The 216,132-nt window shown below is 49.0% G+C and overlaps 2 protein-coding genes across 5 annotated transcripts; one reads left to right on the top strand and one right to left on the bottom strand.

Moving 5' to 3' along the window:
* The first annotated feature begins 42,677 nt into the window (after positions 1–42,677).
* On the top strand, positions 42,678–166,776 carry FBN3 (fibrillin 3). Of its 2 annotated transcripts, none has more exons than XM_064469811.1 (65): positions 42,678–42,825; positions 45,592–45,894; positions 62,141–62,223; positions 64,421–64,519; positions 69,543–69,638; positions 71,676–71,771; positions 97,354–97,551; positions 98,964–99,089; positions 110,196–110,321; positions 120,092–120,244; positions 120,898–121,095; positions 121,784–121,927; positions 124,768–124,887; positions 126,620–126,745; positions 127,259–127,381; positions 128,095–128,370; positions 128,747–128,800; positions 130,548–130,673; positions 131,054–131,179; positions 131,917–132,036; positions 132,697–132,834; positions 132,915–132,965; positions 134,235–134,360; positions 134,737–134,964; positions 135,111–135,236; positions 135,599–135,727; positions 139,537–139,662; positions 139,993–140,118; positions 140,492–140,614; positions 140,915–141,040; positions 141,183–141,308; positions 141,755–141,877; positions 142,601–142,723; positions 143,100–143,225; positions 143,676–143,798; positions 144,221–144,343; positions 145,038–145,199; positions 146,338–146,406; positions 146,711–146,836; positions 147,152–147,277; positions 147,781–147,930; positions 148,513–148,584; positions 149,680–149,805; positions 150,268–150,393; positions 150,964–151,089; positions 151,328–151,444; positions 151,674–151,802; positions 152,441–152,560; positions 152,922–153,047; positions 153,134–153,286; positions 153,740–153,805; positions 154,067–154,192; positions 154,435–154,554; positions 155,019–155,141; positions 155,431–155,562; positions 156,739–156,864; positions 157,090–157,296; positions 157,561–157,686; positions 158,861–158,983; positions 159,678–159,794; positions 160,050–160,178; positions 160,785–160,904; positions 161,412–161,643; positions 163,179–163,347; positions 164,139–166,776. In XM_064469811.1, the coding sequence occupies exons 2-65, from the start codon at positions 45,725–45,727 to the stop codon at positions 164,511–164,513; spliced, it is 8,622 nt and encodes a 2,873-aa protein (XP_064325881.1). In that variant the 5' UTR covers positions 42,678–42,825; positions 45,592–45,724; the 3' UTR covers positions 164,514–166,776. The 2 variants fall into 2 exon arrangements, with proteins under 2 accessions (XP_064325881.1, XP_064325882.1); XM_064469812.1 differs by lacking the exon at positions 42,678–42,825 and adding an exon at positions 43,777–43,942.
* An 8,162-nt stretch (positions 166,777–174,938) lies between these two features.
* CTXN1 (cortexin 1) lies at positions 174,939–211,129 on the bottom strand. 3 transcript variants are annotated; one of them, XM_064469658.1, is made up of 3 exons: positions 211,038–211,129; positions 177,064–177,177; positions 174,939–176,526 (listed from the first exon to the last, which is right to left on the bottom strand). In XM_064469658.1, the coding sequence occupies exon 3, from the start codon at positions 176,363–176,365 to the stop codon at positions 176,111–176,113; it is 255 nt and encodes an 84-aa protein (XP_064325728.1). In that variant the 5' UTR covers positions 176,366–176,526; positions 177,064–177,177; positions 211,038–211,129; the 3' UTR covers positions 174,939–176,110. The 3 variants fall into 3 exon arrangements, with proteins under 3 accessions (XP_064325728.1, XP_064325730.1, XP_064325727.1); XM_064469660.1 differs by lacking the exon at positions 211,038–211,129 and adding an exon at positions 183,027–183,165; XM_064469657.1 differs by lacking the exon at positions 211,038–211,129 and adding an exon at positions 180,956–181,221.
* Positions 211,130–216,132: the final 5,003 nt, after the last annotated feature.

Here is a 216,132-nt window from a genome sequence, read left to right as displayed (position 1 = left end):
TTACCATGATTACTACACACAACAAGATCCCCCCAATTATTACTATCCAGTTCCAGTTTATATCTCTCTTTTGCCGCCCTTTCCCAGTGTCGCTCTCGTTGCAATATTGCTTGCGATCTTGTCAAGGAGCTCATTTCTTTTCCCAATGGTACGGCTAGCATGAGGATCCATGTCAGCAGACCCTGCAAAGAGACAACTCAGAGAGGGATTATTCATTGTACATCCTTGCACAGTTCTGCTTTCACACACTTTGCAGGCACCCATTCTATGCGCCCTTCATTCTCAACCACGGTGTAGCCCCTCCCCAGGCATCTCAGTTTCCATCCTCTCTCCCATTGCTCACTGCCTGGGAACCTTACTCGTACCTGCGGATAGCGCTCGCCTGCTTGAGCTTTGCCAAAGTGCTTCTCCACTGCTGTAACTTGCTCCTGCCCGCGTATAAAATGATTAAGCGAATATAGTGCACACATTAAAATAGTTTGCTGAGCTGCTACGGGTATAGCTCCCTTATACCCCTCCCCCTCCCCAAGCTGTATTATCTTTGCTTTCAAGGTGCGATGAGCGCGTTCTACTATTGCCTGCCCTGTGCTATTGTAAGCAATGCCGTGTTTTAATACAATATTCCAAGCTTTGCACCATTCCTCGGTACTTCGAGCCCGAAAGCATGGTCCATTGTCTGTTTTTATTTCGGTGGGCTTTCCAAGTCACGCCATCACCGTGGTCCAATGCGCAGCCAACTGCGTTGCGGTCTGCTTCCGATGTTGAGTAGCCATGATGACTCCACTATATGTATCAATTGTAATTGCCAGGTGCCGTCCGGGGGCCAACTGTGGACATTCAGTAAAGTCAGTCTGCCAGATAGCATTTGCTTCCAGTCCTCGAGGGTTGACTCCTGCCTCCCACAATGGCGAGTGCTGACAGTAAGGACAGGTGGCTACTACTTCTCTTGCTGCTCTTATTGAGATGCCACACTCCTTTGCCAAGGCTTTAGCACCCAGGTGCAGTTGTTCATGCAGTTTCTTTGCCTCCGCCAAGGTCCAGACTCCCGCGGCTGCCTCATCAGCCATGCGATTCCCCTCAATCAGTGGTCCAGGCCCCGTCTGATGACTGCGAATGTGAATTACTGTCACCGTTGCTCCTCGCTGCGATAAAGCAACCTCTAGCATCAAGGCAATTTCCGTGTGTGGTACACCCTCCCGTTTCATGGACGTGACTAACTTATACACATATAAGGAGTCCGTGCACACATTTATATGCTGATCTCCATCCTTTCGCAGGGCCATCTCTAGCGCTTTTGCTTCTAGCCACTGCACACTTTTACCCCGCTCCTCATACGTCTGGCGCATCCAACTATTCTCTTCTTCCCACACTACCGCCGCTCTGTTCGTCTTCGAGGAAGCGTCTGTGAAATATGTTGGTCCTGGGTGAGGGGTATCCAAAACTCTACTATCCACACTTAAACCTACCACTTTGGCTGTCTCGGCCCACCTCTGTACCGTGCCTGTGACGATTTTCCCTGGGTACGAGAATACCGCCAATTGTATATCCTCTTCACTCTCCACCACCTTCTGCCATTTCTCCCCATTCCACGGCACTGTGAGCTTATCTGGCTCCTTCCCAAAGATTCCCTTGCTTTCCCGTCGCAGACGCCAAATCATTCCCCCGGCTACCTTGACTTTTGTGGAGAATGCATCCTTGGGAACCTTCTGATATACCCATCGCAGTGGTTTTTCTTCCCCTGCCCGTATTTGATATAGCAATCCTAATCCTCCACCGGCGGTCAGAATCCAACCTGCGATTAATTCCTCCTGAGGGTCCCACAGCCATACTCCTTCCTTTTGCATTCGACGTTCTATCATCTGCAACTGCTGGACTGCTTCGGCGTCTAAACTCCTGGGCTCCCATGGGTTGGTCCCTTTCAGCAACGCATAGAAAGGTTGCATCTGCTCACCGGTGACGCGCACAAATGTCCGCAACCACTGCAGTGCTCCTACCAGCTTCTGTACATCATGTAAATTTCTAAACTTAGGTGTAAGTTTAATAGGCTGAGCTTGTATGCAATCGCCTTCTATTCTAGCACCCAGAAATCCACACACTGGTCCTCGCTGTACCTTTGCCTCAGCTACCTTGAGGCCCTGTCCCGCAAGGCCCCTTTGGGTGTCTGAAAAGACTTGTTCACATAACGCCTGGGTGGGCGCAGCTATGAGGATGTCATCCATGTAGTGGATCATGTAGATTCTCTCCTGATACTGTTGCCTTACTCGCTGCAATGCAGAAGCCACATACCTCTGGCAGATCGCTGGAGAATTTTTCATCCCCTGCGGAAGTACTGTCCACTGCCATCTACTACCTGGGTCTGCGCGGTTCACTGCGGGCAGAGTAAAGGCAAATCTCTTTCTATCATCTGGATGTAGCGGAATACTGGAGAAGCAGTCTTTGATATCTAAAACAATGACTCGCCATCCTTTCGGGACAGCACTCAGATCTGGTAGGCCGGGTTGGAGAGGCCCCATGTCCTCCATTTGCTGATTTACTGCTCTAAGGTCATGCAGCATCCTCCATTGGTTTTTATCTTTCTTTTTTATAGCAAATATAGGGGTGTTCCAGGGGCTCATCGAGGGCTCTAGGTGCCCCGCTTCGTGCTCTCGTTTTACTATAGCTCTTACAGCCTCTGTTTTCTCTGTTGTCAGGGGCCACTGCTCCACCCAGACGGGCTGTTCGGTTTTCCACACTAACTTGTGCTGACGAAGCCCCTCTGAGGCAGTGGCCCTTATGCTAAATTTTTCAACCCGATCCCCATCTGGGCAAGGGCGTCCCACCCCAGCAAGGGGCTTGCTACCCCATCTGCTACTAGTATGGTCACTACGGCTGTGAGGAGCTTCCCTGCCTCCTCGTCCATGACTTTGAGTTTTACAGGGCAAGTACTAGTCCTCGTTTGTTGTTCTCCTCCCACCCCTATTATATGTTTTCCCATGGCGAGGGGCCAAGTTGGCAGCCACTGGTCGAGTGGCATCACTGTGACATCTGCCCCGGTATCCACTAACATTCCCAGGTATATCCGTGCCGGACAACTCAGCTCTTGTGGGGTAATCATCACTGCTGCCATGGGTCTCTCGTTACAGCCTATGACCAAGGCCACGCGGGGGCTGTAACCTGCAAATCTTGCTGGTTCTGCTCCCCTGCCTGAAGGTTCACTCCCCCTTGGCCCGCTACGGTGGGCCAAGCTCCTGGCACTGGCACCATGATGGGGGTCATTTGACTCACAGGAGGCACGAATCCCCCTCGCTTTGCCCTCCTTTGGCCGTTTCCCGGCTTTGTGGCTGGACAATCTCTTGCCAGGTGTCCTGGCTTCCCACACGCCCAGCACCTCCCTACTGGGCGCGCTCCTCCTCCATTACGTCCTCCCCTGTCACCTAGCGGGCACCCGGCTTTAAAGTGCCCTAGCTGTCCACACAAGTGACATCTCGGCCCCACCCCGGCCGCTTGCACCATCACCCTTTCTTCGCTTCCGCAGTCAGGGTTCTGGCAGATGTGCGCTCCCACACCGCCATGCTGATTCAACGCCTCCTGGCGCAAGACATGCCTGATGGTTTGACCCAATGATGCCCCCACCGCCAGGGTGCGGAGGACATCTTGCGTCTGCGGATTTGCTTGACTTCGGAGGCAATCCATAAGGACTGCCTCCTTGGCTGCTGGTGGCAATTCTGATTCTATAATAGCCTTCTGCAACCTGTCACAAAACGTTGTAAATGGCTCTGCTAGTCCTTGCTGTATCTTTTGCCAGGGTTCCGCTCTTTTTTCGTACCTGCCCACTTCGCTATACGCTCTGCGGGAACTCTCCGTTACCGCTTGCAGCTCCCTGCCCCTCAATGCTGCCGCTTGTAACTGTGGGGTTTCCAGCCCTTGACCTTTTCCCGTAAGCCAGTCAAGAGTGGTCCCTCTCAGCGGGTGGCCAGGAGTTGCCGCCGCTTGCTGTACGAGGGCATGGCAGGCACTGTTCATCGCCTCCTTCCAAAGTATGTACATTGTGGGAGCCAATATCGCTTTCACCAACTGCATAGCATCAGAGGGGGTCAACGGCACTGCGTGCGCAGCGTCTAGCAGCAATCATACCCCTTCATCCTTTAGCCCCTTTTCCCAAATTTGTCGCCATAAACTTCGCACTAGCTTGGCATCTATTGGTGTCCACTCCACCCCTCCTCCAGGAGCTATCCAGACAGGGAATATCCCAGGCATCTCTATCCTTACTCCATCGAGGCTACAATCTCTGGCTATCAGCCGCCAGTTAGGTAACTCAACTGACTGTCGCTGGGGCGCACCCTTCGTTGAGAGTCCTGTCTGCCGCCGAGTTACTTCCCCTAGTGCGCGCATAGCCTGCTGCAGCTGCCGCAGCACGTCCTCCGCGGACCCCTCCGGAGCTGCAGCGCTCCGGACCTCCCCTTTTGACGGTCCCTCTCCTTCCTCCTTCTGACTGGTCCTCCGAGTCCCTGCTGCCTTATGCCTCTTTTTTGCGCGCTGCAGGCAAGCTGCCCCATCTTCCCACATGCGGACATTGGTTTCTCCCCCAACTTCTGATTCGCTGCTACTCGAGGTTGATCTATACCCACCCTGTCCTCCCCTCCAGGCACCCCAATCCCCCTCCTCGTCCGACTCCCATCTCAAGGGTTGCCCCGGGAGCTGATCTCGAGGGTCGGGCAGAGGACGGCGCCGCTGCCGGCGCTGATCATCCTCCTCCTTCCGCTCCGTCGCTCCTGCTGCGCCCGCCGCCACATCCCCCTCCCCGCGCGCAGGTACCCGCGCCTGTGCCAAATCATCCCAGGGGTATGCGGGGGGCATTCCAAAGGTCCTGCTGGCTCAACAGGGAACACCGCCGCTTCCCGATCCACCTCTTTGGGAGCCTCAGACTGAGTCGCTGGCCAGGCTACTCCGTCCGAACTCTCCCCTTCTTTCCCATCCCCCGCGATGCTTGCCCCTGTCTGCGTCCCCACTGCCCCTCCTGGGTCTCTTTCCGGGCTACTGTCGCCTGTAGCACCGTGCAGGCACCGCCGCGCCTGCCGCCACGTCTCCTGATCATCCCGAGCTTTCAATAGTAATCGGTGTATCTTTCCCCAGAGCTGTATGTACTGGGGCTTTCCCATCATAGCCCTTACGGCTAACTCCTCTTTAATTCTCGCCCAATTATCTTTATTAAATATGTCTGCGGGACTCCATATGAGCCCCTGCGTAATCATCCATTGGATGGCCTTTGAGGTAGGTGCCTTCGAAATCGAAGTTCCATATTCCTTCCCCAATCCCTTCAGTACCTTTACGACTGATTCCATGGCGTGCCCGCCGTCCTGCGGCTCCCCGTCCCACCCCTGCGTGCCTCAAGCTATCATTTCTCCCCGGCGAACTTGCCAAGCCGCCCCACCGATCACGTCAGGGTCACCACTTGTAGCTGTACGCTTCTGTGGGAGAACTTATCTTGGGCCGCATATCTCCGGGACACAGGGCTCTACCCACCCTGGGGACAGTGATGCACAGACATCAATATGATGGATGCAAAATGTCCGTTTATTTAGCTGCGTCACACGCTTATATAGCTCTTGCGCTTCCTGTTCCTGCCACTCCTATGGGGAGGAGTCTATCTTTCCGTCACATCCCGTGATCTTCCAGTCGCCGATCCCTGTCTATTTCTCTACATCCCTCCTTTGAGCCAAAGGACGCTTATTCCTAACAGCTGAGACACTACTCTGTCGAGGTGGGGAGTAGGACAGATCTTCTTTGAGTTGCTGGACGTCTCGGGACAATTTCTCAACAGCAGAGATGAGCGAGGAAGAGATATTTGTGTCGTAATCCCGGAGTCTATCTATCACCTCTGCCACCGTTGGTGTCTCGTCATCTTTCCAGGACATCACTGCCAATGAGTTTGCATGCGAAGATGGTGCGCTCCGTACAAACTTCCACCACATGGGTCGTGTGCACTCGGCTTCATCTGGATCTTTGGATGACCGTTGATCGTCCAGGTCACCATAAATCACCTCAAACACAGCTAATTCCCTTAGATACTGGATGCCTTTCTCCATAGTTGTCCATTTTCCTGGGCGATATGTAACATCTTCTTTAAAGGGACACCTTTCCTTCACTCCAGACAGGAGTCGCCTCCAGAGGCTGAGGGCTTGTGTTTTTTTCCCCAATTGCTTTGTCAACGCCCCCTTCCCCAGAAAGGGATCCCAGTTGTTTGGCTTCTTTTCCCTCTAGTTCCAGGCTACTGGCCCCATTATCCCAGCATCGGAGCAGCCAGGTGACAATGTGCTCACCTGAAGGAGGGCTATAATCTTTTCGCATATCTCGCAACTCGCTTAAGGACAGGGATCAGGTGGTCTCTATGTCATTTATGACGACTTCCTCCTCTCCCCGTGACGGCCCTGCTTTTTCATCATCCCGTTCTAAACGAGTTGACGTCCGCTTCCAATATTTCATCTTGTGTATGGGGGCAACTGATACTGCTACGGGTTTATTTTCTGAGCCAGCTCCAGTACTTGTCACGGGGGTTTGAGTGGCTGCAGTGCCTGTCCTCAGGGCTGGAGTGACTACAGTGCCAGTCACTTTGCATTTCAATCCAGAGACCTTCTCTTCCCCCTGGGGGCACTGAATACTGTTGAGCAGGGCTCGGTATGCATGGGCCAGGCCCCAGCATGTTGCAGTGATCTGTGTCTCTCTGGAGTTCCCAGCGTAACAACACACTTTCTCCAAATATTCTACTAGTTTTTTAGGATTCTGCACTTGTTCGGGGGTGAAACTCCAAAACACTGGGGGTGCCCACTGCCCTAGGTATTTGCCCATGCTATCCCACATGCCCTGCCACTCGTAACTATCAAGCCTCGGGGCAGATTTCTGGGTGATATTCTTAAGTTGCTTAGTCAAAACCAAAACAACATGCCCAAAAACTAACAATAAGTGCACCTTAACCACCCAAGGATGTTCAAGATACAAAAAGGTTGTTGTAATAGAGGCAGAGACATCATAGAACAAAGTTGCAAAGGTACCATTCTGTATTTCCTCCATATAAAATCTCTCCGAGGAGGAGGTATAATTGCTAATTGCCTCAACAAGGTGGTATCCAAAGTACAGTAACGGTTTCAGCAAAAACCCCAAATACCAGAGAAAGCTGAAAACGAGTGTTTGCATAACAAATCTTGTAGGCAAAACATTACTAATCACAGCAGAACACAGCAGACTCAACAAACCAACACCAATCTTTGACGCCAACTGCAAAAAGGACAACATGGTGCTGTGACCAGCAGCTGTTGTTATCTCCAACCCTTGAGCCCCACGTTGGGCACCAAAAAGACTGTCGTGGTTTAGCGGCAGCTCAGCCCCACACAGCCGCTCGCTCACTGCCCCACCGGTAGATGGGGGGGAGAATCAGAAGGGTAACGCTCGTGGGTTGGGATAAGAACAGTTTAATCATTAAAATTAAAAGAAACAACAGTAGAAATGCAATGTAAAGGAGAACAACGAGAGGCGCAAAGCGGAGGGGGAAAGCGGAGGGGGAAAGCGGAGGGGGAAAGGGAACGAACCGCCGAAACAACCCGCACACGACGCAGCCACCCACCGACCCAACGCAAACTGCCCCCCCTCAATATATTGGTCATGGTGTCACATGGTATGGCACGAACCTGCCATTGGCCAGTCGGGGCCATCCGCCCCCACCATGGCCCTGCCCCTCCCAGCCCCCCCCGCCACGCGGCAGAGCGGGGGAAGCTGGAAAGGCAGCCGCCCCCCCGCGGCGAGGAGAATTAACCCCTTCTCAGCCAAAACCAGCACATGTGGTCATACCACTGCTATAATGCAAGTGTGTATGGGCAGACAGCAAAGATCACCAGTGCACGTTGACATGCGCCTATAGTCACTGTCCATAGCCACTTGTGCTTTGAGCCATTTCAAGTACTGGGTGCGCACAGTGTCCTCCCTCAACACCACATAAATTTCAAAGCTGCCCCTTCCACTCTACGGTAAGGCAAAGGAATCTGCAGCCTGTTGTTTGCACGCGTGACAAGTCTGTCAGAACACCACAAAAGCATGACATCCATACCCACGAATGCTGTTGTGATGTGAGTGACATGAAGCTAGAGGGGATCTTGGGTGTCAAGAGACAATCAGGAGACATGAAAGCAGACAGCTTCACCCTGTTCAGTATGGTCTTCTTTTAACTATGTTTTTACTTCAGATTTGGGCTGCCAATAACTCATTCAAACAATGATCTAATGCCTATGTGAATGTTTGTAAAACCTCACTGCTCTGGCAGGTTGAGCGCCTGCCAAAAAGCAATCACATGTAATTAGGGAGAAGGAATTTGAATATACTGGCCTTTCAGTGCAGCATATTTTCTAGTTGTGTTTGTACCATTTTAACTGTCTCATTAACTGGGGTTGTGCTCTATGTTGGGTATGTGTGACTTGCTCCTGTCTTCAAAGGAATCTTCTCTGTAGACAGCGCTGCCAATAACCTGTCTAAAAACTGCCTGGGATGTGGATATGAGATATCTGTGCTGGACTGTTCCTGCCATTGTGCCCAATGGCATTGCTGGCTTGACTTTTGAGGGAAGTCAGTATATAAGGAACTCCTTAAATATTTCCCTGGGGCTGCCACAGTTCTCAGAGGGGATAGTCAGAGACTACGCTGTGATCAATTAATGGCCATACCCTTTCTGGGAAGAACTTTGTTCATGCCTGAAAGCAAGATGGAGAACAACCTTTTCAGTCAAGCAGGATAATCATCATGCCCATATGACAGTCGGTAAATGGCTCAACCAGTGCATTCAGCACTGGCACCTGGTTACTGCTCCTTTTCGCTGGTCAATGACAGAACGAAGAGGAGAGAGCCTGCCACACGCAGTGCCCCAGATGGTCCTTTGGGTTCCCAATTCTTTCCGCCTTCCAGTGTTTCCTCCTGTGCAGAAGGTTCCTGAGGAGGCTTTTCAGGCATGTCGAGCCCTTAAATGAGCACTGGGAGCATCTAAAAGCTCATAGCTCTTTGAGGGAACACCCAACACCACCTGTGGCATCATTGTGCTGTCCCTAGCATCCATTCCCTCATCCTACTGTGTGGGAGTTCTTTTCCCAGGAGAAGGGCCAGCCATGCAGCTTGGCAAGGCACCTGTAGGACTGGTGAATAGAGCTGTTAAATGGTCACTGCTCACATAATGAGACGTTCCCAGCTCAGGGGCAAATTAGAGCCCATCTGGGACAATAGATCCCTGAGAAAAAGGAATGAGGTATCCTTTGCCCACATGGGGTTAAAACTGCAGTCTTCATGCTCTCACCTTGCACCTGAGGCCCCAGAGGACATTTCCAAGCAAGTTGGGAATTTTGACATAGAAAGTTTGATGAGAAAACTGTCATTGAAATACCTCCAGCATCCTGGAAATTCCCATCACTCCCTTGTCTAGTTCTGGAGAACTAGACCTGTTCTGCAGTTCCCAGGGCAGCACACAGAGCTTCTGAAGATGCCACCTTGGACACTACCTCCCTTGTAACTCACAAGCACAGCAGGAATGCCTCAGATAAGCTGCCTCAAAAGCAAGGGGAAGCTGAGCAGTCAGCATAAGCACAACCTGCCAGGCAGATCCTGCAGCGCTGAAACAGCCTGTGGGACCGACCTGGGGAGGGACTGCTACAGGTGTGGGCTGTGGCTACTGCCATCCTGCTCTGTACGGGGGTAGTGGGAGGCTGGTGCCTGAAGCAGAGAGGACAGACAGGGTGGGAGTGTTCTCTGGTTTGTGCTTGGTACCAGGAAGATCTGTCCATGCAGCAAGTCAGGACAGTGCAGCCAAAGGAGACTAGGTAGGACTAGCACTGCAGGACCTGCCACTACTGCCGGGTATAATAATGCCAGGGGACCCAGACAGTGATGCTGCAGCTCATTTCAACACCTGAACTGGGACTTACCCTGCTCCTTACCTTCTCCTGCTGGCAGCATCCGTGGCTGCTCGTCCTGCACGGGACACTGCAGCACCACCTCCTCCATGCACTGCACATGGGTGAGGAGCGTGGCCTTGCAAGAGGGAGGTCTCCTGGGTGCCAGCATCCTTCAGGGTCAGTGTGGTGCTGAGTCCTTTGGTGGATCTACATGGAGAGTCAAAGACATCTTTTAGAGCCTTGGGGTTTCCAGGCCTGGGTGACCCAATTGCAGAGGTAAACATAAATGATAGCCAACCATGAGGTTTCCCAGTCTGTGTTATCCATGGAGACAATGCTGATTTCATGGGTTGCTCTTCATGGATTCTTTCATGGGTGGATGGTTGGACTCTGTGATCTTAAAGGTCTTTTCCAACCTAAATGGTTCTATGATTCTCCTATGGCCCTGGGTACTGAATGTCATGTGAAGATGTGAATATGCACAGAGCACTGCACATGTAGTATTCTTTTGTGCAATCAACTGATTTGCCTTTAGAATGGAGCATCCGTGTCCTGTGTCGCAGTGCAGAGCCTTTGTAGTCACATCTGCATGGCACACACACTCATCCCCAAAGGGATTTGTGGTCATCTCAGACATACAAATGTCTGAAATGCCGGAGTTCAGGACTCCCTTGCAGATAAATGACATGTAACAAAGGCTGCCCAGTGAAGGGGTACAGCAAAAACTCTCTCCAGGATTTTCCTGTGCTCAGAGAGTGAACACTGACCTTTTTGCAGCTTCTGCAGTGCGATGGGTTGACCTTGGATGTCCCCAGGTGCCTACCAAGCTGTTTTATCACTCCCCTCCTCAGCTGGACAGAGGGGAAGAGCAGAAGATTAAAAACTCATGGGTCAAGATAAAGGCAGTTTAACAAAGAAAACCAAAGACCACCCACAGAAGCAAAAGAATAAAAAAGCTTGTATTCTCTATTTCCCGTCAGTCCAGGCACTGCCAGGGGAGTAGGGCCTCAGTATGCGTAGCTGTTGCTTCGGAAGCAAATGCCTTAATAACAAATGCCCTCTCCTTCTCCTCCTTTCACTTAGCTTTTATTGCTGAGCACGACATCATACGGTATGGAATAGCTCTTTGGTCACTTGGGGTCGGCTGTCCTGGCTGCGTCCCCTCCCAACCTCCTGCCCACCCCCAGCGTCCTGGCCCTTGAGGTGGGGTTGGAGAGACAGCCTTGGTCCTGTGAGCACTGCTCAGCATTAGCCACAACATCATCGGTGTGTTATCAACACCCTTCTAGCTACAAGTACAAAACACAGCACTGTGGGGGCTGCTATGGGGAAAGTTAACTCCATCCCAGCCGGACCCAATGCATGTAGTCATTCAGAAAATCAGGCAGAAACCTACTGTCCTGACTGCCCAGGCTATGCATAATCGCTCCAGGTATTTAGCCACTGATGAGGAAGGGTGTGCTCTTTGTTCATCTGTTGGGTCCTGCTGCCTGTCATCTGTTCTCACCAGTAATTCTGCAGGTAAACTCCAAAACCCCCGAAGGGTTTGTACAAAATCACGGTCGGTGACTCAGCTCAGGAGGTCAGGGACACACACAGGCCAAGTCCTGTGAGAGCAGAACCTGTTATTTATGGGAGGAAATTTTTTTCCTGAAGGTGAGAGAGGGGAGGTGGATTCTGCTCTCCAGCCAGCACTGGGATTTGAAAGCCTCATTTCCAGCCAACAGTCATCACACAAACTTGTGCCGAAGAACCTGACCTCGTTTGAATAATGAGAGGTAATTGTCAGCTCTTTCCAAATGACAAAACCCTTAATCACCAGCAGATGTTTAGCCAGCCTCACAAAACAGGCTGGAAACCCCTAATGGGATGGGGTGTATTGTTGTCCCAGAGACACCAAGTTTCAGGAATGGGCAGGAATCTTCCTCAGGAGTTTTCCAACACATGGTCAGATGCTGGGACTGGGGCACGGGTTCAAAGCTCATGGACTGGGCCTCTCTCCAGAAAATCTGTAAATATGCCATGAGCACACGGATGACGGACACTGAAGTATCAGAGAACAATTCAAGATGCAGCAGCAGCTTTGAAATGGGGAGCTGAGCGTTCATGTTGCTCCATGGGTTCCTGTTCCAGATCCTTGAATACAGACTCTCAGATCCCTAAGCTAGCCTGGGGTTTCCTAAAGCTTTTGGAGCCCCAGGCATGGAGGCTCTGACAGATGCCTGTGTGCTCTGTGGCAACAGATCCTGGGAGCTGTCTGCCAAGTGCGCTTCTGGGAAGCTCAGAAGGCCCTGCATTTCGGTGGAAACCCCAGAAGATGCCTGGAGAGCTGTGTTCTGCAAGCTGAGTGTGAGAACCTTTGACTTGGAAGACTGGTATTTCCTACTCCGTTTTGTGGGAAGGGGCTGGACTCCTGGGTCCTGGTGGTGGTGAGGCAGAGCCGAGGGGCAGCTGGGAAGGGAAAATGCAAGACTGCAGGAAGGTGGGAACGACTTCCAGTCCTGTCTGTGCATCTCACTTCTCTGTGAACCAACCACCTTACGAACCATGCTACCCTCTTCCCTGCACACTGTTGTTATCTCAGCATGGGAGGAGAGACTGCTGAAAGAAGAGGGTTCTCGAGCTGACTTTGAAAAAGGACACTGTCTGCAACACCTTCCCTGCTCTGGCTTGAGCTGCAAAGAGCCAACCCTGTACTCTCCTGCCTCATCCACTCTCCAGAAGAAAATACTTCTGAGCCCCATGATCCTGCCTTGGTGTATCCCTAGGCCATCTCTCTCCCCCAGGAATGTCTCCCTGACTCCTGCTGCTTCTCCCCTGCAACATGCAACAGGCCACAAGCTGCGTGTTTCCATCCTTGTCACCCGGGGATCTGAGCAATGTTGCGCTCTATGGCTTTCTTAACCTCTTCAAGCCCTATCTTATTCTTCCAGGGCTTAGTTTCTGTGGCACTTAGAGTTATTAGTGGCACTACTCCCATCTTTCAGAGCATGAGCTTATTGAGTTTAATGTGAGCACGTGGCGTTGGCTACACTCACATAAAGCTACACCGAGTTGCCTCAGGTTACAGCATAACCCACTGGAATGGGAGTTATTTACGAATAGGCAAAGCCCTGAAGAAAGGGGACAGTAGCTGATGGGTGTAAGAATACTGATGGGAAGAGCAGAACACATGGCACTACTGGAGATACCCCAGTCTTAGCTTGGCACCCGGGTGTGAATCGATGCTCTGTGTAAGTAGAAATGGGTGCCTCTGGGACGGCCTGTACCCACCAGAGAATTAATCGGGATTGCTAATTCCTTTATGTTGCAAGTGGTGGCTAGGTGAGATCTGACTTATAGATATGTGAAATTTAGGAAAAGGAACACTCCAAGATGATGCGAAGGGGACTAGCTGAGAGGAAATGAAGGGTTTGCGCATATGATGCTCCCAGGCAGTGCTGAAATAGAATAGATGGACAGGGAGCAAGCCAGAGCATTTACAATACTCCAGGAACCAGGGCTCCCAGGGGGGGTTTTCCTTCTGTACAATTAGATGGGGAAAAGTACAGCAAAGATGGGAGACCCCTGGAAGTGGTCAGAGCAAGGAGTTGTCCTTCTACCCAAGCAGAGAATGGTGACAGATGACATAGAGAGTGCTGTAATGAAGTGACTCTCAGCACATTTGGTGCATTTTATAGCACAGTAGTATTCATCTATTCCTGTATAACCTCCTGCAGCAAGACTAATAATCAACGATTCTGACTCTAAACGAACAACTCCTCTGGGAACGTGTCTGGGACAAGACTTATTCTGGGGTCTTTGAAGTGGGTGGTAATGTGGAAACAGTGACACCAGTGCGGTTCCCATGATGTAGGGGGTCTCCCATGTGGGCACGGGTGTGGAGCTCTTCAGCCAAAAAAGGGTGAAAAATGAGTCGTAACACCTTTGGGGAGAGGTCAGTCTTCCCATGATGTGTTTGTTTAGGGCTCGGCTCTTACTGCAGTACTGCTGCCACTGCAGGAAGAAAAAGCCTAGAGCAGTGGCACAGTATGTGTGATCAGAGCTCATAAAAGGGGAGGTGGAGGGGATGAAGAAGTCACACGAAGAAGGACAGCAGAGATGCACTTTCTACAGTTCTGCAAGGACATTTGTAGGCAGCATCTTGCAGATTGGGGAGATCGCATCTCTCCTAAACCCTTTTGTACACATTGCCTTCCCCAGGTCTTGCTGATGGTGTGGCAAAATCCTGTTCTGTCCCACGGGGTCTGGAGACAACAGCAAGAGCCAGAAGCTGCGTAGCCATGAATCTTTCCTCGTGCAGTGCCTACAGCCCCCTTGTCACTGCTGATGCCTTCCCATGTCTAGTGAGTCTCAGCCGAGTGCTTTGCTCCATCCCAGCCATGCTTGTTCCTAGATGCCAGTTTTCCCATGTCCTAGTTCTTGCACTGCCTCCCCTGCACCTCCAATTTGTTTGGGAGAGGGTTGGCTGCTCCCTAAGGTACAGAGAGCTGGTAGGTGGGAAGGACAACCCAGCTGTCTGGGCAGGGCCCAGACAGAGATGGTCGCCAAAGTCCAGACCACCAGTGTCAGAGCTGGAGACAGGCTCACCTTGGACGTAACTCAGGCAGGACTGAGCTGAAATGGAGCTCCTGGCCTGGGGGCCCCAGGCAAGGCTTGCTGGGAGCCATTAAGTCCTATTAGTGCACTCAAGACCCTGACAGAAATGCATCAGTCACACAAACTGGATGTGGCCTTAAGCAAAGGCCATTTCCCTGCTGCTGGCTCCTGCCAGATCTTCCCAGCCCTGACTCAGGGCCTCATATACCCTTTAAGATCTGCTTTTCATGTGTCTCTCCCCAAAGAAGGGCTGGGACGATGCCAGACTCCAGCAAACTGTTCTGAGCAGTCATCCAGTGCTGGCAGGTTACTTCTGCTGGAACAACCTCCATCTATTGCCTCTCTACAGTGCTTCTAGTCCAGACATCCTCCTCTGCTCTTACTGCCAGCATTGTAATGAAAAATGGCTCTTCTATTATGTCTGCTTCCATTTGAATCCCTCTAGGAAAGATTTCGTGTTCTCCAGCTCTTTGCTGCTGAAATTAGCACTAGCATCCTGCAGGATTTCAGGGCTTGACTCTTGCATCTAGCATTGGGAAGAGTTACTGAGACTGAAGAGACAAGATGTATTTGAGAGCCAAGTGTCTGAAAGTACACGTTTAGTACTAACAGAGTGAAAAGGAGGTGCTCCAGGAAGGCAGTGAAATGATCCTGCTAAGGATGAAAAAAAAATACATGTGTTCTTGGGGGCTTGCACAATCCAGAAAGGGTTAAGCTGTGGCACAGCGTTTGGGACAGCTGCAGAATGCTGGAGTGGGCACTGGGATTGGAACCAGAATGACAGTTTTAGGTCACTCACAAAACTTTCTAATTATGCTTTTTTGGAAAAAAGAAATGGTGTGTTTTATTCTGTAAGTGTTGAACATTCCACAATTGCTGTGTTTAATAAATACAGCGGGGGCTCCTAGGAGACTGAATGGGGCTGAATGAATGAAGTATGTGAGACATCTGAAACCTATTAGTTGGAGCAAACTGTTAGAGAGGCAGGAATTCTTCTCTTTTTAAAAATATTTATACATTTTGCTTTAATGTCAGGCCAACATCTTATTTGGGGTTATGTTCCAGTGGAAGGAAAGGTGTGTTGGGGGGAAATGCAGGGGGAGGGGAGGTACATTTTTGGTGCGGTCCCAAAAGGAGCAGAAGGGCTGTGTGGCTTTAGTAGCACACTTTCCTCTCTGAATTGAACCCAACACATGGAAACATAAGGCAACATTGCCCCAGCCTCGATGGGGGATGAATGTCTTGGGACTCGGTTCATTCTGGTGTGCATTTTGGGCAGGAGGCTGGGCTCATCAGACCTGGAGCCCCTTGCCTGGGGCGCTGGGAGAACTCTGCAGCCCCCACAAGATTAGGTTTATGGATGCCATGAGGCTTAGCTTGTTTAATCTGGTTTTGATATTTAGAGAGGAATTAGAGCGCACAGCCAGAGTCTTCTCCAACACATGGACAGCTCCATGAAGTCAGACTGGTGTCTAGCACCAGCAGGAATGACGCCACATCCCTTCCTGCTCTGTTCAGTGCTCTCTGACGCAAGGTTTCCACCCAGGCTTTTCCTTCTAGTACAGAAATTATCTCATCTATTTACTAAAAGGCAGAAAAATAGGGAAGAGGGATGGGAGGAACACAGAATGTTCCACCAGAGAATAAGCAGAGCAAACAGCTCTTTAGGACCCGCTTCACCTGCACAGATGTCTCTGGAAAGGGGTTCAGCAGAGAAATAGTTGACAACACCCAGCTTCAGCCTGGACATACTTTGAGCTGAACTTTCCCTTCTCTAGTGGCAGCCTCAATTGCTTAGAGGCCAAAGAGACCCTTGAGAAGCAGTGGAAGGGGGCAAGGACCCACTCAGCTCCCACACACTGTTCGTTAGAAGAAGGGAGCCCAACAAGCTGACAGGCTTCCTTGACTTTTTGGGGTCATGGCTGCAGGACTGAGTCTGCTCCTTTAATGTGGCTACATATGTCAGCTCAGTCCAGCCAGGTCTAAATAACGGTGGCCTGGCCTGAGACCTGGGCTTTGTCTACCCTAATATTCCTGTTCATGGTCAGCTCCCTCTTCACCACCTGCAACTTCATGGATCTCTCCTCCATTCCCAGCTTCCTTCTCTTCTAAGATGAGAATCGTAGAATCATAGAATCATTTAGGTTGGAAAAGACCCTTAAGATGATTGTGAAATGCACAAAGAGTCCAAGGAACCCTAGGGAAGGTAAGGGTCTTCTCTCTGCATATCATCAACCATCTTCCAAAGAGAGCTGGAAGCCCAGCAAGACCACACAGTATGACTGTCCCCACATGCAGAAGCGCTGATCCTTCAGCATGTCAGAAGCAACAGGAATGATTGCCCTTACAGCCAAGTGTTGGCTGTCCACAGCACTGCAGGGCTGTGTGAGTTTCTAGCTTCCAGTGATCCAGTGAGCTGTGTCCTCCTCCAACTTGTGGTTTGGGCTGGGGTCTAGGGAGACCCTGCCTTGTAGTTAGTGAGACATCTGGTCCTCACAGAGCCCCTGCTAGAGTGCTCAAGGGGCCAGGCTTTTCAGATTTCACTTCTGTGATCAGATCTGGGAGGATAAAAGATGTGGGGATGTGAGTGCTCAAGAGTTAGCTAAGGAGAGATGGGAGTAGATGTTGCCAGGACATCTCCAAATGTAGGCTGAATATTTCCTGCTGGAGGCTGTGGTTGGGGACTGATACCTGGATTGAACTTGCACAAATCGTTGGCAAGTCTCCCAACATTTGGTGCTTCACTTTATGTTTCATGAACCGTTACAATTTTCAAGACATGGAGTGACATTTGAGCTTACCTCTCCTTGTGCAGAAACCTTGGATCAAAGCTAATGATGGCGTCAGAAAGGTCCAGATTATGCAGTATTTTCCAACTGATAAGGGATATGTAAATTATTCCTGCTTTTCTGTGATTCCTGGTGATCTTTATTCAGCCCAATTTTATTGCATGCAGCACACATTCGTACTTAAATTCAATACCTTCCTTTCAGGCTTCCTGAAGCTAAAATGTAAAGTTTTAGGAAACTCAGAAATTGCAAATGTCTTCTATTATCTTTCTAAACTTCCAAAACCTATTAGGTCATAGGATATCTCCCCCCTTCATAGGAAACATGTTCTTCTTGCAGTGGGGACATGCAGGAGGCATCACTGCATTTGTTTAGTTTAGGGTGTCTTGGAAATGTGATTGTTCTTTGTGGTTACAAGTTGCTGCAACCTTCTCTGTGTGAGCTAGGATCTGGTTGAGTTTAGAGAGGTGCCAGTAATGAATTTCTGTTGAGATTCTTTTTCGCCATTAGTATTCATCCTGTAGCCAAGACTTTGGAAAATAATTTCTGAGCAATTTTTGATTGAATCTGTTAGTCAACATAGGGGTGACTGTTCTGAAAACATGACTGGGGCATGGGGTGAGGTTGTTTCTCATTTTAGTAAGGAAATAGTGTAACCTACAGATTCAGAGGGTCCATGAATGGATTAAACTCTTTCTAGAGCTGTACTGGGTGAGGCACTGAGGAGACATCATATTTCATCCCTCTCATTGCACTTTCTCTGTGACATCTGTTCACCATCAGTAGGAAGATCTCGGTGGATTTCAGTGTGGCCATTTTGTGTACCTGTAACTCTTGCCTTTTCAGATCTCTTTTTTTTTCCTTCTTTTTTACCAGGTTCAAACAAAATAGTGCTTACGCTAAAGACACCAAGGGAAATGCTAGTACTGTTTCCAAAATGTCTTTATTTTCCTCCAGTTTGGAGGTTCAGAGTGTGTGTTTGGCTGTGTATGTGTGTGGGTGGTGATTGCATTTCAGAATTTCCAAGACTGTTATAGCTTTTACTTTTTTCCCAAACAAGTTAGTCAAATATGAGTTCTCCCTCCTGAGAGATCTGGACTCCACTGGGAATAGAGATCTCCATATATAAGAGAAGCTGAATAAAAGCTTCTCTCACTGGAGGAGATTATTTAAGGGCTCGACCAAAGCAGAACAACATAACAACAAACACAGAGAGGGGATGCAGTGTTGTTTTATATGTTGGATGGATTTTCCACCCTGAGTATGTGTTGATGGGAGTGCCAGTGACAAACGCTTTGGAAAAAGTGTCTTAAATATGATCCAAGAATTTCCTTCATCAGCCTTTTGCTAAGGTGTACAATATGCCATGATCTTAGCCTTGCTCATACATATTTCTGGTGTGTCTCATCTGAGCCATGGTAGCACCATTTCCTAATCTTGTAGGTCTGTCTGAACATGTTAGCCTGTGGCCTCCCACCCTGCAGTTGGCCTTTGAGGAGGGTGGGTGCTCTCTAGCTGGAAACAGGTTGTTAGGGGGTGAAGTGACCCATGAAACATGATGAAGATGAGCTGGAGCCTAGACATTGAATGGAGCAGACCTGTCAGGTGCTGAGCAATTGCTGAATTAAGCACAACTCTGTTTAATTAGAAGCAACTGAGAGCAGTGCTCTAGGTCAAGAAGGACAATGGATAGATGCATTGCTGGAATGGCACTTGAGGGACTGTGAAGGACAATAGCAGGAAATTTAAGCGATGGCTTGAACCTTAGACACAGGGAACTGCTGGAGGACATTTAATAGAGTCATTAGAATTGATGCAAAAGAAGATCTTCGATGGACATGAAGGGCTCAAAAGAGTGGGGCAGCACTCTGGTTTACATGATGGGTAACTCCAGAATAGCAGGAAAAAGGGGTATGACACCAAAACCATTAGCGACTCAAAGTCAGCAGTGGATGGATTGCACTGTGGCTGACAGTGCCAGGCAAAGTACAACATTTGCAAATATGCAGGAACTCCAATGGCTTGTATAACTGGGATATGCAGGTGTGCACAGCATGGATCACAGGCAGGAGAAGTTTGGAAGGGTGACTTTTCATAAGAGAAGTGTAACATCAGAAACTGCAGGACCAGGAGCTTGGGAGCAAACCCAACACTTGTTAACTTTACACTGGGAGCCAGCTGGTGCCAGAACCGGTGATACCAGAAGTAAAAGAAAGGCCACAGTCATAGACCAACCAAGTAAAACCCAGCCTTACAGAGATGATCTTATCCCCATTCCCCAAACCATGCTACTTCAAAAATTTGTCCTGTTAAGAGATTAGAAGTGCAACTGGACAGACTTGGTGTTTTAGAAATTCCAGGGTAAGTGAAGAACCAAGCAGTGCTCATGGCTGGCTATCACATACAAAAAAAATCCGTCCTTGATGCTGGGTAAGCACTGTTCAGCAATAACTAAAACACTGGTGTGTTATCGACACTGTTTTAGTCACAAATCCAAAACATAAGTGAGCTACTATGAAGAAAATCATCCCAGCCAAACCCAGTCTAAGTAGTCAATCAAAAGATGACCTCAAACTGAGGAGGAAGCAAGGCAGCACTTCAGGAAGAAGAGATGTGTTGCTCATGTTATCACTTCTTCCAGATCTGGCAGCTGCTTTGCCCAGTGGCAAGACGTGGCCAGTTGGTAGTTTCTGGCAGTCCTGGCCACATGGCTAGTAGCTACATTCAGGTTTATTTTCACAGGGATATTCCTGGTCAGTGGGCATGACTTACCCAGTTTTCCTGGACTCCAACTTCTCCCATTTCTCTGGCATGCCTCGGCTGTACTGAATGCAGTGGGTTTTGTGTTTTTCTTGTGTTAATACCGCCTCCATGGGTCAGCCCAAGTTTGATTCCAGCCCTTCCTTCTAGGGAATAACTGAGTCTGTCAGCACAGTAGCTGGAGTAGATTGCATCAGAATAAATAGTCCAAAAGCTGGCATAAGCTTTGACCAGAAATGCAGCATACTTGGTCTGTGAAAAACTTCTGCTCACTCGCTATGCAAACAGCAAATTCAGGCTCCCTTGCTGCTTAGTTTTGTCTGAATGCAGAGGCTAAATACCATGAGAATGGTTTGTTTTATTTCCAACTTGCCAGAAACCAGAGATTCCTGGGAGATATCCAAGACAGTCGCTAAACCCAACTGGATTTTGGTTGCTCTATCGCATGTGAACCTGAAACTCTTGAGATCCTCTGATCCCTCCAGCAGTGTGGCTGTCCCGGTTCCCTCTCCTGGCATCACACTGACCCATTCGCAATTGCTCTGTGTTCACTCATTTAATTTATTACGTATCCATCTTACAGTAGCTAGAGATTTCTCTGGTTTCTCTCCGAGGGTATGAACAAAATCAAACACTCTAATAAAGTGGAGAGATGACTCCCAGTGCATTTTGTCTATTCTAAGCTTTTACTCTGTGAATGAAGGCAATTAAGCTGCTTTGTCAGGGTGGTTTTCATGGGCCCCTTTTCCCTTACATGCTTCTAAAGCATCCTTTGCTTTGTTAAGGGTAGCTACAGTTATCAGATTTTCTAGTATGCTCTGCTCCTGCCCAGGGCTGCGGTTATCGCTGGCTGGTAAATGTTCTTGCAGCCTTATAGGCAGGGTTGGCAGAGGTGCCTGGAATTTACAGTGGAAATGTCCCATCAGGTGACTTAAGGAAAAAAAAGGAGGCAGTGCAGTGGCTGGGTGTAAACTGCCTGCCAGAGCCTGCTCAAACGGAAGCTGAAATCTGATGCAGTAATGCAAGTGATGTGGAAGCGGCAAAGGGTGTGAGAGGTTGAGCCTATATTTTTTCACCAACTTGTAACACCTTGGATAGGTGCAACAAGTCCTTCTGCACCCCAAACTGGCACAGAATGAATTTCCTATCTGCCCATTTTCTACCACTGGAGCAGTGTCTGCAAGTATGTTGACAGAGCAACTGAAATGCAGAATGCATCTTGATGTGTCAGGCTGTAATTTGTATTTGTCATATTTCTAAAATTCCCAATATATGCAACAGGATGCATTCTCCTTGTGTGAATTATTAAAGACAGGGTTATTTTAAATTGAAGTCACGATGGATCAGGAACAGCGATCTCGACTGTGTGCATGTGCCACTGCAGAGTTTGTGTAGCACCATTGCAAGGTGGCAATACCTGCGGCTGCTGCTCCTTGAGCCGCAACAGGCTGTTCTCTACCTGAGCTGCAAAGGGACTTGCTGTGCATCCCTTGCAAGCTGGTTTGCTGTGTCACAGTGGCCTGTTGGGAAAAAAAAAGCAGGACTTCTGTGTTTTCTCCCTAGCACTGAGGGAGAAATGCTGAGACCAACCCCAGCAGATCCCAGCGAGCGGAGTGAGGAAGTGGCCAAGAGCTTGGAAGCAGTGCTGGGCTCCAGCCCTCAGCCCACGCAGAGCACAGCCCTGAGCTCAGCGCCGTGGCAGCTGTCCACATGGAATGTGACGGCTTTGGAGAACTGCACCTCTGCAATCCTCAGTTCCAGGAATGTTCTAGGAAGTGGGCAGAATCCTACTGATTTTGGTGAAAGCTGGAAAAGTCTGATTTCCCCTTGAGACTGCCTGCAGCCTCTCAGAGCGCCAGTGCGGCACAGCAGCCCACGATGTCTGGATGATGTTTAGGGCTGGAAGACCCACTGCCCCGCATCTAACCTGTTTGCTTTCCTCTTTATCCCCTTCTCTCTCATTCAACCAAGCCTCTTTCCCTGCAGCCAGCAGAAAACAGGCTTTTCTAGTAAATACCAAAATAAACATAGTACTGTCCAGCGTGAGAGGGAAGGGAGAAGGGGGAGAGCATGGGGCTCATTTGTAAAAGGAGCACAGTAGGAGAGGGCTGCGTATCCCAGCCTAGAGAGTGCTGGAGGTGATGCAGCACAGGAAAACACCGAAGGAGTCAGCAGAGCTGGGATGGGACCTGAGTCCTTTTCTAGCTCTTACAGCCTTAGGAGTGTTTGTTGAGGGATTTCTCTCCCTTTTCTCTCAGACAGGCACACTATATGATCAGTGCTGAGCATTTGGGTTTTGTTCCAGGGCACTTCTTTTTAGCGATGGGGAAAACATAAACAATTAGAGCAGATTCATTTCCTTATTTGTGAACAAAAAAATGTAACAGGAATAAAACAGGAAACAGAAAAAGAGGCTGGTTGGGGGTGAAAGGCCTTACAGAAGATGCATGCAGTGGAATGGCAGTGTGCAGAAATCTCCAAGAATATTCTGGGCATCTGGATATTCTCTCTGTGTAACTCCAGGTTTCATTCACCCACTGGGAAAGATTAAAATAGTGCTGTTATATTTGCTTTTTGCCTAATTTGATTCATTTCCCCAAGCCATATATATATACACACACGCACAAAATAAATGGTTTGAAAAGTGGATTCAGCCTTTACTATGAAGACGTAACCCATGGTCCTCTAAAAACCCCTGGCAGAGCTGATTAAGTCAGTCCTGAAGCAGCGGGATTAGATCTAGTCTGAATTTTACTTCTTTCTTTCTGTTGATCGCCCACACTCATTCACTTCACCAAGCAGCTGGAATCCCAGGCGCACGGCAGGGGCCTGGCTGCTGAATAAGAAATGGCAAGGAGGGGTATTCAGGGATCTGTACTCAGGTGTATGCAAAGCTCTCTGTACCCTGTGTGTGCCCTCTTCTGCTGTGCTGGTGATGTGTCTGATCGCCTTTTTACCTTTGTGAAGCTACTGGCTCTCTGTCCCATGGTCCTACTTCACTGAGTATAACCGCTTTCTCCATTTGGTCTTTATCTGCAAAGTCTTGTCTAACCTCAACCCAGAAATACAATATTTCATGCCCCAGTGTTAAAAGCAACAACAATTAACGCAGCATTTCAGAGAATGTGACTTTGCTGGGGTTCTGCCCCTCCAGCCAGGGATGCTTTAGCCCTCAGACCGGATTCCTTATCCCTGGAATGTCTTCACAAATTGGCCTCCTGGCCCGCCCTGGAAGGGGTCTGCCTGTTTACACTCTGCTGTAGACCAGGGCCCATGCAGGCTGGATTGTATTTGGTGGGGCTTTTGAAGTGGAAACAATGCTGCTGTGATGGAGGAGGTTGGCAAACGCAGAATAGCCAGACACACGGGAGGAGGAGGAGGAAGAGGCCAGTCCCATGACTTTGTACCCAAATAGCCATCCTGAACTTCAGCGTGCTGAGTACCCTTCACCCCAAAAAACCAGACCATACATTTATATCATCTAGAGTTCACACCCTGATAAAGCAAATGACCTGAAAATAGACAGCCTGGGCTCCCTGACAGAGGCAGCTACAAGGTGCGTCTCCTCTTCTTTGGAGAAGAAAAGGCTTGATCATCCTGAGCCTTGTGACCAAGGTTAACTGGGACAAGCCAAGCGGGACTGTGCCCAGCTGCCTTGCTGGGGGCTGTGGCACATTGCTCGTCCGGCTCACTGAACTGGCCTCTGCCCATGTTTCTGCCATCTTCCCTTTCCCAGCACTGTCTCCAGGTATCCAGGAGGGAACTCAGAAGAACCTGGTCCTAGCCCATGCCTGCAATAAACTCTGGGACACCCACAGAGGAGGAAGGTGTTGGGTGTGGTGTCGGAGGGATGTGCTGGACAGGAGAGCAGAACCGCCCTCACACCTGGAGGCACCAAGTCCCCCTTGCTGAGCCTCAGGCAGGTTGAGTCCAGCCCACACATCTGGTCCTTCCAAACCTCATCCCTGTAGCTACAGAGGCTGGTAATGACATTATATACATTTATATAAGGAGAAAAGTTTATATTTTCCGTTACTTCCCCCCATCACCCTCACATTTGATCAAATGCTATTTCAGTGAGGCAGGTGCTCACAGAGATTTATGAGCTATATGGGCCTTTGACCTACACATGTCCACCTTCTTCTGCCTGAGCTGGGCGGACGAGCCTCTTCCCTGTACCCCAAAGGCTGTCAGGAAATTGCTTGTGAGCACAAAGAAAGCATGAAGGACTGAAGAATCCAACTGGAGGGGCTGAAACTGTTTAAGAAGGAAGATTAGATAAAATATTTCAGAACATATGGGGCTTCTTGACCACTCCATCATTGCCCATCCCCAGCTGTCAGACCCTGAGCAATCCCAGGAGTTAATAGAGACCTGGGCAGGAGCCAATAGCTCTTGCCGGAAGCTTATCTTCCCCACTGAAATATCTGATGTCTGTGGCTATGGACATGGTATTGTCCTCATAAAACACAACAATAACAGCAAAACAAGCACTTCTATTCACAGCTCAGTAACAAGCCATAAAAAAAAAAAAGGCAAAAAAACCACTGGAAATGTAAGAGTATTTATTAAAATGGAACCATGTGTTTCACATAGTCCTGTCTTCATAAGCTTGTGCACATCACACTGATGTTTATGTTCTCCTCTGGTGTGTGAGGGTTTTTTTCCATGCCTGTTAGTGATTAGCTGGAGGGAGCCTGAATGAACTCATGTCTCCAGTGAGTAGGACCAGGAAACCCTACACACACACTGGGTGATATACAGCTGCGGGAAAGACACAAACTTCCTGCAGAATGGCCTCGCTTGTGTCCCTGCAGAAACAGCCAAGGAAACACAAGAGACTGGACTGAAAGGAAATGGGAAAAGAGAAGAATCCAGGGTGAAAAAAGAGGAGAAAATTGTCCTCTGGCTCATTGCAGAAAGTGTAAATTCAAGCTCTGGGTTGAGACTCTTCCCCAGGGATGTCCCCTGAGGCTCATGTGAAACTGGAGCAATCCTGTCCAGCATGGGTTCATCCAGGGAGGCACAGAGATGGCTTGGGCCACTTGCTGAGCATGTTTGTTGGTTAAGCACATCACCCTCATCTTCTGTGGGGACCCACAGGAGAGTCAGCAGGTCTCTGGGGTCTCCACCACCCATTAGGTGTCCAGAGGAGGGCAACCAGCTGGTGAAGGGCTGAAGGCATGTCCTCTGGGGAGCAGCTGAGGACTCTTGGGTTTGTCTCCTTTGGAGAAAAGGAGGCTGAGGGGTGACCTCAGGGCTCTCTGCAGCTTCCTGAGAAGGGGATGTGGAGAGGGAGGTGCTGAGCTCTTCCCCCTGGGATCCAAGGACAGGACACCTGGGAATGGCTCAAAGATGTGTCAGGGAAGTTCAGACTTCAGCTTTTGGCTGAGGCCAGGTGTGATGGACCATGTAGGTGGCAGCTTTGGAAGTATCTCAGACCTCTGTGCTGAAATGCACACACATAGAATATTGTTTCTTAAATGAGGGGGCTGATCCTTGAAAAAACAGTGAAGCTCATTGTAAAGTCTTCAGTAGCACAAGCAAAGAAGAATTTCTGGCCTTAACAGAGGTCTTCAATCTGTCTGGAGCCATTGGGGCATTAGGACAAGATGTGGCCAACAGCACTTGTCTGTAGCTTGCTGATAGTCTGCCAGTTCAGCTCCCTGCTCTGTGCTGCTCTAGGGGGATGCTCATGAGCACTGACAGGCTCCACTGCATGCTGCAGAACACTTACTGAGCAGAGCTGTGTTACTGTAGATGCAACAGCAGCTTTGGTGAGTCTGGTCTTAGATTTTTATTAAAAATACAGACATACTGATAAAGTTTGGAGTTTAGACAGATTTGGAGAGGAATGCCCAGGGAAATAGGTTCAGAGGAAATGGGTATTCAGGTATTTTTAGTTTAAGCTGTCAATGCCATGGTTGTCATTTTTATGTGGATGAACAGTCTGGGGAAGGACTGGGAAGTCATCACACATACAGGTGTGATATTTGCATGGTGATAGAGCTTCACAGAGCCAGAGGCCAGAAGGGACATTAGATTTCTAAAGTGACCTCATATGTATTAGAGATTACTGAATTTCATGCATTTATCCTGGTACTGAGCTTAATCACTCAATTTGACTGGTGCATTTCCTCCTGCAAGGCATCCAGACTTGCTCCAGAGGCATCAGTGACTGGGGAATCCACAACTTCCTTGGCAGCTTGTTGCAATGGCAAATCACTGTTACTATTAAAAATGCTTTCCTTATTTCTAATTGGTAATCATCCAGCTGATTACGTTTTTTTCCCCAATGGTAAAGAACTCTTTTCTATCCCACCATTCTCCCCTTCCCCTAGTGATATTCATGAATGGCAACCAATTTATCCCTCAGACTTCCTTTTGTTTTGATAAACCAAGTAGATCAGCTTTCCCAGCCATGTGACCAGGGACTTTCTTCAGGCCTTTGATCAGTTTTGTAGCTCTGTTTTACAGCCGCTGTGGCTCATCTCACTCCCTTTGATGGCCCTGTCCTTGCATTGTTGAAAACTTGTCCAATTTGGGGTCTGCAAATGTTCCTAGCAGTACTTTTATATTTATTTCTGTACCTCTGATGAAAGCATGAAAGGTCACAGGGCCATAAATATTGCATGCTCATGGTCCGTAACGATAGCTGTCTTAACTCAACCGGTTGAGTACAAACCCTACCGATGCCATTTATGCAGTATCTGCTCTAGCAGCGTCTTCCCTGTTACATCCACACTGTCCTTTAATCGAACTTGTTTATGAAACCTTACTAGTCCAGCAAGCTTTGGCTCTAATGATTGATATTAGCTGAACCACTAGCCTTTCCCTTGTCATTAAATTACTCCCACAGATTATTATAGACAGTACGGGGAGCAACACAGTTAAGCCTGTGTTAGTCAGGAAGTCAAATTTGATTGTCATTCTGTTCCTTCAGGCTTTTAATTCCTTGTCTTGGGGAAAGTCTTGAACACGTACCAAAACTAAAGACTCATGGGAGTGGTGTCAGCGCACACCAGCACCTTTCCTGGCAGAGTTCCTGGTCCCTCCACCAGCTGCACCAGCCCTCCAAGGCCAATGTCCACTGCCTGCACCATGTCAGACGTCAGCCATGAACTGCCTTTTTCAAGGGAATAAGTCATGTAGGTGTTGGCACTGGGGAAAATTTGCTTCTACTGTTAGTTCACAGCTGGCACCAGGCAGAGAGCTGCGAAGAAAGAGAGTGTTTGGCACCTCCCAGGGAAGGCAAAGAAGTAAGAGCTAAACTATTAGCTTGAATCTATATATGTTAAAAGGAAACAGATTTGCTGCTGGCTCTTGGTTTATTCTCTCATTACACTGAACTGGAAAAGAGACCCTGCAGGCGACGGACTAAAGACATTCAGGTTACTATGGCCAAACAATAACATCAGCTGATAGACTAACTCATAACAGAGGGTGATGGTGACTCGCACATGACCCTGACAAGCAGAGTTTGTTAACAAGCCAAAAGAATAAAAAGGAAAATCTATTTCCCCAGACCTTGAAATATTAATAATATTTGCAAGAGGACAAAATAATGATGCAACTCCCAAGAGACACAGAATGATCTTCTGCCAGACAACCCAAGACACAAAGACGTCTGCTGCGTGTGTTTCTTGTGAGGATGCTAACGGCTGCACTGACCTCGTGATTTAAGACAGGAATCCTGCGTCCTTGTGCTGCTAGCCATTTATAAATAGCCATTGTAACCAAATGATTGGTGGACACAAATTTATTCTCATCACTTTTGGCCTTTCTGTGTTTTTTGGTAATTAATTTCAAATGTATCCTGAAGATTCTTAGACAACAGGGTTAGACGAGTAACCAGAGACCCTTGCGTGGGGCTGACCATTGGTCTGTGATAGTCCAAGCTGATAAACCCTTAGTACCCAGGTTTGGAGCAAGGCAGTGAAGTCTTTCGGCCAATTACCATGCACTGCTCAGGGGCTAAGTGAGGTCATGGTCTGGGTTCGATGTCACTGCCTTGTTCTGGGGCAGGAAGAGAGTTTAAGGACCTGGACATGATCCACAATGTGATAGTTGTTTTCAGGACTGGAGAACAGGACTGTTATACTAATTTGAATGGAGCTGCTTCCCCCTTCTTTTGGTATAACATGACTTGTGGGTGGTAGAATCAGGCTTTGCTCAAGCATTTAAAACGTTGCAGTTTACTGCAGGGAGAATACAGGGCTGAAGTTTCTGCTTGGGATGGTTTGTTGTCTGTGGCACTGGATGCAGCTATGCGATGGTAAGACTGTTCCAGCACACACTGTTGTGTTCCAGCTCCAGTGTTGCCTGTGTGGTCTGGCAGTGTCTGCAACACAGATGCAGTTTTGTGCAGCACCTTCTGTGGAGGCAAATTTTGGGACAAGAAGTGAAGTAAAGAATGCCTGGGCAGTATGAAACCTGGGAGAAGTTTGCATTTACCAACTGATTCTGCACAGGCAGACAAATCAAAATCTGTGGACCTCCTTTGAACAAAACAAACCAACGGCCACATTACAGATGACATGTCACTGGAGAAGAATTAAAGAGGATTCATCCAGGGCAATGCAGCTGCATGAAGCAATGCATGCCGCCTCAGTCAGCGATGAACAAACTGGCTGGGATATCATAGAGTCATGGAATCACAGAACGATTTGGGTTGGAAGGGACCTTTAGACATCACCTAGGCCAACCCCCCTGCAGTAAGCAGGGACATCCTCCACTAGACCAGATTGCTCAGAACCCTGTCCAACCTGACCTGGAATGGTTCCAGGGATGGGGCATCTCTCACCTCTCTGGGCAGCCTGTGCCAGTGATTCACCACCCTCACTGGAAGGAACATCTTCCTTGTATCTAGTCTGAATCTCTCCTCTTCTAGTATAAAACCATTTCTCCTTGTCCTATCGCTACAGGCCCTACTATATATGGGAAGCACAGTGGGCCCTTCAGTGCCGGGCTCCACCTGAAGGAACATACCGTGCTTCTCAGCAGGGCTAACTTGTCCAGCAACCTTTCCAACAGGTCCTTGGGATGCAGCCGCACAGTTTTTGGACACAGAGTGCTCGACGCAAGCCATGCCACACCATTTAGCCTTGGGACCAAGGATAATGGTCCCAGCAACTAAATAGACTAGGCACAAGGATAGTGCCTAGTCTATTTAGTTGCTAATATGGACATAGCCTCTGAGAACTTACATACGGTTTCCAGTTACAAGAAATAACTGACAAATTTCACAAGGCAACTTCTGAACATAAAATGCACTGCAGCTGAATTCACTCACTGAAATGCCATACAAAACTTGGCCACTGCCCTTCTGCTCTCCTACATTTCCTCACTAGACATTTAAACCTGCTCCCTTAAAACCTGTGGAGGTTAACCCAGCTGTACTTCCACTTTGATGTGTCTCTTGATTTTCTAATTATTCAGGAAGGCTATGGAAGGGCCTGTCTCTTGTATTCTGTAGCTGTAAGCTGCTGAGATGCTACGATAGTTCAGCTGGTGAAAACAAAAGGTCACCTAGCAAAACCAGAGATGATCCCATTCTGTCGGTACATTGTTAGATGAAGTTTTTGGACTAAATATTTGGTAGTTCAGGATTAGTCTTTCCTTGTGCCTTTTCAAAGAATGGGGTCACACATTTAGTGCTTGTCTGCAGTGCTTTTCACTGCCCCACGCAGTATGCAAAAATACTTTAATCTGATGTTAAACTACAGCCATCTCCGTAGCGGAAGACTGTAATTATTTGCCAGCATAGATCATTGCCTTCAGTCTTAGAAGTAGATGCAGAAAGAAGTGCTTGGGAAGAAAGCAGGTGCTCAGAGTGAAGCTGGATTGCGGTTAGGCCACTCTTAGGATGCTTGGTCAACGTTACGCTGCTGAAAACTGACTGCCTGTTGGGTATGGGAGAATGACCTGTAACGTGTTTTGACAGTCTTGGTGGTATGTGGGAGCCTGATGGCCATATGTGCAATAGGAGTTTACAAGCATGATTTTATTTAGCTTGCCATGGTCAGGGAGCTGAAGTCTCTGTTATAAATAATTTGCTCGGAGATGGGAAGACTTGAATGAAAACACACAGGATTTCCCATCTTCTGTGTTAGAACTGGGCAGGACTGAAGACAAAGCAAAACAGAACATAGGCACATAGGGACTCCTCCACGTGTGAACGTGTAGGAAACACTGTGTAACAGCTTCACAGGACATCCCCATCTCTACCCAGGGATTCCTCTAGTGCGCATCCCTGTGCAGACATAGAGCTCCAGAAATGGTTTCTTTAAAACTGTCTACTTGAGTAGAGCTTGTACAGTGTTCAAGAAGGCATCATGTGAAAGAAAATTATTAAAAGGCAGCTTGCCTTTGCTTGAGAGTGAGTAGAGTTCCCAAGAAAGAGTTGGTGTTGCAGGGTGGGATCTATTCAAGGAAGAACAATGCTGCTTTAATGCAGTGTTCTGCATACAGCAAAATTAAATAAACACAGTTATCCTGTGCTTCATACTTGCTTTTACAGCCCTTTACAGACCTTGGCTTGCTAGTCAGCTGAAAGCTCTGGTGCTTGGCCAGAGTGCTAGGACGCCTTCTCAGTGACATTTCTAGAATTTATTGGGTTGAGATGTGTTGAAAATGTCTGCATTTGAAACACCCATTGCCAGTCCAAAGAAGGATAGTGGGAGCATCCCTCATGGCTCGTCATTCGCATTGCACGGTTCATACTCTGCTCCTGCTTTTGAAAGTCCTGAAGAATCACTTGTTTGAATGGCACAGTACCAAACATAGGTTTTGAAGAACAAAACTTCAGAGCTTGATGGTCTCAACCAACCTGAATTGTTTTGTCTGCTGAGAAGGGAAAACAAAATGCAGTATAGCATCATGCATTGGCAGAGACCACAGCAGATGATCTCACAGGTCTTTTCCATCTGAAAAAAAAATCATACACAGGACAGCTTTTATTCTCCAAATAAATAGATAATTAGCCCAGCTGCTTTCACATTTACGTAATGGGATGCTTGTTACTTGCCTCTCTGCAATCCACAAGGAGGTGAGTTCAGCCTGGAAATGGGATTGGACAATGTGTGGGGAGGGACCTCATTTGGAAAACACTCATTAGTCACACAGATGATGGTGCCTTGAAAGCCAGTGGGGAGAGGAGCACCTGGCCCAGGACATGCACAGGGCATCTTCTGAACCTGTGGTTATCTCTGCTCTACTCTTGCTCAATACTGATATGGCTGTGAGACACCCTCCAGCAGGTGCCTTCAGGGCACTGGTAAGAACTCCCCCATACCATGAAGGTCCTGAAATAATCCTGCCTCTCCAACATGGGTGATATTCATGACAGGGATGTCAGAATAGTCTCCACTCTACAGCACAGGTCACCATAACACAGTGGTGGACTGGACCTGGGCCCAGCTCACAGAGCAGTTTTATTCGGACCACAAGAACCCTGACGGGACACATAGTTTGGTCAAGACTTCTCATTTAATCCTTCTCCCAAAACTGCCAGCGTCTCTTCAGCCTTTGGACACCAGCTGATCTCCCAGGCTACCCATCCTGCTTACAAACCCAGCAGCCTTTTCACATGGAATGTCCAGTATGTCTTGCCTTTCCATAATATTTCCATGTTCACCTTCCTGCTTGAATTAATGAAATATAAAACCAGCTCATCTGCTTTTGAAAGCCAGGACTCTTGCACACAAGAAACAGGGTTTTCTCCAACATTTTTGTTTACTTTTCTCATTTTTACTTCAGCACTGAGCCCTTCCTTCTCAGCTGAGGGCTATGGGAAGATGCCAGGTATCCTCTCTCATGTCCTCATGAGGATATAATTCATGGCCATTATCTAGTACTTCATCACTCACTCTTACCCAGCTTTTGCTGGGTGACCTTTCACACCCTTCAGAACTTCAGAGCCCACCCAAACCAGGGAATTTTTCTGCAAAATAGAACAAATGCATTCATTTTGATTCATAGCACATACATTTTTGATTACTTTTTTATTGACCCTAAATTTTACTTTAGGTCAACCTGAAATTTGCCCTTTGACCTAAAATGTAATAATGCATTTGGTTTCACATTATATTTTATCAACCCTAAGTAAGGCAGGCAAAATTTAAGATGGAGCTGTCATTTTAATCTTAAAACCATAGGTTCATGTACATTGGAAGGGACCTCCAGAGATGTCTAGTCAATGACCTGCCCAAAGCAAGTCCAGCTTGAGCACCATGTCGGGTGAGAGTTATCTCCAAGAATGGAGATTCCATCATCCATCCATGCCTCTTCACAGTGTTAGACCAGTCTTTATTAAAAAAGGTTTTCCTTATATCTAAGCAGAATTTCTTTTGCTCCAACTTATGTCTGTGGCACCTTGGCCTTTCACTGTGCACCTCTGAGAAAACCTGTCTCTGCCATCTCTGTACCCTCTGTTAAGTAGCTGTAGACAGTAACAAGATCATCCTCCCTCTGCCTTCTCTTCTCCTTACTGAACAAACTCATGTTCCACAGCCTCTCCTCATACATCATGTACTCCAGCCCCCTGACCATCTTGGTGGCCTCTGCTGACATACTCCAGTACACCAGTGTCTTCCTCAAACTGGGGAGCCAGCAACTGGAGACAGTGTCCAGATGTGGTCTCACAACTGCCGAATAGAGGGGAATGATCGCTGCCCATGAGCTGCTGGCTGCACTCTTGCTGATACAGCCCAGGCCGTGGTTGGTCTTTCAAAGATGATGGAGAGCAGCCTCACGATGACTTCGGCCAGTGCCATCAGCACCTTCAGATGCATCCCATCTGGTCCCTGCATATTTTTGTTTTGAAAATAAAGAAGTCTAAGAAATATCAAAACTTGAAGTTATCACTTTCCAAAAAATATGTCCTTCTTTGTTTTGACTGAAACAATTTGCAGATGACTCCAGAACTTCAAACAATATTTCTTTTAGAAAATTTGCTTTCCAAAGGAAAATTCTACTCATCACTATTTCAGATTTGTTTGTAAACTTTATGAAGTTGTGCTTATTGTAATTTTAACTAATCTGTCCTTTGCTGCATGCTGTAAAAACACCAAGTAACTACCTTACAACTGAGAAGAAGGAGCTCTTGCCCTCTGCTCCCCTCCTGAACCTCTCTAGGCCCTGTGGGTTCATTCCTTTGCTCTGGCTCATTGCACCAACTGACTGCTCTGGGTTTGAATTGTGCATGAGCATGAACATGTTTTTTACTCATTTGTTTGCACTCAGAGAAAAAAGAGGGACATTCTGTCCCCTGGGGAATGACCCCAACCTGTGCCTTGCTCACGGCTGGGCTCAGAGGTGTGTGGATGTGCTTGAAAGGCAGGCGCAGAGCTCTTGCTGATCTTCAACTTCAAGATAAGCTAGCTGTGGATCTCACCACACTGCAACTTCTATGAAGTGAGTTGTAGGAAGGGATATTACAGCTTTCCCTAAAATAATCCTCTTGTTTTCACTTGAAAATAGTTCACATAGAATTTTCAGACTTTGGACCTTCCACTGGGGAAGTATGCTCATGCGGTGACTTGTGGATTGTTGATGTCCTAAAGAAAATTCCAGCTTCTCTATCTGAAAATTGTTTTTAGGCTTTGCCTTGGCAGATCTAAGCAGTAAGTGGCTGGAAAACCTGCATACGGCATTGAGCAGAAGTTCCTGGGATCTGGGGAGCTGGTCCAGTGTTCTCCATCTGTTCCAGCACTGTTGCCAAGTTAAACTTCTGTGCTACAGGTTGCACAAAGGGGAGAAAAGAGCTACAAATGAAAAACAGGTTTGAAAACAGGGGACTTGGAATTTAACCAAGGGAAAAGAGAGTAACGTGGGCCTCTCTGGGGCTAGAGCAGATATCTGTGGTGGGGAGGCTTCACATCTGCCTGGACATGACCACTCCATGGCTGTGAGGCTCCCCACCCCCACGAGCAAGGGCTGGATGCAGGCTCCAGCCCATCTGAGGGCAACAAGAAAGGTGTTTGTATCCCTGATTTGAATTTCACAGGAAATGGAGGGATCACCTTACTCCTGGCAGGAGAAGGAGGCAATTTTCATTCTAAATAAGGCAGCTCCCATGTCAAAAGTTCCACAGTGAAATCCCACTGCACTCACTGCATGGCTTTTTATGAATAAAATCTTAATAAATGTCCAGTGCTTGATTTTTCACAGCAGACTTGCCTGGCTTTGATCTACACTTGCCTGGGCTCAGCATGGCTGCTGCTGCCTGCCAAGCTAAAGAGGAAAAAAGTTACTTTCCTTAGGTTTAAATAAAAGTGTGTTTTTTAAAACATCTTGGCTGTTGAGTTGTGTGTTATACATCATCCCTCGGCCCCATCCCTTCTCTCCCAATCCAGAGCGCACACTGAAACAATTTCCCTGTGGTTTCCCTCCTTGGTGGAGCTGAATTCCTAGAAGACAAAAGGAATGTTGCAACTGTGGCCACAAGCTCTAAGACTGCAAATCTTACACACAGACAGGAGCCTTGTCTTGAGCAGGACACTGACAGCAGCTTATCATGAGTGGGTACCTTGGGTTTGATCCTTGCCGTTGGCTCCAGCAAAGCAGACGGGTCTGTCCGTCCCAATCCCAGCATGCATCCCAGTTCCCACAGGAACATAATGCCTCACGTGTGTGCAAAATTAGGGACTATTTCTACACTCCTGGGAAAGGCAGAAAGCAGTGAGGATCTGGTTGCCTCTGTTGGCCCCTTGCCCCTATCCCTGAGGTCAACTCAGATATTCCCGTGACTTTCAGTGGCAAACCCATCAGGACCTAGATCTGACCCAGTCCTGCCTAAATGCCCCTGACTGGAACCCAAAGTCTCAGGATGGCATACAGGCTCTCATCCAAATTAATCCACACTGAACTCAGGCAAAGCTGATAGAGCCAAGAATGCATCTCGCTGGTGCTTGGGCAGTGGCCACAGCCCAGCTGGACCCAGCTTTCCTCCATCTGCCCCGGAGGCTGATTCAGGCAGGCTGGCCTCGCACGGGGCACTGTGGGAGAGGTGGACTGGTAATGAGAACCTCATTCCCACCGAAGAAGTAATGCTACTCTTTGGGCTTGTGCAAATAGGCCTCCAAAGCAGTGTGACAGCAGTGTCAGCATGTCCACTGCCCTACGGCTCTGTTCCTCCACGCGTCACAGGTTTCTGCTGCAGCAAACTGTGAAAGCCCTGGGAAAGAAGCAGTTGGCAAGTGTCATCTGCCCAGGCATCCAGAGCATAGGGCTGTCTCCTGCTAGCCAGGACACCCTCCCCATGTGGGATCCCGTCCTGTTGCAGAGGGAGCCTTGGGCTCTTCTCATCACTCTCCAGCAGGACCTGAGCGAGGCCAGCCCTACTGCAAGGGCAAGGCCACCCCAGGCTCCGCTGGTGTCTGTGGGCCATCTAAAGTAGTGGTGGTTCCTCTGCCAGCTTGGAACTGAGCACTGACAGTGTGAGCAGAGACTGGAGGATTGCTCCTGCTCTGGATGTCTAGAAGACAGCTGCCCTTTTCTGCCTGACCTGAGTCTTTTCTGTCCATCATCAATGAGCATAGAATCTGGACAATGTGACCCAAAAGACAAAGAAAATAAGTAAGTGCCATCCCCTGTTCTGTGTTTGGCATTTCAGCAACCCTGGTTTTATATGGCCTTTCTGCTTTTGGAAATCTATGAAACAAAAGACCACTTTAATTATTAAAATGCTCTTGTTTTTTGCAGGAGCAGCAGCAGGACTCTTCACATCCTGCTCTGGGAACTGTTAGCAACAGCAAGGCTGATGGCTGTGAGCTGTAGTTAACACGTCTCTGTCCTGCATCTCTCCCTTTCTCCTCAGGTTTGGCTCCTCTCCCCCCATCTCCCACAGCTTCTAGCACCTGCAGTAACACCCCCCCGCCCCCCAAGTGACCGGGCTGCTCAGTGCAGCAGGAGGGGGCTGCTAGTCCCTTCCCCTGTCCCTCTGCTGCCTGTCACTCGTTGTGCTGGAAGTCAAATGCCTGTCCTCACGCCTGGGGCTTCCCTTGCAACACACCAAGCAAACCTTGGCTTTCTAGAATTACAATGATTAATGGTAAAGTGTGGTCAGTGGGGACATTTGCAATAACAGCCTCCCCTCCTCCCATAAATCCTGCTATAGACCCTCTCACCTTACTTGGAGAAGATCTTAATAAAAAGCATTTTTCTTTTTTTCTGAAAAAAAAAGCCCCGGATTTGCATTGGTGAGGGCAGCTGCTCCAGGGCTCACCCCAGGCAGTGATGGCTGGATCTGGAGACCTTACAGTGCTGTTCCACGCCAGGGTGCAATGCACCTGGGTTAATTTAGGTATCAGACATAGGGTAATCCCTTGGGATGGTTTGGGGTTGTGGTTTGGCCTTTTTTTTGGTGAATTTTAAAGGGTGCCTGGACAATGTGCAGGAGTGGAAATATGCAGTGTTCCAGGAGGTGAAAGCCACTGCTATTTCCCACTGTCAGTAGATGGGCTAATGTGCATTCTTTGGGGGCATCCGCTCTCACTGACCTAGGCAGATGGCTGCCTCCTATTAACTGTCCACCAGATCAGAGGGTGATTCATGAGGGAGAAAATTTCTGGGGGTGGCCATAGATTCTTTGCTGTGGAGATCAGAGAGAGTCACATTTTCATGACAAAGGTAAGGTACTGGAACATCACTTAACTCTTCCCCTCACAGGCTGCACTGCTCTAGCATTAACTGTGGGCAACAGTGCACAGCGCAGCTCGTTCAGCTGTTTTAAACCTTAGACAGGAACCACCAATTCCCTGGGCTCATCCATCCCTTTCCACTGGCTGCATGAGTAGAGAGGTCATGTCATGAATCCTAGTGCCTTGATGTCCACACAGGACCTTTTTTACTGTATGTTTTAGGCAAACAAACATTACTGGACTCAGTAAAAGGTGAGGCAGCAAAATGATCTGGGCTGCATTATTTATAATATCAGATAAGATGGTAAAAAGTCTGGTTTGATGTTAAAAACCTGTTGATCTGTGCACTAAACTGGAAAGCAAATGAAACAGTTAATGTTGTAGAACAATTTCCCTGGGGAAACCTTTGTCTGAATTTGTTCCTGACTGTCTTTAAATGCTTTATGTGCTGCTGCTGGCTTCCACTTTTGATCTTAAATAACTTATGAAATTTGATGAGAAGTTTCTGGAAATTCCCTGCATCTGTTTTTGACTCTTATTCACTGCAGAAGCATGTTTCGAAGGAAGATGGCATCATGCCCCAGCTGGGGGTGCAGAAGCTGAAGCACAATGTCATGATTGTCCCTCAGCAGACCTGAAGATGGAACTTGTCTCTTGGGCTCTGTCCTGTTCTCACAAAAATCACTTATATTGTAGAACAACCAGAAAGAGCATCAAAAGCATATTGGCTGGGTAATTTTAAGATTATGTGGCACTCATGCTCTTGGGGTATGCTGAGAAGCCCTTTGCTTCAGGAAAAGCACATGTCCCTTGCCTTGTGTCTGCCTTGCAGACTGCCCATAGCCCATCTGCCCAGGCCACCAGACACTGTGCTACCTTGCCATGTTTCCTTGGACATGGGTCCCTGCATGCTTGGCTGCACGGCTCCTGCCACGCCAGAGCCTGAATTGCAGGGTTACTGGTTTGTACTGCCCACAAACCCAGACTGGAAGACAGCCCTGGAGCTCTGTTAGCTTGCAGTGAGGCAGATTCAGGGGATGTGGCTTCCCATTCCATTACCCAGCTAATCTGAGCCTGGCCTATCTCTGGACAAGTCCTGTTCTTAGACAGACAGGACTCTGGACTCACTCTGCCACTCTGGAGCTGCTGCAGAAGGAAGGGATGCTCCGCAGGTTGTTCTGGGCCCAAGGAACATCTACCTGTCTTTCAGGAGGAGTCCAGGGGTCACAGCTCCATCCAGGACAGGGCATCTTTGGCTCCCTACCAAGGAGGAATGGGGCCCACAGTCATGTGTGCACAGGCACGGCTATCTGGCTTCTTAGCATCCTTCTCCTGGCCTCTCCATCACCATAGTCTGAGTAGCTGGTCCTAGTGATGGCAGCGCTGCCCGCCGGCAGCATCCCACACCCTGGCACCACAGAGCTCTCAGGCAGGGCAGGTTTATCAGCCGTGCCCACTTCACTGTATCCTCCTCAGACCATTTTACACCATTCCCTTTAAATAAAATATCTTAATTTCTTAGTTTCAAAGCTAGAGCGAGCAGCTGTGGGCTTGCCAGGACACAGCCTCGCAGGGAGATTGGAGCAGCAGCATAAATCCCACATTCCCTGACCTCAGTTCTCAGCAAGAATCTGAACACAATATTTATTTTTGTTTATAAATGACATCACAATTAAGAACTGTTGCTGTCCTGACAGCAACTGTGTCATCTTGCAAGAAGCAACATGTACTAATTTTAGCGAATGCATTTTTTAGATTATGCTCAATGAAGTCAGACATGGAAAAGTTAAAGCTACTTTAACTCAGCTTTGTCCTACACTTTTGACAGTCACTGGTATGACTGAAGACATCACCTACACTTCTGTGCAGAAATACAGGGAAGAGGTGTAACATCAGAACTGACACTGGGGAGAGAGACAGAAAAAGCCAAATTCCCATCTCTCATTATACTTGTATTCATAAGATCCTGATATGATGTATTGTCCAGCGAAAGAACCATGAGATAGCCAAGTCCAGCATTAAAAAGAAAACGTTGACGTTAACAGCTGTCTAGGTGACTTTAAACATTCTCACCGTGCATTTTCATGATTGCAATGACATTAATTAATGAGGTTCTCGTGCTGTTTTTCCATAGGAATGTCCCCTGCAGTGCATGTGATACCTGGAGCTCACAAGGTGATCTTTTTCTCTGCCCTGTCAGGTGGTCATATGCATTATTTATTGCCCACAGTTCAGTCCAGGCGCACAAGTGACATGGCAAAAGTTGCTGGACCAATGCTACGAAAAGCTGGTAAATCTCTACCGAGTTTGTCGAATAGTTTTGACAGATAATGAATTATTTGCAAGTCTTTCATTTCACTAATTGTAAAATTATATGCTGTACTTTTTTCCTTTCAAAATGACATTTTAGGAGCATGAATAAATATAATAATTTAAAATTAATTAAAAACCCCTCCAAAACCAAAAGTAAGTGCATTGTTTAAAGTCAAATTATATGTTCATGTCAAGCTAAAATGTTCATCAAATCACCCCTAAATGACTCTTCCTTTCTCTTCATTTTTTCAGTTTGTCCAGTGCAGCAAAAAAATCAATTACTTGTACAGCTCTATTCTAAGCACATAATTAATAATGATAATTAATTACAAGAATTTTTCCACTGTGCTTCACATATTAAAACTGAAATACTTCATAAGCAGTTTATCTTCATGACAGCCCTGTGAAGTAAGGCGAGGCGTTATCCTGTTTTACAGGCAGAGACCTTAAACACAGTGCAGTTGGCATGAAAAACTTTGCTAATTTTGAGAGGCTGGCAAGTGATTTTTTCCTATGATATTAATTTTACAGCAGTTCATGTACTTTTAAAGAAGTTTGGACCCTCAGAGTTTTCTTTGGGTACAATTTGGAAGCTACAAAGGCCAAGTTAAGAAAATGTCTTTAACTTAATTATGTTTGTCCGTTAGGCAGCCTTAGTTAAAACAGAGGTTACTGTTCCTGCCCTATAGCAAACTTTGCTCCAGGCAGATCTGTCATGTCTTTATTTCTACAAACAGGGATTCTCCATTTGACTCATAAAACCTACAGAAGGGCAGCTGCTTTTTATTTAGGGTAATTTTACATGGGCTGATCAGGAGTGCATTTAGCCATCCTCATTTAGCTCCTCACCCTTCAGAGCTTTCCCCTGCAGAATTTTCTGGACCATGAAACAACTTTGCAGGAAGTATGGTGGTGTTGGGTTGATGGTTGGACTTGATGATCCTAGAGGTCTTTTCCAACCTTAATGATTCTATGATTCTAACCCAGCTGAGAAACATCAACTGCACCACCACTTTTTGTTTCTCAGGGGGCTGATGTGCACCCCAGTATTGCCTGAAAGAAAGAAGACGTTCCTCCAAGTCCCTCTCCCATCCCCAACTCGAGGTCTGCTATGAAGTTATACTGGATGCAAACAGCAGAGGTAGGTTACATGCTTTAGGTATTCAGTTGCCTTCTCCACAAGACAACCGAAGGCCAACCCAGGAATGATGGGGGTGAATATATTACCATGGGCAAAAGCAATGCTGAAACACCCAGCTACCCGGGGGAAAACAGATGGGGAGCTAGACAAATGTATACAAGTGTTTGTCACTCCCTGTGGCCAGCAACAAGCATCTGATGGCAGGGAAATAAAGATCTGGTTGGAGGCTTGAATGAGACTTTGGAGGAGATCTTGCTGGGATGCCTGAGTCCTGGGGCTTGCTGTGCCCTAATCACATGCAGCTGTGCTGAAAAGCCCTGCTCTAGAAAATCAGGGAGGGAGCTAAAAGCATAGAGGTTTGCATATGTTGGAGGGATTAAAATGCTTCTTAACTTTCCAAAGTGGAATGCAGGGGGAAAAAAAGAGTATATTTCCCTCTTGTGTCAGTCATTTGTAGGGCTGCGTCCCACTGCAGCCCTCGGAGGCTGCAGAGAGAGGAAAGCAAGTGTACCCAGGATATGTTAATCAAATGTGCTCTCTGAGATCAGTCACATCAGAGTCGCGTCAACAGAGGAAGTGGATTGAGCAGGATCATGCCAGAGGTGAGACACAGGCTGGCATCTCTTCTAAGCACAAAGAACAGTCTTCACTAGCCCAGATACCCTAGACTGTAGACCCAAATAAAATCTAACCAGTGTTGCCAATGCTTTCCAAAAGTAAAGATCTGTGGTTGATTTAGCACCTGGAAAAGAAACAAGAAACTTCTCCATTTATGTAGTATCACCTGCTTTGGACACTTGAAAGTCTGTTTTTAAAAATATTTGGTGGCCAAAAATCGCAGCTGGGCTTCTGGGAGCTTCTGCAAATATAACAAAGACCCTGTGTGCATTTTTAGGTGTCAGAATACCTTTAACTATCCACATAAACAACGTGATGATTGCAATATAGGAGTTAGCAAGGATTAAACTAGATTGGACTGGAAAGGGAATCTTTTGCCTCAGCAGTTGCCACCAACTTGCTCTGCCCTTGAGAGGGAGGAAAATGTAGTTTCTTGTGCCTTTATTGCTCTTTTGCTCTGTATGATGTCCCAGTTCTGCTATTCTCAGCCAGGTAAAATCCATGTTTATTTTAAGCTGAAATAGGTATTGCAGGATCAGGCCCAGGAAATAGTTTTTGTATCTCATTGAGCTCTACAGAGCACTGCAGGCGTGTTGACAGAGCTGCATTCCTTGCAACGCTCCATTATTGGCTGCCTGCAAAAATGAGCTCTGCCTTTTCCCTGTTAGTCTCCACAAGTTTGCTGTTAATTAGGCTGAGCATCATTCTGACTTCTATAAAGCTGGTAGGGGGTTGATTAGGAAGAGCAAAAAGAACAAAGACTGCAGCAAGGGCATTTCAAAGAGAGGCAGGAGAAGAGATGACAGTCTCCCTGTCAGCTTGGGGCTTGCCCTGGAATTTCTGCACCTCTGTGAACTGATCCGATAGCTGCATTTGAACCCTCATCCACTGGGTGTAAAGAGGTAACTGAGCTCCGAGCCAGATGGTGGGATAAAAAGGAGGCGGCCACCTCACTGGGTGCGTTGTGCACAGCCGTTTGGGTTCTGTTTGGTGCAGAAACTTCTCTGAACCTCTTTGACCTGAAAAACAGCTTGATTTGGGCTTTCTGGGGAGATTTCTGGCATGCCGTCATCCACGCTAGGGGACTCCCACCTCCTGGAAAAGTTGTGGGTGTGCAGTGGCGCAGAGCAGAGGGAGCTTGGAGAGGAGGAGGGCTATGTGCATTTTATGATACATTATTTAAAGAAAAGCCATCAGTAATGATTCCTAAAGTAAGAGGCAGAGGAAAGATTTTTTTAGCATGGAGCAAAAGGGCGGAATTAGGCTCAGTGCTGTCATTCACACAAAATTCTTTCTTAGAAGAAAGACTTAATATCACTAACACTTTTTTAAAAAAAATATATTTATTTTGAGAAAATGCTTGTAACTTCAAAGATTATCTTTCTCCTCTGGAGCCGAGGTAACTTTTGAGTGTAAAGGTCCTGAGCTGGATCACCTATCCTTCAAGCCATCTGTCTTTCCTTAATTGGTTCACATTAGTTGTACTAAGTACAAGAAAATGACGAGCAAGAAAAGTGCCTTTTACTTGAATTTTTTTTGTTACTGTTAACACACAATTATTTAAAAAAAAAAAAAAAGAGAAGAATAAGTCCCAAATTGAAAATGAATTCTTTTTCACCAACTCTTTTGATGTGAAGTCACTGTTACTAATGCCCTCTTGCCCCCTGCAGCTCCAACCTAAATTTGGGACAAGCAGTCACTGCATCCAGCTGAACTGAAAGCGGTCCCTAATTAACTGAACCAAACGAGCCCTCGGCTCAGAGGAATGGCTAGGTGATAATCATGTCTGCATTCAGACGGCTCTTGCTAAACCCAATCTCTCCCCCAACCCCTCCTTGAAGTTAAAAACTTTTGGCTGAAGAATGCGGTAGGGTTGTCCTCTTGCTACTTCCACTCCTCCTGCACCCCTTTCTCTGCCGCAAAGCCCTCCCCCTGTCCAATTTGGATGAGGCTGTACCTTTTCTTCTCTCCTTCAAGAGTGAGGGTTTTATTCCCTTCTTTTCTGCCCAGATCTCCACTAAACAAAGGAGCTCTGGGCACATCACCAGTTCCAGGACGTAAAGGTATTTAAACAGTTTCAGACTAAATCCAGAGCTGCATTGCTAAGAGCTGATTTCTTTGTCTGCCTAATTGTTTGTCTGCCTAATTGTATTTTATTGTGTTTTGCACGTTGTTTTTAGTTGATTGATTTAATTTGCACGCTCAAAGGCATGGTTTTGAAATGTCTTTCCTGATTCCCTCCAAACTTGCAAATCAGTTTGAAATCCGATTTAGTGATTGATTCCCTCTTTGCTTTGTCAGTGTATTTCTTACAAGTGGTGTTTGATAGAATTTCTCAGAGCTGAAAATAATTTTTGAGCCTCTTTTTTTTAAAAAAACTTTCTTTTGATGGTGTAAATGACTTTTCCATACTTTCTTAGTAAGACTTTGTGAACTCTCTCAGAGTATGTGCCTGTGTATCGATCATTTGTCATGCTTCTAATTTCTCCGCAAGGAAATGGATGCATCTGGAATTTCTTCAGTTTAAATTTCTGCACGAAGGCTGGAAATCTCCTGAAGTGCAAAACTTTATGCTTTTTACAACTTCTTTTTCCATCTGTGCTCTATCTGAGGAGCTCTGGGAGCAAAGGAAACGCTCTCCCTTTTGTCTTGCTGAAGATAATCATATCCCAGCCTTCAGCAGACAGGCGTGTGTAGCAAAGTAGCAGAGCTCTTTTAGGGCTGCAGGAAGGGCAGTTTCTTTGTCTCTGCCTGTGCTCCCAGCCCTGCCTTTTCCCTTCCCACTCTTTCTCATTCACTGCATTTGAAATATTAGAGCCTGAAAAATGCATGCCCTCAAGAGCTGAGAGATTCCCAGCTGGGACACTGGGAGCAGTGGGTGGGTGGTTTTGGTTTTTTTTAGGGTTGAGATTTCCCCCCCCCCCCCTTGGTTCAGACACATTTTCTGCCTTGTCTGGGCTGAGTTTTTGCCTGCTTTGGGGCTGGGCTGGAACGGGAAAGTGCTGCTGTGGGAAAGCAAGGGGGACAGTTAGGGGAGGCTCGGGGGCCCTGTCTCTCCCTGCAGGAGCGGACTCGGAGCCCGTGCCTCTTGCAGAAGCAGCAGATTATTTCCACTCTGGGGTGGAGAGGGGAGACCCATGAGAATTCTTCCCTGAAGGAACAAACTTTTGGGGTCTCGAAGTGAGAGATGCTTTCTGACCCTCTGCTGGCCAGGAGGAGGAAGGAAGGGCTCCCCAGCCCCATTTTCACAGGCAGGGCTGGGAGATTTGGGGAATGGGAGGGGGGTGATGGGGTTGGGGAGAGGAAGAAGAGGGAGCAGGAGAAGCGGGTATGGTCTGTGGAGCACTTTGCTCTGCGATCTGTTTTACAGCGCCTTTTCATTGGGCTTTCTTGTCACCTCCCTGGTCTCCCACCCTGAGCCCAGCCTCACAGCCCTGCCTGTTCCTGCACCCCATATTAGCACCTTAATTCCGAGGCCTTCAGTCTCGTCACAGGCGGCCACTCCAGGGAGTCCCCAGATGGCTCTGTTGTGCCAGGGTCCGTACCCCTTGCCCAGCGCTGTTTTCCTTTGCCCCTCCCCCAGTGCCTGGAGCCTCTCAGACCCAGGATGGCTGTAAGGACTAAAATAAAGCTGCTCCAGAGACTGCTGCGGGCTCCTTTTCCCCTCAGCGCCCCATGGCATGGGCTGACCCCCAGCTTCCCTCTGGGCTCTGCCCCTCGGCTCTGCTCGTGCTGGCCCCAGGCAGGGCCCATGGGACCCCTCCACCATGTCACCTACCCCTGGGGCTAGGCAGATCTCGTGCCTTATTTTCCCCAGGAAGGGGCCTCGTTCATCAGGATGGGCTTGCTCAGGGTGGAAAGCCTCTGGGGGCTGAGGACCTGCCCTGGCGTGATTCAGGGCCAAGCCCTGGATCTGGCCCCTGCCTGGCTCTGGCCATCTCACAGGCTCAGTTGCCAGCCCCAGCCACGCTGTGCTTGCCCCAAGGTGCATCCGCAGCCAGAGGTGTGAGGGGTTTCCTTGCTGCCTCTGTTGGCCCACTCCCCCCCTCCACAGAGGCTTTGGGCCCCATATCATCCCCTTCCCCATGGCCTCTCATGCTTGGCTGCCTGTCCCAGCTCAGGGGCTCTCCTTCTACATCCCTCCAGCATGACCAGCCCTCTACCTTCTCCTCTGACCCTTTGCCCTCGTGGAAACCAGGTTTAGCTTAACGCACCGTGTCTTCATGGTCTAGCCCCACCTCCCAGTCTTCCATCTCACACCAGCCCGTGACGACCCTTTTGCCTACCTCGGCACTGGCGTACCTGTCCCACTGAAGGTTTGCCAGCAGACTGCTCCCCTCAGCCAGCTAGAATTACCATGTATCTGGGAGGTTGTTTTCCAGCAGCTGACCTCCGTGCCATGGCCTGTCTGGAGTACAATGCACTAAAACAGAGCTGTGGGACCTGGGAAGATGGTCCATAACGAAGACCTGCTCTTTCTTGAAGTTCTGGTCTCCTCTTGCTTCATAGCCCAGGACAGATGTGCTTTTGTCACTCTTTGTTTCTCCATCAGGAGGGCAGGAAAACAGATGCAAGGGCAGAACCATGACTCTTGGAGATCTTCTCTTGGTTTCCAGCTCTTCAGAAAGAAAGGTTTGGCAATGCTGTGGTAGGGAATGACAGGGTGAACATGTTGGCTGCACGTACAAGGAGCCAAACTCAGTGTGACTCTATGGCCCCACTGTATTAACTCTGGGGAGGGGCTGCCTGGGATGATCAATCATTTTAAAAATGTGAAAGCCCTTAAGAACATTTGTGTCTCTTTCTCTTTCCTCTGTCTTTGCTTCTAGAAAGGGAACAGCAGGACGGCACCTTGGCACTTAGGGGCTGCTGCCAAAAAACATCCTCCACCAAGGCATCAGGGACCCTCCAGCTGGAAGAAGCTTTCGGGGCAGCCGGGGGAATTGAGGAATCTGTGCCGTCATGGGGGTATTATGGCTGGCCAGGTTCATGCTGGGATGTACAGCAGTTATGTGTGTGGAACGAGCCCAGGGTCAATATGAAGGGGACTTGCAGACAGACAAATTTGCAGGCTACGAGGAAAGACAGCCAGCAAACAGAGTGAGAAGAAGAGGCCAAGACACTTTACGAGGGTACGTTTAATGTTCTTTCCTATTTTACAAAGCAGAATTTGGTTTATTATTGTAGCACATAGAGACATGCTTACAGAATTGCCTTTTCTGTCCTTTCCTTGAGCTCAGGAAGGAGTCTGCTCTGCAGACCTATGGTGGGAAGAAAGCTCATGCCACAGGGGACAACCAAGCAGATTCCCATGCAAGCAGAGAGCTGTGTGCTGAGCTCCGCTGCTTTGTTCAGCAGGTCGCAACACCTTAGGGCTCACCTGCCAGGACTGTGAAGAGCCATCCGCACCCTGTCTGTTTGTGGGAGGGATGGCTGTGGCTGGGCTTTCCACCATCGCTAGTGGGGATGCTGTCAACTCAGGTTTTGACCCTAGAGTCGTCTTTGGCTCTCTGCTACCTGCCAGTGCTCTGGGCTGTGTTGTGAGGTTATTGCCTCTGATGGCTGCTTATACATGCTGATTGTTGCTGACAGGAAGGCGTCACACTAAGTCCCTTGTGCAGCATAATTGTGGCTTGTGGTCTCATCTACAGACAAATCAGTGCGAGAGCTGGACCCGTGAGCCTTTTCCGCCTGAGGAGGGAGACAGGGCTCAGCTAGAAAATACTGAAGCTTGTGCTGGAGCTTGGCTGTATTTGCATGCTCTCAAGATGGTTCCTGGCCCCAGCATTGATTCTGGGTTATTTTAAGTCTGCCTGGCTCTAGTTCTTGGAAAGTGTTCCTGTGTCAGCGGGCAGAATCAGAGCAGAATGTGATACACGCGTGAAGCCTGGGCTGTGCCAGAGTCCTCCAGCACTTGCTGGGGAATGCTTCTTGAATGGGATGAAGTGCTGTGCTTTCAGCCCAGACAGTCAAAAGTGCCATGTTTGGGCTGGAGCTGGAACACAGATCCTGGCTGTGGAACTGCCAGGGGCAGGGCTGTGGGGCTGGTGGCATCTGCTTTTGGAATTCAAACATGCCTGGCCACTCCCTCCTGCTACAGCAAATTTGGAAAAGGTGGACAGCAACTGTCCTGGGGGGTCTGGTCTTCTCAAACCTAGCAGCCATTAGCTCACTCACAGGGTAGGGAACCCTGTGTCTCCCCCAGTATGACCCATAAATACTTTTACCATGCTCCTCTCTAAGTCTCCCAGTTAAAACATCCCAAATCTTTATGACTAACAGGGATGGAGGCCATTTCTTGAAAAGAATGGGATGACAGTCTACCAGATCCAGAGACTCTTGTTCAGCCTGGCTGCCCAGGGCTATATGTAATTGATTACTGTGCTCATAATGGGGATAGAGAGGACTGAAAGGGGTCGATGTGTGCATGGATAATCCTGTCTCACACAGCCCTGCAAAGAGAAGGGAGGGGCAGAGCAAGGAAATGATGAGTATTTCTATCCCCCGGCACTGAGAAAAGGTCACTGGTGTCCAGTGGTCCTAGAGCACTCAGTGATTTTTGGTGACCAAATCCTGTTTTCAAAAACGATTTACAGCTTAAATCCTTTTGACTTTTGGTCAGTCTGAAGGGTCCAAATCCCAAGTGCATTTTAAAAATGAAGCCCAGATTCCCAAGTTAGAAATTACTTCTGAAAGCCCTTCTCTACTTTAAAGCCTCAGAACTGGACCAACATTTAAGTAAAGTAATACCAAATTATTGGTTGTTGTCGTGGTTTAGCTGGCAACTCAGACCCACACAGCCGCTCACTCACTCCCCCACTGGTAGATGGGGGAGAGAATCAGAAGGGTAACGCTCGTGGGTTGGGATAAGAACAGTTTAATAATTAAAAAAAAAAAACACAACAAAAATGCAACAGAAAGGAAAACGATGGGTGGGGGGGAGGAGGGGAATTAACCACCGAAACAAACTGCACATGACACACCCACCTGCTGTCCCTCCCCTGAGCCACAAAACTGCCCCGCCTTAATATACTGGTCATGGTGTCACATGGTATGGCATGAACCTGCCATTGGCCAGTCAGGGTCAGCCGCCCCCACCATGGCCCTGCCCCTCCCAGCCCCCCCTGCCCTGAGGCAGAGCGTGGGAAGCTGGAAAGGCAGCCGCCCCGCCACGGTGAGGAGAATTAACCCCTTCTCAGCCAAAACCAGCACATTCCCCACCCCTTATTCCATACCATTTACACCATGCCCAGGTCCCATATGATGCAATACAACCGTACCAACCACCACCCCTGCCCTTCCCATCCTTTAACATAACACACAGACATCATTCCCTTAGTTCATGGACCTTCCCTGTAAAACGTCCATTAAAATGTCCATTGAGTTCACCCAGTCCATGGCTCTGGGCTCCATCTGCCGTATCAGGCTTTCAGGGTGGGAGAGATGGTGTGTGTGGCGTTGGGTCGCTGCATACCGAGTCAGTCATCGTTCCATCACTGCTGCACGGCTTGTTTCACAGTCTGTCTTCCATGGGTTGGGAGGCTCGTACTCTGATATCATTGATACAACACAGAGGTGACACACAATGTTATATAGCAGTTCACATTGTGCCATTCAGTTCATTGGCTGTTTTCGCCCAAAATCAAATCCCCTTGAGGCACACATCGGATTTCTCCATCCTCCCGCATCACCCACCAAGTGCACCCAGGTCCTCGAGAAAAAGCCATCCCACGAATGGGTTTGCCTTTGCCGGAGGCAGGAAGAACCCAGACTGTTTTGCCCAGCATACTTTTTTACATGCACTACAGGGACTCTATCCCTTTCCACAGGATGTAGGATTTCTGACTGGGCAGGGCCAGCTCGCCTGGCAGATCCCCTCGTGTTGACTAATCACGTGGCTTTTGCTAAATGTGTATCCCAGTGCTTGAATGTCCCACCCCCCATTGCTCTCAGTGTAGTTTTTAACAATCCATTGTACCGTTCAATCTTCCCAGAGGCTGGTGCGTGATGTGGGTGTATCACATCCCCTTCAATACCGTGCTCTTTGGCCCAGGTGTCTATGATGCTATTTTGGAAATGAGTCCCATTTTCTGACTCAGTCCTCTCTGGGGTGCCATGTCGCCACAGGACTTGTTTCTCAAGGCCCAGGATAGCGTTCCGGGCAGTGGCGTGGGGGACAGGATATGTTTCCAGCCAGCCAGTCATTGCTTCCACCATTGTAAGCACATGGCGCTTGCCTTGGCGGGTCTGTGGGAGTGTGATAGAGTCAATTTGCCAGGCCTCCCCATATTTATATTTCAGCCATCGTCCCCCATACCACAGAGGCTTTACCCGCTTCGCTTGCTTGATTGCAGCGCATGTGTCACATTCGTGGATAGCCTGTGCAATAACATCCATGGTCAAGTCCACCCCTCGATCACGAGCCCACCTGTATGTTGCATCTCTCCCTTGATGGCCTGAGGTGTCATGGGCCCACCGAGCTAGAAATAGTTCACCCTTATGCTGCCAGTCCAGATCCACCTCAGCCACTTCAGTCTTGGCAGCCTGATCTACCTGCTGGTTGTTCCGATGTTCTTCAGTGGCCCGACTCTTGGGGACGTGAGCATCCACATGCCGTACCTTTACAACTGGGTTCTTTACCCAGGCAGCAATATCTTGCCACAATGTGGCAGCCCAGATGGGTTTGCCTCTGCGCTGCCAGTTGCTTTGCTTCCACTGCTGTAGCCAGCCCCACAGGGCATTTGCCACCATCCACTTATCCCCACTGGGATAAGTGCAAGGGCTGTTCAAGGAAGTCTGTTCAACTATAATTTAAGACAACTGAAGAGTCATTGTTTCTTGGCCCTTGGGAGAACAGTCTCATTTCAAGGGAGGGAACCATGGTGGGCAACATTGGGGAAGCTGGCAAAACTCAGTGGCTGGAGCTTTTGCCCCAGGCACTTTCCATGCTCTGTGGAAAGTGACCCTGACAGTCTCCTAGGTTTTGTGTCCAATTCCCTCCTTCAGGACTTCCAGACCTTCAGCAGTCTGTCTTTAAAATCTCTATTTTATAAGTAGATAAAACCCACTTGAGATGAGAAGTCTATTGAAGAGAGATGTTTTAAATAATTCTCTACTGGGCTTAGCAAGCAGCTACAGATGTCACCAGCTGCAACGCTGTAGATGGGTCTGGCAGACAGCGAAAGCCATCTCCTGCAGAGCCACAGACCCATTAATTTTTGTCGTAGATTCCCCAAACAGCACTAGTCCTTCATCCTCTATGTTCTGCTTTGAAACAATTCTGGAGAGTTGCAGTTGTGGATTAACATCTTCTCTGACCTGGGTTTTGCTGCCTTAAGGTATCAGGATTCTTTGCTGCTGTGAAATTTAACCAAGTTTGATACGCTTCTTTGGGAAAATCAGATAAGTCATAATTTAAGGTTTGGTTTACTCACAGACTAGCACTGCAGTAGCAAAAGAAATGAACGAACAGTGAGTTTTCTTGGTGCAACTTTAAATGTAAAGGAAGGTAGCTTTGTCCTTTTAAATTTGGTGGTGTTTTACAATGTGGCCATGCAGGTGGCACTGACAAATCCATTTATGAGGCAGGATTTGAATAGGATTATTAGTTTAATGAACTATTGAACAGTTTCCAAGAGCAAGAATGTGTTTAACAAAGGGGAAAGAAAAGATGATTAGTCTGCAGCCAGCTGAGCTGTTTGCTGGCAGTATGGTTTCCTGTAAGTTCATGGCTGCCTGTTTTTTCAAGTAAGAATAAAGGCTCAGCTATAGCCTGACTTCAAATACAACTAATTATGTCAAGCCCATTAATTATGAAATGGCCACTGCAATTGAGAAGGTGGATGAAGAGGGGATGTTTGGGTAGGCAGTTATACCTCTTCCATTGCTCTGACTTATACAAAAAGACAGAGAGGTGTCTAAGTTAATTGTGGGGAATGGGGAATATGAGGATTTCCAAGCTGCTCCAAGTGCAGTTTTTTGACACCTTCTTAGTTTCCAAGTTGACACTGGGGAATGGCAAGGCAAGGCACATTGTAACTGCAAAACACCAGTGGAGGAGTTGCTGGGATGTCGATGGACTCTCCATCCACCGCCCTAAGCTTGGAAGCTCAGATGCAGTGAAGTGGGAAAGCCATGGGCTGTGATTCTGGGCCATGTGGCACCAATTTAAACTGGAGCTGACACTGTGATGTTTAATGTCAACGGGAGATTGGACATAGCAGAAATGAGCTTCGCTACTTTTGCAGCTCACTCCAAGATGTGAACAGAAAGCAGATGATTTCCATCAGCATTTTAATCCAACTCCATCCCTGACGTTGCCGGTCCATGAGTGTCTTAGTACAGGAATTACAAAAGGTTTTTCTGGACCAGCAGCAATTGTAATTTTCTTCACTCTCACTTTAGGTTTATCAAAAACATGTGCCTTTAAAAAGAGCTGATGCTGAGAACACAACCAACGCTGTCAGATGTTTCATGATTCAGGCCCTGATTCTGCCTCTTCCAAGTTCAAGCATAATGTTTTGTTTGACTTCATTGAAAGGACTAAGCCCCAAGTAGGAGTCAGCAAATCTTTTTTGCAGTGTTACCATCCCTGCTGCTACTGTAAATCCAGAGTGGAGTCCTTTAAATGTAGAAGCTCAGCTTTTATTCCTTACAAGAAATTGGTTTCTTGACCTCAAAGTTGTAGAAAACTCCCTTGAAAATTAAATGCTGTTTAGAGTAAGAACCAAGGTGCTACTAAGAGGTAGTGGAAGCTAAAATGTCCCATTTCTCAACTTAATCCTGTAGTTTAGGCAACCAGACTCTGTCCTACTGATCATGTGGGTTATTTGTGAAAAAGACCCTGTAACTATGGTGATTTAAATACTTTAAAAAGCAAATTTGTGGGGTATGTCCTTAACTATACCAACTGAAACTACATGCACGTGTAGCCAAAGCGTAACAACAGGACTCCAGTTCTTATTAAAATAGCTTTCTGAATTGGACTGTGCTGCTTGTGGTTGCCCACATGTCATTGCAGTTGGACTAGATGATTGTTGTAGGTCTCTTCCAACTGAAATATTCCCCTTCCCCCCCCTTCCCCAAACAAAGCAGTGCTTTGTTGTAAGCACAGAGATTTATTTTGGTGTGAGCTACTCACCTTGGTGGCAGCTAGGCAACCTTCTCAGCATGGCTTGCTTTCTATGTACGCGTGTCTGGAGTCCACGTGTGCCAGGGGTCCTGGGAGACCTCTGCCTGAGCACAGGGAGGATTTCTGAGCCAGGGCTGCAGTTTTGTACTGGGGATCTGGAGGTCCCTGATGGGACTTGCCTTCATTGTAGTCTCTTGCTCCATCACCTTACTGATGACCTTTCTGGTAGCTGCATCTCAGCAGGAGAAGGAAAGGGGGAGAGGTACAGAGATCTGTAATCTTTCAAGACTGCATCTCTCTATTTGAGATGGCCTGTCCCCAAGGCACCCAAAGCTGCCCTCTGCTCTGAATTATGGTAGGAAACTCAGCCCTGGGCACAGACGGAAGCAGTACCATTAAGCATTGAAAAGGCCCATTTAATGCTGTTTGAATTTCAATCCAAAGACAATTTAATAAGTATTAGAAGTAGAAATGTAATAACCATCTGGAAAATTAAGCTAACTTCTCCCCATTTCCTAATATAAAAATGGAAACAGTAAACACTTGAGTAACTTTTTCTGAAACTACATAATTGCTCAGTTAAAAGGCATATATTTTGATATCATACATTTTCCTGGTTAATTAAAAGAAAGTGCTAAATTAGGCATCAAGGCTATCTTTAGTTTCAGATCATCCATTCTCTAGGAAAAAATAACTAAAACATAAACCCGGAGATTAAAATAAATACTTAAATTAAGGCTTCCTTTCTGTTAATTCAAATAACCAAGAAAAAGTAGTTGTTCACTTCAATCAGTCTTTCTTGTCTAAAGCCCCTCCTTGGTGCCGGGAGGAGGAGCAGCCAGTGATGCATTCTTCCACCTCTTCCCAGACCTCCCCGTTTTCTTAAGGAGAGCTGCAGTGGAAGATCAACAGCTGAATTCAGGTGCTTGAAAGGCTCAGCTTTCTTTGAGCATCTTATGTCAAGGTCTTCTGAGTCCCAGCTACTCAGTCTGGGCTCGAGCAGAGACCAGGCCAGCTTAGATGGGAGAGATGCTCAGTAATGCTGCCAGGGTTTGCTCAGGAGGGAGCTGCGCACCAGTTCACCCCCACCTTAATCCCTGGGGATGGAGGTAGGGGTGCTCCAGGGGCCAGGGAAAGTCAAGGGTCTCCAGCAGGAATGTGAGACACACCGTAAGTCTGGGGCTTTGGTGAGATCAGAGGAAATATGTTTTTGTTGCAATAGCTGTATTACTGAGTTGAGTATTACAGGTACTGCTGAGAGTCTTAGGAAAGCAATCCATAGCTCAGCTCAGCAAACAACTTCAGGACGTGCTGAATTCTGAATACTTTTGTGCTTGCAATATTACCCAGCAAAATAGCTGTTAGCAGGTTTAAGGTGTGTGACTTCTACTGGTGGTGACATAAAGTTAACATCTCTGCACCTTTAAAACCAAATTCTTAGAAACAACAATAATTTAAATCACTGGGACTTGAACTCCTTCCTAAAAGCTAAACAGATGCTGGGCTGCTTTGCAGAACAAGAGGATGATGTTTCAGGTGGGAGGAATTAAGCACCTCCTTTGCAGGACTGAGTCAACATCTGTACATTAAATGGGGGTTGCCTGGGCAGGAACAGCTGGCTTCTCCGGTGTCGTTGCTCTGCTCTCTCATTTGCAAATTACTTATCAAATGGTAACCATTGCATGAACACATATAGGCCTGGGGAAGTATGCAGTGAACATAGGCTTGTAAAACTGATAAATCACTGAAATAAATACTTGCAATACATTTGAGGGATCTGGTAAGTCAAGAACTAGGAGGACACAAATATGCTCCCCTTTAGGCCAAGGATCCAAAAGTCAGCACTGTTTCAATGTGTTCTTATGCCATGCCACAGTCCCAACTCCCCGTGGGTGGGGAGATGCAAGAACAAAAACCACTATCACATTTGGCAGTAATTATTGTCCTCCTGGTGATCTCCACTGAGGCCAAGGGTGAGTGATGCCTGCAGTGGTTTTCCCATTATTGTGAGAGACAATCCCTGGGGCCCAGCAAAGAATCAGGCTGAGATCAAACCCAAAAGGAATCTTGAATTATAGGAAATATTTCCAGCTCTGAGGGAGAGGTAGGATCATGGTCCCTGGAAAAGCCACATGCCTAAGTCAGATAAGACAAGAGAATGTAGCTGTGCTATTGATACAAATTCATCTTTTTTGATGAACTGCAGAGGCATGAATTTCGTTATAAGAGAATAGGCTGCAGGGGGGCAAATAATCTAAAAGCAAACTTCCATGTCTCTTCCCTAAAATAGCTCTTCTGTGGATAGCAGGCAGCCCTCCTTGTTGCAGTATCAAATCAGAAAGCCTCGCTATCCTGGAATTAGCTAGATTGATACCGAGTTGGTGAGTTTACAACAAAGGGTAACTCTGAATGGTTTGGGGAAATCTAGAGCAGTATTTGGGCTGGTGGCCATTCCTAAAGCTGAACAAGCAGAAGTGCATTGAGAATTGGCCAAATCTGTTGCTGGATGATTTGATTTCCCCATAAATATTTCTAAGCTGAAACTTGAAGACAGGAAAAATCTGAAAATAAGGGACAGGGAAGTTAGCGACTATAAGCCTGCCAAGGGGTTTCCATTCATCCCATGTAAGTTGTTAGAATTGCTGCATCCCAAACTGGATGTGTGTGCAGAGCAGAAGAGAGGTGTTCATGTCTCTCAAGATATCCAGAAAATACAAAGAGAGAACAGAAGGAAAATTGAGATTGGGCAATCTTAATAGAATCCTAAAATTAGGCAATTGTGCTCAAGTAGAAGAGGGTGAAATAGGTCCCCTGGACCTGCTGGCCATGCTCCTCCTAATCTAGCCCAAGATGTGGTTTGCTGCTGTTGTGGATTTCCTCTGTGATGAATCTGACCCACCTCTTTTGAGGACCAGTAGCACGGATGGAATCTCTCATCCCTCTGTCATTAGGTTTGTGGCTGGGTAGTTAAGCTGTGATGCTTCACATCCTGAAATCACCAGATGTGGATCCCATGTGCTGGTGGGAAAGTCGCTGCTCACCCTTTTGTGAAACTGGGCTCCAGCCCTGCTACTAGCCTGCACGGTTGTACTTTGGCAGGGCAGGAGGGTGGTTTTTACTGAGTGTTTTGTCTGAAACACTTAGAGAAAAAGGATTTTGTGCTTGGTCACTTGCCTGACTCACATCTGTAAAAGTACAAGCCATACTTTTATTAACAAAGTCTTAGTTTACAAAGACTGGAGCAGTATGAATTTCTGAGAGCACCTACTCTGTAACTTTGCCTTGTTCTCATCATCCTAAAGACAGAAGAGGTGACCTGCAGGAGATATAAAGTGTTGGCATCTCTGCCCTTACAAGAGACTCAAACTGGTCTAGAGAACTATTGCTCAGTGCAGCAGATCCTGGCTGGACCCTCTTAGTTCAGACTCCTTTTCCCATTGAACAGGGAATGTCTTGGAAAGTGGTGTTCAGGAGACAGTCACAGCACTGAGGACTTGTTTTCACCCAGCAGGAAGAAGCTTTAGGATGTATCAAGGAGGGAAGTAAAGAATGACTGATAAATATGGAGAAAGGCCCCCATGCTCAGGCAGCAGATACCCAGCCCAAACTTTTCCTGGCAGACACAGAGAAAGTGATGAGCTGGGAGGAGCGTTTGCCAGACCACTGAGCATGCACCAAAGCAGGCTAGTTGCAGGGTCACAGTTCAGGGGGATTTCAGTCACCAGACAAAGGTCTCCACTTGGTGAGAAGAGCAGGAAATTGGCCCAGGGTAATGAACTGTAGTGAATTCTTCCCGAATTAATATGTTGAATCCCCCTGGATGAGGCCAGTGAAAAGGAGAACATGTGAGCAGCCAGCGAGCAAACCCTGTGCAGACCAGAGCATCTCTGAGAATTACCCCAGCCCTGGCAAGCCACCAGTGTTCATTCACTTCTGTCTCCCTCTAATTTAAGGAATGGAAATACCACTTCTGAAGGCCAGTGACAACTGAGGTACAATGATTACTCATGACAGGGGAGACAAATCCTGGGCTGCAGTTCCTGCTGTCTAGAAAGCACACACTACGTGTAGCCAAGGGTTCATTAGCTGTGGGGCTTGCTGGATGGCTCCTTGCAGGACACTGCAGTTATTACACAAGCCAGCCCTTCCATGGCCGTGCAGAGCTCTCTGAAGAAGGTTTGGAGAGTTCATTCTAGCTGAGTATTCTTTCTCCCACGGCTAGGGGAGTGGACAGAGACCTGCATGCATGTGTGTGTATTGAGGACATAGCTGTGGGTGAGCAGGAAGCTCAGGGTGACTTGACTTAGTTTTTGGCTAGCTTCTGAGTCTGCAAAGCATTCACAGCCTGAACTTCACATGCTGTGCTGTCTGCCCTCTCCTACCCTTAACAATGAGTCCGGTTCTGCTGGGGTCACACTAGGCATCTGACAATAATTGGCAGGACTGAGTCCCTTTCGGCTGCTTGCTCAGCTAATAGGCAACAATTCACTGCTCTAGGCTGTCTTTCCCAGGCTGCTGCAGCAACAGCCAGATGCTGCTTGTGCTCTGTCCCCAGAGGTGGGCTGGCACCCTGAGCCTGTGGGCGGTCTTGTGGTATGGATTGTCTCCCAGTCCTTGCTCATGCCTCTGACTCCATTGTGGATTTGGGAGAAAGGCTTCTCTTGCTAGCAGCCATGCATTTTCACATCGTATGGCCACAGCTCTGCTCTGCTCCAGTGGTTTTTTTCTTGGCATCTCCTGATTCTCAGATGGAGCCACTGCCAGCAGGCAGCATTTGGTGCCATCAATTGAAACTCATGCTTGTCCCTGCTTATCTCTATAAGCCTATTGTGTATTTAAAGTGGACAAAGAAGATGCTATGGCCAGCATTGCTTTCCCTCTGTCCTTTCTTAGCATCACTTTTGGCTGTATTCACTTTCATTAAAATAGTTCTCTTTAGCAGCTGAGCTCTTTCAGCCTTTCCTTGGCTGCACAGAAGGTGATAAGGGAAGAGCTGCCTCATATTGGCAGGTCTATTTTTGCATCAGCTGAACCATGGGGGTGGACCAGCGGTGCAGTCCTTTGCATTGCTAGAAAGGACTGGCACAAACGTGTCAGCTCTTATCTCCATGGTTCTAACACCCAAAGGAAAAGTCACATGGGCATTAGCACCATCTCAGCAGCACAGCTATGTCTCTCCAGGATTGTGTCATGTCTGGATAAGGCCCCCTTGCTACTGCTGGCTAGCACGGAGGCAAAGCTGACGGGGATTAGGGTAAAAAAAAAATCATCTTGATTTTTAATTTAGGACTGATTGTTATGAAGTTTCTTGATAGTTCTGAAATGTCTGTGGATTTTGATTATCGGTAATAATCAGAATGTTGTGGGCAAGTTTATTGAATTTCAATGATTTTTTCCTCTCTCCTTGACCTTCCTGTTCTTAGGAGCTCTTCACCACAAACGATGGTTGCAGTTTTCTGTAACAACTAAATGACATGCCTTTTATCCCCACCTTCTCACTGATGAGAACATGGGATTCCAGCTTGTATTTCCCAGGATTGAGATAACTGCTATTAATTTTAAAAAGCAATTTTGTCACAACTTTGCTAAAGATGTTATTTTTTTTCTTACAAAACAGCATTCTCCTTATTGAGTTATTGCTTTGGAATCTAATTTCATTCTCCCTCTAGGTCATTTCTGTGACACCATTAATTTCAAGCCATTCAAAATGTATTCTTCCCATGTTTTGTTTTGAAACTCTGCTAATTTTTACCATATGCTTATAAAGGTTCAGTTCTGGAGGAACAGTTGTGATCTTGTAGTTTAGCCTACTGTATATCAGAGTGCCCAGGACCTCTCCCAGGATCCCTGCACAGAGCTTGATGAAATCCTTGGCTGACTGTCTTTTACAAAGAGGTGGTACTTGCCACCATAGTTAAAAATACTCACTTCATTATCAAGTTCATTCAACTTCCACTTTCTTCTGTCTTAGGCTATGGGATTGATGCCAGATACCTCTTCCTTCACTGATTTTGGCAAAAAAACCTACCCTCTTAGTCTTTTGCCTGATAAAATGGCTATATAATAGTCTTTAATCTTCAACAAGGCTTGAAGTAGCCTGAGGCCAGGGTGTGAAGATCATTAGATACTAAGGATAACGGCTACCTTCATTGCATAGATGTTCACATCCATGTACTGAAAAGGGGGGACCAGCAAACGGATCCAGGTAGCAGTCAAACTGCAACATTTGGTTCCTGGCTATGAACTGCCTGGGCTGCCTATGCATTGTATGGCGGTTCCTATATCAAAAAAAGACTATCCATCCATCCATCCTGCATGCTGGGAACCTGGGGGCTGAAACTTAGGCTTCACAGGACCTCCATCTGCTCAGAGTGAACTTATCTTCCCAGTTAATGCCAACCACAGACATGTGCCTACTTCTAACCGGAGATTTGCACTTGAATATCAGTGGCAGTACTGACTAGTTTTATGTTTTATCCAACCTAATGCAACCAGGAACTGCAACTCAAGATGTTCCCCCATCTGCAGGGAACCTTAATCCATACCAGCAGAAACAGCATTCAAGGTCTCCTTTTAACTTCTAAGTACAGGAGAAGCAACAGATGCCTAGGCTTTTGGAAAATGTAGGAGCTTTTGAAATCAAAATACAGATTTTTTTTCGCTCTCCACCTCCAACCATAGCACCAAATTATTTTAGCAGAGCCCTTGACTCTATGTTTGCAGGGCTGGTGAAGGAGGCTCCACATAGCACTGAGCAAATGCAGCACATTTAGAAAAAAAAGTTGCCATAGCTTCTATGCAGGTCACTCTGTGCTCTGGGAAGATTAGAACTGGGAAGCAAAGCAGAACCCTTCATTGCACAGAAAGTCATTGAACATGGTCTGTGCTGCTCAGGGATCTTCTAGTCACCATGAAGTGCTTTTACTTGGCAACATCATTGCTCAGTACTCAGAACTCAGTTCCTTTAGAGTTTGCTCTCGGTCCAGCTCGGTGTTTTTGTCATTAATGCAAATGCTGCCCAGTTCCTTTTTTTTCATGCAAAAGCATTCTACTTATAGAATCACAGAATGGTTTGGGTTGGAAGGGACCTTTAGAGGCCATCTAGTCCAACCCCCTGCAGTGAGCAGGACATCTTCCACTAGACCAGGTTGCTCAGAGCCCCGTCCAACCTGACCTTGAATGTTTCCAGGGATGGGGCATCTCCCACCTCTCTGGGCAACCTGGGCCAGAGTTTCACCACCCTCATAGTAAAAAATTTATTCCTTATATCCAGTCTAAATCTCTCCTCCTTTAGTTTAAACCCCTTGTCCTGTCACAACAGGCCTTGCTAAAGGGGTTGCCCTCATCCTTCCTATAGTCCCCCTTTAAGTACTGGAAGGCTGCAATAAGGTCTCCCCACAGCCTTCTCTTCCCCAGGCTGAACAACCCCAACTTCTTCCGCTTTGGAAAGGTACACCTGCAGAGTGTCTGCTGCACATCTGCTGTGTATGTCTGCATATGTACTGCACTTCTGCTGCATCCATTTTGTGTCTGTGGTGTGTTTGCTGGGTGTGCTCTGTATGTCTTCAGTGTGACTGCTGTACGTACACCGTGCTTCTGTTACATCCGCTGTGTGTCTGCTTCATGTTTGCTGTGTGTTTTCTGCACGTGTGTTGTATGTATGCTTCATCTTTGCTGCATGTGTTCCGTGTAATCTCCTGTGCATCTACTGTGATCATGCTGAAGGTGGAGGACTCACGTATGCCTGTGTAGCTGATTCAGGGTGTTCTGGGATCCACTAGCCTCTCCCAGGCAGAAAAGGAATCTGCTGCCCTAAAGCACTACAAGTTCTTGCCAAAATCCAGACTGGAATCTGGTAGATGAGCCTTACAGAGTGCCGCTGAGTCTGGCTGTTGTGCCCAGGGTGCACAGCCAGCCCAACACCCTCCACCTTCCCACTCCTGGCTCGCCACGGGAACTTGAGAACAGCAACCCAAGGAAGAAAATCTTCAGTTTCAACTCGGGTAAAATTTCCAGGCAGAAACAAAGGTGAGTTCAGGAAAACAAGGCTAATGGCACACCTACTGTAACAGAGACCTCAGGTTTTGAGCAAGGACAGGCAGGACAAGCAGTAAACACTTCATGACATGGGAGGAAGTAGAAACATCCGTGGTTAAAGCAGTTTCTACACAGCCACAGGCAATGGTTGGGATGCCGTTGTAAGGAATGAAGGGAAGCTGAGACAGTGACTGCCTTATCCATTGCTGGTGGCAGAATAGCAGGGAAATAAAAAGAAACTGCTCCCTGGAAAATGAAATTAATTTGCTGATCTAGCTGAATATCAGGGATGAATCAACACATTTTTTCAGAATTAAAAAAAACCAAACCAAACCCAAACAAATCAACCAATGCTTTTGAAGTTTTTAAAAATCAGATATTGTTATTGCTCCAGCTTGCCAAATCCATACATTTGTTCCTATGCACCATATAGCTTGTGCTATTTCTACAGGTAGCTGTGATATGCTGATAGTCATGGAGGTGTATTTCACAATGAAATGAGTTACAGTGAACATAGAATTACAGAATCACAGCATGGTTGTGGTTGGAAGGGACCTCTGGAGGCCATCTGCTCCAACCCTGCTGGCTCGAGCAGGGCCACCCAGAGCTGGCTGCCCAGGACTGTGTCTGGATGGAATTGAATATCCCCAAGGATAGAGACCACAGGCTCTCTGGGCAGCCTCTTGTTCCAGTGCTGTCACCCTCACAGTGAAAAAGTGTTTCCTGCTGTTCAGGTGGAACGTCCTGTATTTCCGAAACATCCCAAACTGCATAGCAGAAAATGCCAAATCTGATTCATTTGCATAATCCCATCCTGTCTGTGCAATGATGATGATAGTTACTATCACCAGCCCCAGGCAATCTGCTGAAGTGGTTGATGTAAAACTTAATTAGTAAAAATTAGAATGGATTTAGAAATATTGGGCAATAGAGCCTGACAAATTAATCCGATATTTTCCTTCTCTTATGAAAGAGAAAATTAAAGGGTGATGTTACAACCTCATAGGTCTACTGGGTGAAGAGACTCTGTTAACAGATGGTTCTTCAATCCAGCAAGCAAAGAGATAACAAGATCCAATGGCTTGAAGAAGAAGCTAGATGGGACTCAGACCCCAAAAGAAAGCATGGAGTTTTAACAGTGGGGATTATTACTCACTAGAAAACCTCCAAAGTGTATGCTCTTTTCACTGGTGATTTCAGTTCAAATTCTCATGCTTTTCTAAGAGATGTGATCCCTCAGCAAACCTCCAAAAAGAGGTTGGAGGGTTGCTGGCCAGGGTCCAGGCAACGTCTGAACTCTCTGTCTACACTTACATCTCTGCTGCCTTCCCCATCTGTCTGACCCTGTGTTAGGGCCCCAGCATCTCTGCGAGGGGCTGCGCGCTCATGACTCCACACATGACAAGGTCACAAGAGTATGAACGTTACACAGGTTTGTGGTTTTTCATGTTTTTTTGAGGGGAATTTTTATTGGGAAGGCTGTTAGTTCATGTATGGATGTGTAGCATGACACAACATGGTGTAAATGCCATGCTGAGGTATATGCTCGGGCTGGGTTTCCTGCCATCTTTACTATGTGATATTGATTAAACCATCCAACAAACAAATGAAGACAAAGAAAACGATGGGTAGCCTGTCTGATGGACAAGTTGGAGCATGCAGGAATGCAGAGTCAGAAAGGAAGAGCAGGACTTTGTCCACCTTATGCATAAACAGCACTGCTAAGCTATATTCACAAAGGACAGATGTCCTCCTCCTGTTCGGGATATCAAGACATTCACTTGCCTGTGGTCTCTAGGATTGTCCGGTATCTTGGTCTCTCTCTCTCCTCGCATGGAAATGAAGGTCTCCAACTGGCTGTGTCTAACCTTGTGGGTATGGCCCGATGCTCTGGCTTCGTGTCAGGGTAGACCTGGCTGTGCCTCAGCTCCTCACTCCTCCGTGTGGTCTTACGAGGGTCTCTGTAAAATCAGAGCCCCAAAGTGTTCTGCACCGGGAGGTCAGAAGTTAGTTATTAAAATAATGTATGGTGGCTCCTTTTGGTGGGATTTAAACATGGCTTGTTCAAACTCACAGTGAGGGAATGGAGTTTGGCAGAGAACTGTCACACAAGAGGTTATTCAAGTGCTCTCCTACAGCACTGATACATGCTGAATTTATCCAATGGCACTGCACAGAAACAGAGGGAAAAAATTATTTTTAATTTTCAGACCCAATGTCTGTGGCTCGAGGTTCCACTCCTACTGCTGCCCCGGCTGGAAAACGCTGCCCGGAGGGAACCAGTGCATTGTCCGTGAGTATCCATTTTCCTGTTAAGGGCACCAAGGGAACTAACTGCCACGTGGGAGGGAATGCATATCTCACACTTCAGCAGATGCCAGACCATTTCATAATCCACTGGGACAGGAGCAGCAATTGCTGGGAGTTCTCATCTCTGCTAGTCTTGGTTAGAGCAGGGTGGTTGCAGTTGGTCCCATTTAGTGCATGGCCTTTTATCTTCTGCCAAATTGCCACTGTGGTCCTTGTTGCTTGACAGTTTGTGTGCCTGCTTTAGAAGATTAGCTTCAAAGGAAAGCTATTAGTGACTCCTGAGAAAGTTATGTTGGAGCTGCTTGTTTAGATGAAATAATTTAGTTAGTTGCTAGCGCAACAGCTAGATGCTGATGTTGCAAACGTGATGTCATGAGACACTGTCTCTGAGCAGGAATTTGCATATCTCTTTGAGTGGCCACCCAAAGCAGGATGCTGATTTAGATAAATCACACCTCTGTGTTTGCAGGTAGCTGTCCTATTTGGAGCAGAGCATTACTATGCTCTCAAGTGCTGATATACACCTATAAAATCCATTAAGGTGCTGATGTTTTGCATTTCTGTAGGTTAAAGGCATGAGCTATAGGGAGATGAAGGAGCCTGCCCTTTGGAGGCCGCTCCCATGGGAAGTGAAAGCCAGCTCAGGAGTAATGAATGAGATTCTCATTGGAGACAATAGGAGTAATCACACCTGCATTTGGTCATGCTTCATACTGAAACATGGTCAATACATGGTGTCCTGGAGATATTAACCATACCCTGGATGTGCAAAATAGCAGGCAGCACTATGGGATGCTTCTATCTCCCAGTATTTTAGCTTTCTGAATAAATCAGCTGCATTAGAGACCACTTGGAATTGTATGTGAATGCCCTTTTCTAAAACTTCCTGAAAATAATTGACAGTGGGAGGTTTAAAGTTGAGGAAAACAATAGGCCTCTCTAGCGGGATCTCTCACATATTTCAGAAGTAATTCCACCTTCAGAGTGTAAAACTCAGCCACCTTTGTGAGAAACACCTCATGCTTCCTAATATAGAGCTGTCTGAGACCTTGAATGTACAAATCTGAGCCCAGAGCTGCAAATATTCTCCTCTCAAAGGAAACGTGCCTATTGTATTATGAGTGATGGGGCGAGTTGGTGTGTCCTTGCACACAATGAGTAAGCAGTGCCAGAGCATTTTACGCACCTAGAAAGGCAATAAAGAGGTGTGATGACTCAAGAGTTAAATGCATCTGATTTCACCCCAGGTTGATGGTAAGACATGGAGTTCTGTGCCCTCTCCTTTCCCCATGAGGAGAGACAGGCAAACTCACAAAATCCTCCTCACCATCCCGTGGACAGCAGCTGCCCCACCAAGGATACAAGGCTTGAGTTTAATGCTGGCTGCAGCGAAGGGTTAAGGAACTCACAGCCAAGTAGCTGCTCAGCGGCATGCGGGGTTAGCGACATTCAGGGTTGTCTGCTGACTTTTCTCATAACTGTAAAACATGCCATCTGGGCTGGAGGTCCTCAGGGGACTGTGTGTTGTAATTGTATTTATAAAACACACAAAGATGAGATACTTTCATGGGGCTCCAATAAAATCTGTGCTTACACAGGTGGAACAATACTGCCAGCTATGCTGTTAGCTCCCATGGCACAGGAAGGGGAAGAGATTAGCAGGGGTCCCAGGCAAGAAAGGATGGGGACTGATATGAAGGCATCCTGCTGATGCATCTCTGGCTGACTCAGGCTCAGCCCCTCATTCAACAGGAGATCCATCTTGGTAACAGCCGGTTTCCTCAATGCCAGACCGTGGGCTGCAAAATGCTTCATGGAAACACAAAAATTTTAAGGAAAAGAATAGGCTGGCTCGTCATGGATGTCACTTGTCTCTGCTGAGAACAGTTTTCAGCAGGCAAAAGTAGTGAAATGTATGTTCCCCATCCTCTGCTGCTGAAAAAGCAATGTGGTAGCAGGACCAGCCACAGCCTGTGATAAAAGGAAGGTGTCTCCAGGAACTCCCTGTGAACAAGTGGGTTCTTTCCACTTTTGCAGGGTCCTCAGTAGGTGCCCCAGCTTCCTCCCCAGGTTATTATTCTTAAAAGAGATGAGTTCACACCCTTTCAGCAGCCAAAAACACATCTGCAAGCAGGTTCACAGCATGTTGTGCTAATCACTGTGTCCTTCTCTTCCTCCAGCAATTTGCAGGAATTCTTGTGGTGATGGATTTTGTTCACGGCCAAACATGTGTACGTGCTCCAATGGACAACTTTCTCCCAACTGTGGCTCAGCTGGAGGTAAGAGAACATTTCTGGTGATCCTCCTCCCTCTGCAGTAGTTATGCACTCTCTTAAAAATTTCCCAGTTGCAGTGAAAGGAAATCTCTGAAATATTTTGTTTTGGCAGCCAGGTTCTGATCTGAATTGGGCAGTAGTAATGAAATCTTTCATTTCTTGTGGCACTTTTAGGAAGGGTCCTCACTGCCCCTGATACCTGGAGAAAACTGGCAACCTGCTTGCAATTTCTGCTACTTTGGTATGAGAAATCCTACAGGATGCAGCTCAGAAACCACATCTCACAGCAGCAAATAGCAGCACGGCTTCCAAAGAGTCCATCCACCCCTGGTTGTGCTTTGAAGTGGAATTAAATCTGTCACTGCTTTTGTTAACCAAATAAATATTTTTTTCCAGTGGAAAAATTTATTAAGTTTTTCTTAGGCTGTGATTTGGCTGTCATGGAGAATTGCCCAGCATTTTTAGCAAACTGCAGTGACACGATGAAGTTGCGTGCTGGCAGAGCTGGGAGTGCAGAACCTACATTGCCACTTTTTCTGCTTTGTTCTCCCATCTCAGACATTCAGGACAAAAATTGGAACAGCTCTGGGAGGAGGACTGGGTGGCTGAGGTTTCTGAAAAACAGGCTGTGGAGGACTCAGCAGTGTGACAGTCACATATCCAGAAAGCAATTCCTCTATCCCTCTGTAATCCCTGCAGGATGTATTCAAGACCAGATCCTGCTTGCAACCACTCTGTTACCCTGCAGCACATGGCTCTGCACAGAAAACACTCCTCTTGCTTGAGTCTAAACCCTGATAGCTAATCACAGAATCACAGAATCCCAGGTTGGAAGGGACCTCAGGGATCATCTAGTCCAACCTTTCTGGGAAGAGCACAGTCTAGACAAGATGGCCCAGCATCCTGTCCAGACGACTCTTGAAAGTGTCCAACGTGGCCGAGTCAACCACTTCCCTGGGGAGATTATTCCGATGGTGACTGTCCTCACTGTGAAAAATTTCCCTCTGGTGTCCAATCGGAATCTCCCCAAGAGCAACTTGTATCCATTCCCCCTTGTCCTCTCCATGTGACTCCTTGTAAAAAAGGAGTCTCCATCTTCTTTGTAGCTACCCCTTAAGTACTGGTACATGGTGATGAGATCCCCTCTGAGCCTCCTTTTCTCACGGCTGAACAAGCCTAGTTCTCCCAGCCTGTCCTCATATGGCAGGCTTGTGTACTGCCTTGTGTACTTTCTGGAAGGGAATTATTGCTCCTCTGTGCCCCCTTTTCCCCTGGGTTGTATTGCTGGAAAGGACCTGGGAGTTATGGTAGACATGAGGCTGGATATGAGTCATGTAACAGAGCTCGATGGCCACAAGTTGCTACTTGGGATGTTGAAGCTTGAGATCTTCAGGCATGAAGAAAATTTTCTTACACTGGAAGGTGGTGCGGTGCTGGGACAGGTAACAAGAGCTGGGGGGGATCGCCCTCCGTGGGGGGTTTGAAGACTTAGCTAGACAAATTCTTAGTCTGCTTAATCTGTGGGGAGGCTGGATGGAGACGTCCAGCAAGCCCTTCCAACCACGGTCCTGTAAACCAGCACGAGACCCACCTGGGTCAGCGTAGACTACGCGTGAGCCAACAGGTCTGCCCGAGAGGGCTTCAGTTGTTTCTAAAGCAAGAACAGGGTGTGAACGGGGGCTGGCCTGCACTCTAGATCTCCAAATGTGGGCAATGATACTGGGTGACCATTTGTACCTGACTATATAAGCAGTCCACCCATACATGACGACACTGCTCAAACACACCAGCCGAAAAACAATCCTGCAAGCAAAGAAACAGAGCTGTGGCATGGCATTGTTTTAAGGAGGCTGATTTTGCTAGTGCCCTATGTAAAATGCAGAAATTAATGCGATTTTATAATCTTTTAAGGTCTCAGATGGCCATTGCTAGAGACAACCAGAAATTTATTTTCTATTATTGCCCATCCATGGGCAAACTATTGTTAATAAAGTGACTTGCAGGCATCTGATTGAAGGCCAGAGAACTAGCCCCCCCGAACCCCAAAACCACATTCAGGGTGTGACTCAAAGAAGATAATTCCCAGCATCTGATTCCAAAGTGCCACATTGTGCTACAGCCCTGCAGATGTCCCCAGCAAGTGCTCAGCACCAGCGCCTACGTGTGCACGGCTCTGCAGACCTTCCCTGGGCTTTGCTGAGAGGAAGGTGCTGGAGAGACAAAGGTTTCTGGAGTGAGGGTCCATATGTTAGCAATCACGGAGGAATGCAAGGAATGTTGTAAGCAGTATATACATTTGGGCACAGATCTGGCATTCCCCTGAGCCTGGGGTGGATTTCAGCGTGCACTTGAGGAAGGTAGGTTCCTCTGCAGGGGCTTCATCAAATCTGGCATTCATTGTGGGGATGTTTGGATCTGCATTTATCACGAATGCTTCAGGGAGGTAAAGCAGACAAATTGTGCATTCCAGAGGCAATAAAAGCCACTCTGCCTCTCTCTGTCATAACAAAAAACTTGGTTTCCTACTTGGGGGAGTAAAGATTTTTTAGGAGTAATTTGCAAGTGACTGTTTAGATAGTAGCAGGCAGTAAGCAGACAGAAAACCTGCCTGCAAACTCCACTACTGATGGCTGACAGAACAGCTGCAGCCACTGATCCTTTAAAATAAGCTGTAGAACTAATCCAATCCAAGCCAATCATGGGAAAACTTAACTAGGGCGAGCTGTCATTCTCTTTTTCCTGGAACTTTGGTCGCTGCTACCCTGGAAAATCCTGACAAAGTGTAACAGGCCTTTAAATTCTTGGTTGAAAGATGTTCTTCTGCACTTCAAGTCTGCAGGGGGTTCTAACAGTGCCAGCCTTGGAGATAAGTCAGATGGGGATGGGACCTCAGGGCTTTTGGGATCATGGGCGAAGAAATGGGGCCTGCTCTGTGCAGCTCCAGGAATAGTCTTTGCCAATTAGCTGGAAAGTTTCTGGATGAGTGTCAGGGCTTTTCTTACGTCCAGACCCTGAACTCCCAAAATTTCTCAGCTTCACTAACCCTTGCCCCTTGCTGAATGCATCGAATGCGAGGGCTCAGGATGCCGTGTAGGGAAGAGCTCTGACAGATGGCCAGCTCTGACAGACAGACACTTCCTAGCTACCTCTGTCTCTGGGCAGCCCTCCCAGATTTGCTGTATGTAATTGCTTTCCCAGGGCTGATTAATTATAGCGAGGGGTGTAGGGTAAGCATGTGTTGGAAGCAGTGCCTTTTCCCAGAGACACCAGTCTCATGTCTGACAATCTGAGCAATGCTTTGAAGCCTCAAGCTTAGTTTCCTTAATGATTAAACTTTCATCTAAATTTGGCCTGATCTCTGGCCATAGAGCAATAGGAAGAATAGTAGACATCATGACTAACTCAAACCACACTAGCAATGCATGGATTAAATGTACAGCACATGTGCCAAGCATTTTGAATGCAAAGCTCTGAGACTTCCTGTTCCACTCCTCCTTCCTTTCAGGCTTCCTATGAACAAGGCGTCAACCATATAATTATCCCTATTGGACACTTGTGAGTCCTACTACCTTTTGGACAGACATTTCACTTGCACTGGCCCCAACTCTTCCTTGCTTGGAACTGATGTTGCATGCACAGAAGAGACACAAGCCACAGCTGAGCATCCACTCACGTATGCACTCTCCAGCCCCACCTTCTTCAGGCTGCCAAGTCATGGCCCCGCCTATCCCTGGCAGACATGTACTGTGGTGTACATGCTGAAAAACAGTTTTCACATAACTCGCTATATAACCTCAGGCACTTGCAATGTGAGTTGTCACATTTTACAAAGGGAGAATGCATTGTTCCAGGCGTTTCAGTAAAGAATAAAAGCTGTTTGACCTGTATTTGTAACTCAGTGTTTAGCAGTAAACCTCCCCTTTTGGGCTCTTCTACTTTAATACCACATTCCTTAAACATTGAATAGTGATGAAAGAGTTAAAGCCAATACTGGCTTTGTGTCTACATTAGTATAAAACTCCCCAACTCTTATTTATTGCTATTTCCCTACAGTGCACTAGTCACATTCAGTGTGTCATAATCTAGTGTGAAAGCTGAACATGGAAAGAAGAATAGATGATACGTGCTTTTCTTTTCAGATTTCTTAAAAAACCCCCCTCTTGTATTAAATGAATATCGTCAATAAGGCCACATAGTAATTGTAAAAGGAAAAGCAATATCTCAAAAGTTGATGGGTTTCCTCCATCAAAGAAATTCTATCCCCCAAACATCTCATAGGTCTTTTAATATGAAGGCTTTTTAAAGATTAGACAGCCCAGAATGTGAAAAGTGTGGTTTTAAAATGGAGCAATAACCTAAAAGAATAATAAAAAGGTTATGAAAATATTTGAAAAGTGTAGTATCCCAAAAGAAAGGGTTGTTTAGAATGACAGAGTTATCAAAGGGAGGTATCGGGCAATCTGCCTTTGCTCACAGTCGCATGAGCTACTGCAGGACGTCCTGTCGAAAGGACAAAGCTGCAGATGTTTAATCGGGGTAGATTCCTTAATGAAGTAAAATGATGAGTGTCTTTGGTTTCTGTGGAATAAGGGCTATTGATATTACTCTAAAAACTGTTTGCCACAAGAGAACAATTATACCTTGCCCTGTGTGAGATGGACTTGAAAAATTACATCCCCTAAATTGCCCCTGGTCTCGCAGCGCCCGTCGTGTTTATGGCTTTCCCCTGGCTGAACAGTTCAATACTACCAGGAACAATAAAAATGTCTTACATCTAGGGAATAAAGAACAGACTATGGTATTTACTTTTGTAGGCAACTCCGGGGTAATTATACCTCAGCAGAAGTGCAAGCATTTAACTGCTCCATGTGTTCCTCTCCTACCATGGGAAGTCAGCAGTGTCTCCATTTAACTTGACATCACCCTTAGATTCTGCACTGACAAGAAAGTTTTGAACATCCGTTACCTGTGAGATGTTCACAATTCGTTGCATCAGCGTGTAATATTTCCCTGCTCTTCTCCACAGTCCAAACCTGCAGTGTGAGATGCATGAATGGGGGGAGCTGCAACGAGGAGTCCTGCCTCTGCCAGAAGGGCTATACTGGAACATACTGCGGGCAGCGTAAGTACCTGCAACGCCTGCCGTACACATGGGGAGCTGCAGGGCAAGGCCAGGTTCATGCAGCCTCACAACAAGAGAGGCCCCCTTGCACATGCTGATGTGCTCTTTGATGTCAGGCTTTATTCTCCTCTCCATTGGAATCTCAGCCTGCTCTCCTTAGGGGGTACAGATCTATATCTGTATCTATATGTATATCTATAGCTATAATTTGACTGTAAATATATATATAAATATATATGTATATTAGATATAATTTCTCTGTAAATAGTTTTAGATAAACAGCATATTCCCGGTGAATGGGCTTTTTGTGGGAAACCTTCATTTTTCTCAAATGAAGTCGTCTTTCAATTAGAAGAAGAAAAACAAAAAAACCCCAAACAAACCAACATTGATTATAAATTATGCCTGGCGAGTTCAGTTTTTAGTTCTGTTTATTTGACAACACTGACTTTCTATAGGGAAACCTCAATATAGTAATTGAAAAAAAAATTTTACAATGTTCTATGACTCGGTTTTCTATTCTGTCAAAGCACCTATACCTTTCATAGGGAGAAAGTTAATTTCCACCCCCCCCAATTTCCCATGAATTATATTTGGCAATTTGAAATCATTGCTCATGCCCATTGTAGAATTAACAACCAAACAACTTAGGTGCCATCTTTAATAAGTAAGCAAGTATGCACAATGGTTTTGAAAGAATCTCTGATCAAATGGAACTTTCCAGGCAAATTTCAAATCCCTGTATCAATGTGAGAATCACTAAAGTTCTCAGTGAAATCTATGAGAAGTTTTTTTTTAAAGATGGGCAAAACACCATGTTTCCCCTAAACTTATCCTCAGCTATGACTGATTCATTTTTGCTGAAACTTTCCAAAAAGTTCAACTAAAGGCAGACATGCCATATGGAAAATTTCATTCTGAACAGCTAAAACTTGGGAAAAGTATAAGTAACAGCAAACCAGGGCTTATAATGGACTGTGCTAGGCAACCTTAATTATGTGCTGCTACCAGGTCCACCTATAATATCCTCAGTAGAGTTTTCATAATGGTTCAGATATTGGCAAGACATCACTGACAGGGTGGGGAACAATAGAGAGTCCCACTGGCAGCATCCCAGCAGAGCAGATTTCAGCTTCCTCGGCCCTAAGGTGGGTGTAGCCTTTGAAAGCTGTGGAACGCAGCAGTACCTGCCCTCTGCAGCTCAGAGCTTGGTGCTAGACCAGTGAGGGCCACGCTGAGGTATCATACGAGATTGCCGTGCACCTCACCTTTCAGGAGATTATATTCTCATCTTCAGTGCGCTGGTGTTGCTGGGCGATTGGGTAGCTCAGAGAGTGAAGCTCTGTATAGGAACTGTAGGAAGTGTCATAACTACTCCTCTCATTAGTCAGCTGCTGAGATTCTAATAGGTCAACAGCATCTTTCACAACCAGCAGTTGCTCATGTCATGTGCAGAAGTGTTCCTATGTCCTGCTCAATTAGCTTAGCCTCGGCCCAGGGAGTAACCAACAACCTACTCCTTTGAATTCAGCCCTAGAATATTGACTGCAGGTTTTCAACTATGGGTAGCAGGAATAATTTTAAGTCAATGAATACTTGTGTGCTGATCAGACTGCTTCTTCTTTGCTTTAGGTATGTGGGATTAAATGGCAAACAAATCTCTCCTCACATTTCACCATTGTCATATGTTAAACATTTGCCTTTATGCAGTTTCTCATTTGTATCAGTTCGTCTTGACCTTGACATTTAAATCCCAATGCTGACTTGAATGAACTGAGATTCCAGAGTGCAGGAAGTCCTCTCAAGTGAAATAAGAGGTTATGGCCTTTTTATAAAAGGCTTCATTCATAAACAGGAAGTAATTTTTCCAGGAAAAAATATCAGACTTTTCTCTATATGTTCACTGCGCGGAGGAGACTCCTGATGGGTGAACAACATGAAGTAGGTGATATTCCAAGTCCTGCCAGCAACACATGTCTCTCGCTGTGGTTTCACTAAGGGCAGAAATCACTGGTTTCTCTTTCTATTTCAAAACAGCTGTCTGTGAAAACAGCTGTCAGAATGGAGGTCGATGCATTGGACCAAACCGTTGTGCTTGTGTCTATGGATTCACCGGTCCCCAGTGTGAGAGAGGTAAGGAACGCATTTTCATGATATTATCACTGACAGAGCACCGGATGAGGAGTTGTATGTTTAAACACATGATACACAATTTTATGTGAATTTCTGCTCGATTCTGCTGCCTGATAATACAGCCTTATGACAACCCCATGCCCAAAGCACTCTCTGACATCCCTGGGCATTACATGTACAGGATATGAAGTGCCTACTCACCGCACAGCTGTTCGATGTCTCTGGATCCTCCTCCCTCCACATGTGGCCCCTTGTAGCTGTTTGTTAAACATCAATAAGCCCCTGTGCTGAGTACGAAAAGGGTATTTTTCTCTTGGGCATTTCCCTGTTTCTTGTCTTGATAACCTGGAAGTGGCTTAGAAATTCCAGGAAGCCCCTTAGCACAGCACCCTCATGAAGGGAAGGTGACACCATCAGTCCCTTCCTAAACTCTAAGAGAGAAGGGAAAAACGTAAACCAAAATTTTCAAATGTGCTAGTGTGGTGGGTTGACCTGAGCCAGCAGCCAAACACCCATCCTGTGTCTGCCTCACTCCCCTCTCCTTTGGGATGGGTAGAAGGTAGAAGGAAGGCAAAAAGACTCATGGGTTGAGATAATGTCAGTTTAATAAGGAAAGCAAAAGCTGTGTGTGGTAGCAAAGCAAAATAAGGAATGGATTCACCCCTTCCCATCGGCGGGCAGATGTCCAGGCAGTTCCTGGGAAAAAGGACCTCAGCACCTGTAATGGTGGCTTGGGAAGACAAACACCATAACCATCTTATATCCCCTCTTCCTGCTTCTTTCCCTGAGGTTTTATTGCTGAGCATGGCATCATATGGTGTGGAATAACCCTTTGGTCAGTTGGGGTCACTTGCCCTGGCTCTGTCCCCTCCCAGCCTCTTGCCCATCCCCAGACTACTGGACTGGAACTGGAGAGCAAGACTTGGTGCTGTGCAAGCACTATTCAGCAACAGCCAAAACCCTGGGGTGTTATCCACACTGCTTTAGCTCCAAAAGCAAAACACGGCACCACGATGAGGGAAGTTAACTCCATCCCAGTTAGACCCAATACAGCCAGGTAGTTTTGGTGCCCATCTTGAGTTACCCTGAGCTGGACTTGCAGAACTCTCAGCGTTCACTGATCCTGCTCAGCACCACAAGTGCGGCTCACTGCAGCTCTCGCAGAGGAGCGATGTCTAAGGAGTGAGGGACCACACGCAGTTAGGGATCACATGCAAAACACTGGTTTAAGGACTTGACCAGCTCACACAGGAACTCTGTCAGACATGGGTAGACAGCAATTCACCGGGCGAGCACGCAGCTCCTCTATCAGTTAGACCATTTCTGTAACCTCCTGTCTCTCTCACTATATAGAATCAAATGCCTGCAGCAACTCTATTGCCTGAATTTGACCTGTCCTGTGTGCTTTGGGAGACAGTTACTTTTGGGTGAAGGAGGTCAGTACCATGTACCATCAAAAATTAAAACTAATGATGTCACCAACGCTAACAGCCAATAATTTTCAAATGAACATGGACCTGAAACCCCAGAAGTCAATATTCCAACATTTGCAAAACTATTTTGATGGTTTAGTACTATATTTACTTGAAAAATATGACCAGAACTTAAGGTTTTCCATGAAAGAACCTTATTTTAGTAAGAATGTTTTGAAGGGAAACATAAGCCAACTCTGGTTTACTGTAAACCTCACACGGTTCGATGCCAGCTGCTCATCCAGTATGAATTGAAACAGGGCCACTAAGAACCACAGTTTTCACCAGCTAAGAATATGGCTTTTGGTGACATGTGGCTTTGCTGTATTTCATCCAGCCAGCATGTGCTGAGCGGCCAGATCAGATTTACATCTGGGCAGTGTGGGTATGGCTGAGATTTTGGCTGAGACACAAAATTTCTCCCTTTCCTGTTGGCTTAGATGGACATCTCACGACACTGCTCTGATATGATTTTTGGCAAGAGTCAGAGTGGCACAGAGCAGAAATGAAACTGAAGCATGATTCTAATGTGCAAACTCCCAGGATTAAGATCAAAGCACCCTGGAAATATTCTGCTTTTCTAGCCTCTCATTTTCCTGAGATTGGGTTAATTCTGTTTAACTCCATGTCCAAGGGTTGGACTATTCTTGCCTTTAATGTTTTCTTTTCCAAGTTGGGGATTCTTGGCAACGTGATTTAGAGGGTGAGATAGGAATAACAGTTGGTTTCCGGTAGCCCAGGCATCAGTCAGCTCTGACTGAACAGCGGCCAGCAGAAATAGGCAGAGCTCAACATAGCTGTGCAATGTTCCCTGGGTTACGAAAGTATCTACTGAACCTAATGGTGCAGGTGCCCCATAAAAGGCCTCTGCTGTGGTTTGAGCCTCACATTTATTGGATGCAGAGACTGGAAAGCTCTTTAAAAGCCTCCACACACATTTACTGAAGTAACCGTTCATTGTTCCAGTCTCCTTCTTTGTACTCTCCTGCAAACACAGATATCAGTTGAGCACTGCAGTTATCTAGTCTCTAAGCCCTCTCCCTGCCTTTTTCTAACACACACATATGCACGTGCAGCTATGCATTGCTTTAGGTATGGAAAGGTATTATGATAACAGCCTTTCTCTTTTGAAGGCTCTGCCTTGCAGGATTCCTTCCCCTAAAGCCCTAAACCCGAGCTCCAGAACTATGCTTGTAGAGCTGCTTTCTTTTTTTCTGGCTCACGGGGATCTGAAGTATTGAGATTCATAAACCGATATGGACATTGGCTGCGTTTGAAAAGAAAGCTGGAAATTTCTTAAAGAAACTTCTGGATACAGCAATGCCAGGAGGGACTGAAAAATCCAACTGTCCTGACTCTGCGTGATAGTGGAGGGGGTAGGAGAGAGAGAAGAGGCAGGGAAAGAAGGTGTCTGAGCAGGGGCAGGCTTTGGAGACATCTTGTAATGTATACAATTATTTAAATAAAGAAAGCATTTTTACAAAGCCTTTAGAGATTTGGTTTAGTCCAGACTTGTACTAAGAGACAAAACAAGCTCTCAAGCTGGTTATACACAGGTCTTCCCTGCCAAGACAAACAGAGTGCTTGCTTTGCTAAGAGATGTTAAAAGTTACACTTTAAAAAGAGGCTCCTGGCTGGGAAGTCTGTGAGTTTGCAGCCAGGTGAGGTGGTTGTGACTGACCTACCGAGAATAATTAGCGTGACAGCAAAGAACTTAACCCTTCCAAGGAGAGAATGAATTCCTGCTCCATCACCGGGCCTGTTAAGATGAAGTCCTGTGCTGGTTTTGGCTGAGAAGGGGTTAATTATCTTCACTGTAGTGGTCGAGTACCTTTCCAGCTTCCTGTGCTCTGCCATGTCGGTGGGAGGCTGGGAGGGGCAGGGCCACAGCTGGGGCGGCTGACCCCGACTGGCCAATGGGATGCTCATTCCATACCATGTGACACCATGACCAGTATATTAAGGGAGGCAGTTTGCGGCTGGGGGAGTTGTGGTGTTGGGTCGGCGGGTGGTGAGTGGCTGCGTCGTGTGTGGTTTGTTTCATTGGTTCATCCCCCCCCGGGGCTTTGCGCCTCTCGTTGTTCTCCTTTACATTGCATTTTTTTTTTTTTAAATTTTAATTATTAAACTGTTCTTATCCCAACCCACGAGCGTTACCCTTCTGATTCTCTCCCCCATCTACCGGTGGGGAGTGAGAGAGCGACTGTGTGGGGCTGAGCTGCCGCTAAACCATGACAGTCATTTTGGCGCCCAACGTGGGGCTCAAGGGTTGGAGATAATAACAGCTGCTGGTCACAGCACCATGTTGTCCTTTTTGCAGTTGGTGTTAAAGATTGGTGTTGGTTTGTTGAGTCTGCTGCGTTCTGCTGTGATTAGTAACGTTTTGCCTATGAGATTGGTTATACAAACACTCGTTTTCAGCTTTATCTGGTATTTGGGGTTTTTGCTGAAACCGTTACTGTACTTTGGATACCACCTTGTTGAGGCAATTAACAATTATACCTCCTCCTCTGAGAGATTTTATATGGAGGAAATACAGAATGGTACCTTTGCAACTTTGTTCTATGATGTCTCTGCCTCTATTACAACAACCTTTTTGTATCTTGAACATCCTTGGGTGGTTAAGGTGCACTTATTGTTAGTTTTTGGACATGTTGTTTTGGTTTTGACTAAGCAACTTAAGAATATTACACAGAAATCTGCCCTGAGGCTTGATAGTTATGAGTGGCAGGGCATGTGGGATAGCATGGGCAAATACCTAGGGCAGTGGGCACCCCCAGTGTTTGGAGTTTCACCCCCAAACAAGTGCAGAATCCTAAAAAACTAGTAGAATATTTGGAGAAAGTATGTTGTTACGCTGGGAACTCCAGAGAGACACAGATAATTGCAACGTGCTGGGGTCTGGCCCATGCATACCGAGCCCTGCTCAACAGTATTCAGTGCCCCCAAGGGGAAGAGAAGGTCTCTGGATTGAAATGCAGTGACTGGCACTGTAGTCACTCCAGCCCTGAGGACAGGCACTGCTGCCACTCAAACCCCCAGGACAAACACTGTGGCTACTCAAACCACCACGACAAGTGCTGGAGCTTACTCAGAGAGTCAATCCGTGCCAGTATCAGTCGCCCCCATACACAAGATGAAATACTGGAAACGGACATCAACTCGTTTAGAACGGGATGATGAAAAAGCAGGGCCATCACAAGGAGAGGAGGAAGAAGTCATAAATGAAATAGAGACCACCCGATCCCTGTCCTTGAGTGTGTTGCGAGATATGCGAAAAGATTTCAGCCCTCCTTCAGGTGAGCACATTGTCACCTGGCTGCTCCGATGCTGGGATAATGGGGCCAGTAGCCTGGAATTAGAGGGAAAAGAAGCCAAACAACTGGGATCCCTTTCTGGGGAAGGGGGCGTTGACAAAGCAATTGGAAAAAGAACACAAGCCCTCAGCCTCTGGAGGCGACTCCTGCCTGGAGTGAAGGAAAGGTATCCCTTTAAAGAAGATGTTACATATCGCCCAGGAAAATCGACAACTATGGAGAAAGGCATCCAGTATCTAAGGGTATTAGCTGTGCTTGAGGTGATTTATGGTGACCTGGACGATCCAAAGATCCAGATGAAGCCGAGTGCACACGACCCATGTGGTGGAAGTTTGTATGGAGCGCACCATCTTCGCATGCAAACTCAGTGGCAGTGATGTCCTGGAAAGATGATGAGACACCAACGGTGGCAGAAGTGATAGATAGACTCCAGGATTACGAAGCAAATCTCTCTTCCTCGCTCATCTCTGCTGTGGAGAAACTATCCCAAGAGGTCCAGCAACTCAAAGATCTGTCCTACTCCCCACCTCGACAGGGCAGTGTCTCAGCTGTTAGGAATAAGCGTCCTTTGGCTCAAAGGAGGGGATACACACCACGGGCCACCCTATGGTTCTATCTGCGTGACCACGGAGAGGACATGAGGAGGTGGGATGGCAAGCCTACTTCGACCCTACAGGCACGAGTGCGAGAACTGCAAGGAAGAACAGTCACTCAGGGAGGCTCTTCCAGGAAAGCTGCTGCTCCAGTTTCCAGCGAGCAAGTCCCCAGACAGAGGAGTAGAAGCGCTGATTTTATTTCTGAGCTTAATAGAGGGACTCCTGATTCACATTTACAGGAAGTGAGTTGTGACTGCCATGATCAGGACTAGAGGGGCCCTGCCTCCAGCCAGGTGGAGGAAAGGGATAACCGGGCTTACAGGACTGCGTGAATCCAATGGCCTGGCATGTCCGACCCACAGGAGTATAAAGCTTTAGTGGACACCGGTGCACAGTGCACCTTAATGCCATCAAACTATATAGGGGCAGCACCCATCAGCATTGCTGGAGTGACAGGGGGATCCCAAGAGCTAACTGTATTGGAGGCCGAAGTGAGCCTCACTGGCAATGAGTGGCAGAAGCACCCCATTGTGACTGGCCCAGAGGCTCCGTGCATCCCTGGCATCGACTACCTCAGGAGAGGGTATTTCAAGGACCCAAAAGGTTACAAGTGGGCTTTTGGTGTAGCTGCCTTGGAGACGTCGGAAATTAAACAGCTGTCTACCTTGCCCGGTCTCTCAAAGGACCCTTCTGTTGTGGGGTTGCTGAGGGTCAAAGAACAACAGGTGCCAATCGCCACCACAACAGTGCACCGGAGGCAGTATCGCACCAGCAGAGACCCTCTGATCCCCATCTATGAACTCATTCACCAACTGAGGAGCCAAGGAGTCATCAGTAAGACCCACTCACCCTTTAACAGTCCCATATGGCCAGTGCGGAAGTCTAATGGAGAGTGGAGACTAACAGTAGACTATCGTGGCCTGAATGAAGTCACTCCACCGTTGAGTGCTGCTGTGCCAGACATGCTAGAACTTCAATACGATCTGGAGTCCAAGGCAGCCAAGCGGTATGCCACAACTGATATTGCTAATGCATTCTTCTCAGTCCCTCTGGCAGCAGAGTGCAGGCCACAGTTTGCTTTCACATGGAGGGGCGTCCAGTACACCTGGAATCGACTGCCCCAGGGGTGGAAACACAGTCCTACCATTTGCCATGGACTGATTCAGACTGTACTGGAACAGGGAGAAGCTCCAGAACACCTTCAATACATTGATGACATCATTGTGTGGGGCAACACAGCGTAAGAATTTTTTGAGAAAGGAGAGAAAATTGTCCCAATCCTTCTGAAGGCTGGTTTTGCCATAAAACCAAGTAAGGTGAAGGGACCCGCGCAAGAGATCCAGTTCTTAGGAATCAAATGGCAAGATGGACGTCGACAGATCCCAATGGATGTGATCAACAAAATAGCAGCCATGTCTCCACCAACTAGCAAAAAGGAAACACAAGCTTTCTTGGGCGTTGTGGGTTTTTGGAGAATGTATATTCCCAATTACAGTCTGATCGTAAGCCCTCTCTATCAAGTGACCCGGAAGAAGAATGATTTCAAATGGGGCCCTGAGCAACGACAAGCCTTTGAACAGATTAAACGAGAAATAGTTCACGCAGTAGCTCTTGGGCCAGTCCGGGCAGGACAAGATGTAAAAAATGTGCTCTACACTGCAGCCGGGGAGAATGGCCCTACCTGGAGCCTCTGGCAGAAAGCACATGGGGAGACCCGGGGTCGACCCCTAGGGTTTTGGAGTCGGGGATACAGAGGGTCCGAAGCCCGCTCTACTCCAACTGAAAAAGAGATATTGGCAGCATATGAAGGGGTCCGAGCTGCTTCAGAAGTGGTTGGTACTGAGGCACAGTTGCTCCTGGCACCCCGACTGCCAGTGCTGGGCTGGATGTTCAAAGGAAACGTCCCCTCTACACACCATGCAACTGATGCTACGTGGAGTAAATGGGTTGCACTGATCACCCAGCGGGCTCGAGTAGGAAACCCCAGTCGCCCAGGAATCTTGGAAGTGATTATGGAGTGGCCAGAAGGCAAAGACTTTGGATTATCACAAGAGGAGGAGGTGACACGTGCTGAAGAAGCCCCACTCTATAACAAACTGTCAGAAGATGAGAAGCAGTATGCCCTGTTCACCGATGGGTCCTGTCGCCTTGTGGGAAAGCACCGGAGATGGAAGGCGGCTGTATGGAGTCCTACACGACAAGTAGCAGAAACTGCTGAAGGAGAAGGTGAATCAAGCCAGTTTGCAGAGGTAAAGGCCATCCAGCTGGCCTTAGACATCGCTGAACGGGAAAAGTGGCCAGTGCTCTGTCTCTGTACTGACTCCTGGATGGTGGCAAATGCCCTGTGGGGCTGGCTGCAGCAGTGGAAGCAAAGCAACTGGCAGCGCAGAGGCAAACCCATCTGGGCTGCCACACTGTGGCAAGATATTGCTGCCTGGGTAGAGAAACTGGCTGTAAAGGTACGGCATGTGGATGCTCACGTCCCCAAGAGTCGGGCCGCTGAAGAACATCGAAACAACCAGCAGGTAGATCAGGCTGCCAAGATTGAAGTGGCTGAGGTGGATCTGGACTGGCAGCATAAGGGTGAACTATTTCTAGCTCGGTGGGCCCATGACACCTCAGGCCATCAAGGGAGAGATGCAACATACAGGTGGGCTCGTGATCGAGGGGTGGACTTGACCATGGATGTTATTGCACAGGTTATCCACGTATGTGACACATGCGCTGCAATCAAGCAAGCGAAGCGGGTAAAGCCTCTGTGGTATGGGGGACGATGGCTGAAATATAAATATGGGGAGGCCTGGCAAATTGACTCTATCACACTCCCACAGACCCGCCAAGGCAAGTGCCATGTGCTTACAATGGTGGAAGCAATGACTGGCTGGCTGGAAACATATCCTGTCCCCCACGCCACTGCCCGGAACGCTATCCTGGGTCTCAAAAAACAAGTCCTGTGGCGACATGGCACCCCAGAGAGGATTGAGTCAGACAGTGGGACTCATTTCCGAAATAGCCTCATAGACACCTGGGCCAAAGAGCATGGTATTGAAGGGGATGTGATACACCCACATCATGCACCAGCCTCTGGGAAAATTGAACGGTACAATGGATTGTTAAAAACTACACTGAGAGCAATGGGGGGGTGGGACATTCAAGCACTGGGATACACATTTAGCAAAAGCCACATGGTTAGTCAACACGAGGGGATCTGCCAACCGAGCTGGCCCTGCCCAGTCAGAAATCCTACATACTGTGGAAGGGGATAGAGTCCCTGTAGTGCACGCAAAAAGTATGCTGGGCAAAACAGTCTGGGTTCTTCCTGCCTCCGGCAAAGGCAAACCCATTCGTGGGATTGCTTTTGCTCGAGGACCTGGGTGCACTTGGTGGGTGATGCGGGAAGATGGAGAAATCCGATGTGTGCCTCAAGGGGATTTGATTTTGGGCGAAAACAGCCAGTGAACTCAATGGTACAATGTGAACTGCTCTATAATATTGTGTGTCACCTCTGTGTTGTATCAATGATATCAGAGTACGAGCCTCCCAACCCATGGAAGATAAACTGTGAAACAAGCAAAGCGCAGCAGTGATAGAACGATGACTGACTCGGTATGCAGCAACCCAACGCCACACACCATCTCTCCCACCCTGAAAGACTGATATGGCAGATGGAGCCCAGAGTCATGGACTGGGTGAACTCAATGGATATTTTAATGGACATTTTACAGGGAAGGTCCATGAACTAAGGGAATGATGTCTGTGTATTATGTTAAAGGATGGGAAGGGGAGGGGTGGTGGTTGGTAAGGTTGTATTGGATGGTATGGGACCTGGGCATGGTGTAAATGGTATGGAATAAGGGGTGGAGACTGTGCTGGTTTTGGCTGAGAAGGGGTTAATTCTCTTCACTGAAGTGGTCGGGTACCTTTCCAACTTCCTGCGCTCTGCTGTGTGGCGGGGGGTCTGGGAGGGGCAGGGCCATGGTGGGGGCAGCTGACCCCGACTGGCCAATGGCATGTTCATTCCGTACCATGTGACACCATGAGCAGTATATTAAGGGGGGCAGTTTGCAGCTCGGGGACACGCGGCATCTTGTCGGCGGGCGGTGAGCGGCTGCGTCGTGTGCGGTTTGTTTCGTTGGTTCATCCCCCTCCTTACCCCCCCCCCCAGGTTTCGCGCCTCTCATTGTTTTCTTTTCCATTGCATTTTTGTTGGGTTTTTTTTTTTTAATTTTAATTATTAAACTGTTCTTATCTCAAGCCATGAGTGTTAACCTTCTGATTCTCTCCCCCATCCCACTGGTGGGGGAGTGAGCGAGCGACTGTGTGGGGCTGACTTCCGGCTAAACCACGACAAGTCCCTAAGCACCAGACATGCTGGAGATGTGACTGCTGTTGGATTTCTATTCAGTTTCTCCATTGAAAGCAGCCATGGTATTTGACATGTTTACAAGCATCCTTGGGATTTTCCAGTAAGAGGAGGCTCAAGTAGCAGGCTTGGAAACAACAAGGGTCATCTATAGCTCTCAGTTTAGCTCTGAGTCTCATTCCTAAAGATTTTTCTGAATAAAGATTAATTCGAAGCAGAGCCTGAAACCCACTGACTTCATATGTAAGAAGTACTGGTTTCAGCCCAAGGCTCTGTGGTGATGCTCTTACAGCACAGCTGGGTATGTGGTTGAGTACTCTGGAAATTCCTCAGATTCCTTCCTGCATCTCTGCAGGCAGAGAGCTTCCACTAATGCCAGTTACTGTCTAGCGAGGCATCATTCACCTTCCTCCTTCCTGCACAGAGTAGCTACTGTGATGTTTCTCATGGGGGAACCATTGCTAACTACTAAATGTGGCATGCTGGCATTAGGCAGTAAGAATGTGCTCTTGCGCTCTAGCATCCTTGCGTCTGCGACTTCGAGAGCACAAACGAGGCTCCTGGCTACAGAGTACAAAGAAAATGACAGGTAGTTTAAGCTGGCTTTCACTGCCTTTTAGGAAAGAAAGCAGAGATAATGTGATACATAGAGTCATTGCCCTCAGTTCTGTGCTGAGAGATGTCTACTGATCAGAACCAGCTGGGCTGGCAGATCAGACCACGCTCAGCCTGCAGAAGAGAGGACGTGTTGTAGGATACTTCTCCCCATCTCTCCCAGCCCCATTGCTGAAATGGGGCAGTTGGTTTGAATTGTAGCTGGGTAATGTGGAGATGTTACATTCTGAGCACAGGACAAAGCAGTATGAGCTCTGCTGCTGTGTCCTGAGTCTGGCCCACTGCTTGCGCTTGTTTGAGCAGCTCATTACATTACCCTGTTACGTTTCTCTGTAAAATAATAGCTGTTTTGCTGCAGCATGAGGACTGTGAGGAGTCACCAAAGGGTTGCAGAAAGGCTGGTAAATCGACTGCTAACAGTGAGAAGAGCACAATTGAGGCAGGACTGTGTGTTGAGATACAGTCAGGTGTGGGTTTGCTCCTGATGATGTTCCCAAATAAGTCATCTCCAGGCTGGAGCCACAGCGTTAAATAAACCATAAGATGCCTCAGACTGAAAAGTTGTGTTAAGAGACCAGTCTGTTAGGAAGGATGGACTCGCTCCAGCTCATACTGCTGTGGCTGGCTGGTTCTGGACCAAGAGCTGGTTCGCCTCCAGCCAGCGTAGACACCCTGGATATTTGATGATGTGCTTTTACAGGTGGAGATGTTACTTCAACCTAAGAAAAGACACAGACTATTTTCAGCCTGGCATAAATTCCAGGAAATGTGGCTTTTAAAGAGCCCTTCATTATCAAAACTCACCAGTATCTGTGTTTCAAGTGTAGCAGGAGCAGGGCAGATGATACCAGCACACAGATGACACTGAACTGCTGACTCTTTGGGCTTGCAACTTGCTATTATATTTGGGGACCTCATCTGTCTGCTCCTCTGCCACTCACCTGCTCCCTTACCAAAGATCTCTGTAGGAGAAGCCCCTTGAGCTCAGCACAGGCATTACCAATAGTCCCAAGGGATTTCTTTCACCCAGGAGAAATGACTAAGTGGTTTTTTTCAAGCTGAAGTGCCAGTCTTCCTCAGGGACATTTCTTCCCAAGGACACCTGGATAAAATGGTGCCATTACTTCAGGAGGAGTCTTTGTACTTTATATCCCGAGGGCTGTACCCTCATCAGCAGTGCATGCACTGGCAGAAGTGGCTAGTTGACAGCGTCACAGCGGGGTGGGATGTCCCTTAGCAGAGAAGTCTTCCTTGTAGTGTGTGACAACCTGTGGAAGCAGGGGCTGACCCAGGTCCTTCTGCTGAAGCAAGGCAAAGGGACTGAAAGCTGAAGGAAAACAAGTTCAAACTGGAAAAAACAGATTGTGTTTTTAACAAGGGGGTCGGTTTCGACTGGCTGTCTTCCACAGGAATGTGCTGGACCCTGCTGCACTACACAGCTTCACTTTACACTGTGGGGTAGATGTGGCCAGCTGAGCACAGCATGCCATGGAACCTTGTAGATGATGGAGTGATAATGGCACTGAGGGGCAGGATTCACCGACCAAATGCAGACATTGCCTTTAGGATGAGCGTATACAGAGGGGTGATCAGTTCTGCCACACACATATGGACTACGGACTTCTCTGCATTCAAGAAGTGAGTCCCACCTCTGGAGTCTTCAGCTCAAGAGGGAAGGGATTTCTGAGGATGTGTTGTGGCTAATCCATATGTAGTAGGGTTTAGGCAAGAGTCTCGGGTTGTCATGTGCTGGCTTGGTTGATGTTGGACTTCAGACCAATTCATCCTTACAGATTTATAATCTGTAAACACCTGAACGGTATAAAGATAGTTGTCTGTAGGCTTGTCTCTGCTGCAAGGCACAGTGTGGTGCCACGATCTCAGACTGTTATATGCACAGAAGGTAATACCGTGCAAAGATATGAACTTGTTTCAAAGAACACATTAGTTCAGCTAATACCTTTGCTGAGCAGTCAGGGTCGTCAGAAAGGCTCATTAGCTTTGTACAATTGCTGTTGTTTCTAGTGCAGCCATTAGCTGTTCCCTTGCTCTCTGGAATTGTGCTTTCCTAGATGGTTTGGGCTATCAATTTAGATAGGCAAGCACTGAAAAATGTGCCCATCTGTGCTGATGAAAAGAAGGCATTCAACCCCCACAAATCTATAAGATTACAAATTTATTTCGAGTTTTAATTTTACTTTATTTTGAATTAATTTTCTAAAATCATAAAAAGATATAATTTTATTTTTTAAACTGTAATAAACTGAGTTCCTTCTCCTGCTGTACACTCAACAAGCTGCATGTTCAACACCTTAGGGCTCCAGTAAGAGGCTGCTTTGTAATGGAAGCGATCTAACTACCTTCACACTTCATTCAGGAAATACTCCATTTCATAGGTAAATACCTTAATAGCTATGTACTCAGATAATCTTAGCATCATTTCCTCCCTTTACTTGACATCTCCAGGGATGAAGAACTAGTGAATATATTGTATAACCCCAGCCGCCTTTGGTAACATGAACTCGCATTACATCAGTGTTGGAGGAAAAGCTGCAGTACAGAAAAAATGAATCTGTGGGAAGAGAGGCCAATTTTTTTTCATAGTTTTACAGAAAAATGAAACATTTTGATATCACGTCTTTGATTTCACCCTCCTTCGAGTAGGAAAAAATTGTTGTAAAAAGTGACAACATTTGACTGAGGTGAAGGTGTGGAAGCTCCTCCTGTGTTCCAAGGATGAGGTTTAATTTGGGTTTTTTTTCCATCTGAATGCTGAAGTCTTCACTGTGGATGCCAGTTGCTACCTCTCACGAAAGAACGTATTCTTTGACTTTGGAAAAAAAGATTTTTAGAGTAGCATTCTTGATCTTTGTGGAGACTGTGGTTCCTATGATTCGCCCAGTTCAGAAGGCCCTTGCTAAGTCTGCTGGGTCTGCATGTCCTCCCCTTTTAATGGTGCAAGATTTCCAGAAGCTTAACCAACAGACTTGTAGGGGTTTGTTCTTCAGTGCAAACACTCTGGGCTGAGCTGAAAGCCAGCTGTGCTCTTGAAGCCTTCAATGGTTGTTCCCAAGTCCTGTATCCCATGAAGAGCCTTGGAAGGGATTGTGTCCATGTAAAGATAATAACAAACTTAAAACTGGCCTCCAGTGTCTGAGTTATGGCTCTTCATTAGGCAGTGCAAGAAAACAAGGCCCTATTGTTGCACACAGTGTTTTGAACATGGAAAAAAAAAAAGCAAAGATTAGAGCCAAAGCATGTCCTAGATGTGCAATGTCTATGGAAAAGGCAGTGACTATCTCCTGTTCTTCCATAGTCCTCACTGCAGGACTGCTCTCTTTCCAAAACCATAACTAGGACTGGGTTGGACTGAAGTGAAAATGTTCCCAAACAGCAGCTTCTCACCAACAGAATCCATGGCTTTCAACATTTCATTGCTGTTTTCAAGAGATTTTATTTCTCCTATTTCTTTCCAAATACCTCAAGAAGGACTGGCAACCATTGCATGAGGAGGACATGGGCTTTCAAAAATTGCCATTCTTAGAGGGGTTAAAAACATAAAGAGGAAGCCTGAGAGTCTGTGTCTGGGGCTTGATCCCATCCCATGGCAGGACCTTGGTTGGTCTCTTTGTGGCAGGTCTCCAGATGAAGCCACAGAGCACTCAGTGAAGAACATGTCATGTTCTGCATGTCCAGTGCTTCTCCAAAAGCACCATAGAGTATCAGGACCTTGGGATGTAACCAGAGTGGGCAAAAGCAGGTCAAAGCTATTGCTAATCTGCTCCTGTTTTCTTCCTGAATCTCCATTATTCTGCTTATATATTTTAGCACATACATAACATGAGAATCTCCTTTAATGTGCACTCAGGGAGAATTTCTGCATCTCCATAACGTGGCTGTGTCTGTAGATTTTCCAAAATTTCAAAAGATTCTTGATGTCTTTTGGGAGGGGGGTGCTAGTGAACTCAGGGGTTCCTTGTACTGACACAATTCCAGCCCCAGAAGAAATCTCCATTAACAATAAGTCAGGCTAATGCAAGTCCTCAGATTAGCATATTTCTATATGCTATATCAATTTCTCAAAGATCCTTACTATATAGGATAGCAGTTCCTCTCATCTTCATAATTTCATTTGAGTTCTGTTAGTCTAACTCACCCATTGTCCTGAAATATTTAAGCACTAGAAGAAATGCCTGTGGAGGCTGTGGATTTTCATATCTGTAAGTGTTTAAGAGCAGCTTATACAAACATTGGTTAGGTCTAATTCTGATAGTCGTCTAAGGGAAAGAGAAATCCAAAATCATCCCTAGCATTCCCTCCAGCTGTAGCTTTTCTAGTGACAGACAGCCCAGACCATATATAAACAGAATACATGATCCAAAACACCATCCTGTAACATACAGATGGATGCTAGTGCGTGTCTCAGCACAAACTGCACTTTAATCCACTCAAATTTCCAGATGGTGGGAATATTGCAGAATACCCCATTATTCTTGCTTGTAAGGCTTCTCCAACCCCCCTCCTGAGAGGAGTTAAGAGTGGCTTTGCCTTTGTTTCCTCTTCATAATGATTTTTATTTCTAAATTTTCAGCCTTATTTGGAGGCTTAGGAGAAATGAAGCAGCCACACAGGATGCGTCTGATCCCCGTGCATGCATGCAAGGGCCGCAGCAGGAAGCAGCTAACAGTAAACATGGTCCCTTTGCCCACTCCTGTCTAATTCAGGTCACAGTCCTGAACTTCCCAGATGCTGTTTCTAGTGAAATATTCATTAGGGATGTATGTATTTCATATCTTTAGCTGGAAAATCCGCCAGAGCCCAGGCACGGAAGAACGTACATCATACGTATCAAGAAAGGGACTGCAAATAGTTCTTGGAAATTCAGTGATATCTGAGGTAACTCGGAAAGGTCTTTAATCTCAGCTTTTGCATTTCAGAGGAAGATACATCAAATTAATTAATTTGAGCTGCTCGGTAGAATTTTTGTTCTGGGAATAAATGTCAAGTTGGCAAAAATATCTCCTCCGTACAACCTCTGGCTGTGCCTGAGGTCCCTGCACATTGTGAACTGAGCCCCAGTCCAGCTGCTCTCCTGAAAGAAAAGCAACACACAGCAACAATCCCAGAGGAATGGAGGCATCCCAGAAACATGGACCGGGATGTGGCTCCTGAGACCAAACCGAATTTCACTTCACCTGGGCCTCCACATGCATCCCCTGAGCTGCAAGGCTGCTCCAGGGTGTCATGCGCTCTTACTCATTTCTTGGGTTTCGGTTCTCTGGGGTAGGAACAAGACAAGGGAAAGCACTGGCCGTGGTGGCTCCTTTCTGTCACGTCCACTCAAAGCTGTCTGAGCAGTGTGAGTATAGTATGCAGCTGAGGCATGAGTTTGCCTGACACTCGGCAAGCCCTTCTTCCTATCAGTTCCAGATTAAGCTTGACATTACTTCAATGAAAAATCTTATGGAGGAATGCTATTGGCAGTGGTTAAGATTTTTTCTTCCCCCAGATGAGCTTTATAATAAAACTGTGTTTACAAAGAGATTTCTCATCCTCCTTAGAAACCAGGCGTTCAGCTGATTTTTCCTAGTGCTCTGCTAATCCAGATGTTAAGACAGAAAGCAGAACTCATAGCTGAGATATGTGATGGAGTTCCTCCTCCTCAGCCTGCCTTCAAAGGTAAGGCATAAGCTCCCATTTCTGTACATTTTGGTAGAAAAAGCGTTTTGCTAACCAACTGCAGTCCAAAGAGCAGAGGTTGCTCTGACATCTACTGCTATAACTTGCATTTCTGCAGAAAGGTCTGGCAGAAACTTCACCATGAGTGGAGTTCAACTCTGTACTCAATTGTAGGTTGCTGTTTTCCTCCTGCATACAGGTTTACTTGATAAAATAATTATAGTTCTGTGAAACCACATTTGCCTCTGATCTCTGCAGAAAGCCAGTCACAGTGTGCTGGGAGTACTGGTGGGATGTAGACGCATCTTGCACATATAATTTTCCTGCATGCCCATGGGCTTTATGGTACAATCTTTAATGAGACAATCACATACTACGTTTCCCCCTGCCAGAGGGTGGGCAGCACTCCCAAAGTGCAGCTACTTAATACCTTTGTTTGGTGCTTGGTGTTCAGCATGTGGCTCAGAGGCCAGTTCACTGTGCACAACGGGAACCAGCTTCTGGAATCAGAATTAATTTCCTCCAGAGATCTTAATGGAAACAGCATTCTCAAGATTTGTCTTAAAATCTGACAGGAATGTTTTGACTGGAATTTTCCAAAACTGCTTAGCCTGGGTACAAAACTGTTTCAGCCTCAATAAGTAAAATTTGGCAGAGGTACAAGTAATAGTGAAGAAGGTCTTTGCAAAGAGATGCAGGAGTTGACCTCGCCCATAGGCAAGCCATTTGCATTGCCACTAAGAAACACAGGGGCATTTGAGTCGGCTGTAGCTGAGTGAGCCGAGAAAGCTGGGCCAGCATGGGTTGGGACCTTCTTGTCTCTGCAGCTAGCACCTCATTACCTGCTCTGGGTTGGGCAGGAAGGTGACTGTCTTGTCTTCTGGCACTTCATCGCTCTTGGATGCAGTGACATGTGGCTTTCTCTCTCTCATTCTCACTGTGGAGAGGGGTGTCCATGATGATGAGTCTCCTGATGTTCTTAAACCTGCTGATCCTTGTGGGAGAAAAGTGGCAGGAAGGTAAATTCCTGGTTTCACATTTCACCCAAATCTGGAGACTCTCTGCAAGGGCTGTAAGCAGCCCTCTGCCCGTGAGGAGCACAATGCAGCATCACGTCACAGTCACAGGCTTGGTGCAGCACGTTTGGAGGTAGATGCATGAATGTCTGCAGTTCTGGTGCACTGATATCAAGCCAAGGCTGTGCATCAACTCTGTTCTTTGCAAACCCATGAAGATGGATGAGGAGGAATGCAGGAGAGGCATTATTTGGTCCACATCTACTCAAGGCCCTGGGGCAGTTCTGCGAATGGGCACTCAGCACACAGTGGGATAGCAGCTCCAGGCCTGGTCCAACCAAGCAGGGTCCACACACCCTATTTGTGGCAGGGAACTGGAACGCCTCCCATCAAATGCAAAGACAAAGCCTGCTAGAGTGTACTGGGATAAGAAGATGCTAAAGAGAGTGCAATGTTTCCGCTTCCATTAATTCAGTCTGAGAAGAATCTAATAACATGCTCTTTGTGTCTGCTTGGTCATTTCTGAGACTTCTTCCTTCTATTTCAAGATACTTTAGCTGTGGATAAGCCTCTTCCAAAGAATACCTTGACCTTGCCCTCCCTAGCACAAGCATTGCATTGCCACTTTTGAAATACAAAATCTATGTTGAATGCCAGCTCTCCTCATGCACGGTAGCATTAATACAATCAGGCAAGACCTGAAAAACCATCCACATTGTTTGGAAGTCCTTTCTCAGTAGTGTCCTTGCCCTCACTTCCTCCCAGCTCATTATCCCAGAAGGAAGTTAGGCAAAATTCACAAACCCTCTGCCCAAAAATGCTTCCCACCTGGCAGACACAAATTTCTCCTTCTCTTACTCAGTCCTATCAGGAACACACAGCCAGCTGAGGAGGAATCCCCCCAAATTCAGCCACAGCTCAGCCCAGCCCAGCCACCATCCCCATATACTCTTTCCCTTGATATCCAGGAGCCTGCCCATGGCCATGATCTCCGCCAACGGAATCTGAGAGGTGCAAGGCTTCCACGTGGGGCAAGTGTGTGTGTGTGGAAGAGACTGGAGCTATCAAACCTCCATGCTACCACCAGCACCTCCATCTCTGCACTAACTGACCAGGCAGCGATTCAACAGCCCACGGCGTTCTGAGCCCGTGGTGTCTTCCAAGACGGAGGACGCAGCATGGCAATGCCAGCCCCCTGCTCCAACCCTCCCAGATATTTCCACAACTGCTGGAACTACCGGCCCCACGTTGCCGTGTATGTGCTTTGTGCCTCGGATGCTGCTCCAGTGGAGAGGGAGGAGGGTTGTGCATGGAGCGCTATCTCAGGTTTCATCAGGCTAAGACTTTGACAGGAAACTGCAAAAATAGGACAGGAAAACTTAAAAAAGTTCTCCCTTTACTATTTCCTTTGAATATGTTTTTTCAGCACTTGGAATGTCTGGCCTTATAAACTGCCTCAGCCAGCTTTTTCTTTTCTGCAAAAGTCCAAACAGTTAAACATCAGGAATGTGGCTGTGTTTGTATGAGGTAAGGAAATGACTAGGTGGAGAAAGTATTCCATGAGAAAGGAGCCCTTTACGGAGACCCTCGCACTGTTCTCCCTGCATCCACCATCCCTCCTCCCACCAAAGCTGTCACGTATCGACACAGCCTGAGAGGCTTAGCAGATAGAGAGCTGCATTGTGTGCCGAGACCTATGATCAATGTCGTAAAATCTCTGCGTTCACTTTTAGTGCAACAAAAATAATCGCAGGATTTTTGCTTGGCTCCTTTCAGTTGGTTGGTTGGCTGGTGGCTTTTGGATGCTCTTCCTCTGTGTACTTTCCCATACATTCATGGTGCCTCTATGAGCAGGGCATGAATTGCTCCATTAAGCATTTAATTTGTAAGTTATCTGCTCTCCTGGCAGGTCCCAAAGGGAACAGCCAGCCATCTCCATGGGCTCTCTAGGGAACACCCCATCACAAGCAGCCAGAGCTTGTGTGGGAATCTTTCTGGGTAGAAGTTTGCCGAGGGATCTGCCAGATCAGTGCCTTGCCTTGGTTACATTGGCTCTTGCTCACTCCCAGAGCTGTCTATCTTGCTCCAAAAGCCCAGAAAGTTACAGACAGAAAGAATTGCAAGGCTGTACTCCCATGGCCTGGGGGACCAAGCCTCCTGCTGATGGAAATCATTCATTGAAAAGAGAAAAATAGATATGGGGCTTGATATCCACTCCCCTTGCTCTCCTGTACTTGGTTGCTGGAGCTTTTAGAAAGCAACGTGGAAGCCTGCCAAAGCTTGGGGCATGTGTTGTAGTGACCTCATCCCAGCAAGGTCTGTAGCTCCCCAGGGGTTACTTACATGCAACGTTTGTCCTTACTGTTTTAAGAAAAAGCCTTCAGTGAAAGCATTGTTTCTTATGAGAAGGAATTTGATTTTTAGCAAAGAAAAATCCCTTCTTCCTTGCTGCTCTATTTATTTATTTTGTAAAGAAGGAATTCACCCAGCCCATGGCTTGCCTCACAAGGGGATTCCAGCCAAATGGTGCCAGAGAAAGGACAGGCTGAAAGATGGGGTGAGAGTGCTCTCCACCTTCCCTTTAGTCTGGACTCTGCAGATCTGCTTACACGGCTGGGGTCAGGAGTATTTGTGTTTCTGGGACTGTTTTAAATAGCAATGAGAGTACTGCAATTGTTCCTGCTTTTGCATCTTTACCCAGGAATCTAAATTCCTATTGCAAGCATTAATTTACTCGGTGACACCCTGCTGGGTAGAGGGATGTTATAGAAGTGGGGAAAGCTATCCTTTTTCTTGTGAATATTTTAAAACAAAATGCTTCTCTTCAAAAGTGCTTTGTCAAAAACTGCCAATTTCCCCAAAGGGATAGTAAGAACCAGTTAAAATGGAGTAGAATGTTCATTTTAAATGCCTCCCCCCCCACAAAGCAGTACTTCAGATTGGATATGAAATGAAGTAAATATTTCAGGCTTGGATACTGTTTCAATTCAGGTGTTACAAAACATTTAAGACATGCCTGTGTTTATGGAAGTGTTCAGTCTGAGATCTCCTTCAAGGAAATCAGTCTGAGTTGCTGAAATTAACATTTCCTTGCAAAATAATGGCGTTGAGTTATGCTGTATATCCCAGGGACACATTCCCTACGGAAGATTTCCATTGTCTTCATTTAGCATTGGGGAAACTGAGCAATAGAGAAGGTGCCTTCCAACTGCTGTGCATAAATGTTTGATAGCCTCAGAGTGGTAATTTTAAATAGTCTGAAACTGATTATTCTTTTTTAACAAGACCAAGCTGCATTTCTGGCATAAATTATAGCCACAGTTGGCAAAGAGTAGTGTGTTGTTCTTTATTACCTCTTGTAGGAGGTGAGACAGGTTCTGGCAAGGTGAACTTGGCTTCAGTAGGGTAGGCAAAGCCAGGGCAGCATCCCTGGTCAGCACCACACCCCAAGTGCTGGAAACAGGGAAACTGTGAGGTTTTGTGTGCTGGGTCGGCTGAACCAGAAGTACTTGAACCCACTTCCTGCTCTTCAATGTCCCACCCCTTCCAGCAGGACTCCATGCAGCACATGGGTGAAGGCAGATGTCCACAGCAACCGTGAATTGGTCCTCCACTTACATCCTAGGTGCACTGATTAGGAAAGTTAAAAATGTCTACAGGGATATTTTCAGGAAGCTCTCTGCAAGCAGAATAGTGTGGCTCAGTGTAAGAGCATGTGTAATGGCAGAGATCCCACCCATTAACTCCCCAAGGCTTTGCAGCTTGGAATTGTCAGGAATGACCATTCATTAGCTATAGGGGTTCCTAACGATCTCCATGACAACCAGCCAAACATGGAAACTGGGAATGAGGTCTATTCCTGTTACGCTTCCTCTTCTGAGCACCTCTTGGGCCTGTGCTGGCTGCAGGATTGGGTAGGTAAGACTCAGTGTAGCCCCAACCTGATCTGCAAAAGTCCCTAGTCCAGGCTACGTGGTGCTTCAAAGCCATAGTGCCTCGGTGGGGTGGGGGTGGCGAGGGTTTGAAAACAAAGATCATAGCAAGGAGTCAGATTTCTTGTGGTTAATGCAAACACATTGACGCTTCAACTCTGATTCCAAGGTGCCTTTTGCAATTTGAGCGCTCTCCCTCCTTGCTGGCTGCTCAAGACAAGTAGGCATGAATAGTAACCTAATTGAACTCGACGGTGATAAGAAATCCACAGACTGAATGTGCTGAGCATGGTCTACTTTAGAATTAATAGGGCAAGAAAGTTAAATGAGATCAGTGCATGGATGAGGCTGATGATAGATGCTGGGAGAGAAGCTGATGTCAGTCCTATGCTGTGTGTTTACTGTTTGCAAAACTGGATTTGGAGAGGTAAAGTCAGGCAGTGAGCTGGCACATTGAGTTTTGCAGCTACACGTGATTGGTAAAGGCCCAGGTATGCATGGCCCTGCTGTGTTAGAAGTCTCTTCTGTAGAGGTGAAGAGATTCTGACTGATTCCCAAAATAAACCCTGATCCAGTATTTCTTGCAGTCTCTTTAATGAGAACTTTACCTGCAGATGGCAGGGTGGAACTCATCCATATCCTACCACTGGGCGCTGTTATTGTAAGGCTGAGTGAGCTTGAAAGAGGGAACAGGAAGATATCTCTGCTTTCAGTGAGGAAGGCACCTCATCTCTGTTTTTCTAAGAAACATTCCAGTAAAGACCAAACTTCTGAAGGACAACTACCTGCGACAGGGTTCCTGGAAGATGGGATCTGTAAAAGGGCTTTAGACATCTCCTAAGCATGCATATTTCCTTAATAAAATTTGATTGGTGCCTCATTAAAAATTTAATAATCTGACCATTAAAATTAGCAACAGATGGGAGCTGGAATGCAGCCAGCCTTTCTGGACTCCAGACTGAAATTTCCTTGGCTTCATTCCCTCCAAAGAAGTAATCTACATATGAAAATCTCTTTTTGTCAATTATTTGTTTAAAAGGGGGTGTTCTCCTTACAATCACGCTTTCATTATCAGTCTCAAGGAATCCTTGCTGCAGTGCATCCAGCCATGCCTCAGCGAGATGACGTGGGAGGTGCAAGTTTACCTCTTTCCTCTCCATACAGCGTCAATTTTGGGTTATACATTTATGTGATCTAACTTTCTAAGTCAGGGCCCTTTGTAGGTACCCACCACAATGATATCAGCCACACGTTCTTCTCCATGCTCCTTTTGACTAGGAAAGGGGGAAAGCAAGCCATCTTTACCAGGTGTTTTAGCATCGTCCTAGCATTAACAAGGCTTCAGAATAGCTCCTAAAATATCTGATACTTCACTGTGAGCCCATAGGCACTGCCACATTCAGAACTGCAGCCCACCTGTCTGCAGTTATCTAACAGAGGCTCCACCTGCACTGATGCTGCAGCACAATGCTGAGCCAAAACCAACTCTAAAAATGTAACTGCCCAGATGGCTTACATGGTATGAGAGGGGATTGAGGGTTCTCAGCTGAAACGAGTTTGTGCCTTAAAGCTCTGGCAGTGTGCATAAGCTAATGTCTGGGGAACAGCAGAGGAACAGAGCAACCCTACATGATCCTCCTCTGTAAGACACTCCTGGGCTCTAGTACACCTGTAGCTCACAATTGTTGACAATTTACAACATCCTGTATTAGAAGAATTCCCCTTAACTTATATATTGCCTGAAGAACCACTTTCCTCAATTTATCTTGAGCCAGACTCCCTTCTTATCTTTCTATGATACCTCCTGATTCTGGCTCTACAAGCCTATTCCTCCTTAGGCCACTCATGACTTTATACCCTACTATCAGTTCTTCCTCCAGGTGTTTCTTTTTCAGACTGAGGACTGCTAACCAGTGCAGCTGTGCCTCATACATAAGCCCTTCCACACTTTTGCTTAGTCTTGTTGCTCTTTTCTGATTCTTCCCCAATTCTGCTAGCTGGGGGCTGGAACCTCAAGCATCCCTCAGGATGGAAGCAAACTGTGAGTTTAGCGATGATGCTCTCTTTTGTTCTTTGGTTCTCTCCTAATACTTTAATACAGTCTGTTAGCCTTTTTGTCTGTTACTGAGCTGATTTCTCCAGTGAAATAGGATCACAAAGCAACTCCTTTCATAGTTCTTTGGGTATGATCATTGAGAAGATTTAAGTTGTTCCCTGGTGTGGTTATAAAGAGCTCTCCTTGGTCTTTCCCTCAAGGTTGAAAACTTGAGCAAGAGCCTCTCAGTTAAAAAAAAAAAAAAAAAAGACAACGGTGAGAAAACAACTTGAATTTTGTTGATTACTTTTCTAGGAATAAACTAGAACAAACTGAAGCATTGAACTTGGCATGGCAGGAGTCAGTCATGAGGACCATGTGATTTGGTGTCTTGTTAAAATTTGGGTCAAAAATGAAAAGATGATTATTTGGTAGCTCACCATTGCAAACATAGTGTGTATTTCTGTTCTGATTTCCAAACAAAGGCATTTTTATGAGGTCATGTCACCTTTATGCCAACATAGTTCCAAAATCATTACATTTTTTTTCTTTTTCCCTCAAATCCCTCTTGCTGTTTACTTCCCAGTGACATCCATGGACCAAGCTTCTTTTGACACTTTCACTTTTCAAGTATGACTGTACTCCCAGCTGCTCAAGAATTACAAATCAGAGGGAGCAATAAGCTGGAAATAAACAATTATTGTGCTAATTGATTCTTTCCCAGAGATATAGGAGGACTTTTTGTGTGGTTTCCATGTAGCTGATATTTAACCTGATGCCAGGTGGGATAATTATAACACAGATGAACCTCTCACAGTTTTTACTCAGCACAAGCCACAGGGGTGAGGAAAGCACATCAGTGCAGGCACTGATCAGTGCAGGTTTAGAGCCTGCAGTAATTACCAGCATTTCCGGATGATCTTTTACAGCCCAGGATAAAGGCACTTTGTCATGGTTTCATGCAATTGTAGGTTCTGCCAGTGTGGCTGTCATGCAAACATACCCTATGGGAGAAAGCTTTCTGTCTCAAATGATTTTTTTCTTGGTTTTTATTCTTTGCACATGTGTGTCAGGATTTAAAAAGAAGGGAGCTGATTGCAAAGATCATGTGTGGAAAGACTTGTATCTGAGAACTTGCAGGCCAAGAAATGGAGTATGGACAATGAGCTTTGCTTTGAGTGTCTATGTTATCCTAAGACATTTCTGGAAGCAGAACTAGTAGTCTTTAGATGTGGCTGCCAGCACTGCCCGTGGCTCGTGATTTAGGTATAACCACTTTCCAGACAAGTTTTTTGTTGTTTCACATGTCAAATCCAAATGTTTCACTGCAAAGACAGCTGTGGGCTAATCGGGGTATGGATGCAGGGACTTGAATTCACAGTCAATTACTAATTACTGGGCACTCCAATGTCAGAATTCCATGAGCAACTTGGCAAATCTCAGCCAGGCTATCTGAAATAATGGCTATTTGACCAACACCTAACTTCCTGGACAGTTAATGTGGAATTTTCTGGTCTGACAATAACATGGTTAAAGATCAAACACTTGCATGCAATCATCTATTCCCAGTAGCAGGAAAAAAAACCCTCTTGTTTAAGAATTTTGTTTCCTGATGAATGCCTGCTGTGCTAATATCCCTAATCAAGGGTCATGAGAGCTCAGACAGTAGTAAAACCATGTTCCTTAGTGCAAACAAGCCCTTCCAAATCTTTTTGGTTTTAAGGGATAGGAGGATCCTTGTTGGGAATGAGCAACAACCTGGTTGTTTCTGCAGCATCTGGGTTTTAAAGATTTAGTTAAAATTGCCAGGGGACATTTAGGAGTTAAGCGGAAGAAATTAATCACAATAACGTGTATTACTGCTGGAGGTTGCCTTTACAGAGAGTGTAGAAATCCCTTTGTGGGATTTACAGTAGACATCACAAGGAAAGGTTTGGAAATCCTCTCCCAGAACGCTTTGTGGGTGAGATCTAGGACTCCTCTGCAAGCCAAGCAGAAGTGATCTGGCAGGAAGATAACTCTGTCATACTATGTTTATGTTACGTGGACTCTCAGGCCCTAAGGTTGTCCATGAGATGCTTCTACCACGTCATCTCCATATGCACCTTTGCCCCTAACTAAAATGAAGTTTGATTGCTCTGCTGATGCCAGCAGTTCCACAGAACAGGTGAACATGCAGCCCTGAAATTGCCTCTTTGTCTGACTTCGTATTTTGAGTTTGTTCTAGGGCCAGTACTTAAAGGGAGTGACTCAAGGCATATAGAGTAAACATAATTCATGGGATGAGCCTGAGGGAGACCAGAAAGAGCTGGCTTAGAGGAATTCTAGATGATCATGTGAAACATGCAGCAGAAAGAGGGTCACCACGTCCAGTACTGGTCTCCAGCTTGGCCTTAAATTTTTGTTCTTTTCATGACTGCAGATTTTTTTTTCTAGAACTTGTTGACTTTGCACCTGAGTGGCTGTGTTGGTAGGAAGGGGAAGAGACACTCTGTGTGTTAGATAACCTTGTGTTGGTGTCTTGATCCAACCTGTGGATGTTCTTGTTCTCCCTCAGACTATCGAACTGGTCCCTGCTTTAGCCAAGTAAATAACCAGATGTGCCAGGGCCAACTCAGCGGGATTGTCTGCACCAAGACCATGTGTTGTGCCACCATTGGACGGGCCTGGGGTCACCCATGTGAGATGTGCCCTGCCCAACCTCACCCGTGCCGCCGAGGTTTCATTCCCAACATCCGTACTGGAGCCTGCCAAGGTAAATGCCATGAATAACTAAAGGATGTTCCCTTATCCATTCTGATGTGAACTGAAAGGATGAGTGATGAATGATCGCCAGGAGCCTGATACAGAGAACAGGTCTCTCTGTAAACTTTGCTAAATTGTATGTCCCAGAGCATCGCCATGGACCTTGGGTCTTTCATGGGATCACCTAAGGTCATCTGAGCTCACTTAAAGATTCTGGCCACACTCTGGTTCTCGGGTGATGTTCCTCCATCCCACGAGATGTAGTGAATCAGGCTAGTGTTTCTCCAGGTTTAAAACTAAGTTACAGCCTTCCATATACCCTCACTCTGCAGTGCTGCTATTGTTGGAGCTTCTGCCCCAGCACTGGAACATGATCAGCACTTGTATCACGTGACTAGTGCCCTGTAAATGGTATTATTGGTTCAAAACAGAAGCCATAACTCCTTTGAGATCACATGAGGAATTAAAATGTACATAAATCACATGCTTAGAGGTTGCATTCAATGTCTAGGATGTCCAGGCAAAAATAGCAGAATGGTCCACTGAGTTCCCATCAGCAGATCCTGTTGGCAGCCTCTCTGGGGCTGCTGTTGCTTCTCCCCACTGATGGCTTGCAGGGGTCTCAACATAGAGTTGCCTGAATTCTTTTACGTATCTGCAACTAATTTCAGCCTTTACCTACCACAATCAAAAGCCAAAATTACAGTCCAAATCCCTCATTAGCCAGTGTCTGTAGGATAAAATTGGGAAGCCTGAAGAGGAAAAGTCTCTTGCTGTCTACTGTAATCTGCATTTTATGGCCTCTCTCTCTTCAGGGGAGCTTGGCCTATTTAATGGATTTGTCACGAACTTTTACCACAAGCAGAACAGGAGCATAAATAATATCTGCAGCATATGAGCATGCTGGTTTTAACAGCAAGTACTGAGGCCTTCCTGAGGTGCTTTGGAAAGCACAACGTCCCCTCAGATGAAGAGACCATGGCTCCAGGATGAGTCTTCCTGGGTCGGGGCTGAGGAGCAAAAGCTTACAGTCCGTAGGTTCCCCTCTCTGCCTTGCAGCAGATGTCCCTCTCTGAAGGCTGCAGGAGGGGCTACCCACCAAACCAACTCTCATCCTCAACTCAGCTACCCACCTGGAATGGACCAGGAGGGGGTAGACACATTGATGTTTGCTTTGGAAAACATTACTCTACTTTTGTCTCCCTCTAGATTGTATAGATAAGCCAGCAACATCTTTATGTCTATTTTCTGTCCTTCACCTCATCTCTAATGTAATTTGACAGGTATTTGCATTAGGAAGTGTAAATCCACCTACTTGGAGCAAAGCTGATGCTTTCTCATAGTACTCCCACCATGCTGGGATAGAACATTTGTCTGTAGCAATGGTTGGACTTTCTAACATCTTTGTCCTTATTCCTGTAGATGTGGATGAATGTCAAGCCATTCCTGGCCTCTGTCAAGGTGGTAACTGCATCAACACAGTGGGTTCTTATGAGTGCAAATGCCCTGTGGGACACAGGCAAAGTGAGACCAGCCACAGATGTGAAGGTAAGATTGCAGGGCTTCACCAGACTGCTCAGCACTGGGTTCCCAGATACACTCTGAGGGCATTTAAAAAACTTGAGAATCTCTCTGCTCATAAGGCATTTCCAGGGCTGGCAAAGCCGAGATGTGAAAGAGCTCCTATGCCAGCCTTGATCCTAGCTTCCAGGTAGGAGGGAGCACTGCAAGCATTGAGGCATGTTAGAAAATGTACTGCAACATTAATTTCTGATCTGTTTATCTGTTTCCCACAGTAAAAGACAAGGAAATAAGGAATAGAGCTTGTCTGATCTTCTCTTAAACTAGGAAAAAGTTTTTTTTATTTCATGCAGGCTTTTTCTGAAAGATATTTTAATGGCAGCACAGACTCATTGAACAGCTTAGTAAGGGCTGGCTTCAAAGCTAGATCAGGTTGCTTCTGTTGCTCAGTTTGATCGAGTTTTGAAAACTCAAAGCCTTTTCTTTTGGGGCTGTTGTCCCAGGGTTGCACCACTGTCATGGTGAGGAATATGTTCCTTACAACCACTTGGTATTTATCTTTTTGCAACTTGTTGCCTCTAGTTCAGCAGAGTAACTGGAAGGAAGGCAAAGAAGGTAGAGTCTGATTAGCTGGGATGGTGATGGAATAGGACAACCAGAAATAATATCATGGCTCTCAGTGATCAGAAGACCTGATTCCATGAGATGAAGGTACGGAGCAAGTAAATGCAGTGTTACTTCACTGTCTTGATTCTATTATTCCACACTGACTTGTTGGCCAGAGCCTGAACTTTGTCCTTGAGTACAAAGCAGGCACAAATGAAAATTTGGTATTAGAGATGAGAAATGCCAGTCAGCATCGCGCTCAAAGGAGCTGTGTTCCCAGGCCAGTGGCCTGATACTGTCGCAGCCCCACAGGGGAAGCATACCTCCCTGCCAACCCAGGGCTGTCTGCAGGCAGGCTGCCTGCTGTGCCTGGTTTTCCTGTCTTTCTGGTTACTTTGTGGGATGCACCTTGCTCATCTTCATTTGAGTTGTAAATGGGAGCGACCTTTTCAGCCTCAGTATCTCTCTTGCAAATGCTACAGTGCTTCAGAGGCATGGTTTGTGCTTACAGTTAGGGATGCTCTACAGCATTACAGAGCTGCTGTAGCTTGAAGCCAAGCAGTGGGGAATGCAGTCTGCCTCTTCTCAGCATCAGCTTTAGCCTGGTGCTGTGGGAAGCCTGGGGGAGTACAGCCAACTTTCAAACTCTCTGGAGAAGTTCCTGACCTGATGGAAGGGAACTTTGCAGAAACTTCTCTTTGCTTCTTCTTCAGCACAGAAGTTGGAGGAGCTTAAGTATTAATTACCTTCTAAAAACACTTCAGTGGAGGACCCAGATGCTTTGCCCAGATGTGTATGTGCAAATCTGCTCTGAACATGTGGACAAGCTGATCTGCAGCATTGGCAGTCAGATCTCCATGTCTGGAGGTCAGGCTGTGGGAAACAGAAAGGACCAGTCTCAACAGCTCAGCAGGGTTTGGTAAGATGGTGCAGAGAACTCTACCATTTTCAAGGGAAATACCTTCCAGGCAGTTAGTGGAGTTGCTTAGAAATGGCCAAATACCTGATCCTCAGACCAGAGGACTAATTTAATTTGGGGTGTGAACATTTAACAATGTTAAGATCAGTTGTGGTAGTTAAGGCAGAACTCTGCCTGGTTCTAGAAGCCCCTGGCACTGCTCTTTTCTCTTGGACTTGGGATAAGTTAGTCCACTGTATTCCTTAGTTAAATTCAGGTCTCACCTAGGCAGTGAGAGGCAATGTCTTGGTCCCTGCCGTAAGGCATGTACTTCTGTAGTAAAGTGTGGAGCACAGGCAAGGATTAGGCGCGATCAGTATATTAATGTTCACAGTGCCACCAATATGAGCCTGGCTCAGGAGCTCCTCTGTCACTGCTCGGCGTGTCTCTGAGAGGCGTGCAGACCTCTATAGGGAGAATACGCTTTCCCCAAGCATCTTGCAGCAGTTCTCGTGGGCCAGACGCATACCTTGCCAGGCAAGCTGCACCTCAGAAGTAGGGAAAGAAATATTTGTATTTGCCAAACATCTGGCAAACGAAAACAGCATTAAACTTTTCCTGCCTTGGTTGTTAAAGCTCTTTCCCACATACCCTAATGAAACCCTGCTGGCCTGTGTTTGCTATTTTAGGGATGAAATGTGTTGGTTGTGCTGGTGTGACTGCATCTTACCTAGCTGGGCTTCAGGAACTCTACCTCCCTTTCATTCCTCTCCAAGGCTCTGTTGTAACCAAGACAAGGGATGATGAATTCACCAGAGTCCAGACATTTAACCTGGATTTTGTTTCCAGGTGGCAAAGTTATTTACAGTGACAGAACCATAGGCAGCTAACTATTACACAGGGAGAGCACTTAAAGCAGCCACTGTACAAGCATGGTAACTTAAGCAGTCACCATATAAGCATTAAAGCACCTCCATGGCACTGTGGGTTTGACAGCATATGTTGTCCCATGGGGTTTCTCCCAACAGTCAGCTCTCGGGGAAAAGAGCATTGCTGCTTCCAGGTGACTCTTCCCATACCCCCGCCCTCCTGCAATCCAGACAGTTTCCATGCAGTATAACTCTAGTAGTCTCTGTGTCAGTGCATGCAGTGTGACCTGGGTTCAGCCCTTCTGAAAAACTTTTCTGAAGTGAGACACCAGCTACAGAGGTTAATCCTTTGGTGGGGGTTGGATGTTCTTTTATGTTGAGAAGACATCTGTGTCTGTGGATCTTCCTTGGCAGGATGCCATGAGGCTTTCTAAACTTTTAACAGCAGGGTTTCTTGCAGTGCTCTGGCATCCAGGGACTTGGAACCGGTAGAATCCAAAACAGCCCTTTTATGTGCATCTCAGGTGGAGAACCAGTTCCCCAAATCCAGTGATGTCCCATGCAGTTTGGCTGGCCTATGGGTGAAGGTTGAACTGGACTAGAACCATGGGCCCAACCTTGGGACACACAAAAAATTTTTCTTGCCTCGGTCTGCCTCACCTGTGCTGGCTGGGGACCAGGCAAAGCACATATGAAATCAGTTTAGCTGGAATCTCCTATATACCAAGATTAAAAACAATCCATTGTCTGAATCTGTCATCCAGATGCGAGGGGCCTCTGCGTGGGTCCCCACTTCCCATAACGCCTGCAAAAGCAGCATGATGTGGTCATAAACAGCTTCCTTTCACTCTCCTTCCTGGATGGCCGTAAAAAGAGACATCTCCAGCATCTACAGAGTCTGTTCCATCACTTATCTTACCTCAATTGCTAAGGAGACCACCAAAAGAGGATGCTTTCCTTTGGTATGATTTACTGACCTAGGAGGAGTTCTGTGAGAATGACATAAACATGAGGGATGCTCTAAATGGACAGGGTTGAGATTGTTTTTGAGGGTTTGTTTCCCAGCCATGAGTCACCAGTGTGTCCCTGCCAGGCAGTCAGAAGGTGAAGAGGATACCTTTGTTTGGGTTATCACTGCTCCCATCTAGGACATGTACCCTATATGAGTTACTAAAACTATGTGAACAGGGGAGTAGAGAGCCAGCATCTTGTAAGGGGTTCATCTGATGCTAGCACTTTAAATATAGAAAGACCTGGGCCCTGTCTCAGAGCTTGCTGCATGCTTTGATACGTCAGGAGTGAACAGTTAGTTACAGCTGATAGAGCACCTAATTCCTGATTTGCTGAAATGTCTGTACTGCCAAAGTAGTTGTGTCAGTCCAAGCAACCTGCACACCGGGCCAAGTGTTTTAATCAAAATAATGACCACAACCATAAGTGGATATTTGCTTTATCCAGGTGTGCTCCAAGCCTAAAATCTCAAAGCTGCAGGAGCTCACTTGCTGAGTCTGTTTGCAGTTACTTTAGATGGTGAAAGGAGTGATTTCTCAGCTTGCACTGAGACCATCTTGCTTTAGGAAGAGGAGATTAGTTTCCTCTTGTTTTCAGATTCCTTATCCAAGCCTAGCATCCAGGAAATATTAAAACTAGATTAAAAGTCTATGTTAAATTCTTCCCTAGTTCCCAGGAGCTTGTATTTTCTGCTTAGAAGATTCCTCCTGGGGAGTGAAGTCAGCAGATGGGATTGTGTTTGAGCCAAAGGTCAGAGCCTGTGTCACTGTGCCTGCTGATTAATGTCTCCCTCATTAACGCAGCAGCATGTACCAATAATCATCTTTGGGCTGTTTATTGGTGGGAATAGGCAGGAGTAGAGATGATGTTGTTAGTTTCCCATGGTGATACTTATCTCTTAACACAAATGGCACCTGGAATCTAGGATCCATTTTCAGTCCCTGAATCCCTGAAGAATAAAGATGCTTTTCTTATGCAAGATCTTCAATGCTGATAACAGAGGCCAACTTGGGCCCTGATCTCCCAAGCATGCAGCTGGATACACTGGATGAATTTTGGTCAACCTCTGAAAGAAAATGATGTCCTTTTTCAATCTGCAAAACGTGAGAATGTGCATACAACATCAAGTTTGGATTTGAACTGAAATATCCTCCAAGTTCAGGGTTGCTCAGCTCCAGAGTTATTTCTGCAGCTCATATCTAATGAATGTGACACTTTCAAATAGTGGCTTATTTTATGCCTTTGTTCATTGTATTCTGAGGGAGCTCAAGGGATCAAGAGTTCCTGAGCTTGGGGCTATGCAATGTATAATGAGAAATTTCTGGCAGAGGGAGTTGCCTGCTCACTTTCTGAAAGATAGAAGCAGTCTATGAAACACAGCAGTGGAGGGGGAGTGGACCGAGGGTGGGGAAGGGGAAGGCTGCTCTTTAACCAACACTGGGGACAAGGCCAGCTTTGCAAGTGCCAAATGATTGCATTTATATTTTTATTTGTATGAAAAGATGAGCAAGGAGGGCAGATTTAGCTTGTGGCTAAATTGACAGATACTATGCTTACCTTATGGGGAAGCTGGGGAAAAAAGCAGGATCTGTTGAGGTTTGCAAGGGGAACGAGAAGTGTGAGCGCTGAGAGAATGGCATGCTTGTATCCAGCTGAATTCTTAACCCTGCTGGAAGAAAAGAATTGTTGAGGAGGACACAACAAAGTACTCCTGGCAGTAATGGTGCAAAATGAAGAAAGGAAACATCAAAGCTTGAAACCAGACACATCTTCCTGCTACAAAGACCTTTATCAATAAATCGTAGGGAAGTAGGGGGTTGTTACGCAGAGTGACATTTTTAAATTATCCTGGAAGCAGCCATAAAAGTTACACTTAAGGGAATAATTCCATGGCGTGTTCTTATGGGTGACTGAATAATTTTTAGTGGTTTTCTGCCAATAATTTAACTTCTTTTCTTAACAGCCCTTTATCTACTGCATAACAAAATGCTAAGCCAGCTCCATTTTCAGTGAAGTATGCAATGCCGGTACCTCACCCAGGACGCTTTCCAATGCCCCAAAAGAAATGTGTGTCTCTCATGCAAAATTGTTCCAGAATGATAGCGTACAAGATACAAGAAAGTACATAGAGTAACAGCAGGCAAGGGAGTGAAAGGCACTGTGTGCTTTGTGCAACAAGCTCTGTTCGAATCTGTCCAGGGTAGGTCATTCTTGACTGTCTTCAGCATCTCCAGGAAACAGATTCTGCCAAGAGAGAACAAATCCTTTAATTACAAATCTCACCTCTCTTTACTCACTCCTTTCTGTTTAGCATTTGTAGGGTGACATGTTAGATGCTACTTATGTCCCTATGGGCTAGTCTTTTGTCACCACCATGCAACATTCCAACATTCCAAATTTTTCTAAAGAAGACAAGGCTCTCTTCTTTACCCAGTTGAATCTCATTCATGTTTCTGAATTGGAGGGAGCTTTCCTGCATTTTCCATGAGCAGAGCGGGTAGGCTGGCCCATTTTCCTCACGAATGGAACACGATAGCCATTTTATTAGAGTGTTTTCAATTTTCTTACAAAATGTCTATAGGAGAGCTCATTGTTTGGATCCATTAAAAGCTAATTTCCATGGATTTGGTGTGGTTTTGAGGGTTCCATTACTCCTCTCTGTGGTTTCTTTGTGCTTTCTGGAAGGGAAGGTCTAAGAGTTCTATGCGCTGCATGAGAGACAGAGCTGATGAGGCATGACCTCTGCTATGTGACACAGATGTTTTCTTCATCAAGTCCTGTTTTTTTTTAGCAGGTGGAAAGGTTGGCATTTCAACATGTCTGTGGGCACCTGTGCTGGATGGGCTTTGCAGACTGCAACTCTCTTTCTGATGTTCTGTAGCCTTTGGCTTCTAGCATTTTCAGCCTTAATGATCAGATCAACTCCAACCCAGTGAGTTGGAGACCAGAACCAAAATCAACGTCCACATTGAATTCTGCCATTGTCTGAAGAGCAGAGCACACAGAATATTGCTTTAATTTTTAACAGAGAGTTGGAAAAGTCATGAAGTATCCAGGTTGGATTTGGAAGAACTCCCTACCCAGAGCTGGCAGCTGGGTGTTAATGAGAGGTGTACATATCCGTCCCACTGTGTCAAGCTCTCCATGGACTTTCAGCTCTGAGTGAATCAAAACTATGAGACACTTTACAAAGAGAAAATAAAGAAGGCAAATGTGGTGGGGAAGAACTGAAACAACAACAAAAAACAGAGCTCAGTTTCTCAAAGTACAGGATGTGCAAGTAGGCTTGAGGCTCCGGCTTTTTTTCTGCTTCTTGGGTTGCTAACGCTGCTCTCATCTGAGCTATGATTTTCAAGGGGAAAAAAAATGTTGCAGTTTGATCTAACCTTTTAATTTACCTCTGTTTTTCCTTAAGAATGGAATGCAGTTGCTGCCCCACAAACATATATACTTTTTCTTGGATGACTGACACTATGTCATAAGTATTGAGCTAATAAGATGCTTGCCTGTCAGCTGGCCTCCAGACCTCTGATACAGCAAACTTCAGGAGAGATATGCAGGAGTTTTAAGCAGTTATTTCTAATAGTACAACCAGCTTTTGCTTCATAAAGCTCTTTCCCTTCCAGCGTTCTGCAAATTGTAACCAAACACAGGCCTGTAATTAAATGACAGGGCAGGCTGTAGTGATAAAATCTCTTTCGCTGCAGAGGCCCAGGTGGGGGAAGTGTTTTCTGTCGATTTGCATTGCTGCCTTCGAGGTTTCAAGTCATGTCTCTTGAAGGGGCTCTGAGCATCAAAGAGCTAAAGGAGTACTGCAAGGACAGAGACGATATCTCTGCTGCTTGCAAAAGGTGGCTGAAATATTTGGCTAGCTGAAAGCATAATTATAGGGTTCCTAAGAAGCCAAACAGGAATGCACCTTCACCTCTTGGTGTATGGATGTATAACCTGCTCTGTGCGCTTGGGCTTAATTTTGTGCATGTTGAAATCAAGGTTTCACTTGATTCCTCAGGACTCACAGTTGCAGCCAAAGTAAAACAGGAGCTAATTGTGTTCGTAACAGGTTGTGTGAGCAAGGAGCAGAAATTGAAGATTATTTCTTTGACCACATGAAGCATCCATGGGGGGTCTCTCTCCATACCATATGCCTCACTTCAAAAGGCAGCTTGGGTCATCTTAAACACATATGTTGCCAGTGCCTGTCACGGAGCCGAGTGGGATGAATTTTCACTATGTCTCACTTTGCAGGGAAAAATCATTGCTGTTAGGGCACAGCTCTTCTGCTCTGTTTAGACATTTCCATTCAGATATGATGAATTACTGCCTGGATGAGATTCTCTCTTTCTGCTGAGTGTAAATGGCATCTAGAAAAATCTCTGATGGAGGTGCCTGCTCTGTAACCATCTGACACATCTGACCACAACTCCATGTGCACCTCTGTCGAGACCATTTCTGCAGCCTTTCCCTCTAGAGGTCTAACAGTGTAGACCCTCTTATACGTCTTTTCCCTCGGAGAAAAGTGGGGGCTTTGTGGTGATGCAAATTAACTGTCAACATCAGATGCCCATGGCTGTCCCACCCTGCAGCCAGAGGCTGGTGTAGTGGGGTCAGTGCCTGGGATGCAGTGGCAGAAGGTTCCTGGAAGCCTCTCTAATTTTAGAGAGAAGGATGAAGTTTGAGAATGTTTCTGGAGGACTGACAACACTTAGTCCTTGAGAGTCACCTCTGTGCAGCCAGCTTTCATGCCCCCTTGCCCTCCCTTGGATTTGTGCCTTTGCTAGGGAATCCTAGGGAGTACAGGTATTGTAAGGTGAGTTGAATCCATCATGAGCCTTGGAGAACTAGCCCTTTCCCTGGGTACGTAGGCCAAAGATTATTTACCATTGGTGTAAATCTGTCTGCTTCATTCCAGTGTGAATTTATGTCTTGGCTTCAGTTTTCATCTTCTCTTCTTGAGGCTGCAGAGCACTGTGCTCTCGTCATCTTTGTGTGTCTCTTCTGTGATCCCATGACATCCTCACAGTTTCTTTGACAAATGTAATTGAGTCCTGCTAGTCCCTTACTGTCAGGCAGGTTTTTCCAGACCTTGAGTCATCCCCCTAGACTCTGAACCCCTCTGTTTTGTTAGCACTCTCTTGTTAGAGCTGGGACCACGCAGAGCTGTGGTGTCCAGGAATGATCCTGGTTAAGAAGTAACATCGCTTACCTGCTTCTGCTCAGTGTTTCTCCCATACATCTCCAGGGCTGCACTAGCATCGCTAGCCACTGCATGGCACTGTGAGATTGCAGTCAGATGTTTCCTTCCTATCTCACATTTTCCTCAGTTCCACACCAGACAGGACACAGCTCACCACCCCTCTGGGTAGCCCACACCCATTTCTTACAGAAATGTCTTGCCCATTTCTCAGATTTCTCACTATGGCTCATGTCCATCATCACAGCCAGGTCTTCTGGCTCCCAGCACAGATTTCTTCTGGTCCCTCCCTTGCCCTGATGGGGTGGGTTCAGGTAACTCTTTCCCACGTGTGTATGCTGCCTTCATCACTGAAGTCTGCTAGATGAGCTCTTCCAAAGACATCTTCCATCCCCACTCCCAGATGAGAGGTCTCTGCTGTTCTCCCTTCTTCTTTGCAGATTAGTCTTTGCCCTGCAGCAGCTCTAACCTCCACACATGCTAATGCCATCAGGCTGTTCACATCAGAAAAAATCCCCTCGAAGGAGCAGACTTTGACAAGTTCCTTTTCATTACTTTCCTGCCAGCCCCAGGCAACATCTGAATTGCATATAAAAATCCCCTTATCCATTCACAACAGTATGATAGATTTAAAACACAATAAATAAAATTGCTTAGCAGAAAAAATTTATTTTGCCTATTGCTAAGACACATTATTTTTGCCATTGTAAAAACTATTGGGCAAATATTTTCTCTGTCTTTTACCACCACCTGGACCATGACCACCAACCACCTCCTTTGGGTGGATTAATTAGAGGTTGGATCTAATCCCATCTCAGCTTCTGAAACAGATTTCAGTTGGCAACAGAAAAAAAATCTACAACCCTGCTCCCAGACAAGTCCTTAGAGTCAAGTGCCCCGCAAGCTTGGCTGGGCCCTGTACATTTAATTATATTGACATTTTGGTCAAATTTGTTGAAAACAGATTGCACTTTTTAAAATAGCTGATTTGCTGCTCTGTTCCCTGTGATTTTCCAAGTTTCAGGTCCCAAGTGGTTGCCACACACAGAAGTTATAGGCTGTCTTTCTCTGTATCATCTGTATAAGTCCTGTTGAATTTTCTGCTCTGTCCTCACCCTTTTCTGCTGCAGTTTGACTTCTGTTAAGCTGCAGCTTTCAAGCTTTCTGTGTGGTTTCCCATCTGTTGTTAACTAAAACTTTCACAAGGAAATGAAGTTCTTCAAATACTCAGCATAAAAAGAGCCAAAGAAATAATTAACTCCAGAGTTTTTTCAAGGTTGTAATATAAATGTCCTGGAAAGTTTGGAGAACTCTACAGTTCTCAAGCAAACCCTACAGTGTCTCATCTTTCCAGCTCAGTTCTTCCAGTGTGGATTAAAATCTAATTCTGAGCAAGACTTCAAATAGAGATGCTCTGTTTCAAGATCCAGACCCAGGCATCCAGGACCTTGGCAACTAGTCTCCACGTTCAGCCTGTGGTGAGGGTCTGCCATATCTCCACACTAGACAGATGCTTGTAGAGCACATCATAAGTTCAAATGGCAGAAGCTACATGACTGGGGTGATTGTCTCTGAATTTTGGTACTTTCGTAACCTTTCTGCATTTACTCCCATCGTCTGGGCACTGGGGCTGCCTGTTTCCTCTGATGTCCGAGTCCAGATGTTGCACCTTGACAAAATCTTGTTGCAATGTCCTTATTTTCCATGCTCTTAAATCCAGAGAGGTGTATCCCACTGATATGGTATATTGTCACACACATGGCAGCGGGCTGCTGGAGAAGCAGTGTGTGGCAGGGCTTGCTAACATGGATGGTGTTTCTTTGATTGCCGTGGATAATTAGGTGTGATCTCTCCGAGGACTCAATATATATCTCTACCTCACTAATCTTCCCCGTGACAAGATAAATAGTTCAGACTATGGCATGCTCGTGGCATTGTTATGCAAATGAGTTCACACTAAAAAAGGACTGCTGATTGAGGAGCTGAATCAATGGAGTGATATGTCCAGACCCTCCTTGCCGAACTGATAGTACAGAGGCCTTTTCACTTGGGTTTAGATGCCTAAAAATGCTTACAATTGAACCAGATCCCTCCTGTATGGGGAAATTTGGTGAATAATGCACAAACCCAATGCTTTTTAAAAACTTGATGTTGTCTCTGATGTTGCACTTCTGCTTTCAGAGGGGTCTCCAAGTCACATGGAGGGCCCTGCCATCCAGCCAGTCATGCACCTGCACAGACAGGTTTCCATCCTGAAGCTTCCTTTATACTCCAGGGAGCTCAACATTTTACAGTAGCCTACCCAAAGACCCACACTGTCAGTAGAGGCAAGCAGAGGACTCCACGAAGCCCTCTGTATTACCCTCTGGGGGAGTCTTGTTTTCCGTACTGATCCACTGCTAGGAGGCCACTTACGGTCTCAAGCACCCGACAACAACCGGTAACACCAGCTGCTGTCCTCTGTGATCCCAGCTCTGATCCTGGAGCCACACTGTAGATATGAAAGGAGATGGCTTGAAGTGAAACATAATCACTGTTGGTTTGTTCTTTTCTAGATGTGGATGAGTGCAGCGCAATCTCTGGCGTGTGTGATGGCGGCGAGTGCACCAACACAGCAGGCAGCTATGTGTGCACGTGTCCCCGCGGTTTCATGACCAGCCCTGATGGATCACGCTGTATTGGTAAGATCCTACATAGATCTCAGGACCACGGATACAGGGAGAGATCACGTTCTGAAACCCAGACTTGGTGTTTTGCAAATCACTATCTGGTGATCACCAGATTTGCAAATCAAAGGGCATGTTGTTTCTGCAATAGCTGGAAAATGCTCTTTTTCATGTGCTGTCCTTGCATGTGCCATGGCTGACATGGTCTGTCCTGGTCACAGGTTTTGATGCTGTTGCAGACCAGGGCTTTTTCTCCATCTCCATAACTTGGACTGCAGGTGTCTCAGTGCTTGAAATGTTTGACAGGGGATTGCTGAGGACACTAGGAGGAGGACTGGGGTGGAAGGTGTCTGGCTGGGATAGTGATCTGTTTGAGGAAGGATCCTTGTGCTCCTTCTCACAGAGCTGCACCCGCTAGTGGAAGAATCTTAGACACTCCCCCTTTTCTCCTGCATTGGGTATCAGCTGGGGAGAGACCCCAGTACTCCCCCTACAACTGAACCGCAGGCACAGCGTGGGTTGTAGATTGTTTAAGTCCAAGGGAAGGTTTGCAAGCTGTCCTGGAGCAAAGAGGGACCCAGTGATGGAGAACATCTCCCAGCTGCACATTCATCCGCTTGCTTTGCAGAGGTGAAGGGAAGAAAGTTTCACTCCAAGTGTTTGCATAACCAATGCAAATAAACGGTGACTTTTATCATCTCCTCCTCCTTCCTGCTTGGCCATGATCCCTACTGCCCCACGCTAATAATTAGTAGGGCTGTGGACTCAATTGGCTTCATCTCACTGAACTCAACCTTTCAGGAGTGAGTTGCTTTGCACTGAGCTGGTTGTCTGGATCCCCTCTGTACCCAGTGGAGCAACAGAGGTGCTTCCCAAGCACAGCACAGGGCACTGCAGACACCTGTTCCTGCACGTGTGCTGAACCTGCAGGTTTACAAGGCTGCCATATAAGCTCTTGCATGTTACCTTGTAGCCTACCTTCCTCCCATGGTATCTGATTTCTGGCAACAAAATTACTCCCAGGCATTTATGGAAATCACAACCTTGCAGTCCCCGTCCTGCAGACTGCATGGAGGGCTTGGTGGGGCTGGTGTGTGCTGCTCCACCGGCTCTGATGTACCTGTTGGCCCCTGCCTCAGTTTGGCTCAAGGTGTCTGTATTTCAAAGCCTCCCAGAACTGGTGTGAGTCCAGGCAAGCTTCCCCCAGACTGATGAGCTGTCCTGCCTCAGACAGCAGAGCCTGGAATGAATCTCGCATATTTAACAGATCAAAATTCCTTTCCAAGCCTTGTAAATATTTGATGGTCCATTTCTCTTTGTAAAAGACAACAGTTTCTATGATAAATAGACCGGTTCTCTGTTTACTTGCTCTCACTAGGGGCACTTATTTTAGTCAAAATGAATCCCAGGGTTTGTCTCGCTGTTCTGTTCAGAAAGTTCATTTGCCTTTAGAAAAGTAAGGATGCAATGATTTGTTGGAGGAACAGTTGTAGAAAAGGCAAAGATCATTGTTAGTGCAATGGGAAATGTCAGGTACAGCTTTCTGTCGAAAGTCCTGGAAATTAATACAGAAAAAAAATTTTCAAAATTCTTTTATATAGAGAACCTGGAGTAAAAATTAATCATGTTCTAGTTCCGGGAAGAAAAATGTTGTAAAGTATAACGTACAAGTCACCGTGTTTGGGAATCTGATAGATTTTAATGAGAATGAAATGCTTTTCCTCCCTGCTTCCCAGACCCTGCCACAAGCCCAGGGGTGTGATGGCTGTCAGATGAGTCATATGGACATTTCCCCACTTTCCTTGAAACCAAGTGCTTCGAGAAATGAAAACTAAATAAAATCAGAAAGCCCAAATTTAAAAATAGTCCAAAGCTTAGTTAGCTGCAGTGGACTATGACTGCATCTGAACTCAATACATCATGCTCTAGCCATTTATCTGAGCTAATATATGCTGCTAGTGTGCTGTCCCATTTTGGGACAGACAATATTTTTTCTGGCAAAACGCATAGTTACTATTGGGGTGTTGTTGACTTGGGATCCATGTTTTGCAAACCCCGCTTCTCTCGTTTGAGGGAGTTTTAGTACTCCTTTTGAGAGTTTATGGTAGTTTAAGCCCACAATTTACATCCTATTAAATAAATAAAATACTTTGTAAAATTGAAAATTAATAAATAGTGTGGCTACCCTTAAAGCCCAGACAGCATCAGGAGAGAGCAGAAGAGATTGTCATGCTGCCACCTCTCAGATGTTTAGACTGGAAGTGACCGCAGTGTCTCTCATATCACGGGGCACCAGCACTGGCTATGTGGTGACTTTATGGTGGCAGCCTTGATATATTCCCATCCCTTTCCCCTCCCTTTTTAGTAAAGTAAACACTTTTTAAATTGCATTTGAATAATCTCCTGTAGTTTTTGCAGCTGAAACAGCAAGACACTGAGCTTGAGTTGATCCCAAATCTCATTAGCTGCTTTCACTGCCTTCCTCAGTAAAACGTAAACAGCAGTGTAGCTGGAGAAAGTCCATCATAGTTTGAAATGAACATTTATAGAATGTATAGGAATGCATAGAGGACTGTTTCCTGATACAAATGATAGACGTGCCAACCAGGAAGGAGGCGCTGCTGGACTTGCTATTCACAAACCGAGAAAGCCTGCTTTGTAATATCTCGGTTAGTGATAGCCTTGGCTGCAGTGACCACAATGTTGTGGAGTTTGGGATCCTGCTGAGTGCGCTGAAGGTCAGTTCTAAGACAAGGGTTCTGAATTTTAGAAGAGCAAACCTCAGTGCACTCAGGGCTCAGTTGGGAGGGATTCGATGGGAAGCTTCCATGGAAGACCAAGGAGCTAGTGAGTGCTGGGAATTCTTCAAGAACTCTCTATTGGAAGCACAAAGCCAATTTATCCCCTACAAAGGAGAAGGAAGTAAGCGGAGCAAGAGGCCCCCATGGCTCAACCATGACCTCCTGGGTCTACTCAAATCCAAAAGGGAAGCACACCAGAGATGGAGAAGTGGAGGATTATCCGCCGAGAACTACAAGGGCATAGCCAGAGTGTGCAGAGATGCAGTTAGAAAAGCAAAAGCCCAGCTCGAATTGAAACTGGCTGTAGACGTGAAAAATAACAAGAAAGGTTTCTTCAGACACGTCAACCATAAGCAGAAAAAGAAGGAAAACATAGGCCCACTGTTAAACAGAAAAGGAGAGTCAATCACCAATGATGCAGAAAAGGCAGAGGTCCTCAACACCTTCTTCACCTCTGTCTTTACCAACACTGTTGGGTCCCAGGCTTTGGGAACAAAATTGCCGATTGATCCAAACACCGACCCACCAACAGTGAAGGAAGAGTTAGTACGTGAATTACTACAGGAGCTTGACCCCTACAAATCAATGGGCCCTGATGCCATCCACCCGAGGGTGCTGGGAGAGATGGCTGACATCATCGCAAGGCCACTCTCCATAATCTTCGAGAAGTCATGGAGACCGGGGGATGTCCCAGAGGACTGGAGGAAGGCAAATGTTACCCCTATCTACAAGAAGGGCTCGAGGGAGGATCCGGGTAACTATAGGCCCATCAGCCTTACTTCAATCCCTGGGAAAGTTATGGAACGAATCCTCCTGGGGGCCATCACAAGTCAAATGAAGCACGTGATTGGGAAAAGCCAACATGGCTTCACTAAAGGCAGATCGTGCTTGACAAACCTGGTGGCCTTCTATGACAAAGTGACTTGCCTGGTTGACATGGGGCGGGCAGTGGATATTGTCTACATGGACGTCTCCAAGGCCTTTGATATGGTCCCCCACAGTCTCCTCCTGGAGAAACTGATGCGTTATGGCCTAGACAAGTGGTCTGTGCAGTGGGTGGGGAACTGGCTGACAGGCCGCACCCAAAGGGTGGTGATAAATAGCTCCTTTTCCAAGTGGCAACCTGTCACTAGTGGAGTCCCCCAGGGATCGCTATCGGGCCCAATGTTATTCAATATCTTTATAAGTGATCTGGATAACGGCATCAAGTGTAGCCTGATGAAGTTTGCGGATGACAGCAAGTTGAGTGGGGAAGCAGACACTCCAGAAGGGAGAGCTGCTCTGCAGGGAGATCTGGATAGGCTGGAGGAGTGGGCCAGCAAGAACCTTATGAAGTTCAACAAGAAGTATATGGTCATGCACCTGGGAAAACATAATCCGGGAGTGCAGCACAGACTGGGATCCACCTGGCTGGAGAGCAGCTCTGTGGAAAGGGACCTGGGGGTCCTGGTGGACAGAAAGCTCAACATGAGTCAATAGTGTGCTGCTGCGGCCAAGAAGGCCAACAGGATGCTGGGTTGCATCAAAAAGGGCATCGCCAGCAGAGAGAAAGAAGTCATCATCCCGCTCTACTGAGTGCTTGTCAGGCCACACCTGGAGTACTGTGTACAGTTCTGGTCCCCCCTATACAAAAAGGATGTGGACGGGCTGGAAGGGGTCCAGAGAAGGGCCACCAAGATGATCAAAGGACTGGGAAGCTGCCATATGAGGGCAGGCTGGGAGAACTGGGCTTGTTCAGCCTTGAGAAAAGGAGGCTCAGAGGGGATCTCATCACCGTGTACCAGTACTTAAGGGGTAGCTACAAAGAAGATGGAGACTCCCTTTTTACAAGGAGTCACATGGAGAGGGCAAGGGGGAATGGACACAAGTTGCTCTTGGGGAGATTCCGATTGGACAGCAGAGGGAAATTTTTCACGCTGAGGACAGTCACCCATTGGAATAATCTCCCCAGGGAAGTGGTTGACTTGGCCACGTTGGACACCTTCGAGAGCCATCTGGGCAGGATGCTGGGCCATCTTGTCTAGACTGTGCTCTTCCCAGAAAGGTTGGACTAGATGATCCCTGAGGTCCCTTCCAACCTGGGATTTTGTAATTTATTGAATGATTCAACCACCTGTGCTTGACACAGAGAATCCAGTTCCACACATGTTCATAACAGTTTCATTCATTTATGCTTGTAAAAGACAGGCTCGGTGTTTTGCAGGCAGTAGAAGGATCTGCTCCAGCAGGCTGTGAGGTGGTTTGTTTTTTTTTTTCCGTGCAGCGGGTTGCTTTTCAAGAACAGCTTAAAAGAGTAATTTTCAAATGAGAAAAATGGCATTTCAGATGCATTTCCAGACATGTGCATGGTGTTCCCTTGTCTGGCACGAGTGAACACTCCTGAACATTGCTTTCTTTGCTCTTTTTCCCTGATAGCACAGCTCTGAGAGATTTGGGTCTTATCTCTTCTAGGGCAACATTGGCAGATTTACTGCCTAAAGTTCCAGGTAGGGCCAGATCTTGCTTATCATTGCAAAGTCCTGGACTCAGAGAAGGTTGTGAGGGTGTTACTGAGGTCTTCACCTGCCTGGAGGATCCTTTTTGCCCACTTTGGTCATTATCCAGGAAAGGAAAGTGCAAGAGAAAAATGGAAATATGAGGAGATATTTATGAGGGCAAGAAATGACAAAAGGGAAGTGGTGTGAGGGTCACAGGTTCAAAACAGATAAAGAGCTGGGGAGGGACCCTAAGCAGAGCCCCCCCCAGCATCTCCCAAGGCACTGAGGGAGCTGGCGATGCTGCCAAGCAGAGGTCTGCCTGGAAATCTGCAGGGACCAGAGGGTATAGGAAAGCTCTGTAGTTGCTCCCTAATCTGAACCTGTGCAGGAACCTGGGCTGAAAACTGTGTCATTCAGTCCATATTTGTAAAGCATTTCCCCCTAGAAAGGATAATTTTTATCAGATCATTTCAGGGATGTATTTATACGTCAACCTTGTAACCATTGAACTGGGAGGTGAATTTGGAGAAGAGTGAACAACCAGGGAGGGAGTGAATTTATTATAGCACTTGCCAGCAAAGAGACTGTCCTGCAGTAACACCCAGAGCCTCGCTGGTTGCGCTGCAGCCCTCCTGCAGTGAGACAGCAGAAGCGTTGGTGGCCAAGGTGTGCCATGGATATTGCATTTTGGTGGGAGCTGTGCACAGAGCGATGCTTTGTGCCTTTGTTCTGGCATGACTCTTCACTGAGACAGACACCACCATCTAATCTTACCCAGACAAGGCTGAAATTGGTCAGTTTTCCAGAAGCAGAGGGCATATGATGGCATCATTGGTCCAGACTGACTGTTCTCACCACAGTATGAGGCTCCTTTTTGCATCCTTCTTCCTTGTAAACCAAGCACCATTGGATGTCTTGAGTGGGAGACCTTTGGCTACGTGCTGCTGTGTTGCAGCTCCCATCTGAGCTAATAGCCCTCAGGTCCTTTGTAGTCAGAGCCAACTGCCTTTTGCAACCACTAGTTTGTTTGGATTTGGTCACTTGAGCTTCTCAGTTTCTGTACATGACGACACAAAGTGAGAGAAATACTCACCCTTTTAAGTTCTCTCCTGGGAAGCAGTACCAGTATTTTCTATTCCTCGGCATCTCCCTGCCCCTGCCCCACCACCAAAGAAACAAACCAGCTTTGCATCAGGATGAAAATTGTAAAATCCTTTGCAGGTGCACAACAGATCTTAGACACCTTGTGCAGACCCCAAAGAGGATGTCCACATTGAAAGGGAAGGTAGAGGTTAACCGTGCTGGATAGTCACTCAGAGGGTGCAGCTCCTGGTGTGGGGCTTCTCCTGGGCATCAGGACACGCACACCAGGGCATCATGGCCCAGCAGATGGGTGCAGACTCTGCCAGACCCCAGCAGGCAGGTCCAGCTTGGAGTTGCTTCTGTCCCATTATGATAAACAGGCAAAACTCTGTCTCCTGCTCTGCCGCTCCTGGCTGGACCTTGTAAAGCATCCACAGCCTCTCTGAATCAGAGACCTCTGACAGACCTGCGGCTCCATCCCCCACCTCTGTGCACTGTCTAATCGCATGTGGAATTTTACCTCCTTTCTCGCCTGCAGCATTATCTGATTTACTGAGGTTATTGTGCAAACCTATTCCCTTAACAGCTGCAGAGGGAGGCAGAACAAAACCACAACAGCTTTGTGCTCGTACCACCAGCGTGTGGGTGGTCCTGCAGGAGGGCACAGAGGGACTGCAGGGACCCACTGTTCTTTCCATCCACCCCTCTCTCTGTCCAAGGCAGCTCCAGATGAGTTTTCAATTAGTTCTGACCTTCATTTCTGAGAGATATTATTACAAACTGCAGCAAAGACAGCTGAATTTAATAAACATTTGTCCAGATGAATAAGGGCTGGACCATTCCCTCCGTTACACAAACTGCTGTGACCTCCCTGGCTTGTCAGACTTGTCAGCACATGTCTGTCTGTGGGGAAGGATGTTGTGTTCTCCAAATCGCTCCTTGCCCATTAACTGGCTGGCTGTCACCATGTATCACAGCTTTTGGGACAGCATCCCATAGAAGAGCAGAAGGAGCCGGATGGGTTCTGTCCTCTCTAATGCCTGGAAGGCTTATTCCAAACTACCACCCTCACATCTAGAAGTTCATTTAAGCTCAGCCCAAAGCCCCCACTTAGCTAAATTCCCATCAGTGGTTTAAGGTGCAGCTTTTCCCAATGGCCCCGCTATCCTGCCCTGGCTTGTTCGGAGAGCAGCTTCTTTCTGGGTTGGTGTGGGCTACATGCTGATGCTAAGCAACATCCACCTGTCAACGTGCTGTGGAAACAGAGCCCTCTTCTACAGTCCAGCAGCTGCTGAAACCTGCAAAGATGTGGGCATTGCTCTTGCATTTTTGCCATTTGCCAGAGATCAAGGGCTTGGGATGACCCAACACCCATGTGGCTAGGACTTCCCTCCATTAGGATTAGGAGCTAATCTGGTGTTGCATTCAATCCCCTCACTTAAATTTCCCTTCTCCTAGTCTGTCTTTCTTTCTGCAAGTCTCTTTGGTGTATAAAGTTTCCTAAAAGGGAATAGTTCACATTGAACTCGGTGCTGCAGAATGGCGGAAAGGATGTATCGGAGAAAAGATCTGCTGGTTTAGTCACCCTGGCTTTAAATGGGATCACTGTCCTCTGCAAGTCACTGAGCTGTGATTAGAGAAGAAATGTAACCATGGCCCACAGATCAAACAGCTCCATGCAATTAATTTCAATTATATTTCAGGAAAGTGTCAGCCTGCTGGCTAATGTCAGTCTAGAGGCACAGATGACAAATCAGACTAGACTTTCCCCCCTCATTAATTTACTTGAGAAACAAGGAGGGGAGATGAATGAGTGGAAGATTCCAGGTTTTCCTAGAGGACTTGGTGCCAGATGGAGCCTGCTAGACATGTGAAAGGCCCTCAGTCTCCTGGGCCTTGTCCAGAAGCCACACACACCAAACACCAGTGCCAGGCCTGGTGTCTGTGGCTTTGGCCAGGCTCACGGACTTTGACCACCATCCAGGGCTCATTCTCCTCCCAGCTCAGTCCAGGCTGTGGGAACTAACCCGTGACCTGAAACAAGCATCCACTGAGAATGGGAGTGGTCAGGCTGGAGGGATGTGGAATTGGGAACAGCTCCATTTGCTTAGCGAGGGATGCTGGGACCACTGGGACCTGGCAGGGAATGCTTCCTCATGAGAAGCCTGGGATGTGGGACATTTGCCATGAAATCAGTTCTGAGAAGGAGAGGTAGGTCCTTGCCAAGCCTGAGGTGTGCAGGATCACGCTGGACAGCACTGGCTGTGGTAAGGTCCTTGCTTAGCACAGCATCGGGGATCACTGACTAACACTGGAAGGGTTGTACCTGGATCCCCAGCCTGACCAAAGTGGCGTAGGAGATGGCTGACCACCTTGGGCTGCCAGCTCTGTCCTGCAACAAGTGAGAACAAGGGAAAGGACTGTTGCAGCCAAAGCTTCAGCCTAGAGCAGGAATGGCTGGGGAATGCCTGCTCACTGTCTGGGAACCCTCAAAATAGTAGCAGGCACCACTGGATTGTTTTTATCACAGGGAAGTGTTTTTAATGGCAGAAGTTAGAGGAAAATATATCATGCTGGATCCAACAGCCCAAGAGAGGACACTGTTACTCCACATGGCCAAGTTCAGGGCCTGTTGTGCTGTTATATTCGCACTGATGGCCAACTCTCGGTCACAAATGTAGTATAAATAAGCAAGACAGACGCTAACATCAGAGGAGGAACCTAGAGAATGGAGATCTCAGCCCCAGGATGCAATTTTGTTGAATATATTTAGTCCAGAGCAGTTTATCTCTTCCCACTGAGGGGATGGTCAGGCTGTCTAGTAGTGGAAGTGTCAACATTTGCAGTGACCTCATACAGACCACCTCCCCTCAGCCCATTCCCTCTCCCACTGGTGTGTTGGGTCAGTGGGGGAATCTGTCCCTGACATCTCTCATCAGTGCAAAAACACTAGTGAGAGGAAGGAGTCACCTGTAAATAATGCCATTTCTTTGGGAAGGTGAGGAAACATGGGATGAAGTGGGTGATCTCATCTGTTTTCTGCTCTGTGAGTTCAGCCAGAATCTGCTGGGTCAGCTTGTCCTTCGTGCAGGGCAAGGAAGGCAGCTCCCAATGGAGAATCCAATGGAGAGGGACAGCCCACCTTCTGCCTGTTTCTGGCTCTTGGTCAGGCTTCTTATAGTATTTAGGAGCATAAATGGGAATGTGAGATCTATACTGGGGAATAAGGCCTGGCCCTACAGTCTTGATGTGCTCCAGGTGGATGTTCTGGAGAACCTCATGATCTGGGAGGATGAGGCAGAACAGGTCAGATTGGAACATTGGAAAGCCGGAGGAGATGCTGTTAGCAACAGGCACTCAGGACCTGACCGAGAGTATGGTGATGACACGCTGTGAATGCATCTCCTTCTCTCCCTTTCTGCAGACCAGCGGATTGGGACGTGTTTCTCTGCTCTGATCGGGGGCCGCTGTGCTGGGGACCTCCCTGGCCAGTACACCAAGATGCAGTGCTGCTGTGACTCAGGGCGTTGCTGGGCCATTGGTCAGACTCCAGAGATGTGCCCCGTCCGGGGCTCTGGTAAGTACAACACAGAGGACCTCTGCCTGCTGCTGGGCCAGCTCATTGCTCTGATGGCCCTCATGGTACCCCAGGCTTGATGTGGAGAATCATCAACATAACACCCAGAGAAAGGTCACAGGGGGATGCTGGCTCCCCTGCCTGGGTCTTGTCTGAAGTTGAGCCAGATGAGTTCAGCCAAGGCAAGAGTTTATCCCTTTCCTCCTACCTCTTCAGCTCTCTTTGGCTTCCACCATAGTTGAATTTGAGGCCAAATGAGGGTGAGCCCACACAGCAGGAGGCCTTGAGAAGGCACAGCACTGTAGTTCTATCTTTCTGCCTCTCATCACCAGCTCTGAGCAGGGCAGAGCTTTGCAGTGCCTGGCACCCTCCTGTGTCCTGTCCTCTCCTGCCTGAAGGGAGCCCACAGTGCCAGCTGTCCCACACACCCCAAGAAGCTGTTGCCACACGCTCTGGCAAGCTGTGTCTCATCATCTGCTCTGGAGTGGAGGGTGTTAAAGCCCTCCTCACCCATCTCCCCTGTTCCCATCAGCACCCACCCTCCTTGCTCCCTGCCGGTCCATCTCCATCCCTCTGTTCTCTGCACTCTGGCAGAGGCAGGAGGGGAATTCAGGCACTCTTGGAAAAGCACTAAGGCAGCTGTTTTGTTTCAGATGAGTACCGCAGGCTTTGCATCGAAGGACTCCCAGTCGTGCCAGGGTTCCCTGGGAGCTTTCCAGGAATTCCTGGATTCGGGCCCAATGGTGTTGGGCCGGGACTCAACGGGCCTGGAGGCATTGGACCAAATGGGGCAAATGGACAAGGCGGGATCCCAGGTCTGCCTGGAATGGGCCCAGGAAGTTCAAGCATTGGTAATTAAAATTACTTTCTTACTATGCTGACCCAATTTGGCTGCCTGTCTCAGAACACAGGCAGCGTGTCTGCCTGCGTGCCGGCCCGCTTCTCTGAGCCGTGTACACATGAGCAAAGCACCCGTGCTCTTAGCCAGCTACAAGGTTTATTTTGACACAGGGGGAGTGATGGGATGTGACACTAATGCTGAGCAGGATGCTGAGCCCAGAAGCAGATCAAACAGCGTCTGCTGGCAGAGCAAGGGAGCCAAGGCTGGCTCCAGTACAGAATATCTTTCAAATTACCAAATAGGAATGAAACTTTCACGTCACCGCCTCACTCTCTGCCTCCCCAAAAGTGTTTTTCCCACCACCTTGGACACCTCTCTCAGTGCATCCCCATATAGCTCCTTGCTAAGGGCTGAAGCCTGTGAGAATGCACTGGATGTCAATAAATATTGATTCACACCTTGCTTCTGAGAGGCTGTGCCATCTTGTGCATGTCAGTGGGGTAGGAGCATGCCAGGTACCGCAGCAGCCTGCAGAGATTTCTGAGGCAGCTGAGTTTGTGTCTGCGGCCCCATGGTTGTTCAGGGCCCAGGAGGACCGCTGATCCATCAGTGTTTGGACTGACCGACCCCACTTCCTGGGGACAATCAGAGGAAGGGAGCTGTAATCCCCTACCTGATGCTGTCTCTGTGCTTTCCAGGAACTGCCACTTTGAATCAGACCATTGACATCTGCAAGCATTTCACTAACCTCTGCCTGAATGGACGCTGCATCCCCACCCCATCCAGCTACCGCTGTGAGTGCAACATGGGGTACAAGCAGGACGTGCGCGGAGAGTGCATTGGTGAGTAGGCTCTGCTCGACACGCACACAGGTCAGCTCCAGCTGCGCCCCACGCCTGCTCCTAATGGCACCTTAAGCTGCTGCCCCGAAGGCCCCCATCCCAGTCAGAGCTCCCCACGAGAGGCTGGAGATAGAGGGCTTGTGTCGGGTAACGAAGCAGCATGATGGAAAGGATGTGTCCGCCCCTGGGGAACATCCAGGGTGACAATTCTGGTAGCCACAACATTGCCATTGGCTTAGCAGTAGCCAGTTTGCACTGCGGGAAGCCCCATATAACTGGCCCCTGGGCAGGGCACTCTGCCAGTTATTGGGCTGCTGCCTGCTCTGCTTACCCCGCAGGCTTAGGCTGCAGCCCTGATGGTCACCCCAGCTAGATGGTGGCTGTGCAAGCCTACTCAGAAGCTTGAGGTCTCCAGGGAATTAGAATTAGAAGTATGGCATCTTTCAAAAGAATTATCATTTTATAAGTAAGTGGGCTATTTTTTCTGAGAACTATAAGGAGACTGTGTCCTGCTTGAAAGAAAACGGTGTCCACCCACTGCATCTGCAAAGAACAGCCTTCATATGGTGACATCTCCACGCAAGCAGACCTCCCAAGGGCTGAAATAACTGTCCAGACCTTAGGTTGTACAGAAATCCAGCACCTGGAAGATGCCCTAGCACCTGAAGGCAGTGGTGGATGTCATAGCTGGAAGTACGCCCAGCTAGAAGAACTCTTCAAACAGGTAGATATGTTATAAGAGGAGCTCAACGGGCAGCGCAGTATCCAGGAATGTGAGAGATTGATACGTAGTATTGCATGCTGTCCCAGGCTGAGTGACAGCCTTACCTTAAGGCTGTGCAAGGGGAAGGTAAGCCTGAATTTCAACCTTGAGCTGACTGACACAAGTAACTCATAAGATGAAGGAGACTGGACCCTTGTCTCTGCTCAGGGCAGAAGGAATAACCTTCCTCCAAAGTGCCCCTATGTATGAGATACAATGCTCTGAGTTTGGAGAACAAAGAGCACGTAATGGACAAGCTCCAGGAAAAGCCAACCTTGTGACCTTGATCCAACCCCCCACATGCATTAGTGCCACCAGAAAAGCACGTCAAGTATTAGTAATTGGAGATTCCTTACTGAGAGGTACTGAAGCACGCAATTGCCATCCATCCAGTTTCTCTACGGAAGTTTGCTGCTGAGACTGATGAACCCTCCAGGTTATCATCCACTCCTACTATTCCATGCAGGGTCTAATGATACTGTGACAAGGCAACTTAGAACCACCAAAAGAGACTATATGTCACGGAGTGCAACATTAAAAGAATCTGGAGCACAGGTGGTGTTCTCTATCATCCCAGTCAGAGGAAGGCGTTCAGGAAGGAGGAGAGGAATTGAACAGGTGAATGCCTGGCTGCATGCCTGGTCCCATACTCAAGGTTTTGGCTTCTGTGATCATGGCTCAGCCTTTGAGAAGCCAGGTGCGTTGGGAGCTGATGGGACTCACCTGATCAAGTGGAGCAAGAAGGTCTTTGCCAAAAAGGTTGCCATACTTATAAGGAGAGCTTTAAACTAGACTTAGTGGCAGAAGGGGATGAAGTTTTGAGCAACAGAGAAGAGCCAGGGGCTGCTGATGTATTAGGAATCAACAGGGGAACACCTGTGAAATGCCTGTAAAGAATTAGGGCATGTTCCTCTAAAAAGGCGAGAGGGTTGATAGCCCAGCTGAAGTGCCTCTACACCAATGCATGTAGCATGGGTAACAAACAGGAGTTGGAAGCCCCTGTGCAGCTAGAAAGCTACACTGAAATGTGGTGGGACTAATCACACGACTGGAGCACTGCAATTGATGGCTATAAACTGTTCAGAAGGGAAGATATGTTGAAACTCATGGAAGATGGAGGTGATTGGAGATAGCCAACATGGCTTCACCAAGAGCAAATTGTGCCTGCCTGGTCTAGTGGCCTTTGACAATAGAGTAACTGCATCAGTGAAAAAGAGAAGAGCTACAGATGTCATGTATGTGAATGTCTGTAAGGCCTTTGATATACTTCCTCACAACATTCTTACCTCTAAATTGGAGTGATATGGGTTTGGCAGCTGGACTGTTGGATCGATAAGGAATTGGCTGGAGGACTGTGTGCAAAGAGTTACAGTCAATGGCTCAGTGTCCAAGTGGAAGCCAGTAACAAGTGGTGTCCCTCAAGGGTCTGTACTAGGACCAATGCTATTTAAATGTCTTAATGACATAGACAGTGGGATTGAGTGCACCCTCAGCAAGCTTCCAGATGGCACCAAGCTGAGTGGTGCAGTTGATTCACTTGAGGGAAGAGATGCCATCCAGAGTGACCTTGCTGGCCATGCTGTCAGGATGCTGAGCACTGGAGTTAGAATCATAGAATCATTAAGGTTGGAAAAGACCTCTAGGATCATCAAGTCCAACCATCAACCCAACAATACCATGTCTCCTAAACCATGCCCTGAACTGCCACATCTACACGTCTTTTAAATACCCCCAGGGATGGTGACTCCCCCACCTCTCTGGGCAGCCTGTTCCAATGCTGGACCACTCTTGCAGTGAAGACATTTTCCCTAATATCCAATCTAAACCTCCCCTGATGCAGCTTGAGGCCGTTTCCTCTTGTCCTGTCACTAGCAACTTGGGAGAAGAGACCAACCCCCACCTCACTACAGCCTCATTTCAGGTAGCTGTAGAGAGCAATAAGGTCTCCCCTCAGCCTCCTCTTCTCCAGGACGGGCCCAGCAGCTCACAGGAGGCAGCCTTTGTTGCCTGTCCTGGTATCTTGCTGTGCATTCCCAGCATGATGGTGACTCACAGGCTTAGGCTTTTCTTCTTGCAGATGTGGATGAGTGCTCCAGCAGCCCCTGCGTGCACGGTGACTGTGTGAACACACCTGGCTCCTACCACTGCAAGTGCCACGAAGGTTTCCAGAGCACCCCCACAAAGCAGGCTTGCATTGGTAAGTATTTTCTGTCTCTCCTTTTGGGAGGACACAGGCTGCAAGTGTCAACAGGGTTATCAGAGACTTAGGTACCAAAGGAAAATGGTTGTAAAGTGGAAACAGAGTGGGGAGTCCCCGGCACCAAACAACCTCCGAGCTAGGTGTGTGACAGGATTTCAGAACAACTTCGCTGAGTTGCCAGCAGTCTCCTGAATCTGTCTAGGAGAAGTTTCCCCTACCTTTATCTACCTTAAAATTTGCTAGTGGCAATCAAGGAACTTAGAATCCTTCTGAAGAGCAGAACTCTAAAGATGACAACATTTTGTTTTGACAAAAGACAGGATTTTGAAGAATTTTTGTAACAGTGAAGGGCTTGTGATTTCTAGCAAAGTTGTTCTGTCAAAGTCTTGCAGCAAGATGGTGCTCTGGGTGAGGGACTGCTGTAAAAGAGTTATGGGAAGGTAATGTCCCATGTGAACAAGAAGCAAAGGCAAATTTCCCTGTCAGTGCCTGACCTTTGGGTTTGTTTATTTTGCTGTCAAGTGGCTTCTGATGAGGTGGCTTCCAAAGGACCCCCCAGTTGCCTGACACTGTGAAAGGTTTCTCCTAATTTCCAAACTAAATCTTTTAGGCTGAATTCTTCTGGTGATTCTCTTTCTGGCCGTGAAAATTAGTTCAACACTGTCTCCTTTACAACACTTTTTTACATGTTGGGAAACTGCAACTTGTAACCCCCCGTCATCTTCCTTCTAGACTAAACAAATGCAAGTCTCTCAATCTCCTCTCATTGATAATGTTTCTAAGCTTCTCATTGTCCTTGTTTTTATCTTCTCAACTTCCTCCATTTTGTCTTTATCTTTTCAAATGTGTGGTGCCAAAATTGGATGTCATTCTTCAGCTGTGACCTCTCTAGCTGTCAGGACAAGAAGCTGTCCCATGTGGCTTACACACAGCTCTTCAGCTGATATAGCCCGAAAGGAGGTTTCCTTCTGTGCAGGGTCACCCCATTTCATCTGTGATTCAGACCCTTTTCTGCCAGGCTGCTCTCAAGTGAACTTCTCCATGTTAGACGAAGCCTACAAAGTGTCTGGATAATCCATTGCTGCTGGGGACAGACTACTGGTTTTCTATAATTTGCTCCTAAAATAGCTCATCCTGTCTTCCCCAGCTCTGGATAAGGGTCAGTAACAACTCCCTGCCTGAGATAGCCCTCTTCCTTTAATCTTTCATCTTTACCCAGAGGCGTTCAGTGGCCTGTCTCCTAGAGCAAGCAGACATCATGTTCTTGATATGCAACACAGCACCTCCCCTGCAGTCAGCCACGTTGTACCCAACTTCTGCCCTGGAATTCATTTTGCTGAGGCCCTGGGACCACATCTCTGTGGCACTTAGTAGCAGGCCTGAGTTGTGGTTTGATCTGAGGGCTTTTGTTGCCTGTTATGGACTTGAACAGGCCTAGGATAGTCTGAGTTGCAAAGGGGACCCTGAGGCAGGAGGTTGACAAAGACATCATGGAGGGCCTGATATCCTGGAACTGTAACCTTACAAATGTAGTGATGCGTCCAGAGCATGCAGAAAGCTTTCTCCACATCTTTTCCATCTTCTGCAGTTTTTACAGAGGGGAAGATCCTGGAGCAGGGCACACTCTGAGTGTCTGCGAGCACTTTCCTGGTTTTCTCATGAGCAGATTAAGCTGGAACTGCTTCTTACTCCACCTGCTGCTACTTTCTTATGTTTATTTCCCTGCCAGATATTGATGAGTGCATCATGAATGGAGTGATGTGTAGGAACGGCCGCTGTGTTAACACTGATGGCAGCTTCCAGTGTATCTGCAACGCTGGCTTTGAAATCACCCCCGATGGCAAGAACTGTGTTGGTAAGCTATCTCCTGATGTGCTGTCATCTATGGCCCTGGGGAGGCTGGGACTGAGCTGATACTATGTTCTCCTGGGGGATTGGTGGTTACTTTAATCTGTGCTGTACTCCCTTTATCTCGGGTAGATGCTGCTAGGGCAGAGTACACCTTAACATGAGAGGCGAGGATACAGTTGCACTGAAATAGGAAGGCATTTTTATAAGGGTGCTAGTGCTCCTGGAGTGCTCCTGTAAGTTTTACAGGGCATTTTCCATCGCCCTAAAGGTTGCCTCCAGCAGCCAGTGTGCAAGTCCTGCTGCGAGCTGTGACGGCTAACCAGGGTACCGAGAGTGGCAGCAACACAGCAGGACAGCTCTGACCAGGAGTAGCAGTGGGAGCTCTGCTGTGAGGATTAGCACCCACTGCTGTAAAAAGCAATTTAACCATGAGATGTGGGGCAGAGAGTTTTTGAGCCCAGGAGAGTCTTGCTGCAGCTCTCAGGCTCAGCTCATGTTCTCTGTTTGTCTTCCCCAGATCATGACGAATGTGCCACAACGAACATGTGCCTCAACGGGATGTGTATCAACGAGGACGGTAGCTTCAAGTGTATCTGCAAGCCTGGTTTTGTGCTGGCTCCCAACGGGCGGTACTGCGTCGGTGCGTAGGTCCCCAAGCTTGGTCTCTGCCCTCTTCCCAGCCTGCCGTCCATGTTCCTGGGGACTTGCAATGTGTCTGAGGCCAATGGGAGCTGAGAAAATTTAAGGCTGTTGCCAGGCATCTCCTCTTCTGCCACCAGAAACTACCCCCTTTCAGCAGAATGGGCACAAGGGAAAATGTTCTTGCACCTCCACTACTTCAGTGCAAATTGGAGCTTAAATCCTCTTTCTGAAGGAGGTTAAGCAGGGCTGTGAAGCTCTGTATGGCCAGTGTGAGCTGGCAGCAGTCATCTTCACAGCTTCCCCAACCTCTACAGCATTTTCCACTGCAGTTTGTGTGCCACCTTCCAAAGCCAAGAAGGTTAGGATGTGAAGGCAGGGTGGAGAAAGGAGGAGGAGGAGAACATTTCTTTGATGTGCTGCTGTGACACAGGGTGAATTCTCTGGGTCGCTGTCCCCTTAACAGAGCAGAGACCAGAGCCCGCTACTCTGAGAAAGGTCTGTGTCTCAGGAGACTGAAGAAGCCCAGATCCATTTTCCTTCCCTTGAACCATCAGGGACAGCCAGCAGAGCATGCAGGGGATGTGGCGATCTAAACTGCACCTCTAGTTCCCTCTTAGTCTCCAAGTCTCTCTGCAAAATAGCCCAAAGCCCCTGTCTGTGTGTCCTGCTGCCTGTGGGTCAGTAACAGCCAGTTTGTGCTTCCTCTTTCAGACATCGATGAGTGTGAGACGCCAGGAATCTGTATGAATGGCTGGTGCATTAACACAGAGGGCTCCTTCCGCTGCGAGTGCCTCGGGGGCCTGGCTATTGGGGTGGATGGACGAGTCTGCGTAGACACTCACATGCGCAGCACCTGCTATGGAGGCATTAAAAAGGGCACGTGTGCTCGACCCTTTCCAGGAGCAGTCACCAAGTCTGAGTGCTGCTGTGCTAACCCAGACCATGGTTTTGGAGAGCCCTGTCAACCCTGTCCGGCCAAAAACTCTGGTGAGCTCCTCTTCCATCTGAGTTTGCAAAAAGCCAGGAAGGTTCTCAGAGACATTCTGGGTCCCTGACAGGTCCCTGAGATGGCCTAGGCAGCTTGGCAGTGGCATGGGAAGGCCATAGGCAGGGGGAAAGGGATGCCACATAGTCAATAAATTTAGGTTGGATCTATGAATCTGATGCTGATCTCATTGCAGAGACTCTCACAATGTTGGACTACTAATTAATATATATTGCATAAGTATAAACCAGACACTGATTGGAAGCCCACAGATGATGTTCTAACAAACAAACAATAAATCCAATGTTACCCAAAATTAATGTCATGGTGCGTGAACTGTCTAGAAAAGCTAATGGCTCTGTTGTGTTTTCTACACAGCTGAATTCCAGGCACTGTGCAGCAGCGGCATTGGAATAACAGCTGATGGCAGAGGTATGTGCATCCCATGTACCATAACCTAGACAGGCACATCTAATATCACACTCAGCTCTTTCTTTCAGCTGCTTTTAACAGAGTGCGCATGCATCTGTGTGACTGTGGGAGCATGTGCCATAAGAGACTTGGCACTGTGGAGGGAGTGCTGGAGAGTTAGCACGTTACGCCCATGTATGCAAGAGCTGTTTGTGAGTAAGCGCAGGGTAGCTTGCATAGCCTGGGTGGGTATCGGTGCATGAAAGAGCCTATCTCTGTGTTAGCGAGTGTCTGTGGGTGGGATGTGAGCTTGGGCAGAGGGGGAGAGGGGTGCTATGTGTCTTTTCTCCTCCCTAAAGCACCACGAGTTAATGTTGAGCAAGCATCCCTGAGGAATGTGTATTGAATCAAGTGGTTGATTCCTGGCACCCTGTGGGAACTACATTTCTGGGGATGCACACACAGAGTTTGGCTTTACTCTCTGCTTTGATGGGAATGAAGAGTGTGACCAATTGCATCCTCTTGCTCGTTCCCCTCCTCTGCCCTACAGCTCCTTGGGCGAAGGAGAAGAGGGTTCACAGTCTCCCAGGGCAAGGGAGGTGATAAGCATGTGCTGGGATGTGTTGCCAAGGGGCTGCTTTGAATTAGACAGCTGTGCAAGAGGTCAGGCAGGTGGCTGCACTGCCAGCCCTGGGCAGTTCTTGGATCAGCAGGAAGAGCATAAAGCAGCCAGATAGCTACAGCCTTTCAAAACTTTCCAAAAGGGAAAGAGCCAGAGGCAAAACCCTGGTGGCTTCTTGGGCTTCCTTCCAGGGCACCGTGTCTTGGCCGAAGTCAGCCTCAGGCTAACAATAAGACACTTTCTAGCAAGAAGCTAATGTCAGACATGCTCTGGTCAGCCCATTGCTGCCTGCAGCCAGGACTATATGCACTCAGCACTCTCCAGGGTTGCATTTCCCTGGGGATGTAACTGAACCCCAACTGTGCGGAGACAAAGGCCAGCAGTGTCTGGGAAGCCCTGGCCTGGGCTTCTTGCCATCTGGCACTATGGCGCTGCAAGGACACTGCTGTACAAACACGAACCTGCCCTGGTCTCTGTGGAGGCTGGTTCTCACCAGGGTAAAATCTCTTTCCTGGGCACCAGAGCTGGACGTGACCCTCTGCCAGCCCAGCTGCCCACAGCACGCTCTCCAACATGCCTGAGCACTCCTTGCCCTGTTCTGCCCCCAGCAATGGTCCCCTGGCGGGGGCTGTGTAGGCACAGGCAGGCTGTCCATCGTGCTCTGCCCTCACCCCAGTTGGCCCCGTGTCCTGCTCACAGCACCTTACAAACAGCTTCATCCTCCCACCTTTTCCAGTAGGAGGGTTAAAAGGTAGATACTGTAGATAAATGGTAGATAGAGATACTCTAAGGAGACTCAGGAACATAACAGAAAGACCTGAGAGCCCTTGATATGGAACTGAGTCTGGGCTTATCTCAAGCTCTTATCCAGTTCTCTCCTCCTGAGCTCAGAGCCCTGTGCTGGATCAGCTGTGTATCCCCAGCACAAAGATGCCCAGCTCCAGAGCACCAAGAGGAGAGGAACAAGGCTCCCGAGGGCCTACTGGATCAAACCAGGAGGGTAGGTAGGACAGGAAGGAGGGATTCCTGCAGATGGGTGCCCCAGCTGGCTATTGACACCAAGGAGCAATGAAGAATTAGGGGGTAGAGGTTTTCTGTATTTGCATTTGCTGTGGCCTATCTAATATGACTTCTTTCCCTGTGCAGACATCAATGAATGTGCCCTCAACCCAGACATCTGCCCCAACGGCATGTGCGAGAATCTGCGTGGAAGCTACCGCTGTATCTGCAACCTGGGCTACGAGTCTGATCCCACGGGCAAGAACTGTGTGGGTGAGTTCAGGGCAGCGCAAGCTCCGTGGGGCACAGGGAACCACAAGCTCAGTGCTGGTGGGGAGAGGGTGGCAGGCACTCAGTGTATGGGGCTGGGAGCCAGATGCAGACCTCCAGCTGCACAGGAGCCTGAGTTGATACAGCAGCTGATGCCCTCGAGCGCTGTCACCATTCAGGGCTGCCTTGTCCTGAATGGAAGAGCACAAAGTGCTATGCGAGAAACTACATATATGTGATTTAACATACTTTCCACATTGTATTATTTTGAGGGCGGTACTGCATTTCTGTGCCTCTCAGGCTGCCAGAACTCTGTAGGGATGGCAGAGTAGAAGAGTGGACACTGGTGCTGTAGCTCAGAAACCCCATCTCTCTGCCCACAGACGTTGATGAATGCACTGTCAATCGTTTACTGTGTGACAATGGACTGTGCCGCAACGCACCCGGCAGCTACACCTGCACCTGCCCCAAGGGCTTTGTCTTCAGGACGGAGACAGACACCTGTGAAGGTAATGTGACTCTGAAGGCAACGGAGAACATCTTCATAATCTGTAAAGAGTTATGACCTGAGGTCCTGACTGAAAGGGAGCTCGAGGTCTAACATGTCTTTGGTTCCTGTTTGTCCGCAGTGGTTTGAACTGGAGCAGGTCCAGGCCTTGGGTTTGTGGATTTGTTTTTTCTTTCCTAGGGGGAAATTTCACACTTCATTCAAAATAGTGGACATCCAAACCCAGAATATCTGGGCTTTTCAGTGACTGAAAACTGGAACAATGTCCTCTAGGCCCCCAAAATTTTAGCTTTAGATTGACCAAAATTGCAAGTTTTGGGGACTTGATTGAAAGCTTACAGTTTGGAGTGAGGGAAATTGTTTCCTGACCACAAAGTCCTCAAACATTTGAGAACTGGCACTTTGGACATCAGTGTCTGTTTAGAGAAAAAAAATTATTTTCTGTAAAGGTGAAAAATGGCAAATGCTGTGTAGCCTCACAGCTGGCTCAGACAGGTACGTGAAGGCCATGTTCAGTGCTGCGGCTGCTCCCATCTCAGCCAGGAGCAGCCCTGGGTGAGCAAGTCCATCATTCCCCAGTAGTTGCACCAACCACCACCATGGCCTGGACTCGTGATCCTCTGAATAGTCGAAAAACTACTTTTTTCATGTTCTTTGCTTCTTGTCTCCCCCAGTCTCTGGCTCAGAAAAGTGGGTCCTGTGGCACTCACTACAGTGACAGTCCCTTTCTTCCCACAGATATCAATGAGTGCACCTCTAACCCCTGTGTGAATGGTGTCTGCCGGAACAATGCTGGATCCTTTGCTTGCGAGTGCTCCCCAGGCAGCAAGCTGGACCCCAGTGGCACCATCTGCGTGGGTAAGGATGTGGCTTTCTAGGGGCAGCTCTGATATCAGCAGCACCCATCAGCACCCCAAGTCCCATGCTCCTGCCTTAGGGATGGGGTTCCTTTGAGGCCTCTCTTTCTCACTAGTGTTTCCTTGGTTGCCATTAACAATTAACATCTCTCATGCATCCAGGGAGTGTGAAAAGCTGCAACCTCAGGCAGTGCTCTGAGCAGTGTGCGGCAGACACAGAAATACCCAACTGTGCTGCTGCAAGATAAAGCACAGACATGGGGTCCCAGGGGATCCTGCAGGGCATCAGGATGGTGGGTTCTCATTCACCAAATGGGGCAACTGGAGAGAAGGGACTATTTCTACCCAGAAGAAGAGCAGGCTGGGACTAGGAGAGGGAACACAGAACTGATGCAGTATCAGTTGTATCCTGATACACAGCACAGAAATGCTGCTCCACAGCACTGGGACAGGGCTCTGAGGCCCAACACAGTTTGTGTCCATACTGCAAAGTGCTTGGCCCCACAGCCTAAAAGATAACGTGACACCAGAGAGCAATAGTCATGTTGTAGCTCAGGGATAGCTTGTCCTGGCTGCTTCTCATGGCAGCCTGGCTGCCATGAAGCTGGGAACCTCCACCAAGGAGCAGCTCTTTACTCAGGCCTTGTCTTTGCCCCTGCAGACAGCATGAAAGGGACGTGCTGGCTGAACATCCAGGATGGGCGCTGCGAGGTGAACATCAACGGGGCCACGCTGAAATCAGAGTGCTGTGCTACTCTGGGGGCAGCGTGGGGCAGCCCTTGTGAGCGCTGTGAGATCGGTAAGGCTCTGCTTGGCACAGAGATCAGGAAGACAGGATGCAGCCCATTTCTTTGCTGACATTCCTCTATTTTCTTGCAGATACTGCCTGTCCCCGCGGATATGCTAGGATGAAGGGGGTCACGTGTGAAGGTAAAGTGCTGCAGGATGCAGAAGACTTTTTTTATTGGGAACATGGTCATTGTTTATTTGTTGCTATCCTGCATCCTTGAGTCTGGCCCTTTGTTGAACTCTCTCCAGTATGTCCATCTCTCTCTCGTGCTGAGGAGCCCTGAACTGGACACAGCACTCCAGGTGTGGCCTCACCAGAGCTGAGTAGAGGGGAAGGATTACCTCCCCCAGCCTGCTGACAGCATTTCTCCTAATGCAGCCCAGGACATCATTAGCCACCTTTGCAGCAAGGGCACAGTGCTAACTCATGTTCAACCTGGTGTCCACCAGGACCCCCACGTCCTTTTCTGCCAAGCTGCTTTCCAGCTGGGTGACCCCCCACATATGTTGGTGCATGGGGTTGATCCTCCCCGGGTCCAGGACTTTGCACTTCTCCTTGTTGAACTGCATGTGGTTCCTGGCAGCCTATTTCTCCAGCCTGCCAAGGTCCCTCTGGATGGCAGCATGACCTCTGGTATATCAGCCGCTCCTCTGAGCTTTGTATCATCAGCAAATTTGCTGAAGACACACTTTACCCCATCATCCAGATAACTAATGAAGATGTTAAACAGGATCAGACCCAGTATTGACCCTTGGTGTACACCACTAGTTGCTGGCCTCCAACTAGACTTTATACCACTGAACACCACACTCTGGGCCCAGCCATTCAGCCAGTTTTCAGTCTACCTCACTGTCTGCTCATCCAGCCCATACATCAACAGCTTGTCTATGAGGATCTTTTGGGAGACAGTGTCAAAGGCCTTACTGAAGGCTAGGTAGACAATATCCACCACTCTTCCCTCATCTACCAGGTAGTCATTGCATCATAGAATTTTATCACGCTCGTCAGGCATGACTTCCCTTGGTCAATCCATGCTGACTAATACTGATGATCTTGTCATTCACGTGCCTGGAAATGGGTTTCTAGGCTGAGCTGCTCCATCAGCAGTGCTCATGTTTGTGAGTCCTGGTGCCGCGCTGTCAGTGCTGTGCCAACTATGGACATGTGCAACAGGACCACCCTGTCTGTCTGCCTGTCTCTGACAAGGCTTTGTAACGCAGCCTCCTTGCAAAAGTGCCTGGGCATGGCTGTGGCTGTGCATGGAGCATGTTTTTCATTGCAACAAGTTGCCAGTTTTAGTCTGGTGGGCAGCTCTGTGCACCTTCCACCTCCTCCAGGAGCCCCTCAAGGCCATTCTGGGCTTGGCCATGTGCCACTCTCATGCCTGTCTCTTGCTTTTGTGCCAACAGATGTGAATGAGTGCGAGGTCTTCCCTGGCGCCTGCCCAAATGGACGCTGTGTGAACACAGCTGGCTCCTTTCGGTGCGAGTGTCCAGAAGGACTGACCCTTGACGGCACTGCTAGGACATGTGTGGGTAAGGACACCTCATCTCACCCAGACCGTGGCCTCTGTTCAGCCCTAAAACAACTCCTGGCTGCTTTCTGGGCGCACGGTGACAAACCTTTGCCCTTCATAGGGGCCATCTGCACTGCTAACTACACCATGGAGGGTCCCTTCTCTGGCCCTGTTGCCAACAGTCACAGGCTGGCTGTGTCCATACTGTTATGTCTCTCGTAGCATCCCATACAAGGTGGCCTCATCCAAATGGCCCATACCTGGGCATTGTTTGGAGGACGTCCCAGCCAAAGCTGTTCCAGAAACCTTGCTAACTGTGTCACAGAAAATATCATCTCTGGTTTTACCAAAGGTTAGGTGTTGCAGGCAAGGGCTCAGCTCTGCTCTCTCACCAGACGTGCGTGTCAAACAGTGCTACATGAAGTGGGATGAAGATGAGTGCACGGAGCCTCTGCCAGGCAAGTACCGGATCGACATGTGCTGCTGTTCTGTGGGCTCAGCCTGGGGCATCGATTGTGAAGAATGTCCCAAGGTTGGCTCCAGCGAGTACAAGGCCATCTGCCCGAGGGGACCTGGCTTTGCCAACCGAGGAGATGTGCTTTCAGGAAGGCCCTTCTACAAAGGTGAGAAGAAACAGGGGAGCTGCTGATCATGGGCTGTGCTCAGCCCATCTCAGCTGCAGCCCAAGAAACCTGCTGCTGCCCTGGGACCCTAGGTTCATTGCAGACGTCCCTTCCCTGAAACACTGCCATTCTGCCCTCACCCACAGATGTGAACGAATGTAAGGTCTTCTCTGGCCTGTGCACTCATGGGACCTGTCGAAACACCATTGGCAGCTTCAGGTGTCTCTGTGGCAATGGCTTTGCTTTGGATGCTGAGGAAAGGAACTGCACAGGTAAGGGAAGAGTAGCCACCCTCCAGACCACTCTTGCCCATCCTTCTGCCTTGCCTGCCTTGTGGGATGCTTAGCATGATGGTGGTACCCAGAGGAGTCATGGCAGTTGTCTTAGGGACATGCTCAGAAGCCAAGGGCAGGACCATGGTTCCTCCTGCTCGTGGGGTGAAGGATTAGTCCTGCACCAGAGAGGAAGCTTAACTGCTGTCTCTCCCATCAGGAAAAGGAGTTCCTTGGTCTGCTGGGTCAGACTTGCCAGTCCTTGTTCATTGCATTTGATGTGCAGTACAGGCAGCCCAGTGCCAGCTGTAGTGGTGCTTGTAGTCTGTCCTGCCTCCACTAGCTGGTCTTCATCCCCACAGACATCGATGAGTGCCGCATCTCACCAGACCTGTGTGGCCATGGCACCTGTGTCAACACACCAGGCAGCTTCGAGTGTGAGTGCTTCGAAGGCTATGAGAGTGGCTTCATGATGATGAAGAACTGCATGGGTAAGGACTTGGCCCTGCGGCAGGGCACCACCTTTACTCTCTTGCAGCAGGGAAGAAAGTAGCTGGTGCCAGATCTGACAAAGGGCTTCATGCCAAGCTGCCCTCTGTGTGTCTGGCTGTCCAGCTACCTGTCTGTCTGGCTCTCTGTTCCCTGATATCAAGCCAAATCTCTTCATTGCCCTCCAGGGGAGCTGTGGGAGTCCCTGTCCTGCAGAAAGCCCTGGAAGCCTCTGCTCTCCCCATGGTAGTGAACCTTCTGCCTTGCTTTGATTGCAAAGGCAGAGCTGGGCTGAAGGGCAGCACATGTAGGGGGAGGAACGCGCTGTGTGTAGCTGAGACCACCATAGATGTAACCCTGGGAGGACAGCAAAGTATATGCAAAGTGAACTCAGGAGTTCATGAGACACAGCACAGGCTCTCTAAGCTGGAGGACATAAAGGGAGAGGCTGTGTCCCCAGCAAGGCTTGGCTTTAGCCCCGGACCCCCACAGAGGAGGAGGGCAAAGAGACAGAGGCAAAGAGCCTGGCATTGCCACTGAGCTGGGACAGGATCCACGCCTGGTATTTTCATTCCTGCTATGCAGGGAGATGGCAACCTTTATACTGGGGTTTGGCTAGTACACAGTGGAGCCCTGCCAGGCCAGCAGCTTGAAACCAATGGCTGTGAGCTCCAATTCTCATACACACTTGGCTGTTTCCTTCGTGTGACGTCTCATCTCCTACTTCTTTTCAGCCTTATGTTACCCATCTATTATTTATTCTGCCACTGATTATTTACATAGTCACATTCTAAACATACACCTGGCTCCAGACATTATTAATATCATATGTTCAATGATTATGTTAAACCATGTATTTTCAAACACCATTGCAGAATGTTTCTCAACTTGTAGATCTTTTTGTGTAGTGCCCTATCCATGCCGCTACAGTTATCTTCTTAACCTGGTACGTCTACCTGCCCTAAATGCTGTCTCACATACCACATCGTCATTTTAATCCAGTTAATATAGATATAGTTAATCTAGATAATATATGTTCCTTGCAAGTAGCTGTCAGTTATATCATCATTAGATCACTGCTGAGATTATTAGATCTATTATTTCCACTCCTATATTAGGAGACATATTAAGCTTTGGTCTTTATAACACTGCTTGGCCTCCTGCTGTCATTGCATGTGCCTTCATTGGCATGAGAACATGGAAGTAGCTCATACCTCGCCAAGCAAGAGGTTTGCCATTTGATAACGTGTGTCTTCTCTAGCCCTGAATCTTGCTGATTCATCCAAATTTTCTCAGGCTGCTTTCCACTGAATCTTTTCTAAAACATCTCTCAACCTGGTCTCACTTACATGTGATATCTAATCAAGTATTGCTGTTTCTGGACCTTTCCTTGGGATTTGAATCTGCAGCAATTTCATACCAGCTTCAACCGTTAATCGGGCCCCTGTCCAGTTCCCCAAACATTTGCACAGACCAAGTCCTTTATGAGAAGTTATGGTAGACCGTCTGCATTCTTCTACCCCACTCCCATTTCCAGTTATAATTGTAAGGGCTCCCTTTCACCTACCTATTTACTCGTCCTTTATCCTCAGATAATTCTTTACAGCTCCTCCCATCTGGCCAATGCTTGTTTTTATTCTGTCAGATTCTCATCTGTTTTCAATTTAATAATTTTTGGTTTTAGCTTAAAAAAATCCCATCAATGACCTCAGTACCTCGGTTCATCTCCAACAAGTCAGCCAGATTGTTGCTGTCCTCTAATTCCTAGCATACCATGTTCCTCTTCTTGTCTGTCTAGCCAGACTAACTCGTCTGACTGACCTAGTCTTAATATTCTGCTCTTTCTGTTTTGGCTTGGACTTTCAAACCACATCAATCTGTGGCATAATTTGATATCATTTATTTATTTTTCATATTTGATTCTCTGGGTTCTTTAAAATATATCACCGCCCTGCCACTAGCATAGTTTTCTGTCTTCTCCATACAATTTGTAGCATGGATTACCACAGCTCACGCTGATCATCTTCCTCCTTCTCCTCTTCCATTTCTGAGATACTGAGAATGTCCCAGTCCCCACTGGAGGCCTGCTAACTTCTTTCAGTAATGAGATTTCTGATATCTTTATACAAGGATGTTGTGTTTCATTGTTTTTTATTTTAATGCTCACTATTATCTGCACATTTCCACCTTATCCTTTTTTCTAGGTGACAAGGGATTGAGTCATTTCACCCCAAAGGGTGTTGTGACACTATGGCATTTCCCATGGTCAAGGATTAACTTCTTCCCGTCTGTGTTCGGCAGAAAAACTTGGCTTCAGCCTCACGAGGAAGGAATTCTTGCCAGCCCCTGGCAATAAACAATATCAGCACTGAACCTGCATTCTGTGGTTCATTAGGAACAGTCTCCCACCATGGAGAACCAGAGGGACGGGTCCTGTGGGACTGTTTAATAGGGGCCCGCCACCCCTATTGTCAGATGTAGTCCAGTTCACTTTAGCTATAGATAAGCTGAAAACCTCAACTGAAAACCTTATTCAAGTAAAGGTGAAAGATTCCATTCTTAATTACAAGGCTGGAATCAGAAAAATAAACATATGAGAAGAAAATGGGTTCTTTAAATACATCTGACATCACTCCCTTTGTCTGTTGTCACTAAGGGGCTCTTGGGGGCTGTTTTTTTAGCTCCCTCAGCTCATTTATGTTACACCCAATGGCTTTGTATTCTGAATGCACATTTCTCAGAGTACAACTCTGGACAGATGAATCCTCTGAGCAGTTCCAGGGAGGCTTCCCTTTTTTTGCTCTCTTACTGTCAGTGCAGGACATCTTGAGTCAATTCTAAGGGCGTGCAAGAATGCAAACTCTTTTGAATGTATTCTGGGACCAAAACAGGAACCTCATTCTCAGATTCCCCTTTCCAAAGTTAGAGGATCAGATTCATCCAGCACTTGCCCTTCCAAAGAGCGTAACTTGCACTGTGCAACACCACAAGTATCACAAAGACCTGTACAGTGTCATAGTAGATCACAAAGAGCTTTCTCCAGGGGCCACGGATAATGGATCAATAACAAGGCTTCCTAGTTTTGATACTTGCAGTTCTGTTGGGTTTTGTTTCCAACCATCACCAGTGCACCCTTCCAGTAGTTTCCCTCGTTTGGGTTTTTTAGTCTGGCATTCATAAACTGTTCTATTACTTTGTTGTTGTTCTTGTTCTTGTTCATTTTTAATGCCAGCAGCCCGGTTTCATCTTTGGCTGGATCACATCTCTCTCACAGCAGTTTAATCTGTTTCAGGAATTTCTCCAGATCCTAGTAAATTCAATCCCTTTGTCCATATGTGATTTTTTCAGAAATGTACAGACTATTTCCTAGCCCTGTATGTGATACTGGAACTACTCTGAAGGCTGTTTCCAAGAAAGCCTGTCTGTTAGTCTTCTATCAAACAAACTACACATTTTCTGAGGAACTCTCCCTCTGCTGATGGGACTTGTGAAAATGTACTAAGATAGGTGGGATACGAGCTAGGAGCTAACCTTCTAGTCCTTGCTGGCTAATCTGCACAAAGATAATAATTTCTTTCCTCCTGACGTTACACTTTATGTTCTACTGAAGTCAAGGCAAAAGCTGCAATTTCCCAAAATGCATATTTCAACCATAAGTCCACTGGACTCGCCCAAGCCCTGTTAATTTTGTGATGTCCCTCTGTTTTGGGATGTATGTCTGGTGATGGGACTGTGGTGCATGGCACCAGCACCACCCCATTATCTGGAAAACCCAGCTGAAGGGGACAATCCACCACATTTCATTCTGCAGATATCAATGAATGTGAGCGGGACCCACTGCTGTGCCGAGGTGGGATCTGCATGAACACAGATGGCAGCTTTCAGTGCATCTGCCCCCCGGGACATGAGCTGACTTCTGAAGGGAACACTTGCATAGGTGAGATGTAGAAAGCTATGTTATGACCAGAGCCTGTTCAAGGGTAATGATACAGGGAGACTTGGCTCTCATGCTGGGCACATGAATCTCTCCTTTCAATCCCATATGTGGGTAGAACGCACTCATCCAGGAGGGACCGAGGTCACTCCCAGGGTTTAATTGCATTTATGACATTGTTCTACCGGCTGTTCACTGAAGAATGACCAAAGGGGCAATGACAAATTCATCTTGGAGACAGCAGTAGGTGGGGGGTACCCAGGGAAGGGTACCAAATGATGCTCAACATGACATCAGCATGGCTGGCTGCTCAAACTGTTCTTCCCACCACAGATATCAATGAATGCTCCCTTAGTGACAACCTGTGTCACAACGGACACTGCGTCAACGTCATTGGTACCTACCAGTGCGCATGTGATTCTGGCTTCCAGGCCACGCTGGACAGGCAGGGCTGTGTCGGTGAGTGCTCCCCTTTGCCAAGTAGCCGTGCCAAGACCCCCATACGCATCCAGAACCCTCCTGGCCTCATACCTCTTATAATGCTCAGTGGGGTGTCTGAGGGTAAAGAAAGGGGGGAACCTCCTGGCTGAGCTACAGCCAGGTTGGCACTGCTGGTAAGGGGCTGTCATCAGCTGTGAAACTACTGTGAGCTGCAAGTGGTTGGCAGAGAGGCAGGAGGTGCTTTCTTCTGGCTGGGGGAGCTTTGTTTTCTCTTCAGCACCTCTCCCACCTTGTCTCTGGTACTGGCTCTGTGTCTGAGACAGCTCTGCTGCAAGGCACCTATCCCAGCCCGTGACCCAAGCAGCTGCCTGACCTCTCCCTTCTCCCCCAGACATTGATGAGTGCACCATAACCAACGGTGGCTGCGACACACACTGCTCCAACTCGGAGGGTAGCTATGAATGCAGCTGCAGTGAAGGCTATGCATTGATGCCAGACAAGAGATTGTGTGCAGGTGAGCAGTCAGCTTGGCTCTCATAGGTGATGCCCCAGGGACCTCTGTATCCATTGCTAGACAGCCATGGTGTTGGCTTCAGGGTGAGGGGGTCTCATTTTTAAGTCACTTCCAGAGAAGCGATTTCCCTGGACAGATGTTTTTGCTTTGCACTGCAATGTCCAGCCCCTCATTACAGGCTCCAAGGTCCTGTAACTACATGATTTGGAGCAAAGCCCCTCCTGTGACTCCAGCCTGCTCCCACAATACCCTTTCACTGGCTTTAATGTCTTTACTTTGGCAATGGTCTCCTCTCTCTAGATATCGATGAATGTGAGGATAATCCAGACATCTGTGATGGTGGGCAGTGCACTAACATCCCTGGGGAGTACCGCTGCCTCTGCTTTGATGGCTTCATGGCATCCCTGGACATGAAGACCTGTATTGGTGAGGACAAGGCTGTGCCCTTGGCACGTGGCAGCACTACATCACGAGGCTGCTGTTGGATCGAGGAAGGGATACAGAGGGTTGCCCCCGAGTCACGTCATGGTTCTTGTGGTGTTCCAAGCAAGTCCTTTTTCTCCTGCAGATGTGAATGAATGTGATCTCAACCTTAACATCTGCCTGCACGGCGAGTGTGAAAACACGAAGGGCTCCTTCATCTGTCACTGCCAGCTGGGCTACTTCGTCAAGAAGGGAACCACAGGCTGCACAGGTGAGAACTCATTAGACCTGGATCTAGGAGTGCTGGTGGGAGCCCTCACAAACACCTCCTGCAGCTGCCATGGAGACACCACCATCCCTGTACTGGGGGATGCTGTGGACACCTAGGGATGTGGTTGTGTGCTGGGAGCCCCTCCTGGGTAGGCAGAGATTGCCAGGAAGACAGGCAGGAGTTGACACTTCCCTAGGTTATAGCCAAGCCAGAGGCCTGCCCTTCCTTCTGTCTTCATCTTCTAGGGGTGAGCACAGAGCAGCTCTTCAACTCAAGGGTACAGCTCCAGACAGCCTGTTTCCCAAAGCACCTTGTTCCCATCCCCTGGGGTTCAGACTGCCAGGAGCCACTGGTACCCAGAGCCGTTAGCAGGACTGTACCCAGCTGTTCCCTCATGTCCTGGGGGAGCTGAGCTGTGTCAGCTCTGATGTTCTTCTTTCCTGCAGACATTGATGAATGTGAGATCGGGGCTCACAACTGTGACATGCATGCCTCCTGCATCAATGTGCCCGGGAGCTTCAAATGCAAGTGTCGCACAGGCTGGCTTGGAGATGGGCTGAAGTGCAATGGTGAGTTCTCATCCCAGGGGAGGATGTTTGTGTGTCCCAGTGCTCTCTGCGGACCTGTGAAGGCTGGGCTGAGCTGACACTGGCACTTAAAATGCTCTTGAGCCCCAGGAGCCCTGCATGAGGTTTTATGGAAGTATGGAGAGATGTGGGTGTGTGATAGAGGGGGACTGTAGGTGCGGGCATATGGGTGTTGCGCTGTCAGGCTCTGCAACCGTGTCTGTGAAGCCATGAATGTGGGAGTGAGGGCATGTATTTGTGGGGTGTGGATTGTGTGGGCATGGTATTGAGTGTGGATGAATGTCATCATCAGATTGGCTGTGTGGTGATGTGTTGGGGCATGGTGTGGTATGTGTGCGGGGATACATGGGTGTGGGAGGTGTGTAGGGATGTGCTGGTGTGTGTATATGAGTGCAGGGACTTACTGGCATGTGTGTGGTGTGTATGAAGGGATGTAAGGGTATGGATATGTGTGTCTGAACTGGGGAGGTACTGGGGATGGCGGTGTGTGTGTAAAAGCATCTTGCTGCCATATTGTCTGTCAGGGGAGTGTCTCATGGCCACAGAGGCTCACAGAGATGTGTTGGAGCCTCATGAGTGCTCCAAGTGCCTGGAGGATGCAGCCTCCTGGGCCATTTGCATGCCCCCCTGGCCCCTACACCATCTGCCCAGACTTAGAGGAAAGGCCAGAGGCAAAACACTGACAAGGGTGTTCTCCCTGCCCAGATCTGGACGAGTGTGCAACTGAAGAGCACAAGTGCAACCTGAACGCCAACTGCATCAACACACCAGGCTCCTACCGCTGTGCCTGCCAAGAAGGCTTCAACGGGGATGGCTTCTCCTGCTCAGGTGAGGCCCGTAGACTCAATTTGCAGCAGGAACGTGGCTTGGGCATCCTGCTGGGACGTGGAGTCACCTCCTCTTAACCCCCAGCCCTGGCTCAGTGCCTGGCTGCCTGTGTCTGGGGTTCCCCAAACCAGATGTCCCCCAAAAGCCACTGCAGCCTGCCCTGTACCACAGCCTGCTCAGGATACCTTCAGCAGAGATCCAGTGTCTTCTCAGCAGGTGTTTGGGGAGGATGAAGGCAATGAGAAGTATTGCAGCCCCCTCCTCACAGCCTCACAGCAGAGGGGTGGGAAAAAGCTTGTGGGAATTTTCTGGGCAAGCTGAGGGAAGCTCCCATCTTCGGGTGGGCACCATGTCAGTCTCATGCTTGACTCTCTAGATGTGGACGAGTGTGCGGACAACGTGAACCTGTGTGAGAATGGACAGTGTCTGAATGCACCTGGGGGTTACCGCTGCGAGTGCGAGATGGGCTTCAATCCCACAGAGGACAGCAAGGCCTGCCAGGGTAAGTGCCCAGAGTTTTGACTGCTGCTCCAGGAGATCCAGTGTTCACCTCCTTTCTGGCCTTGGTCTGTCCACTGCACTGTCACCACCTGATCCATTACTAAGCAAGGCCCACCTAAGCAAGACCCACCATCACCTGGTGGTGCAAGGCTCCTCGGGTGCTAGCTTTTGCACTTAGAGGAGTTGGTCCCCAGCCTGCAGAGAGGCTGGGCTGAGCCAAGGATCCGTGCAAGATGTAGACAATCAGCAAAACAGGGGTGAGTGGAGAGGGCATACACACAGCGTGCCTGGTCCTGCACACCCAGGAGATGGTATCCCATGGCACTAGAACCATCCTGAGATGGGCTACCCACAGCTGGGTGGTGGCTCTGCTTTGAGATGGGAGCAGGAGAGGCCTGTCCTGGCTCTCGCCCTGCCAGATCCTGAGTACCCAGCTCTCCCTGTTTTGCAGACATTGATGAATGCACCTTCCAGAATATCTGTGTCTTTGGGACCTGCCAGAACCTGCCCGGGATGTTCCGCTGCGCCTGTGATGATGGCTATGAACTGGACAGGAGTGGAGGCAACTGCACAGGTATAGGACTTTCACAGGGCTGTTGGATGAGGATCACTGCTCTGTGATCTGCTGGTGTGAACTCGCCCCAACCAGTGGCACTAGCAGCCTAAAGCCAGCTAAGCGTCCCTGGGTGATGTGGTGATGTGTCTCTGCTCTTGGCAAGGCCTCAATGCTGCTGGGAGGTGGGCCTTCAGTGGATAGGAGGAAAAGCTCTGTATAGCTCTGCTCCTTTCTTCTGACTCTGGGAAGGGTGGTGTGAGATAGGGCAAGACAAGGTCTGTTTCTAGAAGGGCTTTGCCTACCATCCCATGAAGAGCCTTAGAAACACCATGGTCACAGGGATATACCCTGAACACACAGTGCAGAGCTTAGGGCTGGGGCTGTGGTTTCTGTGGCAGTCATCATCTTTCTTTTCAGTCTTCATCTTTTCATCTTTTCAGACATCAATGAATGTGCAGACCCTGTGAACTGTATCAATGGCCTGTGTGTCAACACCCCTGGCAGCTACCTGTGCAACTGTCCACAGGACTTTGAGCTGAACCCCACTGGTGTGGGCTGTGTGGGTGAGTGGGGACCTGTGTGGAGAGCATGCCTTCCATCCAAGACCTTGGTGGTCCTTGTTGATCCCACGTAGCTAGAGCTGGCCACTCCACGATCCAGACCACGATCTGCCCTGCTAAATACCTGGCTGTCCAAGATGGGCTTAACTTTGCAACACTAGAATACCTACCTCCTGTTAAGCATGGCCCAGCTTGTCTCACTGGTGTGGGTGCTCTCCTGGTTGAAGCAATGTTATTCCTTCAGCCTGAGCCATAGAGGCAGCAAAGCGCCAGTGCAAATTGACGCTGTAAGGAGGGAGAACTTGCCAGTGGAGATGGCACCAGTAACAGTGGCCTGGGCAGCTCTGGAGCTATTCTTAAGTGTTTGTTTCTTGAAAGGCCCTGGGTTACTGATAGCATTATTTGGGTCATGCTCCCTAGCTATCCTGAAGACAGGCCACCATGCCACGACCTCTGTATGATATAGTGTGGCTTTTAACAGACAAGCTGGGCACACTTTATTCTTGAAGGGTTCCAAAGTCATGAGCTGCAAGGACAGTCTGGATGTGATTTACTACAACACAGGTAGCTGACAGTGTGGACATCTGGGACAGGACTGGGGCTTTATCCCTCTCCCTGTTTCTGGAGGCAATAGTGCCATTCATTCCTCCTGTCTTTACTGGAGAGGCTTTGCTCACCCACTACTGTCTTTTTGCAGATACCCGTGTTGGGAACTGTTTCCTGGACACCCAGGATCGAGGAGATGGCGGGATCTCCTGCAGCGCAGAAATTGGAGTTGGGGTCACTCGGGCATCCTGCTGCTGCTCGCTGGGTCGTGCATGGGGAAACCCCTGCGAGCTTTGTCCTCCAGCCAACACAAGTGAGTTGGGAAAATGTCTGGGGTGAACTTGGGCATGAGCCGATGGGGAACATAGAGCAGAGAAGAGATATGGGGCCGCTTCCCTACAGCTTCTCAACTCAGGCTGGGGATCCTGGGTCCAGGATATGCTATCATCACGATAGAGCAAGGGAAGCTGAGGGAGAAGAAGGCAACCCTGTGTCATGGTTTCAGCTGGGATAGAGTTAATTTTCTTCACTCTAGCTGGTATAGTGCTGTGCTTTGAAATTAGCATGGAAAAAAACCTGTTGAGATAACACACAGATGTTTAGGCTGTTGCTGGGCAGCGCTTGTACTAGTCAAGGACATGTCTAGCCTCCCATGCTCTGCTGGGTGCACAAGAAGCCGGGAGGGGAGGGGGCACAGCTAAGAGAGCGGATTCAAACTGACCAAAGGGATATTCCATATCATGTAACGTCATGCCCAGTATGCTACCTGGGAGGGGCTGGCCGGGGGAGGGGGGGAGCAATCGCGGCTCGGGGACGGGCAGCGTCGGTCGGCGGGTGGTGAGCGGTTGTATCATTTGTGTTTCTGCGTTTTTTCCCTGTTTTCCCTTTCCTTCCTTTTCCCTTTTATTATATTAACATTACTGTCATTATTATCATAATCATTTATCATCATCATTCTATTGTAGTTATTAAACTGTGCTTATCTCAACCCACAAGTTCTTTTGCTCATCCGATTCTCTTCCCCATCCCACAGGGGTGGGGGGGGGTGAGCGAGCGGCTGCGTGGTGTTCAGTTGCCAGCTGAGGCTGAACCACGACACCCTGTTGTGTTAGTGCAGGGCTAGACAGATAGACCAGGGCAGGGGAGGGGTGAAGTGGGGTGGGGGAGACAAGGCTGGTTGTGCCTGGGGGATCCAGGTTGGGATCCTTCATTCCTAATCAAGTGGGCTGGGGGAGGGCAGTGGATGTGGAATAACCCCTTTCAAGAGTGGGAAGGCAGGGACAGGGCAGCTAGGTTGGCTTGGCATGTGATGGGAGTCAGGCTGCTCTATCTGGACCACTCTCACCATCCTCATGGCCTATTTCTCCTGGGTTTCTCCCGGTTCTCCCTACCCTTCCTGTTTTATGGGAGCCCGCTCAGCTCAGGATCCCCCTGACTGACTTTTTCTGCAGCCGAGTACAAGACCTTGTGCCCTGGAGGAGAAGGTTTCCGGCCCAACCCCATCACTGTCATCCTGGAAGGTAAGTTGACCCAGCCCCCATGCCCTCTCACCAGGGGCTTGGGTGCTGGGGGACCCCAGCCCCATATGGGCACTCTCTGCCATGGCACTGGTCTGGCTGGGTGCCCACCGAGCCTCTGACCACCGACTGATAAACAGCAAGTGTGTGCTCTCCTTGGATGTGCTCCAGCCACCTGGCCAAGCCATTCGGGCACCAGCAGGGGCTGGAGGTGGTGAGATGAACCCGCCAGGGATCCTGGGGTGAAGGCACTGCCTGGGCTGGGCTGGCAGGCAGTGAACACCTCCCGGCTGCTCTTCCTCCTCAGATATCGACGAGTGCCAGGAGCTGCCGGGCCTCTGCCAGGGCGGCAACTGCGTGAACACTTTTGGCAGCTTCCAGTGTGAGTGCCCCCTTGGCTACTACCTCAATGAGGACACACGCATCTGTGAAGGTAGCTGCACCATGGTGCCTGTGCTTGTCTGTGTGCCTGGCGTGTATGGCACATGTGTGTGTGCATGCATGTGTGCATGCATGTGCAAGAGTTGTGTGTGTGTCTGGGCTGCCCTAGGAGTGGTTGGCAGAATCCCTTGCCCTTTCTCTTACAGGCTTCCCATCCTTACCACAAACCCCCTTCCCCAGTGCCAGGCCAGCCTGGCCCCTGTGTCAGGCCCATCCATACTTTGTGCCAAGCCTACCCCCGACCCCTTGTCAGGCCCTTCTCTACCTGTGCCCAGAGCTTTGACCTCCAATCTCCTTTATTTGGCAGATATTGATGAGTGCTCTGCTCACATTGGGATCTGCGGCCCTGGGACCTGCTACAACACCCTCGGCAACTACACCTGCGTGTGCCCCCCTGAGTACATGCAAGTCAACGGAGGAAATAACTGCATGGGTATGGTATGGTCCGAATCTGTGGGAAGGGGCCTGGCAGTGTCCTGCCTGTGCGCAACCCCTGAGCTGTGCTGTGGGCAGCACAGGGTGGGCAATGTGGCTGGGCAGATGGAGCAGAAGTGCTGGGAGCAGGGGCTGGGACTCGGGATGCCTGAGTTTACCAGTGCCTCACCACATCCCTGCCCCTATGCCACACACGTTGCCCATGCCGGAGGGGCTGATGCTTGCCCTGCAAGCAGTTATGGGGAGAGTGGCTGGCACGGGGCGGTGAGAGAATTAGCACAGCATTGCTGCTGCCTGCTATGGGGCAGGACCCAATGCTCTCAGTGGAGCAGGGCTTCAGCCCATCACTGCAGCCACTTTCCTGGGCTCCCCTGCATGTCACCTGCAGTCCCTGAACACCAGGACAGGACAGGGTGGCATGTCCCCAGCAATGGGTGCCCTGGGGCTGGCAGCACCCATTCCTGGGGCTGGCACAAGATGCTGTCTGGGCTACCTTTGCAGACATGAGGAAGAGCGTGTGCTATCGCAACTACAATGACACGTGTGAGAACGAACTCTCCTTCAACATGACCAAGAAGATGTGCTGCTGCTCCTACAACATTGGCAAGGCCTGGAACAAGCCATGCGAGCCCTGCCCTACACCAGCCAGCCGTAAGTCGACCTTTCTGGAAAGGCATCTTGATACCATGGCTGCCCCCTTGCTTTTATGGCAGTCCTGTGCACTTTGGGGTACAGACACTAACAAAATAGAGGAGGAGAAGGGAGAGTATCACGCCTGGCAGGCAGCGCCTGTGGGTAAGCGCCCTGGGGACATGCATTGCACTAGAAAGACACGGGACTGGGACAGTATCTGTGAGAGGAGATGATGTGTGGGCTGCCGTGGGCAGGCTGGCCGTGGGTGGCAGCGTTGCGGTGGGGAGTGCTGGCCATGCACTGCGTGGAGTAGTGAGTCTGTTCCTGCAGGTGAGGCGCACAGATATGCCTTTTATTCTGTGTGTACGTGCCCTGTAGTGCATGTGTGTGTAAGGCCTTTGCCTGGTGCCATACGTGTTCTTGGGGTTCCCCATGTGCTGGCCCCTGCGACTCCTGGCCGAGCACCATGCAGATCCCCTCCTGCCTATCAGAGCCCTGCTCCGCTCACTCCAGCCATCGATGGCCCTTGTCCCTCTTGTCCCTCGCTGCACCCCGCTCTGCCTGCCAGGCATGGCCATGACCTCAGTGTTCCCCTTCCAGCCGAGTACCAGATCCTGTGTGGGAACCAGGCCCCTGGGTTTATCATCGACATCCACACAGGAAAGCCGATCGGTGAGTAGAGCCCCCATGCCCTGCGGAGCCAGGTCTGCTCTCTGCCCCTCTGCTTTCTTCCCACAGTGCCTGTGAGCTTGTTCCCTTCCCCCCCCCCTTAGTAAATTAAGCCCTGAGTAGAGGAGAGGAAAAGAGGTGGCAGACATGGCTGCAAGCAGCTGGCCAAGCCTTCAAGCCTATGTCCTGAGTGGCTGGGCTGCTCAGACCTCCCCACATTTGCAGTTGTGCCTTGGTTTCTGTCCCACCTGGGGAGACAAGTGGCCAGTGACCACAGACAGTGGCCAGTGACCACAGACAGTGGCCAGTGGCCAGGTAGATCTAGACCCGTGATAGCTCTGGTGCTCACACTGTCAGCAGCACTGACCCTACAGCAGCAGGGCTGCACTGAGAGTCAAGGTTTCGGGTTTGTGTTTTGATAGATGGAAAGCCAGAGGAGCTGTTGAAAGATTTGTGGGCTGTCTACAGATGTTTTGCAGTCTTGAAGGATGGACTCGCTGGTAGTTTGTGAGACAAACAGATGAGTTTAATAATGGCTTCACCTGGCCTTGGCAGTGCCAGCCAGGGGCCTATAAGAGGGAGATGAGTTAATCATCTGCTCCCAGGAAGAAAGTGCAACAGAGGGTATCAGTGCAGGGCTGGAAGGGCTGGTGGTGGATTGTGCTGAGCACAGCAACAGAATCAGGGACCTGGGACCCATCTCAGTACTTCAGTGCCCCCTGGACTTCCCATTTGCAGCCTGGTCCCAGAGCCTGAGCAAGTGCCCATATTACTGCAGAGACGCACTTGGAGAAAACAAGGTGGATGTCCTGGGTAGGATCCATCCCAACATGTGCTGCTCAGGCTCTGCCAGAAATCCCATGGCTCCTACGACTTGGAGTCTCGTGTGGCTCTGTTGTGTACCCAGACCTCCGCAGAACGGCCCTAGCTTGGCAGGATCCAGTATCAATCCTCCAAGAGTTGCTCCACTGTTTGTTGGCGGCCCTTTCGTGCTAGTCTTCTTTTTAGAATGAACAAGGGCAGCAGTCTCCCAGCTATGGGGGTTGCTTTCCACCCTGCTGCCTTCCCAGGATGCTGAGAGATGTTGTCTGTGTGCAGATATTGATGAGTGCAGTGAGATCCCTGCTATCTGCACGAATGGTGTCTGCATCAACCAAATTGGCAGCTTCAGGTGCGAGTGTCCCATTGGATTCAGCTACAACAACATCCTGCTCATCTGCGAAGGTAACAGGGCTGCCAAGGGTGCCCAGGAGGGAGGGGGTTCTCAGCGTGGCACTAGCATCTCCCCACCTCATGGGGCACCAGGGCGAGGGCTGTCAAAAGACGTGGACAGAGTCTACATGTTCTCAGCCTTCTTGAAATCTTCATTTCCCACATCAGTGGTTGGACAAAAATTGCTGATTTTTATTCATGTTCCTGTCTGGTTTTCCTCTCCTCTGTTTCTTCAGGTGTTTTTTTACAAAAAGTTTGCAAATGTGAGTGTTTCAAAGTTTTGAGTTGTAACTAAAATTCATTATTTTATTGCAAAGCAATAGAAAAAAGGTGGAAAATTGACGCTGGTTGGAGCAAACAAAGGGTTACATTCAGTTGACTCCACTGAGCCACTCCAAACCTACCAGGATAACGGTGCCTGGTGAGCACATGGCACTCTGCAGAGTCAATGTTTGCATTGCTCTCCTCCCACAGACATTGATGAATGCAGCAGCGGGGAGAACCTCTGCCAGCGCAACGCCGACTGCATCAACATCCCGGGCAGTTACAGGTGCGAATGCTCAACTGGATACAAGCTGTCGCCTAGCGGAGCCTGTGTGGGTAAGATGGGAGCTCTTTGCTACCTATTCCAGAGACACGTGTGAGGTGCTGACACCCCTGCCTAGGCTCTTCAGATGGTTTTGCAGACCACCGTGTGTGGACCCAAGGAAGGACAGAATGAAGGACGTGCCAGTCCCATGCATGGGTTCCTTGTCTTTTGTCAAGCCTGGGGACTATGACCCGGATGTGCTGTGATTATGGTGTTCCTGTACTTTTGAAACAATTCCCAGGGACTGTGGGCTCCTGAGGGATGAGAAAAGGTCACTGAAGTGCAGCTTTAGTCTGGCAGCACAAGCCATTTTCTCCAATTAAATTTATTTTTGTGCAGTGCACAAAACCTTGTTGTTTAGGCAAATGTAAAATTTGGGCCAGAGAAAAATTTTGGGCAGTGCACAAATCTTGTTCTCTGTGAAGCCACCTCTCAGAAAACCAAAGCCCCATTCTGCTGTGTTGCTGCTCACAGACACAGCTTCCCACCAGCAGCCAGGGGTCTGCAGAAGGCCAGTGCCTCAGCTTTTCCCACTTGGTCCATCCCTTCTGCTCACTAGTGCCTACTTTCCTTTGTTTTAGGTCGCAACGAATGCCAGGAGATCCCCAATGTCTGCAGCCATGGGGACTGCGTTGATACCGAGGGCAGCTATGTCTGCATCTGCCACAATGGCTTCAAGGCCACGGGGGAGCAGACCATGTGCATGGGTCAGTGTGACTGCCACAGCCCTGCCACGTGCATCAGATATCAGGATGGACTTGAGCTCTCTCCAGCACCTGCTGGGTTGTGCCGAGGACAGCCAAGGGCCACTGTGTCCTCTTGATCCCAGGCTGTCCCTGCAAGCCACAGCAGTGTTATGCAGCTGCCTGGACCCTGTCTGCACACCCAAGACGGTGCCTGTCAGCTCACTCAGCCCCTGAATCAGCTGTGACCTTCTCTCTGCAGATATTGATGAGTGTGACCGGCAGCCCTGTGGAAATGGGACCTGCAAGAACACAGTTGGCTCCTACAACTGCCTCTGCTTCCCTGGCTTTGAGCTAACACACAATAATGACTGCATGGGTGAGTTGCATGAAATCCTGACCATGTGGATTGAGGTCAATGTGGCAACAGCTGTGTGGCATGGAGTGTCACACAGTGGCATGTAGGGGGTCAGCTCTGGGTGTCATCTGGCAGTGACCGTAGGGGTGGTTGTATGTGTTAGAGGTGTAGGGCTGGTCAAGGCGGCACACTGACGCTCATCGTGCTGTGCGTATCTCTTCCCGTTGTGCTTATCATCTCCCTCCCACAGACATTGATGAGTGTTCATCCCTGGTGGGGCAGGTGTGTCGAAATGGCCAGTGCATCAACAGCATCGGCTCCTTCCAGTGCCTGTGCCAGGAGGGGTATGACCGGACCCCTGATGGGAAGAACTGTGTAGGTGAGTGTCTGGGCAGCAGGCTGGCCCTTCTCAGTGGGCTGAGCTCTGTGTTGGCATGGCTGGCACTGTGCGGTGCTATGAGACGTGGTCCCCAAGCTGGTCCCATCAGAGGCAGCTGAGCAGTGGACTCTCCAGAACTGCTCACAAGGCCCCAAGACCTCTGGAGCCAAAGCCTGGTCATTTGGTTGCCCATGGAGAACTGGACTTGGCCCCCCTTCATCTCCCTTCCAGCAGTGCAGGGGACAGTCAAGCCAGTCCCCTTCCATGTGCTGAGACCTGCAGGCAGCAAGGAGAAATGCTGTGCTGTCCATGCCCCTAAAGCATGCAGAGTTGTACCAGGGATACCTTGGGAACTACCCTGCAGGCAGGGGCTGTGGGGGCAGAGAGGCATGTTGTGCTCTGGTTACCTGTGTCCACCACTCTGCCTCCTGCAGCACCAGGCCCTGCAGGGCTGAGTCCATGTTCCTAGGGTACACAAGGCAGAGCATCCTGGAAAATGTCTTATCTGCTTCCCTTGCACTTTTTGGGCAAAGCAGGGTATAGCTGCAGGTGGGGCCTGGGTGCAGCAAGGTTCCCTGCACCCAAGTCCTCCGAGCTGAGCACAGATACTATCACTGGTTATTTCCCCTCCTCTGCAGACATCAATGAGTGCGTGAGCCTGCCTGGGACCTGCTCCCCAGGCACCTGCCAGAACCTGGAGGGCTCCTTCCGCTGTATCTGCCCCCCTGGGTACGAGGTGCAGAACGACAACTGCATCGGTAATGTTGGCTCTCTACCTCCTTCATTTCCAGCACAGCGTATGGTCACCTTGGACTATTCCCAGAACAACCATATTGTCCCTGAGTGGGCTGGGGCATCACCACCCCCAAATATCTTCTTGAAAGCAGTTGGACACAGGGCAAGGCAAGGCCTGCTCCCATGACAGCGAAGGCTCGGTGGTTTTGCTGTGCCCTGACCTCTATATTGTCCCATTTGTCCTGAGGGTGGGTTAAGGGTTAGGGCCGGGGTGATGTCCTGCAGGCATCAGAGCTCCCCAGACATCACAACTTCAGCTGGTTTTAATGCAATGAGGAGTGACCTTTGGCTGCTCTTTAAGTAGTATGTCCCTGGTGCTCCCAGATATCAACGAGTGTGAAGAGGAGCCCAACATCTGCCTTTTCGGGACATGCACCAATACTCCTGGCAGCTTCCAGTGTGTTTGCCCCCCAGGCTTTGTTCTGTCTGATAACGGCCGACGGTGCTTTGGTGAGTGCAGCTCATCATGGTGAGGAGGGGACCATAACCATCCTGCATGTCTGCAATGACCTCTGCATTTCCCCATCCTCCTACAGATACTCGCCAGAGCTTCTGCTTCACTCGCTTTGACAACGGAAAGTGCTCTGTCCCCAAGGCCTTCAACACCACTAAGGCTCGGTGCTGCTGCAGCAAGATGCCAGGAGAAGGCTGGGGAGACCCCTGTGAGCTGTGCCCGCAGGAAGGAAACGGTAGGTGTGCTGGGACCGAGCTCCACGGGAGAGATGGCTGCTTGTGACTCCAACATGCACAGAGTGGGGAAGGTGTGCAGGTCAGGCAAGACAACCAGCAATGTAAGCCATCCAGCAAAGCAGGCACCTTCATCTGGAGAGTACTGCCTTGAAACCTAGGATCCCTTACTGGACTGCAGCATTCCCTGGGTCTTCAGCAACCACATTCAGGCTTATTTCTGCTTTGGATCTGCTCTCAGTGCTTTGCAGGACTTTAGATAAGGCAAAAGGCATCTCAGTGCCTCCAGATCCAAGGCAAGCACAGGTGTTCTCCAACCAGCCAGGGTTTTGCAGCCTCCCATGGGCAGTGAGTTGTCAAGCTCTCAGTCATGCTCTAGAAGCCTCCAAAGCACATTTCAGCTTCTGTGAGTAGAAGCACTTGTAAGCGTATCTCACTTTTCTGCTTTCTTTCAGTCGCCTTCCAGGAGCTGTGTCCATATGGCCATGGAGCCATCCCAGGCCCTGGTGACACCAGAGAAGGTAAGGTCTGATCTAAGGATGAGAAGAAATTTGTTTTGTGGGGGTAGTGGGTGCCTAGAAGCAACCAAACTTAGGCTACCTGGAGAGTAGGGTTGAATCCCCATAGCAGGAGGGGAGGGACGTAGGACTGGGTGCTCTCCCAAGGTTATGGTCTCTGACTGCTCACCAAAGGTTCAGCCCCCAGCTCTGGAGAGGGAGTATCTGGATATGTTTCTGGTTACGTGCTCATGTGAGGTTTCATTACCTTGGTTACCCTTCTAGATGTTAACGAATGCTCAGAGAACCTGGGTGTCTGCATAAATGGAGCCTGCATTAACACTGATGGGTCCTTCCGCTGTGAATGCCCCTTCGGGTACAACCTGGACTACACAGGAGTCAACTGCGTGGGTAAGGGTCTGCATGGGGAGCACCTGCTCCCTCTTGCTTTTATCCTCCTTACATCAGAGGCTATGAGCATGTGCGTGCGTGTGTGTATGTGGGGAGAGAAGGAACTTGCTTCTCCCCTGCTCCTTTGCTTTTTACCCCGGCTCCTGGCTTTGCTGGGCTTGTTTGAATGCTCTGGCTGCAAGAAGACACCAGGCTGCATCTTTCCTAACTCATCCACCTACCATGGTCCTGGCTTCCTCCAGATACCGATGAGTGCTCCATTGGCAACCCTTGTGGGAACGGCACCTGCACCAACGTGGTGGGAGGCTTCGAGTGCGCCTGTGATGAGGGCTTTGAGCCAGGTCCCATGATGACATGCGAAGGTAATGCTGCTGTTGGGCAACCCCTTTACCCCCATTGCATACTGGGCCATGTGTGTGACCCCTCTGGGTCGCTGCCTGGGTGAGCAGCAGTCAGGTCAGCCTCCAACAGACAGTGCAGAAAAGCTGGCTGGGGCTCATCTCCACATGAGTGTGTACATCAGCGCTGGTCCCCTTCAGCTTCCTCTGAGGCTGGAGCCCAGGAGGAGGTCTGGAGACCTGCCTAAATGCAGGAGCTGCCTCACCAAAGAGCCAGGACCCTGTCCCCATCAAAGCTGCTGGGACACCAGGTGTCTGTCCCTCTGCAGCTGAAGACCATGACAGGAAACCTTGGTGGAATGAAGTTCTCATGAGATGAATGCATGGGGAGGGGAGACGTCTGTCCTGGGGAGGTCCACCCCTGTTACTGCCCAGCTGACTCTGCTGAGAGCACGGAGTCGAGCTCTCTCTTCTCTCCTGCCTCCCAGATATCAACGAATGCTCACTGAATCCCCTGCTCTGTGCCTTCCGCTGCATCAACACCTTTGGCTCCTATGAGTGCACCTGCCCATCTGGATACACCCTCCGAGAAGACGGAAGAATGTGCAGAGGTAAAATCCCCTTCTGCACCCATCAGGGGAGCTCCCACACTCCCCCCACCCCCCTCTGCACTGAGCCAGCCAGTGGTGCTGCACAGAGAGAAGGCAATACTTCTGAGCTGGCATCTCTGGGCTTGTGCTCACTCTCACCTGCCTTGGTGTCTATGCTGTGTGCCAGCCAGCATGGACCAAGGCTGGGACTGGTGGAGCAGTGCAGATGTGAGTGCTCAGTTCCTAGTTGCCCCCACAGTGCTGCAGATCTGGCAGGTTGAACATGGTCTCATGAGGTTCTCGGTTGCAGATCTGGATGAGTGCACAGAGGGACTGCACGACTGCGAGTCTCGAGGGATGTTGTGCAAGAATCTCATTGGCACCTTCATGTGCATCTGCCCACCAGGAATGCAACGCAGGCCTGATGGAGAGGGCTGCACAGGTACCAAGGACAAGCCTGGGAAGGATTCCCAGTGGGGCTGGAGGCCATCCTTTTCCATGCATTGTCCATGTAGCTTTATTTTATGTCCTTTCAAGCAGCTTCACCCCAGGGTTTCCCATGTGTCAGAACTCCCCGTATGTCCTACTAGATGCCCACACACACAAAACCCCGATCATCTCTGGACCCATGGGTCTACACAGTTCCAGCACAGGATGTCACAGCATTACATCATGTGTCTTTTCTGTTCAGTCTTTCCACGTCAGTATCAAGCTTCTTTGCACTGAGCTGCTTTTGGAAGGGCCAGCACTGGAGAGCACAGCAGGAATGCAGAGTGAGCCCAGCTCCACTCCTAGCCCAGCAGCTTGGCCGCTTGCAGGTGGAGAATGTGCAAACCAGGGAAGCGGGTACTCAGCCACTGTTGTGGCTTAGCTGCAGTCAGCAACCAAGCACCACACAGCCGCTCGCTCGCTCCCCCCTGGTGGGACGGGGGAGAGAATCAGAAGAGTAAAAGAGAGGAAACTCATGGTTTGAGATAAAGACAGTTCAATAGGTAAAGCAAAAGCTGCGCGCGGAAGCAAAGCAAAACAAGGAATTCATTCACCACTTCCCATGGGCAGGCAGGCGTTCAGCCATCTCCAGGAAAGCAGGGCTCCATCACGTGTAACGGTTACTTGGGAAGACAAATGCCATCACTCCAAACGTCCCCCCCTTCCTTCTTCTTCCCCAGCTTTATATACTGAGCATGACGTCATATGGTATGGAATATCCCTTTGGTCAGTTTGGGTCAGCTGTCCTGGCTGTGTCCCCTCGCAGCTTCTTGTGCACCTGGCAGAGCACGGGGAGCTGAAAAAGTCCTTGACCAGTGTAAGTGCTACTTAGCAACAACTAAAACATCTCCACATTATCACCACTGTTTCCAGCAAAAATCCAAAACATAGCCCCATACTAGCTACTATGAAGAAATTTAACTCTATCCCAGCTGAAACCAGGACATCCACCCTTCTTTGGGAGAGGTCCAGGGCAGGTGGATGTGTTTCTCAGCTGCCTAAGGATGTGGAAGTGGTCCTCAAGGACTATGTGAGGGCGTTTCAAACTGAGTGGTAGCGTGAGGACTCATGGAAAGCTGAAATTTGTCCGATGCCTCACCACAGCTCTTCGTGATTCCTTCCTTCCTAGATGAGAACGAGTGTCGTACCAAACCTGGAATCTGCCCCAACGGCCGCTGCATCAACACAGTGGGAAGTTACCGCTGTGACTGCAATGAAGGTTTTGAAGTCAGCCCCTCTGGCACAGAGTGTATTGGTAATTACCAAGTCCCTGTGGGTCTTGAGCAGCCTCTTTTTAGTAGCAGATGATGCTTTTCAGGTGTTTCAGGGTTTCTGAGTGGAAAGGTTGTTGGGGCAGCACCTTTACCTTTAGCATTATCCTCCATGCTGGAACTGGCATAGGCTGGACAGGCTGCTCGGTTATCCCCGGTGCTGACACCAACTCAGATCCTGACCTTGTATCCCTACTCTCTCTGTCCAGACACCCGCCAGGGATTCTGCTTCACTGAAGTACTGCAAACCATGTGCCAGATGTCCTCCACCAACCGCAACCTGGTCACCAAATCTGAGTGCTGCTGCAACAGTGGGCGCAGCTGGGGCCCCCAGTGTGAGCTCTGCCCCCTTCCTGGAACAGCCCAGTACAAGAAAATGTGTCCTCATGGGCCAGGATACTCTACTGATGGCAGAGGTGAGCTGGGGCCCAAATCACCTTCAATGCAAAGGGGAGAAAGCAGAGATGTGGGTACAGGCAGAATTCCCCTGGGAACTGGCTGGAACAGACCTACACAGTGCCTGGAGCAGACAAGATGCCTCTGCAACATTATTTTACAACTCCCTGAATGAAGTCTCTGGCTCCCAGGGAGAGTCTGAGCTGCCCTGGCACAGTGCTGGCACAGGAGCATGGGGACAGAGGCAGCATTGGCACCAACAGGTCCTTTTCTCCCTCCTGCAGACATCGACGAGTGCAAGGTACTGCCCAACCTCTGCAAGAACGGCCAGTGCATCAACAGCATCGGCTCCTTCCGCTGTCACTGCAGGCTGGGCTACACTGCAGATATCACAGGCACAGCCTGTGTGGGTGAGTCAGGAGAAGGAAACCCATGTCTCTGGACATCCCTTGGCCTTGGCAGGCTTCCACCCCTACTTTGCAGCATGCAAAGAGAGGGTCCTGTAACCCCCACCTGGGACCTGCCCGTGCCTCTGGCCATACTGTCCTGCATGTCCGTAGCAGGGCTCTGGACACTTTGCCCTATTGCATGGTCTACTATACATCAAAGTCACCACTCCATGTTGTTTAATTCCTTAAAAACAAGGCTCTTTGTCTTCTCCATCTGACCCCAGCAGTCACAGGGACTGGCAGGGAGTGTGATCCAGGGATGAAAGTCTGTGCACAGCCAAACCTTTCGTTGGCAGGACAGCTGGTTCTAGCCAGCCTGAGTGCCACATTGGGGGTCCAGATGTTGACATAAAAGGCACCCCTAGAATCACAGCTGCAGGCATCTGGGGAAGCACTGAAGGAGTTGAGGTTGTGCTGTACTTCCAGTACTGAAATGGTGTTCAGGACCACACCAGCAGCTGTGTGTCCTAGACACAGAGTTGAAAAGAGGCCTTGGCTCCCAGAAGCCAAGCTCTGTGCCTAGGAGTAGAGCAGATATGACCTTGAGCACCAGGACAAGATTCCTCTCTAAACATCCTTGCCCTTTCTCCAGCTTTGTATCCTCCAGCCTGGCTCAAAGTTATTTGCTTTGTCAGAGCCATGGCTGCTACTCCCTGCTGGGCAGCAGTGTCAAAGCTCCAGAAGTACAAGGCTGACCCCTCCCTGATGTTTCCAGTTACTCAGGAGGAGCATCTACCCATCTCTTCAGCTAGGAAGGGTCTGGGAAAAATGTCACTCAGATCCACCAGGTCACACAACATCCCATATTGTGGGGTGTCCCATACATATGGAGGTGATTCAGCTCTTTTCCTGCAGGAGATCTAGATTCATTGTGCTGGCTCAAACCAAGGTGCTCCCTCAAAGCCTCTGTCTCTGCTCACCTGCTTCCTGGAGAGTGGAAAAGATGCATTTATCTGGGGCAGGGAGTGCCAGGTTCCATAGGGCCATCTGACCACTTAGTTATTTGGACCCATGAAACCTAGGATCACCTTGTATTCAGGAGCCCCTTGGTAGAGTGCATGGTCCAACGGGTGGTGGGGACCCAGTCCAGCAGCACAACCTCCGAATACTGATGTGTCTTGTCTCTTGAGTCTAGATTTGGATGAGTGTAACCAGTCCCCTAAGCCATGTAACTTCATCTGCAAGAACACAGAAGGCAGCTACCAGTGCTCCTGCCCCCGAGGGTACATTCTGCAAGAAGATGGGAAGATCTGCAAAGGTATTCACCCAGGGGAAGGCAGCAGAGACCCTGCCTCATCTCTGGCAGCAGGGGGGGTGGCAAGAGCTGATTAACATGTGCCAGAACGGTCAAGTCTTTCTGTTCAGCCACAGAACAAGGCCAGACATGGAAAAAGGTGCCATGCTGGACCCTCGTGGACTGATGCATCAGGGTTTCATCTCTCTACAGACACTCTAGACCTGTCTCATTAGGAAAAAAAAATATTCCTTGCCCTTTCCTACAAACTGCACAGCATATCCCAAGCTGTCCTGAGCTCCTTGAACCAGCCTGTCTCCTACCAGTGGGTTGGGCACTGTCAGGGCTCCTCCTAGTACTGGCTTTGCCCACCTCTCATGGTGCTGATGGCTCTCACAAGCTGCAAGGAAAGTGTCTGAAGAGTCTGGGAGAGTCTGGGATTTATGGGTTACAGGAGAGGCAGAGAAAAAACCTCTGCATCTTCCAAATGTGTCTGTGTATGATCAGCAGTGGAGGTGGGAAGAGGCTCCCTGGACTTGTGATTCTCATGTAAGAATTTTGCACGTGCTGTTCCTGAGGCTGGTCCATGACAGGTCCTGGTCTGCCCAGGACCACTGTGTATCACCATGTACATGCAGGTGTCACAGACTCAGACCAGAAAGATACGATATCTCAGTAAGATAAACTGAGGCACATGTTCTTGTGCTTGTTGTTCTAGACTTGGATGAATGTTCCACCAAGCAGCACAACTGCCAGTTCCTCTGTGTGAACATTATCGGAGGATTCAACTGCAAATGCCCCCCAGGCTTCACTCAGCACCACTCATCCTGCATCGGTGAGTAGAGGCATTTGCTGCTCTGCTATATGGCACCAGCAAGGTCCCCATGGGTTAGCTTTAAGCCCAGGAGAGTCTTTTCACTCCCCCAGCTCTGGCTCTAGAGCACTGCCCGTCTCCAGTCAGCCTGGGGTTGTGCATCTGGCTTGTTTGCCTGCTACTCAGACTGGGCTGAGCTCCACGATGCAAGGTAGCTGTCTGCAAAGCTTCACGCCGTTGGGGATTGACTTACAAGCAGTCGCCATTGTTTTGCAGACAATAATGAGTGCACAGCTCAACCCTCTCTGTGTGGAGCCAAAGGACAGTGTCTGAACACGCCAGGCAGCTACAACTGCGAGTGTCAGAAAGGATTTTCCCTGGACAGCTCTGGTGTCAACTGTGAAGGTGGGTCTGTGTTTCTGGGCCTTTGACAGGCATGTGCTCCACTTGGAGGAGTTCCTAGTTCACTCACAGTCTCTAAGACAACTCAGTCCAGCCAAGAAGGGACTACTCCTGACTGCACACGGGAAGCTGTGGTGCAAAGGAGAGGTCGATGCCTGACCTGCCTGGAGAAACACTGGCTCCTGGACAAGTAGATGAAGGTCTTGGTGCTGCAACCATAGCAGCCAAAGGTGGGAAGGGAATGGGCCTGTATCTCATCATGGGAGATCTCATGCCGGCCAAAACCCACCACATGCTATGCTAAAGGAAAGCCTATGTATGTTCAGCACAGGAAGCCTGAAGCAGATGTGGTAACAGTCCAGGCCAGACTTAAGTCAAAAAACATGCAGGCAGGGGCCGCAAGGGGATGTAAGTGGACCTTGGGGCTGAGGGTGTTATTCAAGTCCAAGCTGCAGAGACATAATTAGTGAGAAGAACCGCCCACCCACATGAACCTCCTCAAGGACACTGGCTCCCAGGCATGTGCCATGTGCACATGGTCCCTTTGCACCCAGTGCTGCCTATAGGACAGGGAGAAGTCCCACCACCCTCTCTGTTACATTGCTGCAGATGTGGATGAGTGTGATGGAAACCATCGGTGCCAGCATGGCTGCCAGAACGTGCTCGGAGGCTACCGTTGTGGCTGTCCGCAGGGCTACGTGCAGCACTACCAGTGGAATCAGTGTGTGGGTGAGTGTGGGATGGGGGCTTTTGTATCCTGTAGCTGTGGGATGGGGGATAGAGGGTGGCTAAGCCCCGAGTCCCTCTCCAGCCACCCCTGGCTGTCTCTGACACTGGATTCTGGGTTCATCTCTGCAAACCCTGCACTGAGCTTTCTGCCCTGCCCCAGAGACAGACCGTGCCTGTGCCCAGAGATGGTGCCCCTGCCCTGACCTGCACTGTCCCAGGTTCTCTCTGTGACAGGGACCATCAGGAAGCTGCTCTGCAGAGTGCTGAGTTTCCAGTGCTCCTGATGTCAGCAGCTCCCTGTGTTGCAGGAGGATAAAAAAAAATAAGGCAGTCCTTCAGGGACCTGCATGGGATGAGGTCTCACAGGGCAGCCAGGAGAAGGGAGCCTGCTACCAGCTCAGCGATGGCCGTCGGCAGATTTCCTTGGCCATGCAGGGTGAGGAGCACTAGCAGCACAGGAACTCCCTTCCACTAGTTTCTGACTAGTTCTGCTGTCTTTGGGTGCAGATGAAAACGAGTGCTCCAGCCCCACTGCCTGCGGCTCTGCCTCCTGCTACAACACCCTGGGAAGTTTCAAGTGTGTCTGCCCATCTGGCTTTGATTTTGACCAAGCCTTTGGTGGGTGCCAGGATGTGGATGAATGCTCAGCAGGCAGCAGCCCCTGCAGTTACGGCTGTTCCAACACAGACGGTGGCTATCTTTGCGGCTGTCCTGGAGGCTACTTCCGAGCAGGACAAGGGTAAGAGAGTAACCAGCAGGTCTCTGCCAAGGGACCTGGTGCCTTTTTTTCCATCAGGCAGATGCCAGGCACACTTCTGAAGGCATGTAACACAGGAACATACCCACTCCTGCTTGCCCAGTGGCAGCACCAAGCCTAATTTGCACCTTTATGCCTAACTTTCCACACACACCAGGTCCCCACAGGGCTTACTACTCCTACAGAGCTGAGTACACATGCTCAGGCACCTTCACAAGTACTCCCAGTCTAGTACACAGACTGGCCTGGCCAGCCACACCTCACTTGAGGGTAATTGCAAATGTGGAAAGCAAACAGGAGAGAGCTCTGCCTCTGCTCCATTGTGTCACTTCTCTGAGAGTGAGGCTCCAGGGCTACCTCTCTGCTACAGGGACTTCTGAGACTTCTGTTTAAGCATCCCTGGTTAAAGCACATTTTAAAAGCATATCTAGAGTGACTGTCAGAGCCTAGGACTCACCCACTATGCCCCAGTTTGGCCAGCAAAAGTAGAAACTATTTCTCAACTCAGCTCATCTGATCTCCAGTCTGGTCCTTGGACAATTTCTGTAGCCTTAGATGCCTTTAGACTCATATGGACTCAGAGCCTGGGACTGCTTTCTAGCATGGACCCTAGCCACTAGGCAATTGCATTTCCTTCCCCAACTTCACTGTGTCTGTGAGAGATCAGCCTTGAGCACGCTGAATCCTCGAGTGCAGCTGTGTATCAGGTGCTGTCCAGTCCAGCCTGTGTCTCACATTGTCTCTGTGCGTGCCCTGTCCAGCCGCAGAAGCAGTACTCCCTGCAGGGTGCCTGAGTGCTCTCCACTGCCAGAGGAGAGAGATTTAACACTTCTGAGTCTCTTGAAAGAGGTTTCTGCTGCTTTCTCTAGGGTAGGTAGGTAGCCAGATACCAGGAAGTTGTGCCCCAACTCCACCACAATTTGTAGCGCAGACTGGCAGCTGAACACAGCTCCCTTGGGCCAGAGGTGCATGATGTGCTCTTTGCACTGCTGAATCTCACCCATGTATCTCTTCCTGTAGTCCCCACAGGCACCTCCATGTTCCTGGGGCTATGCAGGCTGCCATGTGCATGGTGCCCCCAGGCATGCTCCAGCACCCCGCTTCTCTCTGCCACCAACACAGTTTGAAAGAGCCCCAGGAGCCAGTGAGCTCCCTTTCCCACCCGAGTCCTCAGCTTCTCAGTGTTGGTCTGTTCCTCATCCATCACGAGATCCTCACGCTAACGCCCATCCCCTCTTCCATTTCACTAATCCAACAGTTAGTGCAACTGCTAGCACTGTAGCAGATGCTCTGCAGATCTATCTAGTCCAGGGTGCAGACAGGTTACACCTTTTGGCCACATCTAAGCAAGATGTGGCCTGATGTCCCTCAGGCATGTCCTGTACAAGCCATGTCCTACACTCAGGCATGATCCTCCATGTGTTTCTGGGTGCCGCATGGAGAACCTGTGAGGGCAATGGTAAGATTTCCTTCTTGAAGCATGACTCTGAGGTGGGTCTCTGCTCTTCTGCCACCAGACACTGTATTTCTGGCTTGGGTTTTGGGAAAGGTGCCTACCTTCCTGCCCCCCAAGAAGAGGATGAAGACAACCTGCTCTCCCCTGAAACCTGCTATGAGTGCAAGATAAATGGCTACCCCAAGAGGGGTCGGCAGCGACGCAGTGTCAATGGCACTGAGAAGCACCAGGTAAGAAATCTGTGACATCCTGGATGGGGTGGAGCAAGGCAAGAGCTGGGTCACTTGGGGGATAGCTGTCTGGAGTGGATCCCATGCAGTGTGCCCACTCCTGGCCATCGTGCATTCCAGACAGAGATGGCAGCTCACTTTGTACCTGCCCATGCTGGGCACTTGGGTGTTTGTGGATGCCACTGAGTGCAGAAGTCCCGCAGAAATGGGAAGTCTTTCACAATGCATTAGAGGAGGTCAGGACACTCTTAAGTGACACACACTTGTGTGTTTTGGCCACAAATGTCTGGAGATACATGCAACTAAGAAATAAAGCACACGTGTTTCCTTGCAAGGGGAGCTGACAGGGGAGCGGTTCCCATAGGGCCATAGAGGACTGTCAGCACTTACTGTCTGACTCCAGACTGGACCTGTCACTCTAAATTCAGGTTCTTCCTTGGGGGGAAGTTCTGGCCTCTGTCCAAGGCTCCCCCCAAAGTTCACAGGCCTGGGCAGGACAGATTGGACTGGGAGGTCATCATGGGCCCTTCAGGTCTTGGGAGGAAAATTCCTCTGAAGTTATTGGTTCTTTACCTGAAGATGAGGGCTGTGTACTGGATGGTTCTGTCTGAGCAACACAAACAGGGTACCAAGAAATGCTTGAAGGAAAGCAAGGACCATAGAAGTCAGTCACTTCTCAGAGCTGCTTTGGGGTGGCCCATGGGGCAGAACTCCTCTAAAACAAGTCCTCCTTCACCTGGCCATGAGCTTTTCTTGGTATCTGTAAGTAACATGCCTGGTTCCTTTTGAAGGATCACACTGTGAACTTGGCCAGCATAGATGTGGATGCTCCTCTGTCCATGATGCTGAACCTCTCTGACCTGGCTCACAAGGAGCACATCCTGGAGCTCCTGCCAGCTGTGGAGCCCCTGGAGAACCATGTGCGGTACCTCATCTCCCACGGGAATGAGGATGGCTACTTCCGCATCCACCAAAAAGAAGGGCTCAGCTACCTGCACCTCGGCCACAAGAAAATAGTGCCTGGCACCTACCTGCTGGAAATTGTGAGCGTGCCCCTGTACCGCAAGAGGGAACTGCAGAAACTAGAGGCCAAGAACCACCTCAACTACTTAGCAGGGGAGCTGGGCCAAGCACTGAGGATGAAGCTCCAGCTCCAGCTCTACTAACATCCATGAGATCCACCCACCCAACCGACAGTACAGTCCTTAGCCTTGCCATCCACACCTGGAAACAACTGCCTCTCCTCTCGCTGCACCCCCTTGCTGCCACCTCCCCCACTGCACTGAACAACTGATGGGAAATGGCCCTCTGGGCTCAGCACTCACCTTGGCCATGCAGGGATACTCCGCTTCATGGGGTGCTTGAGTCAAAACCAAGCCACACTGCATAAGAGCTCATGAAAGCTTTGCCAAAGGTTCAAACCTTGTTAGCAGGGTCTCCCTCCCTCTGCTCAGCTCCTGCCTTTAACCAAGATACTGTTAGTCTGAGCTGACAAGGGCAGTACCATGGGGAAGCTGCCTGTCCTTCATGGTCACAGGCCATAAATCGCCCCACAGCCCAGGAGCTGTGAGGGGGGCTGGGGGCAGCTTTGGAAGGAGCTGTGGCATGGTGTGGTATTAGTGCATTTCCCAACAGCTCTTGTTCCTCCTTCACTTCTGCATTGTCATGATGGTGCTGCAGAAACCATCCCCTACCTACCCTGGCTGTGCTCTGTCTCTCTGTCCTCTCCATGTTCTCTGGTCCTTTTGGGCTCCTCTGTCAAACAGAAAAGGTCACCTCTGAGTGAAGGGGCAGTTCAGGTTGCTAACCCCACATCACGAAGCAGCCAGGCCACAGGACCACAGGCTTCTGTAGGGAACCTAGGGTTTTCACACCGTGGTTTGCTAAACACGTGCACGCCCTCCAAAGATTGGAGCTGGAAGGGCTTTTCCAGAGCTCCAGCAAGTCCAGGGGTTAAGGCGTCCTTCTACAACTGAGGAGGAGCTCTGGGGAAAGGCAAATAATTGCATTGTTGAATGTGGTTGGACAAACTAAACTGGCAGAAAAATTGTCATGAATCTGGTAGAGAGCACCTGGATGCTTCCCATGCCAGAGGGGATGGAGGGCTTGGCAGGAGGTGTGTGGCATGCTGCAGGGGCAGATTTCCTGGCCACCACCGACCTGAGTGTTTGAAAATCCTGTGAAAAGTTTCCCACCAGCAGGAGCAAGATTGGGGATGGGGCCATGGTGGGGACACGATCTCTGCAGCATGGCAGGAAGAAAGAGGCAGGGACAGCCAGAGCTTCATTTTGCAAACAGTCCTTGACTCTGAGCCACCCCATCTGTGTGACTCCAGTGCTTATGGCCAGATCCCCCTGCAGTCAGGAGCACTTCTGAAAACAGGGGCTGCAAGTTGCTCCCCTCTGGTTGTCACATACATCTTGGTCAGTCCAAAGTGACAACCAAGACGGGCAGTCTCTGGTTAATGCAGACAAACAAAATGCACTAAAAAGAGTCTGGAAAATATTAATTAAGTGAATGGAGGTCTCCCTGCTGCCTCAAGTAGCCTGTCCAGATCATTCTGTCCAGGTGGGCTTTTCTTCCTCCCTCAAGAGTGTTCTTCACACAGCTGGTCTCTGCAATGCCATTTCCTAGTTTTGCATGAATCTCTTCTCAGTGCTGCATCAACCCTGTGCACCATCACAGGAAAGAAAGGTGCTAAATTCACTCTGGTGACACACAAGACTACCTTATCAACAAGTCCAAGGTGCTTTCAGCTTTCAGAAGCTGGTGCTGGTATCGAATCGTCAGTGTTAGTGCACTGTATCCATCCACCCTTTCATATTTATGTATAACCACCAAAGTTATGATTGCTTGTTGTTGTGAGGAGTGCATATTCCTGTAGCTTTTTTTTGGTACTTGGGGGGGGTGGGGGTTTATTTTTTTCCTGGTACGCTGCTGCCGCACAGGGTGGGGGAAGCGTATGTATACTGTATTTGGGCTAATGTCAAACTTGAAAACTCTTTTGCATAATGCAGCTCCAGACGCTGGATTTTGCAAGAGTTCCAGAGCTTGTGACAGGATGGGTGGCCTGATGTTTGGGGTTTTTTTAATTATTTTGTTTTGGTTTTCCAACAGGTCCTTTTTTTAAAAAAAAACACCACAAAAACACCAAAAAACTATTAATAATAATAAATTAGCAGAGATGGGTTTGTGTGTGTGTTGAGCCAAAAGCCTCAAATGAAAAAGCTCAATGTTTCCTTCATTCCTCTCTGGTGCGGTGTGTTGTTTTTTTCTTATTGACATTTCTTGCTGGTTGGTTTTTGGGGGTTTTTTGGGAAGTGTTGAAACCCAAATCCTGTGCCCCCTCATCCCACACAGAGAGGTGGCTCTTTGTGGAATTCCTTTTTGTATCGGAAGCAACAGCAACAATAAAATTATTTTGGGTTACATGGTTCTGTGTCTTCCTCCTCATCTGGGTGCAGCGGCGGCAGCACCGTGCCCATCTGCCAGGGCCGAGGTGCGGCGGGGAGGCCACGTTGGAGGCAGCCTGGGAGTGTGACAGGACCTGTCCTAGCTCCAACGCAGAGAGGGGCCAGGCTGGTTTCTTCTCTGTACTCCTCAGAGACGCAGTTTCACTCTTATAGCCTCACCCCAGTTCTCCCTCCGCTGCATTTCTCAGCACCCCTGGGGGCTTTGGGGTCCTTCCCAAAGCCTCAGAGCACAAGGCAGATGCAGCAGGAGGGACAGACACAGCAGCAAAGTCTCTCCTGATCCTTTGCTCTCTCCCAGCAAAGGGAGGGGAAGGAGAGTGATGCCAGAGGTGTGAGCTGGAGACCAGCTCGCTGAGCCCAGTGGAGGGGTGTCTGCACCACATCGTTGCTTCTGGGCTGAGGAGAGCTTACAGGGCGAAGGGGGACACAAAAAGGGCTGGCAGAGACGAGCCAAAGGGGATGCAGGAGAGTAAAGGCAAACCTGCAGCTCCTTCCCTGCTCGCCCCACCTGGTGCTGTGGTGAGGGAAGACACTGCTTGTGCTGTGGTCACCCTGGCTCATCCCCCTTTGAGGAGCAGCACCATTCCTGCTGCTTGCCAGTGGTTTTTGCCAAGCGGTGGTTGTGCCGAGGAGAGGTTGTGCAATGCAGGGCTTGTCTAGACTGTGCAGTGAATGGTATGTGCAGGGTGTGCAATGATACTGGTGCTTGGCCAGAGATCATGCCATGTGTCCAGCAGCCAGGGTCCAGCTGGTTGAGTTCAGGTCAAACCCTAGTGCCAGGCTGATATTCTTGTTTTTAGCAAACTCTTCCTGGCCTCCCATTCTGGATGCAGAGCCATGGGCCACAAGAGGGCAGGCAGGGCTGCAGCATCCCTGCAACTGGGAGGGAGCCCACAGCCTTCCTGGCTGATGGGAGAGCAGGGGCACCACTGGGTGGGGGGGACAATCATGCAGTGAAACCTGGGCAGAGGAAAACAGCATGCCGGTGAGCTCAGACAGCTGGAAACGGTCCCTCAAACAGCCTCCTGGGCTTGGCAGTAGGTGAGTGGTGTTAGACTTGTGGCCAACAGTGGTGCCAGAGGAGGTGCAGGAGCAGGGTGCACTGGGCTTGGGGATCCATGTCCCGCCAGTCACTTCTCTGCAGCACCTGGCAGTGACACCTTCCTCTTCCTCCATGTCAGTGCTCATGCAAAAGTACGGACTCACCTGCACCCACAATCCAGAAGGCCCTGCTGGATGCAGCAGACCCTACCAGGCTGCTGCTGGCCATTTGTCAGGCAGACCCAGACTGATGTAGGAGACACAGCCAGGCACAGCCCTGGGTCCCGCAGCAGATGGGCCAGGCTGTGACTAGCCCTGCCCAACAATGCTGGCCCAGGTGCCATGCTGTGGGCAAGGAGCACCTTCTGCATGTCCCTGGCAGAGAACATGCCCGAGTACGGGACACCCACATGTGCTGGTTTTGGCTGAGAAGGGGTTAATTCTCCTCACCGTGGGGGGGGGGGCGGCTGCCTTTCCAGCTTCCCGCGCTCTGCCGCGTGGTGGGGGGCTGGGAGGGGCGGGGCCATGGTGGGGACGGCTGGCCCCGACTGGCCAATGGCAGGTTCGTGCCATACCATGTGACACCATGACCAGTATATTGAGGGGGGGGCAGTTGCGGCTCGGGAGCGGTGTGGCGTCGGGACGCTGCGGTGTGTGAGGTTTGTTTCGGCGGTTCGTTCCCCCTCTCCCCTCCCTTCCCCCCTCCCCCGGGGCTTTGCGCCTCTCGTTGTTCTCCTTCACATTGCATTTCTGTTGTTGTTTCTTTTAATTTTAATTATTAAACTGTTCTTATCCCAACCCACGAGCGTTACCCTTCTGATTCTCTCCCCCATCTACTGGTGGGGCAGTGAGCGAGCGGCTGTGTGGGGCTGAGCTGCCGCTAAACCACGACAGTCTATTTGGCGCCCAACGTGGGGCTCAAGGGTTGGAGATAATAACAGCTGCTGGTCACAGCACCATGTTGTCCTTTTCGCAGTTGGTGTTAAAGATCGGTGTTGGTTTGTTGAGTCTGCTGTGATTAGTAATGTTTTGCCTACAAGATTTGTTATACAAACACTCGTTTTCAGCTTTATCTGGTATTTGGGGTTTTTGCTGAAACTGTTACTGTACTTTGGATACCACGTTGTTGAGGCAATTAGCAATTATACCTCCTCCTCTGAGAGATTTTATATGGAGGAAATACAGAATAGTACCTTTGCAACTTTGTTCTATGATATCTGTGCCTTTGTTACAACAACCTTTTTGTATCTTGAACATCCTTGGGTGGTTAAGGTGCACTTATTGTTAGTTTTTGGGCATGTTGTTTTGGTTTTGACTAAGCAACTTAAGAATATCACCCAGAAATCTGCCCCGAGGCTTGATAGTTATGAGTGGCAGGGCATGTGGGATAGCATGGGCAAATACCTAGGGCAGTGGGCACCCCCAGTGTTTTGGAGTTTCACCCCCAAACAAGTGCAGAATCCTGAAAATCTAGTAGAATATTTGGAGAAAGTATGTTGTTATGCTGGGAACTCCAGAGAGACACACATAACTGCAACGTGCTGGGGTCTGGCCCATGCATACCGAGCCCTGCTCAACAGTATTCAGTGCCCCCAGGGGGAAGAGAAGGTCTCTGGATTGAAATGCAAAGTGACTGGCACTGTAGTCACTCCAGCCCTGAGGACAGGCACTGCAGCCACTCAAACCCCCACAACAAGTACCGGAGCTGGCTCAGAAAATAAACCCGTAGCAGTATCAGTTGCCCCCATACACAAGACGAAATATTGGAAGCGGACATGAACTCGTTTAGAACGAGATGATGAAGAACCAGGGCCATCGCGGGGAGAGGAGGGAGAAGTAATAAATGAAATAGAGACCACCCGATCCCTGTCCTTGAGCGAGTTGTGAGATATGCGAAAAGATTATAGCCCTCCTTCAGGTGAGCACATTGTCACCTGGCTGCTCCGATGCTGGGATAATGGGGCCAGTAGCCTGGAACTAGAGGGAAAAGAAGCCAAACAATTGGGATCCCTTTCTGGGGAAGGGGGCGTTGACAAAGCAATTGGGAAAAAACCACAAGCCCTCAGCCTCTGGAGGCGACTCCTGTCCGGAGTGAAGGAAAGGTATCCCTTTAAAGAAGATGTTACATATCGCCCAGGAAAATGGACAACTATGGAGAAAGGCATCCAGTATCTAAGGGAATTAGCTGTGCTTGAGGTGATTTATGGTGACCTGGATGATCAACGGTCATCCAAAGATCCAGATGAAGCCGAGTGCACACGACCCATGTGGCGGAAGTATGTACGGAGCGCACCATCTTCGCATGCAAACTCATTGGCAGTGATGTCCTGGAAAGATGACGAGACCCCAACAGTGGCGGAGGTGATAGATAGACTCCAGGATTACGACACAAATATCTCTTCCTCGCTTGTCTCTGCTGTGGAGAACCTATCCCAAGAGGTCCAGCAACTCAAAGAAGATCTGTCCTACTCCCCACCTCGACAGAGCAGTGTCTCAGCTGTTAGGAATAAGCGTCCTTTGGCTCAAAGGAGGGGATACACACCACGGGCCACCCTATGGTTCTGCCTGCGTGACCACGGAGAGGACATGATGAGGTGGGATGGCAAGCCTACCTCGACCCTACAGGCACGAGTGCGAGAACTGCAAGGAAGAACAGTCACTCAGGGAGGCTCTTCCAGGAAAGCTGCTGCTCCAGTTTCCAGTGAGCAAGTCCCCAGACAGAGGAGTAGAAGCGCTGACTTTATTTCTAAGTGTAATAGAGGGACTCCTGATTCACATTTACAGGAAGTGAGTTGTGACTGCCATGATCAGGACTAGAGGGGCCCTGCCTCCAGCCGGGTGGAGGAAAGGGATAACCGGGCTTACTGGACTGTGTGGATCCGATGGCCTGGCATGTCCGACCCACAGGAGTATAAAGCTTTAGTGGACACTGGCGCACAGTGCAGCTTAATGCCATCAAACTATATAGGGGCAGAACCCATCAGCATTGCTGGAGTGACAGGGGGATCCCAAGAGCTAACTGTATTGGAGGCCGAAGTGAGCCTCACTGGCAATGAGTGGCAGAAGCACCCCATTGTGACTGGCCCAGAGGCTCCGTGCATCCTTGGCATAGACTACCTCAGGAGAGGGTATTTCAAGGACCCAAAAGGTTACAAGTGGGCTTTTGGTGTAGCTGCCTTGGAGACGGAGGAAACTGAACAGCTGTCTACCTTGCCCGGTCTCTCGAAGGACACTTCTGTTGTGGGGTTGCTGAAGGTCGAAGAACAACAGGTGCCAATCGCCACCACAACAGTGCACCGGCGGCAGTATCGCACCAACAGAGACCCTCTGATCCCCATCCATGATCTCATTCACCAACTGAGGAGCCAAGGAGTCATCAGTAAGACCCACTCACCCTTTAACAGTCCCATATGGCCAGTGCGGAAGTCTAATGGAGAGTGGAGACTAACAGTAGACTATTGTGGCCTGAATGAAGTCACTCCACCGTTGAGTGCTGCTGTGCCAGACGTGCTAGAACTTCAATACGAACTGGAGTCCAAGGCAGCCAAGCGGTATGCCACAATTGATATCGCTAATGCATTCTTCTCAGTCCCTCTGGCAGCAGAGTGCAGGCCACAGTTTGCTTTCACATGGAGGGGCGTCCAGTACACCTGGAATCGACTGCCCCAGGGGTGGAAACACAGTCCTACCATTTGCCATGGACTGATTCAGACTGTACTGGAACAGGGAGAAGCTCCAGAACACCTTCAATACATTGATGACATCATTGTGTGGGGCAACACAGCGGAAGAAGTTTTTGAGAAAGGAGAGAAAATTGTCCCAATCCTTCTGAAAGCTGGTTTTGCCATAAAACAAAGTAAGGTGAAGGGACCCGCACGAGAAATCCAGTTCTTAGGAATCAAATGGCAAGATGGTCGTCGTCAGATTCCAATGGATGTGATCAACAAAATAGCAGCCATGTCTCCACCAACTAGCAAAAAGGAAACACAAGCTTTCTTGGGCGTTGTGGGTTTTTGGAGAATGCATATTCCCAATTACAGTCTGATCGTAAGCCCTCTCTATCAAGTGACCCAGAAAAAGAATGATTTCAAATGGGGCCCTGAGCAACGACAAGCCTTTGAACAGATTAAACGAGAAATAGTCCATGCAGTAGCTCTTGGGCCAGTCCGGGCAGGACAAGATGTAAAAAATGTGCTCTACACTGCAGCTGGGGAGAATGGCCCTACCTGGAGCCTCTGGCAGAAAGCACATGGGGAGACCCGGGGTTGACCCCTAGGGTTTTGGAGTCGGGGATACAGAGGGTCCGAAGCCCACTATACTCCAACTGAAAAAGAGATATTGGCAGCATATGAAGGGGTTCAAGCTGCTTCAGAAGTGGTTGGTACTGAAGCACAGTTGCTCCTGGCACCCCGACTGCCAGTGCTGGGCTGGATGTTCAAAGGAAACGTCCCCTCTACACACCATGCAACTGATGCTACGTGGAGTAAATGGGTTGCACTGATCACCCAGCGGGCTCGAGTAGGAAACCCCAGTCGCCCAGGAATCTTGGAAGTGATTATGGACTGGCCAGAAGGCAAAGACTTTGGAATATCACAAGAGGAGGAGGTGACACGTGCTGAAGAAGCCCCACTGTATAACAAACTGTCAGAAGATGAGAAGCAATATGCCCTGTTCACTGATGGGTCCTGTCGCCTTGTGGGAAAGCACCGGAGATGGAAGGCTGCTGTATGGAGTCCTACACGACAAGTCGCAGAAACTGCTGAAGGAGAAGGTGAATCGAGCCAGTTTGCAGAGGTAAAGGCCATCCAGCTGGCCTTAGACATTGCTGAACGGGAAAAGTGGCCAGTGCTCTATCTCTATACTGACTCCTGGATGGTGGCAAATGCCCTGTGGGGCTGGCTGCAGCAGTGGAAGCAAAGCAACTGGCAGCGCAGAGGCAAACCCATCTGGGCTGCCACACTGTGGCAAGATATTGCTGCCCGGGTAGAGAACCTGGCTGTAAAGGTACGGCATGTGGATGCTCACGTCCCCAAGAGTCGGGCCACTGAAGAACATTGGAACAACCAGCCGGTAGATCAGGCTGCCAAGATTGAAGTGGCTGAGGTGGATCTGGACTGGCAACATAAGGGTGAACTATTTCTAGCTCGGTGGGCCCATGACACCTCAGGCCATCAAGGGAGAGATGCAACATACAGGTGGGCTCGTGATCGAGGGGTGGACTTGACCATGGATGTTATTGCACAGGTTATCCACGAATGTGACACATGCGCTGCAATCAAGCAAGCGAAGCGGGTAAAGCCTCTGTGGTATGGGGGACGATGGCTGAAATATAAATATGGGGAGGCCTGGCAAATTGACTCTATCACACTCCCACAGACCCGCCAAGGCAAGCGCCATGTGCTTACAATGGTAGAAGCAATGACTGGCTGGATGGAAACATATCCTGTCCCCCACGCCACTGCCCGGAACGCTATCCTGGGTCTTGAGAAACAAGTCCTGTGGCCACATGGCACCCCAGAGAGGACTGAGTCAGACAACGGGATTCATTTCTGAAATAACTTCATAGACACCTGGGCCAAAGAGCATGGCATTGAGTGGGTGTATCACATCCCCTATCACACACCAGCCTCTGGGAAAATTGAATGGTACAATGGACTGTTAAAAACTACACTGAGAGCAACGGGGGGTGGGACATTCAAGCACTGGGATACACATTTAGCAAAAGCCATGTGGTTAGTCAACACGAGGGGATCTGCCAACCGAGCTGGCCCTGCCCAGTCAGAAATCCTACATACTGTGGAAGGGGATAGAGTCCCTGTAGTGCACACAAAAAGTATGCTGGGCAAAACAGTCTGGGTTCTTCCTGCCTCTGGCAAAGGCAAACCCATTCGTGGGATTGCTTTTGCTCGAGGACCTGGGTGCACTTGGTGGGTGATGCAGGAGGATGGAGAAATCCAATGTGTGCCTCAAGGGGATTTGATTTTGGGTGAAAACAGTCAATGAACTGAATGGCACAATGAGAACTGCTATATAACATTGTGTGTCACCTCTGTGTTGTATCAATGATATCAGAGTACGAGCCTCCCAACCCATGGAAGATCAACTATGAAACAAGCCGTGCAGCAGGGATGGAACAATGACTGAGTCAGTGTGCAGCAACCCAATGCCACACACCATCTCTCCCACCCTGAAAGACTGATACTGCAGATGGAGCCCAGAGCCATGGACTGGGTGAACTCAATGGACATTTTAATGGACGTTTTACAGGGAAGGTCCATGAACTAAGGAAATGATGTCTGTGTATTATGTTAAAGGATGGGAAGGGGAGGGGTGGTGGTTGGTACGGTTGTATTGCATCATATGGGACCTGGGCATGGTGTAAATGGTATGGAATAAGGGGTGGAGAATGTGCTGGTTTTGGCTGAGAAGGGGTTAATTCTCCTCACTGTGGGGGTCGGCTACCTTTCCAGCTTCCCGCGCTCTGCCGCGTGGCGGTGGGGTCTGGGAGGGGCAGGGACGTGGTGGGGGCAGCTGACCCCGACTGGCCAATGGCAGGTTCATTCCATACCATGTGACACCATGACCAGTATATTGAGGGGGGGCAGTTGCAGCTCGGGAGCGGCGCGGCGTTGGGTTGGCGGGCGGCTGTGGCGCGTGCGGTTTGTTTCAGCGGTTCGTTCCCCCTCTCCCCTCCCCCGGGGCTTTGCGCCTCTCGTTCTCCTTTACATTGCATTTCTGTTGTTGTTTCTTTTAATTTTAATTATTAAACTGTTCTTATCCCAACCCACGAGCGTTATCCTTCTGATTCTCTCCCCCATCTACCGGTGGGGGAGTGAGCGAGCGACTGTGTGGGGCTGAGCTGCCGGCTAAACCATGACACCACAGCTCCATGGCCTGGGGCTGATGCTCCTGTCCCACATCAACCATCCCCTGCGGAGCAGCTCCAGCTTGTGCTGGGAGATGTGGGGTCTTGGCTCAGCCAGAGATGGGGCAGCCCACCACTGCTTGGGGAGCCGCTGGTACTCCTCGAGTGCCTGATGGGACATATCAAAGAGCAGAGGAAGAGCCATGTGGGGTTAGCACAGTGCAGCTTTATTTCCATGGTGGGGGAAGAGGTTCTCCCCCATGGGCTCAAATCCCTTAGTACAAACCTTTTTACCAGCCCACAGCCATAACCCACTGTGACTTTCACTAGCCCTGTGGCTAGCTGCAGCACCCCAGTCAACAGGCATGGTTCCTGCAGTTGGGCAAGGAGACAGCCTTGTTCTCCCCTTGGCTACTTACACAGCCCTTCTGACACCTGGATGCATGATGGATGCATGATGGCCAGGAAAAGACCGGCCACCCCCAGCAACCCCCTGGACATGAGGAGGCCACCCAGATGCTACTGGAGCAGGGACTGGCTAGAGTGGGACACCAGTGGGAGGCTGCCAGGCTTGGGCTGGCTGAGGAGCATGTCCCAGGTGTTGTGTGGGACCTTCAATCCCTCCTGGGCTCCCAGAAGGGCTACCCAGGCAGGTCTGCAGGTAGCTGTGTGATTGCACCTTGCTCAGACCATTTTCACCAGTTGGGCAGGGACAGGTCACTATGGTGTAAAGCGGAGAGCAGGCTGCAGGGCTGGACGCCAAAAGGGGGCTGCACATGGGAAGGGTCTCCATCTCCCCCTCACTTGGCGGGGGGGACACTTGGGGCTGCCACACAAAGCAGAACAAAGCCAGCACTTGGGTCTGGTGTCTATAAACCCCCTGACAGACACAGCTCAGCTACAGGGACACACACACACTGGACCATGGTCAGCACTCCCTGGAGGACACAGACGAGGGCAAAATTGGGGCAGGAGGAGGTGGGGGGGTCAAAGCTCTGGCCTGGCACCAGGCAGAGCCACCCAGACCAGGAGCCCCACGGGCCATGGCTGAGGACAGGTCCCGCCATGCCCTGCCCCATCGCCTCCTGCCCCTCACTGCAGCACGCCGTGCTGCCTGGACGCATGGTGGGCAACAGGGACTACATTGAGTCATATCAACCCTCCAACATGTCTCGCCAAGAGTCCTGCAGACTGCGAAGAGAACTGAAAAGTGCTTAGAAAAGAGAGAAATCCCTAGAAAACCCACCCCGGACAGGAGCCCGACCTCACCTCCCTGCCCAGAGCATCCCTGCTGGCCTGGGGCAACACCACAGAGGAAGGGGGGGCCGGGGCCAGCTGGGGTGGGAGGCACACAGAGCACCCAGGCTCCCCCCATCCCTGCCCTCTACACCAAGGCGTAGTCAAACTGGCCCCTCTCCAACCCCTCCTTGTGGTCAGTCCAGGAGGAGGCGGGCATGCGGCTGTAGGGGTCCAGCAGGATGCGAAAGCAGCGCACCATCAGCATCACCAAGAAGACCAGGAGGAAGATGATAAAGGCAAAGACGGTTTTCTGCTCAGCATCCATACCCGCAGTGCTGGCTGGGTGCTCAACAAAGGAGGGGGAGAGCAGTTCATAATCCATTGTCGATGCATCATTCATGGTAGAGGTGAGGAGCGCGTGGGCAGGGCACGTTCGGCCGTCCTGGTACCAGGGCAGCCAGCTTCAGCCTCCCACTGAGCCTGCGCACCCAGAGGTTACTCCATAGCCACTGGCAGTGCTATGCCAAGATCAGGATTCACTCCTGTCCAGGCTAAGAGCTCCTGGAGGAGAAAGCAGAGATGGTGAGGGAGGAGAACTTGGCCATGGACGACACCAACTCTGCTAAATAACCAGGGGCAGGGAAGGGCAGGGAAGAGCAGAGAAGTTCACAAGTGGATCCCTGTTTTTCTAGCAAGCTCAAGAAGCCACTTGTGAGCACATGAAGGCATGGGATGGGTGGGCATCCAGGGCACTGGTACAGAGTTTGCCCCTCCAGTCGTAAATCCCCAGCAGTCCTCTGGAGAGGGTGACCACCCATCAAGGCTAGTGCTGCAGGACACTTTTTGGACCAGGTGCCCTGAATCACAGGAAAATTCACACTGAAAAGGACCTCAGCTGTGGGAGTCAGAGTGGACCGCTCAGGGCTTTATCTAGTCTGGTCTTGACATTCTCCCAAGATGGACACAAGCTTAGAGTTTGTCCACTCCTGTTGAGGGACATGTGTCCAGCTGCTGTATTTCCCTTGGCACAGTGACTACCTTTGGTTTTGCACCAGGTATAAAAGGAGCTGGGTCCCAATGGAGAAGGAGGGCACCTACCTCACTGAGGCTGCATGGGGACACTAGCATTGCTATTGCAGCAGAAAGAGGGGAAGGCTGTGTCCAGCCAGCCACGTCACTGAGGAAAGGTCTCCAGGGTCCAACTTTCTTGGGCTAGGGATGCAAAGCAGAAGGACAAAGAGAGCAAAATAAGTTAGAAGGACCACCATCACTAGGAGTCATAGCAAAACAACCCAAGGCACCTCTGAATTCCTCAGTGTCTCTTGTCTGGATGGAGTTCACCTAGGGGAACATCCACACCAACCACCCCTTGCAGCATCCTGGAGCCTGAGTGCTCTCAGTGCTGTGGGGACTCCAGAAAAAAAAATAAAGCGCCCCACTAGGAGCTATCAGGAAACAGCCAGAGCATCCCCCTGACCTCCCATGCAGCAATACTCTGTCTGGGAGCAATAGCAGTGGGAAAGTAAAAGGCAGAGTCCAGTCCCAAGGCCAAGGCACCCAGATACAGACCAGAGCAGGTTCTGCATGGCTCTGACTCATGCTGAGGACCCGCTCACTTTATCTGCAGCTCCTGGGACACCATGAAGAACAGTGCTTGCAGGCTTTAAAAATAAAGGGCAAGAGCAGCAACAAGGTGAACACATCTGCTTGCTGGCTTTTCACCCCAGTTATTCGGTACTCTCCCTTCCAAAACACATCTCTCATGTCTAGACCAGACATGGGGCATTCTCTTGGTCTGTGCAGCACTGAGGCATCCACCCCTGCCCTCCCTTGGGACAAAAGGCCACCATAACACCCCCGCCCATGGGGGTGGTGAGCCCTGAGCTGGCATCCCTGCATCAATATTTGGCCAGGGTATCTCTGAACCCCCAAACACTGACCACCCCAAAATGGCTGTCTTGGCACTGCTGCTAACACCAGTTTCCCCGTTACTTGCTGAGGCTCCAGAAGTCCTTTGGGGCTGAGCGGGGAGCTTTGTTCTGGTTGGTCATAGGTACGCTATTGCAGGGAAGTATTCAGTGCAGTTCCCCAAAGGGAACCTGTACCTACATCCCGCATTGCGTTAAGGGGACATCGGCCACCCGTAGTGTGACGCCATCCCGAAGCGCCTCAGACTGTCAAGTTTCCATCACGCTGAGGTTTATCCCTCCCCCCCAATATTCCCCCCGACTGAGCATGGGGTGCAGGGGTAAGTCAAATAAGGTTCCCATGGCACGGGTACCACATCGGGAGGGCAGGAGGATGGGGCTGAGTGAACTGAGCTGGAGAAGCTTCCACCTGGGCAGAGATCACTTGGGTCTCCCCTCCCCAGCCAGCAGGTGATGGCTCCATGCAGCACTACCTAGGGGAGGAATACCCACCCATGGAGGACCCTTGATGGGACAGAGCATCCCACTCCTCTCCACGAGGTCTTTGGGAACAGGCACAGCTCCATCTCCTCGCAGAGCTCCTAGTGCCCTGGCGGCCCTCGGGAACGCCCTGGGCTTTGAAAGCATTGTTTTGCCTGGGCACTGCTGCACTCCTCAGCTCAGGGGGGATTCATGCTTCCCATGGACACATCTGGGTTAAGAAAATCCCCCTTCATGATTCTCAGTGCCCTGCTACAATATAAGTGACCCAAGCACAAGTCATGTATCTGGAGGTGCCCAACTGACTCACATCAAAAGTGCAGGGAGGAACAGGCGCTTTCAGGACAAAACACAAGATTTTCTGCTAAATAGTATCCCTAGTATTATATCCTATAGTATTCAGGATAAAGGATTTCCCTCACATTTGGGCTATGTTGCTTTTTCATTACCGTGTGAAGAATCAGCTCTTTATTTCCAGGGAATTTTGAGCAGAACAAAAAACAGCTGATAAGACAGTTAAATGAAGGCAGCTGTTATTTAAGGAACATTTGATTGAGTTTTATTAAGATTCATGTTCCCTTAGTAACTAAAAAGAATACATGAGCAAGGAAATCGCTTAATAAGGACAGAACTCACAAAGGAAGAGGATCACTGTCAACAATTCAGCAGCACTGTGATGAAATTTTTCTGGGTATGAAACACGAATTAAATGCTAATTTGGGAATGGCAAATAACTAATGAGATATTTATTTCAAAAGAAGTACAGAGCAGTGTTTACTGATGCAGGATGCCATCTGGTGTGGAGGCCTCACCCTTCCCACTGCAGACACCTCCAAACTGAGAATCTGAGTGGGCAGAGAAGGGAGGTTATGGGATCTCAGTGGGGATGGGGCTGCATAGCGCTGGCATGACTCAGCCCGCTCTCTGGACTGCACCCAGACACTTCTGCTAGCACCAGCTTATTCCACCCTTTTAAGTCCTTGCAGGTTTTTGACCAGGAGGCAAGACCTAGAGATAGCTAGTGGATGGGAAAGCACAAGCACCTGGAGAAGAGAAGGCTGCAGGGAAACCTTATTGCAGCAGTTCAATTCTTAAAGGGTGCTTATAAGAAAGATAGGGTAATGGTTTTAAACTAAAAGAGGGAAGATTTAGGCTAGATACAAGGAAGACCTTTTTTTCCAATGAGGGTGGTGAAACACCAGCCCAGGTTGCCCAGAGAGGTGGTCGATGCCCCATCCCTGGAAACATTCCAGATCAGGCTGGACAGGGCTCTGAGCAACTTGATCTAGTGGAAGATGTCCCTGCTCACTGCAGGGGGTTGGACTAGATGGCCTCTAAAGGTCCCTTCCAACCCAAACCATTCTATGAGTCTATGATTCAAAGAAGTGTCCAAAGCAGAAACAGAGACTAATTAGGGAAAGCAGCTGGAGGAAGTTGTCTGTGTCAGCCAGAAAGCAATTTCTGGATACGAACATTTCGAGTATTGCTTATTTCCAATTTACAGTGGAGTAACATTGCTCAAAAAAGAAAAAAATATGTTCCTCCTTCCAACAGGTTACTCTCACCAGCAAATAAAAGATGAAGCTGGAAGCCCTGGCATAGCCGTGCTTCCCCCTGCGCCAGCACACAGTCCATGCTCTGTGCGGCTGCTGCGCAGGGGACAGTGAGTGGGGAGCCCAGCTCTGGATTCAGGGGCGAAGTGATAAGGCAGCTCTCCAAGTCATGGGTAAATTTGTCTCAAGGTGCTGGGAGGTTAAGTCAGCTTTGCAACGCCTGGCACTGAAAGGTGTGTATTTTATCAGCAAGAATTAAAAAAAGGCCAACATGATTTGCACAATAAAGCAGAATTGCACCAGAAAGGCTCGATCTGCTCAAAGAGTGAAACTGGAAGATGACAGGACACGACACAGGTGTCGTGGATGCAGGCCAACAACTAGGGAATTACTCAGTTTACACACTTTTAAATATACCCAACTTAACACTTTTAAATAGACATTTGCAATTATATAACAATGAGAAAGCAGCGCTAGTTTGGATGGAAGAGAGCTAGGAGGGGCTCAAATTCAAATGAAGCTTTTGTAGAGACTAGAATAAAATTACTTCACACAGAATAAGAACTGGAGCAAATTCATTAGGAGGGTGCTAAATTAATCCCACTTTGAAAAGCACAACCCTATTGTTGCTCCCCATACAAACCTGAGACATCTAGGAGAAAAATTCAAAAGACAGATGCAGCCAGGGTCCTGGCAATGCCTAACAAAGATGGTTCTGTGGCCAAAATGAGCAGGGCAGAGGAGCAGTGTAGCGCAAGCACTAACACAGGGCTCCAGCAAAGGGCTGAGAGCACATCTGCTGCTCTGTGGGAGCCAGGGGTCTCACAGAACCTGGCTCCGTGTGCTTCCCTTGGTTAACATTCATTGCATTGCTGCACATGGTGCACAACCGCCTGTTGCAACCAGACAGCAGATGCGATCTCCAGGGAGATACGAAAGCAAACACCCATGCGAGGATTGCAGGCAAACAAGTTCCTGCCTAAGCAGGAGGATTTCTAGAACCTAAGCTCCTTAGAGATGGGAAAAGGCTTGCAAGTGCAGCAGGGCTGTGGTGCTCCCTCCATCCATCCACTTCTGCGCTTCCAAAGCAAAGGGTCTGTCTGTCCGAGGCAGGTCCGCTTGCCCCGGCTGGGATGGAGGCAGCTGGACACCTTTCTGGGAAGTGCATCCTTGTGCTTGGCACTGCTACATGGAGCTCGGGAAGCAGCTGAATTCTTGGCAGGGTTTACATTGCCTTTTTCAGTAAATGCTGCTGCTGGGTCAAATGAGCGAATCCCCCTGGGTTACTGCATGGCTGCCAGTGTAAGCACGACCAGAGGCTCAGCCAGGGGAAGCTGATCTTCCAACGGGATGCAGATCCCTGGAGTGAAGAGCTGCACTGTGTCCTCAGAGGTGTTTCTGCCCCATATTAAAGCACGTTGTGAACCTCCTAGCTGGAAGATGCTGAGGACACAGGGCTTTGTTCTCCAGCTCCTTTATGGGATGCACCCTGGACCTGTGAGCAAACAGGGCTGGGACTATCCAGATATATTTGTTTTCCCTTCCTATGCATCCTAAAGCCAAATTGCTGTGCTGTCCCTGGAAATCTGCTCCTGTCTTTGCCACCAACTGCTGCACTTGTTGCTGCAGGGCTTACACAGGGGCTGTCCTTCCTCAGCAGACAGCGAGGCTCAGCAGGGACAAAGCTGTGTCCCATTTCAGGAATCCAGATTGCTGGGAGAGCAGTGTGTGCAACCTCCCTAACCCCAGCACCCTCCACCGAACGTCCCCTGCAGGGAGGGACCCTCCTGGTGGGTACATACGTAGTACAGATAACACTGTGCCCCAGAAGGGATGCTGAGACACACCCACCCCCCCACCCCCCCACCCCCCCTTCTCTGCCTTCAGCCTGGCTGTGTCTGGACCACCTACGGGATGCATCTCACCCTGGCCGCACAGGCAAACACCAGGCAGCTGCCCAGGGACAGGCAGTGCCAGTGTCTACTGAGGTACCACAGCCCACGTCTGGGCTAGGGAGCCCAGGCTAGGGAGTCTGCTAATGCTTGTTACCTACAGCAGGATCCTGGGGGCTCCTCCATGAACCTCTTCCATCTCAGCCCCTCTCCATCACATGGCCCTGCGAGGGCTCAGCATATGGACAGACAAGGACATATGGGGTCCAGGAGACATCCTGCCATGAGTCTGGACCAGCTCCCAGCTCCTATGCCCAAGGAGGAGCCCAAATCTCAGCAGGATTTCCCAGTTGGTCTGATGTATCCAGAGGTCCCCTCATGCTCTAAAGCCTGCTCACAACACCTCTCTTCAAGCACCTACCACCACAAGGACAGGCTGGGACTCCAGCCCAGCCCAACACGTCTGTACCCCAAACCCTGGTGTAAGAGCTTGGCCAGTCTTCTGCTAAACCAGCCCATGGCTAATGGGAAGGCCACCTCCTCCACCACTGCTTCTCCAGTCCCGTGCAGGCACGCATTGCAGCTGAGCCCAGCAGTAGAGGAAGATGAGCATACCCTGGACATAGAGGGGAGGACTGAGCAGACCAGGCCAGGGCAGGAGCGTGGGACCCTGAGTGTGAGGGATGTCCCATCTGCTTTGATGCAATTGAAGAGGGGCAACCCTTCAGCCAAGGGGGAGGTTTAGCTCAGCCCCAGCTAAGCAGAGATGCTTGCCCCCACCCCCAGTTCCAGGCTCTGTGATCCCTGGTCCCCCTGGGGGGCACGGGAAGCTTGGCCAAGTGCAGGGCACAGCAGCACACCCATCACATGCCACCTCTCCTTGGTCATCCCAGAGCACATGGAAAACCTACCACTGCCAAACCAAGCCACCCAGGAAGAAGGTAACCCCCCCAGAAAGGTTGCTCCCGACCATCCCACCCCCAAAGCCCAGCCTCCTGCCCTCTCCATCCAGACTTGACAACAGCTGTCAGAAGATACACTAATCCCCAGCACCAGACAAACAAAGCTAGCCCCATCTCCTGAGCCCACCAGCACGAGGGGTGGGGGTCCCTGGCAGCCGAGCACAGAGGGAACTACCCACCCTTGCACTCCCCAGCTCTACTCCCTGCAGGATGAGCACTCGCGAGGGCATGGGGCATGGATGGTACCTGGCTGGCATGGGCTCCTGGCTCCATCACTTGCCATCTTGAGGGAAGGAGCAGCCACCTCTCTCCTGGAGAGTGCACAGGGAAGGCAGCTGCTCTTCACTCACGCTGGAGTGGGTTCCTATGGCAATGCAGAATCAATTATAATAAAAGGTGGAGCACAGCAATTGGAGATGAAAGAAGTTTCGTGAGCTGCCTGCCTGGGAAAGCCATACTGTGGGAGAGCATAGGGCTGGGGGCTGAACCTGCTCAGCCCCAGGCTACAGCTCCTGGATCCTGTGTTCCCCCCACCAAAACTCTCTCTAATCCCCAGGGCAACGTGCCAGCATCACTGCCCCTCCAGGACATCCAAGACCCCTGTCTGGCCACAGTGTGCCTGTGTCTTTCCCAGACCCACAACCCTAGTCCTGGCAGCCTGAGATGCTCCAGGGCACACCCCTGCCATTCAGGCCACTGCCTGCTGCTCCCAGGACAAGGGACTGCGCATCAAAGAGATGCTGGGAGCATGGCAGACCACAAAGATGTTCAAGGGACCACAAAAATCTCACTGCAGCCCCATGTGCACCTTCCCACCCCAGGCTCAAGCAGCAATCCAGCTTTATGGGATGCAAAATGCTGCCAGGCTTGCATGGAGTCACACCCAGCTCACAGGGAAACATGCCCAGGCTCTGGGAGCTCTCCAGGAACCTGATTACATGCCTGGACCTGAACCAGGAACCCAGCACAGCCTTGCTGCCCGGCAGTCCCGCACAAGCTCCCAGAGGATGAGCGTGTGTCACTGGCTCTGCCTGCTGCTGCCCCCCACCTGCATGCCCTCCCCACCTCTGTGAGCCAGATCTGTGTGAGCAAACTCGAAGGACGCATTTTTCCTCTCTGGAGAAAAACAACAGGAGCTTTGCAGCCTGGGCTGAGATGCAATTTGGAAGAAGAACTAGCACCAGATGGTTGGTCACCATGACCAGGACAGACTGACCATAGGGTCATTATCCACACCCAGCTTCAAGGCACATCCTCAAAGCTAAAAGATGCAGCAATAGCAGGGTCCAGGGCCCTGCCAGGGGGAGGTCAGCAAGTGAAAAATGACCTGCAAATAAATTTACTTGGTCGCACCATGAAAATCCCCGAGCTCTTGGCACAGCCTGGCTGTCTGAGCTCCTCCCAGGGCCCCAGCAAGAGGATTTGGCCATTCCCAGCCATTCGAGGAACATTTTCAGGTCAAGCCCTGGGAGCAGGATGCCCCTTTTAGCACACTTTCTCCCTTTATCCATCACTGCTTTGGCCACGTATGGCTCATGGCACCTGCTGAGCAGCAGATCATTGCACACGCAAATCCCCATGAAAGAGGGAACAGAAGAGAGCTTAGGTCCTGGCGTACAGGAGCCCCAAGGGGATGGAGGCAGGTAGGAGGAGGAGGAGACTTCATGTGAGGGAAACCGGGGGGACACCCACTGCTACCTGCTCTGGAGAAAAATGGACTCATCCCTTCTCATCCAGGTGCTCAGGAGGGGACAGAAGAGACTCCAACTGTCTGTTGGAAGCACCTAGAAGGGTGGAGTAGATGTCAAGGTTGCATGTAGCTGCTGGGAGCTGATGCAGTCCCTCCCCATGTTGCTTCCTCTTCACAATTTCAGCAATTTCCCCAGTGCAAAAATTCATCACCAAACCATAACATCAAACTCCTCTGTGTGTAAAGGTACCAGAGGAGCATAATTGTGATCACCAGCCCCTTCAGCACAGCGCAGCATGCCCCCTTCCTACAATGAGGTGAATCACTGTAAATATCCGGAAATAACGACCCAATTTCCTGCACAATCCATCTGAGCTGCTAATTGAAATGTTTTTTTCTGAAAGGTGCCTACAGAGAGCATTCTCATACTTAATCAGGGCAGGGAACGCTCACTGCCTGGGGCAAAGGGGAGACAGGACACATTAGTGGCCTCCCTGCAAAATTAATGTTGCTTTGCTAGTCACCTGTCCTCTGGCAGGACTGGGAGCGCGTGAATGAACAGTTCCTGAAAGCCACCTTCACATCCACTCATGGAAGTGCCATGGGAACCTTTTGTCTCAGTGGTTCCACTGTTTGTGGAGCTGTGTCCCCTGCAAGACACAGGACCTGCTCGTGCTGAGGATCCTCGGAGCCCCCTGCTGATGGGTACCCACTGGCAGAGCATCCTCCATGCAGTCCACCCCACCCCAACTCATCCCAGTCCATTCCAGCCCAGCCTAGCTCAATGCAGTCTAGTCCAACCCAGTCAAGCCCTGTCTAACCCCCGCTTTGGCCCCACAGCCATGATTTTCAAGTGTCTCATGTACCATGATCAGCCAAGTAATCTTGCCACATCCTGAACATCACAGCTCCCAGCCAGGATGAGACCTCTGAGCTGGTCACACACCAGCAGTGTCTAAATTCACGATAGCAGCTGGTCCCTGAGATGATGGCATGAGTTTTCATCATTTCCAGCTGTTGCTTGATTTTCAGACCCAAATTTCTGTGGACTTCTCCATGGTTCATTTGCCCCATCCCTTTCCGAGCGACTGTGTCTTTCCCAGTCACCCTTTGCCCTAGGCTGTTAGGTTGTGAAGACAAGGGAGCACAAACCAGCCCCTCTCCAGGTGTCCTGGCAGTCTGCATGCTTTCTGGGAAGAGTTCTGCTCCAGCCTTTGCTACCACCATTCCTAAGCCTGATTCCTAAGCCTGACTAAGTCCTCAGTGCCTCCCCTGCCTTCCCCCTCTCTCAGAAGCCAGCTGGGTGCAATGCACAGAGCTGCCGTGGAGACCCAGGCTGCAGCCAGCACCCTGCACCAGCCCAGAAAGGCCCATCCCGTGCCCTGGGGCACCCTCTGTCCTGCAGCTCCTGTGTCAGACTGTGACAGCAGCTCTGCTCCATGGTGTCTGACTGTGGCTGCATCTCAATGAGCTCCTGCTGATTTTATCTCATTTAAACTGATGAAGGTTGGTTGTGCAAACACAATTACTTCAGCTGAGGGCTCTCCATGAGCTGAGCCATGTTATGTGTTGGACAGGATTTCCCTTGCTGGGATTGTCTCCAGCAGAGCAGACTACATCTGTGACACCGACTGGTTTCTTCGCACTGAGCAAGAGCCAGGAGCAGGGAGAGTGCTGAGTATGCAGGTGCCCAGCAGTCCATGCCTTCCCAAAAGCACAGGGAACAGAGTATCTGTCAGCAGCAGCAAAGCCTGAGTGCAGTGAAGACCCTCACTATTGCAACCTGGGTTGCTCTGGAGTCTTCCCCGCGGAGCACAAAACCACACCAGGCATGGGGGTGTGTGTGTGTGTGTGTGTGTGTGTGTCACTCCTTGCTGCAAAAGTGGCAGCAACTTTTACTGTTCTGCCTGGTGGCATCTTGCAGAGGCCAAGCAGGTTTCCTCCAGCCCAGAAGTTTCCAGCACTGGAGGCAAAGAGCCCATCAGAGCAAGGCTTCCTGACCAAAGGAACAGACCTTGTGCTGGCATCCCCCAGCTCTGGGGTCTGTGTGGGGAGAGCAGCTCTCCCCTCCTTTAAGGAACTGGCAGCAGTATAGGCACAAGATGGCTTCAGTGACTACATGTGCAGGTACCCCAAGAGCAATGATTCTGGGCAAGTCACCCATGCATCCCTTAGTAGTCAAGCCATAGTGTACACAGGATCCCAGGTCCAGTATAGGCAGGATACCAGCCCTACAGGACACAGAGCAAGACCTGTAGCATATGCAGGATATCTCTCCCATGTCTCCCAGGACACCTGCAGGCAGCTGGATGGGTGTATGTGTAAGCTGATTGCATGGAGATAAAGATTTCAGCTGTATCACTGCTTGAGCTGGCCACCTACACTCCATACAGGTGGGAAATATTTTTAAAAATTAACCTTAAAAAAATAAAAAAACACAGTAATGAACTATCTTAACCAGGATGTAAAACCAGTGCACACCACATTGTGAACTGCAGCTGAGGGCCAGCGTAGTGTGTGCGCGCTCGCCTGCACACCAGAAAGGGCTGCACTGCTGCAACCAGGTGTTAGAGCCTAGGAAACCAAGAGCGGGCAATGCCACCATGTCTACACCTAGCCTAAGAAAAACATCATCCTGGGAGCTGCTGCCTGGGGGCTCCTCTGCCTAGTGCCAAAGGAGGTGGAAAAAGCCCCATGAAGAGAAGAGCAACACTGGAGCATTCAGAGTCCACTTGTGGGCCGTGGCCCACCAAGCTTTGAAAGGTGCAGAGCTTCCCCACCCCCCTGCACCCCTGGGCACCCCTTCACACCACTGGCACATCTCCCGCAGCCCCCAGCACAGCTGAGCCCACGAGCGCGGGCACCCGACCAGCCTGCACGCACACGAGGATGTGTCCTAGGCTTTGAGAGCAGAGAGTCCTCTTTTCTCCTACTTTTATTTACTGCACTGCACTGATCCTTGCCCTTCCCAGCACGGTACCCTCGTCCTCTGTCCCTGAGCAGAGAGAGGAGCCCTGTCTGTGCTGGAAGCCTCACTCCAACTGCTCTAATACTTTTGTACTGAGATTCCTCCCCCCTCCTTAAGTCTCTGTTAAAAAGTACGTGCCTGGGGGAATTGCTATGTGGGGAGCTTCCCACTCTGCCCTCACTTCTTGGAAGGGTTTCAGAGTTGGAGGATATCCTTCTGCTGAAAATTTTGCCTCTTGCAACAAAAAAACTGGATAAGCCTCAGGGAAACTCAGGACACAAGTTCCCTGAGGCACACAGAAGACACTGGCATTCAGAAATATCGATCCTGACTGTGCTTCAGAGCATGGATTTAATACCGCACCACAGCCTGCACAGTCACTGCCCCAGCTAAGCACCAGGAGGGGCGGTCCAGCCTTTACATTATGCTAAACTAATTGCGCTATGGAGACAGCGAGGGAGTTTGTTCTGCCTGGACTTAAAGGAATTGATAATTAAATGAGGTTCAGCTTTTGCATTATCTCACCGCTTGGCCAAGCACTTTTGAAAGAAAAAAGCAGAGTGTTTCTCTAATCAAAAATCTATTCACCTATGAAATGCAATAAATCTCAGAAAGGGATCTAAGCACTTAGTGCTGACAAAGTGATATTGTAAAATACTGCAGTGGTTGCACTGGGTAAAACCCTGTGGCATGGAATGACTGTTTTTGTCTTTGAGGACAGTGACTACAAACACACACTTGGATGCTTTGGTTCAAGGCAAAAATAGTTGCCCATGGCTCAGTGAAAACCATTATTTATTCATGCAGGTTTTACTGATTAAAGATTTTAATTTGACTGCCAATGGCAATTAACAAAAATTAACTTCTGACATTGTGAGACTGGATTGCAGCAAGTGCTGCTGCTGCTGCTGCTGCTTCAAAAGGGCTGGACAACTCCGGAAAGCTTCTGGCCTCTCCCTGGTCTGAAGGCAACATGCTGAGCTGCTGCAGGCTGCTAAGGCGGTAAGGATGGAGCCAGGTCAGATGCACCAACTCCCTTTCTCAATCCCCTGAGACCAGCAGGGCTGGTGGCACGCTCCCATCCCCTTTCCTGGAAAGTAGAGTGCTGACCTGAACCTTCCTTCCGTGGGCTGGGGTCACATTTCTCAGCATGCTTGGGTGACAATGAGGGAAGAGCGTGTCCTTTCCCGCACTCATCCAGAGCACTGGGGAGGAGCTGACTCCTCCATAATGGCAGCTGATCAAGCAGAGAATTGCACCTCATTACTCTTTCCAGCGAGCCAAGTTCAGCTTTGCAAAGCTATTACGGATAACATGAATGATGCTTTATAGTTGACCTGTTCTTTGATATCTGCAAGTGTTGTGACCTCTCCCTGGCCTCAGCAGCTACCAAGAGCTCCCTTAACCATTACAGAGAGGAGAGGAGAAAGGAGGAATCATGGTCCTTCAGATACTCCAGCACCTGTAGAGTTCATGACAGTGTCACCTCTGAGTCCTCTGCAGCCAGGGACTGCTACAGTCACGGTCAGCCCTGGAGAGGACCAAGTCATGCCAGGGAAAGGGCAGGGGGATGTGCTTCCTAGGCCAAATCTTGGAGGGTGAACAGGCAAGCACAGTGCAAAGCAGAGGTAGTAAGACCAGCTGCCCCGGGCCCCAAGCCTGCACATTCCCTGCCTGTTTGTATCGGGTGAGACAGAAGCATCTCAAAGGTCACTCCTCTCTGCTCCCAGAGGCTGCTGCTGTCACAAGTTCTGCCTAACAGACATAGTTAGTCTTAAGAAAATCCAGGATGGATGTGTCACCAGTTGCTGTGGCTTTGATGGCTGGCATTAGTCAGCAGACTGTTGATGATGGACTATCAAGATCTGCTACTCGATCACCTATGTTTATCCAGCTTGGTCATTATAATTCTCTTCCACTGCCAGTAACCAAGAGAAAGAAAGAGCACAAGGGCTCATGGGGCCAGCGTAAGTGCACAACCTGAAGCTGGAATGCAAATTTGGAGCTGCCACCAGACAAAGACCAGGCTTTAAGCAAACAGTTGCTGTCTCTTGAAACAGCTCCTCCTTGGGGGAAAAGATCCCTTGGACTCAGCATAGCCAAAGCCAAAGAAGCACTTCCCACACGTCCAGAGAAGCGACTCTGCTGTCCTCACCAAACAGCAACGCCAAGGGGTTGGCCAGGTAATTGGCAGCTGCTGGATTAAGTCCCCAAATCCACAGCTAAGGAACCTTATTGATGTTGCAAGGTCAAGCCGCTTGAAAGCTGGGAATTGCCAGACAGAAGGTCGTCTCAGTGACTTTAATTAGATCCCCTTCTGCAACAGCATTATGATACAGCAATTAATGGCAAAATCACTCACTCTTTCTTCCTATGCCAGGGCAGCTGTTCAATATCTCTGCTTATTTTCCTTTTTCCACATTTGGCCTTGATGTTCCACATGCTGCATCCAACCCTGCTTGGACTATAGGACTGTGAAACCCCTTCACATTGCTATGGTGGATTCAAGCTCCAGGTGAGCTGAAGAATCACCCTCCCAGGACAGGGGGTGAGGACAGATAGGGGTTCTGGAGGAATTTGTTGCTGGTTTCAGTCTCATCTCGCCAGATGTATGAACTGACATTTTCTTCCCATGGACAAATGTGGGCCAGTGAAAAGGTAATCATCACTATCTTTTGTTTCAGGTTCTATTCTAAAAGACAGAGGTTTTATTTGCAACAAGAAGCATTCCTCCAATTTCATTTAAGCCAGTTTTTTTTTTTTTATTTATTTTGAAGGAAAATACATGCCCTGTGGTAGTTCCACAGCAAGCTCTTGTAAACAGGTAGAGCTGGGCAGAGTGACAAGCAATCAATATATGATTTTACAACAGAAGCCACCAGGCAACCCTGACTCTACAACGGACAGGAAAATGAGGGAGGACCTGATCTTTTTACCCCAAATCTAGCACATGTGACTGCTGAGGAAGACAGAGCTGCAGGAGCCCTGTTGCATGTGCCACGTTGCACAATGGATCTGCTAAAGTCCTTGAAATACCAGCTCTGCTCCTCCTGAGATGGGAGGTTGCTTTCATGCTCCTTCCCCTCATCGGATGGTCAGGGACCTTCTCATTCCCAGTTCCATTTTTGTCCCAACCAGGTCCATACAGAGATGCCCAGACCTGCTGGTCACCAGGGACCTTTCCTGCCTGCGTGGCACAGGCTGAGACCCCTCACGTGCCTGCAGGCAGGACAAGGAATTGGGCTGGCACCACAGGGCTGACGTGAAACACCCGGCTACTGCTGTGCTGGGGGGCAGAGAGGGAGCATGCCTGCTTCACTCTAGTGTGAATCATTAAATAAAATGTCCCCTTCCTGACTTCAGTGTGTGTTAGTGAAATAGCTCTATCAAAGCTGCCTTGTCAGGAGACAAGAAGTATCTTTCTGCTGGGATTATACAGCTGTGGAATTATCCCTTGTCTTTAACAAGATCAATTAATTACTTCAAAGTCATTTGCAGTAATAAATTAACTTCTCTTCCTTCCTCCCTGTTAAGCTGGAGTGTAGCTGCTGAGTAAATAGAGGTATCTGGGCAGGCACACAGTGCCCAGCTTGAGACCCCCGTGGCTAGGCTCTGAAGCAGATGAAGGATGAATTTTGCTCCCTGGAGGTCTCTGCTGGGTTCCCTCAGCTAACTGCAGGTCTGCAGTCCAGATATGCAGGAACCTGGGCAGCTCTCAACAGAGCTCCAGGGTCTCCCTGTCCCCGGTTGTCACAACCATGGATGCACACATGCTCTCCACCACCCCCCCTGAACAGGCATCTTCAAGCTGCAGAAGAGTTCACGCCTTGCAGCCCAACTCATTCATGCAGATGGGGTTTACCTTCCTGTTTCTACTCAGACACCAGTTAAAGCAGCACAGAGAGCTGCCCCAAACTGTCCCCATATCTCCCTGCCCTCCTCTCAGAGGTGGCCAGGGCAAGGGGTCCCTGCCTGGGGAGTCTGTCTTGGGCTGGGATGTGAACAGCGGGTGGAGGCTGAGAGGCTGGAAGATGTCCAGAGGAGGCTGAGAAGGGGAAAGAGGTCCTGCAGCAATAGTTTACAGGGGCCAGGCAACACAGACAACATAAGGAAGAAATCCAGACCTTGAGTCCCAAGGAGAAGACTCCTGAGGTCTCTTCAGACAGCCCACTAACAGGGGGAACTAGGAGCTGAAGCGAGACCAACAGAGGGGGAATGCACCCACAGCTGCGGACAATCAACCTCTGAAACAAATTCCTACAACCTTCAGTCAAAACCAGCCATTTTCTAGTTGAGGCAGGGTAGGTTTCTGATAGACCTGCTGGTAAACAAAGAAGAATGAATGCAAAGCTGCTCCCTGCCCGATTGCACTCTGGAGTGTTTCAGGGGTGTCTCCTGCTCCAGCCCTGCCATCAGTCCTGCCTTGAGTCTTGGCTGTGTAGAGGCAGGAAGAGCACTGGAGGGCATGGGCACAGCAACATCAACCAGGGCCCAGGCTCTTGGTCCCACCAGCCACATGAGGACAGCCCTGGTGACTGGCTCCGTCAGACATGCATTGGCAGCAACCGAGCCACCAACCCTGCAGCTTTCTGGTTGCTCTTTTCTTGCCATGGGCCTACACAAGTAGATTGTGTCCAGTCTAAGACAGGCTTCGTCCTTGGCCCATCTTCCTCCACCCGGGGACACCCATCTGCCTGGATCTGGAAATGGTTCTGTCAAACCCAAGCCCAAACAATGGCAAAGGGAGGAGCATCTGAAAAGCAACATGGTTTTCAACAGATATATTCAAATGATGTGTCAGCCCAGGTGACATGGAGGCTTGGGGACACAAATTGTGTTGACACCTTCACTGGGACATGTTAATCTGGTCCTAGATAATTCACACAGAGAGTCTAGTGATAAAGAGAAGCATTCCCTGGGCAGGCTCTTTCTGAAAGAATTTGTCACCATCAGTAAATTGCTGGGAGATTTATTTCTGCTAGCCCTAAAACTGCACACAAAGTAATATGATTTGTTTGAACTCTTTAACATGCTGTACTTGATTTAAAGTCTGTTGAACTATCTTTATTTTCTTAGCACATTATTAATTCAGATTCTGGCTCTGACGTGAAAGAACTGAGATGCCTCTAGAGTCTATTATTTGGGAAAGAAAGGAATAAAGGGCAGATGGAAGGGCTTAGGCAGCATAAAACCAGCTCAGTGTAACTTCAAGCTAGGAATAAGCAAATATGATCCACGTCTTGCACATCACTTTTCTTCTTCATGCCTACAGCTTTGACCACGTGGAGATAACCCAGCTCCAAAGCTCCCCAGGCATCTTGTATCCAAGATTACATAAATGTATTTCACCCTCTTCCACTCTCTGACTTGCAATCTGGGCTCTAAGGCCAGGGCAACAACTCAGTTTTCACTGAACAGCTGGCATATTGGACAACAGCCACATCCAACCCTTCAGGACAATTTGCCAGCTTTTGCAAAACAACTGATCAGCCTATGCACAATTCAATGAATCTTTCCTTCACAGCAGCGCCTCTAAGGCCCATGGTGAGGAAGCTCATGCTTTTAACTAGGCTTGGTGCCACAGTTTGTGGCACAATCTCACCAAAACTGCCAGTTCCAGCATCCATCTCCACTGAACCTAGAGGTGCAGGGTTGAGAACCTGGGGAAGTTTTCAGCCCAGGATTGGAGCTGGTGTCATCTCCAGCAAGGACCCACAAATAAGCATAGAAATGCCAAGGAACATGTCTTCCACCTTTTTTTATTATTATTATTTTTATTTTACAAAAAGAGCTAACTTCCACCCTGTGCTGGCTGAGACCAGTGAGTAAATTGCATACAGGAACCTTCCTGCATTTAACCGCCATGTCCCTGAGCAGGGCTGTGTAAAACAACTTCAGCAATTCCTTGGCTGAAAAAAAGCTCCCAGTGAACATCTGCTCCGAAAAGCAACAGCCTTTCAGTGTCTCATTAGGAAGTTCCCCAGGAGAAGGAGCAACCTTTGCAGATGCTAAGCTTTTGTTTGCTGTGCCCTGACCGGGACCAAGTAGTCTTGGGCCAACAGGGAGCAGGGGGTCCCCCAGTCCCAGGCAATGGGACCTCCAGCCCTGGATGAGTGTACTCAGCCTCATTAAACTCAATGCTGAAACCAAGATGCACAGTCACTGCTTCTGTAGATCAGGACTCTGCCAAGCTGGCTCCTCGGGGCTGTGCTGGCAATCTGGAAGAGTGCGAGAACTGCAAGCTCTTGATGCTAATTGCTCGGCTTTGGCAGTTGTGCTCCTCTGTCTTCTTCTGGCTGTATCCTGATACAACCGGAGACCTCAGACACCTTCCTTCAGGCACAGCAGAGATACTTCCACCACCCTGAACACCTCTCCTAATGTCATGGGGGAAATTGCCAGACTATTGCCAGTGGGGAGCACATGGGCATTCTCCATGCTACAAGCCACTCGCTCTTGGTCTTTGACCTGCCCATGCTGCTTCATCTCTCCCATCATCTTATCAATCAATTTAGGGCTGTTCTGGTCCAGTGCTCTGAACTATTTATCCTCAAACACTTAACAGCCACGCCTGAATAAGAAAAGCAGCCACATCAGTGGGGAGGCAAAGCCACCTCTAGAGGAGATCAACCCACACAGGGTGCCTGTTGCCCCCTCCTGATGCTTCATCAGTGCAATTGCACTCCCAGCTCATCTACCTCTAAGCCTGCCAGTTCCCGCAGCATCTGAGACTCCGAGATCTGGAGTCTGCACAAGCCTGTGGCCAGTGCAGGTTGCCATGGTACCCGCAATGTACCTTAACTGCATTGACATGAACTGCAAGGTTACAGCACGGCTTTTCTCATCATGCTGCTATAGCCCAGTGGTCTTCATTGCCTGGCACAGCTCCAGGGCAGAGTTAAGGTGCTCAGATCTAATTGCTGTCTCTATACAGTTTACTCTGTCTTAACAGTGAGCAGAGCTTGGCGTGGGATCACTGCCACCTCCCTCACTAGCTTTGCTTTTATTCCCTTAAATCACTGATTCATATTCTCAGTCTTAATTGCATCATAAGCCAGTTTTGTCTAGAAATCTATTCCAGGAGCAGGAGGGTGCCTAATATAAAAATACTGGAGGGACTGCACCTGCCTGCACCTCCCAGAGATGTGGGCATCATTACAGTGAGGGCTGCTGCCAGCAGAATGCGTCTATCAAAGCACCATCGTGCAAAAGGGCTTAGCTCAAGGAGCTAAGAAACAACCCCAATATTCCCCAGTTCTCCCAATAGTGATGGCCCTGCTCCTGTGGGGCTCCGCTGGATCTCCCCTCTGCCCAGGGAAAATTTCAGGTTCCAACACATCCACCCAACATCTGCATATGATGTCCTGTGGACTCTAGAAACCCCAGAGAGCTATGGCTTCTTCACCCAGAAACTCAGCAATGCCAATGGGAGAAGAGTCAGAGAGTTCGGACTTCAGTGAAAATCTGTTCAACAAAGGGAAGGGAAGCTGGTGCCTTATTTTGCTTCAGATTACCTAGAAATCACCGGAGAGGCAAACCTCGCTGGCAGGTGGACCAGCTGGGTCACGGCAGGCGCAGATGTCCTGGTTTTGCTGGGTTTCAGATCGAAGGGCTCATGCATTCACCTAAACTGCTCTGGGAACCTGAGCTGCAGCCAGAGGGATGGAAAAAGGATGCCAGCTCAGAAAGAAAGACAGGCATTGGGCCAGTGGGAACAGCTTGGTTAAGCTGGGCATCAATCTGAGATCTAACACATTTCAATCAGCAGGACTAGATAATCTATGCTGTGTCTCCCTTGGAAAACTAGTGCTTAAAGTCAGAAATATTTAGTTGGAATTGCTAATTACTATGTTGAGCCAGGATATGTGGTGTGCTGGTTTTGGCTGAGAAGGGGTTAATTCTCCTCACCGTGGGGGGGCGGCTGCCTTTCCAGCTTCCCGCGCTCTGCCGCGTGGTGGGGGGGGGGGGGGGCTGGGAGGGGCGGAGCCATGGTGGGGACGGCTGGCCCCGACTGGCCAATGGCAGGTTCGTTCCGTACCATGTGACACCATGACCAGTATATTGGGGGGGGGCAATGGCAGCGCGGCGTCGGGTGGCTGTGGCATGTGTGGTTTGTTTTGGCGGTTCGTTCCCCCTCTCCCCTCCCCTCCCTTCCCCCTCCCCCGGGGCTTTGCGCCTCTCGTTGTTCTCCTTTACATTGCATTTCTACTGTCGTTTCTTTTAATTTTAATTATTAAACTGTTCTTATCCCAACCCACGAGCGTTACCCTTCTGATTCTCTCCCCCATCTACCGGTGGGGCAGTGAGCGAGCAGCTGTGTGGGGCTGAGCTGCCGCTAAACCATGACAGTCTTTTTGGCGCCCAATGTGGGGCTCAAGGGTTGGAGATAACAACAGCTGCTGGTCACAGCACCATGTTGTCCTTTTTGCAGTTGGTGTTAAAGATTGGTGTTGGTTTGTTGAGTCTGCTGTGTTCTGCTGTGATTAGTAATGTTTTGCCTATGAGATTGGTTATACAAACACTCGTTTTCAGCTTTATCTGGTATTTGGGGTTTTTCCTGAAACCGTTACTGTACTTTGGATACCACCTTGTTGAGGCAATTAGCAATTATACCTCCTCCTCTGAGAGATTTTATATGGAGGAAATACAGAATAGTACCTTTGCAACTTTGTTCTATGATGCCTGTGCCTTTGTTACAAAAAGGTTGTTGTATCTTGAACATCCTTGGGTGGTTAAGGTGCACTTATTGTTAGATTTTGGGCATGTTGTTTTGGTTTTGACTAAGCAACTTAAGAATATCACCCAGAAATCTGCCCCGAGGCTTGATAGTTATGAGTGGCAGGGCATGTGGGATAGCATGGGCAAATACCTAGGGCAGTGGGCACCCCCAGTGTTTTGGAGTTTCACCCCCGAACAAGTGCAGAATCCTGAAAAACTAGTAGAATATTTGGAGAAAGTATGTTGTTATGCTGGGAACTCCAGAGAGACACAGATCACTGCAACATGCTGGGGCCTGGCCCATGCATACCGAGCCCTGCTCAACAGTATTCAGTGCCCCCAGGGGGAAGAGAAGGTCTCTGGATTGAAATGCAAAGTGACTGGCACTGTAGTCACTCCAGCCCTGAGGACAGGCACTGCAGCCACTCAAACCCCCGTGACAAGTACCGGAGCTGGCTCAGAAAATAAACCCGTAGCAGTATCAGTTGCCCCCATACACAAGACGAAATATTGGAAGCGGACATCAACTCGTTTAGAACGGGATGATGAAGAACCAGGGCCATCGCGGGGAGAGGAAGGAGAAGTAATAAATGAAATAGAGACCACCCGATCCCTGTCCTTAAGCGAGTTGTGAGATATGCAAAAAGATTATAGCCCTCGTTCAGGTGAGCACATTGTCACCTGGCTGCTCCGATGCTGGGATAATGGGGCCAGTAGCCTGGAACTAGAGGGAAAAGAAGCCAAACAACTGGGATCCCTTTCTGGGGAAGGGGGCGTTGACAAAGCAATTGGAAAAAACCACAAGCCCTCAGCCTCTGGAGGCGACTCCTGTCTGGAGTGAAGGAAAGGTGTCCCTGTAAAGAAGATGTTACATATCGCCCAGGAAAATGGACAACTATGGAGAAAGGCATCCAGTATCTAAGGGAATTAGCTGTGTTTGAGGTGATTTATGGTGACCTGGATGATCAACGGTCATCCAAAGATCCAGATGAAGCCGAGTGAATACGACCCATGTGGCGGAAGTGTGTACGGAGCGCACCATCTTCGCATGCAAACTCATTGGCAGTGATGTCCTGGAAAGATGACGAGACACCAACGGTGGCAGAGGTGATAGATAGACTCCGGGATTATGACACAAATATCTCTTCCTCGCTTGTCTCTGCTGTGGAGAAACTATCCCAAGAGGTCCAGCAACTCAAAGAAGATCTGTCCTACTCCCCACCTCGACAGGGCAGTGTCTCAGCTGTTAGGAATAAGTGTCCTTTGGCTCAAAGAAGGGGATACACACCACGGGCCACCCTATGGTTCTACCTGCGTGACCACAGAGAGGACATGAGGAGGTGGGATGGCAAGCCTACCTCAACCCTACAGGCACGAGTGCGTGAACTGCAAGGAAGAACAGTCACTCAGGGAGGCTCCTCCAGGAAAGCTGCTGCTCCAGTTTCCAGCGAGCAAGTCCCCAGACAGAGGAGTAGAAGCGCTGATTTTATTTCTAAGTGTAATAGAGGGACTCCTGATTCACATTTACAGGAAGTGAGTTGTGACTGCCATGATCAGGACTAGAGGGGCCCTGCCTCCAGCCGGGTGGAGGAAAGGGATAACCGGGCTTACAGGACTGTGTGGATCCGATGGCCTGGCACGTCTGACCCACAGGAGTATAAAGCTTTAGTGGACACCGGCGCACAGTGCACCTTAATGCCATCAAAGTATTTAGGGGCAGAACCCATCAGCATTGCTGGAGTGACAGGGGGATCCCAAGAGCTAACTGTATTGGAGGCCAAAGTGAGCCTAACCGGCAATGAGTGGCAGAAGCACCCCATTGTGACTGGCCCAGAGGCTCCGTGCATCCTTGGCATAGACTACCTCAGGAGAGGGTATTTCAAGGACCCAAAAGGTTACACGTGGGCTTTTGGTGTAGCTGCCTTGGAGACGGAGGAAACTGAACAGCTGTCTACCTTGCCCGGTCTCTCAAAGGACCCTTCTGTGGTGGGGTTGCTGAAGGTCAAAGAACAACAGGTGGCAATCGCCACCACAACAGTGCACCGGAGGCAGTATCGCACCAACAGAGACTCTCTGATCCCCATCCATGATCTCATTCACCAACTGAGGAGCCAAGGAGTCATCAGTAAGACCCACTCACCCTTTAACAGTCCCATATGGCCAGTCCGGAAGTCTAATGGAGAGTGGAGACTAACAGTAGACTATTGTGGCCTGAATGAAGTCACTCCACCGTTGAGTGCTGCTGTGCCAGACATGCTAGAACTTCAATACGAACTGGAGTCCAAGGCAGCCAAGCGGTATGCCACAATTGATATCGCTAATGCATTCTTCTCAGTCCCTCTGGCAGCAGAGTGCAGGCCACAGTTTGCTTTCACATGGAGGGGCGTCCAGTACACCTGGAATCGACTGCCCCAGGGGTGGAAACACAGTCCTACCATTTGCCATGGACTGATTCAGACTGTACTGGAACAGGGAGAAGCTCCAGAACACCTTCAATACATTGATGACATCATTGTGTGGGGCAACACAGCGGAAGAAGTTTTTGAGAAAGGAGAGAAAATTGTCCCAATCCTTCTGAAAGCTGGTTTTGCCATAAAACAAAGTAAGGTGAAGGGACCTGCACGAGAAATCCAGTTCTTAGGAATCAAATGGCAAGATGGTCGTCGTCAGATTCCAATGGATGTGATCAACAAAATAGCAGCCATGTCGCCACCAACTAGCAAAAAGGAAACACAAGCTCTCTTGGGCGTTGTGGGTTTTTGGAGAATGCATATTCCCAATTACAGTCTGATCGTAAGCCCTCTCTATCAAGTGACCCAGAAAAAGAATTATTTTAAATGGGGCCCTGAGCAACGACAAGCCTTTGAACAGATTAAATGAGAAATAGATCATGCAGTAGCTCTTGGGCCAGTCCGGGCAGGACAAGATGTAAAACATGTGCTCTACACTGCAGCCGGGGAGAATGGCCCTACCTGGAGCCTCTGGCAGAAAGCACATGGGGAGACCCGGGGTTGACCCCTAGGGTTTTGGAGTCGGGGATACAGAGGGTCTGAAGCCCGCTCTACTCCAACTGAAAAAGAGATATTGGCAGCATATGAAGGGGTTCAAGCTGCTTCAGAAGTGGTTGGTACTGAGGCACAGTTGCTCCTGGCACCCCGACTGCCAGTGCTGGGCTGGATGTTCAAAGGAAAGGTCCCCTCTACACACCATGCAACTGATGCTACGTGGAGTAAATGGGTTGCACTGATCACCCAGCGGGCTCGAGTAGGAAACCCCAGTCGCCCAGGAATCTTGGAAGCGATTATGGACTGGCCAGAAGGCAAAGATTTTGGATTATCACCAGAGGAGGAGGTGACACGTGCTGAAGAAGCCCCACTGTATAACACACTGCCAGAAAAGGAGAAGCAGTATGCCCTGTTCACTGATGGGTCCTGTCGCCTTGTGGGAAAGCACCGGAGATGGAAGGCTGCTGTATGGAGTCCTACACGACAAGTAGCAGAAACTGCTGAAAGGAGAAGGTGAATCGAGCCAGTTTGCAGAGGTAAAGGCCATCCAGCTGGCCTTAGACATTGCTGAACGGGAAAAGTGGCCAGTGCTCTATCTCTATACTGACTCCTGGATGGTGGCAAATGCCCTGTGGGGCTGGCTGCAGCAGTGGAAGCAAAGCAACTGGCAGCGCAGAGGCAAACCCATCTGGGCTGTCACACTGTGGCAAGATATTGCTGCCCAGGTAGAGAAACTGGTTGTAAAGGTACGTCATGTGGCTGCTCACATCCCCAAGAGTCGGGCCGCTGAAGAACATCAAAACAACCAGCAGGTAGATCAGGCTGCCAAGATTGAAGTGGCTGAGGTGGATCTGGACTGGCAGCATAAGGGTGAACTATTTCTAGCTCGGTGGGCCCATGACACCTCAGGCCATCAAGGGAGAGATGCAACATACAGGTGGACTCGTGATCAAGGGGTGGACTTGACCATGGATGTTATTGCACAGGTTATCCACAAATGTGGCACATGGGCTGCAATCAAGCAAGCAAAGCGGGTAAAGCCTCTGTGGTATGGGGGACGATGGCTGAAATATAAATATGGGGAGGCCTGGCAAATTGACTATATCACACTCCCACAGACCCGCCAAGGCAAGCGCCATGTGCTTACAATGGTAGAAACAACGACTGGCTGGCTGGAAACATATCCTGTCCCCCACGCCACTGCCCGGAATGCTATCCTGGGTCTTGAGAAACAAGTCCTGTGGCGACATGGCACCCCAGAGAGAATTGAGTCAGACAACGGAACTCATTTCCGAAATAGCCTCATAGACACCTGGGCCAAAGAGCATGGCATTGAGTGGGTGTATCACATCCCCTATCACGCACCAGCCTCTGGGAAAATTGAACGGTACAATGGACTGTTAAAAACTACACTGAGAGCAATGGGGGGGTGGGACATTCAAGCACTGGGACACACATTTAGCAAAAGCCACGTGGTTAGTCAACACAAGGGGATCTGCCAGGCGAGCTGGCCCTGCCCAGTCAGAAATCCTACATACTGTGGAAGGGGATAGAGTCCCTGTAGTGCACACAAAAAGTATGCTGGGCAAAACAGTCTGGGTTCTTCCTGCCTCCGGCAAAGGCAAACCCATTTGTGGGATGGCTTTTGCTCGAGGACCTGGGTGCACTTGGTGGGTGATGCGGGAGGATGGAGAAATCCAATGTGTGCCTCAAGTGGATTTGATTTTGGGTGAAAACAGTCAATGAACTGAATGGCACAATGTGAACTGCTATATAATACTGTGTGTCACCTCTGTGTTGTATCAATGATATCAGAGTACGAGCCTCCCAACCCATGGAAGATCAACTATGAAACAAGCCATGCAGCAGGGAGGGATGGAACGATGACTGACTCGGTATGCAGCAACCCAATGCCACACACCACCTCTGCCACCCTGAAAGCCTGATACAACAGATGGAGCCCAGAGCCATGGACTGGATGAACTCAATGAACATTTTAATGGACGTTTTACAGGGAAGGTCCATGAACTAAGGGAATGATATCTGTGTATTATGTTAAAGGATGGGAAGGGGAGGGGTGGTGGTTGGTACGGTTGTATTGCATCATATGGGACCTGGGCATGGTGTAAATGGTATGGAATAAGGGGTGGAGAATGTGCTGGTTTTGGCTGAGAAGGGGTTAATTCTCCTCACTGTGGGGGTCGGCTACCTTTCCAGCTTCCCGCGCTCTGCCGCGTGGCGGGGGGGCGGTCTGGGAGGGGCAGGGCCATGGTGGGGACAGCTGACCCCGACTGGCCAATGGCAGGTTCATTCCATACCATGTGACACCATGACCAATATATTGAGGGGGGGCAGTGGCAGCGCGGAGGCGGCGCGGCGTCGGGTCGGCGGGCGGCGAGTGGCTGCGGCTCGTGCGGTTTGTTTCGGCGGTTCGTTCCCCCTCTCCCCTCCCTTCCCCCCTCCCCCGGGGCTTTGCGCCTCTCGTTGTTCTCCTTTACATTGCATTTCTGTTGTTGTTTCTTTTAATTTTAATTATTAAACTGTTCTTATCCCAACCCACGAGCGTTACCCTTCTGATTCTCTCCCCCATCTACCGGTGGGGAGTGAGCGAGCGGCTGTGTGGGGCTGAGCTGCTGGCTAAACCGTGACATGTGGTTACAGGCTATTGATTGTTCTCCTTCTATTTCTGGAGAACAGCAACTGTAATTCCTGGACTAAAGAAAGAACAATAGATACACAAGAAACAACAGACTTCATATAGACCAGCTACAACAGCACTCAAGTTTTCTAAAGTAAGATGAAAGGGAACAAATCAAAGGCATATATGTGAAATAAGATAAAATGCCACAGCATTAACAGAGTATGACCATGCCAGGCAAGCTGACAGTTCTTATTAAAAAAGATCACTGTTTATAGAAAGAAATTCCAATTAATGTCATCTACCAGGATTTCAGCAAAGCCCTTGGTATGGTGAGAAATCTGTAATCAGGCTGGGGGTGATGGTGAACAAAATAGGATGAGCTGTCAGCCAGAGAGGAAGATGGGAGGGGGCTGCTGAAAAGGGATTGAGAGAGATGTTTCTAATGGAGTTCCTCACAGCCCATTCCTGAAGACTGAGTGCATTTATATTCTATTACTGGCCAGACACAACCAAGTAAGGAAGATTAGGGGGAGAGAAAAAAAAAAAAAAAGGTAGTTTGGGAGGCATCACGGAAGTCTTGGACATCACTGGAAAGATCACAGGGTCATCAAGGAGCCTAAGCCATAAAGAGATGGTCTGAAGGATCAGGATTATGAGATGAGAGCAGTAAGGGTAAGGCTTTATAAGCCCTTATCTGGAAAAGCGTGGGTACATCCATAACATGGTCTCAAACAGGGCTAGATGCAAGGAAAGCTGTGCATCAATGGGATGTGAAATTTTATTATAAGAGACCAGAAGAGCTCAGCATAATAAAAAGACAGCAGAGAGGTAATGACTGCACCCTAAAAAAAAACCCACGAGAAAATACGGAGCAGAGAAGGTAAAGTGCTATTAAATATAAAGGCCAAGAGTAGCTCAAGCACACCATCCTAGGCTGGCAGGGAACTATTTCAGCTGGAATCAGGCAGTACTCCTCCTCGTCCTGAGGCCATCCTGACCTGGGCACAGGAACCCTGATCTACTCACCGAAAAGATTTTCTAGTGTGGCAGCAGAGGTTACACACAGCTGCTTGTCTGGACCCCGCTGGGTCTCTCTAGTTACCTCCCAAGGCCTCAGATGCCTCAGGGATGCTGATGGCTGCTACCCAGAAGATCCTGAATCAACCAAATAGCCCCATCTAAACCACCTGTAGCAGAGAGCAGGTTTGGATGTTCCTATGTTGAGCTGTTTCCCCATTATCCACCTTCAATGTCCAAGAGCAGTCTGCACTCCAGACCCTTGTCAGCTCAGCAAAGCTAAGGCACTCAGGAGCATAAACCAGATGCTGACAATACTGCAGCAGTGGAACTGAAAATGTAGGTGGTCACAGAGGAAAAGAACCAACCCTAGTTTTGTTCTAGGGATGGATTATACAAAGCACCTGCAAAATCTCCTTGTCCAGAAGAAGCTGCATCTCTCCTGAGGGTCTGCTAGCAGCACTGCATTCAAGGGTGGCTGCATCTCTGCTGGGACCATACAGGCACATGCACAAGCACAGGGAGGGTTTGCATGGCCATCGTGGGGACACAGCTGTTGTCACCAAACCATGCAACCCAAAAGAGGGCTACAAACTGCCGGCCCAGCATTGGGGCCCTCCCTGGTGTTTCCAGCTCTCCTCCCAGGTGGTTAGGGGAGGGTGGAGGAGAGCAATGAGCAGCCCACTGCCTGGTCTGTTGGGTGAGTTTCCCCTATGCGTGCTCCATATGCATGGCAGAGTGGCTTGGAGAAGAGCCAGCATGCAGAAAATGAGAAGCAGATGTAATCTCAGCAGAACAGGAACCAGGGAACACAATTAGAATGAGTGTCTCAATAATTAAAACACCCTAATGAGCGTGCTGGCAGGGACGGTCTCTGCTGCTACATTGTAGGTGGGGAACTGATGCAGTGCCCTCTCCTCTGGACCCAGGAGAGCCAAAACCCACTTCCTGAGGTCCCAGCAGCTCTTTAGAGGGACGCCCATCTCACATCTTCCCCACCAGCCCCAAAACACGGATTTGCAGTGCAGGAGTCAGTCTTTCAGGCTGCAAACCCAAGCATCCTACAGCAGTGACAGCTTTTAGGAGGAGAGGGAGAGATAGCTCCATCTCAAGGGAGCACCTTGGACATAAGAGCAAGAGGGATGTGTGATCAAGGCAACATGAGGAGATTAGCTCCCCCACAGCACCAATAAGAGTGTTCCTACAGGTGGCCCTCTCTAAGCAGGAGAGGACATGGTGGAGGTGGAACCAGATCGAGAGCTTTGGGGATGAGTAATCCAAAGGCAGGAGCAGAACTAGTATCTGCTCAGCCCATGGCTGAGCTTGGCAAGGGAAAAGGAAGCCCACTAAAAGAAGAAGCAAATGCAAAGCCAGGGTCCTCCAAAAAGCCCAGAATCACACCCATGCTGGTTCCCAATTTTCAGGTTCCTCAGGCAAGAAACACTTGCCAGTTCTCACCATTTCCTCATACCTCTTGTGATGCCAGAAGTCTCATACCAAGCCTCTGATGTCACAGGAAGGTGTTTGGGTTTGTTGTTGTTGGTTTGGTTTTAGGTTTTATTTTTTAAACAAAAGCAGCACCAACTGCCAGAGTTCAGCCAGAAATATGAAACAAAGGTTAAACAGACCACAAATAAACACTTAATAGATTGTTTTCCATATATGCTTATTTCCAAGTGAATGTCATGAAGCTGAAGTGTTTAACCTGCCCTGAGGCAATTCCTCTTCACAGCAGATATTTAAGAATGGCTTTACTCTTTGAAAACTTCCTGTGCTGTTGGTAACTGAATAATATCCTTAAAACGTGCACCTGTACTTAGCCTGAGCTTATTTAGCTTCATCTTTCAGCCCCTGGGCTTAGGTACAACTTTGCTGGGTAGAACAAGGTGGTTGTCCAGCCAGGCTTTAGTACCCTGTGATGAAGACACTTCTGATAACCCAAGCTTTCACTCTAAAGCCGCTCTTTCCCATCCTCACTCATCCATCACCTTCTCCACTGACTTTTCTCTAATTTATTAACATCCCTCTGATCAGCCCCGGTGACTAACGGCAGTAAAGTCATTGCCCTGCTATTGCACAAGCCTGCAATTCTCAAGCCAAGGATCTCATTTGAGTGCCAGTCACAGCCACACACTGGAAGCCCAGATCCCATTCAGTATTCACCCTGCTTCCCCAGACCTCTTTCATTTTTAAGAAAACACACACCGTTGGCTGGGTGCACCTGCTGAACGAGTGATCGAACGCTCTATATCACTGAGCTGCCATCTTAATTACAGCCCCCCCAGTCTTTACATCCACAAGATATTTTTTTCAGAGATCACATTTTGGTTTTCTTCCAGGCCATTGATCACCAAAGACAAGCAGCCCTGCAGAACCCAGCTGAGTCTTCGGTGCTGGTCCACCCGTGGTCGTCACCCCTTAGACCCGTATCAATGCATTGCACAAGTGTCCAGCCCAGAGTAGCCACCCATCCTCTGCTTTTGGTGTCCTTCCAGGAGAGCATCAACCCCCTGAAATCTATCGGTTCTCTTTTCAGTCAGCTCACATTCAGGGGTGTCTCTGAAGTCCTCCAGCTGATCCAGCTGTGGAAGAGCCTAAACCTCACTGCATCCGACACAGGTTCTTGCATCAGGCAAGCAATACCGCATGGGATACCCATAGTATGATACCATCACCTACTGGGCTAAACCTCAGTGAAATGCAGACAGGAAGGGTTCATCTTTGGCAGTCTCCCATTGTGTTCTGGAAAACAAACTGAGGAGATGTGGGCCGAATAGTGGACAGCAGGGTGGGTGAAAAATTACATGGGCTGTTGGACTCGAAGGTCAATTGTTTAAGTGGAACAGGCAGTTGATTACAAGTAATGTTTTTCACAGGGCAACATCGGTACAGATGTAATCTCAAAACCTCAGAAAGCTGAAGGAAAGAACCAACAGGAACCTCTGCAGATACAGAGTCCTGCCACCAAGCCAGAATAATGCCGTACACCAGGACCGAACAGCTGAAAAGCAGATCTGCAGCAAAGGACATGGAGGTCCTGGTTGACATGTTGGCCAGGAGTCAGCTGTATGCCCTTGAGGAGATGAAGGCCAGCTGCTGTATGATGTAGGAGAGGTGTCAGCTGAACCCATCAATCAAAACACAGGTGAAGAGAAGAGCTCCACTGGAGAGTGAAATGAGGGAGCAGCAGAAAGGGCAGAGGGTGCCAGAGCTAAAGGACTAATTTCCAAGAACTCGGACAACCAGTTAAAGCCCCCAGACTGCCCTGGGACAACACGCAACAGCACACCTTGCTGTGCTCAGGACCAGTTCTTCTGCCCCTTCCAGAAGTCACAGTCACTTCTTTGCTGGTCAGAGTCCAATAGGGTGGAAAGCAAACTGTATTTTGCAAAAATTAACTGCTGTGTGCAAGCAAAAGACAGTCATCATCTCAGATTTCTGATTATCACTTAATAGAAGGAAATGACCAAGCCTAATTGAAACTGGCAGACTATTATTACCGACTATTTGGTTCCTTCACTGAACTGGAGCCTTGGCCAGGTCAGAGCCCTTTCCAGGCCCCTCTTCAGGCTGCAGATACCCATATTCTCTGCTCTAGACAACTCTGAATTCTGGGAGGTGGTGTAAGGACAGGACAAGAGTACACCTGGGGGCAGGGCTGATGTCCTCAGGGACCCTGGTGAAATCAGCCTGATGGGAGGTAGGCATTTCCGCATATAAATTCCCAGAATGAAACATTCCCATTGATAACAGGAACAAAACCGGTCCCCACTTGTCCTGGTTTCACCTGGGATAGAGTTAAATTTCTTCATAGTAGCTAGTATGGGGCTATGTTTTGGATTTTTGCTGGAAACAGTGGTGATAATGTGGAGATGTTTTAGTTGTTGCTAAGTAGCGCTTACACTGGTCAAGGACTTTTTCAGCTCCCCATGCTCTGCCGGGTACACAAGAAGCTGGGAGGGGACACAGCCAGGACAGCTGACCCAAACTGACCAAAGGGATATTCCATACCATATGACATCGTGCTCAGTATATAAAGCTGGGGGAAGAAGAAGGAAGGGGGGACATTCAGAGTGATGGTGTTTGTCTTCCCAAGTAACCGTTACACGTGATGGAGCCCTGCTTTCCTGGAGATGGCTGAACGCCTGCCTGCCCATGGGAAGTGGTGAATGAATTCCTTGTTTTGCTTTGCTTCCGCGTGCAGCTTTTGCTTTACCTATTAAACTGTCTTTATCTCAAACCATGAGTTTCCACTCTTTTACTCTTCTGATTCTCTCCCCCGTCCCACCAGGGGGGAGTGAGCGAGCGGCTGTGTGGTGCTTGGTTGCTGACTGGGGCTAAGCCACGACACCACTTCAGCATTAAAAATTGTAATAAAATGTTGTATAAAGCAGATCCTTGTCATCTTAATTAACATTTGAAATGGATTGTTTTCATTTAGAAGAGAAAAGAGGCGCCCCCCCCAAGTTCACATTTTCCCATGGAAAATATTGACCAAAAACATCAGGATGCTAATGAAAACATAGCCAGGGGGTTAAGAAAATGCAGGCCCTCTTCCAGCACTACCACTGATTCACTGTGGCCTGGAGATGCCACTCTAGGTCGGGATTGGGTCCAAACATGGGGCTGATACCCTTGAGCGGGTCAGCCATTCGGCACCCCAGGCTAGGAAGGGATGAACTTGCCCCTTTTTTTTCAAAGGTAGCAGAGGCTGCCCATACCAACTGTGTCTGCAAATACATACGTGGAAGACCTCATAAGGGGGACACAGAGACTTTGTCTTGCAGGGACCCAGCCTTGCTGTGGCCTTGTGGATGCAGCCTGTCCCACTCCCAGTATCAAAAGCTCTGAGTGAATAATTTGAAGAAGCTCAGTAATGAACTGACATTGAGCAAGCATTCGTGATTGGGAGCATGGGACTCATTAAAAATATTTAATTAGTTCATCGGAGCAAGACCTTAGCACATCCCTCAAGTTCCCTTCAGAAGAACTGAGAATCAGTCATTATTTCTTGGGGATTGCAGACAAATACAGACACGGTCCCTTATCCAAACACCAAAATCCACCTCCAAGAGCACCTGCATGCTCCAAACACCCCCCAGCACACAGAGAGCACTCACTGTACACACCACACATGCCCATAGCCTCCAATGCATGCAGGCATGCAACACACATGCAGTACACAACCCACCTCCACATACATACGTATACATCCTCTCCCTCCCACGTACGCCGATGAGCTCACATGCACTCCGCTATGCCTGCACAGATTTTTACTCCTTGGGCAGCCCAGGCCAATGCACCACTGATCTGCACCCAAGTCCCTCATCTGATCCAGCAGCCCTGGTTTTTTTTCTTTCTGAGGGTCTTCCATAAGACTGAGCCCTCCAGTCCCTGGGTGGTTACACCTAATTCACCCTCATAACACCTCTGCACATTATAGAATATCCCAGAACATCTCACTGCCTCCTCAGGGCCTTTCCCAACAAACTCAGGTCTCAGGGATGAGAAAATGCCTTTTTAGCCTGGTTGTCACTCCCAACTTGAAGACGACTTCTTGGATACTCGGGACTGCTCTCTCTCCAGGACATTCATCCCAGTGTTGTGCATTGCACACCATCCAAGGCCATATGCAGCAAGAGAGCTTGTAAGCACAGATGCAGCAGGGACTGGTGTCCAGGGGACCTTCTGCCATGAAATGAAGGAGGAAGACGGGGGACAAAGCTAGGTATTCTCCGCAGGCAGCCTGTGCTGCTCAATTTTTTTGGAATTAGCATTTTTCCTCATGTTTTCAATAGCTGTTAAAAGAAGATGGGGTACATGCCTTCCATCAGCACAAATAGAGGGATAAGCTTACAAATTAACTGCCTAAAAAAAGAGTATGAGTGTTTATGCTCTACACAAACAATACACAGAAATGCTGACTAATTCTTATAAGATGGTAAGTAACTGCATTATTTTTAATTAGCAATTAAATGTCTTGGTAATTTCTTGCATTTAAATAGTAATGTAAGTACAAACAACGTTAAGCAAATCAGGTCTTTAGCATTTAATTACCAGGCTCTCCTATGAATTATTTAGGAAGTGGGCATATACACTACTCCAAATAAATCCATTCCTGCAATTAAGTGATTTGAAATTATTTGTCTGGGTTGCTGTCCTGCCTGGTACCATTCATGTGTAACAGCATGCGTAGCAGTGCCTGGGAATTTCTGTGGATGGTAGAGCCGAATTCCCCAGAAGAACGATCCAGGTTGGCTGTAAAGGTGCAAGTGTTGGATTGCCCACCCCAGCCTGCCCAACTCCCCTGCCAGCCTGCAGCGCTGTGGGTCTGCACAGTACCACATGTGCAGCTGGCATCCACAAGTCACAACAAGCTACCCTAGAGCCATCTTCAAGAAGGTTTTAAACAGGGAACATCCTGGATTCATGAAAACATGAGGGTCTCCAAAACCCACCTGCCCCCAGCACTGAAATGAGTCCAAGGATGCTCAGAACAGTAACTTGCTTTGTTAAAACACAGCCGAAAGGGATTCTCCCAGAACTCCCTTGTCGCCAATCTCCATCTCACTCATATCTAACCCAAATCTCATTAGCTCCAAATTAAACTGACTGCTTCTCATCTTGTCCCAGCAGAAGCAAAGAACAATTGATCACTTCATAACAGCTTTATGTGTTGGGAAGAGTTCACTCCCTTTCTTTGCTAATCAAATTCAGCTTGTTCTGTCAGCCCTCCTGGTCCTTCTTAACTCTCTCAAGTCCTGCTGCTTTCTCCGGTGGGGTGGGAACAATGTTGGGAATACACAGGGCTCTGCAGAAAGATGGCAGAGGGATGCATCCCAGGCAGGGAACCAGGCCACCCAGGAAAAACTCTGCCAAGGCTTCCTGCTCCCACCCTTCTACATTGCTTCCCAGTTTCAGAGCATATATCTCAGGTCCAGTGGAATGTGGGACAACCCAAGAAGATAACAATTGCAAGAGGAGCCTCTCTTCCCAAACAGCCTGAGCCCGCTTGGTGGAAGGATGGCTGACTCTGCTTTGTGCAGGATGCAGCCAGACAGGGCTGGATTGCACCGTGCTGTGCAGGAGAGACAAATCCTTCTGAGGTCAGTCAGAGGGAAGAGTTGGAGCCTGGCAGAGTCTGCTCTGGGCTCAAATTGGATCATTTCTTGACAAGCCTCCTGCTCAGATAGTAGCATCACCACTAAATACCAGCCCTTTCCAGGCAGCATGTTCGACTGCAGCTCTAGTTTCAGAGGGAAATAGATCACATTAACAAAGGCACCCTTAAATTAATGCATTGCCCCCCTTGGGTGTTTCCCCCTCAGCCCTGTGCATTGGAACATGTTTCCAAATCAGTAAACAACTGCTTGAGGACTGAATTATTTAAGCCTTTTTGGCAAGACAGCTCACACTTTGCCCAAAGCTGCTCTATGTAACTGTTCCATGAAACCATCCTCTTTCCCTGTTCTGGGCTCCCTGTCTGCTGGCAGGCATGAGCACGCAGGAGGAAGAACAAGGAGGAGTTGCACAGGATGCTTTTCCTAGCAAGGACTGTGCTTTCTCACTCCTTAGCTCAGCCTGAGGTAATAGCAAAAACAAGGGCTGTGACAGAGGAAGCTCCTGGGGAGTTTTTGTAATTCTTTTGCTCAGTGACAAGGAACCTGCAACTGGAAGGGCCCCAGGAGCCAGCCAGTCTGGCCTGCTGCAATCAAAGGTTGTACAAATCCTTCCAGAAATGGATACTGCTTTGTCAAACCCAGCTTAGCCTCTGTTTACCAAGGCTGTTCCAAAACCCTGTTGTTTGAGTGGGCTGGTTTCCAGCTAAAGAGACTGCTGCTGGCCCTGCTGCCTCTTGCTGTGAGCAGGCACTAGGAGGAGGAACATGCCCTGGTGAGGGCTGTTACACATCTGTCCTTGTGTTAAGAAGCACAGCAGCTCAGCTCCACCACATCGTAACTGAGAAGTCAATGTCATCCACCCAAGCCATGCTCTGGCCACTATTGGCATCCACACAGTATCTGAAACATCTCCCGGCGCTCCTGACATCTGAAGAGCAGACACCCAAGACCATTCCCCATCCTGCCCACACTGAGCTCAGGTCAGCCCACTATTTCTTGTCAGTGTGGTAGGATACAAACATCCACAGCTCAGGCCACACATGGCTGCAGCCCACCCTATCCTGCGGACATCTTTACACGGCCAAGCCATAACCCACCTTGGGGAGCTCGTCAGTGCTGGGGAACTCATCTGTAACTCAGGTCCTGTATCCAGATCCCACATCCTGGGCTGCATTAGGAAGGGCAGCAACTGCTGAACAGGGGAGAAACCACATATGGGCACCGTGTCCCGTCAAACTGGAAAGGGTTCATCCAAGGGTTGAACCCAGGACTCCTGGCATTAAATTCACAAAGCTCCTGCCCTCCAAATGAGAAGTCCAGCCCTGCTCACAGATCTGTCCAGACTTCTCCACTGGAGAGGACTATCCCATGTATTCCAACAGGGACAGTAATGGCTTCAACCCATCTCCAAGTGGCTCCTGCCAAACTCAGAAGGTAGCAAGGAGAGAAGAAAACAACAGCCAGGAAAGGGCAGATCTGGAGGGGGCACACCAGACAAACTGCATAACCAGGGTCCTACAGAGACAAGCTGATGCAACAGCATATTAAGAGCTGCTTCTGCTATGGGACTGACAAGTGCTCTCTAACCCAGCATCCCACACAATAATAAAAGGAGAATGAAGTTCTTAGATGCCAGCATGGGCTAACTGCTCTCATTGAGGAACATCCCAGGAAAAAGAGCAAACACCCTGCCTTTGGCAGTTGAATGCTCCGGAATTTATCTCCTCCACCCAATAGAGTTTAGAGGCAAATGGAAGCAGAAGAGGGAGGGAAGAAAAGTAAAGGCAAAACCTTGCAGAAATTGGTCTACCCCTTCCACAAGGCATCACCACAACCATTAACAGACCTGCAAAGTCTGGGTGTGAGGGCAGCCCAGACAAACTGCAGTCCCCTGGGAGAGTTTTGACTTGGAGAACATCCCTCCAAATTTTTGCAGGCAGGTGCATGACGTTGCAGGACTAAGCAGAAGACCTGAGGCAACCAACAGCAGCAATCCCAGAACAGAGCTCCTCCACAGCAGTGTCTCCTGCCAGCTGAGATGAGCTGATAAAAATGCAGCTTGATTCCAGGACCAGGTCTTCAGCTTGTGTAAATCAATGCTGTTCCCGTGACTGGAGCAGATTGCTACTAACTTAATGTTATCTACCATCAGCAGCAAGAGACACAAAGCTGCAGGAAGCCAGGATATCCCATTTCTGCTTTTCCTTAGGGAAGGTGCTAATCAAATCTCACTTCTGCCACAGTTCCCAACATCTGCCACAGTTTCCAGTATCTGAAGTACTCCCCTAGCCCAACCTACACTTCAACAAGCACCAAACTAGCCATGCAGGCAAAGGAGCTGGGAGCTGCTGTGTGGATCAAGGTGGCTGCCCTGGAGCTATTGAGCCTCTTGAGTCTAACCAGATCCAGAGCCTGATCCTGGGATGTGCTGGGGGGTGGACACAGCTGATCTATAGCATGAGAAACCAGCTGCAAGACATACAGAACTAGGGCAACCATGTACCTGCTACAGACACAGCACTGCCCTGGGTCACAGCAAGGGCCTGAGTTGACCCATCATCATCTCCTTACCCCTGGCTGTAGCCAAAGCTCCCCGCGACTTCTCTAGTGTATGACACCATGGCCAAGGATGCATCTGTGCTGGAATGGTGGGATGAGGACAAGAGGGCAGCCAGGCTAAACCCTCCTGCCTCAGCTGATGGCTTTTTAGTGCTCATAGAGGCTTTTGTAATCCACTGACTAGAGCCAACTCAGAGGTCCAGCACAGGGCAAAGCTCTCCAATCCCTACTGTGAACTTATTCAGCAGTACAAAAGATACTGGTGTTTGATGCTGCCTGCTATATTAATCCTCTGCTGTCAGATATTTTGGTGCTAATGAACCCCAGGGATCTTCTAAAGACACAAAAAGATCACCTTCAGACAAGGAGGAGTTCGCTAGCTCCTCTGCCCTCTGTCAACGGGAGGAAGGCTTGGCCGGCTGGTGGGGGACAGAGGGCTGGGGCAAGTGGCCCATATCTAGCATGTGGATCAGCATCACCAGCTTCCGGGGGGGGGGGGGGGCGGGGAAGCCAGGCGGCTGCTCCAGGCAGAGGACAGGGATGAGGGAAGGAAAGTAGAAGAGAGACAGAGAATATTATAAAACACAAGCCCTTGAAACAGGCAAGGAGAAGTTGGCCCCCACGCTCAGGGACTGGGCTCTGTGGAAGAGCCCCAAGCATTGAGGAGCGATGGGAGCAGGCTGGCTGAGCCACAGGAGGTCTCTGGGGCAAGTAGAGCTGGAGCTGGTTACACACAGCCGGCAGGAGCAAAGGTGTGACCTACATGAGGAGAGATGGCATTGTGGTGGGAAGAGCCCAGGGCAAATGAACAGGGTGATGAAGACAGGGCAGACCAGAGACTGAATGCTGGGGTCGCAGGTGATTGTTTTCCTGTCACTTGGTCTCTGCACTCCTGCCATTGTGGCCCGTAGATCTCCCCATTCTTCTAGATCACCAGGGTGTGCTACCTCCATCTTACACCTTCCCCAGCGGGACCCTGGGCTGCAGCTAAGTTGCTAAACACCACGGCAACACAAACAATAAAAAGCAAAGTACCACAGCAAAAGACAACAGTTCTTTGTGACAGCTTCATGTGGCCTTAAGAACCTGCAAGATCTAGCACAACGTGCTGGCAGGTTTACCCCAGCCTGAAGCTAGTGCCCTGACACCTTGCCTCAGTATCTTCCTGCCAGGAGGTGGGAGATGGGTCCATGGCCCCCTTCCCCAAGCATCACATGTTCAACAAGCACATCTCCCGGTGCCTTAAGCAACTGTGCCAATAACTCTGTCACCTCCACACTTCATAGAAAACACTAAGAACCTGCAGCCTTTGGCCCTGGCTGACCCACACGAGCTCCCCCACCCCTCCCAGGTGCCCCCAGCTAAATTGGCAGAGCTTTATGTTGGCAGGGGCTAGAAACAGGGTGCTGCTGGGCACTCGTAGCCCCAGGCAGTGCTGAGATCGTGGGTTTGCAACAGCAAGGGTGGTTCTGTGTCCTGCACATGCAGGCAGGAGCATTAACATGAACCAGACTTGTAAGCTACAAACCATGCTGCAGGAAAGGGAGAGATGCAGCAAGACAGGAAAAATCTTTCCTTCACTGTGAAGCCCACAGTGATTTTTTTTTTTCCTTAACTCCGTGAGTGTTGCCAGAGCTGGCACCACACCAAGATCTTGCACCCCACAAGCAGAGCCTTCACGCCACATCCCCCTGAGCCAGGCCCCCCAGGAGCTCAATGCCACAGTGAAACGTGTGCAATGAAGAGGGAATGGCAAAGCCACTTCTGCATGTGCTGCCAAGGCAATGTGCACATGTGTGCACCGCCACAAATACATATCTGTCTTTACAGGCATGTATATCTGCCCGTGAGCCCTGCCTGCCTCTGCTCGGATGTGCGCCAAAGAGCAATGAATGGCTCTGCTTCTCCCCAAAGGCTAAGTGCTTATCCATTTATTGTTGCTGTTCTTGGCCTATCACTTTCTGGTTTATTATCCCCTTGGATTTATTTCTTTATTTTATTTAATGCATTGAAGAATTGATATGCTCAGAACATCAACACTTAGAGATGCCTTCAGAGACACCTTGCCAGACTGTGAGGGCTGCAGTGGCAGGTCTGATTTGCTGTTGCTGCTGGGGTAGGAGAGCTGCGTGGTGGAGACAGGCAGTCATTGCCACAAGAAGCGTCACTGTCCAGCCACACCCCCCCATAACACATGAGCAGGGATGATGCCTGCTGTGGAGGTAGTGGGACAGCATGAAGATGAGGACTGCAAGTGATAACTTATGGGGAGAAACACCTCCAGTCTCCTTTCTTGGAGAAATAGCCTGTGAGGTAACTGCTGTTTGCTGGGAACCCAGAAGCTTGGAGGTGAAAGAGGCACTTAGCCTGAGTTAACAGACCAAAGCTGCTATCACTGCAGATCTTGGGAGGGGAAAATAAATATAAAATATCAATCAAGCAATAAGGCCACACAAGATCTGTTACAGCATTAAGCCCTGTGGCTTCACTCCCTGCACCCACCTCCATCCCTGGTGCCTTCCCAGGGAAGCAGCAACATCTGCTGAAGGGAAAGGACACACCTGGGGAAGAAATGTCATTGTTTCTCATGGGACATGAAAAGGTACAGCACAGCAGAAAGTAGTTGCTTGGAGAAGAGCCTGGCCATGCAAAGTCATGCCAAGAGACGCCTCCCATGCCGTGCAGTGGAACAGCTCCCTCAGGGAGCTCTGAGCCCACTGCTGAGCCCGGACTAGCCTTGGAAGGTCCTACCTGAAGCACAGGATGTAGGTGAATCTTCAGCAGATGTTGCATAGGATGTAGGAAAACCTTTGTTGCCAGAGGTACAAGTCATTTGGATCCCCCTCAATTCCAGCAGCACAAGAAACCACAGCAAGTGCAAGGACAGGCTGGGGCAACACTCATCCCTTCGTGGCAATTAAGGACTGTAAAGCAGGAGGAGGGGGCTGCCTTAGCCCATGCATCAGCCATGCACGGCAGTCAGCCTGCTGCTTCCAACAGCTCCCAGGACTGTAGAGCTGATACTTCAGTATCTATCCTGGCTCCTGGCACTATGAAAGTCAGCTAAAGGGAGGATTTCATGGCTGGGCAAGAAAAGCATGATCCCAGCAGCCTCAGGCAGTAGACTCTGCTTGGATTGCTTCTGTAGGCAAAAGTACTTTTAAGCCCATCCCAGGATGTTGGGACCCAAACTCATCATGTTTGTTCCCTGGCACCACCTATATTTTAAACCCCCCCTCTCACAGTACCCACACCCTCTGTCATCCCATGGAGGGTCTCTCTGCCCATCCCAGCAGATCCAGCAGTCAGGAGCATCTTTCCTCCATCAATCCATCCACCTGCCCTGAAGCCAGTGGTGCTCTACTGGCTCACATATACAAGGATCAGACCTGCAGCACCCTTTCCAGACAGGGATTCAGCATGGGCAGCAGCTGCTGGCACTGCTCAGGGCTGGTGCCAACTTCATCCCTCAGTGCTGGAGAAAGGCAACCTGCAGATGCACCTGAGGCCACAGGGAGACAGATTCCTGCCTCACTGAAAGCATGGACTGCTCTTGCCCAGTGCTACAGCCAACCTGATGGAGGTAGAGGAGGAAAACTTCTCTGCCTGTCATTTACCCTGCCCTTCCTCAGA

Source organism: Phalacrocorax carbo, chromosome 19, assembly GCF_963921805.1.
Source record: "Phalacrocorax carbo chromosome 19, bPhaCar2.1, whole genome shotgun sequence".
In the NCBI taxonomy this organism is placed as follows: Eukaryota; Metazoa; Chordata; class Aves; order Suliformes; family Phalacrocoracidae; genus Phalacrocorax; species Phalacrocorax carbo.
The sequence above is the reverse complement of the archived record's forward strand: the minus strand, read 5'-3'. Positions and strand labels throughout refer to the sequence as shown.

Bases quoted from the DNA above. Each gene is read 5' to 3' on its own strand.
- FBN3 (XM_064469811.1), top strand. From the start codon at position 45,725: ATGGGGGTATTATGGCTGGCCAGGTTCATGCTGGGATGTACAGCAGTT. The intron at 144,344-145,037 runs GTGAGTGGGGAC...GTCTTTTTGCAG, and splicing joins CACTGGTGTGGGCTGTGTGG to ATACCCGTGTTGGGAACTGT. The intron at 150,394-150,963 runs GTAAGATGGGAG...CCTTTGTTTTAG, and splicing joins GCCTAGCGGAGCCTGTGTGG to GTCGCAACGAATGCCAGGAG.
- CTXN1 (XM_064469658.1), bottom strand. From the start codon at position 176,365: ATGAATGATGCATCGACAATGGATTATGAACTGCTCTCCCCCTCCTTT.